We start from the raw sequence: 288,358 nt of genomic DNA, 5'->3' as shown, positions 1-288,358 counted from the left end.
AGTCATACCAATTACAAACTGGGAAAGAGTTGGAAGTTACAACCTTCATTGCTTAGAACCAAGGAGCATATATAGATTTGCCTGCTACATGTTGCATCTGTGCCTAGTTCGAAATTTCTGGCAACTGTGATCTCTTCAAGGTTCAGGTCAATTAAAAAAAAAAGTATAAAAAATCTTTTGATCCCAAAGTCTGATGGGTTAATCTATGGTTACACTGCATGTCACCATGCACTCTAGGATTGTTAAACTATTACAGACACCTTCTGAAGTTTAGAAAAGTTGGATTCCTTTAAACTGTCACCCATAGGTAAATTTAGTCTCAAAGTTTGTTAACAAATTTAGCTGAAATTTTATGTTTGAGTCATCAACATTCAAAGCTTAATTGTGTAATCCTCTAGGATTTGCAGAGATTAAAAAGATTTTAATGATACATTGAGAAATATAACTTCTCTTTTTGTCTTCTGCTATGCACTTGTAAAAATGGCTTTTCTTGTTTCCACAAAAATCTGTTAGAAGCACAGCATCTTGTTTCAAAAAACATAAATAACTCAGAGCAAGTTCCTGATCCCTTTCATTGATCAGACATATCCCCTCCTATACACAGAGCAATGAAACCAACAGAGTAATGCAGGCAAGTACATGTGTTAGCAAAATTATCAGCCTTGTGCCTTCACTCATTTGCAGTAATGAGGAAAGAGACACTGCTTTATCTGAACTCTATGGTTTTGTTTTATTTCTGTAGGAGGAATGTCAGTAGAAAAAAGACTTTAATTATCCTCGCTAATGTCTGCAGTGCAAAGAAGCCCGTGTTTTTAATTATGAGTTATATCATGGAAGGGTTTTATTTGACTCTTTTGTAGCAATGACTGTACATGGGAACAGTCACCATCATGCCCACATCCTGGGCAAAATTCAACTCAAGTAACACCATCCAGACAATATATCTGACAATTTTCAGGATTTGGATATTGTCTTAATCTTGCAGGTTTTTACTTCATGTAAATAGTTTAAATGAATCAATACAACTAATCATATTTCCTTAGCTGAATCCTATTCAAACCATTGAGTGAAATCTATGTTTTATAAAGTTTATAATATTTTTATATTTTATATTAATTAAAAATTATATTTGTAGATTGAATAAAACACTTATGGTTATTTGGAAAATAATCAACTATAAGAATCTTCTTCTAATAATTGTCAGTGTAAATTATCAAAACAATGTTAACTCAGATCATAACAGCATCAGGAACCAGGATTCAGATCTAGAGAATTCAGTCATCTGCTACTATAATTCTTCAAAATATTTGTGGTTGACCTGATAAGATCAGCATGTAGAAGTGTCACTATTTCCCTGTGAAGTGACTGGGAATAAACACCACACTGGTCAGTGGTGACTTCGAGATGGGAACTTTCTGAGTTCATCATAAAACCAATTTTCTTAACAGTTAAATGTGGATTTGAAAGGAGTAAATCCCATCTCTGCCATTTAAAATTTCTCTAACATTACTCCTCCTTTCTTACACAGGAAGTTGAGCTTTATGGGTCATTAGTTTTCCTCCTTCTCAAGTGACTTGTTTTATTACTTGCACGCCTAGTATCAAAGACAAGCACTACTTTCAACTTTTTTTTCAGCTGGGTTAGTACATCAAGTTCCAACCTGGGAAAGGCACATTCTTGGTTACAGTGTCTCCCTTGCCAGGTGAGTAAAGGTAGTGTTCCTGCTTTGGCTAACTGGTACTTAAATCAAGCCCTTCAGTTGATTCATTAATGTCATTCTACAAACTTCTACAAATTGTGTGAGAACTAAGTTAACCTGCACCTGAAACCAACATACCATTGAGGAAAAGCATTCCCATTGCCTGTGCCAGCTTTGGTTTCTGCTAGAGTGGCATCTGCCTTTAGGCAGGACAGCATATGAATATAATTAACATAATCTTTGGGGGGAAAAAAAAAACCAAACAAATTAATTTCAAAACCAAACCCAAAAAAACTCCTCCAAGAAACAAAAAAAAAGAAGATTGAGTGAAAGGCATTTCCACAAGCTACGTGGTAACAGCTTTCTTCTGACAAAGCTTTTTGCCAGACAGAACATCGTCTACTGAAACCACAGAATCATTAAACTACCCAGTTTGTCATGATTTTTTGAGTTATATTTACAGTAGTTCTTCTTTTTCCATCTCCCCCTCACACACTTTAAATCAACTAAGCACTGGTTTCTGTTCAAAGCTGTAGAGAGGTCATGAAAGCTGAAGAAGCTACATGTGGTGGAAAGAATCTCTTCATGCATTTAAAAGGCATATTCGTGACAAGCTAAAAAAATAAATGTTAATTATTTTCCTTAATGGCACACTATCTCAGCTCCTCTCTGCTGTAAACTGTGACCAGAGTAAATCATGAACACTAATGAGAAAACAGCAGAGTGAGGAGTAAGAAACTTTGGTTTTGGCTCAATTACTGACCATAAGAGGCTCCCAAGGTGCTGTCAGAAGACAAATTTTAAATTGCTAAAACAGTTGGGACTCCCACCGCATGTAAAAAAAGCTGTGTTCATGTATAATTAGAGGATTACGACCTATTTTCCTACTCAGGTGCTGATCTGTAGGTTTTGTTAAGCAGCTTCAGCTTATATTCAGTTCCTGAGAGGGTTTATTCTCATTCTAGATAATTTTTTTAAATCAGTATAAAAAGACAAAACCTGATTGTATTAAAATCAGAAATTGTTACTATTCCATTAATTACTATTTATTTTCATCATAAAATATCCTTTCAGAGGCTAGTACTTGAATAAATATGTATCCTAAATTCTGTCATATCCCAAATTTAAATCATATCTATTTTGTTATATTTTTTATTTCCTTGTTGACATTTACAACATTTTTTTCATCATTTTTTAATTACATATATTTTACCCCATCAATTTTAGTAACTAAAAATATAATCTTTTTTTGCATTTTTTCTTATTTATATTTTCTTTTGCACGTAGCGAACATAGTGTCTAAGTCTTCTTCAGACTAGTCAGATGGTCAGTTACTAATCTAAACCCAAGATCCAATACTATGAAAATCATAATAGGGTGGGAAAGGATGAAGAATTTTGAAAATGGTACAAGAACATAACTTAAAACTATTTTTGTGTGTGAGCTTGTACCTGTTGATGTTATAGTAAGAATAAACCTCAATGATAACTACAAATAAATTTCAAAGAGATCAAAGAATCAGTTAAAATATGTTGCTTTTTCAACACTCAGAGTATAAATCACTTAAAAGATGTGATTCAAAGAATGAACTTAACTGACACACAAAACCAATTTAATTCAACTATGCTCTTCATCTTCATTTTCCTTTTTAGTTTTTCCTTATTTTCCCATTTGTTTTCCCTGTGATACTCCTTCTGCTATTGGTAGCTAATATCACCAGCTGCTTATCATCAAAATTATTAAGCTCATTATCTTCTGAACATATTCTTCTGTGCCAATGTAGCAACAGGATGGATAATCTTACATACTATCCCTGTAACTATATATGGCTTGAATGAATTCTAACTATTCTGTAAGTAGGAATGAAAAGAAATCTGCATTTGTTAGTTATTACTGCTTGGTTTTCTCAAATACTTTCTGTTAATAAAAGTAAGCTACTAGTGATTGAGGTAATCAAAAATACTAGGGGATGGCAAGACTTCAGATGTAAAGCTTTATTTGTGTTTTCAGTGTAGGTTATTAAGCAGAAGTACACTGATTTCACATTAAATTCTACTATTTTAAAACAATATAAAAAACTTCACAGTAAAATCTGTTATCTAATGAAATCCAGCAATGAAGTATGGCATTCAAAAGGCTAATTTCTTGTCTCTTACTGGCTTTTCCAATGCATGTCTACCCAGAAAGAGCTGTTTGATGGATATGAAAACACATGTATACCGAAAAGAACCAACCCCCACAAAAATATAAACTACAAAAGTCATGGGTAGTAAGTCTCAGAAGTCACAAAAGGCAAAAAAACTATTTCAAATGTATATTCCCTCTTGTGAACCCTTACTTGTCTCTAGATGTGGTTAAGGGAGAGTTCACCTGTACCCACAGTACTATACCTTGTTGTCTCTGGACATTACATTAGCAACTTCAATGGGGTGTTGATTTGTCAGCCTGGGAAAACCAAAGGGAACTAAACACAAGACAGTTTCTCTCTGCTCTGCTTTCTCCTCGTGAGCCACATAAAAATTTTTACTTGTGCCCATAAAAGGCAGAACATCCCCCAAATGTGGGCTCTGCTGGCAGAAGCTGTTATACTGCAGAAAGTAGGTCACTGTATATACACTGGGGTAGAAGATAATTGTGGGCAATTGCAGCAGGATTGGGCTTTGTTGAAAGCTCCTGCACTTTCAGAATGTAAAACTGAAGCCAAAGCCTATAAACTGTTGGACATTTTGTGCAGATTAACCATCATTTTGTTTATGTTAACTGTAATTAGACCACATTGCAAGACATCTACACGCAAACAGACTTTATTATAGTTCAAGATTACTTTTTAGGAGTTTTGTAAGCCTATGATAATTGTGGGGTGGTTCTATTTCCACAATATATTGAAGAATTACCTATGGTATGTGGATATTTTGTTTATTGTTGTTTTCCTCCAGAGCTATTTCCATATGATTTTCCTATTGTGCAATAAACAAAAAAGCTTTATCCTTGAAATAGCTCTATTATCGAAGTTTAAGTGTCAAATGTCTTTCTATTTCTTGGGCCAATGTTAAAATATTCACCATTAGAGCCAAGCTTTAGTTAGCACAAAACCAGCAAATTAAACCTTTCATTCCTTAAGTGTTTTTCTTTATCTGTAAGACTAAAAAATATCTTTTTAGCTGACACCAGTGGCTTTGGGGAGTGTTTTGCAGCACATTTTTGTAAACTCTTATTTCAGGTTTATAGGCCTCACAGCAGAGATTGCAGAAGACCACACAATTGGAATGATCATTTTTCTTTGCATTAGCAGAATACATTTGGAATGGCAGCAGCTAACCTTAGGGGAACCTGGGCTAATGAAAGACGCTTCATGGAAAATGTTTCAACATTTAAGAGGGAGTTTTGAGGGGAATCTCCAAAAGTCAAAAAATCACGGTCACAGCCAATCAAATTGTTCTCCTTATCACCTGTGTTTGGGTTTTTTTCCAATTAGGCCCCTATCTCCCAGTCTTCAGTCTTTTATAAGAACATTGTATGGATTAAAAAAAAATCATTATCTAATAACTCACAATTAGAAAATTCTTTGTTTAGGTACAGTGAAACAGATGCTTATGCATGAGAGGGACTTTCCCTGCCACAGCAGGCTGGTTTGCCACAGTATTTGGAAAAAAGTTATGTTTAAGTAAAGGACACATCCACAAAAATATGTGTAGATCATAGACTCTAAAAACTCCTTCAGCATTTAAGAGAAGCTTGTTGTATTTTTTTGAATTGATGTGTATTCACAAAGTAATGTGATTTTTTTAAAATATATGAAATATATGAACAGGAGCTGTTGCTTTAAAAGCTCAACTTTTTTTTTATTTATCTTTTGGCAGTTCACTTCATAATCACATCATAAAGTATCATTGAACTTGAGTTAGAAAAACTATTATATCATCTCTTTAATCCTCTTTCAAAGTTAGCATGTGATACAGTTCTCCCACAGAGACTAGTGCAGACAACTGTCTTTTGCAGAAATATAGGAACACGGGTCAGTCTCATCCATATTCATTACCTTTCTAGGCACATCTTACACAAGGAATGAATTTGGAGCCACAAACAGTAGTTAAAAATAAATGCTTAAAATCTAGCCCCATATACTGTTTTCATTACATGTCTGAATAATATGAAAACGGGGAATGAAAATGCAAAGCATATTGCCATGATCTGTAAGTAGCACCATTTGTGAATACAGTAGTTCAAATAGTTTTCAAATAAACTGTCAGCCAGCCAAAGACATCTTCTGTGAAAACATAAAAAACACATACCTTATTTTAAATTAAAAAAAATTGCTTTATGGGTGTGTTCTGCATAATATCAAACAAGATGGATTAATGAAAATCAAAAGCTAAAGAATTGAAATCACTGAATTATAGGAGTTTGTCCATCTAGAAGACTTAGACACACGAAAGAGGAAGCAAGCTAAATCTGGAAACCAAAGACTATATCAACCCAATGTTCAACACCACAAAGCCTGGATAATTTCTAGAGTGTGTAAGCCTGCTCCATTCTTCCTGAATAGTCAGAAAATCCTCCGAAGAACTTTGATTACTCAATCACAACATTTTTTTCTGTGTTCAGGATAAACTAATCCTGGTATATACACAGCTCTTTAACAAGTAGATCACAAACATTCCTACTGTAATAATTTAAAAATCGTCCATAGTCTCTTATTAATATCATTAGCTTGCAAAAGTCAGTTTGGAGATCTGGAGCAAAGGCATCATATTACACAAAGAGATCGTCCATCCACTCCACATCGTAGTAATTATTTTTTTAATACAAGTAATTTCATAATGATTTCAATTTGATCACACTGAACTCTCAGAAATCTTCTTTTTAAATGAGGAAGGATTATCTTTACAGAATAAGAGACATCTCAGTTTTAATGTCACATTGTTCCTTGCTCTCTGTTGAGACTGGGAAGACAATAGTAGCTTGTGCTTCCATTTAGCTTCCATTTGCTTCCTTTCGAAGATTAGAAAAAGGGATTATGATAGTCATGTAGTCTGGATGAAAAGTTTGTGTATTGAGAGATATTGATTAAAATAAAAAAATCGAAATCCTATTAATTCAACATCAATATCTTTATCAATCCTCTTAGCCATAGGAATTTAAGAAACATTTCAAAAGTAGAGCACATGATTCTTACAGACTTTAAAAAAATATTTGTTTAGCAACTATATGGAAACTCTTTTTCTGTCTTAGAAACTTTCAATTTCTTACTTAGAGTTGGTTATTTCTTTAATATACTAATGTCATGAAATACCCATCCAGGCCATATTTGGTATTTGACTGTAGATCCATTTGGCAAAAAATAATTATTAAAAAAAAAAAAAAAAAAGAAAGCCCAGGACATGCTGAAAGTTGAAATAAAAGAAATTTATCATGTGATGTTGGTCATGTCCTAAAATGTTGCATTACAAGAACTAATATGACACAGTAAGATTTAATTGTCTGTTTCATATAACTGACAGCAGCTGAAGAAACAAAAGAGAGTTTGCAAACTTCTTTGATTTGGTGTGTGGTTGGGTCTGATCAAGTTCAGATTATGGGAAAAATATGGCCAAATGAGAGCTACTGTAATTCCCTTAACTTTAGGATCATGACTTCAGGTCATTAACGAATTTAAAACACATTTGAAACAGAAAAATTAATATGTTTACCATGGAATTATTGTTGTTTCCAATTACATCGCAACAAGTTTCCTAAACTGAAGAAACCATGAAAAATCTTCCATATTTCTCAAACAAACAATAAATTTCTTCATTTCAAAAATTCAAGTTTTCTCTAGCACTGGAAGGCATAGTTAATCAAAATTCTGGAGTCTCTGCTTTAAATCCAGGAATTATAGCCTGATCTTTTTCCCCATGCAAAATATTAACCTTTGCCAAGTACATAAGACAATAATTAAAACCAGGTCTAAATCCTTTATCAATCAAGATTTCAAAGATGCTGCAGCAGACAGATGCTATTTCAAGCTAAGATGAAAGTGTCACATTATCATGATCACAATTTATGCAGTGGATATGGCTCTACAACCATAGTTATACTGAGGGAAGATTTAAAAATTGTGGCTTTGTTTGAAAAAGGAGAACCAGCTCCCTGCTTGCAATTAGTAGGTGAAAAGCCAGGAGAAGAATTTCACTGATACATACTTTGAAAAGGAACCTTACATCTGCAGCTGATAGGCTGGAAGTGAATCAAAGAGCCTCCAGAGAGAAGGAACAGTGGTTGTGACTGAAAAATGATCGTGATACCTCAAGGGAATGAATCTCTTCCAAGCACTATTTCAAACTGGGCTGGCCAATAGGCAACAGAAGCCAGAAACACAGGGAGGGTAAGGGTGTTTTTTCTTTTTTTCTTGCTATGGTCTCTATGACCTTCTAATTTAAACTGCAAATAAGGAGAAAATGAAGAGTGCCCTTCCACTCCAGAAATCAGTATAAATATGGTTTATTATTCTTTGAAGTGAACAAATATTTCTTTTATTAATTCTTATAAATTATGCATCTAAATATTAATGCTATAGCCAAAGTCAATCCAGACATGATCTGGCCATTTAGCTGTTGGATCCTCTGATTACTTGACTTAAACTGGGATTCTTATTCCTTTTCAACTTCTGTGATGATTTGTTGCAGTCTTACTAAAATATGTCTGTAAATACAGATTTCAAAACCATAAGGCAGATTTGTTAATCTGTCACTATAGTTTAGCATTGAAATACAAAAGTAGGAGTCTAATTCTTAAGTCATTTATTTGCTTTAAAACTGTATGGTTTATTTCAAATTATGAGATAACAATGGTTTTGAATAGATTTTCTGAAAAATCCCTGAACGATGTTTAAACTGTTATCTCAAGTTATTGTCTTCTGATGATACCACGAATAAAGTATTGTATATGTTGTCTCATCTCTTTCTGCTAAATTTATGTAATTTACCATATTATTATTCAATTTTTTTAGTCTTTTAAAACATATACAAAAATATTTCTCGAAATATTAAAAAATATTTCATAAATTTTTAATTCCAGAAGGAATTTATAACACAATTGTTTCTTGGTATTCAACTCTAATCCCTACTATTTTGCAGGGAATGGGAACATTTTTAACATACATTCCTAGAGGAACTTTCTTCTTAACCTCAATGTGATAACAATTTGCATGAATATTGAAGCTTCTATATACAGGTTGACATTACTCAGTACTCAGATAAGGTAACCCATTTATCACATTGTTGAGCTCTTCAGTCAGTCTACAGCTGAGCAAATTTCTTTGGCTTTCTTTTCCCAGGACAATTATTGTAGATATATTACCTTCATGGGAGATGTTAACCAAAAGCACTGCTTTCTTTCAGCCTTGCACTGAAAGTCCCTCTTGGCATATAAGAAATATGAAACACATTGTTTAGATTTCACCAAACCTAAATCACCACAAGGAGGATAGAAGGGGCAACTCGAACATTGACTAGAAATTTAAATTAGGAAAAGGCAAACCACCCAGGAGGGAAGCTTTTCTAAGATATCTTAAAATAATAAATAAGGAACTACTCTCTCATCAAAGGTAAACCCATCCCCTTACCAATGCAACGAAGCACAAGAATAATATAGTTGACACTCTAAAACTCATAAAATTTGGAAGTTGCTGAATTCAAGCTTTCTAATCTTCCCTGTAGCTGCTGTCTACCTGCAAACCTGTTATTGAAAAGAGATCCAGAGGGACCACCCATCCAGAGTCTGCATCACCAAGCAGGGAAGTGCCAAGTTTAATCCTTAGGGGAGCTTTTTACCCCCACCATATCCAACGCTTCCATCAAGCTACAGGATTGAGTGACAGGAGATTTAATGTTTTGTAATGAGAGGCTAATTTTTCAGGAATTATACTTGGGGGCAAAGGGGTCTCTGTAGCAGAGCTGTGTCAATGAAAATGCCACAATGGTGATATCACATCCAGGTTGCTAAGATTACCACCTACTGATGTCCCAAAGGTGGAGACTAAGGAATGAACTTCATAGATTTAGCCATGAGTTCATGTTACAGAATGCAACCATATGCTGGCACTTAGGTTGGAGAAGCAAAACTCTCAGCCACAGAAGGAACTGATAAGACAAAGCAGGGAAGAGAGAGTATGTATAGATATGACAGTATCATTCTTACGTTTACATAAAAATCAGGAGATAAGATTCATTGTATTTTTCAGAGTAAAATAACTTTTCGCTTAAATATGTTGAAACACCACACGCCAGATATTCTAAAGAAAAGATTCTAATTTTTAATTTACTATTCAGTAACATAGTTTAACATGGGTAAGCAGAGGCTACAAAATAAAATGTAATTGCCTTTAATTGTTTTTAGCATGAGATTTGTTTCCCTAGATTAACATGCAGAAAATTATTTATGACTAAAAATGTGTTGATGGTAAGTTAAATGTATGAGTACTCTGATTGCCTCAGGGTGGGAAGAATGACTCTATTCTCACACACAAAAGTACTTGACCCAGGGAATACGTTCAAAAATTGGGGTCAAATGTGCACTCTCTGAGTTAATTTATAAAAAACCTTTCTTGTCACAAGAAAAAAAAAAAAATCAAGAAAATGATGGGAGAAAACCCCCAAACTGATGAGATCCTAGACTTTTACAATAGCTTCAGGTGTAAACAACAGCTGCTAAAACAAAGCATTTCACTATAACTCAGTAACACAACTTAAAATATGCTTTAAATCTCCTCAAGTTCAGTTGAATACTCCAGTGTGAAATTCATTACTGAAAATGATGTCAAGTTTTTGTTTCAGTCAGTTCTCCCCTAAACTTTCCATGGATCGTTCTCTTACTTGGTGTTTAAGTTTAGAAAAGAGATCTAAAAAAGGTTGATAAAGGTTAATTAATAGAATGATGTTGGAAACAGGGCAAATACAAGGAACAAAGAGAAAGAATGAATTTAGAAAGCATTTTTGAAAGGCTTTGATTTTTTAAAGAAAGAAAATTTAGAGCAGCAGAAAAGGTTAAAGAATACTGAAAGGAAAGAGCAAATGCATAATCACAGTGACTCTTTTTCTGACCTGTAAGGTTAGTGATTCCTTATTCAAGATAGAAATATAATCATTACTACCTTATCTTTTCTATATGGAAAAAACCACCAACTATGGCTTGTGTTTGCTTACTTATATATGTGCTTTAAGACATGATAGAACATTTCATGCAGTGGGTTGAAATTCTCTTTATGCACTTGATCACATTTTTTTTTATTTCTATATCCCCTTCTGGCCTAAGAATGGAGAAATGACTGACTAAAAATTAAAAAACAGAGTTGACATTTATGAGATGTGAGTCCATAACCTTTCGTGTTTTTTTAAGGGAATAATACTTTTCAAAAATGACATGAATGCTGAGAATGCAACATCTTCTGGTAATCATTGCATGCTTTGCTTGTGGAAGTTATGCTAAATATTTAGTTAAATTCTTTCTGAATATATCTTGTAGCTTTTTCCCATCTATACAATGAAGACTATTCAGACAGTAATGCCTCCATATTATTTCCACATAACATGCTGCATATAGAGAAGGAAATTTTAGTTAAAACATCTTTATTGTTCCTAAACTGTGTGATAAAATCTCACAGGCATCAATAGGTGTGACTTTTTTTTGCGAAAAGAGAATGTAATAGAATCTTGTTATCTATCCTCTATATTTCCTTGCCTGGTCATGTGGAGTAACATCCTAATAATGCAGCTGAAGAGCACAGAATCAGTGTGTCTAGCACTTAAGACAGCTTAAATATAGCAAATTGAGGTAAAACAGTATAAGGTTCAACACACTGGTAAATTCATGCAGTAGGTTTATGATTTGATTCAGGCCATGTTTATGCAGACATATACATACATATATATATATGTATATATATATATACACTACTGCAGCTACTGACAAGTTACATCTGGATAATAGTTATGCTGAGAACAGCTGTATATATTTCAATCATGCATCAAAATTCACTATGTGTATAGGCTATTGCTTTCAATTTGAATAAAGTTTTCTCATTTCTTGACCCTAACGAAATTTCAGTTTTCCCCAATTGGTGGGTGAAAATAGTAGTAAAACGGAAACATAACAACATGCATTTCAGATTAGATGTGGATAGTGTCGCATTCACACTGAAATAATATAAGAAAAGATACTCAGGAGGACTTGATTTTATGAAGACAGTTATGCTATAACTCATGTCTGCTCCAAATTTGACACATTTCTCCTCTTTCTCAAGGTATTTATGATTTACAATGCACTATAACTCCCTTTGGATTCATATTCTTCCAAATCCATCAAGCTCGAGAGGCCAAATTTAATGCATTACTTCCAGATCAAATATATTCAGCATTTAGGAGGGATAAAGGAATAAGAGAAAAGGAAGTATCATCAGTGGTGTTGTACAAGCAATTCACCCATAGCCTGGACAGCAGGGGTGGATGACACTGACCTTCATCAGTATATCAGTGTCAGTGTCAGGAAAAAATGAACATCAGCAGCACAATTGTGTCATTTCAGATCAACGAAGGTAACACAGATACCAAAACTGCAACAGAAAATGAAATTAAAAACAAAACTACTTGACATATTCATGTTGCATTCTGACTCCAGACACAGAAATAGTTACTCTGTGAGTCTCATTGTGGTACTAATTCATCACAGGTCTATTGGAAGAATAGATAGAAGAAACCCATTAAAGCTCAGGGACAATGCAGAGGTCTTTGACATCACTATTTTACTATGAACCATGGTATAAATGACTCAGTAAGTATGCTAATCTTTTAATTTACCCTGGAACTAATTTCTCTCTACTAAATGTTTTTAAAAAGTTTTAGAAGATAACTAATAATTTTGAACATGTCCATGTTGTGTTTGCTGCCCCTGTGAGACTTTAGCCTACTCTCTCCTCTATTTGGAAAGGCTTCTCAGAGTTCATGAGAATCTTGGTTCCTGAGTCCTCTCAAAGTATAGCCAAAGCCACTGAGATGAAGAGGTCATCTGATAATGCAGCATCTCTTCAATGACTACCAAGATATCTTTCAGCCATGAATACAGTGTGAAAATGAAACAAAATCTACTTTATTAAGTACTATTTATATTTCCTATATATTTAGATTTAATATGTATTGACATGAGAGACTTTATTTGTATCTGTTCTGAATTTAAATAATTGACAATGTCAGTTTCCTGAAACACATAAAGAGCAATTACAATAAAATTATGAACAATAATTCAGCTTTGCAAAGTCAGAATTAAAAAATGTGACTTTGGGAAAAAAAAAAGACTATCAATTAAAAGCATTGAAAAGGTTAAGATCAATTAAGAGTTCCAATCAGTGCCTAAAGTGTCATCCTATGTCCATCAAAGAAATAAAGATCATAGAAAATATGTAAACTATTAAATGACCTTCCCCTTGGTTGTCTTCCAGCTTGTGGCTATCATCAGTTCAGAGTATTTTTTGTAGGGCTAAGCTTTGATTAAAACTGTAGTGGTTGAGACTGCTTCCGACAGGACAGTGAGCTGCAGTTAACTGGCAGCTTTTAGAAAGCTGTAGATGGTTCTATATTTTTTCATTATTTTTATTTATTATTTTATTATTTTTAGTTTGGTTTTCTTTTAACATGAATCAATATGTTTATGTGTGCATGCCTGTAAAGAATAAGAAGCCTATCTTGCTATACAGTCATCCACAATTTCTTGTTATAAGAAAATAGGCTGATTTTCCCTTTTTACTTTCTGCACTCTAGGCTATCAACATCAACTTAGAGAAGGAGCTTCCTACAATCCTTGCATACAAAGACTTCACCCTAGAAGGAATATTTCCATATTGGAACATTTAATACAATATGTGATATTACCAACTAATGATCTATAATAATTACTACAGAATGCATCACGTCTAATGCAAATAAGAATAAAATCTTGACTTTTATCTTGAGTTGAAATAATAAAATGGAGCTTCCAATCGCTATTAATTTTAATTAAGCAAGTGTAAGCACAGGAGTCTTCCAGGAGCCTATTTATACTTTAATATTTACCATGACAGTTTATTGTGCTTGTATATGGTCAGACTCAATGATCTGAAAGGTCTTTTCCAACCTAAATGAATCTATGATTCTACAGCGTGATTCTTTAATCCTGAATTCAAATGATTTTGCATGTTTGAATGAAATAATGCTATGACACCTCGTTATGAAACCAGGTCAAACCCTGATTTTGGTTCTCAGTGGAATTTATCCTCTCAGGTGCAATGATCTGGAAAAGGAAATAGTAATAAGATATAGTTTCTGATTATCATAAGAATGTGATTTTGTACTTTAACACTGAGCGCTTTGTATAATGCCACCTAGATTTGCCATCATTAATTGACTGTAGGCAATTCATAATGTGTTACATAAATAAAAACCCATTAATGACTTGGACACAGATTCTTAAAACCACTTAGGCAAGTTAAATCCTTTGGGTTGTATTATAAAAGGGAATTAATATTCCCTTTTATAACATTGCATAAATAACTGTAAAGTTTGGAATATGAATACTTACCCAAATTTAATTTGCTTTTACTTTGCTAGCACAGCTTCCATTAACTCAGCTAGAGCTCTGCATATGTAACTGTATCAGTGGTTTGCATCTACACTAACAAATTAATTATGTACTGTCGTGAACTTTGGATTATTCCATTCTTAGATAAATGGTATGTGTGGAGATAGAATCTGTGCATCAAAACTGGTGTAATCTCTGACTGAAACAGCATTCCAGCAATGAAATCAACACGTGATTTATGGGAGGTATGGGTGATGAACAAGAGTTCAGAGTCATATGACCAGCAATTAAGCTGAGACTTTTCATTCTTGTGAAATGATATTATGGTACTTCCTCAACAGGAATGAAACAAATTGATATCCAAATACAGCAAAGTAGCTATAGATGAATGCATGCTCTGTGCCACAATAGTGCACATCTGTCAGCTAATCAGAACGGAGATTTTGATCTTGATAGTCTGTCTCTAATGCAGAAAATAATGAATCTGTCCTACGAACTTCAACAGAGGGGTTAAGTCTCAGTCTTATTCCATATGTTTGTTGCATATACCAGGGGGAGTTGCGATAAGCAGCTTTTCAGCACGTTACAGCCAGATTCCATTTCACCTAAGCCAGGTTTCTTTTGTGCTAAAATGAGAAAACCCACATCTATTTGCCCCACTTGTCTCTAATTTTATCTGAATCTATTTTACTCTCATCATCCCTCTTCAATCAGCACTCCCAAAGGCCAGTCCATATCAACACCATAAGAGCAATGTCTTGCAAGGTCTACAATTATCCAATGACTTGATATGGCAGGCTAATGGCATTAAATTGCAGCTATATCCTTTCAACTGGATTCCCCAGCTCCAAATAATCAACATCACAGAGAGTAAGGTTCTCAGTTTTAATTCTCTCTGGGCAGTCAGAATGAGTCCTGTATCATTCTCACAGCACAGTATTTAGCATAACTCAATGTTTGAAAACTATTGTGTTTTAAAACCAGTTATTTTGGTTCTTGGGCTCCTCACAAAAACAATACACTTCTTTCAGCCTCAAATTTTAAACTAATTACCATGATGATTTGCCTAGGCTATAAAACAGCCATTAGAAAAAGGCTGCATTATCCAGAGATAAGCTTGCCAGAAAATCCTTAATGGATGAAAATGAGAAACAGGATTCATACAGCACCTGAAAGACTGTTTCCAACTATTACATATATATGTCTAACTGATATTTTAATCCCTAAAATAGTTTTTAGTGTCTGCTCTTGTTAACCTTTCAAAAGTTTAAATTACTATATAAAAGGAGGTAGTTACAGAAATAAGTATTCCAAGTATTGCATAACTTAGATGTTCTTAATACAAAATAGAATCATAACAAATTTGAAAATTTCCTCATCATAATCTCATAACTTTAATATCCAACATATTTTCCAGAAAACACATGAATGAATTATGATAATACATGGTCAGTTAGGTTTCTTGACATTCCTTTAGTAGTCCCAAACCATCTACTTCACAAAATCATGCCTCCTATTCAGAATAACCTCTAAGTATATGGGATAAGTATTAAAAATATTCTGCATAACTTATGAGTTAAAGTATGCATAAAAACTGAGAAAAATCAGTAGGTATCCATGAACAAGCTGTAAACAGAAAGTTTCAGTACGGCATTCTACAGTAGCAGCACACGTGATTTTTAAATTAAAATTTTAAATAAAAAAACATACTCTAGAACTAAGGTTATGGTGGTGATGGTGACATTAAATGTAACACCTGAAACACTGCTACGCATGCAAAAAGGTTTTAGAATTCCCTCATAGAGAACACCCAGTGGTGCTGCAGAAGTTAGAGGCACTACATTAATTTGGGGGTACTCAGAACCATTGACTGAATGTCAGCAGTAAGAAGTTTAAAGTTGTAATTTAAGCAATCAGCAGACTAACGAAAAGAGGGGATATAACTCATGCCTTCAGAGATGTAAGGAGTCTTGAGAAAATGTTATGTTTAAATCATTTCAGAAAAATGCCTCTTTCCTCCCCAAACCGACCTGTTACTAAAAAGCATTACAATGGAACTGAAAGATTTGTAGAACTGCTCAGTCCTCGGCCTTACAGATACATTTCCTAAACTGTTCAAACTAATAACTGTGCACAAAGTAAATTCTGTCTGTGTCAACAGCACCGAGAAGAAAGAACAGGACAGAAGTAGTGTCATTTCTCTCACAACCAGACATTTAGTATAATGCAGTGATAGTTTTGTTTCATTTTAGCAAGACGAGGTTAGATGACTGGTGTAGGAAATGGGCATATGCAGCTTCCTTTGGGCTCTATCAACCTCTGACAGATGAATGTACGTTTCTTTTACCATAAGAGTGTTCTGCAGGTTTAGTTTTCTGAATGTACTTGCTGGATACTTTACTTGGTAATTAATAACTATATCAAAAAAAGGGCAGGGAGGGAAGGGAGGTGAGCCTAAAACAGGTCCTGGAAGAAAACAAAGAAAGAGAACACATTACTATATGGTCTTTAGCTTCTTCAGGAGAGGGCCACCCTGATTTTGTGTTGTTTATATGACTATTTTCTTGTTTGTATTTTTTAAGTCCAGAATGCACAAGAAATCACTAAAATATAGATGAGAATAATAGTCTATATATCAAATAAAAGTCTCAGTACGATGAGAAACAAAGCAGGACTGCAAATCACTTGACATTTTTTAGCAACATCTTAGTTTGTGTGAGAGTAGAAAGGTCTAGAACAGTTTAGTTTAAAACAGAAGTGATTCACTATAACAAAAGATACTTTCACATCACTCAACACACACACCTCTAGTACAATAATGTCTTGATGTGAGTTGATGCAGCTGAATGATATTGTGACATTAAATAATAGGACAATTAATTTAAAATATTTGTCATTCCCTTTTAGTAACTACTTTCCTACTGAGAAAACCTTGCTAAGTGGTTCTCTCATTAATCTTGCTGTGAAAATGGAGATAAGGAAAATAAAGAACCACACACCTGCATTCTGGAATTGAGCTGTCTTTGAAAAAAGAAGGGGAGGGCAAACAGCAGCTACAAAGCAAGACAACTTCCTTTCAATTATATAATAAATTCAAGGAAAATGGCAACAGGGTGACAGGCTTCACAACTGAGGAGGAAGAGATAAAACAAGAAAACCAAGAAATAAAGACATTAGGTAACCATCTAGGTAGAGGTATGTTAACACCTTGGGAGGAGGAAGGAAGCATTAAGAATCATTCCACCCACTAGCATTTATTCCTCAAATTGCAGGTTTGCTGTTAAAGGAATTTAAAACATCCATTAGCCCTTCACAGGAAGAATAGATCATGAATTACAACTGCCAGGAAAGCAGTGAAAGGAAAAAAAACTTTGGAATTGTTTTAGAGCTAATTTAAAAATTTGTAGTATATTTCAGATCATACAGCATCTTACATTGCAAACAAAATTAAGGATGTAGATTTTGGCTCCTCTTGTTCAGGCTGATTAGTATCTCCTCATTGAAATCTATAGTGCTACAAGGAATTGTCATTTATACTTTTAGAATCAGACCCTTAGAGGTGTTATAAACAATAAATAAAACTGCTATTTTTACTCAAGTGATGGCCACAGAAACTGTCCTTACTATACAACATGTAACACAGTAGTGTTGAAAAAGCATACATAAATTTCACTATTAAAGCAATTTTTAAAAATTATTTTTTCTATAGAAGGGAAAATATGCCTCTAATGGCTCACTGTAACAAAAATAAACTCAAAAATAAACATTTGACCAAATTTTCTTGTCTGTCACACTGACACCACAGAACTGATTCTAACAGGGGTTTCTGCTGCAAGAGACAAAGTTTAATGCAACACATTAAGGAATTATGTTTCCTTCCCTTCTCCCTGTTGTTCCTTTTGCATTAGTAAGTTTTTAGTTTTGCCTTTTCTATTAATTTTTCAGTCTCTGAAAACACTAATAGAGTTTACCGAGAAAGCAAACTCTGCTCCCCACTTCACTATTCATAAAGTAACGTCTCAACATATCAAGATTCAGCATTTGACTCAAGCTATAGAGCTCTTTTTTTTTCCTAGTTCTTAATATGCTGAGTTTGCTTCCTTGACTGGTGGCCATCAAGCACTTGGGGACTCAACATTGTAAATCAGGCCCAGAGAGGGAAGCAAGGGCTACTAGCTGGTGGATTATATGAACAGAACTGTAGCTGCCCTAATGTCTTCAAAGAAGATTTTAAATTCAACCCCAGTTATGTGTTATCCCAGCACAGAAGAGTGAATTTCACCCTCAGGGGGCACATACTAGCTCATATAGTAGTCTTATTGTGGAAAGTTCACTTCAGACTCAATTTACAGTATTCCCCTTCTCTCTTCTTGTCTCCCCTTCCTATCCCCAGGCCAACAAAAGGAAATCTGGTTTATATTTCTCAGCACAGGGTTTGTTTTCACTTCTGACACACACTGAACAATCCCTACATGCAAACGCTCTGTTACCAGCAGTGCCACGCTTCTCACCTCACAGACTCGTGCTCTGCAGAGCCCTCTGGTCAGCTCACAGCCAAGTCAGCCACACCTCTCCTGATAAGGGCTTATCAAGGGATTTTATCCAGAGAAATGAGAAAATGCAAAAGATCACGATTCTGACTTAAATGGAAGCTTATCTTCCTGAAATTATAAGGAGCGCTTTCCTAAAGTGGATGATTTCTGTTATACATCTGTGTATTACTGTGTCAGAAATCAAAGGCAGAATATCTTTCTGTAAATGCTATGTTTCAGAATCATCTTTGTTTCAACAGCAAAACTTTTTGAGTGTAACAGCCGAGTTAAATATAAGCAAATGGAAAATAGCATAGAGTTAAGACTGTACATGAAAGGAAACTAAAAAGTGGTGATAAACCCTATGCAAACTCCATTTTCAAAGATGTCTGAGCCTGCAGAGGTGTGTTAATCAAAAAGTCTCATGTTTGATTCCTAAAGGACTTTACCTTAAGCTACATAGTTAAAATGGTGCTCAACAGGCCTTTGTTATATATTATGAATATCATGAAAAGCAAACACATTCATAAATCTCTATATGATTCTGCAGAATCAAAAAACGGTGACTTAATAAATATTCATATCATTAACAATTCAAGATAGACCTAAATTTTTGGTTCATTATAAAATCATGCTTATCCTTGCTTTAATGCAGAACCAGCTCCCAGATAACCTCAGTTCAGCCATTCCAAATTTTGATGATTTTATGATGCTTTTTCAGGCACTTGGAGGCTCCAGTCCCATAACAGTTTGTGCTCATGCTTAGCATTCTGCAAATGGGTTTGCAAACGGCCTCTCTGAAACCATTCCTATATTTAAAACTGTGTATGGTAATACAGTTGGATTAAATATCATTGTTCTAAACACTATATACAGGCAACTCCTCCTCAAGGGCATATAAGCTAGATAGACTAAACAGACAGTCTTGCAGGGGAATCAGAGGCATAACAACCTGTACTTAACTTATAACATTGCTACACTTCCATATTTGAAAGCTTGACTTGTTTTTGTAAGAATTTTTAAGCGCTGGTCTAAAGCAGTCTGACTACTGTCAGCAAACTCTGTTTGAAAGCAGAATCAGGACATTTTTCCAAGTTGCTAAAGCAGCTCCCTGGCACAGCTGGAAATAAGACTGAAGTTTCTGGAGCTCTATTTTTTAGTGTACTACAAACTTTGACGAATTACTGTTCTGGTGATAAGAGCTGAAATATTGAGCAAATGTGTTCTCGTAGGAGCAAAGCCTTTTTATAATCTGAGACCATCCACTCTTAGTGATATTAATCTTGTCATAGTTTCTCAAAGTCCACAGCATCTTTCAGTTATATCAGACTTCCATTTTCATATCTCAGATGCTGAATACGCATAAAAGTGAGTCATCTGTTTCTGTATGTGGTGGGTTAGCTCTGACTAACAATCAAACTCCCACCCAGTTGCTGGCTCACTTTCCCCCTCAGTAGGAGGAGGAAGAAAATGGGAATAACAGTGAAAAGAATGAGATAAAGACAGGGACGTCACTTACTAGTTACTTTCAAGGGCAAAACAGACTGATCTGGGGAAAATTAACTTTATTGACAATTAAAATAGAAGGATAATAGCAAGAGAACCTTAAGCCAATATCTTTCTTTTCCCAGTCTCAATTTCACTCCTTCATTCTTGTCTCTTTTAAGCCCCTCTGAACAGCACAGGGTAACAAGAAACAGGAGGTTGTGGTCAGTACATCAGGCTTTCTCTCGTCTGCTGTTGATGTTAGCTTTGGGATGTGTTGAATTTACTACAAATTAATGGAATAGTACAAATAAATGTGTTCTTAGCTAGTTGACCACTTTGCACACAGTACAGTCAATAAGTTATGCTGAGATCAATCAGGTAGGTTGGTAGGTCAGCATTTGATAACCACCTTTTCGTTCTATTTTTCATTCATAAAAGCATTCAGAACACCTCTCTGCCTGCCTCCCCCTAAAAAACCCTAAAACAACAAAAAACCCCCTTCAACCAAACAAATAAAAAAATCACAAATGAAAATCAGCTTCAAATGAATGAAAATGCTGAGGACCTTCACCTGTCTAAATAGGCATCTGCATACCCAGTAGCTGAAAACTTACTGATAATGTTTTCAACAGCTAAAACTTAGTGTTGTACATCAGATGAAGACTGATGTTGTGAATAAATTATTTAGGAAGCTAAGATGGAAATGATAAAGACAGTCTTACTGTGACTGAACATGGTGTAATTTTCTTTTAAATATGTTTAAAAGTTTTAACAATGCAGTGTTAAAATGAAAGCAATCTGATCTTACATGTGCTGAACTTTCTGAGATAATGAATTCAATAAATACAATTTGCAATAATTGATTGTTGACAAATGATCAGGTCATAAATTTGATCAACTGACAGTACCTCATGACAAGGCTGAAAACAGAAAAATACTTCATTTAATTGTATACATCAATTCACAGATATTTTATTTCACAATTCACTTCAGTAAGCAAACTTACCCTGACCTGATTTCATACTTCATGTGGAAAATATGTTAATTTTTCATAAAAAATCCAATATTATCAAAATCTTCCACCAAAAAAAAGAAATGAAATATTTGTATGAAGAACACTCTGTCTTGATTCAGTGACTATGTGTTTCTTCCAGTATAGGTATTAGGAAAGAAGATAGTGTGCTTTCTTGAAACCCCAGCTCTTATTTCTTTTTTTTTAATTTTATTTAATGGTAATATTCATTTTATCTTAAATGTGGCAGTGGAATAGATATTTTTTAGGAGTAGACTTTAATAGATCACAGAAACCTTCCAAGTACTGAATCTGCTAGACTGGAGTCTAAATTAGAATTATGTCAGTTTTATATCTAAAGCTATCAAAAATAAAGAAGCACTGAAATTAATTGAAATGTATTCTAAATGCTATTTTAAACAGTGGCCTGTTTGAAAAATACTGTTCATGTCAGGAAAGCAGAATTATGCCTATAAGCCAAATGTGTGATTTATTATGTGTTTTCCCAAAACATTCATTAAAATAAAACTTTATTTCTTGCTTTTCATGAAATAAACCTCCAAAAAGCAAACTTCCACATTTCTCCTTTGCCAACAACTAGACCCAGAAATACCATAATCTCCCCAAATGCCATATAACTAGTTATTGCTGATATTTTACATTACACGGTTATCAAGGAGTAAGGGGAGGGGGAAGGAAAAGATGAGAGATAAATCTTTGAGCAGAGGCAGGTGTCCAGGACTGCTTTTTCCCATGTCAGTGACCTCTTAGCTGTTCCTCTGACATCACAAATCCCACAGTCCTTATTGCAGAAAACTCCACCCAGAATGGGATCCTGCAGAATGTCCCTATTCAGAACAACCCTTAAATGTCAGCACATTTTGCAAGGATTTGGTCAGGAGGGCATCAGTTCCTTGTCTCAGAGCTGGATAAGGGCACTAAACACCAAGCTATTATGGAGTAAAGTGGCGGGTTGATAACATGTTTTAAAATAAACATCCTGGCCTGCACTTTCAAAACTTAATTGCAATTCTCTTTCCTCAAGAGAAAATTCCTTACTCCTGTTTTCCATATCCTGTTAGGCTGCATGACCCAGGGGGAAGGTATCAAGGCACATAATTATGATGCTGTGGGCACATCTGAGCTCGATTTCTGCCGCTGTTTCTCTTCTCATGAATGGTCTTCAAAAGGCAACTCTGCAAGGATGGTACAGTAAGGTGGAAGGAACATCCCTGTAAATTTGAGATTCAGCTGCTGCAACTCACTGTGAAGGTAGTCAGCCCAAATCCACAAGGGTGTTGTTTTGATTCCCATTAAAAAGCAACTGTTTAAAATGACGATAAATGACTGAATTCTTCTGTGGATTTGGGACCCCAGTTCCTCAGAGGGTTTCAACCTACTAAGCATTGATATATGGCAGCTGAAATTTTGTTGGATTTTAGACTCAGTATCTTACTAATAGGATTAAATTTTGTCAATATACATTCATCCATTTTGCTTTTCATTGAAGCATAAATTATGTGGTACATATCTCTTATATTTGGGGACCACAGAAATGTACTAAATCCTGTCATCACACTTAGAGTATCTTCAGTAGGTTTCTAGCTTCTTTTACATAGCAAAAGATGGTTTTCTCAATAACTGATACTAGTTTTAGAGAGTAGAGCACCTGTATGTCTATGCAGACTCCAAATTTTTAATTTTTCATTCTCAAGCATTGAAGGAGACATCTTTCAGTATGTCTTATGGAGTCAGGAAGAAAGTAGGGCTAATTCTCCAACAGAGGAAAGAACTGGCAAACAACCACAAACATGTCAGCAGGTTCAAGTCTTAACTTTCCAGGCTGCTACAACAACTAAAACCAACATATCCATTTCACCCATGCTCTATCCTGAAGGTTCAGGAGGTGAGAGGCAAATCTTGCTATGTATAAACAGTCATCTACAGTATATTTGACAAAGAAATTTTATTGTCTTAACATGGCTAGGCTTCTACCACCCACAGTGTTGAAACGCAACAGTGGAGCTTGTAAACCAGCTTCCATCCTGTTCTAATGATAGTTTAACAACCAGAAGAACTATAATGTTTAAATATAGAATTATTTCTGTTTACACATTTAACTATCCCTGGTGTTATGGGGACTTTGGCAGTTTACATAATATCCTCTGAACAATAGATATGTTCGGTCTGCACTGGGTGAAATGATACAACCATCCTTTAAAGGATTAAAAGTTGTGGCATTTTTGTAGCATTTTTGTTGATTTTTTGAAATGACAGCTAATCCTGTCTTTGATATGCAATGCCTGTGTTGGCAGTCTCTGGATGCTGACAGCATCTAGATTCAGTTTAGAAGCTCCAGCTTAAATTTGCCACTCCATCCAGACTTAAAGGCACCAGGCACTATGGAGATGTCTCTGCTAGCAAATAAAACAGGGTACAATGGCCAGCCTGCTGAGCAGAGGGTATTTAAATAAGAAATGTTAAGGTGAGTCATGCATCTGAAATCCTCTCTTTGTCTCTCCAGGATTTAAGTTCTAAATGCAAATGTACCTACATGATAGCAGGACTCAGAAAGAGGATTCCCTTCTGTCTTTAAATGTAACCTCCTTTAAATGTGACTGGCTAATAACACTCATATTTGGGTAGTACTTAACAGCTTTCACTGGATATTATCAGTGGTTTGTTTTTTTCCTTTGCATTGCACATAAAACATACTCACTGTTAAACTGAGATTTAAATGGCACTAAATTTCCTCAACATTCGAAGCAGAATTTAGGATTTAGGTTGACTCTTTTGAGCTGGTTCAACAAACAGTTGATCTGAGACTAATTTTTTCAAGTAAAACTTTGCTCAGCTTTTTTATCTTCATAGAATTAACTTGTACTTTATTTATAGCACTGACTGGATAAATGACATGTCTTTAATCATCAGCTCACAGTGGGGTTTTGAGTTTTGATTTTTTTTTCTTCCTAGATTTTATATTAATGCTGATCCTTCACAGATGCATTCAAAAGTACAACCAGACTATCCCAGTGCTAAACTCCGATAGGAAAAAACCCCAAACTTTTATTGTTTTCTCACTTTGGAGAAAACCTATATTAGATGAGTCAATTTCATGATTTCCTTGTAGAAGTATGAACTGTGATGCTTGAAATTTGGTGCAAGGTCATGTGAAGCACAGCCAAGTCTCACAGCCTAACGGGTCAGAAGGAAGGTACTGAATCTCCAACCTGCTCAACAGAGACCTGAAGGCTCCTGGCTTTCATTCCTGTCAGAACTAAAACTTTGACATCTTTTTTGATTCATCCCCCAGTGAGTACAGTAGAAGTACAGTGAAGTAAAGCCCTTTGAGAATTGATTTTGCACTCCCTAATCACCTTTGCTAAACCCTTATGATTTCTCTTTGGAGCAGCAGAGGCACATGGGATACAGGTTGAATGCCCCTATACTAAAATGAATCTTACAGGTGAAAGGAAAGAAACTAAAACATGAACTAATCTTGATTTAAAGAATCTGCTTTCATTTTGCAGTTATAAAAATCCCCTAGAAATACAAATGATGCTGCCTGACTTCATCTTTTGTAAAACTGTTTCAGGGAGATTAGAAAAAAAAAAATATCCTTTGTAAAATTATATTTGTTTTCTTCAGATTCCTGAAGAAAAGTCAATCTATTTACACAACTTCCAAAACAAATTAATCAGCTGGAGGTCTGTTCAGGAACTGCAGTGTTACTGTATAGCATGGATAAAATGTATTTGGCCCATGAGTGCTCTTGGTTTATATCAGCACATATATTCTCCAGCACTAAACACAGCTGTGAAGTAGTGAGTGAAGGAAAAAGGCTCTGTGTTAGTGAGACCATTTCTCCATTTCATAACCCAAAGCACATGTTTGCATTGAGCACTGCTAACAGGCAACCACAGCTCTTTTAGTCACCTCTTTTCCCCATGCTTGTTAAGTTTGTTTAGGGATAGTGTGAAAGATGCAACTACTAAAGAAACAAAAAAGGGGGGGAAAAACGGAGGGAAAAGTTTTCAAAAATTCAATAAGAGAGAACACAAGCCTGGATTTCCATCTCTGTTATGCCCTAGTAAAGCTTATTACCACAGGTCAAAGGTGGAGACATTTTAAATTGTGATTCTGAAGAGTGGTGACAATTTTGTATCTCTGTGTTTATCACTCATACATCTGGTTTATATCTGGGCATGGTTAAAATTTGTTAGCATCTTGAAGTATTTTTCTTTTCTTTATTATACTTGAGTACATTGTGTCTAGATGGATGTCCTGGCAGTTAATTGACATCACAGAAAGGATTGCAAATATTAACATAAGGCAAAGCAATATATAAACTAATCCTAGGAATGTAAGGAAGTTGTCAAAGATTGTTAAAATACAGGGCGAATACAATGATAAATAGACCATAGGACACACGAAATCCTTTCATATATTTTTGATGTATGAGAATAACTTGATATAGAAATGATAGAATTAATCAGTTACAACTAAAGTGCAAAAATGGAGGTATATCTACAACTTCATTCTTGTAAAGAATAGCTACACTTTATAAGCATCTACATGGCTGTTTAGCTCAAGGGTGGTAAACAATGTATCACTGTTAAGGAGGCTCATTTAGAGGATACATTGAAGACATATAAAGCTAAATCTGGTGAAATCTATTGACATAACAAAAACTGGTATGACAACAGAAACAGAACAACTAAAACTCAATGTTGTGATGCACGGTATAGGCAACATGATCTAGTAATTAAGACATTGAAACTCTGAAATTGGCAGAACCAGTCTGTCTTTCAGTTTGTAGCTGTAAAGTCTCATACCTAAACCTTCTGCTAAAGATTTTGGAGCTTAGAATACCTCTTAGTGCGCCCATTACACTTCTGAGCACCAGTGTTAGAACCAATTCCTCTCAGATCTTTAAATTTTTGTATATGCCCTGTCCAAAAGCTCAGGAAAAAAGATATTTTTTTTTTCCCTTATATACATTCACTGTTTCTGTTTTTAAGACCACACGCTAACAGTACTGCTTATGGGACTATCTCATATATCTTGAACCCAGTGAGTCTAAAACACCAGACCTGGGGGGACATTTAGTACTGATCAACCAGGTAATATCCTGATACATATTTCTGAAGTGATTCTAGATTGTTTTAAAAGTAGGGAAAATACATTATAAAAATTGTATAATAAAACCAAAAATAAGTAAACCAAAATTCTGTTAACTAGAACAAACTCCTGTGTTACTAAATACACTGTGTTATAGGTAGTTCACATTCCTTTATTCAATGCAAATTAATCTATCTAGACTAATAACCCAAATGATTTAATAAAAGTTTGTCCTGTTTTGGGGAAAATTCAGTGCTTATAATGAACTAATTTTTGAGTAAATATGTCTTCCCATGATGTCATGCAAGTTAGAACACGGTCACGCAGCTGGTCATGAGACAGATAATGGATGTTTCTTTAAAAACTAAAGTACTATATCCATACAGATTTAAAGCAAAAGTTGGAAATCCTCAGCTTTCTGGTAAGTAAGAAAATATAACCAAGCCCACTGGCTCCTCATTAATCTGTCCTATATTCCTCTTTCTCCCGTAGTTAGAAATATCAATATATTTTCAAATAATGCCCTCAGAAGGATTTATTGCTGTTTTGTCTATTCTCATTTCTAGCCTGGTATATAACATACACAATCTTAAAACACAGTAAATTTTGAAAAGAGTATGGAATACTTTCCCTTTATCAGAAGGCTGTCTGTTTGTTGGATATTTTTTCCTTTCACTCACTGATACTGTATTGCCAGAAATGATGTCATGCTATTCATATCATATCTCACAATAACACTTTTCTAGAGTAAACCTTAATCTCCTAAATCCAGTGTACAGTGGCTGTCCAAACAGAATAGATTTCTCTCTTTTTTTTTTTTTTTAATAAAAGCCAGGTGATAAATTAAGTGCTTCTGATAAATGAGAACCCCACAGTACTGTGGATCTAATCCTCCCATAGAGAGAAGTATTTGACCAAGCATAATGTGTTTCTTATGAGGAAGGTATCTTTCACAAAGGAAACAAAGCATGGAATTTCTGTAACATTCCTTGCATAAATATTCTTATAAATATAATGCATATGGAAATCATAATAAAAAAGCTCGCTACTTTCATCACCCTTTTTTGGCCCAGGAAACAATAAATATGTAAGAATCCTGGCCAATTTTTTCAAAGCTTGATGTCTGAAGGTAGTCCTATAAATTGTATCTATGTGAAAGCAATTTTCAGGGGTACTGAGAATTCAGGGTTCTCACTGATTCCCACGTGGATATAGGTACTTATTTCTGGACATACAACTTTGAATTTTTTTGGCATGTAATTCAGCTATATAAACTCGGGATTTGTCCCAACAAAAACATGAGTGAGATTTATCATTGCTTTTCCTGATATTTACTGTCTCTATCTAGCTACTAGTATGGTCCCATCAGTGTAGGTTTTGAGCACCACCCAAGATTTAAAAATTAAAACCAATAAATCTCTCTTTCTTATTTCCTGTCTTTCCAGTCTAGAGAACATGGTTTGATTAATTTATTTGTCTTTTCTTTTTTTTTCTAGTCTGCTTGAGTAAAAACTCAGGGGGGGGAAAATAAAAAAAAAAAAGGATGCTCTTTCTGAAAAATAATTTAGATATACCCAAACTAGCTTTTAAACTAGCAAGAATGGAGTGTCATTCAGGCACCTCTGAGAAACAAAGCTCATACCTCTGTATCCTGCTGCGGTCACGCTACCTTGTGCATGAATTGGTTCCTTTACAGCTACCTTGGGCTAATTCTCCTCTCCAGTGTGGCCTGTAGAACAGACAAGCCATAAATTAAATAGGGGAATTTCACTGTTTTGTTCCAAAAGTGCTGAGGCCTGCAGCCATGCTCTCAGGTGGTGAGCTGCACACACATATCTTCTCTCCCACGCTGCTCATGCCTGGACCAGATCGGCTCAGCAGTAAGTCACATCCACCAGCTCCTGGCTGGTCAGCTCCACTTCCTTGTGGAAGTCCCAGTCCTTGCTAATAGTGTTTCGGTGATATTTCTTGTGCTGAGGGATTAGGAATCATTCCAGAGAGCTGAAGAACATAAACCCCAAAGGAGTGTCTGCAGCTAGGCAGAGCGCTCTGAGGTAAAGCAACATATTTTGCTACAGTGTCCCTTCCATCATCAGGCAGTTTTCCCATGTTCCTCTGGAAATTTCCACAGTCTCTTCTTTCCTCTTTTCCTCCAGAGATTATAGTCTCTACTTTGGAAAAGGAATAAAAATATTCACAGGTACCTTACATTCAATTTATTGTCTGTAAAATTGTAATTATTAGAAAAAATCAAGCATTGTTTTTTATGTCTACACCAAAACCTCACGAGGGAGGTCCTAAACATGCCCCTGTGATCAGTATGGTTAGAGAAGAGAATCATGGTGGTGTGTTCAGGACAACGCGTTGCTAAGCACAGCCTAATGTTGTGCTTCAAACAAATAGAGGCTTCCTTGGTTTATGAAACTTCATTTCTTCATTCCTGGAAGTGGAGAAATGCATTAGTCAAGTCTAAGAGGGGATAATTTCTGCACAAGCAGTGGAAGGTGTGTGTTCTGGTAGAATAGAGAGCACACTGGCCCATGCAGATGGAAACTGCTTTTTTCAGGAATTCATTAGCACTGACAGAAAGGACTCACATTTTCTTATCGACTTCATCATGAGTCAGTTCTCCAGATAGGACTAGGAAGTTCATGAAAAATTATTTCTCCCAAGTATTCCCTTCTTCCTTCCCTCTTTTCTTCCTTCCTTTCTTACTTCCAGTAATAAAAAGGATGCATAACTCAGAATTTGCTAGCACATACCTATGTATGTAAACTTGGTTTGCAAAGTTTTTTTCAATAGTTCAGTGAATATCTTTGATACTCTTTTTCAATAATCATAATACAAAGAAAATCTACTGTATTTAACTTGTTCCTGAACTGATTTTACACCAAGTTCTAGTAATATGTAAAATTTTAGCAGCAACATTTAATAAAGATCCCAAAAGGCACTTTGCAAAGCAATACAAACATCTAATCTGTGTCTTACTAAAAAAGTAAAAAAAAAATATAGATCAGAAAAAGGATATGACATTTTATTAAAATGTTGAAAAGTTAGAGACTGCACACTGCAGTCATTAAACATGGCCAGGACACTGTATTCATTTTCCACCCTGTGAGGACAGGAGAGCTTGGTTGGATCTCAGGGTCAGCCAGTGCTCCACACCTGCCTGCTGAATGGAATACTGAGGTGCTCATGCAGCCACCATCATGGGCAAGTCAGGGCTCTTAAGAGGAAAAACCCAAGAACAGTAACATTATTTTCCTAATTTTCCTTATATTGCATGTCAAGCTTGAGGAAGAATAAAAAAAAATTGTGTATCAGTCAATACAATTATTTTCTAGGTATATATTTTTTTTCCTTCAAATCCATAAATGTTTCTGAGACATATTCTCTGCAGGACAACCAATATACTTTCAAGGGAATTACATAACCTTCTATGTAAGGTAAGTACCTGAGAGATACTATATCATAAAATGTTTTGTATTTCATATTTTGCTGTATTTGAAACTGTTTATGTATTGCCTGGTATAAGAATTTGGACTTATTCCACATAGATTTCCACAAAGTATTTCTCTTTTTTCCTATATTTATTTTTTTAAGAGGACTAGAAATTTATAATATTTTCCTATCCATGGGACCTAGGCCAGCACTGGACAATATTTCATCACAATAGCAGATCATGAAAAATAATGGTTGTGTCAATGTTTGGAAATGGCACATTTAAAAGTGAAGTCATTATTTATAGGATCAAAAGGTGCCCATATACAATGATCTCAGAACTAGAATGCAAATTAAATAGGCATGGGGTGATTTTCTCTGATGTGATGCCCTAAAGTTCAGAGAGGATAAAGCAAGCCTCTTGCCTTAACATTGAAATACTTTCAAGTAAAATCATGGACAAGATGCCAACTTAAAAATTTTGTCCATGTTAGTTAGACTCTTCCTTGAGCCATGCATTATCCTAGAGCGTGCTTTTGAAGATCTTAATGGTGTAACTGGCAGAGGTTCCACAATACAGTATACCTATATCTTCAAACACCTATATCACTTCAACAAGCTAGAGGAGACAATTAGAATAAATATTTTACTAAAAGTGTTCTAAGCCAAATAGCTGGCTCTGGGCTATTCTTTCTATTTATGGCTTCCTAATGAACATTAAGAATGTGCTCAAGATATTCTAACAGATGGATCAGAAGGAAGTCCTGTACATAATTTACATTAGCATACTGAAGTTGTTCATAGCAAAGAAGAGATTTTAGAAAATTAAAGTTTTGTTTGATTTCTTAATGCAAATTTGTTGCATTAGGGGAAACAGTCTTGCCAGTTCTCATGTTTTTACTTCATTTTTTGTTATAACTGTTGGTTGGTCAATACAGCTGATCCTAAAACTGAGAATTATTCAAGAAACTCACTTTTCACTTAGAAGAAAAAAGAACAAAAGGAGGAAGAGATAATTGTCCTTCCTTACTGATGAGAAGCAAACATCAAAGACTCAAAAACTAGGCAACACAATTTTCTATACCTTGAAAAATGACTGTAAAAGTCTTTATTTCACTGCTAAAAAGATTTCAAAATGCTGAAAATCAAAGAACATTTCATGCTTACACTGAGGATGTTAAAGATTGTAGAGTACTAGAGGTCTGCAGTATTACAAATAGCAGCTTCATGTCTTTAGGGAGTCTGAGTACGTGCCAAGCACAAGAGACCACACAAAGTCTGTAATTACTGTCTTGTCTGGCAACTCTGATATTTTTTAACTGGAGAAATATCCAACATACAGGTATTCTGTGGATCTGACCGGAAAAAAAAGAGCAAGCCATGAAAGAAAAGAAATAATAAACCAACCATGACTTTAATTCAAGAAACTTCTAATTGTAGCAGAGATTCAATGCCATTAGCAGCCTTTTCCTTAGATGCATGAATGGCCTTCAGGCAAGAAGACTGATCCCTTGTTCTCTGAATCTTCACACTGTAACACTGATAAAGCTGACTTGGTCTACACTGACTGTTTACATCATGGATTGTCTTCACCATTCCTGTGAGTAAAAAAGGGATAAGTCTCTTCTCTTAGACAACAAGTGATAAGAACAAGAAGGAATTGCCTTGGGTGGCACCAGAGGAGGTTTAGGATGGATGTTAGGAAAAGTTTCTTCACAGAAAGGGTGGTCAGGCATTGGAATAGACTGCCCAGAGAAGGGATGGAATCACCATCCCTGGAGGTGTTCAAAAAACATGTAGATGTAGTAGGTGGTTTAGTGCTGGACTAGGGGGTGCTGTGTTAATCGTTGCACTCGGTCTTAGAGGTCTTTTCCACCTTGATGCTTCAATGATTCTATGAAGGTAGAGAAACAGCCTCTACCTGTCAGTAGAGCATGTAGTTTCCAAGTAAGATATGGCATCCAAATTCTAAAGGAGGCAGAGTCTGACTGGTTTCTCATGTAATTCTACACCTTGGAAAGTGTGAGATGCCAGTATTTAATGAGATGCCAGTATTTTCAAATAGCTGTTTCATATCAAATGCCTTGGTTCCATGTTGGCCTTAGTTCTTTCAGAGCTGGTTGTGAAATAGAGATGGAAAATAAGTTTCATGCCATCTGAAATGGTATGTCAACATAGAATAACTCAGGAATGTACTTTTGGCTTTTATTTTACAATGTAAAGCTGTGATTCATTTTGACAATCTAAGTAATCCTTTTATGATCTCAATTTTTTTTTTTTTTCCTTTATGAGACTGATCATCTTCTCACTTCTTTTGATCAAAAGCCTGAAAGGTATGGTCTTTATTTGGTTTTGGCATTTTAGTCATCTTCTCTAGTGGCCTGGGAAAAAAAGAAGGGAAAAGCCTAACAGTGCAAGGAACTGACAGATGGTTACAGTTTCCTGACAAATTATTTATTTGAATTCTTAAACACTCAGCTCTTACTTATAACTTTTTCACTTCAGTTTTAAGAGTCCATTTATCAACAAGAATGATCACATATTGACCATACCAGTACTCAAAAGCAAATGTATTCATTTGTTCACTATAAGGAAATGAGTTAGTGACAAGTGAACTGATTCAGACAAAACACACAAACTAAGGCTTCAGTCCAACATTTGAACTCTTACAAAAAGCTTGTCTATGTCCTTTCTTTCTACATTTTTCTAAACCTTGGTAGAAGGCCTTTATTAGGTATCACATGCCCTCATACGGACCTCTAACTTTTTACTTTCAGAAAACTGATTTAAAAAAATCTCTGAAAATGCTAAGTTGCTTTTTTATATATATTTATGCATACCAAGAAAGATAATTTTTATCAAATATATATGGTATCTTCAAAAGGAAAATCTTTTAACATGGAATGATTTTTCATTTAATGAGAAATTTTGCCATGAGGAAAAAAGGTGTTGAGCACTGGCTGAAAAGTTTTCAAACTTTTTTTAATAAAAAGAATTGGCTTTTCACACACAAAAATAAATTTTAACTGTTAAAACCAGTTTGAAAATTTCTACTCCCTCCCTTCTCTCTCTGATAAGTGACATCTTTGCACTTGACAAGCCAAGCATGGTTAACTGGCCCCCTCCACGCCCTGGTACTTCAGTGAGTCAGTACCTCAATCAATAGCTAGATTTTTCAGTTGAAAATGGTAAAAGATGAGCCTTGAAGTAACTACAAAGTAGGCTCTTGTTGTTATTTATGTTACAGTTTAACATAACCAAATCTCTCAGCTTCTCAGTATGAATAATTTTTTGAGAGGTAAAACTATATCTTTTCATTTATCTGCACTGGTCTCCCAATTTTAAGTGAAATATAGTTTACCAGTAAACATCCAATGCAAAGCATCACAAAATTGAAATGCAGATTTGTCATATTTTCCTTGCCTGTTTTCTCTTCCAGTACAGTGAAGTTTTGCTTTTGTATACATATGGTTCAGTGTTTATTCTGTAAGTATATCCAAGACCCATTCAGACCTTCAGCTTGTATTTTATCTTATTAGACAGTGAATGCACATATAGTAAATGGAGTATTTACTGTGCCGCAATGGAAAAATTTGGGAGTCCAAGCTGGAAACAATCTCTTCCAAATGTAATACTGGATGAGTGAATGTGTGTGTGTTGTGTGTGTGTGTTGTTCTAGGTTGCTGTCCATTGTAGGATGCAAGCTGTAGTGCCTTTGTTCCCTAAAGCCTCCATAAAATCTGCAGTAGCATGAAGCAGATGAAAGAGATTTCCCAGATTAAGGGACACAAAAGGTGTTTCTCACTCAACTCTGTACATAACATATTCACTCTGAGTGTGCAGGTAGCTTAAAAATTAGGTCCTTCACATGAAAACTTATCTCATACAGTGATGGCCATAGCAGTGAAAATAAAAAGCTTATCACAGACATTGAGATCCTCTCAGCCTAGTAACAAGAATATCCTTTATTGATTCTATGAGTAACCAGCATTTCAGTGACACAGGACTCTGGCTGCAGAATCAATATTTAGAACATGATGAATGGACATGAAACTAAGAAAACACACCAATCAGCCCTGCATCTGAAGATCTTCTTTAATGGAAAAAAATAACCAATGATGTAAACAGAAAGGGCAAATCAAGTGACAGCCTACAAGACCACCCATCTGGGCTAGGCAGCGTATTTCAGGGTTATCTGGCTGCTTCCTTTGTGCTGGTTCACATGGTGACTCTTGCTGTAAGTTTTGTTGACAGTGACCACAGTGCTTTTTTAAAACGTAAACATTCCCGAGTTTGAAGATGTAGTTCTCAGTGAATTTGCTAGAAAAAACCATACCCTCATAGCTGGTTAACTATTGCATTTCTACAGCACAACCTTCCTTTGGAGTTTCTGTCAGCAGATTATGTGTGATGGATTCTGAAGTAGTGCAATCACAGCTCCTTGCACTCTATTTCCACACTTTCAGAAAATTACTTTCAAAACAGTTTTAGAGCTTTTTGCTGAGAATTAAAAAAGCTGTCTCATGTCAATTCAAAAAAGAAAACTAAGCAAAAGTTACATTCAGACAGTGTAAAAGAGGAACATCACTGTAAGCAAAAATAAACACACTAAAATATTTAATTGAATATAAAAAGGTTGCTAATTCTCTTTATGGTATATAGGGATTTAAAATAAAATGATCAGAGGACTTGAATCATTTCTTTTTATTGTAAGCCATCAAAAATTCAACCATATGAATCAGACTATTCTTGACAAGAAGTAGTACTATGCTCTAGTAACAGCCCTCATGATTTCAATGCCCTACTTTTTGAAGAAAAAAGTACTCAGCATGCGTCACAAGCCCTAAATAATGCAAAGAGCTCTTGCATTCCTTGCTTTTAGGTATTTGTTCTCTTCCCCAATTTCAAGTGCTGGTTGTTAGTTGCTGGTGAACACCTGAGCTGTCCTTAGCAGATACGTCTGTTACCAGCTAAATGTCTTGTTCCTCCCTTGAAACTTGAATTATTACCTTGGCATCCATCATCTGGAGTCCGAGTAAAGTGCTAGGGGATAGTGACTGAAAGTTCCAACAACCTATTTAATTATTAAAAAGCACAATTATAAGGGTCTTGAGGCTGATAACTACCCTTTTTTGTTCCAGCTTGGGAAACTCTTTCCTGGTTTCACTGGTTTTAGCTCCCAAACTGCACTGTTACTGACTATTGAGTGATGACCAATAAAGAGTTTTACTGATCACTGGTTGAGAGCTAAGCCATATGATTATTCCTACTTCTCCTAAGGCAAGCACACAAGGGAGGGATCAGCAATACACTAGGAGCCAAAGTAACGCCCTTCTCCTTTTGAGAATGATATCCATCTCCGACAGCAAATATAAAAGCAGCTGAAACAAGATTTCATGGGCCTCAATTCCCACAGCTTTTTCTGGGCATCAGATTTGATCACCATTGTAAAACATTCTATGTGAGTAGCTTGGACATTGTAAAAAGAAAAAAAAGGAAAAAAAAAAAAAAGAAAAAATCCTAAACCCTTTAGTTCTGTTTAATTTAGAAAGTAGAATGAATCTGTTTTGGGGAAGACATTTTGATGTGAACCAGACAGCTTTTAAATCACTTTTCTGCTAAGAAAGGTTCTTATTCCTCTTTGTTGAGCTATTGTACAACTCTTTTACCCTGATCTACCTATTGTGACTCCATTTCTTTTCAATTAGTGGGAGAGAATATTCGTTACTATTTGAACCTGGTTTATAGTCCAAAATCATTATGTATGTATATAAATTATCATATATATATAGTCATATATATATATAATGTTTTCTTGGAATATGACACTGAAATTATTAAAACACTATGTAAAATAGTTTTTCAAGTCCAATATTTTATGTTTGTTTTTTAATTTTAACAAAAATGATGCTCGCCCTCAGAAACATTGGAAATGTTAGAGAATTTTCATGAATCTTTGAATTGGTTTTTTTTTTCCGGAATATATAACGCCAAAGTTTAAACCCACAGACTCCATATGTTTTTTCATTCCTGGACCAAACACACAGATCATTTTTTATTATTACCAACATGTATGCATAATGGATGGCTACCAGACAGCCTAGACTCATGTCACTGACAGATGTTAGCATAAAAATTCAACTACCCTAACCTCACCACATTAAAAAAGAATTTTTCAGTTTACAAAACATCATAAGCCTTAGACATTTCAGAATATATTCCTGCATTCTATAAAGCAGTGTGGAGATGTAACTAAGGTTTGCACATAACTCTGAGAATGTTCCCTGGTTCTAAATTGCATACATTTAATATGTCTGGAAAAGGGAAATGTTCTACAAAGAAGCATACAGTGCAATAGAGGTTTTCATATTGCAGGCGTAGGCAATTACAGAAATGTTTGCTTTAATTTACTCTGGAACAAAGAACTTACAGATACTCCAAGCAAATAGGTGTGAGAATTCTATCATGGTGATACCATGGTGATACCGACCATCACCCTCCAACAACTATGTATTTATTTACAGCAACAATTATTACAGCAAGCTCATCTTTCAGCTTGGATAAAATTTGGACTTACTGCAAGAGTAAACAAGAGGTTAAAGATAAAAACTTTCCAGCCCTTAAACTTGTGCTATTTCCACATCCACTCGAGCACCGAAGGTTTCTCTCTAAAGCTCAGTGTTATTCTCTCTTAAACGTCAGTGTTATTCTGTTCTGCTAACCCATAAGCAGCTGAAATTTGGGGTTACTCCAGTGTGTGATTTACGGGTTACCTTCTCACTCACAGAGATAGCATGTGGTCTTTTTTTTTTCTGTAGCAACCCACACTTCTCTCTTTGTCAGGCTTTCGTTGGGGATTGTAAGGGCTTCAAAACACATGATGTTCAAAAGCTTGGAGGTCAGAGCTGACAAACTGCAGCTTATAGCTAGGAATTTTTTTTTGGTGGGGGGGAAACTCCAAAAGGAGAAGAGATTCCCTTTTAAATTCCTTGAGTTCTGCTGACCTTTGTAAGGAAACAAGTAATTTCTCTATATTTGGAAAAACATAAACATTTCTTTGCCTTTTCATGCAAGTCAAGTCTTATTATCTCACAAGGTCTTTTGGGAAATGTATTGAGGTAAAAGGATAATTTTGCTTCTTTGATCATTTCTTAAGGTACTATTACTATACTATTTCACCAGACAATTTAAATTCTGTCAGCTAAAGTACATGATTAACATTTAAGCTACCTCTAGACACCTTGCAAGGTACTACACGTATTCTTGCTAAGATGCCATCCTTCAAGTGAACAAACACTATAGTAACCATGGAAAGAACTCCCTGGTCAGGATATTTTTAATGCTTGGCAGAGTCTGGTTTTACCACTGAATGCATACCAAAACCTACATAAGAAGGTACTTTAATATGCCCTATCTTTTTATATACTGATGTTTTCAAGTTCTCCAAACATTTTAGAGAAAGAATGACCAAAATCTTCCTTGAGAAGTGATCAGCAGCCATCAGTAAACATTACCCAATGTGACCTGTCTGCAAAAACTTGATTTTTAATAAAAAAGAAGATAGGCTCTGACACAAAAGTCTATGTCTATATGGCATTGGCCAAACAACTTTTTAGCATCCGCCAAGGGTTTTACTGCCCCATTCCCCTGCCTAGGCACAAGGTAGGGGAGAAAAACTGGTGTATTCTGACTGGTATGGAGCTGGAATTCTTGTGAGTATGCAGCTAGATGTAGGAACTGGGAACTCCTCCAGCATCTGATGATATTAGGCAGAACACAATCAGGTCTGCTCTGCATGTCTACTACCTAAGGAAATATAAGAATGGTTTTAAGGCTGTTACTTTTTGAGATTATTGAGACCAAAACTCTTCTGTGAATTTATCACACTCCTGTATAATGGCAAAACATTCCTGCTCTAGTTGTGTGTGCCCAGTGGCTCAGTAGCTGACATTCAGGGAAACAATAGGCTATATACATCCATGCATCTCTAAATAGCTGAAGTCCCCCTGTAAGAGCCATACAACCAGCATCTGCAAAAGTGATCATACTTAGAAATGTTATAAAATGTAATACAGGTGATATGGTCAAGGGGTTATTTAAGCCTTCTTTGTTATTCAGAGTTCTATTATTGTCTTTAGTAAGCAGTTCATAATATGAAAGCCTGGTTTTCTGAAAGCCATCAAATACTGACTTTTTAGCCTGTTCTGTGAATACCAGAACATAAAAAAGCTTCCTCCAAATATAAGTTAAATCATTCAGGTTAAATCCTGGCACAAATGAAGTCGGCAGCAAAATTCCTGCTGACTTCTGTGTTCACAGATCATACACAACCTCAGTTTTTGAACGGTTCTAAATCTTCAATGTATTTAGCCTTACAACCTCCTGGTGAGGCAGAGAACAGTTGTAATTTCACAGATGGCAAAGTCATGAAGGATTCAGTTAACTGGTTCCACCAATTGAAAGTTAGGTATTTAGTCTAAACTGATTACTTATATTGCTATAGTCAACAGAAATAGATTTTTCCTTCTAGGGGAAATCTTAAATAAAAAATAAAATAATAATAATAAAAATATGATAATAATAAACTCCCCCCCCAAAAAAAATCAAAAAAACATTAACAGAAAGAAGAAGTTTAGTTCAAATAGGAAGAATTTCCTTGAGGAAGTGACTCTGACATAGTAGAGCTATTCTGGAATGAGGTCACTCTCCCCTGGAGCTGACTGTCCACCTTCACTGATAATGGGAAGACCTCTAGATAACCAGTTTCAGAAATTAAAACCTGAACCTGCAAAGGAACTTATGGATTTCTGCATGTGCTGATACAATGCTTAACTTTAGATCACTGCATTTATTGGTGCAATACTTAAGTTGTGCCTGCCCGCAGTGCAGTGTGTGGTAAGACTTTGGTTAGGTATTTGAGTTTATATGATATAAAGTCCTTCTTGAGGTGAGGTGCAGAAGCCACCTTAGATCACCAACCAAAACAGACAGCAAGAGATATTTAGAAAGAGACCACCAGAGCTGCCTAAGGAGGCTCAGATTCCATGTTCACAATGAAGTTCATTAAAATGTTCAGCTTGAGTTTGGAGTTAGGTTTGTCTCCTCGGACTGGATATCCAAGTTGTCAGTTTCCAAAAGCACAATGTAATCTCTTCTATACCTTATCTCCCCATCCAGAGAAATCAGAAAATCTGGGTTCAAACTAATTTTCACTTAAAAGGTATTACTTTCAAATCCACACCTCTCAGTGCCCCAGGGAAGAACTGTGGAACTGTGTTTCAGGTGAAAATGTTTACTTTGTTCCACTCCTTAGAAAAAGACTCATGATCCAGTGAAAAAGAGTGACTGGACAGTCATTGGGCAAAGTGGAGACCTGCACTTTGGTCCCTACTCTCTGACCAGAAGCAGAAATCAAGTTTCCCTGTCTCAGGTACCGGCTTGCTATTCTCTCCAATATTGTTCCACATCTAAAGTACTGTTAAACTTTCTAGAGCTTATTACAGCTCCCTAAGACACAAAATAAAGAACCTTAGAAAACACACGGAAATATTAAAAACAGTTTCCCTATAAAGTGTTTTCTCTGAGAAATAATTTGCTGAATCTCTCTCCTCTGCCCATAAACCCTTCCAACAGTGCAAAACTTGTAATTTTAATGCTCCAACATAGACAATAGCAACTGTTTCTTCCTGTATTACACGTGCTTGTTAACCGGTGGCCGCAGGCAGACGTGTTCTCCCCATCAACAAACCAGTGAAAACTGGCCTGGAGGTTTATTTTCCAAGGTGATTGATAACCACAAACACCTGTATTTAAGTCAATAGTCATCTTAAAAAATATGTGATGTAATGAAGAGGCACCAAATCTTACTCTTGCTGCTGAACCCCTTGACAGTTTAATTCTGTGAGATATTTTAATTGCGAGACTGGGTATACCAGGTCAGACAAAGCAGGTGGTCATCTTATGTTAGTTTTTTTCATCTATGAGCAATACACACCAAAATTATGGGTTTCTTTTCACCTGTGTAGGTATGGTGGCTTCTTAGTATTGTATTTGACTTGAAAAATAAGAAAGAAAAATCTGAAAAAATCATATATGACAGGTTGTGAATTCATGGCTGTGAATTTAGAGGCATTTGTCAATGGGGGCAAGGTGCATTTTGACTGCAAAAATCCTGGGGTTAGTGTCCTCACACCAAGGAATTTTGGTAAGGAATAAGTTAGATTTTTATCTTCTCTTTTTCTGCTTATCATATGTAAATGATAGATATACAAAGGATAATGTAAAATTTAATTTTTTTAAAGATGAAAATATGTCAGTAAGCTAACTTTACTATATTTCTGTTATTTAATAACAGGAAAGACCTAGCCCATAGACAATCTCATTAACATAGATGTATCTAACTTCTACTTACAGGACAGTTATAGAGTTATGAAGTTTCAGTACAATTTCATACTGAAAAATGGAATGTAAGGCCTATCCAATTCAATAATTGGAACACCTATGTATTACTATGACCTGTAACTATTAATGCAATCAAAGCCTTAAGTTAAGAAAAAGATATTTTATTTATAGGGCAAGTACATGTATGCCATAATACAAAGACCAGACACTAGAATACAGTGCAAATACTAAGGTTATTTGTCACTGGAAAAATTTCCCTAGAATTGTGATAAAGTTACCAGAACTGTAAATATAAAGTACGATGAGAAAAATATGGGCTTAGGTTGGACATGGTGGACTTTGCAGGGAATTAGTAAGTAAAGTTATGTAACTTGTGCCACATAAAGAATTGAACCATATGCTCATAACTCCTCTTTCTGCTTATAGGTCCAGGAGCCACTAGACATCCATCCTTGCTCGACTTCTGTGAGATGAAGATGCTGCCTTCTCTTCTTGGTGCAAATGGAGTTGATTTCTGGGTTTTTTCCCCTTTAGTTATTTGCCGGTTTGGATATCTTAATATGATGAACTGGGGAGGGATTTTACCAAAGTCATTGCCATTGACTTTTAAGTAGACTAGAGTAAGAACTATAAAATCCACTGCCTGTCACTACTGATTTGGTTTAGAATTGAATTAATCATCCTTTGTATAATTCATAAAGTACATTATAATAGTAAGTTAATTTTATACTCTGCTTTCCTGATTAGGATATTTTGTCAATCTTTCTTTCATTTAGGTTTAGAGAATCAGGTATTCCAATCAGTGACATTTAAACATGGCTAATTTCAACTTCGAGGTGCAATCAGTGATTTTTCACAAGCAATCACCCCAGTAGATTAAAGAGGCTGACTCTCTTTGGGAAAAAAATTTCCTTCTCCAGCATTTTCTGGGAAACAATCTGGTTTAAAGGTAAGTAGTATTTTGAATAAAACCCAGTAGTCTTGGCCTCTGGTATTTAACTGGAGAGTTATAAAAACAGGTGCTAACGTCAAGCACATTATGTACTTACTCCCTTGCAGTTGTTAAGGTGATAGATAGTGTGGCAGAAAGCACCTCCTAGCAGATGAAATTTCCTGAAATGTCCTCGTATTCCACACCAGGTGCGTAAAAGTGGGGTCAACAGCCATGCCCTCTGGGCTGAGATGAGCGATTCAGTTATGAATTTCTCAGCTACAAAGCTTGGAGGCCAAAGCAAGAATGTGAGGGAGAAGGTGGAATCCTAGCCCTGGAGGAGTCCAAGGGAGTGCTGCTAACAGTTTTAGGAAAGATCAGGATTTTATTCGGTGTGTTTTAGTAATTAAAGTCAGGTAAGTGACTCCCCAAAAGACAGAAGCTAAATGAACTATTCTGTTGGTTTGGTTACAGGGCAGTAGTGTTTCCACTGAAAGCCATTCAAAACATCACTGCTGCAAAACTTTGGTTTGTCTTTCTTCACAAGTTCTAAACCGGGAAATATCATCAATTAAACTGTGATTCTATGAAAAATCATCCTAATTTCATGCACAAGAAAATAGTGACTCAAAAAATTCTTCATGATCCAATTTAGCATTGGGCATTCTACACAGAGTAGGGGCAGCTGAGGAAGGATCCGTGCTGAGAGCAGGAAACACACAGCTGCTTATGAGCGAAATTGCTGGAACACTTGCATGGAGCAAACAAGCTCTCGGATTGCAAGGTCGGTGCCAGGCTGCCTCTCATTCCAGATGAAGAGTGATACAAGGTCACTTCTCTGTCTTCAGGCTGTTGTTCCTGGTGCAGGCTGCATTACTAGCAGGAGTACCAATTCCTGCTCTCAGACCCTGACTTCTCAGGGATATGCAGAGGTGGTGAGATCAGAGCCCAGCTTTCTTCTGCTTCAAGCATTAACACAGGCCTATCTCACCAGTTACACCATTGCCAACCATGGTTGGAGCAGTGGGCTTGCATTTTTGCACAACACAAGCCCCACTGGTGGATCTTGTTCAGTTTTTCTGCCCCCACTCTCCGGCCTTTGGTCAATACTCGTGTCTGGAAAAAGGAGAACGGAGAGAAGTGTTCCTCATGTTCATAACATTAATTAAAATGATCCTGTATAAGAAGAACCATAATGCTATTTCACTGGTTACCTATGCTAAGCAAAAAAATAAATGAAAGGGCAGCAGACAAGTTCTTTCCAATACAAGGCTGCCAAGGAGCTATTTCCTATAGCTTGTCTTCTAGTGAGAATATTCATTCAGCATCCTAGCAATGGCTGCATTTTTTGAAGGACAAGTGGGACAGAGGCATTCAAAGCTAGAACATATTCCTTTACAGGACTGGTTGCTGATTCAAATATTCAGGACACCAAAGCTATCTCGCCCAAGCTTTAAATAAGAGAAGTCATTTGAACTTTTACAGTTTATTTTTACTGAGCCAAAAGCTACGGTACTGCTCCATGAAAGAACAGGGATTCAGGCTTAGTATTCACAACCCCAACCCTGTGGCTTGTAGATTTGTATCATGAGGGGCTCTTCCATTATATGATCACGTAACAAATTCACACCCCTATTCCCTTTAAATAATTTGCAACTGTTTGAACCTGAGAGTTTCTCGCTCCCCAGCCAAGCCCCACGCCAGCCAACCACAAGTGTGCACCATATGAGCAGCTGTGGCTGTCGCTGTTCCTCTGGCTGTTCCACCAGGATAATGGGATCCCCGCTGCCAGGTAGCATGTGCCCTGTTGTGCACTGGGGTACCTTGTTTTGAAGATGCTAAGGCAGGTGGTGTGGTTACGGCCTGTGAAGCAATTGTGCATCTATGGCTAACAGATCATAAAATGGCGAAGTTAATAAAGGGGTAAGAGGTGTCACATTCGCAATATCAGTGGTGAGGGGGGGCTCCACGGGAGTCCGAGGTGTGACCATTGTTTAAAGGATATTATGTGATTTGTGAGGCTTATTAAAAAGTAAGAACTGTGTCTCAGTCTTTCTCTGCTGTTCTCTCTCACCTTTCCTATTCTCTTTTCCTACATTCCCCATGTATTTACAAAAGAATTTTATAACTATTGTGGCCAGTTATAATATCTTTTTTTCCATAGATTTTTAAAGAATGAAGCAACTTAGTTTGTATATTTACTGTCAAATAATCTAGTAGGAAGCCTGAATGGCCAGTGCAGTGTTTTGGCACTTTCTCTCTTTTTCTTCCTCTTCTTTCTTATTTATTTATTTCAGAAATAAAAAGACTAAGCAGCGCATAATGAACCCTCATGTAGATTAGATAGCCAGGTAGATAGATAGATAGATAAACAGATAGATAGATAGCCAGACAGATAGATAAATAGGTAGATACAGTCAAATTATTTGATAAACTGGAATAACTCAGGAAAACAAATTAATTAAATACCACTTCATTAAACTAAAATTGAGTTTCAGAAATCCTTTCCTGGAGTTCACTTAAAGTCAATTTATGCTTAGTAAAGAGTTAATGGCAATAACAGTAGGACTAGGAATTTATCATAATAGCAAATTAGACAGGTAGAAAAATTTAATTGTAATGTGGGACCAATGGCAGCAAACTGTGCACTGTTTAATAAAATAGATTAAGGGTCAGATTTTGAAGTGGTGTAAACTCTCTTGATTTCATGGATTTTATCTCTAACACTTTACTAGCCTTGCTTTTGTCTTTGATTCACAACTGGAATTGTTGTGAATTTTTCTCTGCCTCTGTTCCCTGATTATTTCTAGCTGCTAGTTCAGTTAGAAGATATATATACACCTGAAGCTTTGCTGTGCACAGAGAAGTTTGGAAAAGCAAATGGATACAACAGTGGTTTATAATTTTTGTAAGTCCATAACTCATCTTAAGCATAAAGTGTCTTCTCCAGAAATGTTTGAGCTTTCTTTTTTTTTTTTTTTGAAATAAATTGACTCCATGATAGAGTACATATATACCCAATAAAGGTATACTATGGGCAGAATACTACTAAAAATATTTAAGTTGTGGGTTTAAACATTCAGCCTCAAGCTGGGTAGGCTTGTAAGAACTTAAAGACTGACACTGAGACGGCAAAGGGATTAAATTTGATCTACCTTTAGATTTATAATGTAAAGCTCCCATCTTGCAAGTTTAGAAACACAGGAAAATAATAGACTCTTAACTGAATTAATTTAAAATGTGTATTTGAACGTCTTACTCTGAGTCTCAAACCAGGAACTGTCTTTTAGCTGAGTCAGGAGATACAGCAATAAACTATTCTTAGCTGGAAGTCAGTCTTTGAAGATCTTACAGTGCCATTAATACACATCTAATTAATTAGACTGAAGAACGTAATTCAGTAACATTCCAACTGACTCAGCAGTCCCCAGGAATATGTCAGCTATTTTTTACACACTCTCAAATAAAAAATAAAAATAATTATAAAAAAAAATTCAGAATATGAAGACTTTTAGCTAAAAGTCTGATTTCAAAGCTGGCCACAATATCTAGGCTCTCTGCCTTCTCTCCTGGATTGTATTTAATTTAATAGAGCTGATATGTTTGGAGTATCAAGTGTACCCTGCACAAAAAATATCTAATTACAGAAAGGAACTCAAAGCCAGAGCAAAGATGACACTAGCTGACAGTCATTCCAGATCCTTGGCTTTGGCACAAGATTTTACATTGTTCAGGTACTAAATATCAACCCAAAAAACCCGATGCTTCCCCTTTGGACTGTGTAGTAAATGAGTTCCATCCTCCAACACATGTGCTTATGCAGTGATATGCTATTAAAATGTGTGAGTAACAGAGTATAAAAGAGTATCTCAGACATAAATCAAACGTGCCCTCTCTATCATGTGCAGCTTTGCCCAGACTTGAATGACAAGGAATGCAAGCAATCTGCATTTTCAAGATAAGACCAACTGCAAATGGCATAAGTGGGTGCCATGGAGAGTATCATTTAACCCCACGTGGGAATACTCTCTAGTATGTAACACATCATCTGTAACTTATTCCCCTTCAAGAAAATACTCTGCAATTTTAGAAGGCTTGTTCTAAATTACTGTTAGAATGTAAAGATAAACTCTGAGTAAGGGAAATGTGGAGACACTCAGACCATGTTTTTCAATTTTGACACTTTGCTATTAGGACAGGGCACAAGAGATTATGGCCAAACCTGTTTGTTTTGCTTTCAGCAGAAGTTGTGTTAGCCCTGTGCTGATTGCTCCTGAATATCTTGCCTCCTTTAACACTCACCTTTGTGATACTTTGTGCTGTAAGGGCAAAGTTTTCCCATTTATGTAACTCCTTTTTCATTGCAGTGGGACCACATACACTTTTTACATGTTGATTAAAACCTAACTGTAGGGCTTGAGGGCAAAACTCATCTTTTCATATTTTCCTCATTTCTAGTGATGTCATGGGGGCTGTACTGGGATGAGGCAAATGGATAACACCATGCAGAAGTCTTAAAAATAAATTTTCACGTGACACTTGAAGAAAAATCCTGGAAAATCCTTCTGCAACCAGCTAGCTGAAAGGCTTTATGTTTCAGCATAGTTTCTTTTTCAGTGGAATTTGGACTAACATTTCAACAACTCAGATGAATATAGAATATTTTCAAACCACACTAGATATCAGCAGCATTGCTGCTTTATGAAATAGTTAAGCAAAGGCAATAAAGTCCTGTCTATATTATTGAAGTGAGTATTCAGATTTATGATTAATTAGTCAAGTTTCATGTGATCTATATTTTAATAGGTACATCCATTACAATAATAATATAAATGTACAGACTTTCACCATAGTTTGACAGTCCAAGACTGTGGTGATCAGCCACAGAAGAGGAAGGAGTTATTTTTTTCTAAAGGAGCAATTTTCCAGCAAGAGCATTGACTAGATGAGCTTGAAAATTTCTGAGGAATATAACACTTTACCAACTTTTTCTTTCTTGGAGGATCACATCAGAACACTTGCTTTATTTTGCTAAATAACCTTTAAAATACAACCTACTTTAAAACATTTTAATAAGGTCAGGACAGAAATATTTCAGAATAGTTTGTTTGATGTCAAATTTTCAAAGATTTTGATATATTGATGTGACAATTCAGAAGGAAAACAGATGTCAAAATGTCAGAATTTCCTGTGGGTTGGAGCACTGCTTTAGAGCCCACTCTTATGACAAGTATTACAGTAACTTGTAATAATGAAGACTGATGTGCAGTTTGGGAATATATCCCCCTGGATAAACTAATGAGCAGCCTTTTCTAAAGCAGTGTAAGGACCTGGGAACCACTTACTGCTGGAATTGAATGGAACTAGATCACAGTCTAGTGATTTCCACTCATTTGAAAATCTTAGCCACAAAGAACAAAGGAAGGAAGACCTTTGAGCTGGTTGCACCCTTAACTACAACAGATTGCTGAATTTTTGGCCCTAGAATCATGAAAAAAAAATTAACTTTTCATTTCCTGATTTCGCTCAAGAAGTTGAACATCTTCACTGACATTTAACCTTTATTGTTATTTCAAGTGGTGGAAAAATGCATAAATAAACTTCACAGTGTCACAATACTAGTTAAAAGAAAGTTATTCAGAGCTTCAGCTCAAAAGAATTGAAAATTAATCCTGAAAATACTCAGACAAAAGCATGTTTTAGAGTAGTTGCAATTTTTTTTTCAAATATAAGTGAAAAGACTAGTAAAAATTTTGATTATGAGGTTAATTTTCTCCATGCTTTTAGTTCTGATTTTTTGGCTGGATTTTTTGTCCATGTGTTTGTTTTGCTTTTATTGTTTACCTACTTGTATTTTGATTTCAATCACTCTTTTCTTTTTTGTGTTTTAACAAAACTCTATAGGCAGTTTGCTTGAAACTACAAACTGGCTGTGTCTGGCAGTCAGATGTCGCAGCACTTAGAAATATACTCTTTCTGGATCCTGAAAATGAAAGTATTGAATAGTTACAATGTGAATTCAATCCATAAGCCTCGGGGTATAAACTGATCACCAGATGGAGTAAGGAAGAAATATCCCCCATTGTATAATATCACATGCACTAAGTGATTTTAACACCTTCTTCTGAAGTATCCCGAATTGAGACAAGATGCTGGATAAGACGGATTTTTGATCTATTCTGTTAAAACAGTTCCTGTGTTATTATATTTCTCAACCCAATGACTCATTTCATGCAATGGATTCCCGCAGCTCCAACTTGGGTGTCTCACACAGACACCACAGCAAACCACAGAAAGGGATCAGGAGACTTCTTTGCTTACTTCAAGCGGGAAGCTGTTACATTCTCTAATAATTTTGGAAACTATTAGGAACTTCATTAGCAGAGCATTTAAACCCTCCAGCTAGCATCAACAGAAGCAGCAGGTGTTCAAGTCCTTCTGCAAATTCATCCCTTGGTTTACAGCATGTGGTAAATATGCTGTAAGATGTGGGGGGGGGGGAGTAGGGGGAGAAAGATGAAGCAAAAATATAGAGAAAAAAACAAAGAACAAATAGAAATGAAAAACTTTCAAATACTCAAGGATGTACTCCACATGACCATCCCATGGACATCTAAGAAATCAGGAAGGAGATTTTCTCAGGGATCTAAAACTTTAAATCCCAAATTGCAATTGTTAAAAAGTTTGAGGACAAGGTTGATGGTATGACCAATGCTGCCTGTATCAGTCTCAGTCTCTATTTACCTTTCCAATTGCTGTCTCTATACTCTCATTTTCTCCCCTCTTCATCTCCTGGCTTTCAATACACTAGATATTGAGCTATCCTGAACATTTGTTTTGTTCCTATTGCATTTACAGCAAATTTAGTTTATTGACTCTGGTGGGAATAGATTTTGGAAGAGTAATGAACTTGAGACTTTCTCCAAGAGTTGACAACCTCTGAAATCTCCAGCTGCTCACACAGTTTTCATATACACATACACATTAATTTGTGTTGTAAGACTGGAGAAAGGAATCAAGGGAACTCTGAAGATACAACCAACAATATCAGGAAAACTTTCCTGCTCTGGCCTTAAAAGTTCATCCTGTCCTGCAGAAAGCAGCCTGAAGTTACTCAAATCCCACCCTCTATCCTAAGCACTCTGTGGAATGTGGGAAAACTGAATAAATAATGCATATGCAAAGTTTTGTCATTGAACAACACTGTTTCAGTATCAGACTTGATGCTTAACAGTCTAACCATTTTTAACCTGAGATAGATCTGCTTTCTCATTACCCCTAACCCTCAAGCAATGGCATATCTCTTTGACTCATTTATTTTAACTGAAAAGCCAGAATGAAGATCTGTAGCAAACATGGGTAAATTATACTGTTATAACAGCACATCCAGCTTTCAGTGAACTAGGACACTGTTTTTTATTTCATTGTAAAAAATTATGCTTTTAATGCAAATCTTAGTATCTGAAGAGGAGCAGGAAGGAGGAGAAGCCGATTCACCTACTGTTCATGGACTTGTTCAAGTAAGGAAAGGATTGTGGAAAAAAATTTCCAGATAAGACAGTTCTTCCTGTTTTTTCATGGAGGCACTGCATTCCCATCCACATCACGCTTTTCTCTGAAGCTCTAAACACAACAAATAATCATGCTTTAGTAAGCACCTTCTTGGCTTATTTGAAGAATCCTTCTGTGTCGACATTAAATCCTGACCTTTGACTTTTCCTGTCTGATGCCAAAATGATTATTTCTACTGGTTCTCAGTTTGACATCATGGAGCAATTGGTTAAGCCTCTGATCCTTCATCTTGTTATCTGCTGTTCTTATAGATGTCCATCATGTTTCTGTAGTTAGATTTATAAAGACAGACTTAATATTCCAATAACTATAGGAAAAGGTGCTTCAATTTCAATGAATGTTCTCACCCACAAGGTAGAAAACCCAACAATGCTTTTTTTCCTTGTTTGGTTTTTTTTTGCCTATTTGCCCACAGAAACCGATAAATGACAAGAAGATAACTCAGTTCATAGAAACCAAACAGACAGTCACAGACAAATTTGAAGCCTACAGAGTTCAGTTCACCTCTGTAGAACAAACTTCATTAATGAGGCTTCTGCTATTGGTGATTACACCTGGATTCACATAGAAAAAAATTAACAAAATAGTTCTTTAATTAAAGTATGTTGTAGATTTGTGCTTTCTTAAATAATGAAAGAAAGAAATGACATTAAAAACGAAACATTAAAATATAAAAGCATTGGTTTCAAAGATGAATTTTTATTTTTCAAGTCAATAAGACATTTGATTTCAGATATATATGTTAACAAAAGTGAGGTGAATGTATATGTCAAGTATAGTTTGGAAGGTATACTTAGTTCATTCCTTATGAACTAATTACTTTTATTTTGATGACAACATATTTTTTCAATCTCCCCTACCAAAAATGCTGACAAACTTCCTTCTAAAACAAAGTTCAAAGGCAATAACACAAACAACTAGTAATTTTGGTTGCTAATAAAAATGCAGCTCAGCAGGAACATGTGGTTCCGATGTAGGCAAAACTCTGTGCTAGCCCACGTCTGATGAAAGAGGAGACTCAGATCAAGGGCTTTGGCCCCCACAGTGGAGCAAATGCAGCTGCCACAGTCATGCTACTGGATCTCACAACCTTGTGCTGTCCTGATGTACCAGCTGGGTCAGTGTGGATCACCATTAGCCCTGGCAACCCTACTACCTGCTCCAGTGATGAGTGATCCATGCTCCAGTGACTGCACACACCAGGGAGATTTCCATGAAAAGCTGATGTTAGGAATGTTTGAGCACTTGTAGGCATTGGAAGCTAATAAGCTGAAGAGCTCAAACACACATCAAAGTCAAGAAGCTAATGCCTGGGATTAGCAATAACAATGGCAGTGTCCTGGGTGATTTCCATTTGTGGTGATTTCCATTTGTGGTGCTGTGTTCTAAGGCAGATCCTTTGTGACAATTTCCTAATGCATTCATTCAGAGAAACATAGGTTGTCGCTAATGTGACATTTTAACTTAAACTGTTCAATCAAATCATATTACGTGTCATTTGTTACTTGGTTGGAGAACTGAGGTTGTTTCTGTCATTGCTGATTTCCTCCAAGTGCAGGTCACATCATTAGCTGAAATCAGTTCAGAAGCTCCATTTTACATTAGCACTTTTTCTTTAAAAAAAACCCCCACACATTTATACCTTCGCTTTTATATAGTGTTTTCTTCAGTATTATATTTGCTGCCAGAACTTGTGTTGCTCTATCCATTTTTTCAGGTAGGCAGACCTTTTGTTCACAATTTGCATATGATTATTGTGGTTAATCCTAGTGCCCACAAGAGTAAAGAATTTCCCACCAAATCAGCATATTTTTAAATCTCATTCATGCCCACACTAACAGAAATAAATATAATTGGTTTCAATATTCCGTTCAATCTCTTCTCTGCAGGGCTGCTCCAGCACCGCGTTGTCACTGTGAGCAGCCAGAAAACCTCTGCTGTGCCACTTTACTGGTTGGAGAACACATCCCTTCTCTTGCAAGTAGATGTTGATGCTGGTTTTGATCTCTTTCTTTAGTCCATCTTTTACTACCTTATCTTCTGAATCTACTTGTTGCCATTGACTCTCCATCCTGGACTGTATGTTGTCCTCTATCCTTTGATTTAGATAGTTGTGAAGTTCCCCCCAGCCTTCTCCCCGTTCCCTGGCATACAAACTGTGAGTTTTATTTCTAATGCACAAATTCAGCACTTTGCAAATTCTACTTGCACAGTAGCTTCTGGCCTAAGTCTATTCCCACTGAGGTCAGCTGGCAGCTTGCCACAGACTTCAGTGGGAAGAGTATCAAACTGTTATTTTAAGTGCAAATTCAGTCCCAAATCTGCAGTTTGAAGGATGACATTATGTCTCAGCCCTGCTCAGTTTGATCCGTTGATATTTTAGCCAGTTTAACATCTTAGATCATGTTCTTGGCATGTTGCTCTGAAGCTGGACACTCCTCCATCTTTTGTTACTGTCATGATTGCACTCTCCATGGGTTCTTAGAGTGCTCTCATCACTGTTGTATCTGAGGCCCTTCCAATTATTCATTGAGTGACTAACATTGCTCACATGCAATTCATTTCTGGGCTCCCAGGAGGAGCTCAGTGGAGAGTTTTGCCATGGTTTCCTCTTCCCCACATCAAACACAATCTATCCCCTGCCCTACCCATCAACTAAAAATTAGAGTTGGTAAGAATATTCTGTCTCAAAAAATCCCTCTCCAGCCATAATGAATGTTTCCAAGGTCAAGACATTGCACTGTTCCCTATGTAAGGGTATGTTTTTGCTCCAGGATATATCCTGATACAGATGTCTGGGCTACCTAACTCTGCAGGAGGCCATCTACATTCCAGATGTGGATCTTTGTTCAGATCATACTGGTATTATGTGCCGTAGTCTTGATTATTTCTCAAATATAGCCTGAGGGATCTAGCATAAAACACTTAGACAGATGTGCTGCAGGTATGGCTTGCCACAAGATTTGAAAGATGTCCTTGTCTTTGACCCCAGGCAATGTCCTTGTCCTTCCAAGTCCATCCACAGAGGCTTCTATTCCCTCACTCTCTCCATACACCCCCCACTTCTGTCCATAGACACAGTGCAGAGCTGGCACTGCAAAGTAAAAGAATGACTTGTTCTTGTAGTGTCTCAGGTTCATACTGTCCAAAGGCTGGCAAGTAAAAGAAAGAAGAGACAAATGTCATGGGTTAGAACAGCAAGTGAGATAAGCTTGCTACTTAAGAAAAATTGTAGTATTTATATTAGAAAGGAAAATAATATTTCACAGAAGCTGCAAAACCCCAAATTGTATGAAACCAACACTTTTAAAAATTAAATCTTCATGAGCTTGTCTCAGAGGATGATTTCAAACATTGGTCTGAACTTAATGTGCACATAGGGCATTAACAAAGGATATGAAATATTCAGATTTCCAAGTCATCTGTTTGGCTCTGCACACATGCAAAATCAGTCTGTTACAGGAGGATTAAACTGAGGTCTCGTCCCTCCTCACTGTCATTATGCATTAACGTGTAAGACAATTATGCAGAAAGAAAGGAAGGTTAAGCAGGCCCCTGTTTTCTTTTCTCTTTCCATCAAAAATCATCTTTTGTGAAACTAAAACTGAAACAGTTTGAAATTGAATAGCAGGGGTTTTCTGTCTTAACAAAATATCATATTTTAGCAACAAAAAACTAATCAAAAGTATTACCTATCTCTTTGTGAACAATTGGCATGAGAACCTAAGGGTTGTTTTGGTTTGGTTTGATTTTTTAAAAACCATGAAAAAAGTGAATACATATGAAAGTAAAAACTCTTATTTTTCAAACAGTTCATCATTTTGCAAACGAATCATGACTGTGGCAAATAAAATACTTGTAGATGATCCAGTCTGTGCAAGGGAAGAGCAGACGGTGCAGAATGCCACTTGTCCTGCTGGCCCTCAGAAGTGCTATATTCATCTAAAAGCAGATTGGTAACACTGAAAATGCAAAATATTCTGATCCCAGACAGTCACTAGACTGATTTACAAGTAATATGACTCTTTTTAAAAAAAGACCGAACCATAAACCAAACAAAAATTACTTGAAGCTGAAGTATTGGATTTTGGGGCCTTTCTCTTTTTTAAAGTACAAGCTGAAATTCTCACTACTTAGCTAAACAGTATGGCTTTAAGAAAACATCTGATTTTGGGAATACGACAAGAAAATCTTGACAACACTGTCAAGTAAAGTGGAATAGCTACATTGGGAGCAAAATAATCTGTTTTGGTTAGCATAAAGCATACTGGATCCTCTGAAGGAAAACATTATTTTCATTAGGAGTCTTTATTTAAAATCTGGACAAGTTTAGGAGTGATATTTGTATAAAACTTTCATATGTTTCTTTCCATTAAAACAGTTGTAACCTTTCTCTGTCCCCAGTGTTTATGCTTTTAATGGGTCCCCTGAATAAAGCACTCAGATATTATAAATAATCACTTTTACAATTAGCCTTCCAACTTTCAAAGAAGTTATTGGATAGATCAGGAATGCAACGGGACCGGTTAGGTTATTATGGAATCATTAATAGGCAAATAAATTCTGAAACAGCATGAGAATGAAAACTTCTTCTCTTTCAGAAATGATCTTTATTTTTTTTCTTTTTGCTAAATTAAATTGCTTTAATGATTCATTCCACAATAGTCAAATGTCTGCAGGGAAGTATTGCCTTTGAGGGTTATCTAAATAGTTGTTCAGCTTAGTATAAGTTCACAGTGGAAGATGGAATCTACATTAATAACATGAAATATGGCAAAAAACCCCCACGATCTATAAAAAAATCTATGAGTGAGAATAATTATCCTCAAATAAGAAGCTTTCCCTTGTTATAAAAATCAGCCTGAAAAGTCTTACATATATCAGTAAAGATTTTCCTATTTATTATGGCACATCAATATAACGAATGTCAAATTTGACTCCTTTTGGAAATCAGACTTTTCCATTTCTTCTTCTGAAATGCTACCTTTTAGAGAACCTTATGAGTTCTGGTAAATTTTCTCCCCCCACTCCCCCTTCGCTCAAGAGACATGCTACAGGGCAAAAATCCAGGGTATCTAAGCATGTAAAAAGAACCTTAAGCAATAGTTCCATGTTTTTCTCTGATCTGTTTCTTAACATTTTGCATTACATTGTCGTTATAGCCACAGGGGCTGGGTTTTGTTAGAGATGGCAGAAGAAAGGAGGATATTTAGATAAATTCTATAAAGTGTCCTTTTAAGCTCTATTTTTAAAATTATTTTTAAAATTAACTTGAGGGAGACCTTTATTTTCATAGGGGTTGCCATAGCAGAATAAATTAGCCACTCATCCTGATATTATTCCTTGTCAGAAGCTGAGGGATTTAGTAGAAGGAACTCAACAGAAATGCACTTTAGAATTCCCTACTATCCTATAGAAAACAAACTACAAAAAAGCTTCTGCTGTCAATCACCATTTATCTTGCAAGGATAGTAGGAATTAGTAAAATTGTTCAATACTGGATAAACACACATCTAATTACTAAATTATTCACTGTTACTGCTGGGCATTTGGGGAGAGTGCATTCTAAAGCCTGGTCTTTTTCTATTTATAATATATACTGATATATTGCCATGCCAGACTCACAGCCATATAAGCTGAGAAAATTGTACTGTTGACAGTCACATCTTTTACCAAGTAAGAACAGAAATTCTATGCCACAAATCCAGATTCAAGGGTTATATACCCAAACCTTTCTGTACCATATGTTTAGCCAGAGATTTTGATCTAACACAGTGACAGTTGGATATAATCTTTATTGGTCTTACCTTTGCAGAGGTTAAATGCACAAATGAAACCAGTCTGTGTGGATTTAACTAGATTTTTAAAATGATATGAACAGGGTGGCAAAATGCACACACAGAAAACACAAGCATCTTTCCTTTGGTGACCTAGGTCTGATTTGATTCAGCACAGAAGCATAGAAAATGTTAAAGGTCTGGGCTATGTTTTTGAAAAAAGACACCATAGAAAATATGCACACAAATTACTATAATGAAGGACAGTTGGCAAAAATGATAAGAATGATAAGGGAAAAAAGTGAGCATATTTCAGTCTGAAATAGTCTTTCACTATCACAAACCATCTGTTTCCACAAAGAGTTGGAATGATGCTTAGCAGTGTTTTCCTAGCTGGAAGTAAGAATAAGGAAAGTATTTCTGTCAATTCCCCATTATGATGCTAGCAATTATTTAATGCCATGGTTCTAAAAATCTTTTCTTTGAAGTCAGACTCCCTGGAAGCACTGAATTCAGTTTGTGGCAATGTCTTAATGTAATCAACAAATAATTCTTATTCTTGCACTCCAGAGCAAATAGAAATATTCTGTATTCAATAGTAAATTATTACTTTAAGGAAAAAATAAACAAACAAATGAAAAAAATACTTCAGAGCAAGTTTCATTTTAATCAGCAAATAAGTTTAATTTTTGCCATTTTCTTTCCCAACTCGTCCCAGACAACACAGGAGCTGTTTGATTTTTAGACTTGTTGACATTTAAAAACAACGAAATAATGAGAAACACCATAATTAAAAAGTCTTCTATAGAAGGAATCACAAAATTAAATGAGTGACTTAGAAAATACTTTTAAATAACAGAAAAATTAGTTGGTTTTTTTCTTTTAATTTTCTGAATACATAGTTCCATTTGAAGCTTTTAAATGAAAATTGGATGTATCTACTACAGTTTGTGAAATAACATAATTAAGTCAGGGTTTAAGTTCAGCTGAAATTTGCCCAGGCCTTTTCAAATGGTGGTATAGGACAGAAGCTGCTTCATTTGAACTATTTTCTGATGCAGAAGCTTCTTAATGAGGAATAATGTCAGATTGTGAGTTACAATCCATTTCTTCAGTGCTGCTTACATCATCTTCTAACTAATCATGAAGAGGTCAAAAGATTTCAAGAAGAAAACTCACTTAATAGAGTCCTACTTAGCACAGGTCAGACAGCAAAATGGGATTCTAAAATTATGCAGTCGAAGTGTGTCTTTGCTCAAGTCACATGGAATTGCTGTGAATTTATGACCATGCCCATGCACTGCATTATAAGTTAAATGAATGCACCAAGCAGTAATCTTTCAGTAGCACAAATAATTTTGTACTTTACTGGCACATACTGCATTAAGGTGGAAAAAGAATGTTCTCTCAGCTGATATGGACTCCAAGTCTATTACAGCTTGCTATCTCTCTTAATCACTTCAAACAATTAATTTGGATGGAATTTTGAATAATAAAAGGACATATCTTTAGATCTCTGTCTTCAATGCAGGGTTTAGGCAATTTTGTTGTGGATTTTGAGAGATCATTGGTTAGGTACGGTTAATAGGGAACCACAGCAGCATTTGGCCATTCTCAGGAGATTTCTCTACCACTAATGCATGAATACTGTTCACTGGAACCTCGGGAGGTGGTTCATCAGGAGAAGGTTTTCAAGGGAAAAAAATTTGAATAAATATTTTGGCTATACAGAGGAGATAAATTTGTATTGGTACCTGTTAATGGAAGTAAAGCTGGTGACAGAGACTTCTTCAGAACTCCAAACCACCTTTTTAAAATTTGAGAGTTTAGGTTATTTACAAGGTTGGACAAGTGGTTAGGAAGAGGGACAGAGAGTTAATGATTGTTGAATGAGATCCATTTATAGGACTAAGTTTCAGATAACTTATCAATCACACTAGGGATTAGGAAACTTTCCTGCTTGCAGTTCGGGTCCCAGCTGTATAGCACCTACACCAATAAGAGTTCAAAAGACCAGATTTTTGGTGCTAATCCATATTCTTAAGTCAAACTCTAAATTTTTCTTATTTAGCAAATGATACATACAGGCATCTTGGAATTTGAGAATAGATCAACATGGCAACAGAGAAATAGTTTATGTTTTTTAATGACATTCGAATTAATTTCATCTGTGACCGACTTCCATGTAGTTGATAAGTGATGAATCTGGTCCTAGTGTGCCAGATTTCATAGCTCTGGTTCCCCAAACTCTGTGATACACTCATTTTAAGGTTTAGAAAAGCAGTCTTTACAACACAGTAGTAAGCTAAAACACAAGTCAGATTTAAGTGTACTAAGACAGCACTAAAATGGGGTACAAATGTAAATAGGCTATGACAAAAATAAATAAAGGAGGATGTGATTTTTAGGCATGTCTTGGACATTTCAAGACTGAATTTACTGAAGCTGGAATTCAGTCAATATGCTGGAGGAATATCAGCCTGGCCTAAATTAAGATAACTATGAATGATTTAAAGGACTGACCAAGGGCTGGGATTGTAGTCCATCACATTTCTGGTACTTTCAGATATATCATTTATTATAAGCAAGTGGGAATGATGGCTGTTATCCTGTGATCAGTGAGCAGATGGATCCCATATTTCAATAGGAAGTAAAGCTACAAATGACACAGCCAGACAATGATGGCTTTTGCCAATAGCTTTTGATAGAATATCTTTTGTAATAAAATCAGATCCTTGTGTATGGTCTATAAAACAGCATTTCAGAAAAGGCTTTGAAAGATCTTTATTTTTTCCTTTTAAAAATTGTGCTTCTGCAACAATATCTACAAAGACATAGGCCAAATATTCAACATCTGTATATCTTACTTCTTATTTTGAACAGGCACTCGGCACATTCACAGATGTATTTTCCCCCAAATAATACAAACCAGAAAATACATTATCATTTCCATTAGTTATTTATCAAGAGAAAGGAAAAAAATTCTATTGTTTTCATTTCAGGTTGAGATTTTTATTAAATCTGCCACCTTTGAAACAATAGTGCTTATGACACTCACCGCAACATAGACATGGTCACTCAGCTAGTTTAGGACTTACCTTGTCCTATTATGCTTTAAGATACGTCTTTAAAGAAGTGTATCATGCATATATCTCTCCTTGTTCCTAAAAAAATATGATCAAGATTTTGTATTTCTCTCTCCTACAAGTATTATATTTCAAATCAGTGTCCAAAAAGGTAGTGCGGCCACTAAAATATTAACCTCTTCTTCTAGACCAAAATTAAATCTTCTCCACTTTCTTGACACATATATTGCCATTAATGTTTCTAAAACTGTTCCTCTTATTGTAATTATTTATATATATGTCTTAGCCAAAGTTCAGATTTGTGGTTAAATGTAAGTCAATATTATGCAAATAAAATTATTCATCTTTGAAAAATGTTGGTGTATGACACGATGCAATATAGTACAAGACATACAGCAATCTTCAACATATGCTTTCCCGATCTTTGGGTTCCTGTCATTTCATTTAACCAACTGGTTGCACATTGCATAAAACAAGCTTCCCATATTATCTCTGAAATTTCAGCAATTTCTTAGTATTGTGTTTTCCTTCTTCAAATAACTTCTATACATAAATGTAATCCTACATTCTGTTATGAATAAAAAAGGTCTCCTCCCAGTCTAAACAAAAGCAGAACACATAACACAAAACCCAAAATCTAGAAAATAAACCCCAGAAGATTTAGTGTTGTGTGTGGAGAAAAAAAGACAAGAGCGCTCATGATGAAAAAAATTCTTTTAGTAGGAACTGAATGGAGTTGGATCAGTGCATAAAATAGCATGTGCTTCCTACCACTTGTATTCCAGAGTGTTTTCATTTATCATGGAGGACTTTCATATGCTGCTTTAGTGCCATCAAAAAGGACCAAGGAGGGAAGCTGATGTATGCAACAAGGTAATTGTGAATTCCTGACAGAAAGGCATGTCTATGAAATCAAATTTAGACTGTATTCTTTTCACAAAAGAAATAACTTGAAGTGAAAGGTGCAATATGCAGGTTTCATGCAATGTACTTTACTTTACTTTACTAAAATCCATTCCATGAGAATATGGTTATGATTTTCTTGCCTGGTAACATATTCTCTGCTGCCATTTTCTTCTGTGTGGACAAGAAATATGTCAGCAGGGACTTGGACTCTCTTCTTCTGAGACTGCATTGATGCCAGGTAAACAGATTCAGGTTTTGGTTTTGTCCACAACTTCGTCCAGGCAGAAAAATCTGAAAATTCTGAAAACTGAAAAATGTTATAACTTACACCCTGTTTAAAATCTTGGATTTTAATCTGCTTTGGTTTAACCCAGCAACCAAGCACCGTGCAAGCCCTTGCTCACTCACTCACCAGCAGGATTACGGAGAGAATGAAAGGGTAAAAGCTGGAAAACTTGTGGGTTGAGATAAGGACAGTTTAGTAGGGAAAGCAAAAGCTGTACACACAAGCAAAACAAAGGAAGGAATTAATTCTCTGCTTGCCGTGGGCAGGAAGGTGTTCAGCCATCTCCAGGAGAGCAGGACCTCATCAGGTGTAAGGGTTATTTTGGAAGACAAATGTCATCACTCCAGATGTCCCCTCTTCTTCCTCTTTTCCTCCAGCTTTATATACTGAGCATGATGTCACATGGTATCCCTTTGGTCAGTTGGGGTCACCTGTCCTGGCTGTGTCTCCTCCCAACCTCCCATGCACCCTCAACATCCTCACCGGCGTGGCATCACAAAAAGCAGAAAAGACCTTGGCTCTGTGTAAGCCCTGCTCAGCAATAACAAAAACATCCCTGTATTATCATCACTGCATTCAGAACAAATCCAAAACATTGCCCCATAGTAACCACTGTGCAGAAAATTAACTCTATCTCAGCCAAAAGCAGCACAAAATCTTATTGATGCAATCCTCCTCCTCTTTATGTAATGGTATCCTGCAGATGACATTGCAAAGAACAACTGAACCTCAAATACATCCAGAATGTGTCTTTGCAATACAAGGCAGACACATGCAGAAAAGGGTTGTTTCAATAGCTGGTTTGCTAGCCAGCATTTTAAGATTTAGAGTTCACTTACTTTTCTGTACCACAAATGTTAAAGTTGTGATTTAGGGCTACATCCTAAATAAGACTCACTGCCATTTTGTGTCACAGCTCCTGAGCTTTAGCTGCTCAGTCTCCTGAATGAAAATTTTTATTCTGGATTTTATGACTGGGCTACCTACACAGAGATGAAAACGTATTGGAAAAGTCGGGGGGAATACTCAGCTGATGGTCAGATTAACAACTGGCAATCCTGCTTGTTCCCTAGGAAAGCAACTGGTAAGTTTTCTTTTGCCATGCTATATTGGGTTTGCTCTCAGCACTCCATTGACTCACACAAATCCACCCATCTTTGTGTATGCCACAGTCACAGCCTGTTTGGGTCACTCACACAATTGTTTCAGATCCAGCAGTACAAGTTGTCTCAAGTACATCAGATTCACTGCCTTACATAGATATATACATAAGGAATCAGAAGAAGGATGGGCACTGAATTTGCTATTTTACATTATCAAGGTCAGATCATTATTTCCCATGTAATTGGGAGCAGTGGTACTTTTTCTACACCATAACCAGTAATAGACACATGTTCCTGTTTGGCATTCATTAACGTAGCTCTCACAGTGCAGCCCATTCATACCCTTGGGTATACTCTAGGTATACCACACATATTCTACAGTCTTTACCTTAAAAATATGCTGGAAGACACAAATGAAGACACACTGAGTATTGACTTGTATCAGATTAAGAAACAGGGAATTTCCAGTCTTTTCTACATTAAAGGAGAATTATCAGTGTTTCCTGCAACTTTCTTACTACTGATCTTGAAAACTGCTCTTCAAAAAGCTTTGGTCCACCGGTATACTTTGGGGAATGGAGCCGTTTACCTTAGCTGTTGGCATCTGAGGGCAGCAACAATTTCATACTGTGACCCATCCTCCCTGTAATGCAGCATGACCCAAAATGTATATTACTTTGAATTCATAACAAAATTTGGTGTTTCCTTAAATAATAAACCTTAATGACAATGACTCTCATGTGAGTATTTTTAAAAGCCTCCTATGTTCCCAAGCTGTCAACTTCCAAAGCTAAAACAACAGTTTCAGTGCTGCATATGCCAACACCTGATCTCAACTTGAAATCCCTGACAATGATCCATCCACTGAGAAAAGCAAGTCTAGTACATGTTAGCAGATACAGTCCAAACACTGAGTGTTTGTGGTTGTTTTCTTTACGAGGGAAAAAATAACAGCCAAGTTTTCTTGGGAGAAAATTAAAGACCCCACCTAACTGTGAGAGGAGCAGAGAAGGAGCAGCTTGCACCTAACACTGGAAGACGTAATTGCAATGTAATGTAATTGCAACACTGGAAGATGTTAAAAACGATACCCATTAACAGTTTTATTGCAAGGCAAAGAATCAAACTTTGGCCAAAGAGTCAGGATTTGTCATTTCCTGTCCTAACAACACTTCAGTTTCATCTAGCAACTCTTAAAACTGTTTGCTAACTTTTTCCGTAGATATACAAACTGTTATAAAGAACTTAAAGCAAAAAAGAGGGAGGGAGATAATGTGTATCAGCAATTCATAAATTGTCCTGTCTAACCTAGTGTGCATTTTTGTTCAGTATCTGATGAACATTCCTGCAGAAACGTGCTTAGGAACTGCAGATTCTCTCATTCTGAACCACTATCACTATTATTCTACACAGTAACTACATGGACACAGTGGTGCAAATATATGAACCCCTAAGTATCCCCTGAACCATGTTTTACTTCGCAGAAATATAAATGATTATGAACAGGCTGTTAGCTCTCAGTTGCTCGTTTTCACAGTACATATGGACTCTGTGTGTGAACACATCCCAGAACACTTCCCGCCATTTGAATCATGAAGGGCCGGATTTTACCTCATAGCTCTTACTTTAAGCACAGACTTCCTCAGCTAACAGCCCTTCTGGTTTCTAAGGGCCTGAAAAGAGGCACCACACATGGAAAAGAGTGGAGGAGGGGGAGCTCAGGAAGCCAATCAGTGTTGGAAATATTTCTCAGCAGCTACAAAAGATATTGTGAGATTCTTCCTGAGACTCATCACTAATTGTCCTGAAGTCTGACCCTGCTAAACTCTTACAGAGAAAATGACAGATTTCAGCTTAATTAGCTTTTGTTGCCTTGAGTGCACACAAACCAGTGCTTCATTTAAGCTCTTACCAAGTGAGTGGTGTCAGAAAGAAGCTGAAGGATTTCTTTCGTTCTTTCTCTCCCTCTGACACCCGCCTCTGCTAACGAACATGTCTAATCAGCCAGGCTGTGCAGAGCACCTCTTCTCCTGCAGAAGCTGGAAGTGCTTTACCAGCTGGATGCAGAACCAGATCTGGGACATGCTGGCAGAATTCCCACTTACTTCAATGAGACCAAGATTGATCCTACATGAGACATTATCAACTGCAGCCACCTGCGGAGAGGGAGTGGGGGAACACAGGGGAGGGAGTGGGGGAACACAGCAGCTGTTTAGCAGCGCATGGTTAACACAGAAACAAGAGTTCAGGCTCGGAAATGAAGAATACCATATCCAATTGCAACTGCAGGTGGAATTTAGGTGAGTAGAATGCTATTGCCGCAGTTGGGATTTGGCATCAGCTTTCAGGCCAGCAGTACCCTGAGACCTTTCCTAGCAAAGGGTCAGGAACACAGTGGTCTAATGGGCACAGCATGGGACTGGGAAACAGGCATCCTTGAGAGCGGCGATGTGGCTGTCCTTGGAAATAACATGCTGACCGTCTGTTAACAAATTAGCCTCCTTAACCTTTCATAAATCCCCTGAAAGACAGGGTGTTGTGCTGAAGGCTAGAACAGGAGGTGGACCAGTCAGCCTATTTATTTTCCTGCCTAAAGATTTATTTTTTTTTTTTTCCTCAAAAGTTTCCCTCTGCCCATAGCTGTGGACAGATGTAGCAATGCCTGATTAAAAAATTGAACCCTTCCTTCTCTCCAGTTATCCCCATAGTGAAAACACTTAGAGGGCTGGGAGACAGTCACACTCCCTTAGAGCCAAAGGTGCTCCTGAGGCAGCCCAAGATGGATGGGCCATCAGTTTGGCTTGAGGGTAACTGTAAAGCACAATGTCAGCACAGTCTTTAAGGACAATGGTTGTTGCTAATCATCTAGAAATGCATGCATTAAAAAGCTATTATTGAATTTAAATTAATAAGCATAGAGCTACCTATAATGCGTTGCTCTTAATGCATCAATCTAAATCATTGTGCAGCCCATGGCTTCCCTGAACTGTCTGTTGGCTTTAGGCACATTCTCAGCAGAGTGGTGAGTCTCAGACAGTCCTTGCTCAGGAAAGACTTCTAAGACACTTCCAATTGCTGAACCTTGCACTAACACTCTTGCCATTTCCATAACATGCTGCAGGCTTTGTTCCTCTGAAATCTCCAGTTTCACTCTGTAGTTTTACATAGGTTTAATAAAGAGGAGAAAACTCTGATTTTTTTTTTGTTTACTGTAGTACAAATAAAATACGCATTTGTTTCAGTTGCCTTTGTATATAAGATTGAAATACTTAATAAAGCAGCAGGTTTGGCAAAAACGTAGCTTATTTAAGCTTCAGTTATAATATCAACTCAACAAACTGCAACATTCACAAATAGATACCTCAGTTTTATTACTCTATAAATAGTTGTATTACAGACTGAAAATCAGCCTCATTCTCAAAGTCAACCTAAGAACCACTCATGCCTTACAAATAAAAAGAGAAAGGTATATGGCATAAAATTCCTGTGCTGGGCAGAGTGGTGAATTTCACCTTAAGAGAAAACATAATCTTTATTGATCAAATGTGATATATTAATCATAATCCTTGCAGCCAATCCACTTAATGTGATGTTTCATTTTGGAATTTGGAGGTTATATATGCTTTTGCAATCTCTTCCTTTCTTCCCAGCCAAAATACATCCTGAGACAGTCACTGGGGGAGAGAGAACGGAGATGCATCGTCATCAAAAGTGAAAAATTATGCAAATGTTTGGAAATAATATTTTTCCATTTTTTTATTTGTATTTTTATGGATTCATACGCTTTGCATCCAGTTTTTACAGCCAAGATGTTCACAATCTGTCTTAAAATGTGATTATTACTATTAATTTATACAAAAAATATCCTTAGACAAAGTCACATGAAATCTCTGAGACAGAGCACAAAAACATTTGCTTTTTCTTTGTCTTTTTTGAAAGCACATGGAAATCTAAAATATTTTCCAATTCCACTTACAACTTTGACATTTTTTCTGGGTTTTTTAAAGGGTTTTGAAAGTGCAGATTTTAAAAATATTTTAAGAAAATAATAGTGAAAACATTTTAGTAAATATATTTTAAAACAAAGATTACAATATTTTTGAAAAATAAAACATTTTAAAGGGTTAAATTTAGAAAGTGGAAATTATGTGAAATTATGTGAAATTATGTTAATGTATTTTTATTTTAATATTTCTGGCAAGTATAGATAACTGACCTAGTAACAGATTTGTTCATATTGATAGTATTTCAGAAATTAAAAAATACACCTTCTACAAATTTACCAGCAACTTCAACTTGGGCAAGGGGAATGGCACTATGGTCTTTAAACTTTCAGCACAGTCATTGAAACCCTAAAATTTTGTGCCTTGCAAATGGACTATGCTGTCTCCATACCAAAATACCTGTGAAGCCCTCTGTGCCTTTTACTGCCTTGCCAGATATTACACCACCAGAAAGTATCTGGCTTTGGGTATGGTAACTTTTAGCAGGAGAAATAACATAGGCAGAAAAAGAGAGTAGAACACAAAAAGCAAACCAAACACACATATGCACACAAAACAAAACAAACAAACAAAAAAGAAAAATTAAAAAAAAAACCAAAAGGCAAAAAACATCAACTACTAAAAGAGTCTCCCCCCCAAAACCAAAAAGACAAAAGAATTCTCCACACCACCACTCCCCCAAAAAAACCCAGACAAAGTGCTTCTATATCATAAGAGGAAGGGAGTAGAATATGAAATGCCACCAAAACTGAGATATGTCTGGGATCCTTACAAATATCACAGCCATCTATGTTTGGAAAGATTATTTCCTTGGCTTGTACTATTTGAAACTATTGGATTGACATTGGACCAGCAGTCCATACTAAAAAAAAATCACCTGGAAATGTTCTTCTGTATTTTTGGTATTTTTTTCACATCATGTGGAAAATCTTATGCTTTCAAGCACAAAATACTTTGATTTTAAATGGTAGACAACAACCACATTAGCAAAAAGAGGAAGGAGAGCTCTCAGCAACAGCTCCAAAAATATTCTTTGTAAACGAAAACTCCATCTGGTCTCCAACTCACCTCACGGTGTTTGGTTTGCATCTGCAACTGAATGCTAAAGCTAATGCTTAGGAAAATCTTCCTCTGAAGGCAGACTGTGACACTGTGACTTTGTAGTGATATTTATAAGTCATGGAAACACCTGATTCGAAGTATTTCTCTATATAACAGTGGAGTTATCTGATAGACCAGAGAGTCTAAAAGGCAGAAGACAATGGGCTTAACTGGGGGAAGAAAAGATCAAGCAAGCAAAAAACAAGTCTTGTTACAGCTGTCAGACTAGATGTTTCAGCTACACATCGGCAAGTGACAAACTCAAGATTACAATTTGTTATGTATCCTTACCTGAACAAAAAAAGGAAAACAAATATTGGTGTTTCTAACACATTTTAAGCTAATCATTATTTTGATATATGGAAACACAACCTTACAAATCTCTTTTGTAGAATTTATAATTAAACACATTTCACATTTCTTGATTTTTTTTTTCTACTGTAATGAACTTACTTTACAGGCCTTGAAATCTGGATTGCAGCTGCAAAGAATGTCACACTTCAGCTAATGACAGAAGCCTAGTTCAGGGTAATATTAGCAACACTATAGTAAAATATTACAATAGAGGCCATTTAAAGTTTATAAAATGTAACAGAATATATTAGAGAGACATGTGGGCTTAGTTTTCCATTCATGCAGATGCAATTCCTTAGACCTCCATGTCTCATCTATAACTGCGTGCAAGAAGAACCAGACCAAAACACTCCACAGAGCAGCATATAGATTTGGGGGTTTGACTACCAGACTATAAATAGATTATAGTGTACCTAGGCTTCAATTCAGTTCCAGAAGGATTTTAATCTCTGCTGTCAATGGAAGCTGAGCTGACCCTTGACTCTTGAACTCACATTTGCCTTTTGCAAATTAACCTCTCCTACCAAATGAACATAAAAAAAAACATTGGTATTGAGCTTCTATACACATATGCTGGTATGACAAAAAGTTAGCAAATTCAACTACCCTTAATTGTTATTAAATATTGAGACATTATTATGAGACACAGGGTCATTACATGATTAATGAGTAATAATAACAAATAATTATTCATTATCTGAAATGTTAAATGAAGATCAATACCCATAGTGGTTAGATTAAAAGGTTCATAGCATTTGAACCATAGGGATCTTCTGATCTCAAAAGCACATGAACCAGGGGAAATCTGTTGCATTTAGTATAATTAGTCCATTATGGATGACCTAAGAACCAGGTCCAAAATCTTCGTACAAACTGGAAAGCATTCAGGTTTATAGATACCTCAAGCAATGTAAGTTTTTAACCACTTGGAGGGAAAAGTATTTGCTTATGGCATGAACACACATTCACACCTGTTGCTGGAACAGTTTCCAGTAACAGAACTAGTTTATCACAATAACTGTTAATACTTTATTCCCTATTCTGCTAATCCCATTTTCTGTTTTATGTTAACTGACTGCAAGATCTCTGCAAAGTTTAGAGCCCTGTTGGGCTTTAAAGCTTTAGGTCAGTTTTCAGTATTTTTATGAGTACAGTCACATGGTGTTGGTTATTCTAAGAATCTGTTTGAAACCACTTCAGTTCGGCCCAGCACTGACCTGTTCTGAAGTAGAGTCAATGGAAAGGTTTTGATGAAGAAAGAGATAATGTATGGATAATAGAATCATAGAATCGTCAAAGTTGGAAGAGACCTTTAATATCATACAATCCAATCCAGCACTACCACTGTAACCCCTAAACCACTAAACCAGATCACCTAGTACCAGATCCAGACACTTCTTAAACACCTCCAGGGTAAGTGATTCCAATACCTGACCACCCTAACAGCGAAAAATCTTTTTCTAATATCTAATCTGAATCTCCCTTGTCTCACGTTAAGGCCTTTTCCTCTTGTCCTCTTGCTGCAGGCACGGTGGAGGAGAGCAGCCCCCACCTCACCACAATCTCCTTTTAGGGAGCTGTAGAAAGCAATGAGGTCCCCCTGCGTCCCCTCAAGTCTAAACCAACCCAGCTCCCTCAGCCATTCCTCGTAAGACATGTTCTCTAGTCCTTTCATGAACCTTGTTGCCGTTCACTGGACACACTCCTGTATCTCCATGTTTTTTTTAAAGTTGAGGAGCCCAGAACTGGACACAGTACTTGAGGTGTGGTCTCACCAGTGCCGAGTACGGGGGAAGAATCACTTCCTAGTCCTGCTGGCTATTCTATTCCTGATACATTCCAGGATGCCACTGACCCTCTTGGCCACTTTGGTACACTCTGGCTCATGTTCAGCCGGCTGTCAGCCAGCACCCCCAGCTCCTTCTCCACTGGGCTGCTTTCCATCCACTCTGACTTCAGTCTGTAGCACTGCATGAGGTTGTTGTGGACAAAGTGTAAGACCCAGCACTTGGACTTATTGAACCTCATGACATTTGGATCAATGAGCTAAGGGATCTCTTTAAAACCTACAGTTATTAAGGTGGAGGTAACTTTTTTCCATTCTGGACCAAAAACTCATTCAACCTAAATTTTTATGGAGCTCTTGAAGGAGGTGGCATGGTTCAGTTTCATTTTAACTATGGGCCTGTTGTGGCTCATAGCACAGTTCACAGCAGCTCAGTTGACCTCCAAATCACTGATTTGAAATTTAAGCAGACTTCAAGTTAAGCCTCTAAACTACACAGATGAAATTTTTTGAAAAGAGGGGTATACTCCCCTGTTACAGTTTCTGGTCTAGCTCATCCTCTGAACCTCTCTGGGGTTGTAGGTTGTGTGAAAGACCCAATGATCCTCCTGCTCCTGCTCCTGCTCCTGGGTTTGCATTGCTGAGTCTTGCCTTACCTTCAGTAGTGATTCCTAATCTATCCCTCTCATTCCTTGGTCTCCAAGGTCCTCTGGCCTCCTTGCATGTGTATTACCTGCTGTGCATGAGATGTGCTACCCCTGCCAGCTATAGCATTCATCTTACCCAGTATATCAAACCACAGATTTTTATCTATGAAGGATTATTACATATGTTCCCCAGGGTGGCATGAACCCAGTGCAACACACTGCTTTGGAGGATATTGAATTTATTTCCCATGATGGAAAAGGTCTTATATCTCACCTGGGGTTTTATGGTACCACTGTACCCCAGACTGATGAGGTCATTTCTTTAAGAAGAATCTCATGGCAAGAACACTTGAAATAAAAGAAATGAAAGTGTTTTTTAAGAGCAATAACATTTTAATTCAACCATTTAAGTCTAATGTTCCCAGCATGGAGACCCTCATCCCAGACTTCTACTAAAGTCAGCTGGGGAGGTTCATTTGTAGAATACAACCCCCCAATCATATCTTAACATAAATCATATGATTTAGTTTTCATGGAGGAGAAAAACTGTGATAGAAGACCTTGCTTTGCTTTTTCTTATGAAGTGGGAAAATGTGGTGAGAGTTATCTGACATTCAGTAATTGAGGTACTATGTCACCACGGGTGAACAGATCCTTTGCCAGTGTATAAAAATGCAGCCCACCTGTTATTCCACAGCCTTGGTGTGGTTCCATTCATTTCCTTAACGTCCAAGTCAGAGAAATGGGACTTTGTGGACTGATAAAAATCTAATAAGGAATAACTGGGCAGGTTCTGGCTGGAGATAGCATAACCCTACAGCCAAGAATATTAAGTATCCCTGTGCTTTATATGCAGAAGTTTAATACCCCCCCCATACTTCCTTTTAGTAGTCTTAATTGTCCTTAAAATCAAGGTACCCAAATTGATGAACCTCTTGTGGAATGCCTGGCCTACATTTTTTTGCAGAAAAAATACCAAAAAGTTCTCTGCATGTTCTCAAAGTACTGTACAACTGGTTAGTATCTTCAGCATCAGTCTATCTGCTGATTAAAGGTCCTGTGCTGAGAAATTCCCTTCTCCCCACAGATGTATTTTACAATATTTAGCACTCAGTGCTTTACACTATCAAAGCATTGTATGCATGCTATCTAATATCTCCTAATTAACCCATACATCTCCTATTAAAAAAAGCATCTAAAATTAATGTCATACGGTCCCGCTGGCTTTTGTACAACACATGCAAAGGTAGCTTTGGGGTTTTACAAGAAATGCGGGTAAGCTGAGATTCCTTTCTGAAATCTGACAAACACATAGTCATATCTGACTTTGAACAGAGAGGAAATGAACAACGATGCAAACTGGACCTTCACAATTATAGATCTGCGACTGAATGTGCACACAAACACCAGCATGGGCAAGGGCTTCAGAGCCAACTGTTTTGGTCCCTTAATGAGGCACACATCAATTGCACGGGTTTCTCACGGATTTTGCTCCCAAGTTCTGTAGAATGCATGAGAAACAAGTAAAGTCTGTCGTTTTGGTATCCATCAAAGCTCTCTTCCATGTGAGGAAGTGGCTAATTTGTCATTTCACACTCAGAAAGGCGTGAAAGGCAAAACGGAGGGAGATTAGATGGAAGAGGGGGGGGCTGTGACTCATATGAGGAGACAGTAGGCCTGATTTTGAGCTTGTGTTTGTTGCTGCATATCAGGAATAAAATCAATGAAATCATATTGATGCAAAGTAGACAAGAATGAGACCAGTGTTTCTTACTTATGTGGAAAAATTTACATTATTAAAACCAAAACACAAACCAAGGAACAAGGAACAATTTACAAATGAAGTTATGTCATATAGCAAATTTCTAACTTACAAGTTTTATTTACACATGGACATCTCTTATTTAATTATAATAAAAGTATTAATTCCAACAATGCAAATTTTCAACTTAAAATACATAGGACCTTTGAGAGAAAATCCCAAAGAATACACACATCTGAGGAATGTCAGCTCTGTGTTAAGAGCACTGGTCTCAGCAACTAAATATTTTCCCTCATCGTCTTTCATTTTAGCCTTGTTGTTGTCTTTTAATTTTCTTTTCCTCTGTATAAAACAAAGCCAGCAAAGGGCCAGAGAAACAGTCAGAGTCAGACGTTTTGAGACATAGGAGAGGTGCAGGCAGGAATCCCATTATTTGTTAATAGGATTTGTGCACATACCTCCCATGGACCACTTAGGAAATTTACTTCCAAACATCTCAGTGGCAATTTCCATTAGAGTCAACATTTCATTTCAGCAGATGGACTGCAAACTGGTGGCTACTCAAACTCTAATGAGTAATGTTCGATAATTCCCCTCTCTTAAACCATGATGATGCTTTCACTTTTTTATGGGGAGAATGAATACTGTCCCGAAGCCAAAACTTAATTTGATTTTTTGGTGTGCCTCTGTGCTAGCAAAGCTCACCCATGTGCCTGTATAGAAGCCCAGTGGGTAAATTAGAGGGTATTTTTCAGATCTGTCACACATTTCTACCATGCTTCTTATTCAGAAAGATGCCAAAGGACTGGAAATACATCTGCCCTCCCCTGAAATGCAGCCACCTCTGGGGTGGAACGTGGCAGCAAATATTAACACGAGAACACAGACACTAAATCCTATGTGAAAATTATGCAGGAAGTACAGAACACAGCTCACGCAGCCTCAGGCTACCCAGGAATTAGCTAAAAGTGTACATCTTTTCTAATGAATACATTTGAAATTATTGCCTGGTGTGTGGTACTCCAATAAGGAACATCTCATTTGGTACTGAATCCCATTGTACAGTCTCACACAGATTAATAGTGGTGGCAAGTTTTCTGATTTCAATAAGCGGTACTAATTCATAGGCAAGATGCACAAAACCAGAACACAGTATTTTTTTTTTTCTCACGGAAAATGTCCTTTCTTTAAATAGCATTTACAAGCTACGTCGATGGTGGCCTGGCTGGCTCATGGTGCCTTCGGTTTCGCTTTTTTTTCATCTCCTGCACATGCTTCCATTTGGCACCACCTTTGTTCCGCTGCCGCCGCTTCTCCCGGTGCCACATCTGTTCACAGTATTCATCCAGGCTGAAGCTGGGGCTGCTGACGAGCTGGATGTAGTCCTTGTACCTCAGCCGGGACTCCGTCAGCAAATCCCTCACCCTGCCCTCCTCATCCTCAGTTTTCTGAGTGTTTTCCATTTGCCCATTCTCAATGACATTTAGATTCAGCTTCACGATGGTATGGATGAAGGTGTGCTCCTGGGCTTTGCAAAAATAGGCTCCAGCGTCCCTTCTTTGCAAGCTGCGGATCAGCAGCCCATGCTCTGTTTTAATGATCCTTTCATCAGCCTTCAGCTGTGGGGTTGGACAGAAAAGAGCACAATAGATGAGTGTCATTGTCAAAACAAGAATGTCAGCACTATGCTGAGAGGGAGGGAAGGCTTGTCTGGCACACAGCATGGCCTGTCCCTAAGGTGCCAGTACGTGGCAGACCTGTGCAGCTGGGACAGACATCAGGAGTTCCTTTCAAGGTCTGAGTTCTGTTCCTAACTATAACATCTGGATCATGGACATTCAGCATGCAGTAGCAAAAGACACATGCTGTACAGCTGACAGGACAGACAGTAATACTCATCACACCACAGTGCAGTGAGCAAGGCTGCATTCTCCAAGGAAGGGTAGCTATTTACTGCCACAAATTCTACTAATTTTTTAACTGCTCCTTTTGAGGGACCTGTAATACACTCAAAATACCATTATGCTTATATATATATGGAGTGCTGAGGCCCTGTTACAATGAATATGAGTACTTTTACCAATTTTTAAAGTGAAATGCTATGATTCTGATCTTCTTCAACCAGGTTTTGCAAAAGAAAGTTAATCCTGGCTTTGACTCACTTAGTCATGATTAAAAGCAGGCAATGAGGTTGGATGGGCATAACCAAGTACAGTTCTTTTATTTTTAAGATCTGTGAGGAATAATAGAAAAATAATAAGAAAAGAAGAATAAGAGAAAAATAAGAACAAAAAAAAAGCAAAGAAAAGAATACGATTGTAAGTGAGAACTGAAGTCTGTTAGCATGGAGCTGTAATTTCATTTACAAATGGAAATATTAAAAAAAAAATACAGGATCTCATATGTTAAAAATGAGGTCCACCTTAAGACTAATAACAGTCAGGTAAGTTACATATCTGGTGATCTGCAACTGATTTCCAAAAAAACCTAAGCCAAAAAATAGCATCCCCCCAAAAAACAACAACAACAACAACAACAAAACCCCCAAAAAACCCAAAACAAAAAAACCCAAAACAAAAAAACCCAGGATGAGGCACCTAAGTATTTCGGCAGCTGGGAGACACAGAAGGTAAATGATTTGCCAAAGACCATATAAAGATTAGTAGCAGAGAGGTAGCAGTAGAAACTAGAACCCTAACTCCCAATTTCCAACACCAGCATTTCCTTTGAAAAAGATCCCGGTCTAGTCCAAAGCTGTTCCCTCCCAGGCGTGCTGTGTTCTGCTGCCACACAGAGGCTGCAGCACAACCAGCACCCACGAACCTGGAGCGCTGCTGAGGGCAGCCTCAGCACTGCTGGTGGCATCAGTAGCATGGAGAAAAACTTCAACTCAAGACTGAGTAGTGGGTTTAAGAAGGGAGTTGTGGGAGCAGAGAGAACCAACACAGAATCTGGAAAATTTCCCAGAGTGCACATCTGACCCTCCAGCAACTTCAGAGGATGAAGATCAGGGAGGCAAAAAGATGACTAAATTAGATTTATTCACAGTGGGTAAGCTACGCAGTGTTTCTTTATGTAAAAAATCTGCACATGATTCCCTCTGCTACTCCATGGGAAAAAATTTATACATACATATGATTCTCCATCTGTTATGATTCTAACTCACAAGTACTTTATCATAATAGAGTCTCTTGGAGCAAAGAGATGGATGAGTTGACCTTCTAGGGCTAGAGGGTAAAACTCTTCTAAGTTTCTATGACAATTACTTTGGAAGGATTAAAATATATGAGACCATATCAAGATCACCAGAAAAAAACAATACACATAGATATAATACATACAGAGAGAGAAACAGAGAGAAAGACTTTTTCTTCCTACTGTTTCAGCTTTAACAGTCTTCAATAACATACAGATTAGACAGGTATGTAAGTAAGTAGGTGTGCAAATAGATGGATAGATAGATATATGGATGGATGGGTGGATGTATGGATGTATGGATGTATGGAAATAGGCCTATGTACTGCCAGTGATACAACTGCAGCAGAGACAAGAAATCAAATGCTACAAAAGCCTGGTCAGATCTTGGCTCTGGCTGCCTGTTTCTGTGGCCAAATATTTTTTTGGTTCCTGCCTTCAGTTGACGGTTTTGGCTCAACCCAGAACTTTAATTTCATTGTTTGTAAACTGTATATAAGTCTGCCTACTTGGCACCAGGAGGGTGAAATCATACAAATTTCAGGAAATTCCTGGAAAATCGATTGTCCTGACAACAGGTGCTACATGACAAAAGCTACTTCTGATTTATCACACTGAGTTTAAACCAGAGAAATTATGGTAAAGCCAGAAGCACATGCACAGAAGATAGCAGAGAGGCAGACTAGAAGAGGTCATGCTTCCATCTGCAGAACCCATAGCATAGGGCACTAGTCATCAATTTGGTCAGCTGGTGACACTTCAGTCTAAGTAAATGTACCTTTTCTACTGTAAAAATAGGAGCATAAAATGTATAAATTAATCTGCAAACAAGGAGACAAGGGCTGAAATATGTCTAGGGCAGATGTTTCCTTGTGGTGCTGTGGTTCACAGGGAAATGCAGGAGCAGGGGCCAGGTGGAAGTGCTTGGAAGCCTGGCTGTTGCAATAGGACAAGGAAATCCCTCCTTCTTCTGCCCAGGCTTCATGTCAACGTGAAGACCCAAGTTTGAGAAATTTAGGAAAAAGCATGGGAAGCAGCAAACTTCCAGACATTTGGGTTTCATAAGGCACTGTGCAAAGCCCAAGTTCCCACATTGTCTGAGTGAAAACAGGACTGATCTCTTTGAGCTTGAGGCTTGATGCAATCACAGCAGTAGCATCTGCCTGTCAGTGGCTCTGCCAGTATTGTAGTCTAGAGCGTCTTGACAGCTGTGTACCTCCTACACTTGGAAGATCTCCAGCTGGCTGCTTTGGCTGGCTGGGTGCCAGTCCAAAGTGCCCTCACTAGGGCCTTGCCTATTTTCAGTGAAAGAAAGGCAGAATAATGGCAGATCTAGACTTGACAAGATTGCTGGACCCCCAACTTCAGCACCCTGTTACTCACAACTATTTACCATTTGTGTAGCAGCCAACACTTTCTAGTCATAAATGTGTTGACTGATGGAGCTGTCCCCCGTATGCCTTGGGATACTGCAGAGAAAGCTAACACTCTAAATTGGTTGTGTCCCTTAATCCCAGCCCAACATGACTCCTATTTTTAATGAAGCAGTGTTCTTAAGCAATGTCCTGTGTTAACCTTGGATATTGATTTAGAGTGACTGTCACCTCCTCCTCTGTGCCTTCATTGTTCATTCTTTTCTTATGCTCTGGCAGGATAAAATTATGGCTCTGATTTCACACATATTGAGCAACACTTCATTACTGCTTTCCCCCCTCACTTCTCATTTTGGTATCCTGTTTATGTTGTTTTACCCATAGGTTCAGAACTCCTCCTGTCTTTCCTCTCTACTTTCTCCCCACAGGGCTCTGGAGTTTCATAAACACCTGGCATTTCATTACTAGGTAGTAGATCTTTAACCTTTCGCTTGAATGCCTAATGTGGTCTTTGGTTGCTGACCTATAGATGTAAAACATATTTCATTAAATTTTGAGGAGAGTGAAAAGACTAGTTAGATAAAGGACATAATTTTGTTTTGGTCAGCTGTGGATTCACTGTTTCATCCCCCTCCATCTCAAAATCAGTAAATCTTCTAAAATATTTGTAAATAGGTTTTAACAATTCAAAAGTACAAAGGCTTTAATTCATAAAAGCTTGCTGACACATGCCTAAGTGTGAGCATATAATAAAACTTAAACATGAGAGACAGAGTGTTGTTCCATAGGTAACACATTATAAACCACAAAAAAAAAAAAAAATGAATCAATTGATTACCATTAGCTTTCTTTCCTTAGAGAACTATGAGCAGATTTTTTGACAATATTGTATCAGCAAATTGTACGTTTCATCCTTCATGATAAGCACATAAGTTTGTCAAAGATTACACTACCTGAATTGTGGCACACACCATAGATACTGGCAATATCTGTCAAATCTAACACTTGATTTTCACAACCTGAGTTTAACAATGGAGATAAAAATAGGCGTTGCCAATAATGATGGCAAATCTTTAAACCATCAGTAAGTTGGAAAACAACTAAGGATTTGAAAGTGCTGTGGCACCAAGTTAGGTCAATGCTTTTTGTCCTTTGCTAATGATGTGTTTAGATAGCCCCCTCTTTACAAATAATTCACATGTCAACTCTTTCACAGTTAAAACACTGCACCTGTCTGGGAGAAGAAAGTGGCTTCAAAGCCTGCCTTCCCTCATTAATCACTATGTGAAAAAATGTTAGAGGTAAAGCTGGACTAATCATGGGTTAGCTGCAACCCCTGAACAAATTGAGAGAGTGAGAAAAGAAAATGAGGAACATTTGCTGAGAATTCACATTCATCTTTGTTTTTCTATTGTTCTCTTCTTCATCCTCATCATTTGACTGGAAATAAAGATCACTCTAGGGTTTTTTCTGACATTATTGTTACACATGACTTTGTTTTTTTGTATGGGAAAATAATCATTTAGCTCCAACACAGCTGTAGAGTTAATTTCTTTTTTTTTCCTTTTTCTTTATCTTTTTTTTAAACATCTTTTTTTATTTACCAACAGCCTCAGGAAAAATGAAGAATATGTTACTGGTACGATGTCATTATGAAAACGCATGATTCCAATTAGTTTCAAGGTGAAGCTTATTCTGAGACTAAACTTTAATCTCCTACCACCATAATATATCCAAATCAAACTAGAAATGTCACATGCTATATCTCAGTTCAGAGTTACTTCTCTTCTTTTTCCATGAAACTGTAGAAAATATTAGTCTTACTTAAGAAACTCAAGGTATTAGAAAAAAAAAAAAAGCCAGTAAGTCATATAATAAAATAAAAGAATGAAAGCATGAGAGCTATAAGTAGTCCTTAGGCTGCAGAATGAATCTCTTTTTTTTTTTTCCCCATTCTCTTGAGCTCTTTCTCATTGACCTAAGGATTCAAACACTGAATTACCCTCCTCTGACAGAAGGTACTACTGGTAATTCATTCCTTGCTCTTTGCCCTCTACCTTACTCAGCAATCATCCAAATCTTAGATTTCAAGGCTGGCACTGAATCTGTGGTCAGATGCTGCTTAACAGATGTTTGTAACAAAGGAAGTCACTGTCATGACGCAAAAAACCTCCAGACACAAAGAGATATGGAAACTTCTGTCTTGGATAAACAGAAAGAACTGCCTAAAATGTGGGAGGAAACAACATCTCTTTACTCTGATGGGGACACTAGGTCACAATGTTGCATCTTGCAAAATGGCCTATCCAAAAGTGAGTCAAACTCTTCAATCTACCAAAATATCAGATGGTCATTAAGTTGGAAAACACAGCCTGGATTGTGGGAAAGGAACATGGAAAGGGTGAGACCTGCTGGAGAAGAAACTGGAATGTCCTCAAGCATTTTGGTGGATTTATTTTCACCCCTAGGTATGAGTAGAGTAGAAAGAAGAGAGTTGTTAAAAGTGATCTGCACCTATTCTGTCAATTTAGACCATATGGTTTGTTCAGTGCCCTGCCAGGGGAGGTGGCAGTTTGGTAGATCTGGAGCCACAAGAGACTCAGGGTGAAGTGCAGCCTAAAGCTGAGGAACTAATGTTTTTCAGAGCTGTGAGGCACCAAAACTAATGGCTTTATAGGGAGCTACGCATTTGGTCTTTGCAGTCCTGACACCTATTGTATACATAAAATAACACAGGAATTTTTTTGAGAAATAACTAGTATCTGTTTTAAGCTTCAGAGAGCTTCAGCAGTTTAAGACATTATGAACAGATGACGTCCCCAGAGTTTTTTATGAACTCCAGGCACTGAAACACTCTCCGTCATCTCAGTGACTAACCCTGCACGCACAGGAACAAACATGATCAATTGCGTGAGCAACACTAACCACAAAAGCACTAGATATTTGACTCCTGACCTTAAAACGGCCCTAAACTACAGGGAAATGTACTCCCACTGGCAGGAAAATGACCTGGTGACAGCTTCTGTACCACAGGAGATCCTGTCCCTCCCCACAGGTTGCTCTGCCTGGAAGTTACATTCTGAACCGTGACCTTAAGGGTGAAATGTCGGGGACATCCTGCTGGGCCAAACGCTTCCCATCTAGTCTGGATTTTGCCCTTTTCCTTCCCTCAGGAAGCTGCAGTGCATGTCTGGGACAGTGCAAAGCCATCTATTTGTAAAGCCAAGTTTAAAGACTTGCTGAGACATTACAGTTCCAGCCCTGGAACTAAAAGTCCGTAACCTAAGTTCCAGGTGCATGGAGTCATTTGCAAAGCATGGTATCGTCATCACAATAACTTACACAGCAAAGACATGCATTAAAAGAATGTACAGTGTTATTTGAGAAATCTGCTGCAGGAAGGGAGAGAGAGAGAGAGCAGAAAATATAATTGTAATGGGAAAAGTTCTGGTACGGCATTGGTTGAGCAAAGATCAAGTTATACATTAAATATGACCACACTGTTTCTGTCACATATGGTATTTTTGTCAAATTGAAGTACTTTGAAAAGAAACGTCAATGACTCTGATCTTTGGATTTGCTAGGAAGGCTTTTATACCAATGAACTCATTTTCACTGATAAGTTGTTAGAAAAACCTCAGTTTATAGATCCTCAATTTATAGATCCTCAAATTATCAAGCGATTAACATTTAACCGCTTAACCCTTATTCCATCAAATAAAAAGAGAGATTGTTCAGCATCTCTACAGACCTGGTCATTTAGACACCCCCATAAGAAATTAGGAATTTAACTTTAGGTATTTGAAAATATGTAATTTCTAGAATAATATTTATCTTAAAAAGTAAACAAAAACCTCCTTTTTTAATTTCTTCTGAAAATGGTATCTCCCAATATTATATGTGTAAGCTGAGTTTGCTGAGGAGTTCAAATTCTTAAGATCCTGAAACTAAGCTGGGTGAAAATTGTTACTATTAGAATTTTCAGGCCCTAAATCTTCGTTCGCCAAGCCTAGCCATGATGATGATAGACAGAGAGTTTTCAGGCAAGACTCAAACAAAACTAACAGCTATACACTGTCTTTAAGTGATATGACCCTCTAATCATCAATGTGTGCCTATGCATATCTATGGGCTGTTATCTTCAGACTGAAAAAAAAGCCCCCCAAAAAATAAACACTTCACGACAAATAAAATCACCCCAAGGAGCTGAAGAACACATGTTCCAACTTCTATTTTATCACAACTAGATCACAGAAGCACTGCTATGGCTTTAGGCACAATATGTGATAAAAAGGTATTTGTCTACTTTTACCATTCATAATGTAAGAAATCTGTGCAGATTTCTCCTTCAAAATTTCTTCTAAATTTGCCTCAAAGGTTAATCTAGCCTTTTAGTAAAGATTTACTTTTCTTATACAAACTGATGTCAGACTGTTTACACAGAGCAAGCCCAGTAAACACTGCTGTAGAAGGCTGCTAATCTGCAAAAATTAATGCTGAGCACTTGCTGGAGCTTCAAATGCCCTCCCACATGTGCACACATTCCCCAACTCCCTCTCAACGTGCACATCCTTGGCATACTGGGCAGTTCTGCAGTGTTGGACATCACCATGCCATCACCATTCCTAACTGGCATTTGGAACAGAACGAGTAGAAGGGGCCAAGTCACTGCCATAACACTTTTGGAAATACAAAGTGCGGAAAAAAAGTATAGCCTTAATTTAGGTTATGGTATATATGTTAGCCTGCCATAACTTTGTTCAAAAGTTGGCTTGACCTGCAGTTTTTTCTACAATCAAATAAGAAAGATAGTTGGAGCTTGGTTTCACAACCTTCAGAAGCCTATCTGAACCCGTGATTTATGAGAAAATCAACTGATAATATTTTTTCCCTAAACTGACACAGATAAAACTTAGAGGTAGCCCTTAAAAAGAGGCTTTCAGGTCTTGAAAGTGTGATTTCTTATGACATAGAAATACTACATTCTTCTCAGGGAACTGGTTGCTTGCTACAAATTTTGTAGCTTTCGTTGAGAAGATCAGGCACATGGTACAGTTGGAATATTACTTTAAAAAATTATTGAGTCTCCTCAAAACTTGACACAACTTCCCATTCAGAAAACAAACAAACAAAGAAAAAAATCAAACACATACAAGAAAAGAAAATAACAAAAAACCCCCTACCCCACCCCGCCACCACCTAAAAGTCAAAACCCTGTTAACTGACTGCTTAAATTTACTTAAAAATGAGTCTTAAACACATGGTTAGAATTAAGCAAATTGCTTCCCTGATCAAATATGTAAGTGCATTTACAAACTGCTGCCTTAGGGAAGTGGAGTGCAGTACAGGATAGTAAAGGCAAATCCATTACAGCAGAATGAATGCCCATAGGTCTTTAAATGCTGATACACTTCTGGTTGGGTATGGGCCATAATGGAGGTTAGACATGGTATTTCAAACCAGTAATCTTTTAGTGTTTAATGCACCTGTGCCTATAAATTAATTAAGTTTGGGTTTTTTTCCCAGCAGAGGGAAAAAACTTTGCCAATCCGAAACATGTGTAAGAGAAGGGGAGTAAATTAAAAGTGCTGCAGTATTATAGTCAGTATACAGCCTTGTGGGTTCTTTTTTCTCATCTGGTGCAAAATCAGAAGTTGTATTCCTTAACTCTGGCTTTCTGTGCCAAGACATAACTGGGGTTGCAACTTTGGGGCAACTTCCATGAATCACATCTCACTCAGAGGTGACGCTTTCACAGGCACCTGCTCTGACCTGGATCTCCCCAGCCTCTAGAAAGGACCAGCACATTTTCTGCACTCAGAAAGTCTCATAGGATGAATTATTATTGAGAGTGGAAGACCAGTTTTATGTTTGATAGTTGCTGTCATTTAAACTAATTTTTGTCTCGGATGAACATTTAACAAAAAAGCATATCTAGCACCTGGGACCGGCTCCTTTGAAAGGGCAGTTCATTTCCCTTCTCCTTCCCTGTTGCCATGGTTGCCATCACAGCAGGACTTGGCCTCAGACACAAAATCACTCATGTAAAAGAAAGGCTATGAAAACTCCTGAGGTTTGAAACTCACTCAAACCCAGTCCAAGCCAGTCCCAGCACACTGACCTTTTGGGTATGTCAGAGGGCCCCTTTTTCACTAGCTCAGAGAGAAATCATCAGGAAATTGTGCAGGGGGGTATGCAGCAACCTGGAGGCTTCTCCAGGGCTCCTCCACCAGTGAGGACCCCAAACCTGCCTCCCAAAGGAATTAAGGGCCATCACAAGTCTCCCTGTTTTCTACTCCAGATGCAAGGTACAATCCTTAACCTGACATCTCTGCATCAGAGCAGAGTGCTGTTTAAGAAAAATTCTCAGACTCCACTAACAAGTAAAAGAAATCAAATAAAAAGCTTTTTACCTCACAGACCATTCCTTCTCTGGGGAGAGATGGAGAGAAGCAGCAAGCCATACATGCAGTTCTTAGCTACACTGCTTAACACGACAACGGAGTGCAATTAGACACTAAATGGAGCTGAGATTTTGTTGAAACATAGGGTTTTGAACATACGTTTACCTACAGAAGTAGTTGTGTTAGTTACTGAACAAGGCTTTGACTTTTTACCACTAATTAATATTTTCTTCCTTTTTCCTTTTTTTTTTAAATTGAATGAGCATGTAAGTTGAAATAAATATAGAAATCTGCTTCTGATACAGTACAAATGGCTTCCCTCTTCCCCACTGCATGCCCCAAATGGTGATAGCAGAATGCTATGTGATACCTAAGGTGAAGCAAGGAAAAGTAAAATGACTAATCCCAATAACTCCTGGCTTTCAGTGTTCAGCTGAATTCTCTGTAGAGGAAACCTGCCCTGATGACTATAACTTACCTCTTCTCGATGTTCTTCTCCAGAGCGCTGAACATACCACCTAATAGAGGCTTGTTGGGACTTAGGAATACATTCCAGAAAAGTTGAATTAAATTCAATGCCAAAAATCACCTTTTCATCAGCGGTTTCATGACTAATGCCTGGAAAACAAACATGGTACAGGAGATTAACCCTGACCTGCTTTTTAAAGCAATGGGAAAATAGCCTGATTCAGAACAGATGCTATAAGAGTGAGTGAATTATAAAAAAGCAAAAGGAAACTTAACTTTTAGCTTAAACTATAACTATGAGGATTTAGAGGCAGCTGCTAACCTTCTTTCAGTGCAACTGGTTTTTAAAGAGGTCAATAAAATCTATATCATGAGCTTGTTCCATTTTAATGTTGGGGCTTTCACCTTTGAGGAATTTAAAATCTGACCTGTATTTTTCCTTAAAGTAACGTAACTACTAAACCTGAGCTAAAGCTGCTAAAGTTAGACTGTATGGTCTGGTCTCTTCATCCCAAGCACTTTAAAGGAGTCACAGGGCTAAAGTAAACTGAAGTTTACCTTCCTTCAGTGTAATTTGAAATGCTCTGTAGTATGTTTCAGACCAAACACTGAAGGAGCCATGAGGAGATCTGGACTCCTTTCCTGTAAATCTGAGCAAATAATTTCTAATCTCTGCATCTTCATTCCCCTTTTCAATCGGTTTTATCTGTGTCTTATCTATGTCTTATCTGCCTTAGTATCAGATTAAAGTTGTTTCTTATACCCTGTGAATAACAGAAAGGAAGGTGACAGCAGTGGTGTCTTCTAAGTCAAAAGTTAGCTCAACAGCAAAATGAATGCAGTTTTGGATTATGCTTTCAATATAATAAGTACCTATATGAGATCTATAGAAATTCAAGCTCTCCCCATTATTTAACTGTGCCACTGAGATTTCAGTAGAGCCAAACAACTTCATCCAGCCAATGAAGTCTCTGGGAGGGAATCTCACACACTGGAGCTCTAAATTTAAATAGGTTTGGGAGCCATAATGTTACTAATTATCGCAAGTGGCATAAAAAAGCCAAGAGCCTGGAGTGACCCAGGTCAACGTCACAGTTTTATGGCACACAGGAGTCATCTCCAGTTGGGTAAAATTGTCATTGATGGCACTACTTTGGGCAAAGAATTAATACCAATTTCTGTGCTAAGTCCTTTTAGATTTGTCCAATAAAGCTAACTCTTCCAGTATCTCTTTATCCTTCCAGGAAAACGTGACATTGTCAGCATTTCTGTCAGGGTTTCTATAACCTTGAGCTTTGCACAGTCTCAGATACCAGTGTTTGGACAGCCATGACAAGAAGCAAGGGAGGAACTTCTGGCCCTTGGAATGAACAGGAGTTTTGTCTTTGATGGAAATGAGATTTTACCCTGACTTTTTAACTATGTCTGCAAGCACACATGTATAGTCAGATCCCTCTAGACTGTGCAACAGACTTCAGGCTTTGACCCCATGGCAAGCAGCTCTGATTTCTGCACTGCCTCCCACTGAGGTCTGCAGCAGGCACCCAGCACCGCAGCGGCATGGAATAACCAGAGATCAATGGAAAGGGATGGCTTGTCCCAAAGCCAGTGTTCAACGTGGTGATACAATCAATACTGTTTTGTCTGGGTTGTTCACTTTAATAAGCAGTAGAAGAACCCCAGACAAAGCCATGCCTGGGTTTGAATGCTATTCATTTACTTTACGCTGCCGCAGAGTTCGCCGTGTAACCGCAGGGTTTCATACCGACAGTGCTCACTGCAAGAGAGGGGCTGCGGATGCCAAAGGAGCAAGCCAGACCCTTTGGCATCTGAAAAGAGGGTGTGGGAAAGGGAGGGGAAAGCCAGCAGGGAGAAGGGGGGTAGGTTCTTGTTAATAACAGGAGTATTTAAGTAGCTGCAGGAAGGGGAAGGGGGTGGTTTGGCAGATGCAGCTGAGCCTTGGGACCTGTGTCAAGTGTCTGTGGTAGAAGGGAAGAAGATGGTGTGTTCCTCGCTCACCCCTGTGGGTTTCCTTGTGGGATTAGCTGTCCTGTTTCTAGATGAAACATCACGTTCATCCCATTAGCTACTTTTAGGGATCTGTGTGATGTTTTGGTGTCAGGGGCACATCTCCCTGCCCTGTGTGAGTGCTGGGGAGGGTGACCCACAAGGGATGTAAGTATGCCGTCCCATGCTGGCTGTTCCTTACCAGCCCTGGATCTGCAAATTTAACTGTGGGAGGGGTAATGGATATGAAGTGTGGGAAAGGCAACTGTTCCATTGAGCTCAGCAAGTTTTTGCAGACAGATACAGACCCTCATAGCAAACTCTGTCGTCTAAGTTACAAAAGAGCATGAAAGGTGAAAAATACTCACTGTCTTCCACATCCCAACATTGTGCAACAGGGTCTCCATACTTAACATCCTGCCTTCTGGCTCGCCTATGGGAAGAGCATGCAAACTTGTAACACTTCAGACATAATTGCTGGAATTCAACAACAAAATACAGAGGAGCTCAACAGATGTGGACTTGCATTGCTCCCACCCTACTGCTGACAATTACAGTCTTAACTAAAACCAGCCTTACCCTCAAAGCAGCATGTGGCCTAGAGAGATTTGTACAATTGACATCAAGAGAAGAGGCTGTGATTTTGGAAAACCACTGGGAGGGGAAAGAGAAAAACGAAAAGAAAAAAATCTGCCTAAAATAAAGAGTGTGTAATACAGTGACAGAAAGAGTATCTAAACCTGCTTTAGGAGCATGGGTCTCTTAGTTTGGTGGACTGTCTTGGAAATACCTAAAAACATCCTTAATATTAGAGATCATGAAAAAGATTTGAGGTTTAACAGGTGATATTCAAGATTGAACTCAGGATTAGCCCAAGGTAATACTGACTAGTAAGTCAATCATTAAAATGAAGAGAGAAAAGCATAGTCATTTTACTTTGTTAAGAAACAATTTACAAATCTGTTTATCTTTCATCTTTGTGTACAGAAAAACACAAGACAATGGTCTCAGAGGATCTACTCCCTTCCACAACTAATTTGCCTGCTAATCTCTGAGTGTGTTACTTAAATTCAATCTGATTCATTTTCATTTCAGCGTAACAGCACTAAAAAAAAGAAGTAAGCTCTTCTTTTGTGTATGATTGTGTTTATCTCCCAAGAGCTACAAAAAAAAGTTTTTATTTTAATTTTTCAGTAGGAAAATTGGAGATCCAGGAAGGAACTGGTTGTTTCCTCACAAGCAACAGCAGTGGGACCCCCTGTGTGCAGAGAAATGCCTCTGACAGAGAACAGGTTCCCAAGGTTGACCTGTCCACTGTGCAAAACCTGTAGACATGCTGGAAGCACAGAAGGAAAATATTCAAGTAACTGATCTCCTGGAGGATTCCCAGGGCCAGTCAACCATCCTTTGTTTTGGAGCCATGGACTTTTGGCCTCCCCACCAAACTGCACATCTGTTAAAAAGCATGGACCATCAATCTCTGTGTCTCAGCCCACCTCAGACTTCAGCAAGCCTCATGTGTCACTAACTTTGCAGTGAGCCTGAACACTTGCTTTTCTCCTTTCATTTATGCTTCTCTGAATTTAGTTTGCTTTGGTTATGAGGGAAAACACATAAAGTTCCTTGACACCATAACCTATGAGTCATTAACTTCAATGGTTTGTCTAATTGCTCAGGACCCAGCCCTGTGACCCCTAAGGTAGAAAGTGTCATTCCAGAGTCTGAGCTCAGACTTCAGCCTCACTCACTGCAAGAATTACTGGCTGGAGGGCTTTGTCCAAAGGGGAATGAAGAGGCTGTGAGGGACTCTGGTTCCAGCTAAATCTCCCAAAAACTTCAAGAGATGCATCCAGCAGCTTAGGCACTGAGCTGCTAGAGCCTGCAGTGTGGTCTCCCTCTATCCAGATCCATGGTGCTCTCCCAGCTGGTGGGTACAGATAATTCAGATGAAGTGTCTTTCACTGTGGAAAGGCTGCTCCCAGTGTGGTCAAATCATGAGACTTAAATCTCTGTCTCCCTCTCATGGCTAGACCACAAATACAATTGTTCAGTTTGGTCAGGGAATTAAATGTGTTTTATTATTGACTACTGTGGGATACTATGTTAAAGTCTGCTTTCTAACTACAATGATGTCCTATGAAAAAGTCAGAAGCTTAAGAAAGGTTCTCGCCTCTTGGGCAGAGTTAGCCACAACCTGGACCTCCATCTGAGCATCTCGTGCCTTAAGGCATTCAGCATAAAAAAAGGAAAGTGATGAATTTATGATGTTCGCTGCAGTAGCCAAGTTACTGTCACACACACTTAAACAAAGCTATGTTGTCTTCACAGCTCTTTGAGCAGAAATGTGAAACATGGCCAGAGTATGATCACATTTTAAGGCAAATGACATGCTAAGTAAAAAAAGCAACAAGTTATGAATTGGAACATCTAAAGTTCTTTCTAGCAGCAAGATCTTTTACAGCATGTTGGTTTTTCTTCTTACCTTTTAGAAGTGGGGGCATATCTGGAACAAGAGTTTCCATCCCAGGCACAGTATGGGTCTCTGGCAAGGCAGCAGTCTGCACAAGCCTTCCCATACGTGTGACATCTGTGCAAAGAGAGCTGAACCAATCCATCCCTGGAACCAATGTACAATTGTTGCTGCAAATCAGGCAAAGCAAATTAATTAGGAGTGTTCTCCAAGTAGCCTGGTTAAAAAGTTCCCTTCTTCATTGTCACAGTTGCAGACTTTCAACCTTATCCCAGATTTTACAAAACAAGGGAGAATTCCCCATTACTGTAAAATGTTTCTCAGGGTTCAGTGTGAATTGGCTAGTCTCCCTCCATCCCTGACACAACGGAGCAGAGAGGAAAGGGGACTGCAGTCCTGGAAAGACACCAGCACTCAACACCCTTACACCTTTAGATTTGTGCTGTAATAAAAAAATCAGAAGCAAATAATGGAAAGAATGGTTTAATAATGCATTTAAAAGAAAGGGGCTGGATAGCCGTGGTATTAAGAATCTGGAAACCAGGGGTGACCTTCTGTGAATACTACCTCATCTTCTGCTTCTGATCCTTAGGTAGGATGGGGATAATGTTACTCCCCTCTCCCCAAAGTGTGAGTGGATTGCCTGTTGAGACAAGGGTGGTCCAAGCTGGAGCTGGCTCAGGCAATACCTCCAGCTGGCCTGCCACCTTTTTTCAGGGGAGATGGGACCCAGCTGTGCTGTGCGTGCCTGAAAGGCAAAATACCTCCTTCCATGTGAGGGAGGCGTGTTGTGCCAGAGCTGCTCTGGCCACTGCTGCAGGGCAGGGAGGGATGGCTCTGGTGTCACGCTGCTTCCCGAGCATCACGTAGCCGTCATAGAGCTTGGAGCTGCCATAAAACCGTTTCCCATCAGGAGATACCCTAATGGGACTGGCCCCTGTGCTGCCAGGGTTGGACCACCCAGATTTAGGCTGCAATTTTAGAGGAGGGGGACTGGTTCTGTGCACACAACTTTTAGCACAGTGAGGCCCTGATTTCTCTCGACTAATAATAAAAATAAAAACAATAATAGTAATAATAATTTATTGCCAGGTTGTAAAGAGACAAGCATGTCTAGGGGCTGAAAAAAAAATGTACGTTGACTTCACTCACAAATCCCACTACCATATGACTAAAGATTTGTTTCCCTGAATAATTACCAGCTTGGGTACACAAATTACTGTTTGTAAGCAAACGTGAAATTAGGCAGGCAAACAAGTGCAAACATATCTGCTTCTTTCCAGATACATATTAAGACCCACCCATGGAAAGCCTGGCCAGTAGGTAACAAGTGTCATCTGAAAATAAGTTTAGTGTTCAGTGTACCACATATCCTCCAGTAATTAAACAAACTTGTGATTACCTGCTTCTGAGAAATCTCCATGGTTGAGATAAATGAAGGATGCTGAAAAATAAATTGGTAGAGGTGTATTAGTTTTCAAATGCTCTGTTCTTAGTGAAAAAGCAGAACTTAATGTACAAAAAGTAAATAAAATTACAGATTCGTTTGCTTGGTTTAAACAAATATGAAAAAGAAAAAAACAGAAAATCATGACTTTCATGGTTCCAAAAAGAACTCCCATAAATTTCCCCCACTGAAAGGAGGGAACTGGCTTCAATTCTTAGAGTTTGCTATCTACTCCACACTGGGCAATGAGCTGTCACATCAACTTTAGTTCTTATTAAACACTATTTGAAAGGCTTAGATGCCATTTAAGGGATACATGGGCAGATCCTCTGCACCAGGATGTATTTCACTACCATAACAGACAGTGAAATTTTTGCCAATGACTGATGTAAGAACAGCACAAAACTCAGGGTATTATCTAACACCAAACAGAAGATGATTAATCTAAGCCTATTGTTTCATACTAATGCAGGAAATAAGGCACCTTTTTTTTCAGCCATTCACCCCCTTCAATTTTCCTGTATTCAAAAACAAAGAGGTAACAGTTATAAATGTTAACAGTAAAAATGTGAAGGAATGCCTGCTGAATAGAAAAAATAGCTTCTTTTTTTGTTTTAATATGATATGGCACATTTTCCCTTGATGTTATGTTTTAAGAATGCGTCAAATTGGTGCACATACTAGAACTGCTGATTACTTGGCAGGCCACTGAATAATCTTGGTATTTTCTGAGTAATATTTATAATTGGTGTCCAAAACAGTGGGAAGAAGACATACAGATCCTTTAAGTTAAAGTTTCATCATACACATGGCATATCAAAAGGCATGTGGAGAAATGAACTCTGAAATAATTGTTAATGATCCTGTCCTTACACTTGGAAAAGTCTTTAAGTCCTAAATTCATTTATTCAGTATGGACAGAAGTTTGGGCTAAGACCCTGTATAGCACATAGGATGTGAGAAAGTAATCAAAATGCCATGTGTGCAGACAAATTTTGGTGGAAAAGCAAGGTGAAAGCTGATAAACAGCTATATAGCATGAGAAGAAAGCAACACAAAGAATGAAGAAGAACCTGATAAATCAAAAAGAAAATCAGTAGGGAAGACAAAGGCCTCCATTTTCCTGATGTAATGGCATGTTGACATCATCTCCCTCACCAGCACTGAAGTTAATCAGAAACTGTGCCTGTGCAACAGAAAGAATCTTGAGCCTTTTATAAGCTGTATTTATGAAGAAGACATTGGTGTTATCGGGGCTCCAGTTACACAATAACCAAATCAAAATGGTCAAAAATATTGAGTCAGCCTTCACCATCAAATTTAAGCACCCTGATAATCAAAACTAACTTTGCTTTATTTTCCTTATGTTTTCAATTCCCAATGTTGCTATGTTAAAGACTTTCTCTACACCTGTGAAATTTTGTCTGTTTTAAAAAAAACATAATTGTTTCTAGAATACTCCCATATCACTGTGGCCCATAGAAAATCTTACATTAAAAATAAAATACTACTAATAAAAAAATTTGAGCTCAAAATAAGATTTCAAACTAGAACAAAATTGAATAAATGAGGTTTTCTCTAAGTCTGAAAAATCACGGTCTGTTTGGCTTTGGACATTTTTCAACTGACTTACCCAAAGAATACCAAGGCATTTAAAAATTTACATAGTGTCCCTCTGGAAACTTGAACTAGTTCCAGTAAACAAACAACCAGACAGACAAAGCCGATTTGGGCCATAAAGTCCCCTGAATAATATTTAATTAATGTTGTGGCTATTAATGCTTACCTTGAATATCTGCAGCTCTTCCAAGACCACCTCCTCCTTAGTCCACTTCTCCTTTGTGATACTCACAACTTTCAGGACTGTGCCTATGTCTGAAACAAATATTCATCATGTAAAACCCACAGTCATGTTTCAATACGTATGGGCCACTCCATTTCATGCTGTGTGGATAAAGCTAATCCATCAAGGATGTAGCTTGCAAAGAACATCTATCCCTATTGCATCCACTGCTATCTACAGAGCTCTACACAGTACATTTATGGTTTGACTGTATGGCTGAGCCAAGACTGCTCCTGGCAGGGATGGTCTAATGCTCCTGCTACACAAACACAGACAAACACGTCCATGCTGCCAGCTAGAATTTTGTGCACATTTCCCTAAACCACAATTGAGGCCCATCAGACCCCAAAAAGAGCCAGCTCAGGGAACTAAATTGGCAAAAAATTATTTCCTCTTTTTTCTAGAATTATTTTGCTTCCAGTATAGCCCCTTAATCAGAAGTAAGTTGCATTTTAATGTGAAGAGTTAAGCAATGCACTTTTTTCATTTATCTTTTAATTTAAAGAAATATTTGAACAAGATCTCCATTCAGCAACAAAATCTTAATTTAATCATTGTAGAAATTATTTCTTTGAAGTTAACTAGAGAATTTTTTTTAAGTTAAATCTGTTAATCAATTTTAACCTGTATTCCTGCTTGGTGAAAAAATAATTTGCTCATTTCATGTCAGACCATTAGACATAACTGAACCTTGAATGGTCTTACAAAGAACTCAAAAAATGCTCAGAGGAAGTGGGCTGGGGGTGCTGGGATGTGGAAACGACACAGTGCAGCTTGGTCCTAAGCATTATGAATAGTATTGAAATTATGAAAAATAATACATTCTAATGGAAAGAACGAGACTTGCATTCTTGTTTTCTTAAACTACTGAAGATCATATTACCAATCAAAGCCAAAATTATTTCAGTTTGCCTTATGTATTAGAGCTTTTTCCAGTGTTTGTTTGACATAATTGCCAAAGCCTGCATATGTCCAAGCTGGTTATGTACATTCAAACATATAATAAGCTACTGATCCGCTGTTGCTCAAAACCTCCTGGGTTATGTGTTGTATGCATATTCAGTCTCTCTGTGTAATATTTGGAATTTTATCTTTAAGTTCATTTTTTTCCTTATGACAATTTTAAAGGAGAAAATAGAATAAAACTATGTACTTCTGGAAAAGAAAACTCACTTCTAAGGAAGGCACTGGAGAAAAATAAATATCTGCATATTATGGAGTGCCATCTAGTGACTGCATGGTACTTGCTGGCCTTGACACCTCTGAACCCAACTATTTACACTTGCAGAGTTACTGTTAGTGCTGATCAGGAGCAGTTAACCTGGGAGTATTCAAGTTGCTGGTCCCTCATTATAATTTTACTCCTATGAAAAACTTTATAATGGAGGACAGCAAACATCTGAAAGCAACCTCTATAGCCAGTAAAAGATTTTGTACATTTTTACAAATGAACCCCTTTTTTCAGACAGCTAAATTTCAAATTACTTTTTCTCACTATTATCAGAAGAAAAGTAAGTTGTAGTGAGAACTCCCAAATCCAAGGCATTTCAGAGTTTGGGAATGGGTTCCCTTTCCTTCTTTGTTGACTGCATTAAATATTGCTTTCAGAAAGCAACAAGAATTTTACATCACCATGGCTAAACTCATTCCCAGTCTTCTCATTCAGAAAAGGAGAAAACAACACTGTGCTTTTCTCCTTTCTGACTCCACTGTACTGACTTGTGGGGATCATAGAGGGACTCTCACATTGTCTTTTTTTGGAAGACAGGAGTTGTGAAACATGTTTTGCTGAAAGACATACATGGTCCAAGAGAGAGGCTCTCTGTGGACTCGTGTATGTGATAATGCAGCTGGGAAACTTGTGAAGGTTGAGACATTCCACACTTTAAAAGAGACAATGCTCTGGGACAATTCACTCCTTTCCCCAAATTACTTCAGAATATCCATACCTATCAAACTGTGCTATATGACACAAAATTTGCTCATAGGCCATATAAAATGCTGTGTAACCCCACAACACTGGGGCAGGATTCAAACCAAAATCTTAATTTCCCTGCAGCTCATGGCAGTAGCTCATCCACTGCACTTGAATAAACCCTGTCACCTCCATGTACCTAAGTTTCATCTTCTGTAAGATGGGGATAATGATAATGACTTCCTTACTAAAACACTCAGATCTACCAGTGAGAATTGCTTTATAAGACCTATACAGAATGAGAGTGTGAGAATGTCAAATTACGGATTAAGAACAAAAAATTCCAGTGGAGTAAAATTGTAGATTATTACTTCAGAAATGTTATGAATAGGTATATTAGTATTTCTTAGCACATCTTTCTGTTGGGTGGTTCATCCAGTGATTCTAAATTTAATTACTATGGTAAAACTAGACTTTTTCCTTCAGGCATATGTCTACTGTAAAAATGCATATAGATACATAATTATCCACAGAAAAACTGCAAAGCAGTCTTTTTCCCTGACAGAGTAGTTTAACCTCTCTCTGTTCAATCCTGGTTGTCATGTTTGGAGCTATCATGTTCCTAATTTATATCTTTAAAATTGCTTGAGTAGAACTGTTGCCTTAGGCTCGGTTTGAAATCTTTCTTAACTGTTCAGTGTCACATGAGATATAATCCTGAAGCATCACGCCACTACTACTAATAAGAAGTACTCCTTGAAGCTATTAAGGTTATTTTTTTTCTTTTTAATTGTTTATTGATGTGCTTCCAGCAGGAATTGGAGCCAGAGTACCATGTAATGTAAAGACAGGTACTGAATGGTATTGGAGGATAAGAAAGTCTAGGTACTCTGACCCTTAACTGATTTATCACCTAGGTACCAGAAGGTAGGCATTCAAATCTCAAATGTAATAATCCCTTGATTAGTCTAGTCAGCACTTGCATGAAGACCTAAAACAGAATCAAGTGCACCTAAATGTTTCCTAAAGCTGCGTGCATAGGAAAAAGATGTTAATCAATAGGTTTGTTCAGGACCTGCTGGGCTAAAAGTATTCTAAAAGGATGTGGTATGTGTAGATTGACAGTGGAAGTCTTCTCTCATACCTGTTCCTAGGAAGATAACATCATACTGCCCGTCCTCTGCCATGACGTGATCCACCACAATCTGAGTCAGGCGATAGTCCACGTTGATCCGAGTGAACACCGGCGCTCCCGTCACTGGGTAAACGGATTTGTACATCAGTGGATGGCGTTTAATAAAGCTAATGACTTCGTCAGGGAAGTCTCTGGTAGACTTTATCAGTGGATCATAGGTTTTGCTTGGACACTGAATGAGAGGGAACAAGAAGATGAGAGCAATTTAGGAAAGAAGTACAAATAGAAATCAAGTTTTCCATGAGAAGATTTGTGAAACCAGTAAGAAATCAGATTTTTCAGTGATTTTTCTCATCCCAAAATAGCACTTGGTCACCAATATTTCATTTTTTTAAAGCACTGCTTTAAAAACGGAGAAATTCCCATGAGGGGCTCAATGTGTCCACAATGAATTCCACCTTCTCATTCCCAGCCACACTCACAGGCAAAATATCACGTTGCATATTTTACAAAGACAAGGAGACTGAAACTGGAGGGAAGGAGACCTGTCATGCACGGGGTTAAATTTGCTACATGCTGGTCGAAGCAGCGCAAATACCAGCGTATGGGGCCGCCAACAGCAAGACTGGGGTGCCCTCCTGTGGCTGCCGTGGGATGAGCTCAAGTGTTTGAAATGCAGCATCTCAAGGTTTTTCTGTTTTCAATATTTCTGCTCCTGTTTTCGTGGATGAATTTCTACCCTGCTGACGCAGTGAGTCAGTGAGAAAGATTCTCTCTGGCGTGTCCTGATGTTGGACTAACAGCTTGGTTTCCCCTGGGAGATCCACTCAGATCCTTGTGACAGAAGGCCCCTAGTAAATTCTTCAACTGTGTTAATTTTTCCAGACTGAAACACCCATATCTATCTTTATATAGCAGGAAATAAGAAATCATAACTTTTCAGTGACTGCACCTCCTCTACCTCACACTTTTTTTCTCAAAAAGGCAGATTCTGCAGGTACCAGATGATCCCTATAACCTTTATTTCTCAAAAGCAGCATCCTTTTCTCTAGGTTTGAACAGCACTGTTTTGTCCTCTTTTGGTCCAAACAACCTGCTACAGCACTTACTGCTTCAGATACCTCCCAAGTGTCATTTAGTTACTGCTGGAGTTGACTCCCATCTCTCTTAGACCCATAATGACAAATTAATCACTTCAGCTGTCTCTTCTACTTACACAAGTAAGCTGGTTCTCACATATCCTACACATCACACATCCTATAAACCTATCTCTTTGATCTCCATCAAGTTTTTCCCTTCTCTGCTTTTTGGGGTGAGGGCAGGAACATATTTGAAGATGAGTCATGTTGATGAACCAAGATCTCTCGTGCTCACCTATCTCTGATTTTCTTCCCATGGCAGTTTGCATCTCTTTTCTGTCCCTGGTTTTACACTTAGTCTCTAATCCAAGTTTGAGTAAACTTCTGTTTTGAATCTGGAGGCATCTAAATGTGTTAATGGGGCACTAGAAATCCTGAATAAGAATAAGATGAACTGGACACACTGGACACAAAGGGTGTTGGCGACATCCTTTTTACATATAAACTGACCGCTTCTTTTTTAATGCTATTTTTAAGTAAGCAATCCCTGTGTTTTCTGCCAGGTGGAGCCCTAACACAGTCTGTGAAGAAAGAAATGTGATCAAGTAATGCCTTCAATGTCTGTCAGGAGAAAGTTAAGATTTGTTGTGAAGTTGCTATATGGTTCTCCTTCATGGCAAACTTGACAGAGACAACTTTAGTTCACACTCCCACCTCTCCAGTTTGACATGTGTTGAATCTATGGTAACAGCTAAGGGTTTGTAGTTAGGATTTGTTCCACTGTGAAAGGTTTGGCATTATCCAAAACATTTGTATTAGGAACAATACACTCAGTGCCAAAGCCTGAGCTTGTCCTTCCTTCCATTGCTGGTAAACTCCCTTCTCACAGCTGTGCAACATCAGCCTCTAGCAGAGAATCCATCCCCATGGGTTTAGTACTAGCCAGGATCTGTGTCTCCCTTGGGTTTCCATGGCCTGCTCTCTCACTGGGCTGAGGGATACACAGAGATCACCCTGTGATAGTGCTGACTATAAAGGAAACGTAGCCCCTGCCCCACAAACACAGGTAGGGTGTGCACATTCCTGGGGATGAATTCCTCATGAAGTAAATACAGCTAATACAATGCAGAAGGATTCTCATCATACACAGTTCTATGTGTACGTGTACCTGCATAAATACCCTAAATGCAAAGGCAGTAGCAATTAAACACAAATTTATGACTGAGAAAAATGTTCTCAAAAATATCAGAGACTACCTCTATATTCAGAAACTAAACAGGTCAGTGAAGCACAGACCACCTGATGTTCTACATCCACATCTATGGTCACACCTGAAATGTCTGTTGGGGTCAGTTCCTACTCTGCTTTAGACCCCAAACACTGCCACAGCACTGCCACAGGGAGGGTGCCATTTGGAGAAAAGTCTATCCTAGCATTAAACAGCACCATGATTATTGGGTTTGAACCTGACCTCTGCTTTTACTTAACTGAGTTGTAGCTTGTGTGATTTAACAGTCTACAACCTATTTGCATTCCTTGTTTGGACTGAATTTTACAGCTATCTAGAGACCTCATAGACTTTGTGCAAGTGTCCACTTGCTTAGTGTTGTTTCAATTCCTAAGAGTTAAGCCTGTGCATCCCCATCTTCATAAAGGATCTGAAATGTTTATGGAAAAAAGGTCTTAGGCCCCTGCATCACCTAATAGATTTTGGCAATTTCCCCACAAACAGCAAATCTGTACCAGTTTGAATTAAGATAAATTCCATCACCTACTCAGTGGTTTTGTTTCATTATACAATTTCATGTATGGCTGTGAAAGAACAGACAAGAGAAAAATAAAGGGTTGTATTGTTCTGTGATAACCGCTCAAAAGACAGTTGAATACAAGCAAGAAAGAAGAAAAGTCCTATTGAAAAAACCCAGTTCAGTTGGAAACACATATTGCAGTGAACTATCCCTAGGGAGTTTCTCTGAGCAGTCCTATAAGAACTTCACTCTCTAGCTTGCTGGGTATGATCTCCCACAAGGTTACATCCTTGAGGTGGGCTGTAGTCAGCTTGGTTTTGAGGATAACAATATCCACTGAATAATTTCACAAAGAAATATGACTTTGGGACAAAAAATAGACTTTGAGATAAAAAAAAAATAAAGCAAACCATAATAAGGGATAAATGTTTCAGACAGCACAATAACTACCCAGAAACCAAATCATGTGTACAGTTTCCGCACAAGCAGTAACTCAGGAATGAACATTTTCATCTTACCTTAAGAACAACTGAGATCCGAGTCTTTGCCACTTATACCACAATTAGACCTCAAAAACCCTAGTGATTTCAAAAGGATGTTCACCTTTACAGTTGTTGCACAAAAATTTGTTGGAGTATATAGAAATAAACTTGCATGACAACTTTGTCTTTGGCTCAAACAAATTCACTTCTTCTATTTCTCAACCATGCAACAACACTCTTCCCCCACACTGTGTACTTGAGGTTGATTTTCCCTTGTATGTCCACTTTCCATAGTTCATGCTCTCACTTACTACACTGAGTTACCATGAGCACCTTCTGGAAATCTGTTAATTGCTCACCTATCCACGGCTCAATCCCAGAAGTCCATTTCTATGTGAAAAATGGAAATAGCCCCTTGGGTCTAAAAGATCTCCTAGATTTTTGCCAAAAAAATATCAACAGAGGAAGATGAAAGCAATGACATCACTCATTAAAAAACACTAGGATAAAATGTCTAACAATATGGAACTAGAGAGTTGCTACAGTAATCCCAAAGGCCCAAACCCTACCATGCATGATACTGGGAAATCTTTTGCCAGCTTGCACAGTTAAGTTAGTAGAAACAAGGACTAAGGGTCTGATTAAGAGATCTGCTTAAGTCAACAGGGCCTTTTCCAATTATTTCAGTGGGTTTTGGATCCTATCCTAAGGCAGCACGACCACAAAGAGCAGCTGGGCAGGTGTGACCCTGTTGTGCTTGGCTGAGGGAGTTATTTCCAGAGGCATCACCCACTGTGGCACGATGGATGGAACAGGGGAATGAGAAATTCATTTTGGTCATCCTTTGGCAAAGTCCTCAGGCCGTTGTTTAATGCTGTGTCCACCCATCACTGCAGAACAATTCCTGTAGGTTTATGCTTCCTTTCCTGGCTATCAATAGGATGTAGGATGATAAAGGCTGCGTGGACAAGTGGGTGAGTGAAGCAACCTTTCACCTCTGAAAATGTGAGTTCACATCCTGTTGCAGGTCTCATGATAATGATGCCAGTGTTCTCTGCCCAGGTCACAGAGAACACTTATTCACATCATCACCAGATGCTGTCTCGGATACGTGGCATCTCCCACTGGAGACAATAAGAGATTGACTTTTATATCAAATGTCACAGGAGGAGGTTGGCAGAGTTGTTTCATGTGGACTACAAGAGAATCTGGCTCCATAACAGTTCTTATAACACCATAACTCTGCTCTCTCAGCATTTTCTGCTTTTGTAATAGGGTGGGATTCATCTCTCCTGACTTAGATTCTTATCTTGGCTGCACAGAGGGGTGTCTATCTTTTTCTTTCTGATAAAGAATTCTAAACAACCAGCTCATGTGTGATGTTTTTCTTCTAGATAGCTGACATCAAGCAAAATTAATCACATTAAATTAGTCAAATTAGTACTGTTAGATAAGAATTTTGCTGGAAATTTGTTCACTATATAATTTATTCTTGAGGTTGCTTAGGCCTTTCCTGCCATGAATGATAACTTGGTACAAATATACACGTTAAGAAATGAAAAATAAACAGAACAAAACAACAACAGAAGACAAAACCCAACAAAACCAGAGCTGGTAGTGCTAAGGGCATGTCTATTCAACTGCTCTCTAAACTCTGTGGCACAAAACTTTTAAGGAATCAAAACATTAGTTTCTTGAAGTTTCTGAAATGCCTTCTGTGTGAGCTCAATTTGACAATAATCACTCTGGATTAAGTCCTGATCCCAGGTGATCTACAGAGATGCCTTTTATTCTCTCACCTGTTATTTGTATCCAAAAGTAGTCATGAGGTAGTAAGTGAAGGCTAATCTTTCTCAAATAAAAGCAAATGCACACTAAATTAACACCACACAGATGTAAGCTTTTCTCCTTTTTTCACTTGTCTTATTAAGTTTGCAGCTTAGCAGAGTGCTGGATGTGTAGATCTCACACAGTACTGAGATACACGGTGCGACCGTGTTAACATTATGTGGGAACTGTGGCCAAGATTTTCAAAAGCTGGTGCCAGAAGCTGAGCTCCTAAACAAACCTCCAATGTGCCAAATTGCATAGTGCTTCACACCATCCAGTGAACTCAGTAAGCTCTGCTGGATCTAACACCTATTAAAATTGTGACAATTATCTGAGAATGTAAAAACATATCCTTTTCATTAATGATGGATCTGTAGTTCAGCAGTGCTGATGTCTACTGACAATTTTAAAAGAGAATATTGTTCCCCAGGAGCTTCAAAATGGTTTCTATTCCAAGTGTGCTGAAAATGCCAGTTTAAAAGTGTTTTGTCACATGGATCCTTGGACCCACTTAACACTGAGACTCAAGCACCCACAGGCTAGATACTCAACAGAGACTTCATAATACTGAGTGCAGTAGGTATCTGCTTGGTGCATTTTATAACGTCCAGGTTGAGAATTTTTATGCATTTCACAGGAACTAAGAACTGTGCTAGCAAGTCACTCTTGTGAACATTTGAAGCATCCAATGTAAAACATTAAAGACTGAAATATTTCTTAAACCTCTCCCTTATCTGGCAATTAGATGTCTTAGTCTGGGCTTCCCTCCTAGGAGAAGTGTTCCTTGTCCTGGGAACTTCTCCCTCCTTTCTCTTTAAGGTGTTTTTCTTTTCACAGGTTAATTGCCTCTCAGCTAGCCAAAAATAGAAAGTGTAAAGTCTTCCAGTTCCTTTATCACTGATCCATCTAACAAAAAGCAGAACAGAGGAACTATCTTCAACCAGTCACTTCTGTGTTAAATGGGGACCTCCAACACACCCAACACATTGAACTTAACTTGTAGAGTGTACAAAGAAATGCAAAGGCTGCATCCTGAGGGGTTAAGATTCAACACTGAAGACTGGTGAGAGCTTCCAAGATGCCCAGAAGTACTTTAAAACCGAAGTACTTATGAATTTATGATCTTGTGTAGATTAGATGACAGTTTAGAGATGACTCTCAGGGCATAGGCACTTGTGTGCCTTTGAAGGTTCAACCATAAGCCCTTCTGAAGGTAAAACTTGGGTTCCTCAGCGGTCTAAGTACTATGTGGCTTCTCTTCTGTAGTCTGATCAGAGCTACACAATACGTTTTGCATTTGGACATGCCTGAAAAAAGCCTTAGTGCTTCCCTACAGGGTGAATGAGTTGTGCCAGAAAGACACAGAAGTAGAGAGACTTTCATACTAACCTTGCAGCTACTCAGAGTGAGCCTGGAAGAGGGCAGGGGAGAGAGAACAAATCAGGTTTGTAGGAGACAAACAAACAGTGTAAGTTTTAAATGGAATCAAACTCACTGTACCCCCACAACAAAAATCACAATCAAAAAATTTAAGTCCTTATTTTTGTAAGGGTTTGTAAGCCACTGGTTGTGCAAGATTTATTCTACTCTGTTCTTGTGTTTGTCCTGAGCACTTTGTATTGCTTTTCCATTTAACACACCTGTGCTGTTCATAGAAAACACTGAGAAAATTAAGAGAGCATGAATCTGAGGCTAACTGAGCTGAGACCAGCTGGGTGAGTGAACTTGACTTTGCAGGTGGCACTTTGCAATTCTCTGCTGACCTCTACCGTCAGGAAAGATGACAAGATTTACAGCATTTCCAAAGGCTGCTATGAACTGGAAGGTGATTCATGCTGGGGAAAACTGGTTGGTAAGTAACAGAAGGTGTAGGAGGCTTTCTGAGGAAAATAAACCCACAAAGTGAAACATTTTGCTTGATTAAGCAGCCCCATCTACAGTGGGGAGATCAAAGGAGAGAGGAACTGGAGAAGCAAAGAATGCAGTCTGTCCCATAAAAGATACGTGAAACAGGAAGATAAGTCTAAAAATAACAAGGGAAACTTGCGCAACCCTCAATGTTTCATGAACAAGCTTATTAAAGCAGCAAAACTAACCAGACGGGAGGACAAGGGGAGGCTTTTTGGCAGACAGTATTTCTCTGTGGCACAGCCAAGTCCCAGTAGGATGGATACCACACCTTGTTCAGCCTGTGCACTGGATTAGCAGAAGAAATAAAGGATGGGGTTTCACTGAAGAGAGGGAGAAAAAGCAATAGAGACAAAAAAATACGAAAAAAGATGAAGCTGAGTCAGGGGACATTTAGGTTAGATACTGGGAAAAGGTTCTTCACACGGAGGGTCATTGGGCACTGGAACAGGCTCCCCAGGGAAGTAGTCACAGCACCGAGCCTGACAGAGTTCAAGAATCATTTGGACAATACTCTCAGGCACATGGTGTGATTCTGCAGTATCCTCTGCAGGGCCAGGAGTTGGACTCAATTATCCGGATAGGTCGCTTCCTACTTAGTATATTCATTCTATGATTAGAGGAGAATCTGAGGACTTGTAAGGGAATTTGTTTTCAAAAACAAAAATACAAGGAATTTAAGAGCTTGGGTCCATATTCAGATCTGGAGTGGAAAGAGGCGAGACATTAAACTATTCAATGTACAAGAGCAAAGTGCAGGTCTGTTTCTTCTTGTAGCTAAGTGACTCAGACTACAACATTCTTACTTTGCTTATTCAGAGCTTAGTTTTGATCTTTTGGCAAATTAGTTAGTAAAATATCTAGAACCGTCAAAGATATTTGGTGTTACCTTGAATAGCAGTTAACAGTCCTGTGTTCTGCAGTAGATCAGACTAAGTGTTAATCTGGATCTTTAAACACTGACATTCCTCTAAAAGTCTGACCTTAATGACACTTACTCACCATCAATGAAATGAGGATCACTCCTGTGTATGCCATCAGAATTTCCAAATGGGTGCTATGAGTTGCTGTCATACAGCTAAATAAATTAGAAATTTTTTTTCCTGCTAATTCACTGAAAATCTTGTTCGAATGCCTTCTGTGATTACCAGGACCACATTATGAAAAGTCTGCTTCAGAATGCAGAACACACTTTAAAGAAAGTCCTCCATGGTTTCTTTATTAATGGATAATTTCCTGAGTGAAACCCTAAGAGACTGGAAGAAAACTGGTTTTGTTATCTGGGGACAGCTGCAAACATGCAAGTCCAATTTTTAAACAGCTAAAGCAGATAGAGCAAAAGCTCCTCTGCTTTTCAACTCGCCCTTTGTGCCGGGGCTGCCTGATTCATGTTTTTTTTCTGTCTCTTTTTATTTCCAAATGCAAATATATTTGAAGTCTTGCCTCTGTTTAATTCCCATTATTTCCACTTGCACTTTAATACAGCTTAGAGAAGCTAAAGAGCTGCATGTTTCGCAGTGTCAGTGATGTGGAGTGTGCCAGAGGTGCCCTTTCACCTTGTCCAGGGATCTTTCAATGACGGCAGAGGGCAGGCAGACCCTGCTGCAGCTCCAGGACCACAGGCATTGTGAAGGCTGCTCGGCATTGCGAAGGCATGATATCACAGGCATGTTCGGAGTTTATCTCAGACACAAATTACCACAGGAAGCATTTTGTCAAAATTTCAATATCAAAGTGGTCACAGCCTCTATAGTGAGCAGCTTTATTTACTTAGGAGATAAAGGCAGCTGAGCAGAAAGTTAAATTAGGGTAAGCAGTCTCCTGCTTCTGTATAAATGTGGAAAGGAAGTCAATGCCTCTCTCAAAGTCAAGCATCAAAAGAAACACATTTCCTAGTATAGCCATTTTTAGACTTTGCCCGTAACCTAAAATATAGGAAATATAGAATCAGAGCAGTGCTGGCTATGCCAGCTGCAGGCAGCACTTGGGAGGAGCTTACATTTAAAAATGTTCTAGTAACTTAAAAAAGGATAGATTATCCCTCTTTGGCTTTGTTCTGAACATTCCTGAACCACCTCATAACTGACAAGAAATGGTGAAATTAATCTTTAAGGAAGAGCATTTCAGCACTCACAATGCAGTGTTCTGTAAGGTTCATGCTGCTTCTTTTCCTTGCCTTTGAGCACTGTACTGTCTTTTCAGATTCCAACCTAAATCTTGTTCCTATCCAAGTTTGGCATAACCCATTACAAGAGAAGAGTGTAGTATGACTCTACTTATTGGGATAATCTATATTAAACTACTGAACCTGAAGTATTTTGCAGTCCAGCTCACTAAGACAACAAATAAAAAGCTATGCAGCAATACATTTACCTTATTTATATAGTAAAGATTACTTCTGAGAGCTTTCTTCAGCAAATCCACTTCCCTTCTTAGTCCTTGGTCAGAATAACTCCTACAGAAATCCACTGACTGTGGAGGTTCAAAGGACTTTTATGATACTGTTTTCTCACAGCTGTTATCAGGTGCTTAAAGGAAGTAGTTGGGAGAGTTAAGGGCACTTATGGAAAATATCTGTTTATCTTTAAACTTTCCAACTTTTAAAATACTTGCACCATGGATATTCAAATCAAATGATAAAGATCAGCACTGACATGCTTCAGCATGACATGTTTCCTTCCTTGTGAATCCCAGCTCAACCATGTGATGGCTAATACACTCAAAAATGCAATGAGCTTATGACGCGTCTATCTGTGCAGAGTGTTCATCCTTATGGGGCAGTCTGAATTTTTCAAGAGAGTTATTTTAATCTCTTTAGATGCCATGGGACCAGCTATTGTTCTCCCTGGCACCATTTTTGTACTTAAAACTAAATTCATCTGAACTTCTTAACCAGTCATAGAGTTGCACGCAATTAAAAAAAAAAAAATAAAAAAATTGAATACGATCTTCTTTCCTGGGGGCATTATCTATTTTGTGTGGCAGAGAGATGCATAAGCCTGCAAAGCCTAAATTGTCTAAATTAGGTACGATTTGCTCCATCAGCACAGATCCTGGGCAGGCCAAATCAGTCTCTGAGCTGCTTTGGTCTTTAGAGAGAGAGCTGCCTCTGAGGCCCATGTGCAGCTGAGAGAAGGGAATCAGTGCACAAGGCCTGATTTTCAAGCCCTTGGACCACCGTGTGCAACAAACAGCATGAGCTTGGACTGCACAATTGAGTCCACTGGAAGGATGAAGAAGAAAACACAGGGACACAAGAAAATGTGTCAAAAGACGAACTAAATTGACTAGATAATGTGGCTTGAAGCAAAGGTTACATGTTCATGTGAGAGAAATAGTGCAGGAACAGCCAAACACCTACGAGGAAAGGTCCAGCCTTGACAGCTCGGTGTTGGACTGGATTTAAGCAGTTGCCTAATACTAGTTCACTGAATACCTGACCAATCAATGTCAAGCTATTCCGGATAAAATCATTGCTCTTTTACATTCTACATACAAAGAATTGATCAAAGTTTTTGTGTTTTTTGAAAACAGCATTTCTTCCTCACCTGTAATGTCGGCCTGTGCTTTTCTGAACTTGATACCACGACAGAAGTGGGAAAAGAAAACTTTAATAACTGTTGCAAAGTTTTCCTTCTTGTTTTGGCCTAACTGTTACAACTGAAGTCTAAGAGACTGGGGTTTAAAAGTGTTTCCACATACCAGACTTCTCTTTTTCTTCCTGTTACTTATCTTTTATCACAGAAAATCTCCAGCAATTACCTCCTTATTTTACTTCAAAACACAAAATGTGCAAAACCACACAAAACAGAATCAATGGCAGTATCTCAACGATTTTAACAGACATGAAGATAACATAAAGACTTCAAATAAAATACCTCATCATAACTTAATACTCCATAAAGTAGTGGGTTTGGCTTTTTATGCATTGTTAATGCCTTAGAGGTGATCCCAACAGATAGAAATATAGCTGTACAGTGGGAGGCCACAATATGAGAGACAATCAGGAAATAGACAGTCTGGACACAATGTTATCTCGGAGACATGGAAAAATGTATATTTATATACCTACAGGGTAGGTAGAAGAGCTGTCAACAGAGGGCAAAGAGTTGAGAGGATAATTTGAAACATCCTGAGTGGAAAATGTAAATTACCAACCCTGGGAGGGGTGTGAAGCATGATTGCCTTTGAGTAAAAATAGAAGTATGTAATTAAGGAGACACTTACTGTACCAGGTCTGGGATATGGGATGCGACCTTCGTACTGTACCCACCGATGATCTGCACTCTCCTTGTGAGCATAAGGGCCATTGAACACAGCTCTGATGTCTGCCATGCTGTACACACACACTGCAGAGCCCTTGAACACAGAGCTGAAAGAGAAGGGGGTTTGGTATGCACACTGCAAACACCTCTTCAGAGCCTCAGCCCGCAAACTAACTAATTTCACAGGGTCTAAAGGGGTTTAGATCAATCCAACACCTGACAGTTGATATAAGTGGTGCTAAATAACAATGTGTACAAGTCTGATAACTAGAGATATTTAATGTCACTGCTGTTACAGTTTAAAGCTTTGCTTGGTTCAAATCTGGATTAGCCTTTGGGACCATTTGATAGACTGCCATTTTTTCTAGTGGCTGATAGTTTCCAGCTATCATTTACTAGCTATTTTGATTAGAATTTTATGCAAATTAAGGACATTCCTTTACACTGTGTTCACATCTGGAAGTCTGTATATTAGTGATATAGGTGAAGTCCCTGAGAATTACAAGTTGCATTGAAAAGACAAAAAAAGCCCCAAACAACAAAAGAATCCCCATTTATTTATTTTTCTACGTATTTTTCCTTTTTTAATGTATTTTTCTAAAAAAACTTCCAAACATTTCAGTTTTCCAAAGAATATCATATCAGGTTGTTGAGTGGCACGTACTTTAGTTACTTCATAAGCTATTTCATTCATTATGCAACATTTACTTCAATTTTAAATTTTTTTTGTGGTTATATATCTGCATAGGTATTATGGTGACTGCTTCTGAATTAAAGAGTGCCTTGGTTATTCTTCATTGTACTAACACTGGTCAGCATTTGGATAGTCTTTATTATTTACACTTAATTGAAAGGTTCTGGAGATGAAAGAGTTATTTTCTTTCCCACAATTCTATAGAAAGCACCTCACCATTGCAGCTGAGAGGTCATTAATTACTTAATGTATCCCCTTGAGATAAAGTTGGGTTATTCTTTCATAAACTCTAGTCTATAAAATCACTGAACTATCAGTTTAGAGAGTAGTTTTGATACTAAAAAACAGCAGATGTCAAGATGCTGCTTACAGAAATATTGCTTCACGACAAAGGTTTGTCTTAAGCAGCAAATACTGGTTACTCAATAAATATGGTAGAAATTTATAAGTTCAGCTTGATGAGATTGAAATGAACTAGCTTGCTTCTGATTGTTACATTTTCATTGTTTTCTATAATCATTTTCAAAAGTCAGGCACACAAAGGTTTAGGGACATAATTTATTATTTCCATTTCTGAAAAATATTGTCCTCAGTGACTAGAGCCCTGATACTGGAAGCCTTATTCCAGCAGTCTCTAACTGCTCTCAAGAATCAGGACCTAGTATAGAAGACCTGAGTATATAGAGAGTATAAAAGACCTGAGTAAGATCTTTAACATTTGTTCCCACAGCCAAACATGATCCTGACACTTACCTTGTTGTAGTGAAGACTCCATATACAAGCGGGTTTCTCTCATCTCTTGTAGAAAGTAAGAATATATCTTCTGTAATGGGAAAAATATGTTTTAGGGGTTTTTTTTAGTTAAACATTCACTATTTCTATATTTACCACTTATAATTTGGAGATTTGTAAAAATATAACAAAGCTTTATTTTAGTATGAATTTTAACTTATGCCACATGGATTTGTGTTACTATTCTGAAATATGTCCATTTGCAGGTAGTCTGGTTTTTATACAGAATCAGTTTTTCACTTTCCAGCTTCTGGAGGGGAAGGGAAAAACCCTGTACTTCTGATCAGATCAATTCTGGGACTTCTGATAAAAGTCAGAGATACTACTACTACTGTTTGGAAGAGGAGTAAAGTCAGAACAAGACACAGTACTTCTACAAATCAGGGTGGGGAAAAAAAAAACCCAACCAAAAACATAAAAACAAAACAAAAAAATCCCAGGCAATATTAATGTCAAAATAGACCATTAAAGATAAATCAACTTACGCAGCTCATCAAAATGTGTGTCTGCTCCTTCAGGACCAGGTATGGAACACACAAGCCTGGCTTTCAGAAAAGTTGTCCACTTGTTTATTAGGCTCCTTTGGCCTCCCATATCATTCTAACAAAAAGAAAATGAAAATACCTTAACATTAAACAGATAAGAGCTTTAACATATGGCAGCACAGACTGTACTTTTTCTGTCTGATTCCACAGTTTGATCTTACCACAACATCAAGGTCTTTCTTTCATTATTTTTTTTGTCCTACAACAGTGTAGGACAGCCTTTTTATAAGTAGCTCCCATAGTTACTTCTCAGCTCAGAGAGTGGCCAATTCAAATCTCCTAATTACACTGAAATCTGATTGCAAAGTTCTCTCATCAGCTCTACAACTGGAATGCTGTGAAAATATAGGTCTATATCGTGATTTCTTGCTCCCTGTGATGCTAATTTTTGCAATGAGTTGTTCTCTGAGATTTCTTTACAAATCAAATAATAGTACTGAAAGTTTTGGATAGATTTCTCAAAAAAGAAAAACTATAATCATCAGCAGCTTACAATGTAAATACTGTCTTGTTTGCTTTGTGAACATAGTAGAGAGAGAAATGCATTCCAGGAAAAACCAGTGATATTATTTTAATAGTCATTTTTATGGAAATATCAATTTATCCTCCACAAAAGATTTTTTTTTCCTTTTATTTTACTGTGGGTTTCCAAAACATAAGTATATTTCTCTAAATTTCCTTTAGTCACTGTAGAAAGAAAAAGCTATAAAGGGTCACCTGAAATTTGAATTACCCTTCTGAAGGATAGGTTTCCTTCTACTGAGTTGGGTCAGTAGGGGGGTATGGGTAGTGGATTTTAGAAGATTTAAATTTTAAGAATCTGGAACTAGGAGTTTGCTCATGTATTCCTTCCACTGAGTACATGAAAAATCTAATTAATTACATTTCTTTGTCTTCCATTGGTCTCAAACAGCAGAACTATTTAGGTTGCACAAACCTATTTAGACACCAAAATTTTTCATTCTTAAAGTGGTAAGGACAATGATATACCAGCAGGAACAAGGACTCAAACACTTAAGAGAAATGTTATCACCAAGAGTAGTCTCCCAGCTGCAGGTTCTGAATTACCCCATGAAGGTGCCTACTTCTTTCATTTAAAAACTTTCAGGCTTAGGGGATCTGAGCTGTAAATTACAGGACCAAAAATTTGATGATAAATATTCAACCACTTCAGATTCATTAGAAGAAATCAGTTTTTTGTTAATTGACTTTGCAACCCTGAAGGTATAGAACCAGCCAGTAAGAAATACTGGGTGGTGGAAATTACATGTCATTTCCAAAGATCGTATTTGGCCCTTCAAGGCTGTGTCATACACATTACAGGCATTCAGAAAGATGGGTTTAAGTGCTGAAACCACTTCACAAGGAGTAACACTTCTCCGGTAATGTACTCTAACCACTTTCTCTTTTCATGTACCTGCTACTTTTAAATAGATTAACTCAGTTGGAAGTGATTCCACTTCATATATCGCCTTTGGAACTCCTGCTCTTACAAGAATTGCTGCCTCCTCTCTTGATTTCCTGAGGTCCTGCCAAGTCTAAAGCTTTGCATCTACCCAACAGATTTATTACAAAGGTGTCAGAATTAGCAGCCTGAAGCCAATAGCAAAAAGAAACTCTGTATGTGTGTGTTCTGTTCAAAGCCATGGCAAATAAATTTTGTGGTGCAGTTCAAACCAACCAATTACAAAGACGCAAAAAAGAATCTTAAAAAGCAAGAAGTGTTAAGCTTTTCTTTCCTCTGGCAATTCGGGTTAGCTAAGCAACTCTCACATTGCAGGGCTTCCACTTTGATTTCTGGTGGATGCAGTGAAGCATCAGAGGAGCTGACTGCCTGGCTAGGATCAGAATACATGGAGAAAGTGATGGAGCTGGAATGGAAGAAGGACTCTAGCTCCAGCTCCAGTCACTGCAGGCATTCAGCTTCTACCTGAGATGGAAAGATATATGCTTGTGTTTTACACCCCTAAGTTGTGATCCAACACAACATTTCCACAAATGCTTATTTTAAATGAATCAGTACTTCCACCAAGTACCTAAAAAGCTGTGTAAACCAAATACTGTGCTCAATAGAAGCAATCTTAGCAAGTGCTATGTGCTTTAAAGTATAAGATTCCACTGGATTTAAGATTTATCCATATTTACATGCTCTCAAGCCAGGACACGACGTTAACTGTGTTACTTGAAATTAAGAGGCATCAGAGCTGACATTCTCTAGGTGTGTCTTACATATCCAAAGCTGCCAAAATAACACTGAAGAGTTTGTAACGGATGAAGGGAGTTTCAATGACCAGTCAGCGTTCCAAGAGCTACCAAGTCCTTCTGAAGCCTGAGAGTGACAAATTTATGGTGCAGAAATTGAGAAAGTGAAAAGACCTTTCACTGATTCAGACAGTTGCACATATAATATGCTGACATATCCTTCAACGTGCTTCTTCCTACCACCATGGCTGAATGAAATGAAGTGGACATTTTACTAGGAGGATGTTTTTGCTTGTGGTTTTTGGGGCTTTTGGGGGATTTTTTTGATTAGCCACCATACAGTACTTTCAATTCTTTATGTAATTTCTGATTAATAGTGTCTTTCCTTTCCTACTATGTGCACAGGATTCACTGACAGAGAAAGTGCAGGAACTGACAAAGGACATGATTATTTTATCTACGTATAGAATTAGTTCAGCTCAAATCAAGGAGGTTCAGAAACTACAAATAGTATAGGTATATCTTTGCTTCTGGACTTCAAGTAGTATTGGTCCTACAAAGCTCTGGAAATGTCTGGCTTTTTCCCTATACTATTTTTTGGTGTGTATTAGGTCAGTCTTTGACCCATCTTGAGGCTTCAGGTGCTGGAGAACATGAGGTTGTTCTCCTTTCCTTCAGACTATGTTGGCATGAACTCATTCACTTTGCATCATATCCGTTCACTTTGCTGTAGATTCCTTGGACCATCATAGTTCATGACTATTGGCCTCTGAGAGGCTGCACAAAGGACATACTGGCCCAAAACATTTTTGAAACTGGGTTGCTACAGAAAGAAGACAGTCTCTTCTGTCAAAAAGATTATTTAATATCAGTCTGCAATGAATCATTGATGTACTCAAATGCTGTGTGTAGAGCAGGACATTAATAAGATGTACAGGATGGGTAGTCAGTGGATAAGAATAAGATAATAAGATGTACAGGATGGGTAGTCAGTGGATTAGAAAAAAATGGACGGAAGAGCAAAAATCACCAAAGCAAAGCTCAGTCAGTGTATAGGTGAATAGAAACAAGGGTTCAAACTCCTAAGAAGACTGCTGAATTGATTTACACCAAGTAAGGGTTTGCCTCAAGTCTGTTTAAGTGATAAATTGGATGTACTAAGACAATTTTTGACAAGAGATAGGGTCTAAAGACAAAGAACTCAAAATATTTCAGGGAGATGAGACAAGAAGACAAAATAAATTTAAGTGCTGAGAGAAGCAGAAGGCAGCATGAGCAAGCCTTTCATTCCAAAAATATGGCTAATCTCCTTGTAACAGCCAAGCAGCCTCAAGTATCTGAAATCTTATCTCCCAAAATATCACTTCTAAGCACACTGGATTAGCAGTGTTTACTATAAACTTTGTTACTGGACAGATGAAGGCACTTAAGACTGCATATTTCTTTTTGAATATAAATAAAGCTTTAATTAGCACTTACTGCTTTGTACTCTCACAAGCTGCAACAAATACCAACACTTCTGCCTGAAATACTTTCTTTTTAAAAGAAAGTAGTACCTGTAAAATCTTGGTTGCTTGTGTTTGCCTGAGTTAGAAATTTAGATAATTGCCAACTAGAAGGGGAGGCTGTTCAATCTGTCACCTGTTGAGGAAATATTACCCCATATATCACAAAGATTTAAACACAGAAATTATCTAGATAAATGAGAAAGCAATCCAATATGACTTTAACAAATCAGACAGACTCTTATTTTACAGAAATTCTAAAATTTCATCCCTTTTCAATGAGATGGTTGTAAGAAACAATTTGTTGGAGTGAGAAACCAAGTTTCTACCAAACTACATTAAGAATTCAACTATTTGATGTACAACTTCAATGAGCAGGGTAAGTGTATGGTTTTCTGACAACCAGGGAAAATGCTGTTTAAATGCCATAGTGTAAAACTTGTGAAGTAAATTAAGGTCATATCATATACCTCTCTTGGGAGACTTCCATTGAAATCTTAGTTTTCTGATCTTCAATTTATGTACAACAGAGCAAAACAACACATTTTTCAAACCCTCTAGTTAAAGATAACTTTATCATGAAAATAAAAGCCATCAGAAAAAATATTGTTCTTGCAGCAAGTGATTTAAAAATCAACTTATTAAAGACTTTCTGTTGTATCTATTTTCTTTTCTATTGTATCTTATATATATTATATAAACGAAGCTTCATTAAAATGCATAAGTGTTAGTCTTGGAATCCAGTAGGCTGGAAAACAGATGGCAATGAAGCTAAAGAACATCTGCATCTTTGGGGTTTTAAATCTCTTACTTGTTTGTAAGTAACAGTGACAAATTGAACATTAGAACAAAAAGTGCAGTTATCTGAAAAATCAGTCTACATCAAAGATGTCAAACACTGTGATTCATAAAACTTTAAAGACAGTAATTATCCTGAACAGCTTCTAAAAGGGAAAAAAAAAAAAGGGGGAAGAAAAAAGAAAAAAGACAATGAGTGGAATTTCTAGAAGCAGGTTATTAATTACAGCCAGTGGCAAGATGTGCAGAAGGACCATCCAAAGAGAATTCCTGACCTGAATAAAAGGAAATGCTGGAGAACAGAGGGGGAAAGTACTGAAACTGTAAAAGGCCCTGGAGCCTTTCTCTTACTGAAGCCTAACTATATTACAAAGCTACCAGAAACAAACGGCATCCTCTGCAGCAAATCCTTACATTATGGAGGGGATAAAAAAGCCTTCTAACTGGCTTTACAAATAGAGAAACAGCCAACAGTCTTCTTTCAATTTCTGTCTTCAAATTCATAGTTATTTTATAATTATTTAATTTTACTTATATATTCTAGTCCCACTCGACTCTGTTAGTGCTGACGTAACATGGGAAAGTTAAATTCACTCCTTCAGGAATTAAGGTTCAGAATTTCTTGTCCAAACCATACTGATGTCAAATGAAAGACTCCTCCCAGGATTTCAGCAGGCTACGGGTTACATCCAAAAACATCAAGTAACACGTGAAGTGTGACTTGAGAGAGAATAAAAGTACACTTGCAATATAAACAAGTGAAAGAAGGCACATGAGACTTTAGATCTTTGACTGCACTGCTATGGATACATCGCACAAATTTGGGAAAGTTAGTTTTCCTCTATGTCTGCAGTCCCCATCTCATAACCAGGTGGTGACTCTGTGTAGTAATTCTGCTCTTTCTATGAGATTACAGAATCTTTCCTGGGGACAGCATCTCATTATAGGATTACATACTGCTTCCTGTAAAATGGCACCAACCCCTCCAGACACTACAGATATTGCTAGTGTATAATACTTCTACTGCTTGAACTAGTTGATCTAAAGTACCATGGACTGTGCTTTCCAAGATCTCTATCACTGTGGTAGCATTTGCACATAATAAAACAGAACTGAAGGCACAAACCAGCACAGACCCCTCATAGAAACTGCATCTTTATTGAAAGTTTGATATCATCACAACTCAAAGCAGAAAACTCATACTCTGGCATACAGTTTTGCAAAACCCCAGACTGCCTCTTGGTCCCTGGGACTTTGCCTTCTGAAATCATCATCCATCACACTCCTGTACCTAATTCACAGCTTGTCCTGGCTCTCTGCTTATTTTTTCTGTCCTGAGACAGAACCACCATGTCAGGCACTATGACTAAAGGGCGCCCGACAGTAGTGCAGTGTATTTGCTGATCTCATAACCTGCCACTGTGTACCAGCTGGTTTCATTCCCTCAGTGAAAACCACACTGCTTGTTGCAAAAGAATTGGACAGGATAAATAGTATCTTCTACAAACTAAGATTATAGGTTGTGGATCAAATCATTCATTGAGCTCTGTGCATGTCCCAAGTTGATTGCAAAAACCAGAGTCAAATATAGATCTGAGAAAAAAACCAAACCAAACCAAAACAAAAACCAAAACAACCCAAGCAGAAAAGCTAAACATTTGTCTCAACTGATGCCCTGGCCTATCTAGAAGCAGGATTAGGCAAGAACACACATATATGTAGTCACCAGCATGCATGAGTGCCATGCCTAGTGCCAAACCTGTTTTTGGCTTCCTCAGCTGAAATGGGTAAGAGCCCAGCAAAACTGAGCCAGGAAATTCTTTGGCACAAAACTAGAATGAAGCTCAAGTAGCTGAATATGACCCAATGTAAAACTAGACATGAGACCTATGCGTAAGGATACTACTCTGGATGTTCACACATTTCTAGGCATGAAGACAATGGGAAAAAGGGGCTTTATCACAACAATAGCAAAAATGACAAGACTATAGGACACATCTACCATGGAAAAGCCCTCTGTCTGAATTATGAATGAGAGACATAGTGGTTTAGCTGTGAGTTCCTGCTCCGCAATCAGGGTTGTTTTTATTTCATCCAGAGCCACAATGTACTCACACTGAGCATGCGTAACTGTTACTATGGAAAATGTCGATTTTTATTTTGGAAAGTATTTAAATATCACACCCAGAGGTTTCTACCAAATTATCTTTGGATGGGATCCAGACTGGAAAATCTAACTGCACAGCAAAGAAAAATTCTGGACTGTTGCTAAACTTTCCATGAAAAAAACCCACAAAAGCCAGAAACTAACAGGCTCAGGTAAAGACAAGAAAATGACAACAGCAAGTTGGGATAGATGAAAGAATAAAATTAAACCCCGTTTTACCTCAAGGTTATTAAGCAACCCTGCTAAGATTACCTCCAGCAGGTGTGCTAGTATTAAGAGTATTTCCCCAAACTGTTCAAAGGCTGCCACAAAATAGATGTACTCTACTATATCTAGCATTAGGCTGCTCATTCCAACTTCAGTGGTAATCTGAAGTTAGCAAAGACTTATGGTTGAACTAATAAATTACGTTATGGAATTCTCATGAAAATCTACTTAAATTTTTAGAATAAACTGTTCATGGTTTATTCCAGTGTGTTTGACCTGCCTTTACCTGCCATCTAAATTTTCATATATACATAATATAAATTATATGATATAGATATATATAAAGGATATAAAAACCTTCAGGTTATGAAAGGTAACGTTCTTCATCATGAAGCTACAGGCAAGTCAAGTGACTTGAAGGATCATGTAATTAATGTCAATCGGGAGATCAGAATTCATATTGTCTGAACAGATTAAGAACATTGTGAAACTGGAGCAGTGTGAGATGTAGCACTGGGATAAACTAGTTGCTTTCTGAACAAATAGGCTTGAATTTGCCATTCAGAATTGCCATTCTTAAATAAAAATGCCTTGATTTTCACATTTCAGGGACCCAGTAGGGTAAAGCTCCCTTTATAGACAGTGGAAAATATGTACTTCAGAGAGTGATTTGGATTGAAGATGGAAGCAGTCTTCCTCTAAGAAGTAGGCATCTGCCTTTACTGGAGTGAATGCCTGATAATTAGTTTCCTTGCTTGGATATTTACAAATGTCTGAAGTCACTAGTGTGGGACAGTGACCACAGTATTGATAAGCAGAGCTTGAGAGCTGGGAAGGGCATGAGACCAAAAAACAAAGTTAGGTCATAATTTTAGAGAGTCATTTAGAATTTAGAATTCTGAAACATCTGTATTTGCAACAATGTACTCAACAGAAAAACTGTAAACCACGGTACATTCTCATATTAAACATGCTGACAGAAAAAAAAAAAAGGCAGGAAGATAATTTTATCACATGAAGAAATTTCAAAATCAGAAATTTGCTACTCTTAGAGATATTTGAACATCTGAGTCAAAGCACTTGGAAGCACAGGGACTTTGGATTAGACATAGGAACTCCACTCCAATTAACTCTGCAGGCTTCCACTTCCGAGCCAGTGGGTTACTGACAGTGTCTTCTGCAATGAGTCTCTCTGGTAACTAGGATCATTTCCAGAGTTTGCTTCAGAGGTTGTGCAGCTGCACTTCCATAATCCAGTTTTTAAAGCTCTATCTTGACACTGCAATTTCTTTTTCATTTTCCCTGAGGCTCACTAAAATTCAGTCCCACCTCTTTATACATAATCATAACTTACATATTTTTGCTTCATCTGTAAATCATGATTTCCCCCCTCTCATTATATTATTGAAACACACCCATGAGGGACAGAAAATATACAAAACTTCCTATACTTATGCTTCTACCCTTGCCAATAAGGAAAGTTGGACCAAAAGACCTGACAAAGCCTGATGCTATATCTCTTAATCCATCACAGCTAGAAGCAGATATTGTATGGAACTGGCCTGTCTCCAACACATCAGCCCCTAAAAATGAAATTAACATGATGAGCATCTACATAATTTGAAACTTTTCAAATGGCATATATTATACAAATATCAAATTTGGAAGTCCAAGAGGAGTTGGCTGCAGAAAGAATCACTGCTGCAAAGACGCTCAAGGGGCAAATGAAGGCCAAAGTTGTTCTAGGGATGACTGTTTCAGAATGTTTTTAATCATTATCATTGAGAAATCAAGAAAGAAAAAATTATTACCCATGGCTGGCATTGTTAGTTGGGCAATATTATGGTGACAAAGGAGGTATATAAACATGTAATGTGCAGTAAGTTAAATCTTGTCTGGAATGAGTTGCCTCCAGAACTGGAAGCAGGATAGCTGCACGAGTATGGCTCTGAGCCCAGACTAATTAGCCCTGCTGAGAACATGTTAACATGGCTATTTTGCTTCCGGGACCCCAGCTAGCAGGGCTGAACAGCGTTACAGCATTACAGCGTGAGGATAACCCAAAAGCTTTTGGAGATCAATTATCTACACAGTGTAGCATAACACAGTATAGAAATACAAATTATGTTAAGACCCAGTTATCCCTAGTCACAGTAAAACCATGGCTAGACTATTTCCAGGACAAGAAAAACACCTCTTAACTTTTAGATCCAACAGCCCTGTGGCAAAGCCCACTGGAGACCCCGGACTTGGAGTCGCAGCGGAATAGCTGCCTCCTGCCATTCTGGGAATACAAATTGCTTAAAGTACCAGATGGGAGACAAGGTCATAGCCTTGAACTCTGCTTATGTTCATGGCTTTGGAAATAAATAACATCATCTAAAGGTGGAATGCAGGGTGTGTCCAGGGCTCTCAACTCAAGAGCTCTTAAAATGATTACATTCCAGTGTGCTTAGAAAGTACAGTTTAACCAAGAGGGCTGTGCCTAATTGCTATATTCTTGTCCCCAGGTACAGCGTGGTATATATAGGGGTGGGAAAAAAAAAAAAGACAAAGAACTCACTTGTTCCCACTAGAACAAAGGTTGCTTCTGGATACTGAACACTTTGGGAAATATGGGAAAGCATCAGAGGCAAAGGCTTGGCAGTCGAGGTCTCAGAAACCAGTCTCTAAGACTGCACGCCCTAACTTTTGTAATACATCACCAAAACCATTAAAAAGAAGCTTATAACACAGCACATGCAAACCACTGTAATAATAAACAGGAATTTCATACTGCAGCAGAGAGACTACTGCTTTTGGCTAATTTCCACTCCATTCCAATAGAATGAGGTTATAACTTTGAAAAGAAGTGTTTCTATATAGATAACAAACAAACAAAAGCTTCAACAACCTTCTTCCCTCCCAAAACCTTTCTGTGGACTCTTTTGTGCTAGAATTTTTATTTTTCTCTTTATCTGAGTGGGGAAAATAGGGGGGAAACCTGGGTCTTTCTAGGGCTATATTTGTGAAGTCATTGATAAACCAACTTAGAATTCTATGATCATTTAGCAGTAGATATGCAAAAAAATGTAGCTGACTTATTATTTGACTGCACAAGGCACAGCACATGGATGCTGCAAATTTTATTTTTTTTTTTCTTCAGAATCTTGCTTAGTGTGTAATGACTGTGTCAACTTCAGCTGATGCAAACTGGTTCAGCAGTGTGGGCTTGAAGACAATGTAGCTGCAAAAGCTTATGCCTGTGTTTCTAGAAACAGAAATATGTGGGTCCATGGTCTTAAGGAGTTAAGGTTTGTATGATCACTTAATATATATGTGTAACTATACGCATTTTAGAAAAGAAAAAAAACTTTTCTGGCTAATCTTTCACAGCATTTTTTCTTTTTACTTATGGTCTTACATAAAAAGAAAACAAATAACCATGAAGACTGCAATTTATGTTAAGCATGAACATACCGTTAAGTAGTGTCAGGTATTACCGATAGCACAATGATACTTCTTCTGTTTCCCTCAAACCAAAAACAGGAAATGCCATTTGCCATGATAAATTACACAACTGGTTCTGAAAGTGACTGTTGAAAGCACTTCCTCCCTTGTCCCACTGATATCCCTTAGTGATACACAGAATTAAGATGACGTAACCTACATGAGTGCTATGGAGTGCTGTGTCAGTGCAGCTCATACTTCAGGACCCTAAGTATGGTCTGATGAACATGACAAGGGGCAGCTGTTTGACTCTGGGCAAAGTATTGTAGTCTTCTGGGTCTGAAAGTAGCTGGGAAAGGCTTTCCAGAGAAGATTTCCCCTAAGGGAGAGGATTGGTAAGGGACCATATTGTTGAACCCTTGAAAATTAGCCAAAGAATAGGCTGCACTGACTAAGCTCCTTATTAAAAACAAAGCCTATTCTAATTTCAGCATGTGTTTTTGGTATGAATGTGCAGGAACCCTAAGGCACAGTGAGGTAGACAGCAACTAAATTCTAGTAGAAAAAAAATGTGTTTACATCAAGAAAATTATTTCAAAAGTTGCTGGACTCCTCCCATCCACTTTTATTCTCTGCTTACCAGAGAAAGAAGGCTTTACTCTGTGTAGTAAGGTCACATTAATGAGACAGTGTGAGTAGAAATTATGTTATCAACTGTTGCAATCAAAGACATTGTTCCCATATCAGAGACAATTAAGCGTAGCAGATGTTTCGTGCCAGAGCAGAGATCCAGAGTATCTTAGTTCATAAACAGGAGTCTATTTGCATAATTTATATTATATTAAATATCCAAAATAAGTCTACTATAATTATAATAATTAGCATTATATATTTTTTTATTTGAAGGTAGTGAAAATAAATGTACATAAAAACTGGAGTCTGGATTATCAAAAGAATTCTACAACCAGTGGGAAGTGCTCAGTAAACAAAGACAGTGCAAAACAACTAATATCAATCACCTGGCTTGTCAGTTTTCATTGTTTTGCTTTGGCTATTAAAAATAAAATCATAAATTTTTTTCCCATTAACATGAAATACTCTACAAATTCAGTCTTATTTGAGGTATCGTTATACATAGACATTAGGATTTCCTTACGATATATATACTTTTATTATGATATCTCTTTTTTTCTCTAGGTAAAGGATGCTGGAGATCTCTAGCTAATATGTCTTAGTTTGCTATACTCTCTCATGTGCCTTGGCTTAAAATGTTGTTTATCAATTTCTCCTAATGCATTAAGTGCTTTCTCATAATCAGCAAATGCCATGTCTAGCAGCAAATCCTATATGTTTGCGTTTCCATTCTGCTATTAATCACACTGCTGTGAAATACCCAACTAAAGATTATCCACTCTTTCGTCTGGCTAAAAAGCTACTAGAGAACTGATTTATGAATGAGGTTTTTGTTTTCTTAACACTTCAGGTCAAGGACAGAAGTGTGAAGTGGTTGTGGTCACTGAAATTTCAGCTGGAGTTTGGAGTTTGCTGGACTGCAGAGCACTTGTAGATTTACATACTCATACGTGTGTCCACTCTTAAGCATGTGTCCACTAGCTGAATGAGTGCTCTTCTCCCAGACACATCTTATTGCAGATCGCAAACAACTTATTGATTTTGGTAATTTACTAATATTCAAGTTTCTCAAGAAGATAATTTTCACTGCCAGCAGAATCACATTGCTCAGAAAATGAAAGTCAATGATTCTGAACAAAATATCATAGAAATGTAGCTGCTCATGTGACTGCTGTGATGGTGTTGCTGATATCTAGTTCATCACGAGATAAATATTTGCTCAAAGCTTATATATATTAATATGAAGACAGCTTTTAAGTCCCATTTGCCTGACTTTTACTAATTATTCCTGGGTATCTGGATTCACTGAGGACCTGATGGCAGGATGGGAGCACTTATAATGACTGCTTCTATTCCTACAGAATATCCCAAGGGAAGAGGGAGTGGATAGAGAGCATGTCTGACACGCAAGACATTAGACCCTTCTACCACTCTGGGAAGAAGACCTCAGCAAAACCAGCCCTTGAACAGCAAACTACACTGCTGTCTTCATATGCAGGAACTGTTTTTTCTTCTCATTACCATTTGAGGAGGCTTCTGCCCTAGACAGAGATGCTTCTCCAAAAAGGGTGCAGCTCATGAAGGCCTGAGTCTGCATATACCATAGGGGCAGAAATCTTCTATAAGGGGTAAACCCAAGCATAATGAAAGAGAAAGTGAAGGGATCAATCATTTAAAGGAGACCAGGCACCAGCCAAATGAACTTTTACACTGCAGCAGACTGGGGGTCTGGCTCCTACTGGTCAATGGGTCAAGGACCGTACTTCTTCCCAAGGGAGGAAACCTCCAGGCAGATGTGGGTGTAGCTCAGAAACTATATACATTTTTAGCCTCCCTTCACCCCAGCTGATTAGCAGGAATGTGCAGAAACAAATGACTGACCCCAGCTTTCAGTACTGCCCAGGAATGATGTACAGGGCTAGGCTGAAGGGATGGGCTTGTATATCCACACATTCAGTGGGCACTTTCCATGAAAACCCAAATACCCTGCCACCATGTACACTTTGACACATCAATCCTCACTGAAAGCTCATGAAACAAAGGAGGTCACTGTTGCATCTCTGAAGGTCAGTACTTTATCATTTGGACACAGGATTATAATTTATAAGTATATTAGCTTTTTAAAAAGAGATACACAAGTCAATATAAAGCCTATTTTTTGGAAGGTAAATTCAGATGGTATTAGTAATCTATTTTCAGAAAAATTATTATGATGGCTCATTGTGTAACAAAGGAAAACAGATTTCTCACAGAAACAAACTAAACTTTGGTTTTTTTCTTTACATAAAAAAACAAGATAGAGTTCTCACCTTGCATACTCTCCCAACTCTGGAAAGGATTGTCTTGTCAGATGTGCCACTATCTTGTGATATTTCTCGAAAAAAGAAGTAGATTTTATCATCATCTGGGTTATAGGTATCTGGGATAGGAAAAGTTCCAATGAATTTTGCTCCTAGAAATTAAAAAAAAAAGGGGGAGGTGTTAAAAATATGAAGACAAGCCTTAGTACTTGCGATTAAATATCTCTGCACTTATGTTGCATCTTCCAGTGAAACAAAAATATCACTATACAGACATTTAGTGGCAGATTCCTTACTAACTGCAAGAAAAAACATAGTCATGGACTTGTAAGTAATTACTCTTAATGTGATGTTTTTGTGTACATATCTCACTACCACTTGCATAAATACGCAGCACTGGTTATCATTCTAAGTTTGAAAATAGGATAACTCTCAGTACAAAATATTGCTTACACAAATCTACTTTACTGCTCTTGCTACCAATATGAAGCTAAGGAGATTTTCTGAAATCACCTGGTAGAATTTAAATTCATTTAATTAGCATTTTAGCAGTTATGAATACAGAAATACACTACTGTTACTAGAGGTAACTTGCAAAGGAATGAAAAAACCTTTGTCAACCTATGGGATTAAATATGTTATACAAATGAAAACTTCTTAACGTAAAAGTTTCCTACATATCTATGATATAACAATCTTCCTGATTATATATACCAAATCCAATACAGAGCCACGTTGGGCTTCCCCAGTTAGCACAGCAAGCTCCAAAACTGACTGAGCACACAATTCCTTGTGGATGAAAACAGATTAGCTATATCGATGTAATGGTTTGTTTGGGTTATTTACATCTGCTTTTTCCAAAAAGTGCCTTGTCTTGACATGCTGGGCCATTGTATTATTTCTGACCTACTCTAGAGCAAGCTTGGGTGTCTGCATCTTACTGGTCCAAGATGCTCTTTGCTGTCCTTCTCAGCTCCCATGGTCTCCAATCCTGCTCTACCTGCTCACTACTTGAGGGGTTTTGGTGTTTTGTGCAGGTTTTTTTGTTTGTTTCTTCTTCCTTTAAATTTTGCACTAAAATCAGAAATTAAAGTTATTTGAGGGTCCCTGACTCTAACAGAGCAGGCAACAACACTGTCTTGCACAAGTGAACCAAGTACTTGGGGCAGTGATTTTTAAGACATTCCCCAGTGTGCTACAATAGATGAGCTCTTCTGAGAGCACTTGGATCAATGATGTTTTTCTTTAAACAGAAGTGGTTATACAAATACAGTGCAAAGAGACCCTTGACTCTAAAATACATTCTTTCAGCAATAAAATACACAGTCTTTGTCCCTCATTATCAGGTAGGCTGGAGTAGAAAGCAATAAGGAGGGTGGTGTAAGAATGCAGAGCAAACAGAGCATACTGGTGATATGGAGGGAATAGTATTATCAGCTTTCAATGTATCTTCATGCCTTTGTCCTTTTCATAATGATTGTTACTTTATATTAGCCTGGAGGAATTTTCACCATGAACTCTACAGTACACACAGGAAAGAAAGAGAGTTCTTGATTCAAAAGTTCTCAGTCAAAGGCCTGAGACAGAATGGGATGTATTAAAGTGCTCAACATGCACCTTCGAGACAGAAGAGTAAATTTATGAGTCAAAATAGCCACAGTGCTGCTTGCATTTTAGACCTTTCTGACACTAGAGAATGGTGTCAGCAGGAAAAATGAAATGATGCAGGCATCAAGATCTATAAATTTAAGCTAGGATTTCTAAATGAGCCTGAGGAAAATATTCAATTACTCCTCAGGGCCTGTAAGGCTACTTTGAAGATTAGATCTCTAAGCATGAATAAATACATAAGTATTTTTGCAGTATGGTTTCTTAAATATGCAGTTAGCTAAATAGCCATTTAATAGGAAAACCTGTGAAATACTCCTATACCATGCTTTTGGAATTCACATCCTTTTTTTTTTTCTCTGTAATCCACATTCATAGAACAAAACACTGAATGTATGGGGTTTTTTAAATTAAATTTCATTGCTTTCTTTGGCAGGCCAAATGCAAAAACAAATGTCTCAATACCAGTTCCTGGAATACATTTAGAAGAATCTTTAACAAATTAAAGGAACACAAATATTTAACAATTTTAAATCACAATTGAAAACACTGAAGTTGAAAGTTAAATCCAAACAAAAATACACTGTAAGAGATATGAAGACACAGAAAGTGAAAACAATTTAATGGAAGAGATTATGATCTGAAAAGCACACTATGTTCTGCAAATGAGATCTTTGTCTGATCTTTTCTAACCCATCCATTTGACATATAAAAGTGTATTTAAACTAACTGTGAATTAGGCTTTTGGATTCTTTGCATGGGAAACGAATGACAATGATTTTAAACCACTATTTGTTTTCCCATACACAGAATTGTTCCTCCCCCCCAATTGCTTCCCCCCAATATTTTCCCACATATTAATTTCATGACTGGATTGTATGCAACCAAATAGGGGATTACAGGCATCATGAACTCTGACGATAGATGGTACAGGTGTTCCTCGTGCTTTTTTAAACATGCTAATGTGGCCTAGTGGGAAAAGTTGATACACCTGGTCCTTCACTGTAGGGTTGGCTGGAGTGGCCATGTGTGCTGTTGGTTACCTGCTGGCTGTCACACCCTTCTAAAACCAGCGGTAATTGTATACAGTGCAACCATGTGTGCCTCAGTGAGACCTATGGACAAGTTAGACCTCAGAAAAAGAAGGCAGTAATGGATTAGCTATCCCAGAACATGAAGAAATGAAAAAGCAACCCAAAACGGTGGAAGGCAGAAGGTCTGTGTAGCTGAGCTGGCAGAAATACATGGCACGATAAAATGCAAAGGCTATTGCTCACCTCAATTATCATAATCACCAAGAAGTCAAACTCCTAACCAGTATTCAGCCAGGTCCTCTCTCAGGGAGGGACAAATGAATAATCTTATTTTAAGACGGATTCCTGCAATAGGAGGGGTGAGTCACCCTCTGGAAGTGTCACCTCTCTCAGTAAATTACAGAGACAAGTGAAAGCATTGAGCTCAGATAGGATGCAAGCTTTTTGCCTTTTAGAGCTAAGGGTGCTGAATCCCATCCAAAGTTCACAGGATATAAAGAAATCATTGCCTGCAATTCTTTGCCATGGAAAAGACTACTATATTGCTATAAAAAAATGAGAAGGAAAAAGAAAAAGTAGAGATTAATATAGTTCAGGGAAACCCTCGTTCCAGCTATGGCCTTAGCTTCCTATGGAGGGAGGAATGTGCAGCTGTTTAGTGCATGCCTGTGTGTAGTGCTCGGGTATCCTGCCACGGGATGCTCTCCTCTGCCCACTGGGCTGAAGCACGGCAGACTGGTTCCAGTGGGTGGCTTTGCCATCCGGAGAGGGGCCACCAGCCCCACTTGCCTCATCCCCTGCCACAGCCACAGGAGAGGCAGCTCCAGTCAGTGGCTGTGGGAACGCCTGATTCCAGCTCTGCGGGAGAAGGGCTGACGTCTGAGCAGAGGCAGCATCCCCTCTGCCACCGCGTGCAGGAGTGTGAGCATGTGTGAGCGTGAGTCATGGGAAAGATTAGCTGCCTTCCTCCTTTTCTCCTCTGTGGAGCTGCTATTCAGTCACTGAGATTAAGGCATGTCTTAATTAGTCAAGATAGAGATGCCCTGCAAGGAACTGGAAGGTATCCCACGCATTTTTCCCTTATGCTTTGTCTTTCCCTCCCTTCCCTCAGGAAAGGATAATTCTGTTTCCAGAAACAGAATAAGACTAAACTTTAAAAATATTAAGGTGCGTTATAGCAAAATTTCCTTGGCCCTCTGGAAAAAAACAAGCTATATATTTTATGCTTATCCTAAGTAAAACATGAGTCATGCCTGGAAATCATTTATTTCTAATTGTACAATTATTCAAGCATGTACAACTTTTCCTGGAGGTCTAACACATGGTTGGTAAATGGGTGGTAGATTTAGGGAAGATGGGATTTAGATGAGATGGGAGTTTGAAACTTGAAATCAAGTAAATGTTTTCCTTATACCAATATCAACAGCAAGTACAAAAGTATGTAATTGGTAACATTACACAATAAACTACAAATATATTGGCCACCCTATGGCTTAGTGCAGAAATGATTCCGTCATTTCGAGTTGCACTCAAAATTTTCTCCAGCCTTAAAAGGTCTGTTTCAAAATATTAAAAGCACCTAGTTTATATCTATGCCTCTTAGTATAACACTGCATGGATTGTGTATGTGAAGTCTTAGACAAAGTGTGGTTGTAGGTTTTTATATGGCTGGAAACAAGGTAAACCTGAAGAATATATGGGGTCTTCAGTGTTTATATAGTGTGGGGTAATTTTCACCTCACAGTCTAGCACACTAAAGCTGTTTTTCAAACCCAGACATATTAATATACTATGCTCCTTAGAAAACTTTCATGAATACAGACGCTTTAAGTGAAAACAGAATAAATCATGAATCAATCTAAAGAAGAAAGGCAGACACCCCCCACCCAGCCTCCAAACTAAAACACATGAACAGTTCTCGAACCTATAGTTTATTCTGTTTTCTTGTACTGTTCTCTTGCCTTAAACTGCTTGTGAAGTAACAATAATAACATAAAGAAATGTTTAGGACTGGATATTTAAGCTGTAAGTTCCTTTGGGCTGGGAACCGAACCCTGTAATGCTCATCAAGGTGGATCTATACTAATGATAACACCAGATGCTCCTCAGGGCCAAACCACAGTAAATTCAGTTAATATTTTTTTTTTAAGCATATTATTGCATCCCTTAGGAAAGCAGCTATGCAGACATGCTTCCACACTGAGCATCTGCGGGCCATCAGTGATAAAACTGGATATGCAGTTGCAAGGCTAATTAGAGAACTGCCTGCTGGAAGGACCCATCATCCTGGTCCATATAACTTACAGGCCATTGCTGGTCTGCATTGCACAAGTGGTGTGTGAAAATGAGACAGGAGATAGGAGAGGTGGGACAAGAAAGGTTTTGAGCACAGGAGATGAAAGTGGGATAGGTGAGCAGAGTCAGATGTGATATTTTTCTAGCTGTCCAAAATATTGCTACTATTTGGAAAGTTAATAATTCCTTTAAGTGCTTTTTCCTTTGTCTCCTCATCTCACAGCAGAAATTTTGGGATTATGAAGTTACATCTAGACAGAAATGTAAGGCAACAGTATAGAAGAAGAAAGAGAAGAGGTAGGGAAAAATAATTAATTAAAAAAAAAAAAGAACATTTCCTCTATTTGAGGCCTCAAAGAGTTAAGACGCAAAATTATCTTCTTCAGAAGTTGTCTGCTGGGAAGACAACTTAACCCTGTGGTCAGCAGGCCCTGGCTTTACAATACACCCATAACAGTTACACAGGCATCCTGAACCAGGGCCAGTGTTGCCACATCTTTAAAGACAGCTGACGGCTAAGAGGGAGATGCTTTAATTGAGCAGGGTTAGCTTGTGAGTGAAGTTTTCCATGTTACTCTGTGTGTGGTTTGAGACTGGCTGGGTGCAAATGCAGCCAGTTTTTTAGAGGGTTTACTAGCTCAGAATGTTTTTTAACGGGTAAGAAAAAGCAGTGTTTTACTTGGGAAGCTATTTTTGTGTGCCCTTAGTGGTTTTAAAGTGATCCTCACAGCAACAAAGGGTGTTTCACCCCCTCAAAAAAAGGAAAAGAAAAAAAAAAAGACCTCCTACCTAAAAACGTGGAATTTCTAGTCTGTCATTTCAACATGCTGTACGGAACAGCTTTTAACCAGTGATCGGAAAAAAAGGTTTTAAAAAAAAATATAGCAACAAGACTGGAAATAGAAGCATTTAAGTCATGATATTACTCCACTTAACAGGACTATATACAGATGTAGAGATCAAAGACGGAAAGTATGATTAGGTCTTATGCTCCTACTCTTTCCTTAATTAGCATTTTCACCTCTGTGACTTTTCTCAAGTGCATTTTTGTTCCACTGAGCTTATTTTAAAAAAGCCTATGTAATCCAAAGATATCATGATACAATATCTATATTTGTAGTTACTGGACACATATTTATATAAGAAAGGAGCTATTAACTTCAGAGGGGCAGGAACAATGCAAATGACAACAGCATATGTTTGGGATCTTACCAGTAAGCCAGTAATGTTCAGAAATGTCAGTTCTGATGTAATGGTGGTCGTGAGAAGGACCCAGAGAACGTGTTAGAGCAGTGTCTTTGCCAAGGAAATCAGAAGCTGTTCCAGCATAAAGATACTCATCTGCAAATAAAAAAGAAATAGGGTTTCTACAGCTGTGGGGCAAACAAAATTAAAACTGTTTATGCTTTTTTTGGGTGAACAACACCTGTGTGTAATTGGCCTATGAACTAATTTAATTTTAAAGTATTACTGACTTATATTTTTATGTGGTTTGGGGTCCTTAGAAAAGTAAATTCTCTGGCCTTTAGTGGGTACTGGGCTCTAAGGGTACAAAGACACAGACAATCTGGACACCCTGCCCCATGGACCTGGGGGCTGTGGTGAGGACATGACCATCTATCCATCCTTGTGTCCCAGGCTTGCCATGGCCCCAATGGCTTTGCTGCTCCTGGGCTTGAGCTAGAAAACCATGATGGATGCAATCCCATGGGAACTTTGCAGCTTGGCCCATTTCTGGTGTAGGGGTGTCCATCCAACACTTAATTCATGAAGAGGAATTCAGGCACCATGGGAATTCTTTGCAACTATTTAACGTGGTAACATCAGGAATGTGGCTACAGACCCAAATTATCATCATCTTTACACAGAGAGTGGTCTTGCTAAAATAAATGATGTATTTTCCTTGAACAAGGCAGCCAGAATTTGCCTCACAAAGAAACTACACCTATAACACAGTGCCATGTGCCTGCTTCAATTGCAGTCACTATTTACTCTTCTGCCAGCTTTGTGGGCAATGCAAACCCTAAGAAATGCACAATATTTTCTGTTTCCCTTCAGATATTAGTACTTTTCAAAAAGAAGCAAAGAAACAGTATCACTGTGATTATTTTTTTTTTTACCACACAGTACATTTTGCAATACTCTTTTTTTCCCCTGTAAAATAACAAGATAGCTGTATTGGTTGGAAGAGGGATTTTTTTTTTCTGTTTAATGATTTGCAACAATAAATCCCTAGAGTTAATAAAATGAAAAAAGTTTGTATTCATAAATTATAATCATATAAAAAGCTATATGATACATAAGAATCCCCTTCCAAGAGTTCCTTCTCCAGGTTTTCTGATAATCCAGGGTGAAAACATTTCACAAGATCTTTTAGAGAGAAGCCTTTGTTGAGAGTGAATGCAGAATAAATACCATTCAACATAGATGTTTGTTCTTTCATTTGTGAAAGATGTAAATGCACTTAAAAAAATAAGATCAAGGGGAAAAAAAAGAAACAACAAGCCAACCCACAACCCATGATCTACAAGCATTTTATTTGTCCTAAAAAGATCTATCATCTTTCTTTTTACCTCATTATTATTGTTACTTCTTTATTCTTTCCATGACAGTTTTGGAAAGCACATCTTTCAGACAGCATGTCGCCTTTGTAAAGAAACAATAGTGCATTCTGAAAGGTATTTGTCATAATGAGAAATGGGTAGGGTAATTGGTGTTTGCTAACTGACAGGCACTCAGTGATCGATAAATCTGAAGGGCTAACAGAAATTCTCCATCCTTGCTTAGGCTCTGCTGACAAGGCATTTTCAGCACTTCTTTCGGCTTTTGGTATCTCTCATTCCAAGTTTCAGACATGTCCTGGACAGTTTTGGTGAGTGGTAGCTTGTAATAGAGGATGGATGATGAGCAGGTGATTTTTCAGTCAAAAACACTAGTTTTTTTTAATTTATCTGTGGAATTTATTTGGGGAGAAATGTCATGTAGTACTCAAAGAGAGATTAGCTATTTCTCCAAAGAATGAAAATTACTCAGCTGTATTAACTTACATGTGACTGAAAATATAATCAGATATTATTTAGCTCATAAACATCTAAGTTTTCTGAAGGATCATAGTCATCTTTATTGTGATTTGGCAGATAAATAACACTAGAGAGAGAGAAGTGATATGTCAAGGGCTACTCCTCTCATCAGTAGCAGAGATGGGAAATGATCTCCCCTGAGTTCCAGGGCAGAATCTTATCCATTAATTATACTGCTCTCTTAGCACATTTGGGAATAAAGTAAGCATCCAAAGATAGACCAAAACCACATTCTCTGGTCAGGCCTTGTAACTCTTTACAGTGCTCCTTGTACATTATTGTGAAGCACTTGACACCAGGCACAGTTAAAGAAAGGATACTAGAACACCCTGACCATTAGTTTTATCTCACCCAAAAATTCTTATGTAGCAAAGTTCATGTCTTAGGTAGCTAAAAGACAGAAGCTTCTTCATTTCACAAGACTTAGTAGAACAGTCAAAGCACTAGAGTGCTACTGAAATTAGGCAATGCTGTAATAAATCAGAGAGTTTTATTGCATTGAAAAAAAATTTTAAAAAGCTAAAAAAAAGTTAAAGTTTCTAGAATCCCATTTTAAAAATAGACTTCATGGTCATTAAACAGTACTAGGGGTCTCTGAGAAGAATAATCACTGGCTTTAATCTATTGTTTTTAATAAAGGAAGTCCTGCCCCATCTGTAGGGTCAGAATCACAAATCATCTATCTTATTATCTGAGAATAAAGACTGAACATTAGTCATATTCTTTTTATAACGCAGGGTGACCGGTACTTCAAAGCACTGTCACCACTGCTCTTTGGCTGCAAATGAAAACGTCATGGTGCTTCACTCTTATCTTGTATTCATATGCTTGACGGACAAGTTAAATGAAAATTGTCCAAAGCTATGAACCAAACCATGACAAAAGTAGCTCTCATAGTGATTTGAAATGTGGAGGTCAGGCTGACATTCCTTGGCCCCGATGTCAGACCACACAGCGCTGCGATGCACGCAGCAGGCAGATTGCACTATCTTCTTCCTCGGCTCCCAGCTTCAGAAGTGGCTACTCGAGTAAATAGAAACCTCAAAAATGTATTTATGGAAATAGTGGATGTCAGCAGACTTCAAAGGGCAGAACATATTGATAATTGCAGAAAGAGGCCCAGAAGGGCTTCAAACATTCTCTGTCCATGTGGGTTTTTTTGTTGTCTACTTAAAGGAGCAATGACTGGGTGAGGGTGAAACAGCCTTCCTACCCAGTTGACAGAGGCTTCACAGCCGTTCTAATGCCTCTGTTTGTATTGCTACCTCCCCAGCTCTTTGGTGTCTGAAGGCTTCCTCAGCTCTGAAAGCACAAACCAGCACTGGAAACATGACCAGTGCCAGAGATGCTCCAGCAATGCCATCTGTTGACCCTGTGACCCTGGGCTCCCATCCAAAGCCATCACACATCTGGGAGGAGCACCTGGCTCTGATGGTTTCTTACCTGCCATCACTGAGGCAAATGGCTGCTGAGGATCAAAAGGGCATTTCAACCTGCCAGACTCCAAGCTCTGAGTATCCAGATGGAACACCATTTCCTAAGAATAAACACATATTGATTATCCTGGTGTGCCTCTAGAGAGAAAAAGTCACTTAGACAACCTGTTCTGCTAACACACAAAGTGAAGGTGTGTTAGATCATGCCTCTGCCCTCTCAGCATTGATGTTTACAGTCTGTGTCTCTGTTTTATATCTGGACGTTTTTCACTCATTGTTTTACTGTATCCTGGTCACTCTATAGTGAAAGACAAATCTAAAAAAACTACAATTATTTTCAGGATAAAAAGATTCATTGTTCACTTCTACTCAAATTAAAAGCTGGATTGTACTTAAAAGGCACTAGCTTCTATTTGGAAAAGTGCTGATAGACTGTGTTGCAACGGGAGACCCCGAAGGGATTCTGTCTGACTCTGAAATTTCTCCAGGGACTGCTGAATAATGTTCACAGCAGACACAGTTCAGCCCTTTTTAAATGAAAGCAGCATTTTCTCTCTCTTGTTATTTTTAACAAGACTAATGATAAAAAAGGTATCAGAATAGATCCTTCCTGGTAGTTCCCCATTCCAGTGCGATTAGTTCCTGGGTTGCAAAACAAGGACATGGAGGAAGATAAAGAAAATAAATTATTTAAAAATTATTCTTGATGTTTTCAGTGGGCAATCAACAATTCAATTCCTCTAGGCATTAATTTGAACTTTTACTATAGTTTTAAATTGCCAACAAGGACTCTTTTACTTATCCCTTTCATTACTTTCCTGGAAGTACACTTAACCTGAAACCCATACAGAGTCCTGCTGAAGGTAAATTGATAGCTCAGAAGAGTAAAGTAAAGCCTCTGCAGGTATAGAGACCTGACCTTCAGAATTCTGCTCCCAGTAAGAGAAGGAAGTTTGCCTGCAGAAGTGCTTTTAACATACTTCCCTACCTAAAGTGATATTTAAAATCTCAATAGTGTCCAGGAATCAAATCAATGTGGGTTTAATGTCTACTGTAGAGACAAAACTTTTGAAGCTAGTTTAAAAAAAAAATTAAAACATCTTCACGATTTAAACAATTACTTTAAAAAGAGTGAAATCATTTTAATTGTTCATTTCTACACTTTTGCCTTGCAAGAGGCCTGGAGAGTACAGATGACAGGAAACTATGTCCAAAGATGGCCACATAGGATTAGACTTCACAATACATAAATTCAATTAATTTTTAATGCACATCAGATTATAAATGACCAAGCCTTTCTATTTTATTGAGGTGCCTCCTAAACTCTCTAGGCTCAGAAGACAAAGCTCAGGATATTGAATAATTAAGTTCCTTAAGAGAAAAGAAAAATCAATTGCAATCTGTGAACATAAATTCCATTTCCTCCAGCAATCCCAGCTCATACGAAGAAAAATTTAATCATTGAACAACCCTTGTTACCTTCCCACACCTGTGGAATATCAAGCAAACTAAATTCTCAGGCTACTGAAGTGAGCCCGCTACAACACAGAACTAAATTAAAAATTAAGAACTTTTTTTTCTGACAGTGATACCGCAGTGTCCCATTCTCCTTTCTTTTTGCAATCCTGAGCTCAGAGAACCCTTGCCTTATCATATGTGAAGAGGCTGTCTGCAAGCCCAGCAGTACTCAAGGGACTGAGGGAGTTATAGATCAACATCAAATATTTCAAACTTCCCCCAGACAAACTAATGGACACTACCAGGCATTCTCACAGAATTAACCTCCTGCTTTCACTTCAGGCAAAGCTTTCAAAGAAAAGAACATCCCTTGGAGAGCTGTGGCTAACAGCACCAACCGGGCCAAGCCTCTTCTTCACCGGCCAAGAGAAGTCTTGGCAGTGACTTGAGCAATAACAAGACGAGGACTTTAATCCCCTTTAATTGTGTGATCCCGTTGGGGATTTGTACTGCTTCAAAAGCAGTGTCTGCTGTGGTTTTGAGTCACCTGATCCACACTGTTTTCCTCTCTGTTTTCACAGCACTGGCACTGGCCAGGAGGGCACTGTGCAGATCCACCAGCAGCTTTCAAAGGTCAGCAGAGCTCTGCCTGGTTTCACGGTCTCCATGAGGCTATCTCAGGGCCTGGCTCTCCCAGGCATGCCACAGCTTCCTGGAGAGGTTGCTAATTACCAGAGATTCATTATCTGTTCTTATAACTCAGAGATTTAAAAAAAAAAAAAAAAGAAAGAGAAAAGGAGGGGGAAACAATACTAAAAGAATGCATTTGCAATAAAAGTGCTTTGAACTGTACTGTAGGACTCAGGATCCTTCAAGGTTTCAGTTCCTAAAGGAGACATTTTCAACTACCTGTCAAATTCACATCAGTGAGTCTATCCTCAGCACCCTCCTGCCTTGTCACATTTATCTGGAGAGGCAGTGCAAGGATGGTGGCCGTCAGGGTGTTTGGGCTCCAAGAAGGAAAGGGAAAATATGCCCGATGCCATTCAAGGCTGATAACTCAGTAGGAAGCTGTAGAAGAGCTGCTGTGTCTGAAGAGGCAGGAGCAGTGCCGAACACCGTCCAACCTACCACTGCAGCTGAGCAACTAGAAGGAATGTGGGAGAGGCAGGACTGGGAGACAGTGAGAGGATTAGGAAATACAATACCAGGATTCGTCTTCCATTTCCTCTCATAAGGTAATTGGTCACGTCTAACTGGGACAGACCCCTTGTCTAGACTGGCTACCAGACTGAACAATCAGACCAAATCCATAATTTCATAAGGTCTGATGAAAACAACCTTCACAATGTTGCAATAAAGTAAGGCAATGGTAGAGTGAATAAGGCATCTTGCTAATGACCCAGAGGTAAACCAGAGCCTTACTTATACTCTTGCTGAGAGCTGTTCTGTTCCATTCAGCTGTGTATTTGATCATTCAGGCTAAGAAATCAGCATGATACAAGGCATCTAAAATTTCAGTTGCTTCAGCTGGAATATTTAAAGTAGCAAAGCAAAGAAGTCTACAGAATTATTTAATTGTAAGTCAAATTATAGAGTATATACCAGACAATACCAGGAGCATTAATGGCTTATTAGGGGAAGAACACCATGTAGATTTCACACAGCTTCAGTTTTCTGTTACCTCTGGGTTGGTCAGACAACCCACAGATTGTGGGAAACATAATGATGGGTCTCAGTCTGGACAAGTATTAATCCCTTTTTTTTTTTTTCTGTAAGGATCTGCCCCTGATTCCATATATCAGTGATAGAACAAGAGGGTATAGCTTTAAATGAAAGAAGATAAGTTTAGATTAGATATTAGGAAGAAATAATTTACTGTGAGGGTGGTGAAACACCAGCACAGATTGCCAAAGAAGTTGTGGGTACCCCAACCCTGGAAGTGTTCAAGGCCAGGCTGGATGGGTCTTTGAACAACCTGGTGTAGTGGAAGGTGTCCCTGCCCACGGCAGGGGGGTTGGAACTAAATGATCTTTAAGGGCCCTTTCAACCAAAATCATGCTATGATTCTATGATTCTGATTCGGATTATTGCACTTAATAACTTTAGAGTTTATTTCTTATATTCTAGAATTTCAGCAAGACCAAAGGGAAAGAGAAAGCTATTTCTATAGCAGCATAGGAAGCCTGTACCACAGGCAAGCAGCCAGACAGGTCACATCTCAACACTGTCTGAGAACAGTGCCAGTGGTATAAATATAGCGAAGGTGTTATACATAAAGGAGTTAAAAAGAAGCTTGTGTACTAAGTGGCTGCTTGACACAACACCAAAATTCTTGTGTTGTGGGGGTTAGGTCTCAAACATTTACCACTTAGGATAGAGATTTCTTTGTCACCAGCAAATGAAGACCAATCAGCTGCTAACTTCAGATCTGGAATATGCCACCAGAGATGGAGGACACCCAACATCTCCTTAGTGACAAACTGAAACACATTGCAAAGTCCTGAGACACCATCCTTGGACTCAGGCTCAGAGGCCCTTTTTCAATGGTATATTACTCTCATTCACGTGGAACAGAAAACCATCTCTGTGGACCAAGAGTATATGTGCATTAGAAGATAGAACTACAAGTGTCATCTTGAACTCTGAATGTATGTGTATGCAAGTAAGGAAAGTATGCACAGAAATGACTTACTAGAAAGCAAGATATCTGGGTTAGATGTTCTCTTCACTTAGTTAATCACATGGAAGTGTCATTCTGAAGAACTTTGTGTATTAAGCCCGAGGAAAGTGCTTTGTTCAAAAGCGATATGCACATATCGAATGTGAGAACAAGAGTTCCTGTCTGACCTGCAAATCCACCATTTACCCTGTTATTTATACAAGCTGCTGTCAGGTCATTTTTTACACACTCACATAGTATTTTCCAATCTATGATGAATGCTAAACAAGATCAGGACTATTCCTTGACATGTCAGAGTAGTGAGGAAATTAAATTACCTCTTTGTGAGTTCCAAGTTCAATGTATCCACAGAGAGGGTGAAATGCTCCTGTGCCACAGACATAAACATGGGTTCGGTTGTAGGGCTGAAGGACCCTGATAAAATTGGCACATTCTGTCTGTGGGGAAAATAAAGATAAAGGTTAATTTTTATGTTTATTCTTCTCTTCCACATTATACATTCTACTAAGTTATAGCCACAGCACTGATGTATTTAAACTCAAAGCTACTGTAGTAGAGACTGTTTACTAAGCAGTTCAAAGATGTGATAGCTGCAATTTTGCAGTGGCTATCTACTAGGCAGTTCATCAATTAGACTTGCAAACCTAATTTTGCTGTAATGCTTTCAGCCACAAGGAGCTCTGTGCTCACAGTGCAGTTTGGGGGATATATGTTCAGCCTGTGTTGTAGCAAACAACATCTGCCAACAACCAGGCAGAGGTCAGAGAGCCACTGGGTTAGTCTGGCTACCAGTCCTCCTGCTTATGCTCCCAGCTTAGGGTTCTGTACAAGCATTAACACCAAAGATTACAGGGTTAAAATAACTGTGGTGGGCTGAAGGACTTCAGCATACTACCAAGGGTATGCTTTGTGTATGAGTGAATTTCCTCTGCACCAAGCACATCTTACTGATCACTTTTATTTGGTCATTTCTGAGTCCAGTGGGATTCTCGAGTCAGTCCCAGTTGTATCTGGTCTTGGTCCTTGCTGGTAAAGCAGCACAGGCAATTGTTACATGCTGCAAGGTGTGTATGGGCTTGGAGGAAAGGCTTGCTGCAGCCTTTCTCCAAATGAAATTAAATCAGAAATGTATTACAAGTACTTCAGAGGGAATACACAAGATCTATTCATACGTTAAAGCTATCATCTAAGTGAGAAGCAAGCTGCAGAGACAATGTAGGAAGCAAAACCAAGATTTTTATAATCTATGTCCAAAACAAATATTCCCCTCTCAGGACCCTTTCCTTTTCTTCTTAGCATAGAAATAGATGAGCACAAATCTTCCATATACACCAGTACCAGAATATTCCCAGTGCTCAGCAGAGGTGTTGTTTAGGTTTTGACTGCTGTAAAGATAAGGGTAGCAATAAGTTAGAGAAGAAAGGTGAAAGACCTCAGGCAGAGAGCTGAGAGATTGTTTTGAGCTGGAATCCACCTTGGTAACTGACACACTGGATGGAAATCGCAAGATTTTTGGAGAAAAAAGGAAGAAATTTTATTATACAGCTGGGAAATGTTTACATTTATAATGGACTCTAGACACATGATGTAATCTGTGCTATGCAAAAGATATGAAATTTGTACTGTATATATGTATGCACCTTAAATATACTTCCTAAAGAAACTTCCTGAAGAAGATTTATGGTTTCAGGGAAAAGCTAATCAGTCTGAGATTTTCTTTTAACCCTAACTGCAGCTGTCTGCAAATTAAGTTAATTTGTATTCTGCTCTGCTACTCTGTTTTTTTAATGAATTATAATAAAGTTATATTCAGGATATTCCCAACAAAAAAGAAGCATTTTAATGGGAAAAAAGGGGGATTTAAGGGGAGTATTGTCTGTCATACATTTCAAAAGAGAGTCCATTCATCTCTCAGCTACATTTATTACATACTGGTACAACCTAGCATGATTGCTGCTTGCAATATTGAGTATTTTTTTCTTAAAGCATTAGTATTTAAATTAAAAAAAATAAAAGTGCAACTTTTTTTTAATTAAGAAAAAACACTTAGCACGTTAGTTCAGAAAAAGTGTAACGAGAGGTTACTAATGCATTTTGTGCATTTAGAAACAAACATACAGATATTCAACATTCTCAGCAATAATAAAAACTATACCTCATACTTACATGGGCATCTTTCCCAGCTAATTTGCATAATTCTACTTTTTCTTTTGCTGCAGGCCAGTAAATCTGTAACATAGTTAAAATAAGACAAAGATTATGAAGATTATAAATTGTCCTGTGACTGCAGATTAATTATGCCATGAATAAACATTCAAAACAGATTTATGATGTTGAAGGACTTCACATGTATATTAAAATGAACATGACTTCAAATACAGGATTCCATTACAAAAAGTGAAGAGGCTTTAAATCAACCTTGCTGTTCTTTGTTTATTTCTTCATAAGCTATATGTACTTTTAAAAAGCATTCAGTTAATCTGGATAAGATATCTTGTCACCATTACATATTTCTCTCAGCTATGATGAGTCAAATCATCTGGAAACTAAACTGATCGCAAAGCAAGGCAAATTACATTTGTGAGGAATTTGGTCCAGTGGACTTGGCAAAGCCACTATAAAAAATACTTAGCTCTTTCTGCCAATTTTCAAGTGAAAAGAATTTTGTTCAAAAAACTAAGGATAGCTTAAGGGAAATTTATAGAACAAAAAGTACATTTGATAGAAATCAATAATGCGTGGTTAAAAAATGTCACCCATCAACACTAACTGAATTTACTGAGAAAATGACATAGAAGTTTAGAGTAAAATCATGTACCTTAAATAATTGGTAGTATATACTGTTATTGTTTCTCTTTCTTCTTTAATCAGTCCTGCATAATTCTATAAAATAGGTTTTGATGTAGATGGATCTAGATGACAAATCACTATCAGTTACTGTAACCCCAATTATGTTAGTGAATATCAACGAACAACAGCCCAGGTTCTGTCTCATTGATTTCAATTAAGCAGTCAAAATTGGATATTATTGAGTATATGCTTGAATCTATTAAATTTAAAATAGAAGCTAAATACAAATTCTTACAGAATCACCACACTAAATATGGATCTTTTGTACTTCTTATTTTGACATGAAAAACTGTAGCCATTTCTCATGACTAATAATAATACCACCACAAGCCACACTAATTTTTAAGCAAATATTGATTAGGAAATTGCCTCAAGTCCCAGGAACCAGTATGCACGTTATTAGTAGTCACGGATGCTTTAGAGTAGTGTTGAGTCTCCGATCATACTTTATAAAATCTTAAACAGCAAATATATAGGAACAAATTATAATACAAACTAGAAAGAAACTCATATCATCATGGAAGGATGGACTATTCAATGACATGCACTAGGATGCACCTAGATCCTCAGGTCTCTTGTAACTTTATGCTATCCTGTCATACTCCCTTTCTCTCACCCAGCTGTTGGTACCTTATAGGATGTGGCTTGCCACATACACAGGAGCAGTCCCACACGGGTAAGGAAAGCAAAACATGAGTGCCCTGTGTCAAATACCTTTATCACTCTCTTATTTCTCTCAGTCTGGAAAGAGTCTTTTGATTGCACTTTCTCTTTTCTTCCCAGTGAAAATTAATGTATTGGCTTTCCGCAAGGAAATTAATTTCCTCTCAAGTGAATTTAGTTACCTTTCTGATAAGAAGCTCTTAGTAAAGATAAAGTATTTTAAGTTACTTAAACCTTAACCCTTTACAGCAATATTTATGTAAAGTCAGAGATAAGACAGTATAACAGCATTTCAGCACTGGAGTAGAAATTTACTTTCCCAGAGCATTTTCTCAGAATGTTGTGATAGCATCCAGGTAGGAAAACACAATCTAAAATCAACTGTGCCAGTGTGCCTGAATGACACAATGACACAATGCCAGAAAGTACACTGCACTGCTAGAGGAAAGTACTGGGAACATTGCAAAGCCATCAGGAAGAGCTGAAGGTAGCTCCAGTAAGATTATCTGGTCTCTGCCTGGGCAGAGTGGGATAAGTCTCGCTTGTAACTGGCAAATTTAAGAGGTACCAGTGAAGAAAAGCTGATGAAAAGGAGCAGCTAGAGGAATACAAGATCATGGATCTCTAAACACATTTGGACAAGACCTGTCTGAGCTGATATCTGATCCTCAGGTCTCTTGTAACTTTATGCTAAATTCTACCAAGATCCTTGAATCAGTAACAGAGAAGCCCAGAAGTCTTTGAGGGGCTTCAGAGATTTTCAGCCAGATGGTTATTCAATTAGGTAGACAAGGTGTCCCTCGGTAGACTTTTGAAAATGCCCAGCTCAAATGCCACACAAGCCAGTGGGAACTGTTGCTACTTGTCATTCCTCACTGGGACAGACTGCTGCTGTGGCTGCCCCAGGAGTTCCTTACTGGGACAGACTGCTGCTCTGGCTGCCTCAGGAGCTGCCTCTAGCCCCCGCTGGTTACTGTTGCTGATTGACTATTCTTCTCAAGAAAAGGGGGAGAGCTGCTGCTGCCTGCCTTCTTCCTGTGGAGAATCCTTTTCCTTTGTTTTTTTTCCAGGACAGTGGGAGAAGCCCCTCAGCTATTTGTCTTTGCCTGGGGAAACCACCTGGCAGCTGCCATTTTGTCCTTTGTTTTTTTCCTGGGGGTTGTGGACTAGAAAACAATTTCTGGCTTTGTGGGCTTAAAACCATTTTCCTTTGTATCTTTGTAGTTTCTGCTGTTTCCTTCAGTAAATTGTTATTTTTTACTTATATCTCTCCCTATTGTCCCTTCATCATTGGAGGGGGAGGGGAGAGATTGAAGCAAAAGGAGAGTGGCTTATTTAGAGTTCTGTTTCTCCGGTTGGTTTGTCCAAAACCAACACAAGGCATCAGAAGTATTAATGGACTTGACTTGCCCTCAATTCTTCTCCAGATTCCTTCATGGGAATTAGTGTTTGTGGTACCAGACTGAAATATACACACTCCCCGTTCTATGATAATTGACCACAGTCAATTATCAGTTAAAAAATCAATTGTTTTACTCTCTAGTTATTCAACAGCCTCAGCATTTAGCACCACACATTAGACAATGAAAAGTGAAGCTAAGTGATCCAACTTTAAAATCAATTCGCAATTATATATGGGGGAGTAAAAGTGATATGTATTTGCTTTCTGCATGAGAAATGAGAGGTTCCCAGAAACTGTCAGTTCTAAATTGTAATAGATCAAGAAAATTGCGTAATAAATAATGAGTTAATGTACTGAGCAAGAAAACATAAACTTCATTTTTTATCACAGGACATGTTGTGTAACACTACCCCAGGTCTGGTTCCCTCAAACACTGACACAAGTAATGTTATGCATCTGACTCTTTTGTAGGGAGAGAAATTAAGTTTTAGTATTATATTTTATTTAGATGAGTTATTTAGTTTCACAATATGCAAAAATGTAAGACTAGATGCTCCAGGAGTTTCTTTTATATTTAAAATCATTGAGCTTGTAGATATTTAAAGCTTTGAAACTGGTAATTTTTTCATAGTTTTTTTCTGTTTATATGCTGAATTTACAACAGCAAGATATTATTTAACAAATTCTTCTTTTCTAAATTCCTCAATAAGTAAAAACCTCAAAGAATGGGGAAAAAAACCCCAGATAATTAAACACTACATAATAACGGTGACAACAACACTGATATGTAAAATTATAATAATTTTGTGTTTCAAACAGTAAAAATTATATATTTAATATATTTTATAGTTGCATCTGTATCTGAAATGTTCGGAGAAATCTTAGAATAGCTAAATGAGTTTACTAAATTTAAATCAAGAATGCAACTAATTGAAATACATGAACCATATACTAAAATAAGATTATTTTCTTCTCTTAATCTTTAGTTTATTTTCCTTGTAAATTATCCATATCAAAATCCAAAGGTTGGCTACTGTCATGATTTCCTGATGTTATCTTCTATAGCCCAATTAAAAAAAAAAATCCCAAAGCTTACCATTACTTTTAAATCATTCTTCAAATATTTTCTTAAATTTATCAACAGGAAAGAAATTAAATTCTCCTAATAAATGCAAGTTAATAAGTTCTTTGCTAGCAGAGTGAAAGAAAACCTCCCAGGAGTAAAAAATTAAGCAGTACATAAGTATAGGACAGATAAGGTATCACTTTAAAGGGTAGCTGGAAATTGATTTCTGATTAAAACAAAACATTTAAAACCACAAAGGTCCTTTCCAGATCAGGAGCAGAGAATTTCTAAAAGTAACATTTTTCCTTCCTCCAAACATGCATTTTTATTGTAAGAAAGGAATTAAAAGGAAAAAGTTCATATTTTAAAAAGTATTATTTATAGACATAAATTGATATGTGGAAGCTGTATGTATATAGTTATATATATATATATATAAAGTATATCTGGATTGACCTTCGTTTCAGCTGCCATCTGTCAAAAATTAACAATACTGGTTACAAGTGAATATTTTCCTCATTTTTGTGTATCCATCTTTCTCTATCCAATTTTGATCCTAGACTAACATTTAAGACTCTAAGTTCTTAGGAGAAGTGATGCCTCAAAAAGTGATTCCAAAAAAAATGCTGGGTGAAAGTATAGCTTTTTCAAGAATCACTTCTAATTAAACTACTAAATCTGGGATGATGTAGGACTTTACAAAACAAGTGGAAAATGCTATATATTGTCACAATACAAAAGACGAGGATCACAAGCTATCTAAGCAATTAAAAAACCCATTGGTCTTATTTCATCTGTTTGTAAGGATTCAAAACAAATTTTTAGTTAGGGAAGGAATAATGTATGTTTCTGATGAAAATGGACTGTGCTACAGAAGACAATATAACCTGGTAAGGAAACATTATTCCACTCTAATACTGTACCGAGCTGAATTACATTAAGGTAATGTAATTACCTGATGGAGCTCCTCTTCATCAAGGCTCCACTTAAGCATTTGCTAAATTACCACACAGAAACTGATTAGCTCAGCTGGCAAAAATAGGCATTATTAAGAGAAAAAAAAATTGGCCTGATAAGTAAAGAACCTGAAGTAGAAAGTTACTCAAAGTCCTCAAGAAATAGCATCAGAGCTCATCCTGTTTTGTGTACCCTGCCTTTACCAGTACTCTGCAACAACACATGCAGGTGACACAAATTTGGGAAGCATCATCACCAATATAAATGAAATAAAATTGTGCAGGAAGAATCAAAGGACTCTGAAGACCAAAATTATAAACAGTCAGAGGAAATGGGTATAAATTGCTCATAAATAAATATATATTATAGATTGTAGATTTTAACAAATATTAAACCTGAAACGTCAGAGTAACAAGGTTCTGGTACACAGCAACAACATTCCTAAAGAAGTTGTATGAAGTATCCCACAAGGCCACTTATACCGAATTTGGACCAGGTTATGAAAGGAATAACTGCTACATGAGGTAGCTGCTGCTGATAGCAGGGAGTGAGACCAATTGGCCAATGTGACTCCTTCCAGTTTCAGGTCCCCGAGATAGTCACGCTCACGCCAGCAGCAAGCACTTGAGTGTCTCATTGGGGCTGACAGCTTCCAGCAGTCCTGGGGGTTTCACTGGAGCCTCCCGCGTGCTTAATGCTGCACACGTGCTTCAGCACTTCTCTATCAGTGCAGTCTCTGGTAGGAGAAACCCCAAAGTACTCTCTTAGTGGTGCATGTAGCACCAGCAGGATGTGTCTGTATCAGGAGTGAAGGACATCAGCTGATCAGCATGTCTCGTAACACTCACACGCTGAACTTGGGGCCTGTGAAGGAAGGGATTGTTTCCTTCCCATTTAAAAGGAATAAGAGGTGGTAGAAGCACTTAGACAAAAATACACTGATTTTAAGCAGCTGCTTGACACAGCAGGAGAAGGCCGGCTTTCTTCCCTTGTTTTATTCTATGTACTAGATATTCATCACATTGATGCTTGAGGGAAGGTATGCAGTAAAGTTACAGCTTTCTGGGTGTCAAAATGTCTTAATTAGGCTTTGTGAAGCATGTACACCATAATTCAGAAGCTCAGGTTTGTTGGTATGACTAAATTCCCCCTGAGAGTCCCAGCTGCAGTTTCCAAAGAACAAATCCAGATTGCGTTGTAAACCCACTGTCATGTTGGCATATGCAATATGCTCCCCCTGAGAAACTCTTCTCCATGAAAAACTACTCCCCCGTGTGAAAAAAGAAAAAGGATTCATAAGTTAGCTCAATGTGACCATAAAATGGGTACAGTAAAGAGAGCAACATGATCCAAACACACTAAAGTAGACCAGGAGACAGTCTAATCCCAGTTTTGCTGTTGCCTTACTATATGTGACAGCCAGGTCTCAATTTTCCCACCAGTAAAATGACAATAATGTGACTTGCCTTTTTTTTTTCTTTTTTTTTTTAAATTTTCTGATGAACTTTGTAATTCATAGCTCAAAAATTAAAAGCAAAGACAAACAGTAAGATCAAGGAGCACTGAGAAAACATACGACAGTGATCCAATAAGAATGTCACCCTGCTGCATAAGACAATATCATGAATGTCCTGCCCCAGTGCCATAAGAGTGGGTGTTCATGGATTGCATCCTGAGAACTGGGACATTTGCTACTGCTGTATACTGACCCCAGGTCACTGAAAATTACTGCAAGCACTACAATCTTATTGAATTTCTCAGCAAACATTGGAAAGAATTTAATGCATTTTTAGTATTATTTTGTTGAAAACAAAGAGTGTTTAAATTATCACAGAATTATGGAATATTCTGAGTTGGAAGGGACCCACAAGGATCAGCAAGTCCAGCTCTTAAGTGAATGGCCTATACAGGGATCGAACCTGCAACCTTGGCATTATTAGCACCATGCTCTGACCAACTAAGCTAAATAACAAGATAATAAGCTGATTTTAGCACACCATATTTGTATACTAGTTGCTCTCTAAATACTTCACATCTCCTGCATTCGTATGTGTAGTATGGGAAGTCCACAGCTTGGGGAACTGGACAGATAGTTCTCATATACAAATCCTCAGAGGAAGGCTACCTCAAGTAGTTCTTGTAAGTGGCTCCCACTGTACTTGCTGTATACTGGAGTTCAGTATTTTAAAGTCATCAACAAACAAAGGAAGCTAATACGTCTAAGATCCTCATCTGAATTTCTCCCTGGATTTTCAAACTAACCAGGCTGTCTGCTTTTTAGAAGTTTCATTAAGGCTTAGTTAACTCTCAGAAATATTTAAGAGATCCCTAAAAGCCAGGAATGTATCCTCAGATCTTGTTTATATCTGCCACAGACCTTCACTTGTGGTACTATTTGCCATACCTGCAATACACATCCAGGAAAATAACTGACCAGAATTTCCAACTCCAATTATTTCATAGTAACAGAAAACTGGATCTCCGAAAGATATAATTTGATACAACACTGAAAGGGGGAAGAGAGAATATGAGGTTTGTTTCAAAGTGATTTACAACACAGCAGGAATGCCAGTGTCAATGTATGGCAATCTTTATTTTCATTATGTGTCAAACTGAGTAAAATGCACTGGAAGTCAGAGGGAAATAAAAGTTGTGTAATTGGATGACACATTCACAAACCTTCGATAGCTTAAATTTGGCAGGTGGCTCTTAAGAATGAAACCTCATATTGGAACCAAATGGGCTTTAATATTCTGTCTGTCTGAGACAAAGAAACATCTCCACATGCCCTGGTTCTCCTCTTAAATTGCAATCTCTGGCACAACTCAAGTAGCAGACAATGCTTTCAGCCCTTAAGGGTTTTCTGAAAAGTGCATTTTCATATGTAAGTTATGAGCACATGGGAAAACTTAAAGAGAATGGACCAGATGCTGATCTCATTTACACTGGATTAAATCATGAAAGGCTTCAGTGCTTCTACACTTCTTTTTCCATGGTGTAACCACAATAGACTTCTGACTACTGACTGTTTCTCCTAGAAGGAAACCGTACTCCAGGACTTTTAAGGCAAAAGACGTTGCTCCTGACATGTTTATCACTTCAGACTAAAGACAAACCCTACCTTTGAAAAAACCAAAGACTAATATGAGCAAATATTTTCAAAGAGGAGGATATTGGCCATTCTTTACAGCTAAACACACAGCTAAAATATAAAAATTACAGCGGATGTTTACGGAAACATAATTTATGGAAACAATGCAAAAGGAAATAACAGAGACACTCTCTTCCACCTAAGACTGCTGTTATTCTGGTTTCATACTGCTTTCTTCACATCTTGCCCCACCTGTTGTTTTATTTCTGTAAACACTGTGTAAAATCTTTCACCTTGTCTACACAGGTGCCTAAATTTAAGTCTGTTAAACAATTTCATGCACTCCAAAAGGTTTCCAGACGTTCCAAACAAGAGTAAATATCTCAGTGGTAAGAGTCTCCAAGTGCTAGCAAGCACAAAGTTATCACCCTTGCCTCTGGAAGTCCTTAACTTGAAGCACTGTTACAGTTTTTTCTTGCACTCTTCTTTTAGTGCCCATACTGACCAGCTTTGGGAACCGGACACCAAACTTCATGGATATCCAGTAAAACCAGTCTTGTTTTATTGGAGATGATAGATAAGACGGTTTCAATGTCTATTAATCTTGGGAGGAAGGGAAATACTGCAAAACAGGTGGAAACGAGTAACCTATGAACTGCAACATCCAGAGAAGTTCCATGTGTTTCAAAAGCAGAGCCTCCAGTATGGATTTACTGATGGGAACTAATTCCCTATGTGTGGAGGATCAAACTCATGACATTCCTCCTTCAGTTCCACTGGGTTTATTCTAGACTTTCTCAGTCCTCATGCCCCCAGCTTCTGAAATTTAGGTATCTCCACTGGTTTCCATGTGACTCTTTGGCTTTCAGTGATGTTTCTTGCAAGCTTTTTCTTCTGGCAGGTCAAGAAAGCTTCACTCTCAGACTGTCTACAGCTTTTGCTGACAGCCAGAAAGCTAAATTTCTTTGAGTTATAGAATGAGCAGCACATATTTGCTTAGGAAGGACCAATCTTGGTATTAGTGTGATTCAAAGTTGCAATAAACATCTTGGACTCTGAATGCAAGAACCAAAGCCTCCCTTCAGTACTGGTTAAATTCCCATGGGTTCATTCTTAATGGAGACCATGCTTATAAAGACTGACAGAACATTTCTCAGAGCTATGAATGTAAAATTCTGCTCCCGTATCCCGAGGGTGCTATTTTACATAAATATGCATGTGTATTTGCATATATGTTCCCCTTTTTGCAGAGATAGGTGGGTCACACTGCAAATATTGCACAATGATAATAGTGCTGACATATAAGCCCACTTGAACTCTTGGCAAGCACTAGAGTTATACAAAAAAAATTATGTGAAACTATTTCATAAGCATTTACCCAGCTGATAAATATATATTTATGCATATGTATATTTTCCCATGAAATACAGATAATAAACAATATAAGAGGGCATTCAAGGATGTCGCAAGACAGCTGCACCTGGGAATACCAAAATATAGTAGCAACTATAAACTGAGGATGCTCCAAGGGATGATAATTTGTGACCCTGAGCCAGTGCACACTGGGACAGATGAAAACAACTTGTTCCAAAGCTGCTATTGGGGATCTGACATGTTTATCTATTTGGCCCACATGGGGCTGTGTCTTCTAGCACTGACAGCTCCTGCAGGTTGGCAGCTTTTCAAAAGCTTGTCAGCCCTTGATAGCATTCCTATTCCTGCAGAGTTGGGCGGGTCTCACTGTGGATTACACCGTGATAATAGCGCTGACATGTAACCCCGCGTGCACTGTTAGCCAGCAGACCCACAGGAAGGGGCACTGTTGCTTTGCAGCTATTTTGTGTTTACCCAGCTGACAGCATTTTGTGTTTAGTATTTATTTAGTTTAGGGAGTAAAATAACAAAGGCTTTAAGCAAACTCACAGGAAAATGCTATGTACTGAAGTAATGTTTCCAGCAGGATCCCAGAGCTTAGGGTTCCTATAGAATTTCTTGTCCAGCTTTCCAGCCTCTCATGCTATTAAATGTCTGTTTTACACTGCACTTCCACTGGTTATGGTATAGAGGTCTTCAGTAGGTCTGCTTTGTTTTGCTGAACATCTTTATTTTACTCATAGGAAGGAACCACAAATCTTCCAGTTTACAAAAAGCTTGCAGCACTTGTCAGGCACATAAGGATGTTTCAAAAAAAGACTATGGTAGTTGATAATACCCCTCCTGCAATATGAGCTAAAGGCTTCTATACAGGACAACTTCACAGAAATTATATACCTGCTACAAAAAGATTATTCTCTGTTGTTAAAGTTCAGATATTTATTGACTACAATAATTTTAGCTTTCTGCATTTGTTTGTCATTCTGGAGGACTTTCTTATTACACTGTTGTACTTACTGTTGTTTTATAATTAGGTTTGCAAGCACTGGAAACTGGATATATTTTTTTCAAGCTTCCAGCTAAGGAAGTTTTCAACCTATTACACAATAAATTGAATAAAAACTACAATGATTTAAGAAATTGGGACTCCAGCAGAAATATTGATTTATTTCATCAGGAAAAATACACCAGGAAATAAAGCCGTAACTTAATATATGTAAGTCAAATTAACCAATTTATGTAAATAAATAGGTTGTAAAAAGGAAGCTATTAAATTATATATATCTATACATTAGAGAAGGGAGCAGGATACAATGCTTTGGATGCTTCTTTGAATAGTATTCCAGAAATGTCTTAATATAGAGCATTAGACTCTACAATATAATCTTACCAAGTAATTATATCCACATATGAGAATAAATTGTTGGGGGATCCTGACTTGGCTTTTGGAGGTATCAGTTGCTCCTAATAAAACAAATATCTGAAATTGAGAGCTTTATTAAAGCAAGCTGAATCTACCCAGCATAGAGTATTTTTAAAGTTCACATTCAGCTTTGTTTTAAAGAAAGAAAACCCCAAACTATGTATAATCTTGCATTCTAGTCTCAAAGCTGTTACACTTCTCTTGCCTCCTCAACTTGCTTTTAACCCTTCTTCCTCAAAGTCATTAATAAACACATCATTTATAGGCAGAAACTTAATATTCTAATCAATTACTACTCATTTTAGTGGCTGTGTGTAAGCAGATTATTTTTTCCAGACAACTCTTATTACTCCAGAGGAGTACAAAGGACACACTTCAGACCCTTGTAGTCCCAACATGTGTGGTTTCCTCACACTGGGAAAGCCTGGAAGCGAGCCGCCTGGCCCAGAGCCAACCCAAACCACGGTCAGTCTAAACACAGCACAGGCAAATGCTACTTTCTAACACTTTGCTGCTACTGGAGAGTATTCTTAAGCATTGAAACCTCAGCAGGGACTGAGATTTATACATGGCTTCTCACGCAACTTCCTTCATCTCATCCCTTCCCTCCACTAGCACAATTCCACCAGCCAAACACAGAGGAATCAAAGAGAAGCACTTGTGTGATATTGCCTTGTGTTACCTGAGCATTTATGCAAGAAGATAATTTTGTAAAGTTGGTAAATGCAAATCTTCAAAATTAGCCCATCAGCATGCTTTGCAGGGCTTCTCAGTCAATTTTACCTATTCAAATATGTTTTCCTTAGTTTTTTTTTTTTTTTTGTGAAAAGTTAAATATTACCTGAATGGTTAAACTAAGAAATATTTTAATGTGCACACAATCATTCCTTTAGTCCAGATATGCAAGTGGTTAGGAATTTTATTCCCTGCTTTCAGGTTACCACAGGGCACACATTCTCTATTCAGCTTACCAAATGCAAATTTTCTTTCCTGTACGAAGTGAGTCTTTGTGCTACAACATCTATACCAAATGGCACTGACTGATTTCAGATTAGTTCTCCTGGCTCCATCTGTGCCTCACTCTTCTTGGAAAGTACAACGTCCACAATGATCAGCGGTGGTTTGGCTGAAGGCAAAATGTCACCAGCTTGGATAGAGGGGCAGCACTCACAGGGTGCCACCACCTCCAGCAAGGTCTGGACTCATAAAGCCCCACTGAACATAATGGGAAGTGACAGCACTCAGCATCTCTCAGGAGGTAAACAGCATCCTACAGAAACAGAAATCTGCTTTTCACACAAACAGAATTTGTTTTCTACAGAAAGCCTACACCAGAAATCAATTTGTAGCTTGAAAATCTGCAATTATAATTAACAGTGTTGTTATTAATGTGATATCCTGAGGTGGTGGGTTTTAAGTCAACAACTGAGATGACAGAAGCAAGGTAAGTATTTGATAAAGCATCCCAGGGAAGAAACTTCCTGAAATACTCAGAATCTGAGTTTTAACAAAACTGGCATGTGCAGCATTGCAGAAGTCAAGATAAGAAATAAGATATCCAGCCTGGTACTATATCTCTTCTATACAACGACAGCAAGTGTTGTGCTCAAACATGTGAGCAAAATAGTCTCTTGTTCCACCTGTTCAGCCCGGCCTGCAGTCACATTAATTCAGGGTCAGTTACCCCTTCAGAGCTGACAGGAGAACACAGTAACTTAAAACCCCCTTCTGGTGCTTAAAGAAAATATCAAACACAGCTGAGAATTTACATTTTCTTCATATTTGGAAGAAGCAGGAAACCAGTTTTCATGTGTTCCTGTGCAAGCAACTGGTTTTTACTCATAGCAGTCAACTGCGCTTACAAAAGCTCCAGTTCAATGTGTCCACTAGAAATATTGAAGCCTAAATTGCCATCATATTATCTGGAGTTAACACATTGTCACAGGGAATGGGCAAGGGAGTACAGCAGATCCCAGTGGAAGCTTCTCCTATCACTTGTAATTTTAGGTATTAACACAAATATTAATATTAAAATTGCCACTTACATTTTGCTATAATTTAAACCATTCAAATTGCCTGCATTCTGTTCAATATAACAGTAAAGTAATCCCAGTGATGCCAGGAAGCAATGAAAGAGCTGTTTTCAGTTATTTTCTTTCAAATGCTTTTAGTCCTGTAGGGTAACCATGACCAGAGAAATTGAGAGGTGAACACTTTGAGCTGCATTTTTCCTGTTTGCTGACATTTTGATGCTATTTTCATGCACTGCAGGACTCTTCCAGGTAGCTGATCTCTTGCAGGGCACCAGTTGCACAGATCATATAGCATAAGAAATTCAACTGAATGAAGATAATCTGTATAACTGTGGGAGGTGAGATTATCAATTCCTTGTAAACTGCAGTGCACAATGAATCTGCATTTACCACAAATAAATAAATAAATAAATAAATAAATAAAAAGATTTAACAAAATTTAACTTAGGAGATAAACTGCAGAAAATACACTGACCTTTTTCACATTTTTGTTTAAATCAACCAAGTTGAGCTGGAAGATGTGGTCTTTAGCCCCAATTAGCAGCCGGCCCCTCTCCTCATCTAGCAGCAGGGTTCGAAAATCAAGCCCCTCTGTAGATCCCAGGAATGGGATGCAGCTGTTTGAAAGCAGCAAGTCTGTGGGTAAAATGAAGAAAACCTTTATAATCAAAATGTTTATATATGACTCATCGGTATCTTTTATAAATATATGCAACCAGCACAGAGTATACCAGTGAGATAACTGCAGTCTTTCCAGTCGTAATACAATTCCTGTTAATTTTGGATTGCTTTGTTTTGGTTTTTTTTTTCACTTCCAAATCGGGAAATATTTACTTTCACAAAATATTTTTCTGTATAGAATTTTCTTAATGCATTATCTCTATGGCATAAAGGAATCAGAAATTCAACAAAAATTAGAAACAGAAAAAGACAAATCTTTGCAAAATGTGTGTTATCTCTTTCCTTCATTCTAAGAAAACTAATGTATGTTTATATCATAATATTCAGGGATACACATGATCAAGGATTAATATCTCACCATATTTGGCCCTTCAGATATGAAGGTGCAAAGAAGGTTAATGCTAGCCAAGAATAGTTACAAGCAGGAAACAGTGGTTAGAAGTGACAGATATCAGAGACCCATAGAATGCTTTGAGTTGGAAGGGACATTTGAAGATCATTCAGTTCAACCCCCTCACTATGAGGAGGAGCATCTCTCACTAAATCAGGTCACTCAAAGCCCCATCTGACATGGCCTTGAACAATTCCAGGGATGGAGCATCCACAACTTCTCTGGGCAACCTGTGCCAGTGTCTCACCACCTCATCATAAAAAATGCTTCCTTATGTCCAATTTCAATCCACTCTCTTTCAATTTAAAACTACTACCTCTTGTTTTCTCTCTACAGGTTTCGGTAAAAAGTCTTCCTTCATCCTTTTATAAGACCCCTTTATATATTGAAAGGTCACAATAAGGTCTCTTCAGAGCCTTCTCTTCTCTAGGCTGATGAGCCCCAACTCTCTCAGCCTGTCATCACAGGTAAGGTGTTAAAGCCCTCTGATCATCTTCATGGCCCTCCTCCAGACTCATTCCAACAAGTCCATGTCTTTCTTGAACTGAGAACCCCAAAACTGAGTGTAGTACTGCAATTGGGGTCTCACCAGAGCAGATTAGAAAGGCAGAATACCCTCCCTCAACCTGCTGTCCATGTTTCTTGTGGTACAGCCCAGGATACAGTTGGCTTTCTGGGCTGTGAGCACACATTGCTGGCTCATATCCAGTTTTTCATCTACCAGTATGCCCAAGTCCTTGTCTACAGGACTGCACTCAGTCTATTCATCACTCAATCTATTCATCTCCCAGTCTGTGTTGATATTTAGGATTGCCACAAACTAGGTACAGGATCTTGCACTTGGTCTTGTTGAACTTCACATGGTCCACATGGGCCTCCTCCTCCAGGGAATCAAGGGATCTTCAAAGATCATTATTTCAATTAAATGAAGATGGTATATTAAAGGGAACGTCCAGGAGTAACATCTTTAAGATCCCTATTAAAAACACACTTTGACACTTAAGTTTTACTGTGAATTAATAGTGGCTTCAAATCTCTTCCAAAAGGTAATTAAGAAAAAACATGTTACTCTATGAAACTAATGAAAGAATTTTACTTCTGTAAAAAAGCTAAAAGGTTGCAAAGTAAAAAGTCTGTACCATTTTGCTTAATGAATACTGTGGTAATTCTAGATGAGGACAGAACATACAGAAAAGAGCACAAGGAGAGTTAAGTCTTGTTGAGGAGTCACTAATTTGAGGGAAAAAAGTAAACATGTGAATCAGTTCTTCCACAAGAAAACTCTCCAAGATAAATGATTCAGAAAACTTCAAACAGAAAGGCAAATGCTATATTTAACTGAACATAAAATTAAGGGTATTTCCACCTTCCTGGCACTGGATGGACAATGTAGTCTTCCTGCTAGAGGAGCCAGACTTATGGCACAAGTTATTTACACTTCCTGATCATGGCAACAATTAGGGCAAGTGTTTTGCAGAAAATCTCCTGAATGAAATGAAGGGAAAAAACAAACAAACAAACACACAAATATTTTTCTCCAAGGTCTCTCACAAACCATGTGACAAGCAAAGCAAAGATTAAGTTCTGTTGCTGGCTAATAAACAGCATTGTGGGAGGAAAAATATTTTATCATTATTAATCTGACTACCTGGCATATAATTATGACAATTATTTTTTGGCTCAGTTACTTCTACTTAAGTTCGTGTGGTTTTGTCTGGCTCACTGCAGAATGTTGTCACAATAAAATCTGAAAACAAATTGCAGCTCTATCACAGCTCCTATTCCCTTAGGTGAGATTTATTTGGCAGTACTTTGGAAAAACATCTTACTTCATATTGAAAAATTAAATCTAGTGTTAAGCACTACACTACTTTACACCAGTAATGATCTTTCTCACATATCTTTTCTGAAGACAAAGATGTCAGGGTTTATTTTCTAAATTAGTAACGCTTTAAAAGATCTGGTTATTAATTGACAGTGAGATCACTTAGGAGCAACTTATGGTTACCATGGTACTATAAAAACCTCAGTTCCCTCCAAACTGCTTCTTACACTAGAGCTGGTTGACGAACAGCCTGGCTGAAGAATGACCAAGCCAGTGTAATAAAGAAATACAATTTTTTTGAGAAGGAAAAAGAAACACATCTTTTGAAGCTTAGCTCACTCCACTAGTGTGCTTTTACCCAATAAGACATAAAGATGTACTGCTCCTGACATTTGTTGTTACTGGGTTCTTTTGCTTCTGACACATCTTGTAACTAGGTTTTCTCTTACAGAGCAGCCAGTTTGAGAGAAACTCGCTATTAATATTTTGTGTGTGATGTAGATGTGTCTTCATTAGATGTCATCCCTGGTACAAACTTCCTCCCTTGTTTTTTTTCTGACTGGAGATTGTCAATACTAAATATGATAGAGTTGTTTATTGGTAAGAGATTCTCTGATGCTGATCACAGCACAGTAGGAGGTTTTAGCTCCCTTGGGCTATTAAAATTCTTAAATACCGTTTATCAGCTGAGCATTGCTGGAGCACATAATTTCTGTGTAATCACCTTTCTTTTCTCCACCCATGATGGAAGAGCTGGCTGCATTTCTAGGTTATCTGATCCACTTCATATAATAATAAATGTCTTAGAAATCCCTATTTCACAACTGTGTCCCAATCAGTAGACAGGATGGAGGGAAGTAGAGGAATACAGGATCACAATATCAACTGATTAATCATTCACAGGCATTCATATGAATAAACAGGAGAGATTCATGAATTTCACAGGCTACTGTGTTTCAGCAATCCATATCACTGTGTTACTTCTAAATCTCTTGTGATGACAAGCTTCCAGTCATACCATAGTGCTTGCCTGTGGGACATGAGTAAATAAGATGCAGAATATGAGGGAAAATTCCTTTGCATCTCCAGCCATGGGAATTTGATCTGAGGAAGGATAAATGATATGTTTGTGCAAATGCTCTAAAGCACTTTCACTGCTTAGAGTCATGCAAAGCATGGGACTTTGTAAGGGTGTCACTTGCCAAAACATAGACTTGATCCTCCACATACTTGAAAGATGATGACTGAGACTGCTCTCCACTTCCCATTTCATTCTTATTCGGAAGGAATGATCTCTGAAGTGACCATCCCAAGTGGAAATTTGTCATCTCTTGCTTAATACTTACAGAATTTCTCAGTAAAAAAACCACCTGGAACAGTCACAACGGTGAGAGAAAAAGCTGCCTCATAACTGAAATGCCCAAGTGGGAATGAGCCCTGCCTGCTGCCTTGTGCAGTCATTTGTTTCACTGCATCATTAGGAAAATATCTGTAAAATATTCCAGATTGAAATGACAGTAATGCACTCTGCTTTCTTACTGACACAAATGACAACACAAGCTGCAAAGTGATGAAGAATCATGTTTGGCCAGTTATTTACTGACTATTGAAAACAGCTTGGAAATAAGACTCTAAGCATGGTCACTGATAAGATCAAAGCTGAAACATGACCCAATAAAATTTGTCAAGGAAACATTAACAGAGAATTGATTAAATTACAGGTAAATTAATCATTGTTCTCACTCCATGAAACACCACAATCCAACCTTGTGTACTGAAATTTTCCTTCACAGCAAGATATATTTACTATCACCAAGGATGTTACACTGGAAAATTTTACTGTGAAAAGAACATTTCCCAATGATTTTCAAGCTTAAAGCAAGCTGTTGATTTGCATCACTACATCTCTGTAGCCTGGCTGACATAGAATTAGGATTCTCACAAGGTACAGAAACAAAGCTAGTTACAGGCATGGTCTTTCATGAGTTCGTGTTCAACACTTGTTTATAGTACGCATTTGTTGTTTCACTGAAAATTAAATACTTTTTTCCAGTCTGGTGATTAAATTAGTATCAAGCTAACTCCCTTTCTGGGTTAATATTTCGCTGCTGAGTGGTAGAAGCTGAAATAGTGACTAGGTTCTATTCATTCAGCACAGTATTTCAGTGGACTTGGCTCACAACAGCAGGACTATTGCTCACTTAAGTAATGTCCAGCAACAGAGCCACAACATAAAGGCTTCTAAAGAAAAAATGTTATTCTGTTCTGTTAATATGTATTTACATTTATAAAGCATATTTAAACTTCTTAGCCTCAAGTCACATATGCGATGACCATGTTGTCATGCCTCAACTCCAGCATGGTGTAAGCATGAAGTAACCTGTAACCACTTGGTTGAGACTCAGAATTGCCTTTGTGGCCAGTCATAGATTTTTTATGAGAAACCATGCCCAAATTATCAGAAATGGAACACTTCAACCTCTTTCAAAACAGCTACATCTAATGACACTTTTGAATGACTCTGAATTTAAAGGCTGCATAATTTTTATATACAGTAAAGAACAAATGTCACATCACTTTCCTCTAGGTAGGAGCAAGTCCTTTCACTGCTGGAGAATACCCATGAAGACTTACATGGATATTGTAGAAATTCTGGACCATATTTCTGGGATAAACAAATGTCAATATAGCATGAATACAGCCATTTAGAGAATTCCTAAAGTATTCTGAGTTTAAAAGATCCAACTGACCCCAGACATATTTGTTCAGAACAAATTCCCATCATTATATTACCCTTGCCTTCAAAATAAGAGCAACCTTTCATTTCAGACTTCTGTTTCCTTCAGAATGATACACAAATGGTTAGAGTATTTGCAAGCACCTACCTACACCTGCACTTTTCAACCAACTGCATCTGCAGAAGGAATTCTGAAATTGAGTGTTCTCTAGAGATAAACACGTCACCTTGAGGCAAGACAGAGAATTTTGCTACACCTTATGGCCCATATATTGTGGACAGATAAAACAGCAACAGGCTGTCCTGCTACTTCTGCTCATCCTCTCTGGTAGCAGCTGTACAAAACATGACACAGTTTTAAATTCTCATTCCGTTTGGGCTTTGTTGATGAAGGAAGTAAGAAGTATGATAAATTGACTTTGTTTCACACTTAAAGCAAATGAGAATTTTGTTGTGGATTTCAGTGTCCAGGATTTAAACCTCTAAGGAGTTTTCTGAAGTAAATCCAAGGTACAGTTGGCTACAGAAACTCAGATCTGACTAACAGCTCTTCTGACACTACTGATAGGTGCTGACAGTTCTCTTCGTAGGATTCATTTTACTCAAACCTGCTTTCTCAGTCTGTACATCTGACACCAGGACTTGCTCCATTCAACCTACAGCTGTTATAGATGAAAGATGTTTTTAAATCAGTCAGATATCTTAACAATACTTTTGTTAAGATACTTTAACATTTTTCTCACTGTGTTCAAATGTATGTCAGCTTCCTAATGAGGGTAATGTTCATAACAAAGTAGACAAGATTCTCATACAAAAAAGCGGGAGACCTTGAACTGTAGTGGCATGAACAACTCTGGTGTAATACCAAGGTCAAATTGCATGGGCCTGAAAAACACAATAATATTGATACTGACAGGCTGAGGAGAGACACAGGGCACTGTGAGGTATTCCTGAAGAAGATGAATTGACAATGAAGAGTTAATACCAAACAGATGTATTTGCTCAGTTACTTCATTAGTGCCTCCATTTTCAAGACTTAAGAGAACAGTTCAGTGACAGAAAAAATCCAGATTTGTAGTCTATCATTGCTGTTATTGAATGTTATTTGTGATTTCCACACCAGCGTCTTTGTATATTACACACCAGTTATAACCAGCACCTGAGTAACACAATTTTCATGGAAACACTGAATAGCTGTACATTCCACCCTTCCCTTTCCTCTGCATGCTCCACAATGCACCTGCACTTGCATCAAAACTCAGAGCCAGACTGTCAGTTTAACCATCTGCAACAATTTTATCAGTGGAAAATCTAGCCCTGGGTGTATAACAAGAAACCATGGGGACCATGCTTCTCCCTGACTCCAGGTATTGCTACTGAGGCCACACAAACTGCATAGTCAGTCTGTAAAGCTAAATAAGACATAAAGTCCTAATGGCACATACTCTTGTGAAAGGGGCTGAGGAGAGCTGGAGACGGTGCACGAGCAAGGGTAGGTCTACCAGGGAGCAGATGAGGGGGGAAAGAATGGGTATGGGGAGAAGGGAGCATGTCTGGGGAGAAGGGAGCAGTTTCCCTCCTTCCAGAAGCAGCATGTTGTAATGTTGGCTCAGCTGCCACGAAACCACCGTCTGAGAGAGCCTGTAACATCTCTTAAGTGCTGATGCCCCTTCAACTCCCTTCACACTGTTCCCCTGAGAACAAGGTCATTTCCTCAGAACTGGCTTCGAAAAGCTCTTCTGGTTTCTTGACTCAACCAAGATGATGTATTCAGACAGACAAGCAGGCAGAGCAGAAACAGTAAAGGAGGTGAAACCAGGTCTGGGAAACAATAATCAGCTCACTAGTGTGACTTGCTACCTGGGGAACAAAGGCAGTATTTGGCTGGGCCAAAGGGACTGTGGAGGGAGCAGTGCCTGCACAGGAAAAGAGGCAAAGGCCAGGGACCTCTGCGAGCAAATTTACCTGTCAGTGCAACAGAGATTTCTGCTGTTGGCAGCAAACCTGCTTTAGGAGGTTCCTACTTGCTCTCCCCGCATATAACTGCTTGTTCCTGTCCCCACAGGGAGGTTCCCTCTCTGACGTCGGTCAGATAAGCTTTCTTTCCCATACTCTGAATGAGGAAGGGGAACTTTTGTAAGAAGAGAGTGGGAGGATTAATTCATCTTTTAGATGTTTCTACCATCATGACTTCTGGTTGAGTTAAAGCAAAATAAGTAGCCCTGCTCTGAAGTGCTACAGAAGTGCAGTACAGACATGTGAGTGCTGTAGGGAATCACCATTTAAGTCACTTAGTCATTATTTCAGATACCTGCATCAGATGGACATTCTCTAAGAAAATGTGGTTTAAATATAAAAAATAATTGTTTTCAGGAAATTTCAAAAGGCTTTGAGACTTTTCTCTTTTTATTATTTTTCTTTTTTTACACCTGTTTTACACACACACATATATATATTTCTATTATTGAAAAGCAAGCGAGCCAGCAAGTAGAACAAGGTAGCTAAATTGGCTAAAGCAAAGGTAGGTTTGCAAAACAGTTTTGCACTGGCAATAGTAAAGAACACCTCGAAGTAATGAAAATAAACCCAATTCCCATTCTAATACCTTGAACTAGACTGCATATTTACTATGGTAAACTAGATTTACTATGGCAAATATAATTAGGTTATATATTTTCCTACAGTAAAATGAATTAGAATTATCGGTTATGCTTTCTGATATTGACATGAATTAAGTTCTTATAAAGCCATTAAAAGAGCTCATTGAATATCAGTATTAATTCCCTAATAGGTTAGGTTTTTGTCTTGGAGATGTGCCAAGCAACCTCTATTAGATTCAGAGTCTCACCTGCAGATGTTCAGGTGGACCCAGTACATGCCCTGTAGACTTGGGTAACATTGTAACAGCAGTGTAGTTACTAAAAGCAACAGGACGACAGATCTCAGAGATGTGTGTCTGCACAAGGAAACCATGTGCTGCAGCATATTAGTTCCAAAGCAACAGGAAAGCAGGTTCAAAGCTCCAGCTCCTACGAAGTGCACACTCATCAGTAGATCTGGAATGGACCCTCAGAGGTTTCCTTCACAAGGCAGGCAGAAACCCCTCCCAACTTAATTTCAAATATAAAATTGGGTGACATGACCTGTGGATGCTCGTAGCATATAGTTATAAGCTTTTATTTCATATTGTAGTCAGGTCATTTTTTATTATTAATATTTATATCCATTACGTCATATAGGCTAAGGTTGTGTTACATATTTAATGAGATATATTTTTCAAGAAAACCCAGAGTGCATGGATGATGCAGAGAATTTGTAAAGTCACCCTAATCATGCCAGATAATTCAGTGTCTTCAGTAACCTCTCAGCTGTCAAACTCTATGGTTCAACATCAAACCATTTTGGGACAGCCAGGATTTGGATCACAAAGTAGAATCTCTATTTTCTCAAAAAAAGGTATCTCTGTCACTCCCATCCTTGTTGAAATGTCTCTGTTAAGCAGAGTTACACAATCCTTCTGACTCCTCCAACAGTGCACTGGCATGATAAAGGAAATTTTGTCTCTTTCTGCTATCTCTTTGTGTATTTTTGTCCAAAGGACTCTGAGTACAGAACAGTCCTCCCCTTAATCCCTCAGCCGCTCTGTGAGGAACTCAGATATAAGTGGAACAGCAGAAATTGGGAGGGAGGAAAGGGAAATAGGATGTGACTTGAGGAGGACCTGCGTGGAGACCACAGATGTCCACTGCTAGACAGACACTGACGTCAGGAGGATCTTGCCCTCAAATTAGTGCATAGAAAGAGAACAGGGTTGGGAATTTTGAAACTCATCTGAGTTGGATTTACTTAACAGATGTCGTTAGTAAACATGCAATTAAAAATAGATTTTTGAAAGAACCCTCTTCAGAGCTGATGCCACTGATCATGTATCTTCCCCACATTCTTCTAGGGGACCAGTTTTTTACACTGTCCCATCCTCCTTTTTACAAGAGACCAATCATTCTTTCTTTTTGCATTTTTTCTCTCATCTTTTGAGATTTAATAAACTCAAGATTCAGCAGAATAGTTTGGTATTTTGTGAACACAATTCTTTTTTTATCCAATTGAGGCTCTATTGTGATCATGAAAAAATGAAAACTGTTGTGAACTACAGGCTGTTTACACTGTTAAGAGGTTGATACGGGTCAATTCTCTAAGGTTATTCTTAGTTCAACTGCTATATAAACTGTTGATGTCACTGACTGGAGGCTGCTCTCCAGGACATTATATATATATGATAATTATATGACAGAAAATGCAACATATGGTTGGATCTGACCTTCAAGTTCACTAGTGTAAGAAAGAAAAAAAAATTCTGTAAGAAACTTGCTGTTTTTCCCATTACTAAATTGTTATAAATGCCTTCAAGTTTATACTTAGTCTACAGAACATACAAAAGTCTTTCCTCACAGGGACAGCAGTGCCCCATCCATCTTCAAGCTAGGGTACATTGTAAGTCTCAATGATCATTGCCTCCAGAAAGCATTTTTGAGACAAAACAGACAAAGTCTTTTGCATAACTAGACAATCATCCAAAACTGGGATCTTCACTCTCACATAAACATTTTGTTTCTCTGCAAAACAGTCTGAGACAGATTTTTCTGAGAAATAACAAATCATCAAAAATGAATCTAACAGCAAACAAGGGACTCAAGAAAAGCACCACTTCCTCACTCAGCCCACTTTGCTTGATCTTCATGAGCATTCAGATTTACAGCTGCTGATATTGCCACAAGAGCAGGCTTTTGTTGGGTTTAGTTTTTCTTCCTGTAGAGCAAGCACAGCTGCAAAATGCAAGCTCATTTCTAGGCTTATTTGTACACCACTAGTTCCAACCATTCATAGTTGTGCAACACCCCGTTGGGGTACTGGGGTTGCTGCAGTGTCACAGACAGTATAAGTGAGGCTCATGGAGCTGTACAATTGTAACTACGTTTTATATGTATAATGAAACGATGCATGACGTGGAAATAAGCCAGCTACACTGAAACAGAACAAACTAACAGCTCCAATGCAACAGTTATGCATCTCATCAGTTATAAAATAAAACAGGTTTAAAGCAAAAACTATACAGAGAACAGGATGCTTGACATTTTAAAGTAGCATGTTCAAAGGATCATTTTTAGAATATTAAGGAAATGTACTCATCCAATCAAGTCCTCAAAAGAATTCCTGCCACCAAAATGTTCTCCTCTGTTTGCTTTTTCACCATGTTGTAAGAATGGATCATTATTAGGGGAAAATTCTTAGAGGGAAGAAAATCCTATGTGCGAAACACTGCATGAAACTAAACAATCCTTGAACGAGGCTAATTTCCACATGGAACTGATGATTTAGCATTGTCATCCTTCAGCAGAAGAGAAAGAACTGCCTGTCTTTAGTTTACTTATTTAAGGTTAAAAAAGAGAGAAGGAGTGTAAATTTGATCCTGCTTCAATTTACTTCAGTGGCAAAGCTCTTGCCATGACTTTAGTGGGAGTGAGACTGCAGCTTAATTCATTCAATATGGAGAAGAACAAATCAGCTGAAAATAATGTTCTTGTTTATTAGATTTAAATTGCTACCATAGTTGTTTTTTAACAGTGTTAAGTAAGTCCTGTTTTAAAAGCCAAAGGTTGCCTTCAGTAGTACCTTTTCCTATGTACTGTGTCACAATGCAGGATCCTCTGGCCAACTCACCACTGCTCACAGCAAGCATGGCTCACTCTGGGACATGGCCACATTCCCACATGGGAATGATATATGTTTGTGGATGTCACTGTGACAATATCCAAATCTGGGCTGGGGTATCCCTTCCAGCCAAGAAACCAGTGTGCACACTTGGGTAATATAAATGCATTCGTTGAGAACACAACTACACTTACTAAGACATCCATGAAAAGCAGCAAAGTCAATCAGCAGGTTAAATTTGCTGTTAGGAATCTGCATTTCTACTGGGAAATTTTAAGATAGCCACAAATTGAAAGAAGCTGAATTTTATTTCTTTTTTTCCTAGAAGACAATCAGCCTTCTGGTCTGGCTATTCGCTGCCTCTCCCTATAAAGTAAAATGTAGAAACACACACACAAAATCTGTGTAAAAGTACCTGTCAATGAATTAACAAAGATTGTTACTCAAAAGATAGACATAAATAAGACTGTCTGTACTGTATGAATTAAACGCGTCCACATGTGTAAATTAGGGCACAGATCCTCCTGTTCTTTAGTAACAGAACCGATGTTCTCCTGTAAATGACATTAATGAATGAGACTGGTTTATGAAAACCTTCTGCATTTGCTGTAGAGGTCAGAATGAGGATGTTAAATGAGGTAGCAGACAATGAGGATGTGCTGCTTAGGGAAGCTGAATGTCACTTCTGTGCTTGGGGAGTTCTACAGTTTGCATGAAGGTCACAGGGTATCTCCAGCTACATTACAATTACTGATAAATACACACTGTTGCTCTGACACTGAACACAGCGCTATAGAAAGAGTATTAAAAAATGGAATTATACTCAAAAATCATCCCCTGATTTTCTAAAGATAGTAATCTTCTATCAGAAGACAATTTGTTACCTTCTCCTAATACTAAGCATAACATAAATATAATAAGAATATCTCATAATCTTGTAAAAGCATTTAAGAGATATAGATTAATTAAGGTCTATGTAGTGAGAACACCCTAGAAATATCACAAGTACAGTCATAATTTCTGAGATATCAATGACATGAAATACCTAAAAGCTAAAGACTAAGTGAAGAAGATAAAAAGAAATATTGAAGAATTATTCAATTAATGGAACAGGGAAAATGTGGGCTGAGGTATGTGATTAAAGATCATATAAAGAAAGGTGGAAAATACACGTACTACAAGGTATTTTAATTTAATTGCATGTAGTTTTAGTTTTATGTGTGCCTAATTTTTTTAAAATACATTTTTAGAACTGAGGCAAACAATAACTGAAATCTATCATATGACATTATATTAATTCCTTCATCTGTACCTTAACATTTTCAGCACAGTTTTCCACCCCTTAAGTTATTTCACAGAAGATAAAAACCCTACATCTGCCATTCAGAGAAGCTCTAAAATTTTAATTGCTGTCTGAATGCAAAGGAACTGTGACGCACTGTGGTTTATTGAAGCACTCCTGTGGTTATAGACACTTCTTTTAGCTACCCTACCATCTCCCTCTTCCTTGATCCACCACTGACTTTTTCTCTCTCTCTCTCTCTCTTCCCTCCTCTGTGTTCCTTTAATACTATTCCCTCTTTTTATTTATCTCTTTTTGTCCCCCACGCTTCTTCACCCTCAGCATTCATCACCTGGCATTCCCTTTCTTCTCTTTAGTGCTACAGGGCATGGGAAGAAGCAGTTTCCCAGCCCTCAGCTGAGGTGTGCTGGGCTGGGAGACACAGTAACTGCAGAGCAAAGTCCTACTTGCTTCCAGCTTTCCTGCCCCAGTGAATGCTCAGCTCTTCTGGGAAGATGGAGCTATGCCATCCCATAAACACATTTCACCTGGAAGGGGATGAACCCTTCTCTTCAAAGACACATGTGACCAGGTCTTTGAAGCTGCCTGATGTGGCCAGTCGCGGTCAGTTTTCCATAAAGAAGGAAAAGAGCCCTGTATGCTCTTCCTTATGATATTTCAAGTCTTAGTTCCAAAGAACAGAGATGTCAGGACTTGTCAGTGACGTTACTGTAACAATTTTATGAGAATTGGCAAGACAGTTCATTTCTCCTACATCTAATTCTCAGAAACCTTGGAATTATTCTGGCTGAAATACCTGGGGGGAGGAAGGTAGACTTAATTCCAACTATAATTAATGGTCAGGAGATCTAACATGCTGTTATCAACAACAAAAATAGGATTTAATTACAATAAGCCATACTGACAACATTTACAATATATAAATATTGTAATATGAAAAAACGGTAATAACTTTTTAGTTGTTCCCTGTAGAAAGAGAAAAATACACTCCCTCCCCCCCCAAAAAAGTAAAAGAAGGCACAATAAATTTTGATAATTCTCTTTCTTCTGGATTTTCTGTTCCATCACTGCTCTTCAAATTAAGATTTATGTGCAATTTTCTATCTGTATCTGTTGTTGATTTTTCCCCCCCTGCAGGGATATAGGTGAATAAGCTTGGACAGGAAACTGTATCCCTCAAGCCAAACTGAAAGGTTTATAAAGTTGCTAATAAAAGTTTGGGTCAGGGCCTAAATATCAATCATCCACTCATTGTCTTTTTAAACGAGCTCAGGCATTTTCCCAACCACTCCCAGCAGGTCTCTGCCACTATTTTAAACCAAGATTTCAGCCATTTCTTTTTTCCCCTGTGTTGACCTCAATAATTTTTCTTTCTCCCCCCATCCTTACCTGCCAAATGCATCCATCAGGATTTTGCCAAAGGCTGTCTGCTTTTGAAGCTGAGAGGAATTCACTAATCGTAAGTGTCAAATCCACAATAAATGCCATCGCCATATGGTATATGCTGCTTTGGGGAATTATCTCAAAAGGCCTGGCTGTGAGAAGGCTGGCTGTATGTTAGGAGGGGTTTATTGCTAACTTTCATAACTCATGTCATGTTCTTTCAGTTTCTGTATTCATTGGCCTCAGCGAGTGCAACTGTTTCCTGAATTTATAAAAATGTTGTCAAGATCCCTTGATCTCGCTTCCTCTGTCTCTCTCACAGAAACACATCCAAACACATCCATACACAGTGGAATAGCAAAAGCACAGTGGCATACAAATCTAGCAAAAGAGAAGCTTGTAAATAAATAGATGTCACTCTGCTTACTCAATAAATTCCTCAGTGTGTTAAACTCATGATAAACATATCATAAGCCCTGACAAAGGCTTTACAGCCTGTCCCATCACACCATCATGAGTGTAATTCTGCAATGCATAGGAAGACGTACGTTTGAAAAACAGAGCAGAAATAGCTCCCATAAGGGCAGGGTGCTGACATAGCTGAAACATAACTAACTGGGGAGCATTTGTTTGGGTTAAAGAAGACAATATCAGTGACATATCTCTGTGCCTGTGGTGTGCTGTGCCTTCTAAGCAACAAGAAATCTAACCTCTATAAAAACTTGTCCATTAATACATAAATACATCTGTTTAAACCCCTCGGCCTCTAACATTCTCAACAAAAAACACATACAAGACTAAGAAATTCCACAGATAAACATACTTTTGTGATGCAAAGAGGTAAGGAAAAAGAAAAATGCATATCACGAATACAAAAAAATTATTAGAAAAATAAATTACACTGTCCTTTGAAACACTTGGGGCAGCTCCCTCGACTTTCCCTGATGCTCGAGGAAGGTGTGAATGTTCTCCATGTCCCACCTCATCTCCACCAGCCACATGGGAATGTCTCCAATGGGCCTCAGGGTGTTTCAAGTAGCACTAGAAGCTTATGTTTAGGCAGTGACTCCCCTTTAATTTATGTATAGTATGCTAACAACTTCTTGGAATAAACAGAAATAATGGTTTAAAAAGACAGTTATATTTCAGAAACATGTGCCCCTACACATACACTAAAAAGAGAATTTAATACTGTCCCTGGGCAGAATTCATCCATCAAAAAGGCTTATATTATTTATTTCTGGGAACTGTAGGGACAGTGTTTTGCTTTCCTGATTAATAATACAAATGAACTGTTGGCAACATCACATCAAAACAAAAGTGGCAGAATCAGAAAAACTACTGAAAAGTTTACCTTTATAGGAAAGCTTCAGTCTCGGTATATTTTGTTTTGACGTTCCAATGACTGGAAGGAACAGCATCACTAAAGATAGCAGGCTGCAGGCATGTGGTGCTTGCAAAGCTCTCATTCTGCTGCCTTCTTCTGTACCTTCTTTTGCACTATGGTGAAATATCTTCCCACTTTTCAAACAATCCAAGTTTAATCTGGAAGAAAAAAAGAAAACATCTGTAGAACTCCATTTTTCTATAAACAATAATTCTGTGAGCAAGCCAGACCTATCTTTAAAGATTAACTGATTTAGTATCTTCGTTACAGAAGTATTTGTTCATCTAATATAAATAAAAATGTTGTAAATCTGTTTCTTTAATACTAAATTTGCACATTTTGACACTGGAAAAATATGTAAATTTTTCAAACACCAGTGTCTAGCATGGTTAAAGTTTAAGCACAAATTAAATTAATGCAGTACCCATAAAAAGAATATTTTCCGCTCAAAAGTGACCATGTAACTTATTAGTTCATACTGCTCCACTGGATATCTTAATGTTTTATAACTTTCTTAATCTCAGTACAACAGCTACTTTGTATTTATGCTGTGACTAGAATGAACCATAATATCTCAGATACCATGGGGGTACAAGTTGAGTTAATAGTGAATACATACTCATCATAAACTTTCATAAATAAACTAAGAAAATTGTATAGAGCAAGCAGTTGTGTTTTATTTTAATAGAGAAAAAAGTCAACATGGATGGCAGATTTAAAAGTGCTTTCAGTATAGTATTTCCAGTAGAATAACTGCCTCAACTCATTCACCAAAATGTCCTATAAACTTTAATGAGTGTTTCATGCAGAGGTCAATAGGCTGATATGGGACTTCATTAGCACAGCGTGCAACTTAGCCAGCTTTGCAACACTTTTCACTTAATAACAGTCATTCATATTCCATAAATCTTGAAGTGTTTTACAAATGAAAGCAATTATCACTGTCCTTATTTTCCCTATGCAAAAACGGAATCATAAAGCTGCAGTGAACCTATTTTCTCAAGGTCGCACAACCACTACAAATTTTTTAGTTGAAAAAAGCAACAGCAACCCTGGTGTCCTGTTTGTACCTAGTTATCAGGTGTCTCTTTTGCCCAATAACTCTAGTTTTGCACATGAAATCATTTGAAATGGCATCCTGAGTTCTGAACGCAGAACTTGATGGTTAATAAATCACAGAAATCAGAGTATGAAAATATTTGTGAGACCAGATCCTTCCCCCTGCAAGTGCATGATGCCAGAGGTCAAGGGAGATGGTTGGTGAAATGACAAATGTCAGTGTTTGAGTAATACCGTAAGGCAAGGAGTAAGGAAATGTTATGGTTAGTGGAGAGATTAATGGCCCATGACTTACCATGAAAATTCTTTTGTGAAAGGTACTGGAACTGCTTGATTAAAAGAGTAATCCTAATGCCCACATCAGCCAGCACTTGCATGGACATCAAAGGAAAGGTTTCTTGTAAGCCCATGAGAGGTGCAGGGGCTCGTGGCTCCTGAGCCTCTCCCCTGGTCTGACACTCAGCTCGCTGCAGTGCTGGTGTCAGAGCACCCAGAATCAACTTGGCACCTTGTGATGCAGACAGTCCATCCTTCCTGGCATGACAGGATGGAGAGGGAACCCCTTCAGTTTTCTCCACCACAGGAGATCTGTCTCAGATGAAGCTCAGTCTTTCTGAGCCTCCAGACCACCTGTCAATATCAAAAGACAAGGGGGTGTGCAGGAAGGGCGCGATGGGGAAAGAGACAGAGGGAAATAATTCATAAAACCCCCAAACCATCGTTCCTATTGCAGAACCTTGAGCCTCTTTCTTCTCAGTCCCTTCCTCAACACTCACATTCAGTGTCTGAATGTCACTACATCTTCATGAGATGACATGGAAAGAAAATAAAACAAACGTGAAATGCTTCTGCTTCATCCTTCCCTTCCCTTTATTACAGTATTGGATCCTAAGAGAAGATCCTTATTCCTTATATGCCAATACATCTATTTGAGGGTGGACCCTGAAGGACTACTGTTGATTAGACTATCTTGGGTTATATCACTCTAAAGAAATTTATTTAGAGGTAAGAAGGGGAAAAGAAGGGGAGGGAGAAGGGGGAAGATTATATAAAGAAGAGACACCAGCCCTGTTCCTCTCCAGTAGGACGATAGTGACAAACCATACTTCAAAAAAAAGCAATTAAGAAGGAGACAGTCTCACAGCAAATATGTTGAGAACTCATGGCCTCAGGGTCTGGGCCTCAGCCAACAGGGGTCTCACCAAAGGATTTGGGGCTCCTTTTCCTGAGGCAAAATACAGTGAAGGATCAGGACTAAATTTGGCACTTACAGAAAAAAACGAAACACCAGTTGCTGGAATGCACTGTCGTTTGCTGAACTTGGGCCTTCGGCCACACCCTACAACCTCATTTTTTCATGTAGGCTTCTTTTGCTAATGGGAACCTTCCTTTTTTCCCCTCCCTTCCCCTTTTATTTGAATAATGTCTGTGAAAAACCATTTGCTGTCACAAGGCGGTTAGTTTGTACTGCAGGCAGCTGCTCTGTGAGCTCAAGCCAACACTGTCCTGTCTTAAATTCACTGCAATCTGGCCAGATTGTCACATATATTTTTAGTTTATGATGATCCTCTAATACAATTTCAGCTTCTACAAAGAGTCTTTCCAACAGTCTAATGACTAGCTCAGGTTAATGAACTTCAGAGCAACTAACTTGCCATTAATCTTGGGGAAATATCCTTCCTCTGTAACACATGTAATGTTAATCAGTGTCCTATGCTTAAAAGACCCACAGTCACACTGCTCAGAAGTAAACAGACCCCTGAGCAGAAATAACATATAAAAACTAAAAGCAAATCTGACTCCCCCATTCTTTCCTCTTCTGAAAAGTAAGAAGAGTTCTGTCATGGAAGGAAAAATTATAGTTTCCTTTAGTTCTTCAATACTTTTGCTAAGCACCAGCATGTTCTAAAACTTCCTCATCACGAACAGTCCCAAAATAAATGAGGAAAAAGAGTCTGAAAAGAAAACTGCTGAGGCTAAAGCTGCTTTCCCACCTTGGCTTCAGCTAGGAAATATCTGCACTGTGTTAATTATCACCTGCAGGACCGACTGTGGAAGGAAGTTATGCACACACCTCGCTGAAATAGGGGCATTTCCAGTGGAATAAAAGAGCTTTTATTTGCCCCACGTAGGGGTGGGAGGCTAGAGGCTGAAGAGGGGCCAAGGAGCCCGGCTCCATCCTGCTTGGACCTCCCTGGGGGGCTCATAAATTTGTAATGGGCTGTAGGTTAAATTGCCAAAAGACAAAAAGCTGAACTGCTGGTGTCCTGCCATCCTGACACAGAGAGGCAGCTGGACCTGACTGGCACAGGCGTGATGTCACGTCCCCTAAACGAGGTGTCACCTCCCTGCAATTGGTCAGATTTAGTGAAGCCTATAAAACAGATTGCTCCGAAGCTACTGTCTGAAACAAGAAAACCTGGAGCCAATTTACTAAACATAATTTATTCCAGGTCCTTTGTGGCAATAAACAGAGCTCTTCAGCCCTCTCAGACACACAGACAGTGAGGAGCTCTGTGCTTATGGGAGGTTTTTCAGATCGTTCAGCTCAAACCTATCTAAATGCAAAATCTCTCATTCACAAATACTGTGTAGTTTCCGACTTCTCCTGGCGTCATGAAGTCCAGAGCTGAAAGGACTGTGTCCCAACTGCAAACATACTCTTTTTTAACAGTAATTCATGTAGCTCTCAGTTAATTCCATAACAAAAACCTTTATGGAATTGGAGGATAATTTAAAACCTGTTTCCAGCACTAGTTTTCCAAGGTCATTTTAAAATTCAGAATTTTGTATTCCAATAAAGAGATAGGGGTCAGTTTTATTGAATCTCATAGCAATGTTACAAACTGTGACAACTGAAAACTGAGAACAATCTTGAGTTGGCTCATGTTGATTAAAGATTACTGTTGATTATGGATTATTGAAAAGTATGTTCTCTCTTTCCTATCTCTTTATTAAGTACATATCCTTTACATATATGCATACAGATTTAAAGCATTTTCTTTAACTACAAATATTCAGATATACGTGTCCAGTGCATATACCTGTAGATGTCTCAACTTTGAATTATCATATATATGCCAAAAGAAAAATTACTATGGTTTTCCACTATGTGGTCCAAAACTGTACTATAATAATGAGTTGGATATTGAATACTCTTTGTTAATAAGAGAGAAAACTACAAGCATACGTAACTCAGATTAATAACTTATAAAGTCAAATAGACTAAAAATAAAATTACATCTTTAGACTTAACATTCTTAACTTATTTCTTGAATAACAGAGATGACATTCATCCAGAGCACAATGAAACTATGTTCTTGTACCCCTTAAATAGATGGTCTGTTGATATATTATTTGGCAGAAGAGGCTTTTCTCTTCATTATGAATCTCAGTTAAAGCTAACTCCATCCAAGAACTGGTAAAGAGTTATTATTCATCACTATTCTCCTCTTTATTAAGTAGTTTTTGTGCTGTTTATAGTGCAGGAAATGTTCTCTTCCAAGGATTCTGAAAAATACTGCTTTTTACATAAACTCCAGATCAGCATTACATAACTTCCCAACACCAGGAAAAACTACAGAATAAAAAGACAATGGTACAACAAAAGGGCCTACAGTAGGTGATTTTTTTTTTTAATTTTGTTTTGCTTAAATCATTGGGTTTAGTCTTTCTGGTTTAGATGAGCTTTTGCCATAGAGCAGCCTTTGCTATTGTTTAATACCCAGATGATTAGCAAATACTCATATGAAGCAAAACCCAGCTTATAATGAGTTTTACAAAGCTTTAAAGGCTTTGCCTTTACTGAGCTCCTCACAGGATTTATACACTATCCATTCAACACCAGTAACTGGGAAGGCAAAAAAACCCACTGTTCTGATTCCCACCTGAGAAGAGTCAAATAGAGCAAAGAAAAATGAAGGGATTGAGACACAAGGAGGATGTACCTGAGGGAACAAAGAGTCAGCAAAAAATCTGTTTTTATTGCAGAGAATCATATGATAATAAATAAAGCTCTCCAGCAGAGAGAGAAAATACCTTTGAGGATTATGCTGGATTTTTTATTCATTAAGAAAAATTCAAACTATAGTAAAAACGGTGATGAAGAAAGTGAAATTTGAGAAAAGAAGGATGAAGAAACTCATTTATTTTGTTCATTTTAAATAGTTTTCTGGATCTTTCTGAAGCCAATCTACTGATGGAAGCATTTCTTACAGGCATGTCATCTGTTTGGAGATAAATACAGGTAGGAATGGGTAATTTATAGAGAGTGGTCTGTGTCACATTGCTATGAAGAGCTTATCTGACCATGAAATTTACTATCAGGCACCTAAAATTATACACATAGGAAATGAGCACTTTATCCTCAAGAGATACCAGGATATTTTTCAAGTCAGTGTCAGTGAGATCAGGATTACACCCAAAGATTTCACATAGACAGAGAACTAATCCTTTCAGAAAGTGGTAGATAGACAGCCATGCACACAGGCGTGTTATATATCACTAGTAACGGTGATTCTGAGTAATTTTATCTGTGGTATTATATCTTTCAGACATATAACACATAAATCCAAGACTGACAATAAAACAAATGCTACTCTTTAACCCTAATCCTTTGTATGTTGTGTCTCCTGAAAAATGAAGAAAATCAGACACATAGTTTTACATTCTGTTCCCTGTTTCTCAAGCACAATACTTATTGTGAAAAAAGGTGAGATGGGATCAGGTGGGTTGGAAAGCACCTTGTCATCTGATAATGATGTTGCAAAGAGGAGGCGAGCACATGAATAAAATGTCCCACTGGTCAGATGCGCAGCTTGTATCTTCACACAGAAATATCAACATGCCTTTCACTCTGAAGTTAGATGCACATGCACCTCTGATAGTTCTCTTTTTTTTTTTTTTTCCTTGCTTTCTTTTGTGGAACGAACTATGACTTCAGGTATTACATCTGTAATAACAGTTTCCCATAGGCTCTTTATTTAGAACCACATGAGAACACCCTACACATCTGACCATAAAAAAAGAAAAAAAAAAAGAAAAACCAAAACCCAAAGACAAGCCAAAGAAGAAAGTAGTGTAAGGCACGATTTAGCAACACATAAGAATCAAAAGGAACCCTAAGCCAAACCTCAGTGTTACACTATTTTAAGTACAGCATGTTTCCCCAGCAGACCAAAAAAAACCCTCTCAAGCTATGAAAAGTGATTCTAAGATGGGTTTTGTAACTGTGGTATCCAAGAAAAGAAAAAGGCAGCAGCATGAAAATTCCTAGAGACATTAATGAAAAGGTAGACTAGATGGAAACCGCTTCCTGCCCGAGTGCTGTGACGTCTGAAGGGTTTCAAAGGGAGAGAATTTTCCTCTGAAATGTCTGTCACCACCTGCAGCACTTGTGGTGGTTTGGCTCAGCTCTAACTATAGCAGACAGAGAGAGAACGCTTGCAGGATGCTTTGCCTGTGGAACAGCCTTGGCTTGCTTTTGGGAAAATACTTAAAAGCCAGAAAAGTGTCATGATGGCCATCAGATAAAATAAATGCTCATTTTGGGGAGACCTGCCTGGACATTTAAGCACTAACAGATTGCATTTGTTCAGCTACAGCCTGAATTAACCCCAGGCAGCACTGTCAAGTCAGCTAACCACTGATACTGCAACTACCATTCTTTTGCTGGAAGAAACATAAATCTACAATGGCCAACTCAAAGGAAGGATTACAGTCTCTTTTTCATCTCCAGGAATTCTTGCCAGTGTTTCTCTGTGGAAAAACTGTTCTCTGTATTTCCTTTCATAGGAAACCTTCTAAATTCTACAGGAGTGGAGCTTGACTCCTCTAGCAGGGACAATTCTATCACCAGAAGTCTGAACTGGCTGATATTTTTGGGGGTTACCAGTAACTAGTGGCAATGGGGTGTTTTACATATTAGTTACTTGAATAGACACTTGCCCTACAATGTATTTTGCATGTTTGTGAAAAACCCAGAGTGCAGCACTCTGGTGAAATTTATCATGTATCAAGTCCTGACTTACTCCTACACACGACATAGCAGCAAGGTAAATAGTGTATCCTCTGAAAGGGTACAGCCAGTGAGCTCTCTGCATGAATGTATCTAATAGATACAAGCAGGTAAGGCTCTTCTGTCCTTGATCCAAGCAATCCAAACCTAAGCCAGCTCCTACTGCTGTATCTCTCCATTAATTACATACTATACAACAGTATATTACGCATTTTAGCCACACATGCATCAAAGGCAAAACCAGCCAGCCAACTCTGTGTGCAGGTAGAACCTGCAGCTACCCAGACAGTCTCTAGAATCACAGCCCAGCAGACTCTACTAAACCAAAAACCCCAAAACAAACCCTTCCCAAAATTGAAAGAAATAAAGAACTAATATTTACATTTACAATTACAGTTATAATGTTAATTTCATTTCACAGCCAATGCTTTATTGTGTTAAAATTTGTAGCTAGATTTATCTGATGTAAGCAGTAATGTATTGCCAACTAGTTTGCAATTGTGCTTAAATGCTTGCAGGCACTCACAGATTCACTGGCTGTATCTCATAGATATAGATGCCTGTGGGACTCTAAGAGAAAAACAGAATGATTCCCCAGCTGTATCTTAAGGTTGATCATGGGACTCAGAGAAAAACAGAATGTTACAAATGTTGAGGCAACTGCATGTTGTAGTTGGCATCTTAATATAATTAATCATTTTTGGGATTATTTCTACTTCACTAATGCTGATAGGATGTTCCATTAACTGCCAGTATTACTTAGTCTATTGTCAGCTGTGTAAAAGTCAAATCTTATAGTTTTCAAAAGAACTGAGGCTAATGCAGTTTAGTGACGGTTAAAAAATGTGCACTTCATATGGCAGCTGGGCTTTGATCAAATATGTTTGCTAGATATTCAATGGCATATTTTCCTAAAACTCCTTTCATCAACGTATGGACTCATTATATGATGCACTATCAGTGAACTCTGTAGAGCACAGTCTACAGAGCTTCAATATATAAACTATACCACAGGGAAAGACATGCCGGAAGGATTTTGATTTACACTTCCAACAAATTTCGATTTAATAATTCATGATGATATACTTGAACTCTATTGGAGGAGGGTTTTTTATATCCATTGTCCAACTAATTTTGGATCAACATTTTGTGCAGCCAATATGTAAAATGATACACATATGAACATGTACATTGCAGTACAGTGATCTCTGTTGTCCCTTTAACCCAGTTATTTTTTTGTCAGGCTGAACACATTTGCTTTCTTCCTAGTTTTTTTAAACATTTGATTTCATTACATTTGGAGGTTCTGAGATAGTGAAGCAGCAGTGCCTCTATATAAGCTTACACAAGTCACTAACTCAATGTGGACATATCCCTGTTATGGGTTTCCCTCAGGTACTCATCACCACAGCACCTGAGCAGTTTAAAAGCTTTAATGCCTCTGTTCTCTACCCTCTATCCTTGTCATTATGAGTCAATTAATTTTTACCGTAGGAGATGACATCCCTTGGATAAGGTCACACCAGCAGTTAGGAGCACATCTCTCAACATCCAGGCAGTGCCTTAGTCATCCACCCTTCTCCCCAGGGGCAACAGACTACTGGCTGTGATTCCTGTGGTGAGATCCATGACTTCATGTATCACTTCTTCCAGGGTTTTACACTTGATTTAAGTTCTTGTGCAAACTGCAGAAAATTGCAAGCAATAACAGTTTCATTTTCTACAGAGAACTTCACAGGGCTGCGTAAGGAGTAAAATGCTGACAGTGTGAGTTCAGACAGCAGGTTATCAAAGCTTTAACAGTCCTGTGCCCTCTGATCATCAACTTTACCACTTTCAGGGGCTAGAACATGCTGCTATCAGACCCTCAGAGAACTTTACACTTGTGTTACAGCAGAAATCAATTTATATTTGGTGCAATAGTTGTTTTGCTGGTCTATTTTTAAGCTGCTTTGTGAAGGGTGCTAGCATGACAGTTCCTGGAATCTGAAACAGCCATACGGAAAAAGAAAACAAGAATTCAGGCATCACCTCCTCCATTCAACACAGAAATATTTCCACTTTGGTTTAAAACCACAATAACTTTCCTTTGTCTCGTGAGGACAAAGTGAGGACAAAGAGTGCACAGATGAATCAGTACTTCTTTGAAAAGCAGAGAAGCTTTTTATACAGTTAACCAGTTAGTTACTGGGGGAGTTCCATAACCAGAAGACCAATACAAAAAAGGTAGGATGTAAAACACCACTATAATTTCCTTTTCCCCAGTAATCATTCTCCCCTAACATGATGAGGCAGTCTTGACCTTGGGGGACTTCTAGGGTTCATTGCCTACAAGGACTGTCAGCACTGAAACAGCAGCTCAGAGAAGTCCTTGCAGGTATTTGAAACTTGACTGGACATAGCTCTGAGTAATCTGATCCAAAGCTGAAGTTATCCATTCTTTGAGCTACAAACAGAACCATATGACCTCCTCATGTTTCTTTCAACTGTAATTTTTCTACTAATTCTTTTAACAATTAACAGACAAATGAATAACTGAACTGAATCACACATTGAAGGTCTTCCTCGATATCCAACACTCTTCCACTTAAACTTAAGTGTCTGACAGACATCAAATGGTTTTTCCTACTCTCTGGTGACCTTATCTTCCCAAGGATTGCTCTGATGAGGGAAACACCTACCTGATCTTCTCACAAATCATATACTTTAGTATTGAAATTGGACTGAAATCAGGATTGCTTTCCTTTTATAAAACTGTCCAAAAGCTGCACCAATTCAAGAGCTGGTTCACAAGCAGATCATAAATCCCTGTATTAAGAATAGCAATGTGTGCATAGGACAAGTGAAGTACACACAGAATAGATACAAGCACTGCATTAGCTGTATAACTTAATTCAGTATCTTACAGCTGCCAGGTATAGTTCACCCACACAGTCCTGATTTACCTATCCCATGAAAACTAAACACAGAACTGAGTGTCAAAATTATTGACGCTGTATGTGAAATAAGGTTTTTGTCTGCACTGATGAGACCAGAAGGGGATTTCTTCCAGGATTCCCCCACTGGAGCTAGAAGAAGAAGCTGGGTGAGAAATGCCGCTGAACGAACTGCTGACACTCACATCAAGCCAGTGGACTCTGCTCACCCAGCAGATATCATATCAGCTCTGTGTTCCAGGCTGACCTCTCTTTTCTGTCCAAATTAGCAGCTCCTTCCTGCTGCTAATTATCTCCCAGTTGTATCAAGAAGTGGAAGCCATTGTAGTTACCACACTAAATATTTCTCAAGGTTGAGGGGAGAAAAATTACTTGGAAGGATCTGGTCTCCACACTCTCATAGCTAGAAAAGAGATGGGGTGAAGAAGATTTAAGTTGTGTTTCCATAACCACAGCTGAGCAGGTGGTAAAAATCCACCACAGGTGCTTGTTCTATAGAGAATTCCACTCTCTGGTAAAAGCAGCCACTCCTCAAAGAACCAGGGCTTGAAGATATCCAGGACTCTTCATGTCAGATGAGCCCTATGCAAGTTTATGAAGCCTTGGGATCATTATGATTAACTATCTTCCTTAAGCCATTCCCCATCAGGCTTTAGTGGTTTTTAAACCACTGACCCTTTGAATTAAAGAGGTAGATTTCTCTTTTCACAGCTGTGACTCAACACAGGAAGGAATTCAGAGACATCTGAAAACAAAGCTAGGCAGAATTTAAAACAAAATCCTTCAATGACAGATTTAGCAAGTGATGGGCACAGCTGGAGCTTACAAATATAACTAAGTAAATGAGCATGCATTATACAACAGCCTTACACAGAGAGACCCTGTGAAGGGCAATTTCTTCAAAAGGAACCAGAAAAACCAAACTACTAGGAATAAATCATCAGAAAAACTAGATAGAGGCTGTTCAAGAGGAACCTGGATCCTTGGATCTTTGAACAAACTGAACAGTAACCATTTATCTCTAAAATGAGATAGGTGACAACTAATTAAGCAAATTAAATCTTGATTTTTAATAATCGTTTATTTAAATCACAATGTAAAATCAAAATTCCTGTGCCCAGAGAGTAATAAAGAACTAATAAGATATAGTTTTCTAAACTTTTGTAATAGCTTTCATACATTCAATGTAAAATATGCAGTAACTAGTATATAATAAATTATTTAGTCATTGCAAAGGAAATGCATTCCTACTATTTCAGTTTAACAGCTGGGGAAGATGATGCTAAATGTACTCAGCTGACATTCCAGGAAGATTTAAAGTGAACAAAGAGTAGAATCAGATTATATTAATTGCTAGTTATCAATGTCACTATCTTAAATGTGATACGCTTCTTTCTACGCAGTTGAATGGACTATCTGATGCAGCATATCAGTTTTAAATAAACAAGCACAAGTTTAAAGATGAAGTTTATCAAATGCAACAAATATCTTGAAGATTATCAAGTGTGGAACATAGTTACAGAGGAATAAACCTACTGACCATCTTCATACCATACTGCAAAAGCAAAACAACAATGACTTCTGGAAACTCTGCTTCCCTTGTCTGCTCAGCTGGGGTATGTGACTTGCATTAATGGCATGGGGAATAATGTACTTGCACTCAGACCTTGGACTGACTGATGTCAAATGAAGTTCAACCATTCATATTAATGGGGATCAGCATTTGTCTGAGGGAAGGGAAGTCTCTTAGACCTCAGGGTCATGAATTGACAAGCTATCGAACACTTTCTCTGTAGAGCTGACCATCCTCCATCCTCACTGAGATCAGCTGTCTAGACCCTTAGTCCCACTCAGCTGCTTTGTGCTCCTCTTGAGGCACAGAAAGAGCTCATTACTGATTCTTTCTGTGCAATGTGCAATGCAGGGTGGGGTCTCACAATTCCCCTTCTAGGTCACACAGAATAGCCACATTTCTGTGGACCCCGAGAAAAGCGTAGAAACATAACACATAAACTGTGAGTTTTGTTACTCTGGAGATCTGTAATTGACTAAGCCATATGGTGACAGAAGTGCCATTAATGCCAAAAAAAAAGCCCACTGAAAACATCATCTGAAAAGAACAAAAATGACTAATAGCTTGCACCAAGAAAATGATTGCTAAATTGCTATCGTCTCACGCCGCTAATAAACTGGGAGGAGGAAAAAGCAGCTTTTCTTTCAAATGGACTTTCTGGAAAAATACCTTCTCACAGTACTTACTCTTGACAGGCTTCAGAGTATCTATAAGCTCGTGGGTTGTAATCATGCTAATGATCAGCAAGCAGTTATTTCAGATGGTTGATACAAGTCTGTGGCTGATATTTTCTGCCAAAATATTAAAATATGCAAAGAAAAACACTGCAGTGGAGTTTTGGTCTTCTCAATATCAAGTAGAGCAATTTTGGGAGTAAGGATAGTTATAATTTTCACCACCATCAATAATTATAATAATATTAAGAACAGTAATAGTAACAATGATAACCATAGCTTTTTTCCTAAACTTTTTTTTGCAACAAAAATTCTGCCAAATACAAACTCAAATTTTATGGATGATAAGAAAGTCAGCTGCTTCCAGTGACATTTACAAGTTGTAACTCAGCTCTGGCGGTCAGGACATGCCAATGTGAGTGAGTCAATTCAGAAAGCCCACTCAAACCTTGGCATCTCTGTTCCTTTAGAGGCACCTCAACCACATTCTTGTTTCTCAGAAGTCCTTGTATAAACATTCAAAAAAACAAAACAATAAAAAGATAAGAATCCAGCATGCAAGGCCAACCCTAACAAAGGATGAGACAAATGAAAAAAACCGAGATTAAAAAAAATGCCTTATGTGCATAATAAATTTCAGTATCATGAGTCACTGGATTGACTCATGAACTATAAATTGACCATGCCCCTTTTAATTGTTCCACATAAAGATCTCCTTTCTGAAAAAGAGGAACATCTTCAGCAGACATAGTTGCTACAGCTAGTTGCTTGTTTATGAATAGTATGTGTGTACTGTAGCTCAAGTTATGGAACTTCAGTTCAGCTGCAGGTTTAGAAAGCAGTATGTAGGACATAGGAGATGTGCAGCTAGATCAGAAAATGCTTTCTATATGTACTTGGAGAATCACCAGTAGAAATCAGCAAGAAAACAATGAAAATCCATTCCTCACAGTAATATTAAATGTAAAAGCTAAAAAAACAAGAATGTAAACCTATACAGTCGGCATCTGAGAAAGTAATCACATTTGAGCTTCTTTCAACATTAAAGTTATCTCTCAATTTGCTTTCCTTAACAGTATGTATCACAAAGCACCTTCCTGATTTTCTACATTTAAGCAGTTCTGGGTTTTCTCCACCTTCAACATTCATTTCCTCTTCCAGAAAAAAACCCTCACACAACAACTCCTTACTTAACTAAGACTATAAAAATGTTTGTAATGGCAAGACTGAAGGCTCATTCAGTATCTTTTCAACAGTAAGTGTAAAGAAGAATAATTATAGAACATTCATGTATATTTCCCCACCCTTAGTGCTCCCCCTTCTCTCCATCTATTTTCAGCTCAGGAGATTTCCTGAGCCTATTGTGGTCTGTCTATTTTGTAAACCCCAAGTAGGTATCACTTTCAAGTACTTATCCAGAGTCCCTTTGAGCTGTTGTAAAATTCTTGCATCTACAACACCATCTAGCAAACAATTTTATGTGTCTGCTACCCAATGTGTGAAGGACCACTTCCAATACCAACAGTGCAATGTAAGAACATATTTATTTTCCCTCATATACCATCACCTCTATAATATGAGCCAGAAAGTAGATTCCACTGGGTAATAAAAAAAAAGGAAATTTTGATTTAGTTGTGAGGATCATCCAACTGTTTCAGCATTAGGAGCATTACACATGCTACCTCATTATTTTATTTTGTATTATATTCTCAAACAGTGATTGGGAAATTAAGTGAAAATTGGTCAGAGAAGATTAAGAAGGTGATAGTAGTGGTCAGTTTTAATGAGTGTTTGCTGCCAAAGAAAATTATCTTGCTGTGGTCACTGTACAAGATGAGATGTAACATTTCACAATGAAATCCTTGATGAGAATCCAGGACCAGCTTTGAACATTCAACAAAATGAGTTTTTGCCAATGTTGCAAATACACAGGTGGGGCAAAAACACACCTTAGACCAGTGAAAGAGAAACACCTCACATTGTTCTTGGTACCTTCAGGCATGTAGGATGGAAAAGGCATCCAGCACCCTGCAGTTGGGGAGCTCGTCACCTCTCTCCCTGACAAGGCCCTTTGTCTCTCTCACATTGCAGTAAAATTCACTTTCAGTTTACTGAAATGACCAGGTTTTCTCACATCCAGAAGTTTTACTCGAATAAAGGGGGGTGGGATGAAGGGGTTTACTTTTTGCACAAGTCGATAATATATCTTAAAAATCTTCTGTTCTCAAAATTGTTAAATAATTTAAGAAATGTATTTTAAGATCTATGCTACAAGCTGAACTAGGTGGAAATAGAGTTATAAGCTCTATTTATCTTCATGCTTTAGGGTGTGAGTGATGTAAGAAACACCATGTTGCAATTTAGAACAGTGAAATTGTGATTTATGCCTTCCGTTGAAACATCTGGTCTTACCCACTCTTGGTGCCAGAGTGGCAGACTGGATGAGCTACTTGTTTATTCCAGTCAGGTGCTTCCTTGACTCCTGGACTTTATGTTAAGACATGATGAACATCTTACTCCCAATGGAGAATTTTTATTCTCATGAAGTCAATAGGTCAGAACTTGAAATTTACAGCTCATGAAAGGGATTCCTCTTTCGAGTTTGTTAGATTCTAGTGGATCAGTGGATAAATATAAATACTTGAAACAATTGTACTTTATATACTCCATACTTATGCTTCATATACACAGAGGCATTAATTTAAGGGCCTGTCAGAACACAACCTTTTTAGCAACATCCCACAGAGTGAATCATGAGGGGTAGTAAATATCCAAATGGGTTAATCTCACAGAAATACTACAGTGAGCCCTGTCAAAAAAAGTTCCTCTCTACAAAAACAGCAAAGTTTTCAGTTCAGTATTATAAACTGTGATTATTACAAAGGATCAAATTAGCTATATTTAATAATTTAGAATTAAAAATTATTTAATTCTTTTGATTGTATCTATCAAAAGTCAAGTTTCAAGTTAAGTTAGTATCTACAGTGGGTCAACAATTTTAACACATTTCTTTCACTGCCTAGTGAGTTTCAGAACTGTTTCAAAAAATACACACATTCAAAAGTTTCATGATTTTTTATCAAAAACTGACACTGAAATTATGGTGGAAAACACTACACTTTCTGAAAAAAAAAAAAAAAAAAGTCCTCATTAGGTTTTAAAACAAAAAGCTACACTGCTTTTAAGATTTTCCAGAGGTAGCTACAGTTTGGCTTTGACCCTGCTATTGAAAAGTGCCAGAAATACTAAATTATAGCAGGGAAAATGTTGTATGTGCACATATGTATGTGTTTGTCTACAGTCTGCATGAGCAATTGAAAAACATCCAATATGTACACACAGCAAACCACATAATTAAAATTACTCTTATGCAGAATAAATTTGTCTTTAAAGTAGAAAATAATGGAAGGACAGCAGAGACTCCTCAGTACTAAAAACATAATGCTTCATTTAATGAGTAATCCCTCGACAATATGGATGTTTACCTCACTCTGGGCAAGCTCAAGTGCACAGACAGACAACTACAATGCTTCAGCTGATGTATGATAACTTGTTAAGCTGCTGTAATGAAATGACATTCTTTCATGGACTTATAGACTGTATTTCTATATTTTCCTCCATGCCAATATGGCTTTTTTCTTCCAAAGATTAAATGGTTAAAAAATATCTGCATGTTCAGAGTTAAAATGTCTGAATCTGAATGCACAAAGCCCTAGAAACCTAAAAACTGGAACCTATGTCTGCAGTCTCTCTGAGTTTGGAAGGTACTGTGTCTGCACATACTCTGCTTTCAAAAACACGAAAAATAAAATTTAGGAAGTTTAAAAAGAAGACAGAAGATTTTGCAATAGGAAAAACACAATAAAATTGGTTGCATTGCTTCTTAGATGAATAATGGCTGGATAGCAGACTTATTTATATGACCCATTGAATATGGTTCAAAAAAAATTTTAGTATGTAGATATAGACTGCAGATTAATAGTAAATGCTGGCAAATGGCTTCAGAGAGTCTCCAAGTTTTGCTTTGGGAGAATGGCAAAAGGAGAAAAGATATTGCTAAAGCTTCTCTTCCCACCACTTTTACACTGCTGCCTCTTGACATAGTGTAGGGTGCAAAGTTCTGAGACGGGTATTTGGCAAAAACATAGCTTAAATCATAAAAAAAAATCTAATAAATTAATCAGGAGTTACAATGAACATGGAACTGCTCAAAATAACATTAGTTTTGTTTCAGTTGTGTTTTACTTGTTCATCCTGTACGCAGGATGCAGATTTCTCTGCTTTGGGCCATCCCCCAGAGCTACTGAGCACCTCCTTTAGTGTGATGACTCTTCACTTCTCCAAAAATTTATGAAAGCTGAAAGCAGTACTTCAAACTACTAATTAATTTTCTAAGCTTTTAGACACTGTATAAAAATCTTATTTTTCTATTCCATATCACTTAATAAGGAAAGTTAATTACAGAGATTATAAACTGTGCTGCTTGGTAGTATGTGAACTCCAGAATCTCAAAAGTGCCCACTTTTCTGGATTTCTTTCAATGTATTTGATCAAAAATTTTGGCTGTCAATGTAAAAGGAGTTTTAAAGAGATTTGTTTCTTATATTCATAAGTCTCAAGATATAAAAGATGTGAGATTCACAGAAAAGTAACTCACACACACTCAGATATAAGCATATACAGCATATGGAGGTTTGCCTTGTTCCACAAGAAACTGTTGCCATTCACAGCACCCAAGTATGAGTTTCCAGCTTATTTTGATCTTATTTCTTAAATATTCAAAATATAATACATTTTAGAAGCTTTTCTTTCCTTTTTTTTTTTTTTTTAACGAAGCAGAAATTACCAATCAATGGTCATCTCTGTTTTGGTTGCCATGGTTCTATATTTCACACAAGAGACCTTTGATATCAAAGCATGGTTGGAATATCCAAATTCCTTCAAATACTTATCTCTGTTAATGATAACTACAGCTGCACTAAAAACCTGCTGCCCTTGGTATCACTTACATTCCCACAGGAATATAAATCTTCAGGCTTAAAAAAGTATTCATCTCAGGGTTCTGGAGAAACACACAGCTTTATTCTTTTAATGTTGCAATAGTATTATTGGGTTAACATGCTGAAATACACTTTCTTTTTTCTTTTTTTTTTTTCCCTGAAGCTTATCTAGTCTCAAATTATCAACCTGAAAACAGGCCAAAAGAAAAACCAGGAAGAGAGATACAACAAATTCAGAGCTCAAATATGGTCATTTGGGCCACTGAACACCTTCCATGGAAGCAATTTAGTCCAAGATGTGGGAATACTGAAAAAGAAACATTATGAAGAGACACACTGAAAGCTGGCTGCTATCTGTTTGAGATCAAAGAAGATCAAAGCAAATATGAAATTGTCTTGTAGCTGAGGTAATAATATACTTAGTGATCTTGAAATGAATTGTTTAAAAATAATTATTTCTACCTTTCATTTTAAAAGGTGTGCATTTAAATCCTGTGAGTAATCCAACTATGATAATCACAAAATTGTAATGTATAATTAAATTTAAAACCAAAATCTGTTCCATTCTTGAATCAAAATTACTTCTTTCATCATGGTAATGCCATATTGTTTTTAAAACCTAGTGACTATATTTATTTAATTTAATTCATAAGTCCCCGTTTCTCACTGTACTTTTGCTCATACATAAGTTATCTAATGTGCACTGCTATAGCTGTTTGAAGTATATTTCCAAAACCGGAAAAAAAACCCTAACACTCAGAGACACATCACCATCTCTTGCAGAAATGCCACTCATGCTATGAATAAAGCATAAGCTTAGAAAAACATCATCACCCAGCAAACAAATGGCGTTTGCTGAACCAAATACATGTGTCTGGAGCTGAGCTCCCGAGCTAATTGGAGGCAGATTCTCGTGCTGTGCCGCAGGATGCTGCAGCTGAGAAATCCCTCAGGATGGTCATGTGGAGTTCAGCACGCTGTGTAAGGGCAATTGCCAAACTCTGGGGCATGGTGAGAAATCCCAGAAACCAGGTTGGGAAACAATGCTGTCATCTGTCATGGACAACCTCGGTGGTGTGAGGAAAGCAGCAAGGGCAGGGGCCTGGCCAAAGATGCAAAGGGTGAGCCCTGCTCTGGGGGATGGCTGGGATTGAGGAATGGTGGAAGAGCACTGGGGGACATGAAGGGTAGGTGAGAGCAAGAAAGGATGATGGCTCCTGAGCAAACAAGACCAGCATCTGTTCATGCAAGGGGTGCCCCAAACCACTTCAGCTGTGGCAATATTCAACTATGTCAAACAGGGATGGCACAAGACTATGCCGGGGAAACCAGTGATTGGAATGGGAGGGATTACTGTCTCTTGTTAGTCTGCCTCAAACCTGGAGGAACTTTTAGACTACACTGAAATTACTGATGATCCATATAGCAGAAGCTGAATGGGAATAGGTATACCTGCAGCTGGCACACTGTCTTATCCAAGAACACTATCGAACTCAATCACAGGACCCCCAAAACCTCTGCACCCATGTTAAGCACCTAATTTTAAACTGATGTTTAACATAGAAAGCTAGGTAGTTAGCTATGACTCCCTGGTATATCCAAAGACAGAGAAACAAACAAACAGACAAACAAAATCAACTGAATTCTCAGTTTAGAACAAAGCTGTTCTAAAAGCAAGTAATGAACTGATGAGTACATTCTCTGGGATCCAAGCTGAAGGACAGAAAATTTCAAAACTCTACAACAACCCTTCTTCTTCTTTTCTGTGTGTCAGACTAACCCCGACCCTGAGTGTATCTTCGAGTTCAGCCTCGTTCAACATATGTTTCCAGGCAGGATGTTGCCTGTAAAATGCTTATGCACTTATTCCATTAATTAGAACATCCAAAATATAATCAAAGCTTTCTGTGGGTGACAAAAAAACAATGTTGCCTTTCTGATGGAGGCATGCCATCAGCCACAGCCAAGGCTGGGAACTCACGTGTCACTGAGGTACTGAGCTAATGTGTCTTCACAAAAAACCATGTGACCCGACCAGCCAAACTGTGGACCTTGATTTACTCATCTGACATCCTCGTTCAGCCTTGCTGGGTTGCACTTTGCCCAACCCCACTGCAGGGACGCTGCAGAGCATCCCTGTGAAAAACACCTGCAAAAGGAGGGGGAGGGAGGAACTCTCAAGGCTTGGTAAAATAGGTTTAATAGAGTTGGAACTTTAAAAATCCTCAGGATATTAACTGCATTTTTGTGTGTTGTATTAAGAAGACTAACATCATGAAAACAGCTCAATTTAGCTCAAACAACAGGCCAATAAACACAATACTAGCTTTAAAATAATTAAATAACCATTTGTTCTTGTGTTTATGTTGCTTCCAAATACTGGCAAAATTCCTTCAAATAAACAAACAGCTGGGGTTTTTTTATATTTTTGTTGTTGTTTTTTTCTTTTTTTAATTTTTAAGAATTACACGTTGGCAGCAATTTAGGCAAATCTGGACATTTCTTCCATTCATCTGAGGTAAAAAAAACAAAGACACATCTATCACATTGCATTTTTCACTCTTAGAAAGCAAAACTAGGGCTCTCCAGGGAACAAGAAGTTTAATTATAAACTATTACTGCACAACAAGATAGATTCTGGGACACATCTCTGGGAACACATTCAACAACTAAGCCAACATAATCTGAAGCGACCATGGTTCTTTTTTTTGGTGTAAAAGGAAAAAGACAGCTAAATAGTGATCAGTTACAGAGGGGCAAAGTTTATTGCAAAATAATGTTCATAATACAGTTGGTGATTCTTCAGAAGCACAAGAGCAGAAAAACATAAGCAGTGTCATTGATTAACAGGCCATTTGTTGTTTAAACAGTGCCTAAATTTGTGCTGTGCAAGACTGAGAAAATCTGAAGTATAAAATAAGAGTCACAATGCAAAACAGCATTGACTTCTCTGTACTGTAGTTTCCAGTTTCTATAGAGATTTTTAGAATTGTTGTATTAATTGTGACAGCAGAAGCATCTTAATGAAAAACAGAACTACCCATGTTTGGGTTTTTTTTTCCCTTTTCACCCTCCTCATCAAGAAAAAGTAGGGAATTTATTCCAAAGTCTCCAGCTCGAAATATTTCTTAATTGCACATAATGATATCTGGTTTGTTTCTTTCCACAGAGAATTCCCTGAATAGGAATTCTGTTTGTTAATAAATGAAATTTAAATTAAAAAAAAAAAATAATTTGAAAGTATTTGTAACAGTCCTACAACTCAGTGAGGCTCTTTAATAAGGCTGCATTTTAGATTTCCGTCATGTAACAGAGAAGAAAATGAGTTATGTCAATAACACTGTCACCAAGGTCAAGGCCCGTAGGAATCCCTAAGAATTCCTTCTAAAATCCCACGTAGATCTGTAAACTATGATCTTACCCACCACGTCGGTGAAGTGCGGAGCTTATTTTAAACAACTGCATCTTGACAGCCTAATTCTGTTTTCACAAAGATGAACTGGTCTCTAGAAAGGCACAGAGCTGTCTCATCACACACGAGGCGTCCGTCAGGTAAATTGATTCTCCCAGGCAAATGAGTTGCAGAAGTAAACATAAAAGCTTTGTACTGAATCTAATTTAGATAAATAAATTCTGAAGACCCGCACATTAAAAGTGAAGATTAATTTATCTTTTCTAAGAAGATACATGTCTACTTAGATCAAATATATAAATTGATATGAATACTATTACCCATGGTAATACCAGTGCCCATGTTCAATACCTTTGAAGGTTTTTATGTCTCTTGAGATCATGCAATTTCTAAACATTATGACATAAAAATGCAATTATTTTGCCTCAATAATGATACCAATTCTTTAGAAAAGCTTACAGTCGCAAATAACGATTACTCATTCTCATTTTCCTTCTTTCTTTTCCCAGAAATTAACTTCCTCGTGAATATCTTAAGTAGAAAGTAGAAAGAGATTTATAATAAAGATTTATAACAAAGTCTCCACTGTGGAGCTCTGTCACCATAATGCAGAGAGGAATCACTAAGGCATATATTGATAAGTGTCCACTGACTTCACTGAAGATGCAGTAATTAGGTAAAAAAGGATCATGACCATCATGACCCTATAATACTGGTGACACTTGTGTTCACTAGTGCACAAATATTCAATTTTTTGTCTTAGTTCCAGTTGTAAATTATTTTCACAGAACGATTAGTGAGTACATTCATTCAGATACTTTGAACGAAAGTGGAGTTCATCTTTAATTAATTTAGTGTAAAAATATTTGATAATATCTCTACCATTCAGACTCACCTTCATTCAGTTTAGGTACCTGACAATAGAAGCTGTCAGCCTGGTCACTCAAAGCTACGTAACCAACAGAGAAGAACAGTAAAACTACTGTTTCACTACAGAAAGTGAAACGATCAACCTGAGCTGATTAGTGCCTTCCCATGACTCCATTTAAGTTTCTGATTCTATACAGAACATAAAAATGCAGGTCTGGGCTGGCACTTGTTTATATATTTGACGACACTCAGACCAAATAAATGCTTCCAAAGCCAACAGAAACATTACTAGAACAATTTCTTTTGTTTCTCTGGTTCCAAATCTACATGCAGTTAATCCCTACATAATGACCTTCACTGAGTATCATTTGCTGAACCACCATAAACCTCCCTGACATGTCTGAGCATGGTCCTCTGCTGTAGGAGGTAAAGGAATGAATCCTTCTGACAATTGTGTAAAAGACTCTTATCCTCCTGCTACCAAGACAGAAAAGTGTATCAGTGATGTTAGGTGTACATGTGCATACTGTGGTGGTATTCTCACTTGAGAGGAAATGAAAGAAAATGTCAGTTTGCACAAGGGAGATTTCATCATAAATGAACTGAGATTACATGGCCAAGACCCGGAAAGCTACAAAAATTACAGTTGGAATGAATGTTATGGCAAACAAGGTGATCCTATCTCTCACAGTACACCTGTGAAGCAGAGGAAAAATAAAGGCAATGCTTAACTCAGCTCATTTAAAAACAGCAAGACACGTTTCTCCTTCCTTGGTGTTTTTCTCATTCAGTGTCCACCCTCTGCAGGAATGACCCAGGGGCCCTGAGGAACATAGTCTTTCTGATTGCATGGTTAAAAGATGCAGCCTAGTGTATATACAGTAGAGAGTGGGAAAAAATGGAAGCACAGAGAGTTATCCTTTGGGATGCTGATAACAAAAACAATTGTAAGTTATTTCTTCTTGTTTCCAGTGGATTGGCTGCAAATCAATGAAAACTGACCTATCTACATGTCTGCTAGTGATTTATTAATAAAAATAAAAACAATTGTCTTCAGTTATTCGTGCAGGTATATCCTCTGTATTCAAGTAGTTAAAAGAGGTTTGATTAGTCCTGTATACTATTAAGGGTTCTATCCCTTCCTCCTCTTGTCTTCCAAAGCATTGAAGTCTTCTGAGCAGTGGTTGTCAAAGAACCAGACTAGACCACAGAATTGCCATGTCAGGTAGCAGAAGTCTTCTGAAAATGAGGCAGAACATTGCTGTTCTGGAGATATAGGAAATGGAATGGGGAGCTTGCCCCAGTCCCAGATGAGAAACTGAAGGTAAAAAAAGAAAAAATCTCATTTTTTCTTTCTCCCAAGCTTTTTTGTTTACAAATTTTATAATTCTGTTATTTTTGTATATATAAATTTCCAAATGTAACTGAAATAAACTGATCCAAGGAACTGAAAACATATCATCATTGTTTCTTTAGAGCCCATATTAGTCAAACCATCCCTGACTAGCTTCTGATACTATTTCTGTCATTTAGGTTTGGGTAAAGAGCAGAGCAACTTTCTCCTGGAGGGTCTCAGGACGTTTCACTTAATCTTCTGCCTCCCACCCTGGGTCTCACTCACATATTTCAGTTTGTCTCCCTGTGTGGCCATACTGGGAGCACTCACAAGCTAAACCCACAGGAAAGAAACAGAGAAGAACAGGAACCGTACAAGAGCCTGCCTGGACAGATTGAATAATGCTCCCAATTTGTTAAGATGACTGAATTTCCCCACTGTTATTGTTTCATCATTCTTTTGAAATCATAACTTAATACTTTTATTCTCTGTGAACTAGTACACTAAACACAGGTACTTAATGGTGAAGTATTAGAAAAATATTAATATAAACATATAATAATAATGTAATGTACTGACATATGCTTATAATTATTGTTATAAATGCCTTTTGGGAAAGCCATATTGAATTTTAAAAATTTATCTTTAACCATGGCACAAAATTCAGGGTTCTGTTAAATACATTCAGCCTGAGTCTTTATGAGTCTCCATGTGAAGTATAGGCTTTCAAAACAGACTGAGTCTGGCCATAGCACAACAGGATCAGAGACATACTTCTCCCGCAAGGGAAAGCACTTCTAACACCAGGGTGCCAGTCTGTCAGCACTTATCACTCAGTGGGTTACACTATCTTTCCAGCAGATTCCCCTTCCAAACTTATACTTCATCACACTCCTGACCTTGCTGCATGCGGTCCCCTCACCAGAATTCAAGTCTGTATCACGTAAGACACGAAGAGTTTATTTATCGCTTCTCATTATCATCTCAGAGATTTGTTCATTGTAAGCCAAAATGATTTACTCTGCAGTTTCGGGGGCGCTAATGGAGGAGGAAGAGATGAAGAAAATCAAGAAAATATTATACTGCAAAGAAAATGAGCAATGATCTGCCCCTTCATGAGTAAATGATTGCTTCTGCACCTGTTTGGTGAGCAATTTTCCATCCAAAAATGGGATGGAAACTGAGGTGGTCAGGCCATTTTGCTCTCCAACTAATAAAGTGTTTCAGATCAAGAAAAACAGGCAAGGCTGCATCACTCTAGCCTGCCTCGTATGGACTCATTTTGTTTTTCCTTTGCAACATTCCATTTGGTGTTCAAGCCAAGACAAGAAAAGAAACATTTTTAACCTTAAGGGTCTGACATAAGCCTACAAAATTAAATAGCCAGGACTGAAGTGAGGCAGGTTTTACAGTTCTTAAGAGGCTACCTTTTGCTCCGTCCTTAACAGTGCAGTTTCAGTCAGGGAAATCTTTGCAAGCTGAAAGCAAACAGGCAAGAGCAGATTCAACTGCTTTTATTCGAACTGAAATCTATGCAGGTCAGGACCACATGGTACTAAATACTCCACAAATATAGAGCAAGAGTCAATACGTTCCCTGATGAGCTTACATCTAGGAAGACAAAACAAACAAAAGATGGTGAAGGAAAAGCCTGTGTAATTATAGGAATATGGGTCAGTCACCCTCAGAGTAGCTCAGACTTGAGCTTCTAGACCCCAAGTCGAAGTCTGTATCAATAAATAAAACGTGCCAGACACTATTTGCAGATCCTGAGACAAAGCAGCCTGGCACAGCTTCTATCCATACAGCTGAACACTCATTCCCTTCAAAACTAAGTGGTCTCATCCATACTGTCTCCTGGAAGCCCTCTGCATCCCCCCAGTTTATGACAGGGCAGTTTGGAAATGTGATAGTTGACAAGAGCAAAAACCGGTCCAGTGAACACGTTAACAAACATCACAGGCTAGTGAAGGCCAACACAGTCTTTTGACCTTGTTTAACTTGCAAATACAGATGTAACACATCTGTCTCCCCAACAATCTGCTTGAGAGTCCCTGCACCCACCAGGGAAATGTGCCACTAAAGCCATCAGTCAGTGACACAGCCAGCAAAACATCCCATCAAATTTTGGCACTTAAAAAATACTGCCTTTCATTGTGTAATTCCTGTGGAAAATACAAGACGTGGCAAAAACATGTAAAATATTCCAACAGTGAATGTGCATGTCACAATCAGGCTAAAATCGCCATCAGGTAGAAACTAAAAAGGGAAGGGAAATCTAGGTTTTATTAACATATGGACAGACAAATTACAGGTGAACTCTTTTGTATTTTACCTCTGGTTTAAAAAAAAAAAAAAAAAGGCAGTGCCAGGCTAAAACATCAGCTGCTTTTTATGATCACTGAAACTCTTTTCAGAAAAGCTTTAACACACTTGGAAAGGAACAGCAAACAGATGATATCCACTACAGTGCACAAAAGTGTCCTCCTACGAGGTGCTGCTGCTTTTAGAGTAGTTCACCAGTTTCTTCACGGATGTTCTTAGTTCACCTTCCATGAGATATTGACCTTGAAAGAGAGGTGATAAAAGCCATGCAGGCAGCACTGTGACAAGGAGACACAACTGATCTCCAGTACTTGTCACAACCCTTGTGCCACATGTCACCACCTTTTCCCTTGGACCTGTCCTCAGAGTCCAACTCAGCTGCAGCCAGCACTGGTTGATTTATTATAAACACATGACATTCAGTGCTGCTGTGCTTGCTGGAAATGGATCTGCAGGGCTGAGGACAGAAGGTTCACGATGAAGTGAGAGTGGAAATGGGAAATAAGCTTTTAAGATGGTAGGGTTACAGACAAAGGATATGTGACAAACCTTTTGTTCTCTTCCACCACATGTTCAGAAGAAGGGATTAATAACTGATCACAGCTAAGAAACAACAAAATTATTGCTACCATCCTCTTGTCATATTCAGAAGATTGGATGCCTAATTTTTTTTTTATTAAATCAATTCATGCGAAAGGAAAACTAAAACAAATAATCAGCATGGATCTTGGAAGAAGGTCTTTCAGGAAATATTTTATGGCAAAGAACAGCCCTTCTGCCATCCAGCTGTTGATTTTGTTTTAACAATTCATGAAAGTTGAGCTTTTACAGCTTCTTTTCTTTTTTTCCATTCCAGAAACCTTGTGGACGTTTCTCCTTTAATTCTGAGTCCACTCATGAGCTGGGAATTCTTTTCCCAATATGTGAGTGTGAATGATATGAGTGGAGATTGCACTACCACTTACCTCTTTTCCTAAGACTTGCTATTTGACTAACTCTTCCTGAGAGCAACGAAAAAAACCTTTTTTTATTTCATGGGTTTATTTGGACCTGTGAAAACCAGACTCAGTCTCCCTACATGTATTTATAAATTCTTCTGCAGAATAGAAGGATTTTGTGTAGTATGAAGAAAGTCTGAAATCAGGAGCCACCAGTTTGTCTGATACAGAAAGAATTAGTAGTCTTACTTGCACTTGCACCTCCAGGGATCCTGGACATCCAAAGAGCTACCAAAAATACATGATGCAACATGGTCTCATACTTCCAACCTGGGTAGAAGGACAACAGGAAAATGGCCACCATGGCTCCAGCCAAATCATAAAAGGTTAATGCAGGTGCTATGGAAAGCAGATAAATAGGAAGCTGTGTCTTTGTTTTCCTGTATGTGTATGTTGTGCCTGTAGATTCCGTTTTGGATTTCATAAGCCAAATATGACTCTTTGAAGTTATGGGAAATGCCTTGGTCTCTTCAATCACATTCTCTTTGATTTACTTATTAATGTCATTTGTGATGTGACATAAAAGGACCCAGTAAGCTGTTATACTCCCTTCAACAAACAGCCATCCATATGCTCAACAGCCATGGTAATGATGATCCTTAATCAAATCTTATGATTTAGTTTTCCCATACTAAAACCCATATATTCCTGCAGCACTACCAGTGAACAATGAGGGAGATTGGCTCTATCAGCCACCAGCATGGAAGAACATTCCAGTCCACCAGTACAGAAGCCTGAGATTGAAGATTCTATCTCTGCTCCATTTCAACAGCATGTTTTCCTAAAAATGAAGAGAAGGGGGAAAAAAAAAAAAGGAACCTAGTACAAACATTATTTGATTGAACCTTCTGGCACTCAAATAGGCTCCCATGTTGACAAGTAAAGAGATTCACCCCAGCTCACTGCCTCAAAGCACTGCATCCTAAATGAACTAAATATATGAACTAAATGAATAAATATGAATAAATATATGAACTAAATATTTTGGTCCAGGATTTGCTGCCAGAGATGCTGCTTTCCAAGCACTCACTGTCATTGACATCCCAATGTTTGCAAAAGCAGTTAAAATTAAAGAAACACTTCTATTCCTTCATCTTAAAATTAGTTATCTCAAAAGTAAGGTTTCCATTTACAGTCATTATATAGGCAATTCAGAAACTCTTTTCTCCCAGACATTTAAGACTTCTTGGACAGGAAGCTGAGGAGTCTCCCTCTCTGCTGATTAGACAGGGTAACTATATGGCCATCTTAGTAGAGATATTTAGAGCTTCCCTCTGAGAACCCTTGGTCAGGGTTCCAAACGGACATGGAGCTCCAACAGGTGCAGTGATGGGTCAAATAGAATAGGACTTATACAAAAGGAACTTTAAAATTAAAGTGGATCAGAGGTCTGATGCTTTTCTCTTGAAAAGCATCTGAGAATTGGTGCCACAGATCCAATGCTTTGCTCTCACAAGAGATATATCCTCAGTGGCCATGGACTTGTCCATTTCCACCTTCCAAAACCCCCTTCAGCAAAATCTCATAAAATTGTTTGTCAGGAAAGATTATCTACAACTATGTAAGAGCAAATCACTGCACCTTCATGACTCCAAGATGAACAAGAATAGCAATACCTCATTCCTGAGGTACATCTTTGTTCTCCAACATGCTTGTTAACTTTTTCAGGAATTTCAACCCCTGCTCTTCGTACATAGCGAATTGTCTAGTGAGGCTCTGAGTGTAGATGAACTTTACTAATACAGGTGATCATATTGATAATACCCATTTCTGTTGTGAATCGCCCTTGCACACCTCAAAAGCTGTCTGTATCACTTAGTTAAATTGTTTTGCTTAATGTAATCCTACTCAGTGTAACATGAACAATTAGTGCTGTGTCAAGAGAGAAGAAACTGCTGTGAACACTTGGACTACTGCAGCTATTGCTACAGCTGAGATTCTGTCTGATTGCTTCACTTCCAAATTTTCGGTCGGTATTTTGCTATTACTATTGGAAAGACTCCAAAATAAACCTGATAAAGTCCTGAACATCACAAAAGATGCGTTCTTCCACATACTTGTAAATAATTTTTGGCACACTTTCCCATTTTAGTAATTGTAGATTTTCCCCAAGCTCCCTGCACATTGCCCATAGATACAAGCTTTGTATGATTTGTCGTTTAATTCAGAAAACTACAGCAAGTCATTGCATGAACCTTACATTAGACAGTAGAGCAATTCAATACTAAAGCACTGTTTAGGTCTCTGCATGTTTTTCTTGATGGATGCTGATCTATCTTTATGTATTATTTATACCGGGATAGTGCCTAGAGGCCCCAGTCAGGGGTAGGACCCCTTAGTGCTGCATATACTATGAAGGAGAATGCAAGAGCCTCTCCTCCTTGCAGCTTATAGTCTAAAGATATAATGAATGACACCAGATGGATAAAACATTCAGAGGGAACAAAAAGTGACAGTTATTAATAAAGTAACAATCAGAGCACAGCAGCTACTTGGCTTTATATAAGCAACGTTGTGTTACTGTCACCATTGTCCATTTTCTCTCTGTCCTCTGTACTGTGTTCTACAACCTGCAGCAACCTATGGACCATGTCTGAAGCTCTGGGAACTTTCATTACCCACATCAGACATCTCAGTGAGATCCACAGCATGTAAACCAGAGGAAAGAGGTAGGTACTTACAGAAGAGGACTCAGAGCACCTGAACTAGGGCACAAAGTAGATGATGTGAATTCACAGGTTTGAAGTGACTCATGGGAAGGATTAGGACTTTGGGTGTTAAGAAAGTACAGAAAGAAGCTGATCTCAGTGCAATTCACATAATCTCTCTCTTTATCCCCCTACACATTGACAGTGTAGAATATATGTATGAGTTTCTGCAGCAGGAACAGCCAAGAGTCCTTATGGTGTCCAGGAACATAGTTCTTAGTTCAAGTCCAGTCTCTCTGGGGAACCAGCAATGGGCGCATCTCCCACCTAACTCATTAAGTCTCACAGCCTCGTGACCCAAATACTTGTCTTAAATTAGGGAGTACTTACTTCACGTCCTGATCTGAGTCAGGATTGCTTTACACCCAGATAAAATCCCCACCGTGTTTAGGTCCTCTGTGCAAACCCTAAGCCCCCCTCTAAGTTCTTAGGACTGTTCAGCTCTGATTTCCAAAGTCATAGGTGTTGAGTCTACAAGGTCAAGTAAAAACAATAAACCTAAACTACTGCAAATACTTCTGAATTCGGCATATTTTAGACATTCCCAAGCATAAGCCTAGTCCAGTATCATAATGGAGATCCACAGGCTCTCTGACAACATGTTCCTTGTCCCTGAAGTGACTGCTCACTCACCCTTGCCTCTTCATCAATAGATGAGTAAGAAGACAAGGACTGAATAGCAAAGGTTTTCTTCCCTTCCATGCAGAGCTAGTGAAGCAGGAAAGTGGCAAGCAGTTGTGAGGGAAGTCAGATTCCAGCTGTGTGAAGATGAGCTCTGAAGAGGCTAGAGGTGGGAGTTATCAAAACAAGAGGGACAAAGCCTGAAAGCAGGCCTCTTGTTTCAAGAGTGCAAACCAAAAAAGAGTAAATTACCCACAAAGAGACATTGCTGTCCCTCGGGGTAATGAATGTAATAGTACAAGGGAAGACTCTGACACTGAGTCATGCCTACAGCAGGATAAACTAATTAAGCTTCTTTTTCTTTGAAATGAGAACTTGTGACACTGCATGGGTTAGCAGGGACCTCAAATAGGCCATCCTGGTCTTCCTCATGTATCTGTATTGCTTAACTTTTCCTCAGATCCCCACCATCCTACAGCTTTACACAAAGACTTCCAATAGCTCCCATAGAAGCTCTCAGAATTTTTGTAGCTCTTCTCTGATTAACTTTAATTTTCCCACATTTTTTCTTTAAATTCACAATGCCCATAACCATATTTCTGCTGAGGATCAATTCTCTTCAAGGAGGTAGCTACCACCTGGATCTAACAGAGTATTACCAACCACCAGGAGGCTGCTGCATGAAAGCAAGAGATATTTGGAGTAAATTGCCAAAAGAGCTCAGCTCCCATTTTGTTATTAAGGTCTAGATTTTCAAGAGTATGTAGAGTGCACATTTTCAGAACATGTAGAGTACACTGGATACAACATTTAATTTATTAGTAATACGTAGCAGTATTGGGATGTTTGGGAGTCTGCATAAGGACTGCTTCATGGAAAGAGAAGTGTGAGCTCTATCTTGTAGTTAGTTGTTAGTAAAAGACTTCCTGAATGTTTTAAAAAAAAAAGAACAGGGAAAAAACACAAGTTCTTTGAGGTGGTTTCTGTAATTCTTTAAAAAGAACATTTCAGCAAACACATTCATTAAAGACATTTTTTCCCTTTAAAATCAAGCTGAGTTGATTTTATTTGATCCCTTTTTTCTTAAGATAACATTTATCTTGCCTAATTTCAACCATCTAAAATTCAAGCATTGTCTTGGCTCCCTCCAGGGAGGGTGAAGACAGGCACTGCTGGGGTGAATTGATCCCCTGGCTCAGATACTGCGTTGCCCTTGGGAGCACCTCATCCCTGTACTGAAAACAGAGGAAGATTAGATGACCACCTTACACTTCAGATAAGTGAAATAAATCCCATCTTAATTAGTTTTTCTACTCTCTGTACTTGCATGGCTCCCATTGTTACAGCATCTGAACATCCATACTTTTCAAACCTGTAATTCTCACACTCTTTCTATGACAAAGGTCAATTTTTACTCATTTACAGACATATACAGCCAGGTAGGTAGAGATCAAGATCTAGACCTGCAAAGGTATTTAGCAAGTTAGTTGTCTAAATTAGGTGGTTTTCAGTCAGCTGACTAACATTCAGTGATGTAGACAAAGAAGTGTCAGTTGGGTGCCCTTAGGAATTTGCTAGGATCTAAGCAGAAATGACTTGCCTAAGGACATATGTCATGGAATTAACCCTAGGTCTCCTGAGCTGCTGTCCTAACCTTTGGAATGTCCTTAACATCAAACAAATCCTCTGCTGTTTTTTGAATAAAACTTTTGAAGTATTTACAGTCATGTCTTCTTTGTCAAAGTCAAACAAGATATGTATACTCAAAGTCTTTCATTTTTCCTTATAAATCAAACCTGACTCAAAGCCTCCCCTCTCATTTTTATTGTTCTTCTCTAAGCTCTCCTTAGATCTTAACTTAGCAGTAATAGCACAATGAGGCCAAAATTCCAGGTCGGATTTTTTGGGTGTTACTGTGATACAAGTAAACACAGGAGCTGCAGCACAGAGTTGGATCTTTCACTAAAATTGGTGAAAACACTATATTCACTTCAATAATCACTGAGATCTACTCTGGTATGCAGCACCTGGGCACTGTGGATCACAGTACAGTGCATTGTTATTGTGTCTGTTGCACTTATAGAAATAATTGACCAAGAAATACTTAGGGCATGTCCCCATGAGAGTCCAGACACAACAAGATGTGAATTAGCAGCACACTGGCTGCTCTGCAATCACATCACACAGAGGTGTGTATTAGAAAACTTTTAATTAGGAAGTAACTTCACTTCAACAGCAGCCTTAAGGCATACGCCCTGCAACAGGTCATGCAGAGACTTAGTGTGAGACGATACCACTGCACACTGTTACTGTAGTTGAACAGCACACTGACTTCCTTGTGTAGACAAACCTTATCAGCCCAGAGCAGGCTTCAGTATTGGGTGATATGTGTTTCTTAGAATAATCTTTGGGAGAACTGCTGAATGCTAAGCATGTCCTCTGGAACTTGCACCTGGGTCACAATAAGGGTCAATTTCTAAAATAGACTCTGTTCCTTTCATCTGCGAAGATCTTTTTTTTTTTTTAATTACCTCAATGAGGTGAAACAGAAAAGATAGTTTCTGTAGGGATTGAGAGGTGTCAGTCCCGTACTATTCAAACAAATGGCAAGATAAAATACTATTTGTGGTATTACTCAAGTGCAGTTCTCCCCTTCTAGGATAGCAGCCTTGATCCCTAACTAATCAAAACAAACCTCTATCAACCTTGAATTATCATCAAAGCCTGTCCATGTTTTGTTTTCAGAAACCATAAGCCTGTGGGAAACATACAGTTAAAGTATTATTAATCTTTCAAAAATGATGTTTAAATAATTGTAAAAGGTTTTCCAGACTTCAAATTATTAGAGGGACATTTGATTATCCCCAGTATTAAGTAGACCACTGAAACCTTACACAGTTACTCTCATTTTGAATCCAGTAGCTTGTTTATGGACTAGCTCTTATCATCCAAATAGGATTCAGTTTCTGGGGATACCCAGAACATCCTTTATACGAAATTGCCTTGTCCATCTTCTGAAACTGAAAAAGTTAAAACTCCTACATCAAAATGACAACGTTCTGCCTGATCACCCAGCTTCAGAACAAGAAAACATGCTTGTTCTTTGTGAGGTTTCCAACCTGTGTCTTGTGAACCACAAGAGGAACGAATTGCTTCTGAGTTTTACAAACACAGAGAATCCCATGAACCACTGTATCTCTGTAGGCAAATGAAGAATAAGTGTTTAGGCAGCAAACACTGCCAAAAACTCAAATACCCATTTTGGGACTTTCTCCCAGCCTAACAGAATAGCAGGAGGTGGAAATGACAGCTACATAAGAAAAGACACCCTTGGGACTGAGATCACGTCTTCAACTTGAGCATGTCCAAAAAGAGCTCTGAACAATTGCTGCAGTCTCCACAGCATAGCTGGGTTTTCTTTCTGAGCAGTGGCACACACAGGCTAAGCCTGGGAATATTTACATAATATGATATATTTGTAACTCAGACCGGATCCCATCAGTAGGATCTTATAAAAACTAGTTGGAAAAAGGCTACTGATCTTATAGGAGAAAACACTGGAGACACTGACTGAGGATCTTGAATCCACCTAAACATAACACTCACAGAGTCTTTCGTTGGCTCTTCAGAACAAACTGTTTCCTCACTGTCAATCATTAATTTCTCCATCCTCTGTCAGCACCTTTTCAGCTGTTCTTACTGCTTGTGCTCACACCTCTTCTCCCATGTGGCTCAAAGCAGAATGAAGAGAGTCAGCACAATTTAAACAGGGTCATGCTTTCCAAGCATCAAAATGCTATTTTGCTGAGAAAAGAATGAAAACAAATAGTACAGTGCCTACTGCAAGGCCTTGTGAGATTCCCCCAGGGCCATCACAACAGGCCACTGTAATCTCTGCTGATGCTTGCACCAAAGATAACAACACTGCTTGTATTCAAAGCCACTGTGTCCCAGTTATTCTGGCCTTACACACTACTTCACTTATAACGATGAGTGTAGCACTTTATGGATAGTCTAACAGTTTATCTTGGAGGTGTCAGGTCCCACTTTCCATTGTGTCATGTTGAATTCCTGGATGGAAAACAAAGCACAATGAATCTGAACACATTCCAAAATGCTCTTCTCACATCACTTCAGTGGCATTTACCATGTTTGCAGGGAAAGGAAGGAAGGAAGGAAAGCATAGAAAGGATGGAAAGTACTTTTTTTTTTTTAATACCAGTTATTAGAGCAGATTTTATTACTCTCAAAACAGGTTGGAAAGCTAGCACAAAAATAGAAATAAAGCCTGTCTTTACTAAGAAAATTACTGTCCATATTTCACCACTGATCAACTGCAGAACAGCTGTGCCTGTTGTATCAGTTATCACAAAGGCATTTCTAACATTGTCATGAAAACCTGACACAAGATCTAAAATCTGTCTGAATTCTCTCCCTTTAGCAGCTCAACACCCCACATGTAAGATTGCTAGTGAGTGGAGTATCCCTGGGGAGTGAGGGGTTTTCATCGTGTCAGGACCATTTCTGGGAATCGACAGGATACAGGATAATTGTACTTGAAGCTTTTACAAAAGCACAAGAGAGAGTTAAACTGTAGGAAGGAGATGAAATTTCAGAGGGGAAAAGAGTTTGGAAGCAGGAGCAGCTTGTCCTGTGCCTTGAAACCACCTGGAGAGCTGCTGCAGCAAAGAGGTGAGGATGGGCAATTCCAGTTAGGAGAGACCAATCCCTTGTGTGCAGAATGTACTGGCAGTAGCATAGACCAGCACGATGGAAAAACCAAGGCTAAACTACACAGAATCTCACCTTGGCTGTTAAATTGAGCAAGACAATTGCATTCTGTTTTTTTTTTTTTTTTTGCTTGTTTTGAAACCAGATGTTTGGGATTAAGAGAGACAAACTCCCTGCACTGTTTGCTGCACGTACCTCCTGCTTTTCTGTCAGGCTGTGCAAAGCTCCAGAAATTGGCATGGGAGCTTTCAGCAGTGTATTGTGCCTACGTATTTATTCTTTGTCCTTACACATCAATGTACAACAGCAACAAATTGTGAAAAAAAACCCAATCCCTCCGTCATTCCATCCCTTTAAGAGCCAAAGCACAGTAACTTATCTATCACCAAGTAGGAAGGATTTGATTTTAAGTACCATTGAAGAGATAACTGTCTGTGTTATGAGTTTCATAATGGTGCTCATGATGCCATTTAGGAAAGTAATGAGCTGTAGCAAAGTCACAGGAAGCAAAGGCCACAGGAGCTTCAGGCTCCTGAGGACATCATAGTAATTGATCTGTACTTAAAGTGTAAAACTCTCTAGGGAAGTTAAAAAAAAACAAAACCAAAACCAAAACCTAAAATCTAAATTACAGATACGTGACTTTTTCAGACAGATATCTTGAGAATATCTGTCCACCATTTCCCCCTTCCAATTTATTCTATTTTGTGAGTTTAATCAATCTTCAGTCTAAGCACTTTATAATGATTTTATCTAAAGGTGGAAAATCTGCCCGTGTGAAAATTCCCTTAATTTCACTGAAAGTTGAACAGGTTATAGGGGTCTTATATTGGGGAAGATATTTCTTTTCCACAGATCCATTTTTTACTTTTTTAAAGCTGAGGCAGCTTTATGAGATGAAATATAACTGCTTTTTGTAGATGTCACTAGAGGACTATAAACACCAAATCGTAACTCCAGAACAAACCTGTACACTGCAGACAGTATTACCCAGGACACTCATCTCAAAAAGACAGACAGAACAGAGCAGAAGAGCTAAATGTACTTTTCCTTCTAGAGAGAGAACCTAAAAATGTTTAAGCCTGAACAATGCTATTAACTCCCTCAGATGCATCCATTCTCTCACTTTTTCCTCAGTTAGGTGGGGCCGACATTCCAAAAATTACATCTAGTCAGCTTTTCCTTAAAGCCTTTAAAGCTTTGAGTTCAACTTGCAAAATAATAAATTGGGTCTTCAAATAAACACCTTGGATTTCATCAGGTCTGAGAAAACCTCAGTTCTGACACGATTACAGATTATATAAGACATCAGATCAACTGACCACAATGATTCAGGCAGTAGCTATGTAAAGCATCCTTGCCTATTAAAACTTTTATAGACAAAAGATCAGATTAATAACAGAGATTTATGATATTAACTGACTCTTCAGTCAACTAGGTTCAACATTCAAGACCAGGACTAAACCTCTCTTCTGCTGTTTCCAGGCTTTACATGTAGCCAAACCTGCTTAATATCATGTCCCCATGACACCTGGGCCACTGGGGGCACATGCAATAGAGCTGGGATTGTTCCAAACTGCTCAGTGCCTGCTGTGTTCAGAAACAGGTATTGCTCTACCCACCTCCTTTGCAAAGCTGGGGTGGGCTCCAATCATGCCCAGTTCTCCCACAGAATGAAAGCAGATGATCCACCTCTCCCAACACCTTTTATCAGCAGCCCCAGGGTTAGCACACTCCTAGGGGAACAGGTAGGATTGGACTCCTAATGGTTAATTCAATGGTATAGCTCAGTATCAGATAGAAAATATCAACACTGGTACCAAAACATTGATGGGAACAGATCCAGTGGGAGAAATCTTATCCCTGGAAGATGATGCAGCAACAATGTCAAGCCATATTCTCTTTCTGTTGGGCCTTTGACAACAGAGCACTTGTAAAAAGGTGGAACCAAGGTGGCTGAGAAAGCTACACTGCCCAGCAGCAGTAGCATCACTGCTCAGACTCACACTGGAAATTGCCCTTCCAGGTCACCTCAGCACCTGAATCACTGAAATATGTGCTATAGATTTTTTTTTTTACAATTTATTTTATTTAAAATATTGTCACAAGGAAAAGACTGACCCTACCTGTTGGGAAGAGGTCAGGCTGAGGATCCCAAATAACCTGCAGCACAGGGTTTAAGCTGCAGAATTCTCTTCCTAACTTCCTATAGGATGGCTTACACAACCTTTCCTCACGACTTGTGGCTTTTGGGGATCCCATCTCAATCACCCCAGCAGTACACAAGAAATGAGCACTTGCTTAGTACCTCAGTCTCTAGCTGCTCTTTTTAACTCTTCTCCCCAAATGCTTTTAATGTATATCACTGACTTCAATCTCTGCTTTCCCCTTTCAGCTTTCAGACCTTCTCTGTTGTTCTAAAGACATAGGAGTGTCTTTAGCTATTACAAATCACTCTAATTTCAGTTATGCATCTCTAATTTACACCAACTGAAGATACTGCTTGTTATATCTTGACTTTTTTAAAACATAATGATGTTGTGTGCTACCTTCATTCCCATGGACACTGTCCAATTCCTCAGTGAAGCAGTTTCATCTGCAAGCTGTAGCAGAAGTTTACCCCTTAGTCCCAGAGTACATTACATTAAGGGGATGAGTACAGGAGCTTGTGCTAAAATGAAATCCACCCATCTGTGGACAGCCTTCCTGTCATTAAAATGTTCATTATGAGACCCCCTCACCCAGGACTACTTTTGCAGGATCCCATTCAGGAATAATACTTTTAAAACTCTGAAATGAAGACACACAGATTTAAAAAAAAAATTGACCTAAAAAAGGCTCATTACAAAATAAATGGTATTACATCTCACCTTTAGGAAGGGGATAGAGGTAATAAAGATATCTGCTTTTATTGACTGACCCTTTATGCTTGGATTACTGTTCCTTTCAATTGATCCATTTCTCCAAGTTAACTACTTACAATATTTTGCTCTTACATAGCAAACTGGATGTTAATGTACTGAGGTACATTAACAGATGCAAGATCTGAACTGTGTGTTCTGCTTCTTGGTAAGTTTCTGTATAGTATTTCTAACAGATTCTTTTTTCTTTCTTTTGAAGACAAGTTCTGCTCCAGCTGAAAAACAAAGGCTTAGTCTCTAACTCAAAGTATTACATGGCTCAATGGATCCAAGAATTCCAGGTTTGTTCATGTGTAGATTTTGAGTATTTAGAAAATCCTCCAACTTACTTACAATACACCTCCCCAGATTAAAGTGGATTTTTTGAGGTTGTATTGTTCAGAAATTAATCTGCTAAACTACGGAGGTCACAGGAACCAAAAGTCATGTTAATTCAATGTAATTAATTTATTGTATCATTAGGCCAAATATGCCTAATGATCTCAGGGGATCTCATAATGCCATTAGAAATTCAACTTTACCCTGATGTTTCTATCACTCAACAACAACAACAACAAAACCAGGCTGACTTCTCTTTATTCTGTGAAATAGAATTGCTTTTGCTACTTGAGGAACCCACATCTCTTCAGTCTTCTGTGCTTGCTGACTCTTGCCCTACACCATGGTTGAAAATGGAGTTTTGTTTTTTTTTTAATTGGATACATCACCACTGCTAAACACAGTAGGACCTGTGAAAGAAGTAAGTTAACACTGAAAGAGGGTAAGTTTAGATTAGATATTAAGAAGAAATTCTTTACTGTAAGGGTACTGGAACACATTGCCCAGAGAAGCCGTGGATGCCACATCCCTGGAAGTGTTCAAGGCCAGGTTGGATGGGGCTTGGAGCAACCTGGTCTAGTGGAAGATGCCCCTGCTCATTGCAGGGGGATAGGAACTTGATCTTCAAGATCCCTTCCAACCCAAACCATTCTATGATGATTCTGTGATTTTTGTCAGGGTCCTCCCAACACCACTGAAATATAGCTAATAAAGCAATAAAAATTTCTCTCAGTAAGAAAAGGTCCACTGCTTGTAACTAATGACTATATAAACATAAGTGATAAATTTGGTGCTGTGTCTGCTCTGATTTCTATTAAACAACAATGGATCTCCAGAGATGCAACACACGATCACTCTGTTAGTAGGGCATAGTATAGTAGCAGCTTTGAAGATTTATGTTCTTAATAAAGGTTTTCAAGCACCTGCTTAACAAAAAGAAGTAAGACATAAAATTAAGTAAAGGATTAGTAATTTATATGTGAGTGAAACATTTCTTTCAGAAGTAAGAGAATGGATATAGGAATGTTATATCCTGCAAAGCTACAGATTATGATAGTGCAGAGAACTTTACAGTCAGGGCTGGTTCTTACTGTAAATCTTGGAGAAAAGGAACTGCATTTGCAAATCTATCATTACTTATCATTGCCCTTTATTTTATTTCTCTCTCTCAAAATGGAGATCTTTAGATACAAAAGGATATTATGAGCACTTTTCCTTTATTACACTGTTTTAAAACCTTTTAGTAAAAGCCTTCATAAAACCTCATATATGCGCATTATAAAATTACAGGGAATAAGTTCCATATGAAAAGTTCATCATATTTCTTCTGCTATTTTTTAGCAGAGATTTTGACATTAAGCATGAGAGCAACAGACATTGTTTTAATTCTTCATTGTGGAAGGGAAAAACAAAAAAATCAACTTTTTGCTTTTGGTTAGGAAAGAATTTTTTACATACTCCTTCTTTGCAGTCTCTCCCTTGCAAAACCAAAAAAGGATTTTAGACGGGCAAAAAGTAACCACAATTATATGGAGTGTGTCATTGATAAATTCCAGGAGAATATAACAAGCTAGGTAGGCAAATACCATTAGATCTAGCTGTTCAAAATCTTAAAATTCTAGCCAAGATTAAACTAAAATATTTGGCAACATCAGACCCCAGGACTGCACTCAACTTTTAAAAGGCTTGATCTCACTCTAGATTTAGACTTCAGGAAAGTAACTCTTTCAAGAGAGCATTTTACACAGCAGTCTATCTTTAAACATGTGCTTAAGTCCCTTGAAGTCACTAAGTACAGATGGACTGAGAACAGGCGCAAGTCTTTCATTTCATGACAGCCTTAGTTTTGTATAATTTTAGTTAATCCTAGGCTTTCTGTTCCCAGTGCACTCAGTCCTGAGTTATGTTGACACAAGATGAGATCAGACTCAGAGCTGCAGTGTCGTCAGGAATTTTAGAAAAGGATGTTCCAGGAGAATGGGTAACTTTCTTTTTGGAGAAAAAAAATAAGAGAACAACAACCTGGCACATATTTGGAGTATGTTCAGATGTTACAGAGCTTTTAGTCTCTCTTCTGCTGCATGACATCTGATTCCTGCAAGTCTCCTGATTCACTGACCAACTAAATTGGAAACAGTTTAATTATGGTTATTTATTTTGCTTTTAAACTGACCACATTATAAGAAAAAGCTCACACAACTCGTCTTTCTGTTTATAAAAGCCGAGGAAGAAAAATATGCAAAGATGTACAAAAAGGATACATGTTACTGAAAGCTGAGTAATACATACAGTGTGAAATTCATGCAGTGCAGAAAGTCCTCACGAGTTACAGGTCTCCATGTACACATAAGCTCTAAAGCATGAATTTGTCTTTAGGCATATATATCCTGAAACCTTTAGGATTTGTCCTGCAAATTAAGGTTGAAAATAAATACCTCTAATGTCCTGTGCTAAGTCTGATCAGGGAAGTTATTAGGTAAACTGTCAGATACCAGCAGAGCTCTGAACATTAATCACATTTTCCAGTTATGTTGTGGGGAAGTGTAATGACTTAGTTAAGGCCGGTATAATGTCCTAGGCTTAAATACCACACCCATCACACTGATAGTCAAATTGAGTCAATGATTTAACCCAGATGGGAATCCAGGTTCTTCTTGGCTTACTGTTATCTGTTCTGCCCATTAGGTTATGTGACTTCCATAAATTATTTTGCAGTTCCCGTTAAAAGAAAATAAATCCACATGATGCTAAATGCTACCTCCCAGCTGTAATGCAAACTGGAATTTTGGACCACAGCACTGCTCCCTGACTCATTCTGGATCCTCTCCATGTGATGTTGGATCCATCTAAGCTGAAGAGAGTAGAATAGAAGGGCTGTGGTTTTTTCTTTGACTTTTTTTTTTTTCTATCACCCACTGTCAGATAACACGTGGATGTTGTCACAGCATGTCTCTAGAATGTGAAAAATAACAATACCAGAGAAGGGCCTTTCTGAATACACAAGGATAGAAAGGATAAGATAAAAAGACTAAAGATTTATATGGGGATCATTTAAGTAATGACTCACTGCCATTGCTGAGTTTATAAAGTGTATAAAATCCAGATAGAAATGTTGGGGTGAGGGGAAACTGTGTTAAGAAGTGCAACAGAGGTGGAGAACTGTAAAAAAGTTAAAAATAGCACACCCATGGAGCAAAATTTCCTTCACACATAGCTTAAATACAGCCACTACACTTCAAGCCTTCTGCACATGGCTTTACTATGAGTTTCTCTGTTGCTTGTTTGCAGTTGGAGAAAATCCAGAAAGCAAGGAAAACAAACACATCACACATTCCCTGCCTCTATTTGATTTAATGACACTGAGCGCACACCTTTGGCTTTTTCCAGGGGTTAAAAAGACAAAGGACCAAATATAGCTCCGGCGATCCCGCAGGCTGCCTTGCCAGGAGAGCGCGGTGGGAAAGCCTGCTTAACCAGCCCCAAAGGATTTCCTCGTGTAGGAAACCTCAGAGTACAGAGGTGGCTCGGTGGCCAATTCCAGCACCAGGGGTTTTAGCCAAAGAAATGCTGGCGTGTGACGGGAATTCAGTTGATTCCCAGCTGATGAATCAACCTCTCTGAAGCCACAGGTGACCGGCATGTCTACATTGCAGTGGCACACAGTGAAGAGACATCTGAGATTACAACTGCTGTATTTTTAACAGCAAAAAGAATGAGAGAAAAAGCAAAAAAAAGGCATTCAAAAAGAATCCAGATATACATTGTTATTTTGACCACCCTTAGCTAATAGCAGGCTCCCAGGGTGACTCTAATGATTATGGCTTTCTGCAAATTAAACTGCAAAGGTCCTGACTGTGTGGGACATTCATTCCTCCACTTTTTCTGTGATAGAACATGGAAAGAGAGGTTGAGTACATCCCTTCTGCTAGGATTAAAACAGGGACAGGTGTTGTTGGGAGTGTTTCATTCTTTGGCTTTGCTTTTTAATATCTTGCTGTTTACATGGATGATCTGCTTAATTATCATTCATCTCTGAGTAATAAAGATGCAGTATCCTCAAATACTTTAAAGAGCTCTTTCCCAATGAACAACATCCATTTCCACTTAACATTCTACCTTAATTAAAACTTTTGTTTTCCCCCTAGGGCCTTGTTTCATTTAATTCAATTGCAAAATCCCAGGAGAATGACCAGGGTGCAGTAAAATTTGTGTAATGAACACAGTGGTATCTGCAGTGAAAACATCACCCCTCAGAAAACAAAAAAAACATTGGGATGCAGAGTAAGATCAGGGCAATTACAGTGTTTTGGAAGGTCAGCTGATGGTACAACCTGCAGCTGGAAAGAAGCAGGCAGAGGATAATACCTGGGATTGGGGTCCAAAAGTGGTATCAGTCTTATGGGAATCTGACAGCAGCTACCCACCAAGCTAAAGCTGAAGGTAGGAATACAATTTGAAATTGTATCTTTATGATATTAAGTCACGCTACTCAGTACTACTGAAAGGCTCCCCTCTTTTCCTGGAATTATCATCCTGAAAGCACCAAACAGCTCTTTTAACTGAAGTCGCTCTTGTATTTTGAGACGCAGCAGAGGATACTGGGGAAGATGCTATTTCCATTTCTTGTTAAAGCACTCCATGGGCAGAGCCCACATACTGCCTGTAGGAGACTTTCAGCTTCTGCCTGGTCTAGAAGCACATCCCTCTGTGTTTCAGCACTGCACCTAATGTGGACCTGTTCTGCTGCCCATACCCTGAGAACCCCTGTTGGATTGATCCAATGGTAAGAAGAGGGAAAGCAAATTTATTTCCTGGATCTCAGGCTAGTCTGGAAGTCTAAGCCAAAATAAAGTTCAACTAAAAGTGAAGCCAAGCTGCTAAGCCTGATCAAGGCAAAAATGCTTCAATTTATGACGCATCTCAGAGCAGGACTTGTCTTGGAAATTTAAGAAAAAGAGGTGTGGCACCTGCAGAATTTGGGTACCTCTGACAGTAGGTTTACAATTATGGATCAAAGAGACCCAAGTCCTCCTTAGAAAGCTCTTTGAACAGTCAGCTTTCACAGTTTCAGTAAAGGCTTTGGCCCTTACATTCTTTGTTGGAGATGATGTGCTTTTCTGGATCAAGCCCATAATACGCAAAATTAACTAAAAGGCAAAGATGAAAATCATATCAGCTATACTAATGAGAATCTGAAAAGCAGTATTAAAGTGGTGTACCATATAGTATTAAACACCTCCAAATGGTAAACAGTGAACAAGTCTCTTTACTTGTTCCCTAGATTTGCAAGTAAGCAGTAAAAGAGAAAATCTGACATGCTAAAATTCTTGCACAGGTTCTTGTCTGAATCTTTCTGGCCTCTGTCTGAGCCACAGACACAGTTTTCCTGCTGCTTTCTCAGCAATGTACTCTCTGTTTCTGGTCAGACTGTCCCATTGATCTCTACTGCTCAGTTGTCCAAATTCAAAGCAAAGTGAAGCTTTTTTGAGGAAACATGGGTGGCTGCTTTGTGCTTCTCCAGCACACAGTCACCGATTACCTAAGGTGCTCAGGAATGTTTCCCTTCTACAAGTAACAACTTTCATTTTGTAATATTCCTTGCAAAACAAGGAGCTTTCCCACCCCCTGAGCTACTGCACAAAGTGAAGTGGAGATGGTCACTGTGAGCAGAGGAATAACCCCTTTTCAGTGCGCACCCCGGGCCAGCCAGGTGTTCTGCGGCTCCCGGTGATGGACACGCTCAGCAGTCGCACTCATGGCAGTGCTGGAGGACTGCGTGGAAAGGCAGGAATTTTGCCGCCGTTCCAGCAAGCAACAGTTCTTGCTGATGAGCATGGGCTGCTCATGCCCGGCTGCCCTTCCCACCGCCTGCGGAGCCGGAGCAGGCGCTGGGATGCCGGGCTGAAGAATGGGACTCCTCTCTCTCCGACCGCGCCGCTCCCACCTCCCCAGCCTTTAAACCCCCACTCCCCAAAATTGCCTCCTTCTCTCCCGTCATCCCGCAAATCCACCACTCCTGCGCTCCCGGGGCAGAGCCCCGCAGAGGTGCTCTCCCAAGCCAGCGCCCCTCACCGCCCCTTCCCTCCTCTCCGGTGACATCCAGGCAGGTGGCCCCGGGGCCGCCAGGTGCCGGCACCGCTCCGCTGCTCCCGGGGCAGCCCCGGCGGCGGCCGGAGCAGAGGTGAGCGGAGGGTCCGGGACACGCAGAGAAAGTCCGGGACAGGCAGCGGGGTCCCCGCACACTTTCCCACACAGCCCTCCACCCCTTCCCCGCGGCGGCGGAAAGTGCCCCAGCTGGTACCTGCCGGGGGCCGGAGCGGCCGGTGCGGGGCGCGGCCGGCGCGGGGCCGGGGCCGGTGCCCGGGTGTCGGAGGCGTTGCGAGCGCGGCGGCTCCTCCCCGGCGGCGGCAGCGGCGGAGGGTCTCGCTCCTTCTGAGCCGAGTGTCAGACTTTCCCTCGGCCGCCCTCCCTCCATCCCGCCACCCCTTTCCACACCCTCGCAAACACATGCACACACCCCTCCAGCAAATGAGCTGCTGCCGGCGAGGGCGTGTGTGTGGTGCGTGTGTGTGTGTGTCAGCCAGCTCAGGCACACACCCACTGCTCCCGCCGCAGGTCCCGGCCTCGGCACAAGGGACACCGGCTGCCTGAAAAGGGTCGGAGTGCGCACACAAACACAGATTGTGGCAGCGATGTGCCCACTCTGCCGAGACCGGGCGCCCAGGGACCCTGAGCCCGTGTGTTTTGCCCTGGACCACAGACCCCTCCTGCACTGCCGGATCACACACCTGAGATGTCGCACAGGAGCATCCCGATCTAGCGCTGGGATTGCCCTGCACAGATGCAGCTCCGCATCGACGTGTCTAAAGCAGCCTCAGGTCCACTGACGATGTTCCGGTGACACATTCCCACTGGGGTTGAACCGCAGGACAGTGGCTTGTAAATTGAGAGTGAGGGGAAAAAAAAAAAAAAGCCAGCTTGCCACACTTACTGATAAGGGGGAAACAGCTGGGCAGTGGCCCGGACGTCGAGGCTGGTGCATATTCAAGAGTTTGCCTGCATGCACAACTGTAGCTGCCAGGGAGACATCTGCCTTTGCATTTATTTGTTTTGTCCCTGGAATGTGCTACACTGATGGTTCTCTGGTTTTTGCATACTGCAGACCACTTCCTAAGAGAGAATTTCTCTCCTGGACCAACCCACTCCCCCACCAAACCATTCTCTCCAACATATTTCCTTCTGTGGCTGCCCGAGGAAGAGCCTTCCTGCCCACAGGCTGAGAGCCATTGCACACATGGCACAGAGTATCAGACACTTCCAGACAAGACACACTGGGGTTCTTTCAAAAACTATGTTTCCCTTAGTGAAGAGCTCAGATTGAAAGTCTTCAGTTGGCGACTCAGTTACAGAACAGACCCCGACTGTTGCTCCCATGAAATAACAGCAGAACCAAAGAAGTCCAGAGAAACATACTGGAGTTTCCACCATGTTACTCACCTCAGTAGAACTTCATCCTCACCTACCATTCACACAGAAGTCAGATGGGTGGTCTGGGCATACAGGACAGGAGCTAAATAGCAGAGGTTTTTTAAGTTTACCAAAAGTCAACTTCACTTTTTTTTTACCTAAGTTTTTAAAGCAGTTTGTTACTACAGTACAAACTGATACTGTTTTTATAAACTCTGCGCACAGAAATGCAGACTCTACTTATCTACATGTGTCTTATATTCCCACAAGACAAAGGGAGGAGTTTGAAGACAGGTTGTTTCATAGTTGCTATTGGCTTTTGCTGTTTAAGGCCTTCAAAAAAAAAAAAAAAGAAAAAAAAAGAAAGAAGATTTTATACCCCAACTTCCACATTCATTTCATTATCATAGATAAAATTTTCCATTGCTTTAATCCCTGGATGGCACTGCCCAATACAAATATAATTGTGATGAGTATGATGCAGATTTGAGCCCTGTCTGTGTTTTGAATTTCTGTAGAATGATTCTTGCACTTTACCTTTTTCCCACTTTCTGAACATGTCAGGCACTATGCCGGTAAGCACCTCCTGCACCTGAAGAAACTCAACAAAAAGAAAATGAGGAGCAGGTTGATGGCAGACAAATCCTTGTGGTTTTTTAAGCAATCATTTGGACTACAGAATTGGGCTTTGAGGTACTCTGAAAATATGAATCCTGATAAAAAGAAAACATGCTGGAGAGTTCTGTTTATTTCACATTCTGGAGATGTTTCAGACTCCTGTGAAAAAGAAATCAGCATGAATGTCTCCTTTTCTCATTTTTTAAACCAGTCTACAGCCTTTGTGAAAAGTAAAAAAAAAAAAAAAAAAAAAAATAAAAGGTGTTGAAAATGCTTTTATTTTAGCAGCTACTTTTTCTTCTTGCAAATCATGAGAACACTTTTTTTTTTAGTCGAATATATAGCAGAAGATTTATCTTTCAAGAATTATAAAAACTAATTTGTGAAATAGTTAACCTCCTAATTGAGTGAAGTGGAGGAAACCAGGAAAAAATCCGCCCTCTTGTGGCTGTTGGCTGAAGGAAAATTGATAAAGTTCGTAACATTTCTGCGCGGACAGCAGAGAATGAACATGCTTTTGTGTTCCTGGTTACTAAGGCTCTCAAACAGGGTTACACGAGGTCATGCCATGGACGCAGGCTGAGAAGACAGTCACCATCTGCACAGTATCATTGTAAATGATCAGTTGATGCATTCCTTGGTATTGTATTTTAAACCACTGTTCAGAAATTCCCAGAGCAGTTTAGTACAGCTTTACTGAGAGACATCAGTTTCTCAGTGTCTGCATTAATGTCACCTCTTTGAGCAACCATTTTGGTCAGGACTGCATTTGCTTTTAAAAGGGTGTTGGAAATATCCCAAAAATATAGGAATTTCTGTCAATTTTACAGAAATTGTCTAAAGTTTTCATAGGAAAAGTTTTCCTGCAGAAAGGACACCGACTATTGTAGGGAAGAAGTATTCAACAGGCTCTTTTAAATATGTTTTTGAAAAGTGAAGTGGTTTTGCTCCATTTTTTTCTTTTGTAGCTAATTTGAGGCTCCTCTAAGACAAAATTCCACACCCAGTTCCTGGAGCAACTGTTCAAATTTCCTGTAAAACTGAGTGGCTTGTGAAAGAACAGAAATTCATCATCAGATATCTACAGTTTTGTTTTCTCATTGGACAACAATACAAGCATGAATTAAATGAGTAAATAGATCTTTCAAAAATAACTAGAATTAGGAAGAGAATTCAGCTGTTTTTGTTACTTTCCATTCCCTTCCTTTTGTGCTTGGTCATAAGTCTGAACTCTGTCCAGACACTGTAATGTCAAACTGGCACATTTCAGGCAAAACTATTTTCATGTGAGCTAAATTGTCAAGGCAAATAGATGGAGTTTTAGTAAAGACTGTAAGAGAAACATGAGACAGCAGCATGCTGCCACACCACTGTAGGTGTTTATCTTTATGCTGAGCACTCTTATTCCTTCTGTAAGCAGTGACAAATGCCTGAAGCATGATGCAATGCAATGGTGTTGCTTATATCTCTGAAGGAGATTTGTTTTCCAAATGTTGGGCTAAGTTGTACCTAGTAAGTCTCTTTCAGTTGAACAACTATTCATCTGGTGACTTTGAGGTCTTTCATGAGAAGATCCTGTAACTCATGTTCAACTATGAAAATTTTCAAGGAGACCTCCCATTCTTTAGTGACAAGACCAAGAAATAAGGTATCGATTCACAAACCTGGATGTCCTTGAAGTGTTTGTTCCCAACCATCCATCCCTACCTTTGCTTCCAGCAGCAGACAAAAAAGTGTCAAACATCATAAATAAAGGCACCAGAGTGCAGAACTGATTTACTTTCATGTACTGGTAAGCCAACAGGAGCAGTGAAGGATCCACAAGTGGGGAAGCCTTTGTAAGGATGGGGATGGACCAATCCACTGGGCACAGATCCAGTCAGCCTCAAGTGCCTGTATTTGTCACTCAGCCACCAAATTTTCTTCCTCGGGGAGCCTTGCATCACTAAATTCCTACAATTACTGTGCAAGCATATTGGTAGACTGGATTCCATACTTGCAATAAACTAAAATTCAGACACAACACTGATCAAGATTCCTCTTCTCACTTCCCTTTCACCAGTTTGAGAAGAGGAGAAACTGTTTATTCCAGTGTTGGCAATCATAACGCAACACCTGCACAGTAGCACACACTGATTTTATGTCCCACCTCAACAAACTTTAAAGCCAGGGCTGGGATCTGCTCCTTTCATTATAATATAACTTGGACAGATTCTTGGCATTGCACTTGTAATCTGATTTATTCATGGAAGTATTTCTTCTTAAAGAGATTTTTGTCTTTGTTTGTTTCTTTCTTTCTCTTTTTAGAATAAATGTATGCAGGTCATCCCAGGGAATCAAGCATTTATATTGCATCCATATTGCATCCTGATTCCCACCACACACAATGCTTGACGAATATAATATTGCAAACACTGACTGTGCCTGCAAACCCTTGTGGACAAGGGTCTCTGTAAGCCCTTTAGTTTTATATTTTACCTGATCATCCCAAGTTCTATCTAACCCTAAAGCATTGAGAACAAGAAGCAGTCAGAATAGAAAGAGAAGGTCAAGGCTCCTGCAGTTCTACTAGTGTGTGACATTGCGTGAGGAGAAATCCTACCGGGTATGAGAATGCATGAAGGGAGGCATTTCTAGCCCCTGTAGCTCCCAAGTAAGAGCAGATTTCAGTTCATTTGTTGCTAGATGATATAAGAGATAATCTGTCTCCATTTAGTTGATGTTTCTAAAAAAGGCCAACTTTTATGAAAAGTGCAGAAAAAAGTCTAAGATAGAAAAAAAATATTCCTTAAAAAGTTTAGGTAGAATTAAAATATCCATCTTTCTCTTGTTGCTGAATTCCTGGGTAATTATCCAAATTTAGTCATAAAGGATCTGATACTGAAACACTGAGCATGTTTAAATTCCATTGCGGCTCACAATGTTTGACTTTTGTGCAGAGCACATCACAGGGTTAGGTACAAATTAAGCAGTGTCACATCCCATGTAGTCATTATTTAGTCCCCATCCTCTCCTGACATTTCAACTGTCTCACGAAGCATCTGCAATTTCAAATGACTTTAGTTCAAACTTTGGCGCTGTCAGGGTTTAGGACATTCCCCAATTTTAGGCTCTGTTCTCTTTAACACCTTCATAAATGACTTGGAGGTAGGATTGGTAGGGATACTAAGCAACTTTGCAGATGAAATAGAACTGAGAGGAGCCTTTGATTCCCTCAAGGCCAGTGAGGTCCTGCAGAGAGACCTCAACAAATTAAAGGACTGGAAAATCACCAACATTATGAAGTTCAACAAGGGAAAGTGTCAGATTTTGCACTTCATATGGGGCACCCCAGATGTACAGACGGCGGGAGGAGAGGGGTGTTGGTTGATGGTAAGCTGAATATGAGTCAGCAGTGCCCTGGCAGCCAGGAGAGCCAACCATATCCTTGGGGACATCAGGCTCAGTGTTGCCAGCTGGACAAGTGAGGTGATTCTCCTGCTCTGCTCTGCACTGGTGTGGCCTCACCTTGGATATTGTGGCAGTTTTGGCCAAAAGACACTGCGCTGTTAGAGAGTGTCCAAAGGAGGGCAATGAAGACGGTGAAGGGCCTTGAGGGGAAACCATGTGAGGAATGGCTGAGATCACTTGGTCTGTTCAGCCTGGAGGAGACTGAGACCTCATTGCAGTTACAACTCCCTCATGAGGAGAAGAGGAGGGGCAGGCACTGACTTCTTCTCTGTGGTCACCAGTGATGGGACCCGAGGGAATGGCCTGAGGTTGTGTCAGGGGAGGTTTAGGTTGGATATTAGAAAAATGTCCTTCACCCAGATGGAGGTTGGGCACTGGAACAGGCTCCCCAGGGCAGTGGTCACAGCACCAAGCCTGACAGAGTTTAAGAAACATTTGGATGATGCTCTCAGGCACATGGTGTGACTCTTGGGGATGGTCCTGTGCAGGGCTAAGAGCTGGACTCGATGATCCTTGTTGGTCCCTTCCAACTGAGCATATTCTGTGATTTTATGATTCTGTAGTTTAATGTTCCTTCTGAAACATCCCAGACCACGGATGGCTTGATCCTCCCTGCCTCCCCCAGCAGCAGGATGGAGAGAATTGGAGGCACAAAAAGGTGTCCATCAGAATGGGTTGAGATAAGAACAATTTACTGGAAACAGCAGTGATATAAGAAAAGTTACAACAACCACACCAATAGCACAGTGCACAAGACAGGCGAATGATTCACAAGGGATTACTCACCATGTGGAACCAGCACCACCTGACCACACAACCCCCACACCCTGGTAAAACCAGAAGAAGCCACCACCCCTGCTCCATCCCCCTGTGCACGGCATGAGGTGGTACCCAATAGCCCCAGAGTACTGGCCACGCCCCTCCTGGCTGCTGCCAAAATGTACCCTGTCCTGGCTGGAATCAGGACAGGTGCACAATGCATGTGAGATCTGGCCCAAATATGATGAGAAGGATAAAAAATTTGCGTACAGATAACTTCTTGGATATGAATTCAGTCTCTGTAAAATAAATAGTATGTCAAGAAAAGAGTTTGTTGTATTTTGACTTATGTCCAGAATAGGAAAGAAAATCAGCTTTTGAGAGCTCACGGTTTTATGTATTTTGTGAGTCAGACAAGAAATTAATTTCCATGAAAAATTAACTGCAGCTTATTTTCCTACTTTGTATAAATTATACTTCTACATTTCTACTTTCAACAAAACTCGTGGTTGAACTAATTGGTTTAAGGTATTATCCTGCTCTCCCCAAATGGCAGTGACTGCTGTATTGATTTATGGGCTTCAGCACCAAGCAGGGGAGGGTAAGAATAAAATCTGCTCTGAGCTGTGTCCAGAGAACTCCACTTCCCCTCAACAGTGGCTGTAGAAATAATAACCCTCCTTCCCCTCATTTTAATAAAATATGAATACTATTACAAGAAATGGTTCCATGTATTTTCTTATCTCAGAACACAGGGTATCTAATTCTGTTTATCCTTAGCATGAACAAATCTTTGTGAATGTCCAAAAGTCATTTTTTTCTAGTGAAAATATGTACTTGTGGTTAACAGAAGACAAAAATCCAAGCAATGTTTCTATAGATAGAAATGTTCTTTCTGCCTCTAAAAGATATCTTTGTCCAAAACACACCCTATTTATTATTTATTCTTGGATATTTTTGTTTCCTACCCAATTTAGGGCAAACCTTACCTCTAAGTGATCACTTTTCAAGCAAAATAGTGTTAAATGGAACCACATGCCTTAGTGATTTACAGCATACATTATGTGGGCTCATGTTCACTGTCCTCAATAAATAACTATTTTGATTGTATTATAAGATAGTCTCCCTTAAAGTCTAAACATTAAATTTGTTATAGGCTCCTCGGTGAGAACAGATTGTTGTTAGTAGCTTAAGATAATATACTACTGGCCAAGTCAGTACAAAATTTGTCTGGAATATGGGATTTTTCAGCACTGTCCGAAGGTTGAAAACAGTAAGTTGGTACAGTAGGTTTGTTTACATGCTTCCTGTGTTCTGTGTTGGTGTTCTGTGTAAATCCTTTCCTGAAATACCTGCAACAGGTTTGAAGGACAGGGGCTCTTAACTTGAAGATCACCTCATCATTTCTAATGCAGACAGGCATATATATATGGAAGCTGTGGGTTTTGAGAATCTAGAGGGAAACTTCAAAGGTTTAAGTTTGGGTTTCTTCGTACAAGAAACACAGCCTAGCCAAAAGAGGTTATTGAGGCATCTGAATCCCAGTGAATGGAAGCCAAATCCCAAAAGCTTAGTGAAATCCCTGCATCATCATATTTTGAGTATCTTGACAATCCACAGCAAGCTGCGTTTTGAATTAGAAGTGTATTTTGTGGGGAGTTGCTGGGAAAACACCAGTACTATTTTCTTTTTTTTCTTTTCTTCACAATTCAATAGAACTTTTTATAGGAGCACAACTCACTTTTCCCACCAGGCCAAGTGGAGATTTATAGTAGATGGACCCCTCACCCCATCACCATGGTTCTGGTCCATATGATGAAGTGGGTCCTTGCATACTACTCCCATTTACACCATAACTGCAACCAGATCTGATTGTACTATAGCACCTGTGGCCTTTAGACTACCACTTTCCTACCAAGGGAGGCATCATTCAGTACTAATATATACTTTACACTAAATAAAATTATGGATATTGTGCTGATTTGGTCTCTCCACAAGTAACTCAGTTGACTAGTGTATGGATCCCAGACTTTGCTCAACAAAAACATATGCACTCAAATTTGCAGACAAACTTACTGCATAAAACCTAGGTTTTGAATTATAGCTGCTCCTTATGCAGTCAACAGAGATTCATACCAACCTCCCCCTATGATGATGCATCCTGTCATTTAAAAAAATAATTAAAAATACTTCAGACAAGGAACACCACTTGTTCTTTAGTGCTTTACATCTTTCTCCTTTGACTGCAGAGGGAGCCTACATGTCTGCTTCTAAATGTCTAATGTTAAGTGAGTGAAACCCACCCTGAAGTAGTACAGCTGAAGCCAACATAATTACATACAAAGTGTTTTCAGGATCAAGTCCAGAGGTTATTGAGGACTCTGTTATGAAAGGTGCTATTCATCTCAGCATTACAACCTGGAAACAGAGCTGCCACATGTTGGTGTTCCTTGTTGAATGAAATTACCATCAGCATCTGACAGAAAGATATTTTGTTCAAACTAAACAGACAGATTTTTAATTAATTTTGTTTATTTCTACTCTAAGTATAAATCATTTATTCAGCTTTATACTAGATTTTATTCAGTTTACATCATCAGCATTTCTAGATGTGGCTGTGCCTGGCTGCCATTCAGTCTTAAGGGCTAAGGCTTAAAAAATTCAAAAAACAACAAAAAAGAAAAGTAATCTAAAAAGTTTAGCATCATTGAAAACATACGCATCTATATAAAATGCTTATATATTCAGTGGCTCTATCAGTTGAGAATACTGTAACTTGAACCCAAATGGTAAGGATCCCAATTCATTCAAGAGCCAGCATTTGGTACTGTGGGCTGGGGAGACAGCTTCTGTCCTAGCAAACTGCAGAGATGAATATCAGTTTGATTTGCTGGTTTTTAACATTTTCTCTTTCAAATTTTCTCCTTTCAGTAAATGAAGACTTTGGTCATTGATTGCAATGAAAGCTGAACCTGAGGGCATAGAAAGAAGCTGCAATTTAGTCACTACAATCACAAAATCCTATTGAAAACAGACGTCCACACCAAGTGTATTTACATGTGGAAAGCTGCTGTAGCTACCAAGTCAAAGGTGCTTTCATGTCACAAAGAAACTTAAGTAAAAGTACTAAAGTAATGAAACGGTGCTTTATATTAAAAACGAATGCTGCAATTTCTATAAATCAGGTACTTCTCAATAGTTTTGTTCAGCATAGAAAAAATATCATCGGTTTCATGTTTTCAGTTACATATTGATTAAATTGGAAGCAGGGAATAAAAGTAAATTGTGCTTAACTAATATCTTTTCTCATTGATACCAATAGACATATTTCCATAATTTATTATAATTTATTAATTATTGCAGTCTAAGCTACTGAACAGCTACACATGAGTGTCAGTTAGATGAGAAGACTTCATTTATACAGAAAAATACTTTAAGGCCAAAATCGTGATTCAATCACAATTCTGACTTGACTCAGGAATTTCAGTGGATGATCTCTGAGCTCAACCTTCAACCCCAGGCTGAGCTAGAGCAGATACATTAAAAAAAAAATATCAGTCCTGGGCTAAGTAACTGGAAAGAATATAAATAGCTAAGTAACTAAAAAGAAGATAAATCCCTGAAGGAATTGTTCCAATAGCTAATAACCATGATCATTATCAAGATAACTGATTTTTAAGTAATGATAGAGTAAATCCCATTGTAGCAGTATGTTTCATCATCCTGATTTTGAAAGGCAAAGATACAACAGCAAATTATTTTGGCATGTAAGGCCTCTGAATACATGAGACTCTGTAGACCATTTACCAGACATAAATGTATTGTCGGTAAAACTGAAAAACAGAGCAGATCCAGATGTAAGGGATCCCCAGATTATGACTAAACAGGCCAAAAATACCTGATAATTTTAGAGTTTACCTAACATGGGAGTATTTACATCTATCCTGTATTTGCATGTCAAAAGGGATCAAAGAAACACACTGTTCTATTTGTGAAGCTCCTTGTTGAGAAATACCCAAACCCCCCTGATTAAAAATCTGTGCTTCAATAGAAAAATAATAAAACACAAATAAACTAGAATGAGGGAAACAAATGAAGTGATTGGTCACAATAGAATCATCTACAAGGTCATAAAGAGCTCAAATATATAACTAAACTGTAACTTACATGACCGAGGGACAGAGACTGACCCAGTTTCCTCCATTCTTCCAAGATGTATATTGCAACAGTGAGGACTGCTGCCAGAATCACTCTGCATTAGAACAACTCTTTTCTAGAGGAGACCAAAAATAAGATAAAGGAGGAATATTCTCATTAAATAAACATTTAAAAAAATACTGATGAAAGCGCACATTTGTTTCCTCACTTCCTACCTTTCAGCTTGTGACCTCTCCTGTTCCTCTCTTTGGGATATTCCTTGGTCATGCAGAATGCTCAACCATGCAACTAAAAGCCAAAAATAAGGCATTAATTATGATCCAGTCACCTGAGACTACCAATTAGTCCAAGAAGGGAAGCAGGCACCTCCAAAGAATACATGATCCTGCTCTAGAAAGGTCAGATGACTTCTTCTTTAGAGAAGCCCCCCAAAGGCAACACATGGTGACTAGTTCATTGTCTGAACTTTAATCTTCAGATATGTCAAGTCAGGTGAGGTGCCTCTCACCCATAACTAACCCACAGGGGACATTTGTATGTATACTGCCTTTCTTCTTATCATTTTCAATGATGAGTTGTTAGTTTCTGATTAAAATCAGTTGCAGCCAAGGAAAAGAATGAATTTTCCTGTGTATTTGTATAACATCTGAAAAATAGATCTAAGTCTTTCTTAAGTCTTTAGTTATGGTACTTACAGTTATGTTTTACATACATATCAATGAAAACAGATTGATCTGGCAACTACTCTGAAGAAATTTTCACCTGCATATTTTACTGGAAAGAGAAAGATTAAAAGCAGTGTGTGCCTTTGTTGATTAATGTTGGGTTCAATTCTCTCATTTACATAAAGTAGGGAATTTTTTTATTTAAATTGTACACTGATATATAACTCTAAGGATCAATGAGGAATTATATTCATGCAGTTGAATTATTAGGTGTTAAGTCAAGAGTAAGGGGTTTTTTTTAATACATTTCTATAATTTAAATTAGGAAGGCTGTCAGTCTGAGTTATCTTTCTTATGGCTTTAGTTAGAATGAAATCGCAGTCTTCTGACATTGATGGTAAAAGGTTCCTCTGAAATTCAAAAGCCAGAATGCAAGAGTATGGCTTTGAATATTATCAATGTTCAAATAGCAATGAAGATACCCACTTGCCACAAAACTTTCATAAATCATAGGGTCATACCTTTATTGTCAAAACCCAGTGTAACAGTTTGTATTGTCAAAACTGAACAAACCCAGTGTAACAACATGTCTAAAATCTTAGGAAATTTGACTGCAAAATGAGCAATTGTTTTGCCTCGGGAATATTCACAAGCCCTTAGTTTCTGGAGCAGAACAAAATGTCCAGGTTGGTCTCAATGTTGTTTGCTTTTATTTTCTATGGAATGAATTTTAATACAGTTTTTTTGGCCTGCAAAGTCTGTTTGGAACTTCAGACCTTTGATATTTTTATTCATCCTTTACACATAACATCATTCATCTGCCTGGTTTTATAAGATGTTGGCTGTCTGAAAGCACAAAAGCTGTTTCTTTTGGCAACATTGTTCAGGATCTCAGTTTCAAAAGAGGACTATAGCTAAGGAATATGCATTTTGTGTACGTGTAATGTAGTATTTTACTTTTCTAAAAATCCAGCAAATTTATACTGCAGGTGCAAGTTGTCAAAACTTGTGGTTCTTTCAATGTGGTCCAGAGACATAATTGTATCTGTATTTTTATGAAACACCAATTGCATGTTCTAATTGTAAATTACATGCATACTGTTCATTTGATGACCTTTTCTTTGTGTTTATTGACTCTAGAATTAAACTATAAAGGAAAACAGACTTGGCAAGGATGTAGGTGGTTTTTGGAGTGATCCAAAGCCACTTACTCCTGGTTTTTGAGGTGCTTGTGGTAGAAATTGGTTCTGTGCTCATGGCTTTTGGAATATCTTCAGATGCCAATACAGACATAGATTCTTCATTTTCAAAAAGAGTTAGCCTGGAGTTCACTGAAAATAATGCAAGCCTGGTTCTATGATACCACACTACTGACAAGGCAAAATATAAATCATGTATCAAACTGGTATTTTTGTAATGGACAATACCCATTAGTTCCACTCCTTTCATGTGTGGCCATCAGAATCAAGTTCTGTGCATCAAGAGAAGCAGCTCATGCATGTCAGGTTTATTTCTGGGATAGAACAATGAGAGGGTTTGCAAACCCTACATTAAAAAAGAATTAGCAGAAGTCATTATAATCAGTTTTCAATACAAAACCAAACATGCACAAAAATAAAAAAGGAAAATCCCTCTGGGAACAGAATTTTATGTTTTACTTTCATCTAAAGACAGTCAGGAGATCCAAATTTTCATCCTAATCCACAAAAAACACCAGAAAACCAGAACAATTGCAGAGATGCAATCTGTAGTACTCTGTAGTTTTTCAATCTAGGACATGTTTTTTCTTAATTTTGTTTCTTAATGGTCTACCTTACACCAGAGGCTGCAATGGGTAAAGGGACAAATGGCACAAAGGTGAGGAAGAGAGACGTGTTGCAGTACACACCATGCAAAAAGGAGGTGAGCTGAGAATGCAGTAACACAGCCAAATTTAGAAGGATTAACTAAAGAGCTCAGCTGTGGGAAGGAGTGTGTGTACCAAGCAGCTGGACAGAGAAGAAGGTGGGAACTTCTTTACTATGAGCCCCTCTCAAGGCTGCTGTGAAAGGTTGTCTCTTGTGAAGATCTCTACATAGCCCTCATTCATCATAGGTACTGCTGCAGAGGGGAAAGGGCCCTCAAAACTTTGGTTTTTTTAAGCAGGAAGCACCATAGTCCCAGCATGTCACTGTCATTCCTGAGCAATCCAAAGGAGAACATGGGCAAGTTAGAAGTCTGCAGAGTAAATAAAGCAAGATGGGAAAATTCCCAGAACCAGTCAAATTTTGCTACTCCCCTGTAAAAAGGGGAGGTTAAGACTTGTGGTGGGCTGAATCTTAGATCCCATGAGTCATAGGATGGATGCTTCAACTGCTAATCTCAACTTTTAGAGAATGACTCCTAAAGTTTTGAGTAGTCACATCTTCAGGTTAGGAGAAACAGCAGATGATTATTCTCTCAGGATCAGTCACTTAATTAAACATAGAAAGTCTACTCAATTATAGTCATCCAGCCCCAATGACCTCAAATTTTTAGTCTCACAGTATTCCTTTAAAGTGCAGCATCCTGTCCATGAACACTCAAGAAAAAAAATGTGATAGAATTTACAACTGTCATATTACATATGTTCTCCAAAGACTAGATAATCTTCTGGCAGACATAAACTCACCAATCTGTGAGAGAAACTATAGTATAAAAACCTCCTGTATTTTTCTTAACTGATACCCCACAATGGCACTAACATTTTTCATTCATGGTCTGATATATATTTTGAAAGATTACATGTGAAAGTAGACTTAAGGTTCAGTTCTACCATTTTTCAGTGAGGGCAACATTCAAAAGTGGCATATATTTTTCTAAGCAGAGCTACCCTTCTAGAAGATTATTTTACATGTGTGCTTTAGAGAAATCTTTTCACCTTCCTCCAAAACTTGAAAAAAAAGTGGCATTTGCTGGAGCCAGGATGAGGAAAGGAAAAGATTTGTTATTGCTTGGAATGGTTGCGCTCTTTTTTTCATTTCTGGAACCAGAAAGAGGGATTTTACGTAGATGCTTTAGATTCTCAGATTTGATTAAAGCAAACATACTTTTTTGTTCAAAAAAAAAAAAAAGGAAAATATTTTTGTGTTTTCAACTCTTTTTTTTCATCAAGCATTTTGCTGGCACAAAAAATAGACTTCTTAGAGCGAATCTTTTGTTGTATTTTTTTTTTTTTTTGTCCTGGTATCTCTGCTGATTTCTTTATGTCTGTGTTTCATTATGTCACTTTGCCCCTTCCTTGACCTTTGAATTGTGTTATTTTCAGTATCTGGTATACACAACCAAAATACTCCAAAACAAATATCTAGTATGGTTTAATGAAGAGTGAATTGTGAGTCATTGAAATTAACAATAACTGTATAATTTGTTGGTTACAGGAGTTTTTTTGACTAGGGACTCAGGTCTTTGTTCTTGCCTTTTCATTTCGAATGGGGCATTTTTTTGTCTCTATATGTTACACACTAAATTTGCAGCTCAGTTCAATAGCAGATCCTTGGCTGATGCAGCTTGTTGCAGCAGCACTGACCTCGGTGAAGCTGTGCTGAAACATTGCAATGGACTGAAAATATGAACTCTGCTGTGTATTGCACAATATCCTACCACTTAGGCCAAGTAATACAGTCTGTTGTCTCAAAAAAGAACAAGTGGTGAAATAATTTATTAAAATAAAATTAGAAATTGTGCATTTTCCATTGCAGGAGTGGGTTTGACCTAAAGTATGCTAAACATGTTAGTCTTCTCTGTATAGTAGCCATAACTTCAGAAAAATCAATTTCAATACAGAATGGCTAATTTGTGCCATGTGTAAGCAGACCCCACGTGATATGTGAAATTAAAGCAGTGAAATACCTTAAAAGTGTCAACATTTTGCAGCAAGAGGGGTTTTGGTTGGGGTTGCTTTGGAGTTTGTTTTCAGAAAAAATGAAAACATGAACTTCAAAAGATTTTTTACCTTGGTAAACATTAATTTCCTCAGGATGAGTTTTGTCTTTGCCTTTTAATTCATTATGGAATTGGAATTATACACAGATCCTCTTCAAACTATGAGCAGAGGCTCATATCAGTTGTGAAATATCAGCAGTGCTTACAACGTATGACTTGTTCATATAAAAGCATTTCTTAAGTGTTCACAACCACCATGATCTTTTGTTCCATACCAGTTTGATCCTATCTTTGCTTTATTTTACTTCTGTTTGTCAGGTTAAACCCACACCATCATCTCAGTTTTGCCTTTTGTCATTTTAAATTTCTACAAGCATACCTGTGTAAGACTCAGAATTTCTGCTGTACATTGTAACATAAAAAGAGACCATTAATGAGAATAAAACTCTATGTAGCAGGCAAAAGAGTTTTCTTAAATACTTTTTGACACTTAACCCACTGTCCTGATTGATAATAAATTTGCATATAAAAATCAAAACCAGAAAGAAGATTAAATTAAATATAACCTGGGGATTCTCATTTTGTTTAGATCACGGGAAAAAAAAAAGCTGTCAAAGTCTGAAAACTGACTTTTGAATGAGATCCCCACTGGCTGAACCCACAGTTTTGTTCCAAGTATGGGTAGCACCAGTAGGTTTTCATCCATGGAATCGGAACCTATAGGAGGGAAAGACATTCATGCACACCGTGCACGCTGTGGTCATCACAAAGTGGTGGCATCAGCTGCCACTGCTACTCTGCTGACCTGCTGAAGTAAAGGAATTGCATCGAGTGCTTTTCACAGATATATATTTTTCCATTCCACTGTCTGTCTCTATTACTTAAAGAGTAAAAGAAAAGCTGCATATATTTCTCCTGCTGCGCATTACCAAAATGCAGAAATTCAAGTAAAGTAGAGACTTGCTGAGAAGCTCTGAAAAGTTGTGCCTTTCATTCCAAATAAAATAATGTGTAAAATTATACAAAACAAATTAAATTATATATGGATGGTTTGTCATTTTTCAGCCAGTGGGAGATCTTTTTTTTTATAGCAAAAGATGGAGTTAAAAAGGTTTCTTGAATATCTCAACGCATACATTTTGAAAAGTTCTAAATAGCCTTCCCAGTGCTGCACTAATTTTAAGATTGTCTTACCCTTTAAGTGACCTGATCGTAGTCACTTGTGCAGCCAACTAATTCCCTGACTTGTTCATTAAGATTATTATTGAAAACGTTAAAAATTCATTATGTGTGAGCACAATGAGAACAGGACAAGTTTTTGGCTCACTGCTTATAAAAGATAAGTTTATGTTTTACCTTGAAAGGGAAAAAAGAAAATACTTCCTATTTCTCAATATAAGCCTATAAGAAAGATGAATCTTGAATAACCTAGATGTATGCACATAAAAGACACCTAATTCCTCCATATGGAAAGAAATCTGTGAAGGGGTTTTACTCTGGGGCATGAGTTGTTGAGTATATCAACTAAATTTAAATAAACTAGAAGAAAATGATAGGATAGAAGACAAAGCAAGCTATTCAAACTTTGAGAAATTGAGCAAATCAGAGAGGAAGTTTTGTATATACAAAACTATAAAAGGTACAGTTTAAATCACTATAATTACACGAGTTGATGCCCTGTGGAATAAACTTCTTCAGGAAGTTTGTTTTTACGACCTAAATCTGAGAGAAGATAAGTTTTTAAGTTTCAAGAGAGAACTGAAAGAAGTGGAAAATCCACAGTAGAAGACCTGTCTACCATAGCAAGGATAACTATATACCTACCTGTATATAAGTATAGTTGGGAGGGTAACTTATGCACTAAATGCGTTAAAGAGTGTTGCTGGCATCCGAACAAAATTTTGAACAGCCCTGAATACTGTTTCCAGATTCTTTTCATTTTCATTAATAATTTTTATGTGATTACATATGTGGTAGTTACAAAATTCTGTGAAATGCCAAAACTAATATGGAAAATGAAAAATCGTAGCAGTTTATGAAGGGCATTTTTTTGATGCAATGATAAATGAAATGTTCATTTCTCTAGATCAAAGCATCTCCTGTTGGAAGCAGTGTAAAGTTGTATTTAAATATATCACTGTTGCTAAAACAGCCTTTTTCAGATGAAAACGTGCTGACAACATTTTTATAACCACTTCTACATATGAATGTGTAATGTTTCAATTGATTTTGCTTGTTCTGTATTTTGAATAGGTAAGTAAATTTTTTTTCACTTTCAGAACAAGCAAGGTTTGTGGTGTTGCCCAGTTTCTTTTATCATCAGTTTTGCACTTGTTAACAGCAAGGGCTGAGTTGTCTCTGGATGAGTAACAGATTTGGGATTGGAGCATTTCTCTGAGGAAGAGGAAAAGGTTTGGGAGGGGTTTGAGGGTAGTGGGAATAGCTCTGGCACCTGAAAAATACTGAGAAAGATGACAAAGTTACCTGCTAGCTTTATCCCTTCTAAATTCAAGGTGTAGTTTCTGGATTTCAGGAAACTTTCTGATTAAAAAAAAAAAGAGTTAAAAAGACCCTAGGTTTTGTTAAAAACAATTTTAGAAAAACTTTCACTGTGTTTCCAGTTGGCAGGAGGTTTTGAAAAGAAATCTTTTAGTTTGATTTAGGCACATAACAGATTTTCTTTAAGAAAAGCCTTGAGCACACATCTCCCCATGATTTAATTAACCTTATAGATAATTATAACAAGAACATGAACAGGTTGTACAGAAAATTACATTCCACTTCCTGTTCAAATGAATAGTCATGTATTTTCTACAAAATCAGTTTTACTCTCAGAGGAATGGAATGTACAACCTAGAAAACATCAAGGTACCAACACTACATTTATTGATCTGTTTTAGAGTTAGACATGCTGTAAGCTGGTCTGTTGGGTCAGGTCATGCAGGTGGGCTAGACAAGACAACGGGATGAAGTCATTCTGGAGGGTGAAGTCATGAGTTTAGCACCTTGCTCCTGGACATCCTCAAAATAGACATTCCTGACACAGAAATGCAAATGTCTTGGACTGCTCCTAAACTGACCTGTAGTTCTGCACCATGGAAGACCCTGCAGTGTTTCAAAACAAAGAGCTCTTAACGGTTCACCAGAGATGACAGGCAGCCTGTGCCTCAGTTATCTTTCCCCAGTAAACAAGATTTGGGAGATGTCTGGGGGATGCTTAAATCCCACTCTCATGTGGAGTTAGGACAGGCTAAGATTTACAATCAGATCGGGAACCTTCTGCTCTGGAGTTTCTCAGTTTAGATGTCACATGGGGAATTATGTGGAATGATCACGAAGGAAAGCATGTGGGAGACTAATGTCCACTTTTTATTCCCTCATGAGAAAAAGGATCTGCCCTGAAGGGCATTTCAGAGCCAAAGTCTAATACAGCCACTTGGACTCAGCCTGTAGGAGTTACATTCTGCCAATTAATAACAGAAAAAGCAGCAGGATGCTGCAGTTCTGTGACTGACGCCTTAATCTGTTAAACCAGGCACTTAAGGTATCCATGGGTGGGATTTTGAGGAGTGTTAGTGGCACCTAAATGATGTCTTGGCACCCCTAGTGCAGCATTCAGATGCTATAAGTGCTTCTGAGATCACCTGTCATCTCTTTGTAGCTGTGAATACTAACTTTAGGTAATTTTTTTGTTTGTTTCAAGTAACAGAGGGACTTTCCTGGCACAATTTTTTCAAACTGAGTACTTGTTTCCTTATAATCATTTAATGATAAAATGACCTGCTCTTAGAATTTTTGTTTAAAGTTTTGAAGTTTTAATGTTTCATATGGTTAGAAACAAGACTTGGAAAAAATAGAGGAGAAATTATTAACATCTGAAGTGAAGTCATATTTATCACACAGAAAGCTTTCTATACAGCTGGATAAGGTCAAGACTGGGTCAGCTGTACTCAACTTTAAGAAGAAGAGAATACTGGTTGTACAAGAATGTGTTCTCTTTTTACCAAGAGATCAGTTTGAAGCCCTACAAATGTGCTTCATTTCGGAAATGTTACATGTGGTTGCTTCATAACTCCACACTCTCAAGACACTTTCTTTTTTTCTTGTCTTCTAAGCCAAAAGCACCATTATAGCGTCGAGATTAAAGCACCAGATGAGGTGGTTCATAGTGGAGCACTGAACCCATAAGCTATTATAGTTCAGTGGTCAGAGCATGCTACTTGTTCCAGAGACACAAAAATGGGACCTCAAAAGGCTTACTCCCATTGACTCAAAACATGCAAGCAAGTTTGGGAAGAAAGGCAGGAGGAAACTTTTCTAAATGACCGGCTTCCTCCACTGGCATCAATGCACAGTGACCATCTGTCCAGTCTGGCTCCCAAGGACATGTCCACCCAAACAGCCCATATGCAGACTGGCTTTGTTCTACTTAATTCACAGTTTGGGTTAAACTACCATATAAATTACCAGGGAGTCAGAATTTGAGGTCAGTTTCTGAATTTTTCCCTGCTTAAGTTCCATCCTTCATATCTTATCTGAACAGGAAGGCTCCTTATGATTTAATACATTGAATACCATATCTAAATAAAAAAAAAAGACTTCACAGAACCTTGGAACAAAAGTCCTGGAACAAAATAAAGGCTCATCTGTATCAGTGTCTGGTCTCCACCAGTGATAATCACAGGAAACTAGGCAAGCAGGTGGTACTTTTATACAAAACTTTCTTGAACAACCCATGTCAAAGACCTCATTTGCAGCTAAAATAGCCTCCTCATGTTCGAGGTAGTGTCTTTATGTGAGAAAACCTCCCACAATTCATTCCTTTCGTGAATTGGTCAGTTGTGCTTTTTGATCTGATTGTCCACATTTCATGAGTTCCATTGTTTAATTAAATGTTAATATAATTAAATCACCTTCCTGTGATTCTCTGAGCGTTCGTCTTGTGCAGTGTTTGATGCCCATATACCGTAAAGCTCATGTACCTTGAGAGCTTGTCAACAGTCACTCCCTGTTCACCTTTTCTCATACTACTTATGAATTTGAGGTTTTTAAGTAACTGCATGAGTAGGAAGTATGTATTGGGAAAAATTTGGCTTTTTAGGGTATTCATAACACCTTATGGATATAAAGGATTCTTGCAGCCATTTTTAAGTAGGTGGTTTCTCAGAGACTGTGAGCAAGTAAGCAGAGAACATGGATTAAGAACTTAAACAAAACAGATTTTTTTTGCAGACGGTTACATTAAGCAATGGATCTAGAATATGCACTTTGTGTATGGATATAAGACAATTTGGGCCAGATTCTTAATTCTTCTGGTATGGAACACATTTTTATCAGACCAAAACTCAGACAGTGGTTATTACTTTCAAGTATTTAAGTCATATAAATTTAATCCAGTAAGCGTGTACCGAATCCATGATTTCTGTGTATTTAATTAATTCCTCTCTTACGCTTCTCTTACAAGACCCAACCCGGAGTACTGAATCCAGCTCTGAGGTCTTCAGTACAAGAAAGATGTGGACCTGTTGGAATGGAGACATGAAAATGGTCAGAGAGATGGAGCACCTCTCCTATGAAAAAAGGCTGGAGCTGGGGCTGTTCAGCCTGGACAAGAAGAGGTTCCAGGGAGATGTTATTGCAAGTCAGTAGTGACAGGACAAGGAGAAATGGATTTAAGATCAAAGAGGGTAGATCTAGACTAGATATTAAGAAGAAATTATGTCTTGTGAGGGTTGTGTGGCACTAGTAGAGGTTGCCAAGAGAAGTTGTGGCAGCCCCATCCTTGGAAGTGTTCAAGGCCAGGTTGGATGAGGCTTTGAGCAAACCAGTCTAGTGGGAGTTGTCCATGCCCATGGCAGGGGGTTGGATCTTTAAGGTCACTTCCAACCCAAACTATTCTACAATTCTGAAGTCCCTGTTTCCTCCAGTGAAGAGCCAGTGGCTCAGAGAAGCGCTAAATGAAGGCCTGTCTTGCACTTATTCTTGTGGAGTTTGAAAAAAATTATTGCAAGAATCTAAACAATTATTTTTATGTTTTAAACTGTATGGATAGTTATTCCTATTTTAACTTACTGCTGTTATGTTCTAATCATCCAAATAAACCAGTCAGTTTTACACAGGGGTTTGAAGGCAGAGTTTTAGCCTTAGCATAGTGTTCATTTTAGGAGTTCTACAGAAAAGCTAATTTTCTCTATTTCTAGCACTGGATATGCAAAACTGTGAAGACAAGGGGTTTAGTCTAGAAATGTAGATGCTTGTAAGAAATACAACTACTCTACTGTATTATACTCCATTACATCCTCTAAAAATTTGTTTTTCCTTCACACAATATGTTTTTACAAAACATACGTAGTACGCACAGCTTTTCCACACACGTCTATTACACCTTCATAGAACAGGTTTGTTTATGGAGTACTTTTGAATCTATGCCTACCTAGAAAGCTTGTTAGTCTCTGTTCTAGCACAGCCTTAGCCTCAGGAGTAATAGCATCCGCTCTAATTATTACAAAACAAGTACCTTTCAATCTTTTCAAGAACTAATTAACAGCTTTGTCATGTAAAAAATGTCTGCTTCCATCAGATAAAAGGAGAATGCAGACAAAGCTGTGAAAGGCAGAAGTCTAGCTGCAGCATGGGAGCATTATCTAATTCAGTGAGGATGATTACTACAGCCTGAAAACCTCCATGGAGAGGATTAAGTGTGTCCAAGCCCACTGCCTTTCCAGTTGCACACATCTACAAACAACATACTCTGCTGTGTAAAGGTAACTAGACCATTTGATGAAAGGAACATATTTTTGTTAACTTTTTTCATTAAAAACATTTAAATTCTATAAATAATGTTGTCTGGCAGTACTATAAAATAAACTGTCAAAGCAGAAATTAGAGAGCATGTTTTCACTTACTCAATCCAGTGTTTCTATTTAATGTTCTTAAATTACTCCAAGAGTTGCTATGTCCCAGTAAACCATCATGTTGGCACACTTACATTTTCAGATGCTAAAAGAAGTATTGAAATAATGGGACACAATGCTCATTTACTAGAATGTTCTTTTAAACTGTGTTGCCATCCTGGGAACAAGCTATAATTGTGGGGGTTTTTTCATGCTTCCTTCTAACCTTACTAATCTTTCTCATTTGAACAGACAGCTTTCACACTTATTAGTGTTGTAAAGTTAAAAATAGGCTTCTCTTCTAGGATAATCTTTCTCAATCTTTCTTTTTTTTTTTTTGGTACTCTGGTCTCAGAGCAGTTGTGTAAATGTAGGAATTTAGTGTTATCTGACATACTCTAGTACATATCTGCATGTGCTCTGCCTACAGTGGCAACATCAGCACACAGTTTCACAGGTAGGCCTCTACATGTAGATGTCTATATTAAGGTTTAGTCCATGAGCTGAATCTCATTCTGAACACTAAAAAAATTAGCTTTGCTTAGATTTATCCAAAGTCTTCAATTTGGAAACATAATTGTCTAATTATCCTAAATCCTTAAGCACAGGACATTAAGTGAGGATATTGAATAAGCTTTCTAACACTTGAGGTAGCAAGTAAGCATCAAAAAGCGATCACATTCTTTATTTATGACAAGGGATTGACACTGAACCCTTTGCTACAGAAGGAGAGAGTTTCATTTTTACCAGAAAGAACTGTGTGGAATTCTCCACGCTCAAGAATGTGCAATGGGAAAAGAGCAGCCCAGACAATAGATTAGCTATTGGCTACAATACCTATGTAAATTGTTTTGTAACCAATCTCATGGCAAAATGGTATCTTTTCAAGTTTCACAGTGGTAGGATGTTTTGCTAGTTGGAGCACTACTGTTGCCAAAGTAGCCTGAGCACTGTACTAACAAACAGATTGGAAAATGTGTGAAGAAAATTTGATCCTATTAACAAATTCATATTGAACATTTCTAGGGAAAGCCAATGCTTCTGTTTACTGCAGCACATTTACAGATCTGTCACAGGCAACCTGTGAGACATATTCAACTGAGGAAGAGTAGGGCTGTTACCAGGAACAAAAAACTCCCAGGGGTGAAAATGGCAGAGAGATACTTGTTATGAATGAACTCTACTCAGCATTACTAAGTCCTCACACTTTGCCAGGCTGGACAATCTGGAAACAATTATGAATGTACATTCATGGAAGTGAGTGCTGTGCCTGCCATGCTGACCCAGCTGGCATGGGTTTTTGTGAGACCAATGCGTAGCCCGTATCCCTGACACCATCCAGATGCTACTGCCAAAACATTCACCTACCTTTTCTCTGCTACACACCTCAAAATCATTTCAGATGTTTTATAGAATTTTCATTTCACCTCAGTGTGCAGAAGACCCCAGGTTCCAGCTGTTTAGGCAACTGTGATGCAATTTCAGAGTGATGATGCTAGAGAAGAACAGACTTTTTCTGACAAATCTACTCACAGAGCAAATGGAAGAGGACGTTATGAATAAAGTCATGAAAGTGTTATGACTAAAGTGTTTATGGCTAAACACTAAAGCTTAAACAAAGAGTATTTCTCAGAGAGGTTGCTGACATAAAGGAACCTATGTCCTCTGCTAGTTACTTTTGAAGTTAGTAGTTGTCCTTTAGGTTCTTTATCACATCTGCACATCAGATTTATCTGTTTATCTGTGGTACTCTTGATCACATCATATTGGAAATGACTGTTTTTTCCTGTGATGGAAGAAACAGTAAGTGTCAAAAAGATTACCCAGTATCAGGTCCCAGCTATCAGGAAAACATCTGTTCACACAGTGTAGGGTTAAACTGTGGTGTGTACTGTGGCAGACCGTGGTGGATGTCAAAAGCGTACAGGAACTAAAACAAGGATTAAGCAAATTGGAAAAAAAATCATAAAAATTGACCTTATATCAGAAGGTCCCTATCACAGAAAAGTGATATCACAGAAAAATGATATCACAGTAAAAAGTTTTTCCTTATGTTCTGGTGGAACTTTCAGTGTTCCAGTTTCTACCCATTACTTCTTATCCTATTGTTTGGAACCTGGCTCCATCCTCTTGGCATCTTCAGATACTCACAGACATTGATGAGGTGCCCTCTCAGTCGTTTCTTCTCCAGCCTGAACAGGCCCAGTTCCCTCAGCCTTTCCTCATTTCCTCTTTCCACAGACATTAGTGACATGGGATGCATCCAAAAAAGGTGAAAAAGATTGTCCAGGTGACCATCAAGCAGTACTACACCCTCTTAGGGAACAACTTCCACACAAACAACCTGTGTGCAAGGAGATTGTCATCATCCTCAGTAAGAAGCTGTGCCACAAGGTCACAGGGTATGTCACCCACATGATGAAACATATCCCTGTGTTGCAGGAAATGCTGAAAACACATTTGTAGTTGCACATAATACTGATAATATAGTTAGAACAATTTCCTGATTTATTCTTCCACAGGCTGAGAAATAAGAAAAAATATTTTGCAGACAGAATGGTATAGGATACAGATTTGCCAATGGGATCCCAGTGAACACTTGGGACTTTTCTGATCATTACAAACAATAAATATAAATTTTAAATTCAAATTCACCCCCTCTAGGCTCTTCTTCCAAAAGAAGCTCCAATACAAAAAAAAAATATTTAGTGTCTGTCCTGTTCTAGTTAAAAAATCCCATTCTGAACTATTTAGTCACAAGAGAATGATTTCTGTGATGAAATGTTCCCATGTGCCAATGAACAAATCCAGTAACTCTCATACCTTATTTCATGGTTCCCAAAAATGACAATGCAACAAACTGCTGTGTTTATACCATTATAAATTGAAATCATGTTTAGCAATCCAAGGCATAGTTACTAAGAATGATTAAAACAAACCACTATGTACAAACCCAGTGGCAGCTTTCGTGTTCAAAGAATTCAGGTCTCATTAGAACTAGTCACTCACTGTATAAGTTTTTCTACTAGCCTCAAACATTGGAGGCTGAAATGCATTCGTTTTTAAAAAATGTATATATTGAGCAATTTTATGTGAAAATACACAGCCATATATTGTGGTCCATAATGTATATTAGATATTCCCCTTTTTTGGTAGATATGTAAATCCAAAATGTGTTTGAGTTACAATAAAAATAACAAAATTATTTAAGCTATTATATTAAAACTGAAATTTTGTGTGTCAGTATTTTTTGACACGTTCATAAAAACCAATAGCTACATTACCATGAAGACTTTCATCATCTTTGATTGTTTTAACCTTTTTCCACTATTTCCAGTGATGGATTGATATATAAAGAAATAGCAAAGAAGTTCTAGGAAACATTAATGATTTGATAAAAAGTGTGAAAAAATAATTCTGTGAGCTATAAAAAATGTCTGAATGTGCAAGCTGTCATTGCAGCAATGTAGGTTGAAATTATCAAAGTTAGTTGCAGAAGTCTGGGAGCTCACATTAGATTTCAAGCTAGCTCATTCAGAAATTTGAGTCTAATGTTTAGGGGTTATAATGTAGTTTTAAGCATTTTTTGCTATTCACAGAAGACTGGTTCTCTGCAACCTTTTTTTGCTCCCACATAATAATGGAGTCAGCAAAACCACTCACATGTGCAAGGGTTCAGAGCAAATGTTGAAAAAATATGACATATTTTGATGTGAATGGAAAATAAAAAATTAATAATGACCCCTCCCCACCTTACAGTCAGATGTGAAGAAATTCAGAGATCACCAAGTGTAGGTGCAAGGGAGGAAGATGATGTTCTACCAAGGAAACTTTTATAGTGGAAAGACTTACTTTTAGTAAAAAACTTCTGCATAGAATTTCCTCCTATAAGATGTAGAGGCCACCCAAAAAGGTTGAAATTGCAAGGAAAGCTAAGTTGTGTAAGCAAAACGGGGGGAAAAGGAGGTGTAAGGAATTAACTGCCAGTTCTCGTAAATCTGTTTAATTCCACTCAGCTCAACTGACCCAAGTCAGGGAATACCAGTCAAGGAAGTTACTTTGGGGTTATAAAAAGATTTAGTGAAGAGATAATGGAAATCAATGTATTTGGTGTCTAAGTCTCTTTGGTACTCTTCAAAAATCCATCTTCTGCCTCTGTATGATGGCCTTGTGTGGTGGCTATTGTGTATTCTGTATGGCTAATTGATTAGCCATCTAATCTATCATCAGTTGCCCTAAAACAGATTAATATCATTATTTTATTTTTGACTGTGGCAGTGATTTTGTTAAATTGTTAATTTTTATATTTGGCTCCTATGATACTAAATATCACTATATATTCTACTCAGGTCACCTCACACATGTTGCTGAGGCAGTGAACATGTGTAATGTCCTTAATCCTTTCTGTCTTTACCTAAAATGGGCTCTTATAACAAATCTTATTCCATATGAACAGTTATGTTTGGAATCAGAAATGAGGGGTGGGATTCATCTCGCCTAGTTCTGGTTTCCAAACAATTTAACAGAAGCTAAAATGGCCAAGAGGTTGTTGCAGCTCCTGATTCTCCAGTACAAGAAAACATGTGCTCTGCTTCCTAGTAGATTAAGAGATGAGTCATCATCAGAATGCCTTTGAATAAATCACATTTATCAAATTTGATAAATCATTTGTGATTGCTTGGAAAGTGCCTCCCTGCTCTATGGTTTTATTTATATCGGACCTCAAGGTTTTGAATGAGCCCAAAGAAGTGAATCAGAAACTTTCTAAGAAAATAATTTAGAATATTTTGATGAAAAAAATACCTATACACTGACACCACAGCTCTGTAAATATAGAATTTTCAATAATGGGTTTGTAAGGAGGGGGAGGCATCTGATCAGAAGTATGTAGCCTGTCATGGTTAGGGCATTCATGAGAGGTGATGGTCAAAAGTAATTCTGTAGTTAAATCAGCAGAGCCCAGATCTAATTCATACCATCCTTTGCATCACTGCTGACAGTGATGTAATGATCTTTTTTGTGTTACAGCTGAGTACACAATTTCCAGTTTCCTGTAACTAGAAATCATTCATCTTCAAACTCACTAACTCTAGTCTTTTGGTTTTGTCAATTTATAGTATCATTTTAGTCTTAGTGAGGCCAGATGAGGGTGGGAAATTCAGGAATGACATATAAAAACAATAAAGGTACACTCAAGACTAACAGAGGAGGCTGGAATTTGAGTCACAAAAAGATTTTGTTTTACACCAAATTACCATCTAAAAATTTGTTGTATTGATTCCTTCTTAAAACAACTGGTTATCTGGAACTCCAGTCACTCTCTGCTGTCAAACAGAATCAGAGCTCAAGGCTCCCAGTTGAATGTTCTCCACCCGAGAACTGATGACACAAGTCTGGTTGTACTCATGCTGTAGGCTTTTATCTGAGAACAGCAGCCCAAAGCAGAAATTATATGAAACATGAAAAAATATATGCTCTGAAGTGGTTACGAAGTTGGACTAGGTGACCATTGTAGGTCCCTTGCAACTGAAAATATTCTATTCTATTCTATTCTATTCTATTCTATTCTATTCTATTCTATTCTATTCTATTCTATTCTATTCTATTCTCATTTCATTTCATTTCATTTCATTTCATTCCAATTAATTTCATTCTAAATAATTCCATAACTTCTAATACTCTATATGTACAAGATTAATTTTGCACACAGATTGGAAAATATATATTGGTGGTGTTGGTATGTTCCAGTTGTTCCAGAAGAGATGTTTTAAAGAATGGACACTGAGCTGGGGAGAAGTAACTTTTAATTTTAAGAGTGACAGGGTCATTGTTGAAGAAGTTAGAGACATTAGATGTTTTGACCTAAAGGAGCAGTGAAAGAATAATATGCATTTAACATTTCTGGAAAGTGTAGCCCTAGGAAGGCTTCAGTTTCTCATGAGGAAAACGCAGTAAATATCTGGACCTCAGTAAAGTATTTGAGACTGGACCACAGAGGAAATTTCTTGGGCTGGAGGTGACTAATACAAGAACTGGAACTTAACTAAAGAATTGCTTAGGTGGAAAATGACAAGTTGTATCTAAATGAGAAGCCTTGGACCACATGGACATTTCAGTGGAATTTCTCAAGGATCAAACCTGGATGAACTTGTTGTAATGTTTTCATTATAACTTCGGCATAGAAACCCAGAGCTAATAAAATGTGATAACACAACATTTGTCACTGTAGTGAAAGATGGGGATGCCACAAAGAAAGATTTGGAAAGCCTTTTGTTAGAGAGATAAAAGGGGGAAAAAATTCTTTACCATGAAAAGTGGGAAGATTCATTTAGGCAGTAACAAAACTTTCTGCTGGAGGAGTTGGATGCTGAGGGTTTGAAAGTAACTAAGAGTAGCAGAATGCATAGTATGAACTCACAGCATGACTGTGAGCTGCTGGTGTTGTAGAGATGGGTAAAGGCAGATGGGATCCGTAGACAATAAGAGAAAAAATGACTCATGGTAAGACTTCATCTGGTGCAGTGCGTAGAGTCTGATACTCAAACAGTAGAAAGATGGATTAAAATGGGAACAAAATGCCAGGCAGCACCATAATATGGAAGTAATTTGAAAACTTCCGAGTACTGATAATAGAATAATAGAATCTTAGAAAGATTGGGACTGGAAGGGACCTTAAAGATCATCTAGTTCCAACCCCTCTGACACAGACAGGGACAGTTATGGTTTGTTCTTTATTTTGAAAGGCAAACTATTCATAATCTGCTTATGACGATGCTAACTTCTGTGGTTTAGCCTTACTGCCCCTGTAGAGCCATGAGCAGGTGAAAACCTCATCCAATAGCACAGTGAGCCTAAGGAAGCACTGATCATTAACATTTCTTCAAATATACCATTTTATGCTGAAAAATAAGCAGGGAAGGCTGCAAAAAAAGAATGTTAGTGTTTGAATAGTTTTCACTGAGAGATTTTCTGTACAACATATTTCATGACCTCATTGTGTCTATGTGTTTTCTACATACAGCATCATGCTCTGTTATGATCTGACTGCATAAAAATAAGTGAATTAATGAGGTAACAGTACACTGCTGTATTGCCTGAAATCCCACCCAGTCTTTGAAAGCTCAACCATCTCTATGCTCTTATTAGAACTGATTCTAGTTCATTTCCAAGTTAGACAGAGAAATTCATGTATCTTAGTTATTCCATGGACGGAAAATGTTGAGAACCACCTTGCCCATCTTAGTTACAAAGATTACAAAAGTTTTCCATTCAAAATGATCTGTTTTTCTATAAAAGAAGTGAATAATGTTAACTTCAGCTGCTGGTACGCTGTCTGCTGAATCCATAAAACTCTAGTCCCTGGATAAGGCAGCTAAAGCAGCCTAATATTAAAAAAATAATGATAATAATATTAAAAAAATTCAGCTGAGGCTGTAATATAAAGCTAAGTGTCTGAGAGAAGCCAGTGAACCAGGACTTTAGCATGCAGCTATTCCTTACATCCTTCTTTTTACCAAAGGATACAAAGTCCTTAGTCAGCCTGATTATTAGATTATGTTATTATGAGGAACTGATCTGCCTAATGAAGTCTATATTTTTTCATATTTCTGTTCATCTTGGAGTAAGATATTTCCTTTTCAGTGTTTTCTTTGAGAATATTCGTCATTATATTTCCTTCCAAAGTAATTTTTCAGTGCTGGGTGGTGCTTTTCAGTAAATACTTTATTTCTAAAATCGTTTAAAAATAAATAAAATAACCCCCTCCCAGACTTCAGAGTTACCAAATTAGGAAACAAAACTAAAAAGTAATTTCAACTAAAACAAAGAACTAGGGGAAAAAAACCCATTGATTTATCATTTTGAGGCATAAGCAAATATATTTCTGATTCCAGTTTGAAATTATAGTTTACCTTTCAAAAGCTGAATTAAATTTAAAGAAAAAAAAAGCATGTTTTGAAAAGGACTCAAGAACTAAACCAAAACTTCCTGGGTGCCTCACTGTAGAGGTTTTTGATCTGGGTATTTTTCCTGTTTAACCTAAAATTGAGATTCTGAACATTTATTTTTCTTCATTTTTCTATTTGGCTACTAACACCAGGACCCCCGAGTTAGTCTGGCTCCAGTGACTTGGAGCCTCTTCAGCTGTGAGCAGTCAGAATCAGTAAATACCTCGGAGTATTTCAGCTGGGAGGATTACAGTCATGCCAGTGTTTCCCAGAACAGCTGCTGCAAGAAACCTGTTTAATACCTGCTGCCTGTAAAAAGAATTAAGCAGTAAATGAAGACTTGCCACAGGACCTGTGTCCAGGTTTACTGAGCACACTTGGAGAAGCAGGAGCACAGTCTTTTTCTTTCTTCAGGCATATGTAAGCCCCTTAGCTGGAGTTAGAGGTGGTTGCGAAAATAGGTGTTTAAAGGTTTAAAAGAGGCGAGGAGAAGAAAACCCACTCACAGCACCGGTGTTTCTGTAACCTGCTCATGAACTTTTAAATCAAGTAGCTTTGTTCATAAGCCTCAGTTATCTGGCATAGAACAGCTTCATCACTAATGCCAAAAGAACCCCATGTGGTCCAGCAAAAGCCGTCAGTCCCCTCAACTTCTCACAGGCCTTAAATACACTAATCTAAGAAAAAAATATATAAATGTATTGCAAAAACTCATATTACCCAAAATTTGTTTTTAAAGGCCCAATTGCTTAATAGTAAGGCTTGACAGTTTTTTTTTCAGCAGAATGTTTTGGAGGGATAAAAGAAAAACAGGTTTTATGTGTAGAAAGCAAACACCAAGCAGGGTGTTTCAAAAAAGCTAAGTATTTTCATTTTAATAAAAGCTTTTTTTGTTTGTCTTCAACTCAGAGATCACAGTGGGTCAGTCGAAAACTCAGACTACTTGCCTGACAGAAAGAAAAGGCAGATTAATCTGCTACGACTCTGGTGTCTTCCTTGGGAGGAAGTAAAAGTGCGATTTAGACTCTAAGTGTCATTATAAGGAGATCTATTTTTGTGAAAGGGTAGCAAAGAGTGAATTCCACCTGTCTGAGTGAGGAAGAAGTGTGTGGTCTGGCGACAGCACAGGTTTAACCCTTTTGAAGATTTGTCCAAGATAATCCATCTCTCTCCCAATTTACTGGAAGGTCTAATAACAATTCCCTGAAAACTGTTGAGAAGATAAATGCACAAAGACTGTCATAAGGAAGACATCATACAATTACCTTAGATTCACAATTCTTACAATCTAATGAAGGAAGTGCAGTGCATATAGATAATGGGCTTTCCAAGCATCAGTGGCAGTACTGTGCTGTCGTCCCTCACACATTCTGGGATTTATTTCTTCTCTTATAAAGAGGCAGCAAGTGGTTCTCTCAGTTTACCTTGATGCAGCACTATATGGTAACATGGTTTCTGTCACCTCCCTCAGCCAGATCCCCCTGGCTGAACAGCCAGGGGGAGTCTCGTTACGTGAGACTTCATCTTGCAGAAGTGCACGGGTCTGATGAAAAGATCCCAAGGGATGAATTCTTGGGCCCTGCCAAACTGTTATGGTGCTCTCTTTGTAGTAAGATTTTTATGGAACAGGTCTTAGGTTTTCCAGTAAAACATTGGGGTCATTTGAGAAGTAAAGCTCGCAAGTGACCTCTGAATCATAGAAGCAAAATGCCATAATGCTTCCCACTATCAAATACCAATCAGGCAGGTCAATTATTCACTTGGTCAGTGAAAGAAACCTGGAGATATACTTTTAAGGGAGTTGAGTGAAGCTACTAAAAACTTAATTTGCCATACATTTCCAATGTTAGGTGGGTGGTTTCTTACCTGCCTCTTTAATTCCAAGTCTCATCATTTTATCTCAAGACTTGCTATAGTTAAAGGATTTCTGAACATTGCTTTTTGTTCATATAAGATCAGTTTCCATTAAACATAGATAAAACATCAGTTTACAGCCTGTGGCAGGAAAAAGCTTGGAAATTCAAACCATAGCAACTTTAGCAATAAAAAGCAAATAAAAGATATCTGGAAACCATACTTGGAAACCATTACAGATTTCTAGTCTCTTATGTAAACCAATAACTGATTTTTCCAGTGTTTAGAATGGTAACAATTCATTAGACCTATAGAATTCCTGATAATATTACTCATTTCATATTCCTTTGAAACTTGTGAAGGATATCTTCTCATCCTTGGAATTAATTCTTGTTCGTTTAAAAGAATTTTTTGTTTCTAGGCCTTGACTGATCAAAGCACACATGGAATAAAGACTATATGAATAAAGCTTTATACAGATGACTTTGCAACACCAGTTGAATGAAATCCAAATCTTTATATAGGTGATATAGGAATATTTAGGCAAATTCAACAAGAAGCTGGCAGGGCAGTTCATTTTCATTCTGCATACAGGTGTTCCTTTATGTATTTTCTCTCTATTTTTTCTACCGAGGTCTTTCAAATAGTTCCTTAAGTTCACATTTGAAAATCAGCTTGGTTGTTCTATCTTGGCTCCTACTTGAAAGATATGTCCCAGATTAATATCAGCCAGAAAAACTAATTTGTTAGGTCAGGTAGAATAACTGGTTGATGGCTGGTAATCAACTTGAAATCTGCGGTCATGGATCTTTGCTGACACAGAGAATGGGAAATCACTGCAAGCACATAGGTAATAAAAGCTTTTCTAGGAATGAAATAACTAGCTCATTTGGTAGCAGAATACGGATACAGATTATATAAATCCTGGTAATGTTGTCTGAATTTAGAATTAACAATGAAGTTTATACCTGTTACAACTCAACAATGAATAGAACAGAGAAATCTAAGCCAGAGACCAGTCTTGGTATTAGCATCTTTTCCTAGTACGTGGTTTCCAGGTGCAGCATTCTCTTGTCTCTCTTCATTTAGTATTTCAGATTGAATTGTTGGCTAAATCAATCCTTTTTCCCCTGTGATTCATGATTTTTTTTCTTCAAAATATAGTCTGTAATTCAATTTTTGGATAGTTTAAGAAAAATTCTAACACTAATGAATGTCTTAGACATAAAAATATTCCACTTTCTCTAAAATGAGTCACATTTCTCTAATATGATATTTGAACTAGGTGATCATATGATTTAGAAATATTTTCATTATGAAAACTGAATTATGAAAGTAAAATATAAAATTTACATCTGTATATGACAAATACAGACAAATACGGATTTATATCTGTCAGATATCTTGTTTTAAGCAATATAGTATGTTGTTACATTTTAAAGCCCAGACTTGGCTAAGTCTAGACTGTGGCACCACTACATTTAAATGATTAATTTTTTGCTTGCAAAGGGTCCTATGGAGTTTCTCAGTTTTGCAGAATGATTACATTTTTGAGGGAATATCTGATCCAGGCTTGTTCAATTAACTTTCCGATCATTTTTATTGTTATACATCATTCCATAGTGCAAGACATGCAACTGTTCTCTTGCCATACAAAGTTCTAAAGGTGGAGTGGGATCTAAAGTTTACATTATTTGCTTTGATGGGACTTTACCATGCTTAAAATGCAGTGTATTGAGCAAAAAGTGAAGAGCTGCAATCTAAATCAAGTATACTGCAATAACTGAGCAAGGGTATCGTGTAAGAGGGGACAAAAGACAACAAGGGTTAAACATTACTTTGGATATTTGGATTTAAAAAACGTTAACAAAGTAAGTTTGTTTTAAAAAGCAAGGATTTTCAGTCTGAGTGGGTCCTTTAGCGGCTGCAAAGATTTATATAGTTTTAAAGCTACTTTCTAGTATTAAATGCCTTCTTACTTAGCATGACAAGAAGCAAATAAAAGCTGTCTGATGTGCTCAGCAAGAACTTAATCCAGCTGGACAGAATGAGGTACAAATGCAATTAATATCTTTTTACCAGCAAATACATTATGTTTTATAGGGTCCTATTTTTCAGAAATTATTCAAATAAAGCATCCTGATCAGTATCTAGTGTAGGAGACAAGATTTTTTTAGCTATTAGGAATTCTCTGAGCAATTAAATTTACATTTTGTAGGCTCTGCTGTTAAAACTAAATGAAGATTTTTGGTGCCACCTCTTAGGTATCTCTGTTGGCAACTGATTTTCCAGGTCAGTGCTCAGCACTCCTTCAAATTATGTCTCCATTAAAGTTACACAAGCTGAACTCAAAACCTACTTCTCTTGGAATCTTCATTTTATGATTCTCTGAACTAAGGCAGCTCCTCCAAAGTTAGTGGGGATGTTGATGGCCTTTCTCTTGCACTGTTTTGTAAAGAACCCAAGAACTGGCATGATTTCCACCTCTGTGAAAAAGCCAGAGGCGCAAAGATCAGCTCTTCATGAATAGTCTTCTATTTGTGAACTGTTATTCTTCTACTGCCTACCCTGTCTCTATGGCCTCTAGAATACATTTTTTTCTGTCTTGACTTTTCTGTTGTTACTGCTACTTCCTTGGGGAAGAAGGTTTAAGTATACTGAAGGGCTTAAAAAGAAAGTTAATGCTGACAAAGAAAGAATAATGATGGTCTGTACTGTAAAGCTTTGAGCATCTTCCACTTCTTTCAAAGGCTTGGATGAGACCTTGACAAAGCTAAAAGGCCTTAAAAGTACAAAGGACATTTTATATTTTTACCATTTCTTTGTGTGGGTTTTTTTTCTTCATGTGTATCAGACAATAGTCACCAGATGAGGACAGGTTAACAGACCTCTTTTGTGATTGGATTCTTCAGTCTCTACTTATCTATGGAGAAGGAGAGTAATTTTTGTGAGTCAGCAGTGAATGGTTGGGGTTTTTTTTGGTTAAATGCTTTTTTTAAAGGTGTCATATCTTCAGTAGGTATCAACAACATAATTCCAGAAACAAATGTAGCTACAAGGAATCTGTATCAGACCAGAACTCAGACATCTTCCTTTTTCCAGCATTTTTCCAGGAAGCATCTAGCCATGTGGTCATAAAATTAGGAACCGGGGGATTATAAGTACTAATTTTCACTCTTTTCCTCAGTAACTTTGGATATTTTGAGAGAAGCAAGCCTCTAAAATTGGCAGTAAGTTTCAGATATTATTACTCCAACATAGATTATCAAAACATGGTTTGTAATTCCCATGCTCCTTTGGTTATCAAACAAAGGAAAACTACGTTATACAAAATGTTATACCTTCCAGCCTCAATGTAATACTCATAAACTACAGATTACAACTATACGTGTGAAAAAATGCATATCCACACATTGTATATTATATTCTATGCACTTTCCATTTTTTCTGCTGCTTGAGATAGAATTTCAAAGTAATGTCTAACCCTTCATTCACAGGGCTTATGCAAGTTTGCCTTGATGGATGAAACTCATACTGGCTATGTGTATGGGAAAAAGCACTTTGTGTAATCCTCATAAATCCTGTAGTGATGTGAGTGCAGTTTCAACTGAGATATTCCAAAAGAAAACGGAAGATCAAATTCCAACTGCATGTGTTAATTAGATAATATTCCTTTTTGTGCAGTTGTTATCTCATGGGACTTGTATAAGAATAAACAAATGTGTAGTTGATTGGGATATTAACTGATTGTCTCTGGAGGCCCAAGTCCTACCAAGAGTCACATGCATTCAGTTCTCTCTCTTACTTGTCCAACAAAACCATGACTTAATGTGGTAAAACTGGTTCTTTTTGTTCAAGGAGAGATCAAGGGCTGTACTGACAGAGATACTGTAGTTCAGGCCTGAGATGTGCAAGAAGGTTTGTGAGGAGGAAACCAGCAGAGCTTCTTCTACCACTATACCCTGCTTAAGAAAACGTATCCCCATGGGGTAGTGAGGAGAAAAACTGGAAGAGCACCAGGAGCTATTTACACAACTGGAACCATTCCACCCTCAGTCAAGTGAAGTAAAAGCTTTAAAAGCATTTTCTATTTCAGCCATCCAAGAACAACACCACAAAGTGAACATCATGAGAAGTCAGTTGCCATGGGCACACAAGTGTCTAACTGGGAGAACACCCACAGACACTGAACTTTGGTTCAGCAAATTTAAACTCCACTTCACTTTAGTGCAAGTGCTGCTGTCACTCAACTTTAAAAGCAACCTAGGAGCTTCGGGGAAAATGTATGGAGACATTGATAGATCCACCTCCGAGATGAGACAGGAAAGAGGCAAATACTTAGACAGAGGTGGGATGTCTTGTTTTCTCACACCAGGCTCCACAGACACTGTTTTCGCTTGACTAGCTCTTCAAGTCTGTGTATCCAACCTCACGGAGACTGCCCAGTGTTCAGTTCTCAGGGAGTCTTTAGATAAATTCTGATAGTGATGGATAATTGTTGTAATTAATTCTAGAACCAGAACCAAATCTTGAGTGAAACACTCTTTGAAGGCCCACCAAGCTTTGAAAATCTTACCTATGTTTTTTTCAGTTTTGGACATGGGTAGCAGATTTCTTCGTCTGTTTGACAAACCCAAGAAGCAGAATTTGACCGAACTAGTTGGACAGTAAATTCCTGGTTTTACACATTATTAAAGCTGGACTAAATGAAAGAGGTCATTTTCCTTGTGGATGCTCCTGCATGTTCTCTTTATTTTAGAAACAAATTGTTCCTTTTTTTTTTTCCTTTGAATGAAGAATGAACATAAATTCCTATAGCAGCACAGCCATTCCTTGCCAAATGCAATAAAATGTCATGACAACAAAAGAAATGATAAGTAATCATTTAAATCTGTTGCCTCCCTTCCTCTAAATTAAGCTTCCTTCTCTGTCTGCAGTGCCCCCAGCCTTCCTTTCTATTCCTCATAAAAGAAGTGATTGGAAAAGATATTTTTAATCCAGGGCCAATGTCTTTCCCTAGACTTTATTTTTTATGTTTGTTTTTTTTTTTGACTTGCATCTTTCTGAAGAACATAACCTTTGCAAACTGCCAAAGCAGAGGTTTCATCTCTGAGTCCAATGATCTAAATTGAAACACACTCACCTAAAGAATATGCTCCATAATAGCCTTCCACAACAAATTTACGTCCCAACCAACAGAAATCAAGACTGTTACTCTTTGGAAAACAAGACCTGCAAATATGTCAATTTGAGATGTGATCTCCAAAGTAAGCAGTTCAAGTATTTAATCTGGGAACACCTGGTTATTGTAGGTCATTTTTAGAGTTCAGCTTCTCTCTAAGTGAATTCTACTTATATATTCAATTTTGGCTTTAGGAAACATTGTACCATGGGAGTTGTATTTATTCAAATAAAGTATATCACAGCAGATGCAGTGCAGAACACAGTCTTACTGTGATACACCAGGCAGTAAAAATAATATCTTCTACCTAATATATACTCTGTCACTCTCTGGTTTGGCTTCTTCAGGTTTCTCCCTTGCATTCCCAAAAATTTCTAGTGTGCTTTCTGTCAGGAATTATTGCCTCACTCTATCAAGAAGCCCATATATCAGTCACTTAGCTACAATATGGATTAGGTGATACAAAGAACTTTCACAATAAAGAAATGGCAAAATAGTGATGTGTGGACACAATAAAGAGACCCTGAAATGTGTCGTGCATCTGAGAAAATTGAGAAGCTTGGATTAGGTTAGGTTAGACTAAATCTAAGAATAAGATTTTAAGTAAAATCTGGGCAATTTTTAATTATTTTCCTTCTTTTTTTGAGAAATGGTAGAACTCTTGAATTCTGTGTCCAGGAAATTTTATGAGTTTGGAAGGAAAAAAACTAGTTTCTTAAATCTACCTTAAAGACAAACGGAAACAATGACTCCATTTTCACTCAGTGATAGTAGAATTCATCCAGAATTTGGAAAACAAAGGATCAAATTTTTTTTTCTAACAACAAAAAGCAACACAATTTTTTCTTCTCCACAGCAATCCTCTCAATGGTCAATAAAACAGGGTATGATTTCAAACTAGTATGGCAATCTTATAATGTCAGAAATTTTGGAGGTTCCTCTAGTCTCTCCTTTGAGAACACTGATTTAAATATATATTATTCCATATAAAAATATTAACACTAATTATCCCAACCACTTTTTTTGAGTCATTTACTTGGGAAGTGATAGTTATGCTCCACTTTTGTGAATATTCATTTATAGAACATGGAAGAGTTGAACCATAATGCCGCCATGAAGCTGCAATTGGAGTATTCTTCTGGGGGGACAAATTAGGTTCAAATGTCCTAAGACGGAGTGATGCATTGAACCTGACCTTAAAACCCTGAAAAATCCTAAAAACCTTGAATTCTGCCCAAAGATTTGTTAGCCTATACTGACAGCATATCAAGTCAGAAGAACATCAAGCTGTTTTCCAGTAGTAGCTTTTTTTCAGAACTCTCTTTTAGGTTGGGTTCCTGGAGAAAGGAACAGGTTTTCAGTTTTTAGCCTTTCCGGATCTGAACTGATTTACCTCCTACACCTTCTTTTTCTCCCTCTCTCCTTTTGATTCAGTTGTGGAACTAAAATAAACAAATTTACAGGTCTACTATTTTCACAGCCCTCCCCCCCCTCAGTCTATGCCAGCTGTCTAATTTTTATCACACCTTTGTGGGCCTCACAGTTGAGACAACTGCAGGAAAGTCTGGAAGAAGGAGAAGACAAGGACTAGTTGTGTCCATCAACACACAAGGAGGGCACAGAGCATCGCCCTAGGCTATGTCACTGGGAACTGGAGTGATAGGCAACAGAAACCCAAACTGAATAGGGATGCAGCTGATGCTCTGACAGCAGGAAAGAGATAATGGACACAGCATGACCTATCTGTGCTCAGGCTTGGTAGGATGAAAGGAGACCTCTCCTTCGATGCCAGTAGTCAAGTCAGCTTCAAGACAGGGCGTGTAGGCAATCACATATTGAATGGGACAGTTTTCTTGTCAGTCGCATATTAAATGGGACTTTGGAGGAGCAGTCCAGTACCTCTGAAGAGGCTGCACTGTTCATGAGTAATATGTGATGTTTTACTGGTTTGGATGCTTTGGGATACGCCTGTAACTCAGTTCCCCTCCTGTTTTTTTGTAACATTTGCTGGCTGTTTTCCCTTTCTCAACACCAGACCAGTTCACATAAGAAAGCCAGCCAATTTTTCTCTATTAAAAAAGAATCAGGATTATAAGAACCGTAAAATTATGTAAAATACTCAGCCAAAATGTCAGTGATCAGTTGAAAACTGTCCCCACAGTAAGAAAAGGCATATCTCCAGCTCAAAGGAGACAAGGGACCATCTAGTACTACGCCTTCAAGAGCTGCAGAAGTGCTAAATTAGACTGTTTTGTGATATTAGCGTAATGTTCACATTTAGATTTTATGCTGCAGTAATTCCCATGAGTTTGCCTTTAAATTGCCTCAGCTACTGTAGCAGAACAAACTAGTGCAGAAACAATGAAGAGTTTTTGCAAACTACACTTTCAATGACTGTGGCAGTGGTCTCATTGGAATAAACACAGCAAGGGTTACAGTCTCAGTCTGAACAAATTTGTCAGTAAGTACCACTTCAACTCTCTCTGTCAGAGAAAATTGAACCGTTATTTTATTTCATTTTATTTATTTTTTATATTTTATTTTATTTTGAAGTCACTGGGAAGACTGTGACAAGACCTATCCCATTGTTGCACTGCCATTAAGTTAGATTAATTCCCTGGGGAATTTTTAAGAGCTTTGCTGATTCTGCATGCCCAGCTGTGTGAACAGAGCTTAAGAACTTGGGTTTCATGTGGGAAAAAAATTTATTTTCTCCCATAGCTTTGTGATAATTTACTTTGGGAAGAAGAGGACTTCAACTTTTAATGTTTTAAGTCATTTAAGAAAGCCACAATAAATATATTGAGTAAAATTATCTGCTCCTGTTAGCTGTAATCTGGGCACGTTCTTAAAATACCCACAGTCTGAGCAACTGTGCTGGTCATGTACTGAAGCTGTGTGGAATCTGCAAGATATGTTTAATTTTATTGACTAAAAATGTGAATATTCACAGTGTATATATTCAAGGTATAACAAAATCATGATACACTTTCCCTGCTTCATCACGGAAGTCTCAAGACAGGGTAAAAAAGTTAAAATATTCAGTGTATTATTCTTTTTTTTTGGGAAAAAAAAGTATCTCTAGGGGAAGCCATATTGTATTATCTTAAGGCCCAGCTTTAATGAGTGAAAGTTCAGGATATTTGGAGCCTACTGTGACTGTGCTGGCTCTTTGTGATCTTACCCACTTCGCTGGTTTGGAGCAGCAGGAGATGCTGTCTGCAGAAGGATCTGGCATTCATGTTAAAGTTCACTTCTTCACCAGAGTAACTAGAAAAAGAAAAGTAAACTTTCTCCAGGTTCATGTTAAAAAAAAAAAAAGAAAAACAAGAAAAACATCATGATTCTACTTACAGTTTTTACATGTAAATTAATTAAGGTGAGACAGTTTTGATCTCTTTGCAAAAGAACATTTAATACTAATATCAGAAAGAAAGTGACTTTGCTGAAGGTAAGTTTATTTCACATTTATTTTCATGTTGCGGAGATTTGACCCTTCTTCTTAATGCGTTTGTCATTCAAGCTATTACTCTGCAGAGACCACTGGTCTAAATTCAAGTGATACGTTTGACTTACGATTTTGTACACTTTTTTGCTGGTTTTATTCCCTTTGTGGTTGTCTTTTTCAGAAGAACATCAAGTACAACTTGCTTGTTCTTATTTTCAAACTCTTATGAGTCTATTTCTAAAGTTTCTCACATCCCAAAGGAGATGTCAGTCTCAACAGTAAGGCTGTTATATGGTAATCAAGTTAACAGTAGTCATCTCTGCAAAATTACCTTTGTGGCTTTTTTTTAACATTTTCCCAACCCATGGCACAAAAATCAACATAATAGAGAGTATTGAGCATTTTATGGTGTGTGTGTGAAAGAGCGTCTGGGAAAGGTCAGGCTTCCACAAGGCAGATCAGCCACCAGTGGAGTAGCAGAAATGTGCTCTGCTTCATCCGTGTCCCACCTCGTCACTCCTTTTTTTTTTGTATGAGAGCAGAATTAACTTTTTGAGTGTCTCCAACAGAAATTGTGAAAGCCACCAGTATGGGCAGGGGATAATAACAATGTTGCCAATGGTTGTTCCTTTATAATTTTTAAAACTAATGTGTATTTCTGCCTATAAAGCAAAAATTGACAGTCCTACCCTATTGCCTATTCTTAGCATTTAGACCAGGCTTCACTATTTCTTTCCTCTTAACCACCACATTCCAGAAAAACTCTTTTTAAATACAGTCCAGGCTATGCCAAGACAGACAATATTTCTCCAGGTGATGCACTGCCTCACAAAATTTCTTTGCTGTGGGCGGATACTCTACTGTGTTCCTCTGTTGCCACTTTTCTTGTGCTTCAGCTGCAGACTCTCTGGCTATGTCTGTGTCTGTAACAATGGACAAAGGCTGTTCTGTGCTCCTGACCCCCGATGACACATGGCATGGCCTGACTTCACACACTTCGTCTCCTTTCTCTCCAAAGGACACCAGGATGAAAACACCCAAACAGCCCATGGGAAACAGACACAGACATGTGCTGTCCCTTGAACTGTGCCCAGGTATTGTCTAGTCAACACTAAATGGCACAAGGCAAAACAGTGGCAGGGACCATGGCAACTGTTAAATAACAGAGGCATTGCTGTGTTAGTACTCCTACCTGTTCCTTGGTCACAGTTTTGTAGACTATTTACTAGTATAAACATAATCTCTGGAGCTGAGACCAGCTTTTATTTTTGTTGGTGAAACAGTGTTAGTCCAACAGGTTCTTTATTACTGACGAAAACTCTTTGGAATGATGGAAATGGTATCCTGTTACTACAGTACACTTCTGATTTCCCTGGGAAACTTGGCTGGCGAAATTAGAGTAGGATGAAAAGGAGTTTGCAATGATATTTTTCTGCACTTTTTTAAATTGTTATTTTTCATTCTGTAACCTGAAACAAAAGGTTTTGTAGTCTTCTGAGTGAAACTACTAAGACTGTTTGCAATATTTTGTGTTCGACTGGAAAACAAAGAAACATTTTTCTTTCTGAGTACCATCGAAAGTGTGGCTGTCCACACAGCCCCTGTCAAGAAATAATATGGATGATCTAAGAGAAAGAAAAGCAAATCAGGAAGCTGCCTGCAGAGATAAGAGGGAGGAGGATTTAAAAGGATAGTGTTTCCATAAATCAAGGCAACCGGTGACAGCTTTAAAGTAAGGGTCAAAAACATTGCGAGAGGTGTCACTTGGATAAGAAGTTAATCCAAGTTTCCATCTCTCTGTCTTTAGTGCTTGTTCAAGTGGAAGTTAAAGATCTCATGGCATTATTTCAGGATCATAAGAGATTGATATCCTGCCCAAATTCTCCCTTTCAGAATCATCAGAGACCTCTGCACAAGTATCAATACACACAGATTTATGCGATTGCTATAAACAAAGGAACACATTTGTCTGCGTACCACGGCCACAATTTATTCTGTTTGCATGGCACCAGAGAATGTTAAATCCATGGGTTCGCAATAAGAAAAAAAATATAATAGAACTCTAATCACAGAGGATTCCAAGCAACCATGAAAACTGACCATCAGTCTCCCAATACCTACTGAACCAAATGAGAGGTTAAGCACAAATTTCTCAAAAATTCCCTGAGATACACTGTCTAGGGAAATATATTGTCACATTCTAATAGAAATCACTATTTCCACCTCAAAAAGGTGGAAACAACTCTTGGGAATCTGAAACTAAAGAGCTGAAATGTCAACATTATAATTTAAGGACTCTGATTTTGCATTGCCCTACACAGAGTAGCCTTTACTCTCAGGTACATCTTTTAATGCAGGATTATTTTCTTGCAAATAGATTCAGTTGGTAGGTTTTGAAATGGAAAGTATATGAGATGATTGGCCTGAGGAGGAGGCAAATGGTGCCTGTGTTTCAATGAAGCAGAAGTCAAACACATATGCTACTCCCACAACGTATCCTCAACAGCATACGTATGATGTAAAAATGTAAAAAAGAATTCTTTAAACTAATCTCTAGAAAGTAAACTAATCTGTAGTAAATTTAGGTATGACCCAATCTTGATTCATCCTTCCTTTATTTTACTATAAGTCAGTTGAACTGCTAAAGAGCTTTCATCAGTAAGACATCTATCAAGTGAGCTAATTTTTAAACTAAAGAAAAGACTGGATTTATTATTACTTTGTTTAAAAATAATAAAAAAGGGTGTTCTGTGTTCATATTATTTACAAAAAGAAGATATATACAAACTTGCTAAGGGAGCATGGTGCTCAGAAAGGGAAAACTGAAGGCAGTGCTAATATAATTTCATTGCTGTAGTGCTGCCACGAGTCTTACCCTTCTACTTTCATTATCCAAATGGAAAAGGGGGAAATGAAAAAGGTCAGGGAAGTGACATTTTTCTGTATTAATAGCAAAAAAGAAGGAAATTAACTGAAAGGTATTTAATAGCTGGAAAAACTGAAAATTCTGACTCTGATTTTCCTGGTACACCAGTCTTACACCAGTAGAACTCACTCCATGGGATCAGACTGTTGGACAAGTCTCAGGGCTTGATTCCCAGAATGATGATGAAGTGGAAAGGAGTTTCTTTAGGTGGCTGAGTTCCTTTCTAAATGATTATTTGAATGCTAAAAAGATTTTAGTCTAAGTGGACTTCTGGTAACCTGCAGTCTTGCAGAGAAGCCTTTATTATTAAAACCCAAATATAATAAGTCTTTTTCGAAGACTCTTTTGGCCTCCACCAGCTATATTTTGACTTATCCCAATGGACTGAAAGCAGTTCTTTCTAAAGGGAGCAATATTGCAGGTGTAAGGAGGAATTTAAGTGGCTGCTCTAAGGGAACACACAAGCTGGAGAGGTTATGATGGGGAATGTCAATTCACAAAATCCCTGGGGTGGCAACAAGACAATTTGGGTCTGTATGAGGTGATTTCAGTTTTAAATTGAAACACATGTGTTAGTGAGTTTGAAGCAAACTGACAGTATCTTTTTAATAGAACGAGCAACAGGAATGGCCTGACCCTAGAGAGCACTGACATTTAATCTATTTATCGAGATAACAATCAAGGAAGAATCAAATATAAAAACAGTGGGGTTCCTTTCCAGGTAACAAGTAAATAAAGGGGAAAAAAGGCTTCCTGACTGATGCTTCAGTGATTCCCTAGATTATGGTAACTTCTTTGATGGCTAATTCCTGGCGGACACTGAGAGACTGCTTTTGTGAAAAGGTGTTGAAGTAGCAGAAAGGCTTAAACACTTGAACACTGCTCAGCTGCACTCATGGCAACTGAACTCAGATTCAAGACTATGATTGAAATCTATGCAATACTACTATGAATTCTTAGAGTGAGGAAGCTGTCAGGATTAATTCAGCAAGAAAGCACAAAACAGTCCAAAGGGTCATTACTGAAGCACTGTATGTTTGGAGTAATTAGAAGACAAATTAAGCATATAATTATATTTTAAGATATGCAGATCTCTGACATCAATAACAGTTTTGAATTGTACTGGAAAATTATTATTTAGTCAGGGAACCTTTACACGGCATGCAGATTGTAACAGTTTGCTGTTACATGAGTATTGTAAATTATCTTTAAAATAGTCATGGGCAGCACAGCTGGAGACAGTAGGCATCACAGCTGTCTGTTTGGGAATTTGTTTAAGCTCTACGGTTGCAATGAGTACCAGAGGGGCTATTGCCACCTCACTGATGAATGTGTCACTCTGTAAATAAATCCCCTGTAATTTCTTAAGTGTTATTCTGTGTTATCCAGGAACAGAGAGAAGTAGAAGAGTGTCAAAATGTCAGTGGGATGCCAGAAAGAAAATATTACCTGTCCTTTCTAAAGAAATAAATTAATTTCTGTAGAAACACTGTGTTAAAAATTGACTCTTCAGATAAATTATATTTCTTTTAAAAGCTTCTGGAAAAGCACTGGAAATTATTTAGTAAGACTTTTCACACATTTGAATAAGCGAAAATTAATATAATAATATAAACAATAATAATTTTATTTGGGATAGAGCCAAAAAATGACTTACTGATCTGAGAAAAAATATTTTGTTCTTAAATGGAAGCAAGGGCTCTTTTGAGCAGTGAACAAAGAAATCAATAGCTCATAGTTAGCTGCAGATCTTGGAGCACTCTGAGCAAGAACCACAGTTCCCATACTGCAGATAGGGTGGCAAATTGGCTTCATTGCAGCTTCTCTGCAAGTCCAGGATTAGGGTGGGAACAGAGCTGGAACATGTCTGGTCTCTCCAGGAGAGTGAGGCCACGCTGGTTTAACAAAGCTACTTTCAGTACATTGAGGTGTTTGTTTCCCATGACAGGGGGATCTCTGTGGGTTAAGTTGCCCAACCATGATCAAACTGTTTGCAGGACAGAGATCTCCCCATTACACACTGCAGATCAGAGAGCAGACTTCAGGTGCCACATTGGAAACTTTGCCTTCAAATCACAACCTGTGCTCTGTATGTCTTCCCACACTGCTGCTCTGTGGTGTTTTGTGCAAATGTGTGTTCTTGGCCATGAAGCAGCTACATTTTCAACTTTACACTCGAGTTTCTGCCCCCAAGCCTCTGTGTGCTCCTGTCTCATATTTGAAGGGCACAGAGTACTCCTGCTCTCCTGCAATTGTCCCTCATGGGGACAATTGTGTTTCTGGAAGATGTTCAGCCTTCGTGATGAGGGAGGGTCATAATTTGCCTCTCTCTTCACCAGGTGGGTGGGAATGCATGGCAGGCAGCTCTCATCTCTAACAGTCAGCACTAAGCGGAAAGTAATCAATGCCTGTAAGAGAGCTGCCATCAATCATTTTCATGCTCTCAGGGAAAATGTGGACCAGTTCGATTCTTGTTGTGCCCTGGGAGCAGCTATGCTCTGCTCCCTGCTCAGGCTCACATTAGCTTTAAAACTGAACTCAATTCAAACTTTTTTTTTTTTTTTTTATTTAATGGCATCTTCTGTAAAATTCTATTCTATTCCTCCAGTTCCTATTTTTCAGGACAGTTCAAGTATTGCTGGCTGCAATACTCAAGTCAGGTTTTGGTTGGTTGGCATTTCTGTCCCTGGGGCGTTTTGCTGGATTACTCTTCTAGTGCCTGTGCTGCTACACCGTGGGGACTGAAAAGTGCCAGAACAAATTCAGGAAGATGTGCCAACTCTTGGTACACACTAAAGAATCCTGAAGCAACAACAACATTTGGCAGAAACAGAAACATTGTTAATACAGCAAGCTACTAAAATCTGTGTTTAATCATGAGAGCACCATCTCCCCACTTGCAAGAGAATTTTAAAATGAGAGGGAAACTAAAAGGACGGCTTATAGTGTCACACAGAGTAGGAACAAAGTATGGGCTCGGAGGTTTAACTCCTTAGAGCAGAATTTCTCCTCTTAAGACATTTTTGTTTTACAAGTTGCAAAAAGATCAGGCTCAGGTGTACGTGGTTTTATCAGAATGTGAGGGAAATGACCATATTTCAGTTAAATCCCCAGATACCCGCTGGACCATACTTGTGTTGAAGGAATTTTTTAAAATATGGAAGTAAAACCGACCTCTTAATGATACTTCTGTTGGTTTCTACAGACCATTATCTAGTATTTTGGGTGGGATAGGGAAGTCACTGATAGCTGTAGTGAAGACAACTCCTTCTTTTTCTGTGAATAGAGAAATTGTCTCATCCACACTAACATATTGCCCCAGATTTGTATTTTTCTATAGGTCTAATTTGTAACTTCCCACCACACACACCACTGAAAAGGAAGTTTCATGCTTAGAAATTGCTGCAATAGCAGAGGAATGCAAAATAGTCAGCAAGATACGACAGATACAAAGGTTAGGTAAGTCAGTTGTTGTTTTTAAGGTATGCAAAACATATGGCAACTGGAGATGTGAATCTGCCACTCTAAACAAAAATGTGATGCCAAGTTTTCCATCCCAGATCTGCAATGCTATGACCACAGCTTTCAAGAATCACATACTTATCAGGATTAATCAGTGTTGCTCACTGAAGATTGGTGAATTTACAACAACTGAGGATGGAGACCCTCTTCTTAGTCATGTGCAGTACAATGATTGCTTTCCACTGAAATGCAGTGTGCAGTTGTGAAATGTTTGCCAGGTAGAGTTAAAAAGAGTAAATAAATTTATATATGTGTAATCCTTCCGCCAGACAGAGTAAATAAAGTTATATATGTGTAATCCTTCCGCCAGACAGTTTTATAGGCCAGGCTAAATTTCTAGGATCATTAATAAAAACAAATTATATCCCCAGCTGAGGATCTTGGTAAAATTATAGTGAACTATCTAGGTGCTCCTACAATCAAGGAGGCAAATACATCGTTTTCTGAAGGTGGACTTAGAAATGTGGAGCAATAAAAAACAGTATAATATACAACAAGAAGTTGTTCTTTGCCCAAAGTACTTCCGAAAACATTTTAAGTCTTCTCCTTTAATTTCTTGGGAAGCAACTGCGTGGGCAACTGGCTGCTTCCCAGACATTCTATATTAATGCTCCGTTCACGATTTGCAATTTCCAAGGTTCTGACAGCAGTCATGAAATATAGTAAGGATACATCTAAGTTCCAGCTGACCCAGAAATGTGAGCTGCCATTCACTGTGCTGAGCTGCTCTTGCTCCACTAATCATCTTTATTTTCCAGTGATTTCTGCATTTTACTGTACATGTAGGAGAGTACATGTAGGATGAAGGACCACACACAGTTCTTCCTGCTAGGAGGAGACTTAATAGTCTCTTCAATATTTCCTTACGGTTTGTGACTATTGCACCTCTAAGCCACAAAATGTTGCCCTAAATTAGGGTAACACCTCAGCCCAGGCATGCCTAAACATAATTAGTTTGTTCAGACTTTCACAGATGATTATTATTACAGCTATAATTTCTTCCAGGTTGCAACAAGCTAACATAAACAGAAATGTTCCCAAACACTTTAGTGAAGAAAAATCCAAACTGAATTTGATTCAAGCTTTCTCCTCATACCCTTTAATTTAACTCCCATCTTCTCCACTAGATTCCAACAGAGAGTTCCTCCATGCTTAGCTTTCCTTCACTCTGAATGTGTTCTGCTGTTGGTTTGGGTTTTTTTATTTTTTGGAGGTTTATTTTATGCTTCAGGTTTCAAACACCAGAAGTACATACCTGGAAATATCAAGTACTATTGCAAAGAAGACAGAAAGAGGCACACAGTAAACTGAAATAATGTCAAGCATTTCTGAAAAAAATCCAGAGTCAGGAAGAAAATAAACACAGTGTGCCCAATACAGCTGTAAAAATGAGACAGCAAGGGATAAATGCTTTTCAGTTACAAGAACAAAATTCTTCTTTGTATTTATTGAGTTGCCTTAGTATTGAAAAAAAATATAACCATGGCTTGATGTGGATAGTTGTCTCCCAAATACACACTTTGCTTTCCAAAAGTTGCATTGTGTACTTTTATATAATGTTACCTTTTCTCTTCAATTGCATAAATGCACATGAACAGAAAGGATTTCATGCAAATGAAACTAAGAACACACGTTACATTAATGCAAAAATTGTGCTGTACCATTCTGTTTCCAAAGGGATCTCTCCACACCTGATATTACTTCCACCAAACTAAGACCAGCCTGGACAGCATTCCATTTGGAACTGCTGTTTAACCAAGGTCATTAGGCAGCAAAATACAACATTTTGGGACTGAGCACACTCAGGAATGTTTTTGGACTGTGAAGCACAAAGCCAAAACCACAGATCAACTGGTCTCTTGGGTATTAGTGTGGAGTGCTATCAGCTACTGTTGTCCACTGCTGACTTATATCCATACACTAGACACTCTCAGCTGTTTTCCTGAGTCTGTATGTTTGAACCTGGTTAGGTGGGAAGCATGTCCCTCTGCAGGGCTATTTAGATCTATCAAAGGACTGTCATAAATAAAATTTATTGACAGCTCAAATTTAGATTGTCTAAAATGCATGTAAATTGAGCAATATGCATGCAGATTTTTATACATCCAGTAGGTGCCTAAGATCTCATAATTATAAACAGAGATTTTGATAAAACACCATCAAAAGCATATGGAAAAGCCATTCAGCTCCTCTGAGAATAGAGATCTATGCATGATATATGCATCCAATGCCATGTAAGACATGCTGTTTATCAGGTGATACAGAACAACAGGGAGATGTATGTTCAGACAGAGTGATAGCTGGAGCCCACGTGAGATACTATGAAATATTTCAAATGGCATTAGATTAGATTAGATTAGACAACCTGGCTTTTGGACAACTGTGATCTCTAGCTTCTACTGTATTAAATTAACTTATCTAAATGAAGGTGTCTGACACCAGTTGAAATGCCTTAGAGTGTCTGAGACTGTTGCACAGGACTGAAAGATACATCAAAATACTCACAGGAGAGCCATGTCCTTCTCAATTGGCAGAGGGAGGCCAAGCAGCTGCCATAAGGTACCTCAAATGCCACAAGACATCTAATAAGACTAAATCAGGTGCTGCTCTCCATTGACTTCTACGAGAGACAGAACGTCTCTCACTCACCTGAAGATGTTTACATCATAGACTCCTAAATTTAGGGGTCCAAATTTAGACCCAAGTCCTACAAATTACTAACTGCCTAGTTGTTAACAGTTCTTGTTTCCTCCCAATTTTCAATTTCAAAGCAAAAATGTGTGTTTTTATTTCAGGCTGTGCGGCACAACACCTTTCTGATTTAGGTCATGGAAGTAATAGTAAGGAAACTTCTGTGATTTTCGTTCGGAAAATCTGTCCATTAGTTACTTTTAAAATTAATTTCTTCTTATTCTGGTATATATTTTCTTCTCTAGTTTGTCTTATTGATGTAAGTAAAAGTAAAAGGATAATATCAAGATAATAATTTGACATTCCAATTAAAAATGTAATGTGAAAAGTGAAACGTGGCAGATGACAACTGACAGACTGCTCATAAAAAAAGGTAAACGTTGTGATCAGTGACTGGTTACAGTTAGATGGTGGACCTCATACACAGGGCTATGAATTAAGCCTAAAAAAAAGGAAAAAAAAATGAAAGAGAATATTGTGCTGCTTGTCTCTAACGTCATGAAGAAGGCTAATTTAGTAGTTTCCCTGAATGGGTCATCACCAGTGTAAAGACTGATCTAAAAGTATAAACCTTTGCTCAGGATTTAGTAGTCTTAAAGACTACAAGTCGGAATGGTCTGAAATCACTTTATCTAATTGCAACAAAAAATGTGACTTAAGTTTAAATTATTCTAATATTAGCTATGACCCTACTGTACAGCCACGTTTCCCACGAAAATTCTTTACTTTGCTGAAGTTCCATCACTTATACCCTTATACAGTCTAGTTACAAAGCAAACTTTTCTGCTAAAGAACTGTTTCTAGTTATTGTACTATATAACTGTTCCAAGTTTTTCTACTTGTACAAAGTAAAAGTGTTGTTTACTGAAACAAATTCAGCTTTATGGGAATAAGTTTCTACGTGTTTTAGCAGCAGCTGCATTTATGTCCATGATATAAAAATTAACACGGAATTATAGACGGGAAAAAAGAAATTGTCTAAAGCTCCCAACTCTTTAGCTGAAATGTTGTTCAGCAGAGCAAGCCTGCTGATGCTCTACATCCCACGCGATGCTGCTCTAATTCCCATTTGTTTGTTTCCATTTTACCCAGGTTTTGTTTTGTCTTGCTTATCTTAGATTGGGCTGTATGGAGTTTTTTCCATGTATCAGATAACAAAACTTAAGATTGACCAGACAGAAAAACATTATCCAAACTCTAGTCATCACCACTGAGTGAAAAAATTCTCCAAATGAAAAGACCGGAATAGTTGTTTCAGGTAAATGAAACACAAAGCTATTAGGTTGGTTTGCTCTGCTAGATTTCTGAGGACCATATGAAACAATCTTAATTTAACAAAAACAAGTCCTGGACAGTGGAATTTCTTATCCAGTTACTGATAAGGAACATTGGTTGACTCTGGGGATGTATAGTAAGATGATGTGTTTCAGATGATGTGCTTCTATTGTAGTACTTAGATCTCCAAGTCTTTCGGGTGTCAGTATTAATTAATCCTACTCATTTCTCTATGAATAGAAAATATTTCATAGTAAAGTATAATAATTGAAATTTTCCAGAACCTTCACACTCAGGGAATCATAATGGAAAAATTGTCTTCCTCTATGTTTTAAAGATACTTCCAATGTTATTCAGTTTACAGGAATTTTTATGAGCAGCCCTATAAATATGCACACAACTAGCTGTAGTCTGACATATGTATTCGGAAGAGTCAGCCTGATCTCACTTTGTATTTAACAGACTGTACTCAATGGATGATATTGCCTTTCTGTGTGATGACCACGCACCGGAACCAGTTGCACAAAGAGGTTGTGGAGTCTCCCTCACTGGAAATATCCTGGAACCATCTGGACTCAATCATGTGTCACATGCTGCAGGAGCAAAGAGGTTGGACCAGATGACCCACTGTGGTCCCTTCCAACCTGACACATTCTGTGATTCTGTAATTCTGAGACTGTAATGGGGGACTTGAATCACCTTCTGGAATGTCACTGCACAGGAGCCTAGACTGCAGTACCTATAGAATCCCACTATGTATGGGAGTTGAACAAGGTAAATCTTGTCATCTCCAGTCTGGAATTTAGGCTCTCTCATCTCCATTGAAAACCCCTCACACTTGATACTCCTTAAAACCACTAATTTTACTTTTTTTTTCATTCACAGTGTGAATGAGGTTTTACTGTGAATGAATTTGCGGTCCTGAGAATGACTGGTTGCCAGTGCTTAATATTTTAAAATACTAAGCTAAAGGTAAAAAAAAATACAGAACTCTAATAGCCATCAGGACATAGAGAAAGTAGGTTATATTCTCACTCTTAAAAGAGAAACTGTATGAATGTTATTGTGTAAAACATTTAGGTAATGATAGCCTCTAACTGCAGAAAAGGAAAATCAAGGTGTTTCAGTTAAATGGCTTATACATAGATTTCAATTAATGTGACCTTCATAGGGCATAATAACTTGGGCTTTTCTCCCTAAGTTGTGTAGCATTTTGTCCTTACAGCAGAGTATTCAAGCTCCTGAATTGCCATTGGCAGTACCTGAAGAGGCATTACCATTTTTATTCTAAACATTTAAATAACCTCTGTGATGGGTCATTTGTTAGCTCGCTGCTCAGATATCGGTCTGTTCCATGCTCTAGTTATAATGAGCAGAGATCTGTTTTCAGAGCTTTTACTGGGCCTTTACAATGTACAAATCTTGTGATGAACGCACTGTCAGACACATGCATTTTCCAAACTACCCATGACAAACATACTTGATCACATCACGTGGAAAAAAAAGAGATTTTGTTGCTTTTAGAATTATTTTATTGGACCAAGGTTTAACTTTCAGTAAAGGAGGGAAGTGTTTTGTCTCTTATTATTTGAAAAAATCAGCTATTTCAGAACACTGAATTTTTCATTTAAGCCTGCTTTTCACATTCTTGAAGAACTGCCAATTGGACATCCCAGGCCCTGAAATACTCTTTTTATACACAATGCATACAAAAGCTTCACAGGCCTCCACAACCACATGACTCAGTCTTGAGCCCCCTTCTCCCTCAGATATGCCTATGTTGAAGGAGAAATGTATGACTACTTTCTGGAAGTATTTTGGATGTCAATGGTAGAGTATCTCTGGTATCTTAACACCAACCCCCTGAGGATTTACTCAGTGTGTTAGGCGAACTTATATCAATGTGAAGCCAAGTTGGCTACACTGATCCTGTTACTGGAACTATTTAATTTAGGGTATGCATTGTATCTAAGTTGGCCCTTCAGAGAAAAAAGTTCAGTGACCCATTAAAATGTCTGCTACAACAGTAGTAGGCCATCAGATTTTCATTGTTTTTAAGTAGAAACACAAAGAGAGTGTGAGATGTCAATGCTACTAAACCTAGAACTGAAATATCAGTTAGGTAGGTCATGATTGCTTTCATAATTGGACAGAAGAGAATAAGTTCCTTGAATCGCCTTGATCTCAGAATTCTTTTATCTATATCCATTATTTTCTATATATGGAACTTGAAAAGTCTCCCTAAAGTCCCTGAGTAGGTAAAGGTTTTATTAATTCTGAAGAACATGAAACAACCTAGCCACATACATCCAAATCCCTGACTATTGCTCCAAGTTCTACCCATGTTCCAAAAGCATGGTAGAAAAAATTGTGTCATTGGCCAACCTGACGAAAGGAATGTAAAACTCTCTCACATGGATGTCATGAAGATATAGGAATATTTCTAAATGGTTCTATAAATGCAGAATATTATCAATGACCCTTTGGGTTACTTCTGCTCATTACAGTAAAAGCACATCTAGTTATATGCATTAAGTAGAAAAAAAATGTCTTTAGCCTGTAAGATAATATTGTTCAGTCACTGAACTTCTTTTCTAAGGCTTTTAAAGAGCTTGAGGCACATTAAGACCCTTAACCTTTTCCACTGATGATTATATGAGCATTGTCCTAAGTGATTAAGGATCACAATCATGCAGGGAAATGGACAAATAACATTTGCCAGATTGGAAGAGAAAAAGTCTGGGTTGCAGGAAGTGTCTTATCACCACCCAGCTCACAGTTCTTGCCTGAATACAGACATTGCATGCCAAGCTCCGTGTTCTAAAAGAACTCTGTCTTAGAATAAGCATCTTAGTCAAGAAATGCATTGTGCTGTTTTATTATTTTTCACCTCCAAGTGATTATTATACACTTGATACTGAGTCTGGCTTATGAGGAAAGACAAAGCAAGGCCAACTGAAGTAAGAAAGAAACTCATTTGCTCCTGCTTTCAGACACAGGTAACTGCCTGGGATGTTACCTTGCAGAGCAAATCTGCTTTTGCAAGTAAATGCACTGAGATAATGGGTGTGGTTTGCCTTTTTTTATATGAGGCATCTTCCATCCCACATTATACTAGGCAACCTAACATTACATTGAATATTAGACATCCTGGACATTCACAACCTTCTTCTGCAATATTTGAAATTTTGTTCTGTGCCATCCCAATGTAAATAGGACCTTTGTCACACTTTATAGCAAGGTAGCAAAGGAGGAAATTGTTTATGTTGATCAGAAAGTCCATTACTGGATGAAAGAACATCCAGAAATAAAAATGGTTTTTGATTCACAAAGCAACACAGCAGTGATGCATTAGACACTCAGATAGATTACAAGTGCAATCAAACTAGAGCTTTTTGTTGGTTTGGGGGTGTTGGTTGGTTCATTTGGTGTTTGGGTTTTTTTGCGGGTTTTTTTGTTTTGGTTTGGGGGTTTTTTGTGTGTGTTGATTTGTTTTGTTTTTCTTCTGTTGTTGGGTTTTTTTGTGGTTTTGGTTTTGGGTTTGGTTTGGTTGGTTGGTTGGTTGGTTGGTTGGTTGAGAATTCTTGGTTTTTGTTTTAATATCTCCTACCAGGATTTTTATTTGAAAAAAAGAATACGCAAACCATGGATTTGGACATGCTTGAATGGCAGAACAGATTTTCCTCAATAAGTTTTCTGTGGGAAACAACACATTGCACTTTAAGCTCCTTTAAATGGCTGTGTGGAATTTTGTTTATTCTTTTGAAGATAAAAAAAAGAGAGGTGGATGATGATTTCAGATTTGTACCAAGCCAGGAATGCAAAGTAGTTATCTTCTATGTAAGCCCTCTGAGAAGATAATCTCCACTAAAGCCAAGTCTCTATGGCTGTATTGGGGAAGATGGGAATCAAGCCCACTTCCCTCATTTCTTTGGGGTAATTTCAATGAAGATAAGAGGATTTAGAAAGTTTATCTGCAGGCCCATCTTAGCAATATAAAATAAAATCAGTTTCCGTGAAAAAAAATTAAGTATCAATCAAGTCAGAGCAAATACATGGTATAGACCTTTTAGAAAAAATAACAAGTATTAATATAATGTGAACAGTGATTGACTATTTGGCAGCAACATTGGAAACAGCCATGTATGTCTTTCATCAGTTAGCTTACAATTCAATCATTGTACCAACATTAAGGTTCAATTCATAAACTGCGGCAATCAATTTAAACAGAGTAATTTAAACCTTGTTGTTTAAAACCTCTTCAACACTTAAAATTTGAAATTCACAGCTGGGGCATTTTTGTTCCTCAGTGCATATTAGCATGGCTGCACATCACTGTATTCACAGGACTTGGGAATCAGGAGTCAATAACACTGCTCCATCCCCACTGCCTCCCATGGCCATTGCTGTCTCGGCCTGATTCTGATCCTCCTCCCTGATTTGGATCCTGACTCCCACCCATAGACCAATGTCCCAGGCTGGCTCCATCATGTCCCCATCACCTTGGAGGTGTCTGATGCCCAGGTTGGGGCTACCCCAGCTTCCCCCTGGCCTGCCCTTCTTCTGGTTGAGGGAGACTGACCCTGTATGAGATGTTTCACCCTGAGGAGTCTCCTCTGTCCCACAGGAAGTAGATGGCCCTCACTACTCTCTGGCATACCCACTTTCCTTGGTAATACTTTCCAGACCTTTGCAATCTCTTGTTCACTATGTTTTTGCTGAATTGGTTTTCATGGAAATATGTGTAGTTGACTCTTGAAGTGACATTTCCATCATCTGCGAGTAGGTGATCTGAAGTAATTCTGAAGTAATTCTCATGCTGTTACTACTGTCATAGCTTATCAGGATTGTAGAATGAATGCAACAGGTTGGTTCACTGCCACAACATAGAGTAAATTTATTGCTTCCTTAAATCAAGGTAGTTGACAGAGTTTTATAAAAATGCATTGATGAGACACTATGGAAGTCTCTGAGTGTCCTGAATTCGCCTCATCTTCCTGGCTGCAAACCTGTATGGTCGCAAATTACTTCTGCCCCCCTTGTACTTTACTGAAGGGTTTACAGCAATGATACCTGCCTGCTGGAGATAATATTTTTCATCATAATCTCTAGATTTATCTTATTCTATAATACATGCTCCATGTTCCACCCTCTCACATGGGATCCATCTTTCATGTGGAATTCTCACATTCAAGACACCTCCCTGAATTTTGGTTCCCCAACTAGAGTTCGTCCACGCTCTGAGCTCCTTTAGCCACTGCATCCATTTACACAGGAAGGACCTCACTTTTTTGAATTCATCTCCTGCACATCTTCACTTACCTTCTCCAGCTCCAGATGTCACTTTTTTTTCTATCCTAGGCTTCCAACTTTAGTACTTTTCAATGCAAAGAGAAGTTTTAAGATTTATTTTCCTGAGACAGTGTAGTTCTAAGTCATAAATTGTCTACTACCATCTAGGAGCAATTTCTCTTCCCTTTAGACCTTTAACCAAGCCCTGGAATTTAGCAAGAAGTACATCATCTCTTTCAATCCCCTAATTCCTCTCAAACTATAGACCCTCTAATGAACTTGCAATACTGATTTATTTGGGTCTTTTGCTTGAACATGTGTTATGTACTCTTCCAGATTTATCTAATCAGCTTGAATTCTGGAGTTAATAGGAAGACAAATGATATTCCAGCTAGAGAAAAAGAGTAAGGTACCTAATTATAAAATTGGAAAATCCTACAATGTAAGTTGATAAAAATAAGGAAACAAAATCTGTCTTATCCCACTTGTCACATGGGAAGGTATTTCTCAACTGATATACTGAGGAGCTGCTGAATGAATTTATTCTTCCAGAGTATTTCTGTCTTTCACTTACATTTGAGGATTTTCTGCTGAATGCTGAGAAAGTTTCAATCTATGTCTTAGGAATCCTTTTATTTCCTTACTGTTTGAGAGCCCTGGGAATAACATGGCCTTTCTTCTAGTTGCTTGCTGTCTCTCAGAATGCAAAAGGAATGCTTCTAAGCTTATTTGAGACTAAATCTCTTTAGGTACAGAGGAATCACAGAGTGCTGATTCTTCTATCCTGTTTACCTTTTCTCTCAGGAAATCAGCTGAATTGCAGTGATAAAAATGAGTTACAGTAGTAAACCTACAATGTACCATTCTGCAAGCTACATATCATGAGATGTTTTTGGCACAAGCAGCCATTTTATTTCTGGTTTACTGGCACATTATAGAGGCTGCAAATAATACATTAATACACTTTTGGGGCTGGGTCACTGTGTCAGAGTCCTATTCAGGAAAGCACTTAAGCATCTGTCTAATATGGATCATGTGCTTAGGTCCCAGAGGTGCCAATGGAAATTAAGCAACTACTCCAGTGCTGACTTGTACAGAGATTTATTCTTAAAACATGTTCTTAAAATAAAATATTCTTCTTTAAACTATTCAAGGCAGGAATAAACTAAAATGAAACAATTCTCATACAGGATTTTTGGTGGGTTTTTTTTGTTCTGAGGTTTGGGTTTTTAAGAAACTTTTTCAGAATACCTCAAAGTTTACTATTTAGTACTATGTTTGTCTGCAATTATGCAAATATTAAAATTTACTTAAAGCCTCTCAGACAGCTAACTATTGGTATTTGTACATATATTAATCCAATAAGCTTTCACTGAAATATTGCCACCTTCATTTCTGAAGAATATTGTCTGAAGACAAAACAGTTGTATATGTATGTACCAAAATAGCACAGCCAAATTCTCTAATTCAGACATTCTTCAACACCTTACACAACCTATTACCACTCATTTTTCTTTAAAAACCTGGGAATTTTGGAGTTCACCCTAATTCCATGCTTAAGCCTGTCTCCAGACTTGTCTCATCTTCACTGTAAAATTGACTCCCTACAGTAGCCCAGAAACCTACTGTGACAAGTTAAACCAGAGACTATTTCTGCCTCTATTTACCTTCCCAAACTTTCTCCTTCCTTAATGTGCAAAATGAACACCAACTCAGCAAGGACAAAATCCTGGAAGCAGCAACCGAACAATTTTACAGTATCCACTTTATAGTTTTCTGTTTTCAGCTCCTCTTTCTACTATTCTCCCCTTTTCTCCTCCTTTTCTCCCCTTTCCCTCTCTCCTTCACTCCCTCTCCCCTCTCAGACTTGCAGAACTTTTCCATGAGGTCTCCATCGGGGAACCAGTTTTCTTGTTCTCAAGAAACAAGCAGTACAAAGTTGGCATTATTGTCTCATGTCACCTCCCAGTTTTAATCAAAAAAACTTTCAAGAGCAAGAAAATGAAAGGAAAAGGAATTATGTTTCCAACCAGAAGCCAGAATTAATTCAAGATCTGTATTGGAGAAATAGGTGGTTCTTTTTCTTTTCCAGTCAAGCCGGGAGCCTGGGTCTCATTTCAGAGCTGGTAATTTCTAATGCTCTTGGAAAAAACAGACAGCCTGCTGTTCCCAGTAACTTTTATAATATTTTCCAGCACTGGAAATTGTTGACTAGTGTGGCCTTTGAACAAAAACATTCACTATGCTAAATTTAGGCTACAGTCCTGTAGAAAGTGTATTTTAGAAGAGCAATTACTAGATCAGAACCAGTTTAACCACCAGCTGGATCAGAGTAAGTCTTTTTTAACAGTCTTTCAGAAAGTGTTCACTTCTGGAAGGAAAGATACAGGCAACTTGTCCAGCTGGTACCTTTTATGTATGCAAGGGGTCAAGTGGTTTAACTAGGAGGATATTCAGAGGAACAGCAAGAACATCCACAGAAATATCTGCTCCAACATATTAATGACTCAGTTTCAGCAGCTCAGAGGTCCCAGTTCCGCACAGTTTGTATGATGTGAGCGTTGGGTGCATTAGATAAAAGTACAGGGAATAGAGAACTGTCAAAAACACAGATCCAGGGTTTAGTCTATGGGTCTCCACCACAGATTGAGTGTTTCAGCGGGAATTAATTCTGAGAAGTGTAGGTACATGCCTTGTCTTTTCCTTGACCTTGGTATCAGGCATTAATCACAGGAATTGCATGGCTTTAGAAATATCGAATTTGTCAAACTGTGGACCACCAAATGAATGGATGAATAACCCCAAGAAGGTGTTTATAGAAAAAGAAGAAATTTGGATATATATCTGAATAGAGATAACATTTGATGAGCTCCAGGTAGGCCAGCACTCATATAAACTTCCCAAATTTTTTTACCAGAGATATTTTGGCTCTCTTTCTTAATGATAGAATACATTTATATAATCTAGATTACCCTCTACTTGTGAAATGTAGAATTCAGACTAAAGGTTCAATTTAGATCTCCAGTGTAATTTGAAATAACCCAAGGTGCTGCTTCAGGAGATCGTTGATAGTGTATCAAATCTGGTAGCTCTGTCTCTGTGTCTTGAATACTCTAAAGCATTCCAAATGGCTTTAGATGCCTAAGTCTAAGATATTGAAATTAATTTATTGTGCCTCTTTAAAGGTGAATTATACAGCTTCATAAATTCTATTGATGGTGTTGGCTATATTCACTAAATATGAAATGACATTAAATTCCTCACATGAAAGTGTCTTTCATGTAAATATATTAATCTTGATCTAAATGCCATGCCAAATCTATTTTTTGAAAATGCCATAGTATCTATGTTGTGTGAAGAGAGGAGGCACACTGGAACTTGAACCTGTATCGCCAAAAGCTAAAAAGTAAATGTGCAGGTGAAACAGATATATATGGGCATCCCAGGGCTTTTAAGGAAATGAGATAAAATTGCTCTATCTGGGGATGACTAATAGTGGTCAAAGTTCTAAGACTGATGTTAGCTTGCTTATTTGTAGGCAACCCAGGGAATGGTTTGAAAGTTAAAGGGGTAACCCTGTGGGTGTGGCATGAGAAGCAGCATGGAAAGGAATATGAATATGGTCTTTCTGAAGCTGAAAAAGTGACCATATTTTGACATGTTGGAAAGGAAAGTATTTGTGTACTTGTGAGGCTGAGGTTGGAGTCAATTCCACTAAACAGAGCTGTAAAAAGAAGTCTTTAAAAAAATCGTACAGTTTTCTAAAATGCATACATTCCAATCAAGCCTCTTCTATGGGATTTCTGGTATAAAACTAGTGATTATATTGGAATTTCAGAAACAGCTTGTGGAGCTCCCAAAACACAGGGAGGAGTCCCTCCCAGTGCTGGAATATTAAGTTGGCTGGAAGAGTTGTTGGCTTTACAAAACATTCAGGACTATATTGTGATCATATTGAGGCTTTCTTACATTTTTAAAAGATTTACATTAGAGCTCTGCAGGGATACAGGCCACTTATCAGATAACTCCCAGAAAAATAACTTGTTCAGTGTGACAGGATTTCTCTGAGGCTGCCAGATATATTCCATGAGCACATGTAGCCTGACTTTTAAAAATGCAGTTTCTTAGCAGCTGATAACTATGTAAAATGTCATTGCATTATAGAAAATACAGCCATACATTTATTGGAATCAATTATTTGTACACAAATCTGTGTTTGGAACACAAAGAATCAAGTTTCATTTATTGCATTAATTTAATACCTTTATTTCATACATCAAACTCTGTGGAAAGAATACGAAGTGAAACTACTTCTGGCAAGTCAGTCTAAAAGAATAAACTCTATCTAGTGTGTGCTTTATTCTAATTCAGCTGTTAACATTCCTGCCCTGAAGCCTCAAGTGGGAATTTTAATATCATAATGAAACTTTGTGGGAAGAGACTCCTTGACACTGAAGTTGTTTGTGTGTTTCCAGAGTGTGAATGGTTCAGGTATAGATTCAATGCCTCTACGGTTGTGAATTATGAAATATTTGCTGCAGGTTACTGTAACTGGAACAGATTGCCTCTTTTATTGCAGATTCTTCTTCAGGTTGACAGGAATAAACATAGCCTGTGGTAATTGCACATAGGAAGCTTGCATGTTTCCTTAAAAAGTCCCACCTTTCATAAATACTCAACACCAACATCAGAATTTTCTTGAAACAGATCATTTTTTGCTTTCCATTTAGACATTAGAGTGGTATTTCAACACCAAAAAGACTCTGCTGGGAGTAGATAAGTCTGTTGGCTGTTGAACAATCAAAACTCCTTTTCATTTCTCTTTCTAAATAGACCCTTGTGTGCACACTAACCTGGTTAATTTACATTGGAAAGAAATTTATAAATGTATTTTCCTTTCAATTACCGTAATTCGAAAGACCCAGAAACTGAAATATTCCATGTTTTTCTTCAACACTTGTTGGAAAATCAATTAACAGCATTAATTCAGGAGTGGTTTCTTGAACTCAGATTGTTTTGAAACATTTCCAGTTCAATGGCCATTTTGCTAACACCAAGAGAGGGTTAAGTGGCTTCTCCTTCCCTATACAATACAGCCAAGGCACAGCTTCCATGCTTTCCCTTGGAAGAGGGACTCATCTGGTAGACTGTAATCCCTGATTTGTTGAAGTCCCAGACCTGTGGCTGGGCTAAACTCTTAGAATTACAGTGAGGATTTCAGTGGCCCCAAACCTCAGTTTTCTGGAACAGAGTCTGCTTTTATTTAGTCTTTCATGATTTTTCATGATTTTGTTGTCTTCAGGGATGGTCTTCCTTGAAGAAAGGTGCAACTGTTCAGTGAAATACTTACTCAGTTTTGGCCAATTGCACCAGAGTTAGTTTTAATGAAACTTCAAGACCTGGTTCCCTGTCCATCAGGTTTTGTGAATAAGGAGAAAAAAAAAAAAGGAAAAAAACCCCAGAAACGAACATTGCAGAATTTCTGATCCATGTGTTACTTTAGAAGTATGTGATTTTGATCTCATTAGACTAAATCTGTTCTTGCAATAAAATATAACTTCTCAGAAACTGGACTGTCTGCCTTTTCTCAACAGAAATTCCTTTGCTCTCATCTTCAAAAATCATGTTGATTTAGAATGGGAAAGTTACCATAATCAGTTTACAAACTCATTGCTGGGAGAAATAAAGATTATTTTTTCCACAGACATAAAAGAAATGCCCCATACTTTTAGGTGATTCTGACTGTGTGTGGATCCAATGGCTCAATGATTTGAGTACATAGGATAAGTTATTGCATATTCACGTGTGTCTACTTATTTGAGCTCATCTTGCTTCAGACATGAGGCAATGCAAATCAACTAATTTATGACCTCACAACTGGTGGTGGCCTAATAATACCCATTATTGTCTAGAAAAGAGTTTGAATTAGGTGACAGGCAGTAATGAGTTAAACTATGATGATTCAATCTTGTATCCTATGTACTGATACTATTATTTTGAATATTGAATAAACAACATATATATATTCCTATTTTTGTCTTTCTCCTTGTTTCTTTCTCATGTAGTTGAATAAATCTAACTTTTTCCTTACCCTGTGTCACACATCTGAAAATATGTAGTGTTCCAGAGGCAATGGTTTAATTCCTACTGGATCTAATCTCTGTACATCCAGAGGCCTTGCTCAAAACAAGGCACGATGTGTATTGCCCCCTTAATGGAGGTAAATTATACCTCAGAAGGATGGTTGTTCTATTTTTGTTAAGGTTTCTTTTGCCCCAGATTTTCTAAGGCTTTTGGGCACATAAATTAAAGTTTGCTGTCAGACATCTTCTAAACTAAACACTACCTTATTTTCTTATCATATTTGGAAATCAGTCATTTTTCCACACCTTTCTTTCCTACTCTACAGAAATGAACTGATCACTTAAAAATACACGTTTTTATGAAGTGAGATAAGATACACTCTTGACACTCCCTCCAAGCTATTTGGGTTATCTTTATATCAAACGTATCAAAACTTTTGGTTTGAATCCAAGAACTGTCAATTATCAGCAGCTCTGAAAGACACAGAAAGAATCACTTGGCCTTTTGCTTGTGATTTTATCTTCTTTCATCCTATTGAGTTGACCACTGTAACAATTAGTTGCTTTTCCCTCTCTGACCAACACACCCTCTCTTCAGCTGAACTGCTCTAAATATAACTTTTTTTTCCTCCTAGTACTTTAAGGAATTCCATCCTCCTCAAGCCTTACTATAGCTTTCCTTTTTTCATGACTACATCAGGCAGAATTCTTGTCATCACTTAACATTTCCTGTACTACTGACAAATTCTGAAATTGGTCCTCATTAGCTCTCATGCCAGGCTTCACTTCCTGGTCATGAATTTTTCAATCAGCACACACAAACCTGTGCCCCTGCATGTGCAACTGGAATCCCTAGTCAGAGAAAATAAAATTATCATAGCCCTAAATTGATTCTTTTAAAATTCTTTTTGTTAAATAATGCAGCTCTTGAATAGCTGGACAGATTTGGATTGGAGGTTTCAGTTCAATCACTTCTGTGCTATCTGCAAGTTCTTAATCACATCTGACAATGAAAGTATAAACACTTGTGCTCTGATTTCTGCAGCAGACATCAAAAGCTGAGTTTGTAAATGTCAGTAGACAGAAATAAGGACTTCCAGGGTGTGATACACTTGACCTATTTTCGACATCTATTTTAAGATGTGATGAAATGTACCTCTGCTAAGTAACTCTATAGAGAGAGTCTCAGGTGACCAACCACAGATTTTGATGTCTAGATTTTATGAGTTATATCAAATACATACTTCCAATCTGTATGAATAATTTGAATCCTTAAAGCATATAAGGCAACACAAAATAAGCTACGATTTTAGGCCTTACGCATAAGACATCAAAGCATTAAAAGTTACCAAGAACACACAGGCACTGATAATACTAATAAATGTAACTGGTGACATCAGTCCAGAGTAAGATCCATAACCTAAAGATCATAATCATAGAATTCTAGAATCATAGAATCATAGAATCAGATGGGTTAGAAGGGACCTGTGAGATCATCAAGTCCAACCCTTGACCCAACACTGCCATGGTTACTAGACCATGGCACTAAGTGCCACATCCAGTCTCAACTTAAAAACCTCCAGGGACGGAGAACCCACCACTTCCCTGGGCAGCCCATTCCAATGTCTGATCACCCTCACTGTGAAGAATTTCTTCCTAATATCTAACTCAAACCTCCCCTGGCACAGCTTAAGACCATACCTTCTTGTCTTACTGGTAGCTGCCTTGGAGAAGAGACCAATTCCCACCCGGCTACAACCTCCTTTCAGGGAGTTGTAGAGATTGATGAGGTCTCCCCTGAGTTTCCTCTTCTCCAGGCTACAATTTCAACTCCCTCAGTCTCTCCTCATAGGGCTTGTGCTCAAGTCCCTTCACCAGCCTTGTTGTTCTCCTCTGGACCTGCTCCAGAACTGGACACAGTACTCCTAGTGTGGTCTCACCAGTGCTGAGTACAGGGGAAGAATCACTTCCCTGGTCCTGCTGGCCACACTGTTCCTGATACAGACCAGGATACCATTGGCCTTCTTGGCCACCTGGGCACACTGCTGGCTCATGTTCAGCTTCCTGTCAATCCAAACTCCCAGGTCCCTTTCTGCCTGGCTGCTCTCCAGCTGCTCTGTCCCCAACCTGTAGTGATGCAGGGGGTTGTTGTGGCCAAAGTGCAGGACCCAGAACTTGACCTTGTTGAACCTCATCCCCTTGGAATCAGCCCAACTCTCCAGCCTGTCCAGGTGCCTCTGCAGAGCCCTCCTGCCTTCCAGCTGATCGACAACCCCCCCAAACTTAGTGTCATCTGCAAATTTGCTGCTGGTGGACTCAATCCCCTCATCTAAATCATCGATAAAGATATTAAACAGAACTGGGCCCAACACTAATGATGTCCCCTGGGGGACATCATTAGTGGCTGGCTGCCAACTGGATGCAGCTCTGTTCACCAGCACTCTCTGGGCCCGGCCCTCCAGTCAGTTCCTAACCCAGCACAGAGTGCCCCTGTCCAAGCCGATCATCCAAATATTAGAAATTTGGTAATTTTTCAGCCAGAACAGTATTTCCTGGATTTGTTCAGAAGAGTAATTGTTTTAAACCCCTGAATAACAACTAATAAACACAGAATCTTCTTTTAGTACATCAAAAAAAAAAAAATTTCCTCCCTAAAAGTCCATTTTCATCCGACATACAGAAGATTACTTTCAGAAATCTAGTGACTAGTTTAATAGCAAAACATTAATGATTTGGATGAAAAATTTCCTTCTTCTACTTCCAAACAATGATTTATTTGTTTGTGTACAAGAGAAGTTATAAGGTCTGAGATGAATATTTATATGGATATAAGGCCTTTATAAATATCTTCTTGGCAGATAGGATTCACTCAAATCATTTATTTGAGGTAATCCATCATACTAGACATTGGCCAAATTCAAATTACATAATAAGTATGGTTCATTGTAATTTTTCTTGATCTGATAATGGCAATATAAACCTGAAGGACTGTAACAGATTAACTATTTTTTTTATTTCCTTATTTCTGATCAAATGTGCTTTTCTAATTACAACTGCCACCAAAACTTGTGTTTTAATTCATCCAGCCTCAGCCATAGGAACTCTAAAACAATTTGTTAAACTAAAAAATAATAATGATAAAATTAAAAGTGCCTGTACATCTCAATTTAGTATAAATCTAGAAGTGTTTCATGAGGTGGAATGAATGTCATGGCTCATTAACTTGCACTGATAACATTTGCAGAACTTGAAAGCTTTCTCTGAACCAAAAACCAAGTGCCTCAATTTGTTAGACTTCCAGGATAATCATGATCTTTCCAAGCAGATTTATATTCAATGTGATATTAGATAGCCCATTTCCACTAGCAAGGTCTTTAACGTTTCCACTGGGACATGCTCTTAGAATTTAAGGCCCTTGCCTGCCAGTGCTTGTGAGTGTGATTAAAGCATGGTCAGTGTTTGGAGTGCTGGACTGGTTTAAATGGTTTTTTTATCCAACCTATTCAAAACAATGACACACACACATTTATTCTTTACAGTGATAAAACCCAAAGATTTATTCTCACAAGATAAATGAGGGTTAAACTGGGTTAAGTGTATCTGTATTAGACATTTCCTCCTTTTGTCAATGAAGATTTCTAGTTGGCAGTATTTTCATGAGCTTAATTTAATCATATAAGCACTTCCAGTCATGTTGAAAACGTCAAATCCCAGTATTGAGTATAATGATTGACAGTACAATTGTGCAGTATCAGACACAGAAGGTGGAGTTGGGGCTTGGTGATTTTAATGGTTGGTCAGAATTATCATCCCAAAAGAATACTTTTATAGGAAAGCTTATGATTGTGTCTCGATATTACAGCATTTACAATGAACTTTGTCATCGCCAATCTCTTCCAGTGTTTTTTTCTGGAAAGGTCAACATATAAACATTATGCTGTTTAAAGATATAAGACTTTTTGGATAAAGTTATGCATTTGCCTAATAATGCCTTCTTTCTCCACCTACTCACGCTAAATTGATGAAAAAATTGTTTATTTTTCACAGGTTTAAAAGTTAAATAGATCTAAATTACCAATATGCTTTTTTGTTATCAACATTATTTAATTATCTCAGTTCTTTAGTTGTACTGCACTTGCTAGTACTTAAATTTCAAGGAATGGATTTATTCAACATATGAATTTTAATTGAATATTATTTTGATGAAATGATAATTTTACCTTCAAAAAGAGGAAATCCATTGGATCCAAGAAATAATTTGAGAAATCAAGAGATTTTATCTTAATTTCAGAATGTAGATATGAGCATTCAAATGTTAACTTCTGATTCAAATAATTCTAGTCTCTACTGGGGCAAAGACAACAGAACTGAGCTTCACTCTGAAAGAGCTTTTTTGGTCCATACCAAGTACTGAAGCCAACCAGGTAATTAATCCCAGAGAATTTTCCTCTTCTACAGAATTTCTGTTTATCATCCTTCTCTCTATGTGAAGGCTTTCTGGCCAGGCACTGCAGTAGGCAAGCCAATGTCTATAAGAACATTACTTATGTCAGGAAGGATGTCAGGGAAATACTTGAAAACACTTGCACATCTCATAAATACAGGATCATATTTATTTCCTTAAACTTATTACTATATTTATCCCAAAGCATTTTTCACTTGCCTGTGCTGCTTGACAGTATTTTATCACCTACTACAAATTTTTAAAAGTTTGTTGTTATTTGGACTTGTACAGGGTCTGCCTAGGATGACATTATCTTTCTTTACTCCAGCTACTGTGATGTTGTGCTTTGCATTCGTGGCTACAAAAGTGTCAAAACACCAATGTTTTTGGTTATTACTGAGTAGATCTTTCACACCATCAAGCCCTTCTCTCTAACTACCCCCACCAAGGCAAGTACACTGGTGGTGGGTAAGAGGTTGGGAGGGGACATAACTGGGACAGCTGACCCAAACTGGCTGATAGGATGTTCCATAGCATATGACATTATGCTCAATAATAAAAGCAGAGTGGAAGGGGAGGATGCATTTGTGTTTATGGTATTTGTCTTCCCAAGTAATTGCTATGCATACTGAGGACTTGCTTTACAAGCTGGACATCTGCCTCCTCATTAGAAGTAGTGAATAAATACCTTTTTGGTTTGTTTCTACACAGAGTTTTTGCTTTTCTCATTAAACTGTGTTCATCTCAACCCACAAACTTTTCTGTCTCATCTTCTTTACCGTCCTGTTGAGGAAGGGGATTGAAAGAGTTTCTGAGTGGGGGTTCCAGCAGACAGGCAAGGTCAATCCACCACACTGTCAACTACATGCAGCAATTAACACCTGATCAAGTGATTCATTTAACAAAATATTTTTGCTGAGTCCAGAACAGTCATAGGCAGGGTTCCCTGTGACTGCCTGGTTTAACTTGCTGAGATTGTTTTTCAAGACAAATTAAAAAATAAATTATCTCTGGTAAGGTTCTCTCCTTTTTCTTTAAGCTCTTGTTTTATGCTTTTTGTAAACATTTCTATTTAATTCAAGAAGATCCTTTCCTCTTTGCTAGTACATATTGCCTCTTTGTTGAATGCCTGCAAAACCAAAACCTTCACTTCCCAAAAAAACCTTCATGTGTGTTTTGACCACCTAACAGTTTCAACAAAGGTTGTAACCATTCATATACCAATAAGTCATTTACTGGCAAACACAGATGCTGTTCAGAACTCAGAATCTGTGCCAATGAAGAAACACGACAATATCATAGTGGTTCTTCTTAGTGTCAAAATAAGAGTAGTAGAAGTAAAACAGAGAAATGAGAGAATATAACAGGGTTATTCATTTCCTCTCCCACCCTCCCAAATTCTCTACTTAATATTATGAAGATGAGGGAAGAGAACTTAGAAAACAAAAAGAGAAGGGAGAAATAAAGAAGATATTAGCAAGGCAAAAGTCTGAAATGATTCACCAAAGTCCTCAAGGAAGATGCAAGCCTCAGGAGACCAATTAATTTAAATTTAAATTTAAAAACAAATATATAAATATATATACATAAGAAAAATCAGTCTTAAGATCAGAGTTCTCAAACTAGAGGCAAAGAAGGTGGAAAATAGGAGGGGGCACATTGCCAGGCAGATTCCCACCAGAAGCAGCAGCAGTTAGAGTCAAAAAGTATCTATCAGTTGTGGAAGTAATTTTGACTAGGGGCAGAGATGGACCGCACAAGCAGAAGCAGAAGACAGGGGCTATAGTTCCTGGGAGCCATAGAGTCAAATAATTGTTACTGTGTCCTATCCCAAGGCCTCCCATCGAGAAGCAAAGGAAAACTAGTTTGAGAATCGCTGACCTATTTGGAAAAAAATTTGGGTTATTGCTGTCTGAAGAATAATCCCCCCAGTACCCCCCACTGCTACCTACAGGGAACTTGTTCAGTGGTGCAACTGGGTGGCCCAAAGTCTAATAAATTACTAAAAGCATAGAGAAGAGGACTATATTTTCTTTGAGTTATGCCAAAACTGTTAAACATGATGTGAATAACTTACATCCCCTATCAATCGTCATTCTTATCCCAGCATTCTTATACCATCAAACAAAAATTCTCCATTCTTGTCAGAGTTATCAGTTGCATGTCTTAGTACACATGTGTCCAAATCTCATGGTTTTCTTCCAAGCTGAGGATTTCCTCATTCATCTGTGATGAATGTAGTCTTCCTTGTCTTCTGGCATTCTCTCTTCTTCTATTTCTGGGTGTTTCCTTAAGCCTCATGTCGCACTGTAAATAAACTATGGTAGTCACTCTCTATGATGCCTCAGAGAACAGATTCTGTAGACAAATAGCTCTTATTCATGGTAAAAGCAATACTAAGCTGGGGCTCTGAACACCTTAAGGTCGAAAGTATTTCCAGAGAAGCCTATCAATATGTCTAGAACTACCCTGCACAGCAGCAGAGTGTGTCATATTCAATGATTCATTCAAGCTTCTTATTCCCCTTCCATCCTTGCCCAGAGCTTAAAAGATAGACAAAGCTTTGACGACTTCCGCCACTGTATGAATGTTATCCAAAGTGTACAACATAAATCAGGGCAGTGGATGAATAGCTGATTGTGTCTGTTCTAAATATTATCCTTTGAGTAGTACAGAAGGGGACTCCAAGCCTTGGGGGACTCTTCAGCCATGATTGTTTCAAAAAGATATAGTTCTTTTGAGGAAACCAGAATGCTTCTATTAACTACCCAATCTCTGTAGCTGAATCTTTATCAAATTTCCAAAGTTATATAATATCCTTTTCTGCTTCTAAAAAAAGAACTGTGAATGAAGGTTTTGTCCTTTTCTTGGTAGTTAGGCCAATATCCCAGGAAACACAAAGGTTGAATGTATGTACCATTTGAACTGTGTTCAGGAAACCACCAGCATTTAAGGTCGTACTTTTCCCAAGTCAGTCAGCATCCTTTTACTGCCTTTAGTGAGAGGAAAATTGGATAAGGGCTAGTTATGAAGTGGTATAAAGCATAATGAGTTGAATTGTGTGTTTTGTAGATCTTCCCATAACTGTTGGAAGAACAAAAGTGGCTTTAAGTTACTTTGATGCTTTTTATACCCTAGACTCTGCCAGAGAGCTGATTAGTCAGCAGTGAGTTAGAACCGAGCAGAAGAAGTTGTGTGCAAGAGTAAAGTTAATCTAAGAGTTTCTTGTCTGGAGCTGCTCTCAGTTTTAGTCAAAAGAAAGCTACACAGTTGTGTTAATGTGGTTTGTGTGTGTAGAGAGTAGTTTTAGTTTAAAATATTGCAGTGGATTTAACATATTTTTATCAGATATATATTTCTGAATTTGGTGGATAAAAAAAACCTTTCTATGGAAATTTAATAAAAGGTAACAATGCACTGAGGTTTGCAGTATATGTTGTAAAGAAAATTAATGTAAATTATTCATTATACTATTCATAAAATGTCTTTTATACTTGCATTTTCAAAATTCTTAGTATGACTTCTCCAATTTTAGTGCACTGTCAGTGAGTGTTGCCTTGCGTGAAGAACTGCAGCAGAGACCCAGTGTATCATCTCTGAAGGCAGGTGAAAACCAGAGGAGAAAACAGTTGGCTGAGAGAAATAAAGCTTAAAAGAGGAGTCTAATTTTCAGTGTGGAGCTGAAAATTAATTTCAACTATGCAGTTCGCTAAAGGTAATCTTGGCTAATATATGAATTATAAAATGCAGTATTTTACTGCTAGGATAGCAGCATTTCATAGCTCTGTAATTTCCCATGGAGTCGATCAGTAGATTTGAGTGTAGCAGACCTCCTGAGTGGTACGTTAAGAAAAAGTAATCCTGATTTAGTAGATCTGTATCTGTACTGCAAGTCCAATCATGTCCTAAACCTGCTGAGCTCCCTAACACTAGCTAACAATCCAGGCTACTGATCGCAGATTAAAACACAAGAACAAAATGCAAATTAACATAGGATACTGTACCTGAGCCTCACCATGTTTATCCCATTCTTGGTGAATGATCATAACTCAGGAGGTTTACAAGCCTTTGAGAGTTTACCAAAGTATATCACGCAAATGTTTCTACTCCTCAGGACAATTGATTGTCGTGCTCTTGACAAGGGATTAAGTAAATTCCTGGATCTCTTCTAGACCTCATTAAATAACAGAGAATGCATTCTTCTGATTATTAGATTTGCAGGAATATATATTGTTCTAGTTGATAATGGTAATTGGTGGTAGTTATAGCTTACCCCTACACCCTAAATCCTAAACTCCATTATAAGTTAGGAAGTAGAATCACCCTTTTTTGTTTGTTCTTTTGTTTGTTTCCAGAGAGTGTTTAATTTTGAGTGCAGGAAAGACTTGGTTGCAAAAGGGAAAAAACACCTCAAACCTGAAACATTTTGAAGATGAACTTCCAGTAAATGCTGGAACTGAATCATAGTGAAAAAGAATACATTTGTGTTGCATATGCACATATATATCTTTCAGAATCTGCCCAAGAGCTATTCTAGGAACCCTGTATTTGAAGGGAACACAAAACTTCCTCTTACCCAGCCTGTAACAGTGTGTAAGAAGAATGACAAAGTAACTAAAAAACGTTAGGTAATTGCCAGGCATATGTTGCAGCAACAGTAAAGCAAGTTGAGGTCAAGAAAAATGTGGCCTAGTGACAGAGGTCTAACTTATTTGCATATTTTTCTCCAACCTCCTTTGGTATAAATATAACAATCACAGGTCAAACAAAGAACTTCTGTCTTCCAGGCAGAGGTCTTGAGTTTATGGCCTGCCCAATAACCTAAGTATTGAAAAATTAAAAAAAAAAAAACAACCATGAGGGGGAGCTGAACCCCTCCAGGGACATGAGATCACTTTAATAGGTAGACCATGTAACAGGCAAGTTTATAGATCTTAAGGCTGACACATCATTTAAGCCTTCAGAGAGATCTGTAATGGTCCTGTAATTCAGCCTAAGCCAGGCTAAATTTATTTTTATATCTTCCCAATGCCTATCAACGTATACATAACTCTGCTTCAAGTCAGAATATTTTGCCCCCTTCAAATTCAGAAGCACTCACACATGGCTTGTCTAATACCTGGGAGATTATAACAAAGAGATAGTTGATGATTGATCTTCTGCAAAATATTCCCTACAGATTGACTTGATTATATTGCAATCATCTGTTTCCCCTCAAATTCCTCCTTCACACACTTCTGCTATGAATTGTTGGGAAATTCCCAGCCAGCAATGAGCATTAGTGATTATATGAATAGGTTTATGTACATTGCAATTTATAAATTTTAGTCTTCTCAAAACTGTTTATTTGAATGTATATATAACCAATATTCAGACCACATGCGTGATTATGTCCTCTAATTTCAGTTATTTGAAAGTTAGAAATCTAAGATCCTTCTAGCCCAAGGAGAATAAAACAGACTTCCCAGGGATTGATTCACCTTGGCATAAGAGAGGAATATGAGATGGGTAAGAATAAGAATCCTCTGGAAGTAGCTTTTCCTCTTTTGTCTATGAAGGCAGACTAAAGCCTACAGCACTGAAAGCAAAGTTGTGTGGGATGAATTAGATTTCACCTGACCATGTCCAAGTAGCACTTCAGGTACCAGCAGTTTTATCCTCATTATCTACTGATAAGGAAAGAGAATGTGTGTCATTAAACTCAAGTATGTGCAGCTTTTGCCTGGGGTAGAGTAAATTTTCTTCACAGTGGCTGGTATGGGGCTGTGTTTCAGATTTGTGCTGAACACAGGGTTGATAAAATAGAGATGTTTTTGTTAATGATGAGCAGGGCTTACAAAGAGCCAAGGCCTTTTCTGCTTTTCATACTGCCACACTGGTGAGAAGCTGGGGGTGCATGGGAGGCTGGGAGGAGACACAGCCAGGACAGGTGACCCAAACTGACTAAAAGGACATTCCAGACCATGTGACATCATGCTCAATATTGAAGCTGGGAGACAGAATGAAGAAGAGGGGGGATCTTTGGAGTGATGGCTTTTGTCTTTCCAAGTAACCTCGACAACATGGCTGAACACCTGTCTGCCCATGGAAAGCAGTGAATTAATTCCTTGTTTTACTTTCTTTGCTTTACCTAAAAATATCTTTATTTCAACCCATGAGTTTTCCAGCTTTTTACCCTTCCAATTCTCTCCCAGATCCTGCTGGTGAGGGAGTGAGAGAGCAGCTGCATGGGGCTTGACTGCTGGCTGGGTTTAAACTAGGACAAGTGAAAGGAAACTGATGTAAAAAAAGTATGCAGTTTCTAAGGATAATATAAAAAAAATATCTCTGAATTAGGAAGACCTTGGGCAATATATTGGGGGTTGCCCTATCGTTCTTAGTGTCACCATGTATTATGTATTATAAGCATGTTATATATTATTTATTAAAATGATACATTACTCATTTTTTAGACTCAGTTTTTAAAACCCCAAAGGAAACTGACTATATATATGTACATATATCTCCATACATTATATTGACATCAAATCTGAGACAGTACAGCACTGAATCAAGTCAAGAGTCTTATAAAACTCCCAAAATTATGATAAAAGTCAATTCAAGATTCCAACAAATAAAAGACAAATATCAATGTAACTGTAGACTCCCAAAATGAATAACTGAAACACCATTTTGACTAGGATAGCTCTGTCTTTCAGATGAATATAAGTGATACATTCCTTATTCCTATTACATCTTCCTGTAACATATTTATTCTAATTTAATTAATTCAAAAGAAGGCATTAATCATTGAAAAAAGAAGCTGAGTAAATTATAGGAACAAGTCAGAAGTATACAGAAAAAGTGGAAGAGAGAATTTTTCCAGCACGGAAGGTATTAAGTGAAACATTTGAAACTTTTACAAGTAAAAACTTCACTTGATGATTGAATCCAGAATTAACTGGCATAATTCCACTGAAATCAAGCTAACTATGCCAATTTGCATCAGCTGAGGACCTGACTCAGTATCATACTGTGAAGTAATACTCTTTCTGTCTTCCTGAAAACACTACTATGAATGTGTGATATTTTGCAGGTGGATCAGTCTTTTAGTGTACAATATAGTTACATGATATGAATCTGAAGTATCTTCACTATACTTACATATCTTAATGTTGATCCATCTGGAGTTTTATTTCACCTAACACAGCAATGCTAAGCAGTTGAATGATTTTTCATTTATTTTTAGGTTTTCCTAATGTCTTTTGTTAGCAGTCTCTTAATTTTTGCACATACTTTTCAAACTGACTGAATCCATTTCCAACTGTCTAACCACATAGGAGTGTTTCCAGCTGCCCTTTATAATGTTCTGCTGCTACTTTTACCTTTCCTCACAACACTGTCTGCTTCTCTACTGCTGTCCACCCTACACCCAATATTTGCTGCTGCCAAAAAGAGAACCTCCATCAATCTACCAAACAAATACCTCTCCATAAGTATGTGTCTGGTTGTCCATCACTGTTCTGGTAAGTATTTTAACCAAAGATAGGTCAACACTATAATCATATGAGATCTTTGTTTATACTTTGGAATACGTGTTCTTTCTTGTTTCGACTCCCAGGCAAAGAGATTGTATCTGCACTGAGTGAAAGTTTAATGACTGATAAACCTTGGCAATAACACTTTTACCCTGAGTCATATGTTAAAAACCCCAGCTATTGACATTTTATTTTGAAGAGCTGAGGCACCGAGAAGTTTTACTGCCAATGACTAAGTCGCTGAATATTCCATTTGGAACAAGAAAATAAAGCCTGTATTTTGGACAAGAAAAAAGTTCAGAGGATACATGTGTGCACACAAAAACACATGCGTGCAGTGTCAAAGTCTCTGTTTACCTTCATGTCTCTGCAGGGAGTAGTCTTTAAACATATCTCAAGGCCATTCAGTAAATACAGTTAATTAAAAACTTCTTTTGGAGCCAAGGTTTCAAACTATGCTAATTTGTAGTAATATTTATCACACTGAGTTCTCTCAAGGATGCCAGATGGATATGCTTTAGCACACATGGAACTGCTCAGACAAAATATCTTGTCCAAAAGGTAAGAATTTAACTGTCTTCTTAGACTGGTGAGTTAGTCTGGAAATATACTTCTGAAACAGCATAATAAAGAGCAAAGAACACACATGATACAAGGCTGATTAATTAACATCTGCTCTTGGATTGCACAGTTTGTGCTTTCACTCAAGTATCCTAAAGTACCACATAAAATCTGAATTTTTACAATGTATTTCAGTGTACTGTGTCTGCAATATGTCACATGTACAGATGCTAAACCACTCTGGGATTTATTTGACAGAGAAGCCTTGGAGCTGGATTCAAATGCTGAAATGGAAGTACAATTGCAATTGGAAAATTGTGAAAGTATGGTTGGATAGTGAGAAAAGGCCCCATCAAGTCAGTGGCAGGATATGAAGGCCACCACAAAGTCACTTGAAAGGTGATGGAGAAAACAGACATTCCTGACAAACTGTAGAATCACCAGCTCCCAGCCCTGCACAACAATCACACTGTGCCCAAGAGTGTTGTCCAGACTCTCCTTGAGCTCTGTCAGGTTGGTGCTGTGAACACTGCCCAGGGGACCCAATCGTACACTGGGCAAAGAACCTCTTGCTAATATCCCAGCTAGACCTTCCCTGACACAGCTTCAGACCATTCCCTCAGGTCCTGTCACTGGTCACCACAGAGCAGAGATCAGTGTCTGCCCCTCTGCTTCCCCTTGTGAGGAAGCTGCAGACAACCATGAGGTCTCCTCTCAGTCTCCACTTCTCCAGGCTGAACAAGCCGGTGAACTCAGCTGTTCTTTGTATGACTTCCCCTCCAGACACTTTACCACCTTCATATCCCTTCTTTGGATGCTCTCTAATATTCAGATCTGCTACAGACATCTACATGAGAGACACCTAACAACGTTAAATAAGATGCACAACACATAATTTCATTTATTGCAACAAGACCAATTCCAACTACAGAGCTAGTTATATATTTATGGCTGCAACACTTTTTAATTAATTGTCTTAAGAAGAAAAATGTCTCCTGCTGTTGTCTACTGACAGAGGTTTTCTTTAGCTCAAATAAATCTATTAGAAAAACCCACTGTGAAAACTTGCCTTCAAAGCAGATGATGATTTTTTTACTCTACATAATGAAAGGAAGGTTTCATTCCCAGGTTCTAGCTCTGAAAATGTGGTACAAATGATGAAGTCTGAAAGGTTGGACTTTGTGTCTACCTTTCATTCATGGCAAGTCATCTAATATTTATGTGTCTGCTTTGCCATTTCAAAGGCAGAAATTATTTTTCTGCAGACAGCATATGTTCACCTCTTGAAGTGATGACATGTTTGGTTTAAACTTGTGTTTTAATTAAACCAGAAGAGGTTGGAGAAGATTTTTCTCCTGATGAAAACAAACATACATTTACCTTTATTCACAAAAAGTATTTTACGCAGGAATCATTTAATTAGTTTCTAAAATGTAGTTGACAGTAGTTAGAAACTGAGAAATTGATTATAAAATTTGAAGTACCTGGATATTTATTAGATGGACCTGAAAAATCATGACAGGATTCTGATTTAAATAGGCCTTAGTATCTGTCTTATAATACCTTTAGTATCTATCACTCAAGCTGAAGCCTTTGTACCTTATTCTTTTAAGACCGTGCTGGTATATTTAATGACCCCTGTGCTCTAAGCATAACACCATCTCTGGCTGAACAAATTCCTGTGCATCCAACTCTGCTTTTGATTTGGTTCAGACTGAAAAATGTAGTGGTTTTTTGACCTTTTTTTACTTGCAAGTGAAAAAAAATCACTTTGAGAGAACTCTTCTGAGGTCTAGAATTGCATTGTATATCCAATACATATGCAATGACCTTCTGTGAGAGAACAATATGTTCTTAAACATTGTACAAGACTGAGCACACAATCAACACCAGATGAGAATCAGATAGAGCAGAAACATCCTGAACAAGATGCTGTAGTTGTGCAGACAATGACACAACATATCTAACACAGGTTGTAGTACAAGGAACACAACAGAAGTCATTTTTCTGAAAATCAGCTTGGTTTTCCTGTACTTTGAGAGTCTGGTACACAGGGAAGATCTAGATTACATATTAGGAAAAAAATCTTCACTGCAAGAGTGACCAGACATTAGAATAAACTACCCAAGGAAGTGGTGGAACAACCACTCCTAAAAGTGTTGAACAAAGCACGTGGATGTGGCACAGTTTAGTGGTAAACATGGTGGTGCTGGGTTAATGGTTGTACTTGGACTTAGAGGTCTTTTCCAACCTTAATGAATCAATGATTATGATTCTAAGTGCATCAGTTCTTCTCTCCATAGTAATGTCACTGTTTAAATGGTTGGAGACCAGAGAGGTGACCTGGGGTGAGCAAGTAACTGTATCTAAATGTAACACAGGTTCTGGAAGCACCTTGCTTCTGGAGATCCAGAAATCGGAAGGAAAAAAGGTGATAAGAGGATCATGGAACAGACAGTGAGCAGCAAGAGTAAAGATGAAGAATGGCCAAGCACAAGGTAAAAACCTTTACGATAAACAAAGATGGGCTTTGTCACCTGAAGACCTTCAGAACAGGACTGTGCTGGAATCCTTTTTCTGTTATCAACTAGAGTCTCATAAAAAACTTTTGTAACCCTTGGTCAGCAAAATCATCTGTGTAAGAGCTGGTTTTCCTGTGACAGTATCCCAGATCATAGCCCAATATAGTGCTACTATTTGGATGAGACCAGAGAGAGTAATATTTAAAAAGAGTAAAAATGAAGGTGAAAAAAATATTCAGGTGAAATGATTTTTCATTCTTTAATGTTCTGAAAGAAATTAAATCAGAAGATGTGAGTGTACTTCTTGTTAAACAAAACTCAGAAAGCATTAGAACAATTTTCTTTAGCCTGACAAAAGTATTGGAAAAAGAGGGATCAAACTCAGTTTACCACAAACCAATATCTACAGCAAAAAGAATGCAATAATACATCTCTTTACAAAACTCCAACTGGAACACATAGAAACAGAAAACTGAATGAAGCCAGAAAATGAAATGAAACATTAAGTTACCCAGTACTTTGTTTTTACCACAAAACTATCCTTTCACTCTGTGTTACTTTACAACATGTAACTGCAGCTGAAGCTGCAATGAAATGCACATTTGTTATAATCAGAATGGAAAGCAATCTCTGTCACTAAAGCTATACCAAGATTTCTCTGAGACCTCTTTCAGTTCCATGTACCTCTCTGTTTTAATTTTTCCATCTGGAATATCTTGTTTCTTCTCAGTCCAAGCAGTAGTCCTGAATGATTTTTTCCCTAGAAAGTCCAATCTTCAAAAATAAGGGATGGATGGAAAATTGTGTATTTTGCATTATTAAAAAAGCTTACCACTGAATCTCAAATGCATCATGACTGTAGGATTCTACTTGAAATGTAATAGGAAGGTCAGAAACTTGCTGGAAAGCAAGTGCAAACTGAATTATATGTCAAAGCTTTAAGGACATATATAATACCTTTTGTATGAGCATAGTAGATTTTCTAGAGTAGTTTTTAGCTCACATAATCACAGAATCATAGAATCAATCATAGAAGGATTTGAGTTGGAAAGAACCTCAAAGATCTTCTAGTCCAAACACCTGCCATGGGCAGGATGTGTTTTCACTACATCAGGCTGATAAAAGCCCTACCCAGCTGGCCTTGAACTCTTCCAGGGATGGATCATCCACAAGTCCTTTGGGCAGCCTGTGCCATGGTCTCACCATGCTCATTATAAAAAAAATTCTTCCCTCTGTCTAACCTAACCCTGACCTTTTTCAGTTCTAAATTCTTACCCATTGTTCTGTCACTATAAGCCCTGGTGAAAATCCTCTCTGTCTTTCTTACAAACCCTGTTTGTAAATTGAAAGATTGAAGTAAGTTGTCTCTGGAGCCTTCACTTTTCCATGCTGAGCAACCCCAATTCTCTCAACCTGTCTTCATAGAAAAGGTGCTTCAGCTCCCTGACCATTTTCATGATCCTCCTCTGGACTTGTTCCAGCAGGTCAATGTCTTTCTTGTGTTGGGGGCCCCACAGCTGGATGCAACAAGCCAGGTGGGGTCTCACCAGAGCAGTGTAGAGGGACAGAATCACCTCCCTCACCCTGCTGACCCAGTTCTTTTGATGCAGCCCAAGATACAGGTGACTTTCTGAGCTACAAAAGTGTGCTGCTGGATCATGTCCAATTTTTCATCCACCAGCGCCCCCAAATCCTTCTCAGCAGGCTTGTTCTCAATTTGTTCATCCCCCAGCCTGTACTGATACTGGGGATCACCCTGACCCGGGTGCAGCACCTTGCACTTGGCCTTATTGAACTTCACGTATTTCCCACCAGCTTGTTAAGCCTATCAAGGTCAAATGGCAGCTGTCAGTCATACTGGGGGATGTCAGGCTTTGCAGAGCAGTTCTTCATAACAATGCTCCAGGAAAGTAAACATATTTCCCTGTAGAAAATTTGCATTACCTTGAAGAAGAAAAGGCCTCTCCATTCTCCCCCGTGAATGAGAATTGTAGTGGAGCAAGTAGGGCTCCATGAGGATGGAGAAACATAAGGGGCAAAATTTAGGGGCAGCCTGCTGCCCTACCACAGTGCCAGGAGTCAGCAAACATGAAGTGGTAAAACTCCATTTTCCCAAACATCTGTCTCCCTCCACGTAGGACCGGCTAATGGAAGTGCCAGGCCCTTTGGCTGTGGAAGGCAGTATCTGGCACAGCAAAAAGACACTTTTACCTGTTTTGTCACCATCTCAGTGTTTAATCACAGAGTCAATTCTACCATTTCAATGCTGTCCTTTCTCCAGACTACTATCCAATATTTGCCCAGGAAATAGAGCTACAAAGTGGAATTGCTTCTTTCTTCTGCCGCTGCACAGTTCAATAAAACCAGCATGAGTCTGTCCCAGTGACACACTTGGCAGGGAAACAGCTGTTGAAACCCAGAGTGATCTGAGGCTTTGCTAGATGGGCCCGTACTGTTTGTTCCACAGTGCTCACGTGCAGTTTGCTTGCTGAGCAGGGACAGCCAAATTTAGCACTGTCCTGCAGTGCATTGCCCCCAGTCATGTTTGCCACTCTTAGTACTGTTACTTTCATTACAGAGAGACCACCATGCGTAGTGATTTAAGCCACCAAGCACACAAGAGACTAACTGCTCTATGAATTAGGTCACTGGAGTGCAATGTGAGAGAGTTGGATATTTTTTGAGCCCTTGGCTTTTGATCCCTATTTCATAGAAATAAAGTGTCTTCTTCTTCCTCTGCAAAATGTGGGTAATACTTTTCTGCCTCAAATTGGGAGCTAAGGAGGAGTTTTGTCTTACTGAAGATGCGCTCAAATACTGTTGGAATAAGAATCAGAGGGCGAACAACAAACAAGATTCCTCTGTGCAGACTTCATCTAGCATGGAGTAATGGAGGCATGATGCTATACTGAAGGGTAACAAATGAAAAAAAAATACAGCTGTCTTACTCATGAAATACTGCTCATCATGTGCTCTGACTCATTCTATACTGCAGGAAATAGAGGCTCACACAATAAAATAGGATTGCAATACATTTGTGCAAGGGGGCATGTAAGAATCTGAGTTTTTTAAGTAGGGGTTTTCTGTTTATTTTGTCCTCCTCAGTTCATGTTCCTTCTTTCAAAGTTGTAGAAGATATTTGACTATAGGTGCTGAGTTTTTCAGCTATCAGCAAAACCCAACACTGAATGAAAATTTATCTAATAGGCAAGGAAGTGGAGTAGAGGATGAACTCTGGATAGAGAGGAAAAGGTGTAATACGCCATGTCAAGGCCATTGCAAAGCCCAGACCTATGTGATGTTATTCTGCTTGAGTAGTCAGATTCCCATGTTTCCTTATTCTGGCTCTTCAAATTCCTTAGCCACACTTTTCATAAATATCTTGAAGAAAGAAAACTTTAACTATGATATCAGCCTAATTATTGACAGGGTCATATGTTCATGTTGAGGTGGAATCACACGGACAAAGATACCCCAGTATAGGTTTCCATATTCAGTGACATGTCTTCTAATCTGGAGGGAGTGTAATTCAATCAATGCAAGAGTTAAACCCATTTTTATGTAATCTCTGGAAACAGAAATAGGGCCCTAACAATAAAAACATACCATAAGCTAGGAGAGAACTGAAACCCAAAACACCACTGTGTTTTTCTGAAGATTTGAGTGAAGTTGTTTTATTCATGTGACTTATTCCCCTTAAAGGAACACAAAAAATGTAATCAGTAAAGGAATAAAAATATAACCAGTAAAGAAGAAAATTGGAATTATAACAGAATACATACTAGGAAGTATCAAAATGCAGTCGATTCAGAGTTCTGTTTACATGTCAAAGCAGGGACTTGAGATGCTATTTCATCCTTTTACTCTCTCTGGTCGTGCCTACAACTCAAAGCAGTTTAGTGCCTACAATTCAAAGCAGTTTAACATTTAGGTTAGTTTACTACTTTTGCTCTCAGTTCGTGAAAGGGTTTTGCAATGTTATCCATTGTTTTGCAAACAATGTCCATTTCCAGGTAATTATGTGTAGTTCTTTGAAGGCAGTATATACATCCAGATGGAGAAGTTTTCTTAGAGTGATTATTTCATACCACTTATAACCAAATTTTGCTCTATTTTACTGAATACAGAAATTAGGTGAAATACATCATTCTTCTTACATCTGTATTCATTGTCATGAGTTTTTGCTACATGAGTAGATCAGGAGCCTGAGCTTGCAAACATAATAGCATGAGTACAAACACCACAGCCATTTGCAGAGTAGTTTAGGCATTTACTTCCTGATTCATTGGCAATGTGGAAAACAAAAGTACCAGCTATGCTCTGGCTGAGGACTACAGATCCTATTACAAGCCCTATTTTTAAATTGCTGGGGCAATCTATGAGTCTAAAATGCTCCACTGAACATATTTACTTCTTTTCTTTGCCAGCTGCAAGTTTCCATGTGCTCAGTCTTCCAGTCAGTTTTTCTTTTTTTTTAATTCTATGACTTCATTAAAATGCTGATAATATTTTGGCTTGTTACATGTATTTTAATTCTTTGACTATGATTCTTGATCTAGCATGACCTTTGAGTCTGATCAAACTTCTGTAGTTGTTATTTTGTTTTTCAAAGGCAGATGACCAAAGTCAGACTTCTTTCAAAAAGAAAAAGTGAGACTCAATTTATGTTTGTTTTTTTTCACCATTTTCTCATAAATATAAGAAAATTAAATCATTACTTTCTTCTTCTGTGCTTTTCTAAGTTAAAGTTGAAAAAACAGAGAAGAAAGAGGATGTAAAACAAAAAAAAAAACAACAGTTGCGCAAAATAGTTGCAGATACACGCTTCAAAATTCTCATGGAACCCAATATTTTTAAATTAGCTCTGCTTTTCCTGTAACAAAGGAAAAAAAGCTTAGCACCAGATTATACTTGTAGTTGAATTCAACTCAAAATATTAACCAGAAATCCAAACCAAGTGTGATTATTGATAGTCTCAGCATGTGTAGTGGAAGACAGCTGAGTGAGTATGTGTGTATCATGGTATCTCACCAAGTAGTCAGATACCGCATCAAGTATTTTAGGTATTTGTGCCTTATGCTACTTATCTCTGGCATGCCAAAAAAACATTTTGAGTGTTTTAGGATGTGAAGTGTGATGTTTGTATTTCCTCTTCAAAGAGCACGATTTTCTCATTAACATGAGGAGCAGTTGCACATGAATGGGGAGGAATTCCAGGGATCTAGGCGGGTGAAGCTACATGGTTTTACACATTAACACACACTGTATTGTACCATTCACATTACCTACAGCAAATTGATCACCCTTCTCAGAAAGAAGCTGCACAGAAGAGATTAAAGCACCAAAAACCAGTGTTTGAAGCATTGCAATCACTTTTCTT

At 38.0% G+C, this 288,358-nt stretch overlaps 1 protein-coding gene and 1 long non-coding RNA gene across 5 annotated transcripts; both read right to left on the bottom strand.

Annotated features, from left to right (window-relative positions):
• Positions 1–68,204: 68,204 nt before the first annotated feature.
• On the bottom strand, positions 68,205–207,483 carry SEMA3D (semaphorin 3D). 4 transcript variants are annotated; one of them, XM_032688655.1, is made up of 18 exons: positions 207,300–207,483; positions 162,272–162,462; positions 147,364–147,524; positions 134,196–134,258; positions 132,347–132,466; positions 127,896–127,989; positions 124,585–124,713; positions 118,445–118,587; positions 105,135–105,249; positions 104,611–104,680; positions 103,126–103,270; positions 91,861–92,083; positions 88,745–88,833; positions 86,914–86,955; positions 85,524–85,681; positions 83,410–83,474; positions 81,045–81,184; positions 68,205–71,213 (listed from the first exon to the last, which is right to left on the bottom strand). In XM_032688655.1, exons 1-18 carry the CDS (start codon positions 207,326–207,328, stop codon positions 70,800–70,802), a joined length of 2,391 nt encoding a protein of 796 aa, XP_032544546.1. In that variant the 5' UTR covers positions 207,329–207,483; the 3' UTR covers positions 68,205–70,799. The 4 variants fall into 4 exon arrangements, with proteins under 4 accessions (XP_032544546.1, XP_032544548.1, XP_032544547.1 ...); XM_032688657.1 differs by lacking the exon at positions 207,300–207,483 and adding an exon at positions 206,591–206,728; XM_032688656.1 differs by lacking the exon at positions 207,300–207,483 and adding an exon at positions 206,104–206,141.
• A 59,379-nt stretch (positions 207,484–266,862) lies between these two features.
• LOC116787645 lies at positions 266,863–269,368 on the bottom strand. The gene is made up of 3 exons (XR_004357359.1): positions 269,255–269,368; positions 267,202–267,258; positions 266,863–267,104 (listed from the first exon to the last, which is right to left on the bottom strand). It is a non-coding gene; the product is annotated as an uncharacterized LOC116787645 (long non-coding RNA).
• Positions 269,369–288,358: the final 18,990 nt, after the last annotated feature.

Source organism: Chiroxiphia lanceolata, chromosome 5, assembly GCF_009829145.1.
Source record: "Chiroxiphia lanceolata isolate bChiLan1 chromosome 5, bChiLan1.pri, whole genome shotgun sequence".
NCBI lineage: Eukaryota > Metazoa > Chordata > Aves > Passeriformes > Pipridae > Chiroxiphia > Chiroxiphia lanceolata.
The sequence above is the reverse complement of the archived record's forward strand: the minus strand, read 5'-3'. Positions and strand labels throughout refer to the sequence as shown.

Bases quoted from the DNA above. Each gene is read 5' to 3' on its own strand.
- SEMA3D (XM_032688655.1), bottom strand. From the start codon at position 207,328: ATGGTAGGTGAGGATGAAGTTCTACTGAG. The intron at 162,463-207,299 runs GTGAGTAACATG...TTTTTCTTCCAG, and splicing joins GAGGATGAAGTTCTACTGAG to ATTAAACTTGGATTGTTTGA. The intron at 71,214-81,044 runs GTAAGTTATAGT...CCAACCCCACAG, and splicing joins GAGAAGAACATCGAGAAGAG to CTGAAGGCTGATGAAAGGAT.